The 243,793-nt window shown below is 41.8% G+C and overlaps 9 protein-coding genes across 19 annotated transcripts; 5 read left to right on the forward strand and 4 right to left on the reverse strand.

Annotated features, from left to right (window-relative positions):
• The first annotated feature begins 23,547 nt into the window (after nucleotides 1–23,547).
• On the forward strand, nucleotides 23,548–39,005 carry DHX9 (DExH-box helicase 9). Of its 2 annotated transcripts, XM_053469322.1 has the most exons (28): nucleotides 23,548–23,643; nucleotides 24,817–24,957; nucleotides 25,774–25,914; nucleotides 26,037–26,133; nucleotides 26,641–26,762; nucleotides 27,031–27,179; nucleotides 29,253–29,299; nucleotides 29,446–29,582; nucleotides 30,422–30,511; nucleotides 30,607–30,768; nucleotides 30,909–30,983; nucleotides 31,207–31,398; nucleotides 31,490–31,631; nucleotides 31,734–31,816; nucleotides 32,053–32,209; nucleotides 32,585–32,685; nucleotides 33,036–33,249; nucleotides 34,124–34,218; nucleotides 34,466–34,539; nucleotides 34,995–35,147; nucleotides 35,228–35,388; nucleotides 35,524–35,635; nucleotides 35,723–35,884; nucleotides 35,968–36,095; nucleotides 36,187–36,416; nucleotides 36,646–36,761; nucleotides 37,468–37,668; nucleotides 38,345–39,005. In XM_053469322.1, exons 2-28 carry the CDS (start codon nucleotides 24,847–24,849, stop codon nucleotides 38,754–38,756), a joined length of 3,864 nt encoding a protein of 1,287 aa, XP_053325297.1. In that variant the 5' UTR covers nucleotides 23,548–23,643; nucleotides 24,817–24,846; the 3' UTR covers nucleotides 38,757–39,005. The 2 variants fall into 2 exon arrangements, with proteins under 2 accessions (XP_053325297.1, XP_053325298.1); XM_053469323.1 differs by lacking the exons at nucleotides 23,548–23,643; nucleotides 24,817–24,957; nucleotides 25,774–25,914; nucleotides 26,037–26,133; nucleotides 26,641–26,762 and adding an exon at nucleotides 28,684–28,741 and having other exon boundaries at nucleotides 27,120–27,179.
• A 24,330-nt stretch (nucleotides 39,006–63,335) lies between these two features.
• Nucleotides 63,336–107,621, forward strand: LAMC1 (laminin subunit gamma 1). The gene is made up of 28 exons (XM_053468945.1): nucleotides 63,336–64,106; nucleotides 90,481–90,785; nucleotides 91,674–91,804; nucleotides 91,907–92,073; nucleotides 92,764–92,952; nucleotides 94,526–94,643; nucleotides 94,928–95,026; nucleotides 95,129–95,265; nucleotides 95,683–95,805; nucleotides 96,555–96,744; nucleotides 97,424–97,536; nucleotides 97,733–97,954; nucleotides 98,452–98,640; nucleotides 99,184–99,429; nucleotides 99,658–99,811; nucleotides 100,259–100,401; nucleotides 100,580–100,758; nucleotides 100,874–101,030; nucleotides 102,016–102,221; nucleotides 102,537–102,616; nucleotides 102,801–102,938; nucleotides 103,368–103,512; nucleotides 103,931–104,080; nucleotides 104,658–104,772; nucleotides 104,946–105,145; nucleotides 106,406–106,564; nucleotides 106,646–106,745; nucleotides 107,128–107,621. Exons 1-28 carry the CDS (start codon nucleotides 63,737–63,739, stop codon nucleotides 107,382–107,384), a joined length of 4,782 nt encoding a protein of 1,593 aa, XP_053324920.1. The 5' UTR covers nucleotides 63,336–63,736; the 3' UTR covers nucleotides 107,385–107,621.
• A 7,113-nt stretch (nucleotides 107,622–114,734) lies between these two features.
• Nucleotides 114,735–132,751, forward strand: LAMC2 (laminin subunit gamma 2). The gene is made up of 23 exons (XM_053469741.1): nucleotides 114,735–114,914; nucleotides 117,344–117,541; nucleotides 118,547–118,664; nucleotides 119,146–119,247; nucleotides 120,306–120,442; nucleotides 120,848–120,976; nucleotides 121,485–121,674; nucleotides 121,871–121,983; nucleotides 122,286–122,504; nucleotides 122,606–122,788; nucleotides 123,466–123,711; nucleotides 123,965–124,101; nucleotides 124,282–124,426; nucleotides 124,924–125,129; nucleotides 125,612–125,691; nucleotides 126,318–126,443; nucleotides 126,827–126,971; nucleotides 127,712–127,861; nucleotides 128,824–128,938; nucleotides 129,048–129,247; nucleotides 129,738–129,896; nucleotides 130,194–130,293; nucleotides 132,216–132,751. The coding sequence occupies exons 1-23, from the start codon at nucleotides 114,833–114,835 to the stop codon at nucleotides 132,467–132,469; spliced, it is 3,534 nt and encodes a 1,177-aa protein (XP_053325716.1). The 5' UTR covers nucleotides 114,735–114,832; the 3' UTR covers nucleotides 132,470–132,751.
• Nucleotides 132,752–134,080: 1,329 nt separating this feature from the next.
• Nucleotides 134,081–148,848, reverse strand: NMNAT2 (nicotinamide nucleotide adenylyltransferase 2). Of its 2 annotated transcripts, none has more exons than XM_053469774.1 (11): nucleotides 148,724–148,848; nucleotides 141,824–141,912; nucleotides 140,748–140,815; nucleotides 139,962–140,040; nucleotides 138,737–138,863; nucleotides 138,328–138,408; nucleotides 137,414–137,458; nucleotides 136,804–136,880; nucleotides 136,556–136,657; nucleotides 135,639–135,706; nucleotides 134,081–135,178 (listed from the first exon to the last, which is right to left on the reverse strand). In XM_053469774.1, exons 1-11 carry the CDS (start codon nucleotides 148,806–148,808, stop codon nucleotides 135,076–135,078), a joined length of 924 nt encoding a protein of 307 aa, XP_053325749.1. In that variant the 5' UTR covers nucleotides 148,809–148,848; the 3' UTR covers nucleotides 134,081–135,075. The 2 variants fall into 2 exon arrangements, with proteins under 2 accessions (XP_053325749.1, XP_053325750.1); XM_053469775.1 differs by having other exon boundaries at nucleotides 138,328–138,404; nucleotides 138,733–138,863.
• Nucleotides 148,849–154,986: 6,138 nt separating this feature from the next.
• On the forward strand, nucleotides 154,987–182,869 carry SMG7 (SMG7 nonsense mediated mRNA decay factor). 8 transcript variants are annotated; one of them, XM_053469848.1, is made up of 23 exons: nucleotides 154,987–155,192; nucleotides 164,005–164,036; nucleotides 164,706–164,823; nucleotides 165,337–165,469; nucleotides 165,575–165,746; nucleotides 166,008–166,079; nucleotides 166,393–166,552; nucleotides 166,660–166,795; nucleotides 167,292–167,454; nucleotides 167,980–168,136; nucleotides 169,732–169,802; nucleotides 171,065–171,125; nucleotides 171,576–171,695; nucleotides 172,060–172,486; nucleotides 174,019–174,142; nucleotides 175,179–175,576; nucleotides 176,340–176,729; nucleotides 177,671–177,820; nucleotides 178,783–178,863; nucleotides 178,999–179,158; nucleotides 179,512–179,682; nucleotides 180,607–180,758; nucleotides 181,255–182,869. In XM_053469848.1, the coding sequence occupies exons 1-23, from the start codon at nucleotides 155,164–155,166 to the stop codon at nucleotides 181,366–181,368; spliced, it is 3,591 nt and encodes a 1,196-aa protein (XP_053325823.1). In that variant the 5' UTR covers nucleotides 154,987–155,163; the 3' UTR covers nucleotides 181,369–182,869. The 8 variants fall into 8 exon arrangements, with proteins under 8 accessions (XP_053325823.1, XP_053325824.1, XP_053325825.1 ...); XM_053469849.1 differs by having other exon boundaries at nucleotides 178,786–178,863; XM_053469850.1 differs by having other exon boundaries at nucleotides 166,393–166,543.
• Nucleotides 182,870–184,768: 1,899 nt separating this feature from the next.
• Nucleotides 184,769–194,848, reverse strand: NCF2 (neutrophil cytosolic factor 2). The gene is made up of 15 exons (XM_053469863.1): nucleotides 194,409–194,848; nucleotides 193,816–193,898; nucleotides 193,239–193,347; nucleotides 192,387–192,524; nucleotides 191,807–191,914; nucleotides 191,247–191,306; nucleotides 190,841–190,884; nucleotides 190,056–190,197; nucleotides 188,942–189,004; nucleotides 188,379–188,469; nucleotides 188,104–188,144; nucleotides 187,284–187,417; nucleotides 186,702–186,807; nucleotides 185,795–185,957; nucleotides 184,769–185,022 (listed from the first exon to the last, which is right to left on the reverse strand). The coding sequence occupies exons 1-15, from the start codon at nucleotides 194,580–194,582 to the stop codon at nucleotides 184,952–184,954; spliced, it is 1,527 nt and encodes a 508-aa protein (XP_053325838.1). The 5' UTR covers nucleotides 194,583–194,848; the 3' UTR covers nucleotides 184,769–184,951.
• A 6,177-nt stretch (nucleotides 194,849–201,025) lies between these two features.
• Nucleotides 201,026–204,284, reverse strand: ARPC5 (actin related protein 2/3 complex subunit 5). Its single transcript, XM_053469869.1, has 4 exons — nucleotides 204,071–204,284; nucleotides 202,304–202,376; nucleotides 201,816–201,992; nucleotides 201,026–201,255 (listed from the first exon to the last, which is right to left on the reverse strand). The coding sequence occupies exons 1-4, from the start codon at nucleotides 204,208–204,210 to the stop codon at nucleotides 201,193–201,195; spliced, it is 453 nt and encodes a 150-aa protein (XP_053325844.1). The 5' UTR covers nucleotides 204,211–204,284; the 3' UTR covers nucleotides 201,026–201,192.
• Nucleotides 204,285–212,824: 8,540 nt separating this feature from the next.
• On the forward strand, nucleotides 212,825–232,521 carry ABL2 (ABL proto-oncogene 2, non-receptor tyrosine kinase). Of its 2 annotated transcripts, none has more exons than XM_053469857.1 (11): nucleotides 212,825–213,254; nucleotides 224,910–225,080; nucleotides 225,759–226,054; nucleotides 226,451–226,723; nucleotides 227,479–227,563; nucleotides 227,653–227,830; nucleotides 228,098–228,282; nucleotides 229,109–229,261; nucleotides 229,367–229,456; nucleotides 229,589–229,762; nucleotides 229,977–232,521. In XM_053469857.1, exons 1-11 carry the CDS (start codon nucleotides 213,065–213,067, stop codon nucleotides 231,488–231,490), a joined length of 3,309 nt encoding a protein of 1,102 aa, XP_053325832.1. In that variant the 5' UTR covers nucleotides 212,825–213,064; the 3' UTR covers nucleotides 231,491–232,521. The 2 variants fall into 2 exon arrangements, with proteins under 2 accessions (XP_053325832.1, XP_053325833.1); XM_053469858.1 differs by lacking the exon at nucleotides 212,825–213,254 and adding an exon at nucleotides 223,224–223,373.
• Nucleotides 232,522–237,961: 5,440 nt separating this feature from the next.
• TOR3A (torsin family 3 member A) lies at nucleotides 237,962–243,107 on the reverse strand. Its single transcript, XM_053469868.1, has 6 exons — nucleotides 242,654–243,107; nucleotides 241,372–241,485; nucleotides 240,582–240,847; nucleotides 240,031–240,194; nucleotides 239,516–239,640; nucleotides 237,962–238,612 (listed from the first exon to the last, which is right to left on the reverse strand). Exons 1-6 carry the CDS (start codon nucleotides 242,862–242,864, stop codon nucleotides 238,362–238,364), a joined length of 1,131 nt encoding a protein of 376 aa, XP_053325843.1. The 5' UTR covers nucleotides 242,865–243,107; the 3' UTR covers nucleotides 237,962–238,361.
• Nucleotides 243,108–243,793: the final 686 nt, after the last annotated feature.

A 243,793-nucleotide genomic window follows, 5' to 3' on the forward strand; every position in this document is an offset into this window, starting at 1 on the left:
TTTAAGGATTTCCAGTATTTTCTCCAAGCTTATACATATCGAGGTTCCCTAGTCTTTCCTGATCCTGAGCCTGCGTTATTCTTATCTACAATGGTAAGTTGAACATTTCCTTTCACTGTAACTCATCTAGTACTCATAGTTTCCTCAGAGAATTGTGTTGCTTCTTTACATGTAGAGATACATATATCAGCATTTCTTCCTTTTTTTTTTTCCTTCTTTACTTTTCTTTTCGCCATTGTCTTCATCCCTTTTCCCAAGGCTGGTATCTCTTACTCTTCTAGCCTATCCTCTCTCATTGTGTTCCTCTTTTTTACCCAAGTGGTGTTTTTCTGTTCCAAGCTGATGGCCACAAAACACCCCTACGTCAGAGGGCTCAGCTAACAGCACAGACCTGTGGGATAAAACAAGCAGTGTGTCCTGCATCAATTTGTCTATTTTGTCACATTAACGGCTCGGTGGAGTTTGCTATCCCAGTTTGGAGTTAACGGAAGTATGGAAAATGCTACACCCAATCACAAATGAAGTTTTGCTGAGCCAATAGAGACGCAACTCCCACCTAGGAAGTGACTTGACGTGGCACATTAAGGAACTTCACATTTTTTATCTTTTATGGAAATAAAATGAATTCTTTAAGTGTGTGTGTATTATTATTATTATTTTTTTTAATATTCCTTTGGTATGTAGCTTTCTGCTTTCCCCCCTCCAGTGTGAGGATTTGTGGACAGTTGTACAAAAGCAAACATAGGGGTTTAATTTGAGTGAATTTTCAGCTCTGGCCAAGATAGTCCTGGCTATTTGTGGATTGTTGCCATAACAGACCACCTCAATATCAGAAGCAAGTCTACGGCAGAGACCTGATTTAAACTCCTTGACTTTGCTATACATTCTAATTGCCAAATTATTAATCCGTTTCTGCAGCGTAAAGAGCTTGGCTGGCCCTGTATAATGCATAGCTAAGTCAATGAGATGTCGCTGAAAAATCCCTGACCATTTAATTATGCACTATACAGGAACAGCACAGCCATTCTAGCAAGAGGAACCTGTAAGTCTGGGCAATATGAGCTCTCCCGTCAACCCTCCTTCCAGGGAATACTCTCCAATTAAGGAAGTGGCTGCTGGAGAATTTCTTCTGCCTGCTGAGCCAAGACAGGCTTATCTTAGTCAAGCAGCAGCTGCCCCTCAGCCCTAGCATCCTGATTGGTAGGTGGTGTCACCTGACCAGGGCTGACCAATCAGAGCGAGGTGGACCTGGGCCGGCTGCTGATTGGTTGCTGGAGTCAGCTGACTAGGCTCAGCCAATCAGGGGCTGCCCCTCAGCCCTAGCCTCCTGATTGGTAGGTGGTGTCACCTGACCAGGGCTGACCAATCAGAGCGAGGTGAACCTGGGCCGGCTGCTGATTGGTCGCTGGAGTCAGCTGACTAGGCTCAGCCAATCAGGGGATGCTCCTCAGCCCTAGCGTCCTGATTGGTGGGTGTTGTCACCTGACCAGGGCTGACCAATCAGAGCGAGGGAAACCTGGGCCGGCTGCTGATTGGTCGCTGGGGTCAGCTGACTAGGCTCAGCCAATCAGGGGCTGCCCCTCAGCCCTAGCCTCCTGATTGGTGGGTGGTGTCACCTGACCAGGGCTGACCAATCAGAGCGAGGGAAACCTGGGCCGGCTGCTGATTGGTCGCTGGGGTCAGCTGACTAGGCTCAGCCAATCAGGGGCTGCCCCTCAGCCCTAGCCTCCTGATTGGTGGGTGGTGTCACCTGACCAGGGCTGACCAATCAGAGCAAGGGATTCCGAGGCCGGCTGCTGATTGGTCGCTGGGGTCAGCTGACTAGGCTCAGCCAATCAGGGGCTGCCCCTCAGCCCTAGCCTCCTGATTGGTGGGTGGTGTCACCTGACCAGGGCTGACCAATCAGAGCGAAGGATTCCTGGGCCGGCTGCTGATTGGTCGCTGGAGTCAGCTGACTAGGCTCAGCCAATCAGGGGCTGCCCCTCAGCCCTAGCCTCCTGATTGGTGGGTGGTGTCACCTGACCAGGGCTGACCAATCAGAGCGAGGGAAACCTGGGCTGGCTGCTGATTGGTCGCTGGGGTCAGCTGACTAGGCTCAGCCAATCAGGGGCTGCCCCTCAGCCCTAGCCTCCTGATTGGTGGGTGGTGTCACCTGACCAGGGCTGACCAATCAGAGCGAGGGATTCCTAGGCCGGCTGCTGATTGGTCGCTGGGGTCAGCTGACTAGGCTCAGCCAATCAGGGGCTGCCCCTCAGCCCTAGCCTCCTGATTGGTGGGTGGTGTCACCTGACCAGGGCTGACCAATCAGAGCGAGGGATTCCTAGGCCGGCTGCTGATTGGTCGCTGGAGTCAGCTGACTAGGCTCAGCCAATCAGGGGCTGCCCCTCAGCCCTAGCCTCCTGATTGGTGGGTGGTGTCACCTGACCAGGGCTGACCAATCAGAGCGAAGGATTCCTGGGCCGGCTGCTGATTGGTCGCTGGAGTCAGCTGACAAGGCTCAGCCAATCAGGGGCTGCCCCTCAGCCCTAGCCTCCTGATTGGTGGGTGGTGTCACCTGACCAGGGCTGACCAATCAGAGCGAAGGATTCCTGGACCGGCTGCTGATTGGTCGCTGGAGTCAGCTGACTAGGCTCAGCCAATCAGGGGCTGCCCCTCAGCCCTAGCCTCCTGATTGGTGGGTGGTGTCACCTGACCAGGGCTGACCAATCAGAGCGAGGGAAACCTGGGCTGGCTGCTGATTGGTCGCTGGGGTCAGCTGACTAGGCTCAGCCAATCAGGGGCTGCCCCTCAGCCCTAGCCTCCTGATTGGTGGGTGGTGTCACCTGACCAGGGCTGACCAATCAGAGCGAGGGATTCCTAGGCCGGCTGCTGATTGGTCGCTGGGGTCAGCTGACTAGGCTCAGCCAATCAGGGGCTGCCCCTCAGCCCTAGCCTCCTGATTGGTGGGTGGTGTCACCTGACCAGGGCTGACCAATCAGAGCGAGGGATTCCTAGGCCGGCTGCTGATTGGTCGCTGGAGTCAGCTGACTAGGCTCAGCCAATCAGGGGCTGCCCCTCAGCCCTAGCCTCCTGATTGGTGGGTGGTGTCACCTGACCAGGGCTGACCAATCAGAGCGAAGGATTCCTGGGCCGGCTGCTGATTGGTCGCTGGAGTCAGCTGACAAGGCTCAGCCAATCAGGGGCTGCCCCTCAGCCCTAGCCTCCTGATTGGTGGGTGGTGTCACCTGACCAGGGCTGACCAATCAGAGCGAAGGATTCCTGGGCCGGCTGCTGATTGGTCGCTGGAGTCAGCTGACTAGGCTCAGCCAATCAGGGGCTGCCCCTCAGCCCTAGCCTCCTGATTGCTTTGTATTATTATTTATGAATTATGAATTATGATTTATGAATTATGAATTAATATTAAATTGTTAAAGTAATCCTTAATAAATGCCGCTTGAATTTACGGGCATCACGACAACATTACTGGTGTGGGAATGAGCCGGCAGTAGCCAGAATCAAACTCACGAGCAACGGGGTGGAAGGCGAACACCTTAACCACAACTCTAAGTCAGAGATACTGAGTGTCACCCGTCTCAGTAGCATATTGGTTTAGGTGTTACGTGATTTTAGTTTAGCTGTAGGTGATTCCCTGAGGCTTATTTTTTACGTCACCACGTAGACCAAAATTTAAGCCATATTGTCTCTGCCCCTACAAGCTACCATTCTTTAGTTTATTTAGAAGTCAGGCCAGCTGGAGGACTGTATTGTATAAAGGACTGATTTTCCAAGCTTTGCCATCCAGTCTCTGTAGCCTAATGGCTAAGGTGTTGTGCTTGGTACCTTGACGCCCTGAGTTCAATTCCCCTAGGCTTCAACTGTGTCTGCTCTGCTTTTTGGTTTTTAAGTAAGCACATAGACCAAAACATAAGCCATTTTGTCTTTGCCCTTGCTAGCCACCCTTCTTTAGTTTATTTAGTACATTTGTTTGGGAGTCAGGCTAGTTAAAGGGCTGTAAAAACTAAAAGATTGAAAACAGGGCCTTATACCTGTTCTCTGTGGTGCAATGGTAGAGATGTTGAATTTAGTTTTTGAGGTTTTGGGTTTAATTCACTCCAATTGATTTATTTGGTGTGTTTGTTTGGGAGGAAGGCACGCTACAAGATTGCAATGAGGTCAAAAACCAATGGATTGTTTGCAGGGGACAGGTTTGCTAGTGTCTGTAGTGTATATGCTACCCTTCTTTCGTTTATTAATTGTGTTTGTGAGGGAGACAAGCTAGCTGCCACTCCCATATGACTATGTAGAGTAATGGTTAAGGAGCTGAACCCCAGTGCTTAAGGTCCAGGGTTCAATTCCCTTGTGCTCCATCTGAACTTTCTCTGAGCTCTCTTCTACATTTTTTTGTTTGGTGAGGGAGAAAAAAGCTATTGTTAGCAACCAGGTAGACCAAAACACAAGCCACCCAGTTCATGCATTTAAATTGAATGATTTACTCAAAGGGATTTGGGTCACTCTGTCAGCATTAGCCATTTTCCCCACATTTGAATATTTATATCATCATTCACAGGCCGTACAAAATCATCAACTTAAAAATTACCCCTGCATTGTATATTTATCCCACCATACATCCCCACATTGTGTATTGATTTATGTGATGACCCTCAGCCACCCCTACATGTAAATGAATGCCCCATTGCCCCCCACACCCTTGTGTATTGTCCTCATCCATTTTCTTTGAGAAATCCAGGTGCTGTGGTTGCAGTGGGATGTGTCCGATTGGTTGAACCTGGTCAAGTGACTCCACCAGCCAACCAGGCATTGGGATTGAGACCCGGCAGGGGTTAAGCTTCACTTGCAGCCCTTGGTTCTTTTGATGTTCATTTTCTTTGAGAAATCCAGGTGCTGTGGTTGCAGTGGGATGTGTCCAGGCCAGGGCTTATCTTTGTACAGTATTTCCCCTGTCTCTGTTTTTGCATTGCCATTGGCCCTATTCTTTTGTGTTTTAGTTGTTTTTTTTCCTGCTTCCACCTTTGCTGTTACTGAAGGCACAAGGCGTCACAGACCCTATCATCTCCAATAATACTAATGTATTTTCCTTCACTTATCATGAGTAGTTCTTCTTCTTTCCATAGCTTTAACATGTCCTGTTCAATCCCTTTTCTGTTGTGTTGTGTCTTTGAAGCTAACGTTCCCTCGCTTTTAGTCTCTACCGCTTCTGCTGGGAGACTGTTCCATTTCTCTACCACTCTAGGAGTAAAACTCCTTTACATTCCATCTAAGCCTCTAACTCACTAGTTTCAGATTATGACCTTGTTTAACCATATCTCCTCTTTCGAAACAAACATCCCTCCTGTGATTTGTTAAATGCCTTTAAGGATTTCCAGTATTTTCTCCAAGCTTATACATATCGAGGTTCCCTAGTCTTTCCTGATCCTGAGCCTGCGTTATTCTTATCTACAATGGTAAGTTGAACATTTCCTTTCACTGTAACTCATCTAGTACTCATAGTTTCCTCAGAGAATTGTGTTGCTTCTTTACATGTAGAGATACATATATCAGCATTTCTTCCTTTTTTTTTTTCCTTCTTTACTTTTCTTTTCGCCATTGTCTTCATCCCTTTTCCCAAGGCTGGTATCTCTTACTCTTCTAGCCTATCCTCTCTCATTGTGTTCCTCTTTTTTACCCAAGTGGTGTTTTTCTGTTCCAAGCTGATGGCCACAAAACACCCCTACGTCAGAGGGCTCAGCTAACAGCACAGACCTGTGGGATAAAACAAGCAGTGTGTCCTGCATCAATTTGTCTATTTTGTCACATTAACGGCTCGGTGGAGTTTGCTATCCCAGTTTGGAGTTAACGGAAGTATGGAAAATGCTACACCCAATCACAAATGAAGTTTTGCTGAGCCAATAGAGACGCAACTCCCACCTAGGAAGTGACTTGACGTGGCACATTAAGGAACTTCACATTTTTTATCTTTTATGGAAATAAAATGAATTCTTTAAGTGTGTGTGTATTATTATTATTATTTTTTTTAATATTCCTTTGGTATGTAGCTTTCTGCTTTCCACCCTCCAGTGTGAGGATTTGTGGACAGTTGTACAAAAGCAAACATAGGGGTTTAATTTGAGTGAATTTTCAGCTCTGGCCAAGATAGTCCTGGCTATTTGTGGATTGTTGCCATAACAGACCACCTCAATATCAGAAGCAAGTCTACGGCAGAGACCTGATTTAAACTCCTTGACTTTGCTATACATTCTAATTGCCAAATTATTAATCCGTTTCTGCAGCGTAAAGAGCTTGGCTGGCCCTGTATAATGCATAGCTAAGTCAATGAGATGTCGCTGAAAAATCCCTGACCATTTAATTATGCACTATACAGGAACAGCACAGCCATTCTAGCAAGAGGAACCTGTAAGTCTGGGCAATATGAGCTCTCCCGTCAACCCTCCTTCCAGGGAATACTCTCCAATTAAGGAAGTGGCTGCTGGAGAATTTCTTCTGCCTGCTGAGCCAAGACAGGCTTATCTTAGTCAAGCAGCAGCTGCCCCTCAGCCCTAGCATCCTGATTGGTAGGTGGTGTCACCTGACCAGGGCTGACCAATCAGAGCGAGGTGGACCTGGGCCGGCTGCTGATTGGTTGCTGGAGTCAGCTGACTAGGCTCAGCCAATCAGGGGCTGCCCCTCAGCCCTAGCCTCCTGATTGGTAGGTGGTGTCACCTGACCAGGGCTGACCAATCAGAGCGAGGTGAACCTGGGCCGGCTGCTGATTGGTCGCTGGAGTCAGCTGACTAGGCTCAGCCAATCAGGGGATGCTCCTCAGCCCTAGCGTCCTGATTGGTGGGTGTTGTCACCTGACCAGGGCTGACCAATCAGAGCGAGGGAAACCTGGGCCGGCTGCTGATTGGTCGCTGGGGTCAGCTGACTAGGCTCAGCCAATCAGGGGCTGCCCCTCAGCCCTAGCCTCCTGATTGGTGGGTGGTGTCACCTGACCAGGGCTGACCAATCAGAGCGAGGGAAACCTGGGCCGGCTGCTGATTGGTCGCTGGGGTCAGCTGACTAGGCTCAGCCAATCAGGGGCTGCCCCTCAGCCCTAGCCTCCTGATTGGTGGGTGGTGTCACCTGACCAGGGCTGACCAATCAGAGCAAGGGATTCCGAGGCCGGCTGCTGATTGGTCGCTGGGGTCAGCTGACTAGGCTCAGCCAATCAGGGGCTGCCCCTCAGCCCTAGCCTCCTGATTGGTGGGTGGTGTCACCTGACCAGGGCTGACCAATCAGAGCGAAGGATTCCTGGGCCGGCTGCTGATTGGTCGCTGGAGTCAGCTGACTAGGCTCAGCCAATCAGGGGCTGCCCCTCAGCCCTAGCCTCCTGATTGGTGGGTGGTGTCACCTGACCAGGGCTGACCAATCAGAGCGAGGGAAACCTGGGCTGGCTGCTGATTGGTCGCTGGGGTCAGCTGACTAGGCTCAGCCAATCAGGGGCTGCCCCTCAGCCCTAGCCTCCTGATTGGTGGGTGGTGTCACCTGACCAGGGCTGACCAATCAGAGCGAGGGATTCCTAGGCCGGCTGCTGATTGGTCGCTGGGGTCAGCTGACTAGGCTCAGCCAATCAGGGGCTGCCCCTCAGCCCTAGCCTCCTGATTGGTGGGTGGTGTCACCTGACCAGGGCTGACCAATCAGAGCGAGGGATTCCTAGGCCGGCTGCTGATTGGTCGCTGGAGTCAGCTGACTAGGCTCAGCCAATCAGGGGCTGCCCCTCAGCCCTAGCCTCCTGATTGGTGGGTGGTGTCACCTGACCAGGGCTGACCAATCAGAGCGAAGGATTCCTGGGCCGGCTGCTGATTGGTCGCTGGAGTCAGCTGACAAGGCTCAGCCAATCAGGGGCTGCCCCTCAGCCCTAGCCTCCTGATTGGTGGGTGGTGTCACCTGACCAGGGCTGACCAATCAGAGCGAAGGATTCCTGGACCGGCTGCTGATTGGTCGCTGGAGTCAGCTGACTAGGCTCAGCCAATCAGGGGCTGCCCCTCAGCCCTAGCCTCCTGATTGGTGGGTGGTGTCACCTGACCAGGGCTGACCAATCAGAGCGAGGGAAACCTGGGCTGGCTGCTGATTGGTCGCTGGGGTCAGCTGACTAGGCTCAGCCAATCAGGGGCTGCCCCTCAGCCCTAGCCTCCTGATTGGTGGGTGGTGTCACCTGACCAGGGCTGACCAATCAGAGCGAGGGATTCCTAGGCCGGCTGCTGATTGGTCGCTGGGGTCAGCTGACTAGGCTCAGCCAATCAGGGGCTGCCCCTCAGCCCTAGCCTCCTGATTGGTGGGTGGTGTCACCTGACCAGGGCTGACCAATCAGAGCGAGGGATTCCTAGGCCGGCTGCTGATTGGTCGCTGGAGTCAGCTGACTAGGCTCAGCCAATCAGGGGCTGCCCCTCAGCCCTAGCCTCCTGATTGGTGGGTGGTGTCACCTGACCAGGGCTGACCAATCAGAGCGAAGGATTCCTGGGCCGGCTGCTGATTGGTCGCTGGAGTCAGCTGACAAGGCTCAGCCAATCAGGGGCTGCCCCTCAGCCCTAGCCTCCTGATTGGTGGGTGGTGTCACCTGACCAGGGCTGACCAATCAGAGCGAAGGATTCCTGGGCCGGCTGCTGATTGGTCGCTGGAGTCAGCTGACTAGGCTCAGCCAATCAGGGGCTGCCCCTCAGCCCTAGCCTCCTGATTGCTTTGTATTATTATTTATGAATTATGAATTATGATTTATGAATTATGAATTAATATTAAATTGTTAAAGTAATCCTTAATAAATGCCGCTTGAATTTACGGGCATCACGACAACATTACTGGTGTGGGAATGAGCCGGCAGTAGCCAGAATCAAACTCACGAGCAACGGGGTGGAAGGCGAACACCTTAACCACAACTCTAAGTCAGAGATACTGAGTGTCACCCGTCTCAGTAGCATATTGGTTTAGGTGTTACGTGATTTTAGTTTAGCTGTAGGTGATTCCCTGAGGCTTATTTTTTACGTCACCACGTAGACCAAAATTTAAGCCATATTGTCTCTGCCCCTACAAGCTACCATTCTTTAGTTTATTTAGAAGTCAGGCCAGCTGGAGGACTGTATTGTATAAAGGACTGATTTTCCAAGCTTTGCCATCCAGTCTCTGTAGCCTAATGGCTAAGGTGTTGTGCTTGGTACCTTGACGCCCTGAGTTCAATTCCCCTAGGCTTCAACTGTGTCTGCTCTGCTTTTTGGTTTTTAAGTAAGCACATAGACCAAAACATAAGCCATTTTGTCTTTGCCCTTGCTAGCCACCCTTCTTTAGTTTATTTAGTACATTTGTTTGGGAGTCAGGCTAGTTAAAGGGCTGTAAAAACTAAAAGATTGAAAACAGGGCCTTATACCTGTTCTCTGTGGTGCAATGGTAGAGATGTTGAATTTAGTTTTTGAGGTTTTGGGTTTAATTCACTCCAATTGATTTATTTGGTGTGTTTGTTTGGGAGGAAGGCACGCTACAAGATTGCAATGAGGTCAAAAACCAATGGATTGTTTGCAGGGGACAGGTTTGCTAGTGTCTGTAGTGTATATGCTACCCTTCTTTCGTTTATTAATTGTGTTTGTGAGGGAGACAAGCTAGCTGCCACTCCCATATGACTATGTAGAGTAATGGTTAAGGAGCTGAACCCCAGTGCTTAAGGTCCAGGGTTCAATTCCCTTGTGCTCCATCTGAACTTTCTCTGAGCTCTCTTCTACATTTTTTTGTTTGGTGAGGGAGAAAAAAGCTATTGTTAGCAACCAGGTAGACCAAAACACAAGCCACCCAGTTCATGCATTTAAATTGAATGATTTACTCAAAGGGATTTGGGTCACTCTGTCAGCATTAGCCATTTTCCCCACATTTGAATATTTATATCATCATTCACAGGCCGTACAAAATCATCAACTTAAAAATTACCCCTGCATTGTATATTTATCCCACCATACATCCCCACATTGTGTATTGATTTATGTGATGACCCTCAGCCACCCCTACATGTAAATGAATGCCCCATTGCCCCCCACACCCTTGTGTATTGTCCTCATCCATTTTCTTTGAGAAATCCAGGTGCTGTGGTTGCAGTGGGATGTGTCCGATTGGTTGAACCTGGTCAAGTGACTCCACCAGCCAACCAGGCATTGGGATTGAGACCCGGCAGGGGTTAAGCTTCACTTGCAGCCCTTGGTTCTTTTGATGTTCATTTTCTTTGAGAAATCCAGGTGCTGTGGTTGCAGTGGGATGTGTCCAGGCCAGGGCTTATCTTTGTACAGTATTTCCCCTGTCTCTGTTTTTGCATTGCCATTGGCCCTATTCTTTTGTGTTTTAGTTGTTTTTTTTCCTGCTTCCACCTTTGCTGTTACTGAAGGCACAAGGCGTCACAGACCCTATCATCTCCAATAATACTAATGTATTTTCCTTCACTTATCATGAGTAGTTCTTCTTCTTTCCATAGCTTTAACATGTCCTGTTCAATCCCTTTTCTGTTGTGTTGTGTCTTTGAAGCTAACGTTCCCTCGCTTTTAGTCTCTACCGCTTCTGCTGGGAGACTGTTCCATTTCTCTACCACTCTAGGAGTAAAACTCCTTTACATTCCATCTAAGCCTCTAACTCACTAGTTTCAGATTATGACCTTGTTTAACCATATCTCCTCTTTCGAAACAAACATCCCTCCTGTGATTTGTTAAATGCCTTTAAGGATTTCCAGTATTTTCTCCAAGCTTATACATATCGAGGTTCCCTAGTCTTTCCTGATCCTGAGCCTGCGTTATTCTTATCTACAATGGTAAGTTGAACATTTCCTTTCACTGTAACTCATCTAGTACTCATAGTTTCCTCAGAGAATTGTGTTGCTTCTTTACATGTAGAGATACATATATCAGCATTTCTTCCTTTTTTTTTTTCCTTCTTTACTTTTCTTTTCGCCATTGTCTTCATCCCTTTTCCCAAGGCTGGTATCTCTTACTCTTCTAGCCTATCCTCTCTCATTGTGTTCCTCTTTTTTACCCAAGTGGTGTTTTTCTGTTCCAAGCTGATGGCCACAAAACACCCCTACGTCAGAGGGCTCAGCTAACAGCACAGACCTGTGGGATAAAACAAGCAGTGTGTCCTGCATCAATTTGTCTATTTTGTCACATTAACGGCTCGGTGGAGTTTGCTATCCCAGTTTGGAGTTAACGGAAGTATGGAAAATGCTACACCCAATCACAAATGAAGTTTTGCTGAGCCAATAGAGACGCAACTCCCACCTAGGAAGTGACTTGACGTGGCACATTAAGGAACTTCACATTTTTTATCTTTTATGGAAATAAAATGAATTCTTTAAGTGTGTGTGTATTATTATTATTATTTTTTTTAATATTCCTTTGGTATGTAGCTTTCTGCTTTCCACCCTCCAGTGTGAGGATTTGTGGACAGTTGTACAAAAGCAAACATAGGGGTTTAATTTGAGTGAATTTTCAGCTCTGGCCAAGATAGTCCTGGCTATTTGTGGATTGTTGCCATAACAGACCACCTCAATATCAGAAGCAAGTCTACGGCAGAGACCTGATTTAAACTCCTTGACTTTGCTATACATTCTAATTGCCAAATTATTAATCCGTTTCTGCAGCGTAAAGAGCTTGGCTGGCCCTGTATAATGCATAGCTAAGTCAATGAGATGTCGCTGAAAAATCCCTGACCATTTAATTATGCACTATACAGGAACAGCACAGCCATTCTAGCAAGAGGAACCTGTAAGTCTGGGCAATATGAGCTCTCCCGTCAACCCTCCTTCCAGGGAATACTCTCCAATTAAGGAAGTGGCTGCTGGAGAATTTCTTCTGCCTGCTGAGCCAAGACAGGCTTATCTTAGTCAAGCAGCAGCTGCCCCTCAGCCCTAGCATCCTGATTGGTAGGTGGTGTCACCTGACCAGGGCTGACCAATCAGAGCGAGGTGGACCTGGGCCGGCTGCTGATTGGTTGCTGGAGTCAGCTGACTAGGCTCAGCCAATCAGGGGCTGCCCCTCAGCCCTAGCCTCCTGATTGGTAGGTGGTGTCACCTGACCAGGGCTGACCAATCAGAGCGAGGTGAACCTGGGCCGGCTGCTGATTGGTCGCTGGAGTCAGCTGACTAGGCTCAGCCAATCAGGGGATGCTCCTCAGCCCTAGCGTCCTGATTGGTGGGTGTTGTCACCTGACCAGGGCTGACCAATCAGAGCGAGGGAAACCTGGGCCGGCTGCTGATTGGTCGCTGGGGTCAGCTGACTAGGCTCAGCCAATCAGGGGCTGCCCCTCAGCCCTAGCCTCCTGATTGGTGGGTGGTGTCACCTGACCAGGGCTGACCAATCAGAGCGAGGGAAACCTGGGCCGGCTGCTGATTGGTCGCTGGGGTCAGCTGACTAGGCTCAGCCAATCAGGGGCTGCCCCTCAGCCCTAGCCTCCTGATTGGTGGGTGGTGTCACCTGACCAGGGCTGACCAATCAGAGCAAGGGATTCCGAGGCCGGCTGCTGATTGGTCGCTGGGGTCAGCTGACTAGGCTCAGCCAATCAGGGGCTGCCCCTCAGCCCTAGCCTCCTGATTGGTGGGTGGTGTCACCTGACCAGGGCTGACCAATCAGAGCGAAGGATTCCTGGGCCGGCTGCTGATTGGTCGCTGGAGTCAGCTGACTAGGCTCAGCCAATCAGGGGCTGCCCCTCAGCCCTAGCCTCCTGATTGGTGGGTGGTGTCACCTGACCAGGGCTGACCAATCAGAGCGAGGGAAACCTGGGCTGGCTGCTGATTGGTCGCTGGGGTCAGCTGACTAGGCTCAGCCAATCAGGGGCTGCCCCTCAGCCCTAGCCTCCTGATTGGTGGGTGGTGTCACCTGACCAGGGCTGACCAATCAGAGCGAGGGATTCCTAGGCCGGCTGCTGATTGGTCGCTGGGGTCAGCTGACTAGGCTCAGCCAATCAGGGGCTGCCCCTCAGCCCTAGCCTCCTGATTGGTGGGTGGTGTCACCTGACCAGGGCTGACCAATCAGAGCGAGGGATTCCTAGGCCGGCTGCTGATTGGTCGCTGGAGTCAGCTGACTAGGCTCAGCCAATCAGGGGCTGCCCCTCAGCCCTAGCCTCCTGATTGGTGGGTGGTGTCACCTGACCAGGGCTGACCAATCAGAGCGAAGGATTCCTGGGCCGGCTGCTGATTGGTCGCTGGAGTCAGCTGACAAGGCTCAGCCAATCAGGGGCTGCCCCTCAGCCCTAGCCTCCTGATTGGTGGGTGGTGTCACCTGACCAGGGCTGACCAATCAGAGCGAAGGATTCCTGGACCGGCTGCTGATTGGTCGCTGGAGTCAGCTGACTAGGCTCAGCCAATCAGGGGCTGCCCCTCAGCCCTAGCCTCCTGATTGGTGGGTGGTGTCACCTGACCAGGGCTGACCAATCAGAGCGAGGGAAACCTGGGCTGGCTGCTGATTGGTCGCTGGGGTCAGCTGACTAGGCTCAGCCAATCAGGGGCTGCCCCTCAGCCCTAGCCTCCTGATTGGTGGGTGGTGTCACCTGACCAGGGCTGACCAATCAGAGCGAGGGATTCCGAGGCCGGCTGCTGATTGGTCGCTGGGGTCAGCTGACTAGGCTCAGCCAATCAGGGGCTGCCCCTCAGCCCTAGCCTCCTGATTGGTGGGTGGTGTCACCTGACCAGGGCTGACCAATCAGAGCGAGGGATTCCTAGGCCGGCTGCTGATTGGTCGCTGGAGTCAGCTGACTAGGCTCAGCCAATCAGGGGCTGCCCCTCAGCCCTAGCCTCCTGATTGGTGGGTGGTGTCACCTGACCAGGGCTGACCAATCAGAGCGAAGGATTCCTGGGCCGGCTGCTGATTGGTCGCTGGAGTCAGCTGACAAGGCTCAGCCAATCAGGGGCTGCCCCTCAGCCCTAGCCTCCTGATTGGTGGGTGGTGTCACCTGACCAGGGCTGACCAATCAGAGCGAAGGATTCCTGGGCCGGCTGCTGATTGGTCGCTGGAGTCAGCTGACTAGGCTCAGCCAATCAGGGGCTGCCCCTCAGCCCTAGCCTCCTGATTGGTGGGTGGTGTCACCTGACCAGTGCTGACCAATCAGAGCGAGGGAAACCTGGGCTGGCTGCTGATTGGTCGCTGAGGTCAGCTGACTAGGCTCAGCCAATCAGGGGCTGCCCCTCAGCCCTAGCCTCCTGATTGGTGGGTGGTGTCACCTGACCAGGGCTGACCAATCAGAGCGAGGGATTCCTAGGCCGGCTGCTGATTGGTCGCTGGGGTCAGCTGACTAGGCTCAGCCAATCAGGGGCTGCCCCTCAGCCCTAGCCTCCTGATTGGTGGGTGGTGTCACCTGACCAGGGCTGACCAATCAGAGCGAGGGAAACCTGGGCTAGCTGCTGATTGGTCGCTGGGGTCAGCTGACTAGGCTCAGCCAATCAGGGGCTGCCCCTCAGCCCTAGCCTCCTGATTGGTGGGTGGTGTCACCTGACCAGGGCTGACCAATCAGAGCGAAGGATTCCTGGGCCGGCTGCTGATTGGTCGCTGGAGTCAGCTGACTAGGCTCAGCCAATCAGGGGCTGCCCCTCAGCCCTAGCCTCCTGATTGGTGGGTGGTGTCACCTGACCAGGGCTGACCAATCAGAGCGAGGGATTCCTAGGCCGGCTGCTGATAGGTCGCTGGAGTCAGCTGACTAGGCTCAGCCAATCAGGGGCTGCCCCTCAGCCCTAGCCTCCTGATTGGTGGGTGGTGTCACCTGACCAGGGCTGACCAATCAGAGCAAGGGATTCCTAGGCCAGCTGCTGATTGGTCGCTGGAGTCAGCTGACTAGGCTCAGCCAATCAGGGGCTGCCCCTCAGCCCTAGCCTCCTGATTGGTGGGTGGTGTCACCTGACCAGGGCTGACCAATCAGAGCGAAGGATTCCTGGGACGGCTGCTGATTGGTCGCTGGGGTCAGCTGACTAGGCTCAGCCAATCAGGGGCTGCCCCTAGGCCGGCTGCTGATTGGTCGCTGGAGTCAGCTGACTAGGCTCAGCCAATCAGGGGCTGCCCCTCAGCCCTAGCCTCCTGATTGGTGGGTGGTGTCACCTGACCAGGGCTGACCAATCAGAGCGAGGGATTCCTAGGCCGGCTGCTGATTGGTCGCTGGGGTCAGCTGACTAGGCTCAGCCAATCAGGGGCTGCCCCTCAGCCCTAGCCTCCTAATTGGTGGGTGGCGTCACCTGACCAGGGCTGACCAATCAGAGCAAAGGATTCCTGGGCCGGCTGCTGATTGGTCGCTGGAGTCAGCTGACTAGGCTCAGCCAATCAGGGGCTGCCCCTCAGCCCTAGCCTCCTGATTGCTTTGCATTATTATTTATGAATTATGAATTATGATTTATGAATTATGAATTAATATTAAATTGTTAAAGTAATCCTTAATAAATGCCGCTTGAATTTACGGGCATCACGACAACATTACTGGTGTGGGAATGAGCCGGCAGTAGCCAGAATCAAACTCACGAGCAACGGGGTGGAAGGCGAACACCTTAACCACAACTCTAAGTCAGAGATACTGAGTGTCACCCGTCTCAGTATCATATTGGTTCAGGTGTTACGTGATTTTAGTTTAGCTGTAGGTGATTCCCTGAGGCTTATTTTTTACGTCACCACGTAGACCAAAATTTAAGCCATATTGTCTCTGCCCCTACAAGCTACCATTCTTTAGTTTATTTAGAAGTCAGGCCAGCTGGAGGACTGTATTGTATAAAGGACTGATTTTCCAAGCTTTGCCATCCAGTCTCTGTAGCCTAATGGCTAAGGTGTTGTGCTTGGTACCTTGACGCCCTGAGTTCAATTCCCCTAGGCTTCAACTGTGTCTGCTTTGGTTTTTAAGTAAGCACATAGACCAAAACATAAGCCATTTTGTCTTTGCCCTTGCTAGCCACCCTTCTTTAGTTTATTTAGTACATTTGTTTGGGAGTCAGGCTAGTTAAAGGGCTGTAAAAACTAAAAGATTGAAAACAGGGCCTTATACCTGTTCTCTGTGGTGCAATGGTAGAGATGTTGAATTTAGTTTTTGAGGTTTTGGGTTTAATTCACTCCAATTGATTTATTTGGTGTGTTTGTTTGGGAGGAAGGCACGCTACAAGATTGCAATGAGGTCAAAAACCAATGGATTGTTTGCAGGGGACAGGTTTGCTAGTGTCTGTAGTGTATATGCTACCCTTCTTTCGTTTATTAATTGTGTTTGTGAGGGAGACAAGCTAGCTGCCACTCCCATATGACTACGTAGAGTAATGGTTAAGGAGCTGAACCCCAGTGCTTAAGGTCCAGGGTTCAATTCCCTTGTGCTCCATCTGAACTTTCTCTGAGCTCTCTTCTACATTTTTTTGTTTGGTGAGGGAGAAAAAAGCTATTGTTAGCAACCAGGTAGACCAAAACACAAGCCACCCAGTTCATGCATTTAAATTGAATGATTTACTCAAAGGGATTTGGGTCACTCTGTCAGCATTAGCCATTTTCCCCACATTTGAATATTTATATCATCATTCACAGGCCGTACAAAATCATCAACTTAAAAATTACCCCTGCATTGTATATTTATCCCACCATACATCCCCACATTGTGTATTGATTTATGTGATGACCCTCAGCCACCCCTACATGTAAATGAATGCCCCATTGCCCCCATTGTGTATTGTCCTCATCCATTTTCTTTGAGAAATCCAGGTGCTGTGGTTGCAGTGGGATGTGTCCGATTGGTTGAACCTGGTCAAGTGACTCCACCAGCCAACCAGGCATTGGGATTGAGACCCGGCGGGGGTTAAGCTTCACTTGCAGCACTTGGTTCTTTTGATGTTCATTTTCTTTGAGAAATCCAGGTGCTGTGGTTGCAGTGGGATGTGTCCAGGCCAGGGCTTATCTTTGTACAGTATTTCCCCTGTCTCTGTTTTTGCATTGCCATTGGCCCTATTCTTTTGTGTTTTAGTTGTTTTTTTCCTGCTTCCACCTTTGCTGTTACTGAAGGCACAAGGCGTCACAGACCCTATCATCTCCAATAATACTAATGTATTTTCCTTCACTTATCATGAGTAGTTCTTCTTCTTTCCATAGCTTTAACATGTCCTGTTCAATCCCTTTTCTGTTGTGTTGTGTCTTTGAAGCTAACGTTCCCTCGCTTTTAGTCTCTACCGCTTCTGCTGGGAGACTGTTCCATTTCTCTACCACTCTAGGAGTAAAACTCCTTTACATTCCATCTAAGCCTCTAACTCACTAGTTTCAGATTATGACCTTGTTTAACCATATCTCCTCTTTCGAAACAAACATCCCTCCTGTGATTTGTTAAATGCCTTTAAGGATTTCCAGTATTTTCTCCAAGCTTATACATATCGAGGTTCCCTAGTCTTTCCTGATCCTGAGCCTGCGTTATTCTTATCTACAATGGTAAGTTGAACATTTCCTTTCACTGTAACTCATCTAGTACTCATAGTTTCCTCAGAGAATTGTGTTGCTTCTTTACATGTAGAGATACATATATCAGCATTTCTTCCTTTTTTTTTTTTCCTTCTTTACTTTTCTTTTCGCCATTGTCTTCATCCCTTTTCCCAAGGCTGGTATCTCTTACTCTTCTAGCCTATCCTCTCTCATTGTGTTCCTCTTTTTTACCCAAGTGGTGTTTTTCTGTTCCAAGCTGATGGCCACAAAACACCCCTACGTCAGAGGGCTCAGCTAACAGCACAGACCTGTGGGATAAAACAAGCAGTGTGTCCTGCATCAATTTGTCTATTTTGTCACATTAACGGCTCGGTGGAGTTTGCTATCCCAGTTTGGAGTTAACGGAAGTATGGAAAATGCTACACCCAATCACAAATGAAGTTTTGCTGAGCCAATAGAGACGCAACTCCCACCTAGGAAGTGACTTGACGTGGCACATTAAGGAACTTCACATTTTTTATCTTTTATGGAAATAAAATGAATTCTTTAAGTGTGTGTGTATTATTATTATTTTTTTTTTTAATATTCCTTTGGTATGTAGCTTTCTGCTTTCCCCCCTCCAGTGTGAGGATTTGTGGACAGTTGTACAAAAGCAAACATAGGGGTTTAATTTGAGTGAATTTTCAGCTCTGGCCAAGATAGTCCTGGCTATTTGTGGATTGTTGCCATAACAGACCACCTCAATATCAGAAGCAAGTCTACGGCAGAGACCTGATTTAAACTCCTTGACTTTGCTATACATTCTAATTGCCAAATTATTAATCCGTTTCTGCAGCGTAAAGAGCTTGGCTGGCCCTGTATAATGCATAGCTAAGTCAATGAGATGTCGCTGAAAAATCCCTGACCATTTAATTATGCACTATACAGGAACAGCACAGCCATTCTAGCAAGAGGAACCTGTAAGTCTGGGCAATATGAGCTCTCCCGTCAACCCTCCTTCCAGGGAATACTCTCCAATTAAGGAAGTGGCTGCTGGAGAATTTCTTCTGCCTGCTGAGCCAAGACAGGCTTATCTTAGTCAAGCAGCAGCTGCCCCTCAGCCCTAGCATCCTGATTGGTAGGTGGTGTCACCTGACCAGGGCTGACCAATCAGAGCGAGGTGGACCTGGGCCGGCTGCTGATTGGTTGCTGGAGTCAGCTGACTAGGCTCAGCCAATCAGGGGCTCCCCCTCAGCCCTAGCCTCCTGATTGGTGGGTGGTGTCACCTGACCAGGGCTGACCAATCAGAGCGAGGGATTCCTAGGCCGGCTGCTGATTGGTCGCTGGAGTCAGCTGACTAGGCTCAGCCAATCAGGGGCTGCCCCTCAGCCTCCTCCTTGCTATGTATTATTATTTATGATTTATGGATTATGAATTATTATTAAATTGTTAAAGGAATCGTTAATAACTGCCGCTTGAATTTATGGGCACAGCTTTTGCCATGGAGAGTTTAGGCGCGACATTGCTGGTGTGGGAACAAGCCGGCAGTAGCCAGAATCAAACTCACGAGCGACGGGGTGGAAGTCGAACACCTTAACCACAACTTCAAGTCAGAGATACTGAGATGCACCTATATCAGTAGCGTATTGGTTTATGTGTTAGCGTGATTTTAGTTTAGCTTTAGGTGATTCCCTGAGGCTTATTTTTTACGTGGATCACCACGTAGACCAAAATTTCCAACGTCACCTACATCACCACAAGTTGTTTGGAAGGGGTTTGAAGAAAAAGTTTCTACGCTCATCCAAAAACAAACTCAACTGGCTTCAGTTCGCTGGACACTACTGTAACTTCAGATAGGATCAGGATCTATGGTCGTATGAAACCAAAGTAGAGTTTTCTTGCCAATAAACACCAGTAGTGGGTTTGGCGCACACAGAGAGGTAGCCATATGGAATCTCAGATCCCTCGCCATGTATTCTCAAACCTCTTCGGGCATTATAGAAGACTCATAGCTTTTATCTTGGCAAAGGGAGTTAGCACAAAGTATTGCCTGAAAGGGTGTCGATAATTCTGCCACACATAAATTTCATTTTTTTCTGTTTGGATAAGCCTGTGTTGTGTTTGCAATTGTTTGATATCGATATAGATTTGCTCATTTTTACCACGGATGCCAATATTAGTGGAGGGCACTGTATACCTTTATACAGCAGTATAGCCTTTTCTGGCCACTTTTGTGGGTTAAACTCCAAGCATATCATATATATCCCAGTAACCCAGTTTAGCCCAGCAACTACCAAAATAAATATAAATACCAGCCATATGAGGTGTTTCCAAAATCAAGGCAAATACCTAAATAAAGTTTGTTTTTTTTTTTTTCTTACTTTGCAATGGCTATGTATATTTTTTAATAGAATAAACTGTGAAAAAATGTAATCTTACCCATTTTTAGAATTTTTTCATATTAAATAATGGTTTATGTATAAAATATTTTTTAAAAAAGAAGATCCTACTTGTCTTCTAAAAACACAAAATATAATTTGTAGGGATGCACTGAATGAATTGCTAGGAAATCATAGTTGAATAAACATGGAAATGTATCTGATTTATCAACAGGAAAAAATGGAGCCGTGGTTCATATAGTAAGAAGCACAAAGCACTTCTGAAAATGAACATGAATGTCACTAACTTTGAAAGACCATTGGTTACATATCTGTCATCTCTTCTCCAAAATGAGAGTAGCAGATGGTCCACATGTGCAGAGGATGCATGCCCAGGAACATTTTCTCCCTCTGATTGCATGGTTTTATGCTGCCTCTGTCGCCAATGGTATCATGCAGCATGCCTTTTACAAATCACCTCAAAACTGCTAACATATTACAGGTGTCACCAGTGTTCAAAATGGCAAAGATCTATATGATATGTCAGAGGGTTTTATTGCAGAAAAAAAGTGTGATTTTTCTCCCATTATATCCTATGGGCATTCCCTCAATTCCGTCATTCACCTGCCATTCCCTAGAAAACCGCTATAATCTCACATAATCTGAGTTTTAGAACCTATAACTGTACTAGGGGAGTACATGACAAAAATCTATCTATCAGGTTTGATTTTTCTCCCACTATATCCTATGGGCATTCACTCAATCAGGGGAGGGCTGGCAGCCTAAGGCCTGGGGGGCAAGTCAAGTCAAGTGGCCCTTTGCACCACCGAATCAGCCCACCATACATGTCCATCTTTTCCTGATTTTCTAACGCATATTGATGTAATAAAGCAAGACAAATGTGGTTTAACATATTTAAATTTAACACTCAAGCTACCTACAACACTAGGCCACCAAATAAATAACCAAATTAGACAGTGTTTTTCATAGTTAAACTGAATTCGAAAATGTTAATACTTAGATCACACATGTGAAGTATAAAAATAAAGCATTTAATAAATCTTGAAGTATTAAATAGAAACAATAAATGCAATCAATGCAACTAAAACATACAACAAACCCATAAAAAAGGGGGAGATAGACATTGATGGTGGTATAACTCCCATCATTACATTGTGAGCAAGACACTGACTTGTGTACAGCATAACTCCTATCATTATAGACTGAGTCAGACACAAACAGTAGTACAGCATAAATATCTAGTGAGCCAGACAAATGCAGTAGAGTTGTGCAGTGTAACTTCCAATACATACTGCTGCAATGGACTGCACTCCATAATGCAAAGCCAGCATCATGAAAGACTTGGCTGGCTGGGCATAATAAGGTCTGCAGTCAATACCAGATGAACATGGTGACTTCAAGTCCCATTATGCTCAGGCAGGAAAGTCTCCCATTATGCCAGATGAGCATCATGGGAAGTGTGGTCAAATAGCAGTAGGAAGGTATTTACTTTTTCAAAAAAAATCAGCCATAAGTAATAACATAGCAATAACATAGCAAAGCTGCCATCGCTATACAGAGTATAGGCCTCCCCATCACTATACATACACAGCAATGTGGACTACACTCCCCAAGATGCTCAGCCAGCATTATTTACATTTTTGGTGAATGTTCATCATGGGAGATGTAGGTCACAGCTAACATTCACAGCTGTCACATTCCAAATATAAATTCCCTGGAAGGGCTGACTGGGGACAGAGGTGACACTGGAGTGCTGAATGGGGACAGTAATGACATGGAGGGGCTGAATGGGGACAGAGATGACACTGGAGAGCTGAATGGGGACAGTAATGACATGGAGGGGCTGATTGGGGACAGAGGTGGCACTGGGAAGCTGAATGGGGACAGTAATGACATGGGGGCTGAATGGGGACAGAGGTGACACTGGAGAGCTGAATGGGGACAGTAATGACATGGGGGCTGAATGGGAACAGAGGTGACACTGGAGAGCTGAATGGGGACAGTAATGACATGGAGGGGCTGATTGGGGACAGAGGTGGCACTGGGGAGCTGAATGTGGACAGTAATGACATGGAGGGGCTGATTGGGGACAGAGGTGGCACTGGAGAGCTGAATGGGGACAGTAATGACATGGGGGGCTGAATGGGGACAGAGGTGACACTGGAGACCTGAATGGGGACAGTAATGACATGGAGGGGCTGATTGGGGACAGAGGTGGCACTGGGGAGCTGAATGTGGACAGTAATGACATGGGGGGCTGATTGGGGACAGAGGTGACACTGGAGAGCTGAATGGTGACAGTAATGACATGGAGGGCTGAATGGGGACAGAGGTGACACTGGAGAGCTGAATGGGGAGAGTAATGACATGGAGGGGCTGATTGGGGACAGAGGTGACACTGGTTGGGACTGATGGTGGGGGACATCAATGATATGGGGAGCTGAAAGGGGACAGAGGTGACACTGGGAGGTTCTGATTGGGGACAGAGGTGACACTACCGTTTTTTTTTTAACGAATACAAAAAAATATTTTATAATGTACAAAAATACATTTGTTTAATAACCTTGTACTTTGCTCCACTTTTTCGTGTAGACCTTCGTCCCCTGGTAGCTGCAGACTGCCGTTTTCCACGTTGTCTCTCTGACATCCGGTTCCCCAGCAGTCTGAGTGCGAGGGGGCGGAGCTTCCACCCCTGACGCTGCTAGCCTGCTCCCATCACTATGCAGCCAATCTAATCTAAACGCCCGACGCGTGCTGCTGATGCCGCCGGCCGGAGCCAATCCGGCTTGCCATATTAAATAAAATAAAAAATAAAGTATCACCGGCCGGCGGCATCAGCAGCACGCATCGACCGTTTAGATTGGATTGGCCGCATAGTGATGGGAGCAGGCTAGCAGCGTCAGGGGTGAAAGCTCTGTGCGAGGGGGCGGAGCTTTCACCCCTCATCGCACACGGCCGCTGGGTGCTGATTCTGCCAGCCGGCCGGCGCTGCTTTCATACTTTTTTTAAATGTAAGTAAAAAAAAAAAAAGTATGATAGTAGCGCCGGCCGGCGGCATCAGCACCCAGCAGCCGTTTAGAATAGATTTTGGGCGGCCTGGGGGGCAATTTCCCCCCTGCCCCCCGGCCCAGCCCACCCCTGCACTCAATACTGTCATTCACCTGTCATTCCATAGAACACAGCTATAATTCCAATTAATATGGAGTTTCAAACCTATAACTGTACTAGGGGAGTATACATGACAAAGATCTTTATGATATGTCAGAGGGTTTTCTCTAAAAAAACAAGTTTAATTATTTCTCCTATTATATCCTATGGACATTCACTCAAAAGTGTCATTCACCTGTCATTCCATTGAAAGCAGCTATAATCTGAGTTTTAGATCCTGTAGCTGTGCTAGAGGAGTATATGTGCCAAAGATCTAAATGTTACGTCTTAAGCTTTTATTTAAAAATCAATTATTCTTTCACCCTCTATTATAGTCTATGGGCATTCCATTTTGCCATTCGTTTTAGTATGTCCCTCTAGAAGTCACATGGAAACAAAATAAATGTTTGACATAATACTTCGCTTAACAACGTCTGAAAGCGCGTATAAAAATAAAATAACGCATGTGGTGCAAGCCCTGCTCTGGAAACTTTTGAATATTCATACATTTGTAAATATACGTGCCAGGTTCAAATATGGCGCCAGGCGTCCCACTCCTACCACAAAGCCGTAAGTATCCAATTACCCATCCCCTTGGGTTTTATTGGTTGTCACGCGGTCGCGCAGCCGTCGTAGATTGCAGTGTTGTTGCGCAGGGTTAGCGGCGCTTCCATTTTGTCCGTGCTGCTAATTGTATAAGTGGGGGAATATCCTGTGGCGAGAGAATACACACGGTAAGCGGGGTCTTGTTGATAATAACATGCTAGTAACGTGCGTGTGTTCATGGCGGCGGGCCGAGTCACGTGCGGTATAGCCACATACACATAACGGGGTTGCGGTGTAAACGTAGTATTTACAGGTCGGAATTCCAGGTGTTTTCTGCGAGTTCTGAGTAAATAAAAATGCCTCTTCCTAATAAAAGAGTGCTAGGGTTCGTAATAGAGCCCTGGCCTTCAGGTTGCCATGGTTACCAAGCCCATGGCGGTGTTGGGGTATGTGATACTCGCGGTGCATATTGCCAGCTGTTTTAAGTGTCAGTTCTGTGTAAAAATCATTTAATGACCGGATTCCTTCAATAACCTTTACATCCTGTATGCGTTAAATGTATTATTATAACATGCCACCGGCCCCCTGGATCGTTATTTTTCTTTTCCCCTCTTCCGTTTATAGGGATCCACCTACATTCCATTTTTTTTATTTTTACACGCAGATCACGCTCCATTTAGTTACTTTCTGCACAGAGTAAATGGGTACTCGTCGCTTAACACTGTCCATCCCTCGCTTATTAATGTGTTTCTGTGTACGTATATGTACACCGATAGAGCAGCTGTATGATTGTGGATTAGCTTTTTATTTTTTCTTCTCGAAGTTACTGTTCCTATTTGTAGTAATAGGTGGAGTACAGAATGCACTAACTCTGCCACTTTTTGTGGCATCTTAGCTTCTACAACATAGGCTTGTTCTTTATTTTTAACTAAATATCTCTCAAATTTATTAGACGGGTTAACAAAGAAAATCACAAACTATAGGTAAACTTTAAAAATACTAGAGTTCTCTGAAAACCCACCTTTTTGACAAGTGTACAACCTCTCATCCTTACACTCATCCAGCATCCTAATCGAGCCGTTAAACGACCAACAACCTCTACAGATCATCCTGACGTGGCCAGCTCATCCCCATCCAAGCCGTCCTCTTACTGTTTCACTTCCCCCATAACCATCGACTAGATTGTAAGCTTACAAGTACAGGGCCCTCTTCTCCTATTGTACCAGTTTGTTATTGTATGATTATATTTATTATAACAATTTAGTCGTGCTAAAAGCTGAGAACAATCAATTCCACCTAGATGCCGTCCTTTCAGGTGGTGAGAACTTTGTCAGAGAACTTGGTACATTGTTATGTTTCAGGACACAAGGTGATTCACCCCGCTCTCCATCATGGCTGACGTCAAGAATTTTTTGTACGCATGGTGTGGGAAGAAGAAGATTACCCCAAATTATGAGATCCGGGCAGCAGGAAATAAAAATCGACAAAAGTTCTTGTGTGAGGTGCGGTATTTTTTCTTTAGCTTTAAGACTGTCATTGTCAGGTGTTTATATCTCTAATTATGAAAAGCTGCCAGCAATATCATAGAGTTCAATAATTGTGACATCATCTTCGCAGCACGTTGTTCTTCATGGTGTGCTGACACAATTCATCCACAAAACTATATCCGGTTTAGCCAGTGTTTGTGACTTGTACTCTGCTAGACATATCTGCATAGGCACATCATTGTAAGGTAAAAGATGCTGCCCTTCACTCGGGCCAAGTTCAGTATAGACCCATCATATTAAATTAGCTACGATATCTGATGATTGGATGCTTGGTCTACATTAATGAGGCACGTTTATAGATTTCATGCACCATTGACTTGATGTTGGATCGGTTTCTTTTTTTTTTTATTCCCTTTTGTGATTTGTGTAATGCAGGGCATTCTCAAAGTGTACTTTTTTTTGGGGGGGGGGTCAATTTTGTTTTTTTTTTGTTTTCCTTAAAGGTTATATAAATTAAAAATGGGATTGTTTCTAAAAATGGTAATCCCAGAATCCCTATTACATAATAAAGTGCTAAGTGCTTTCACGCGCATTATATACAAATACCTATAATGTATATGTTCGGTTATAAGTTGTCCGAAAAGGGTTCCTAGCCTTCCGTATACCGGTGCAGGCTCCAAGTGTTCCAAGAAGTGGGCTGTACGCTGTTTATTGTGCATTCACAATTGGTTATCTGTCCTTTACTCCAAATTGTAGGATACTTTCAAGTGATGTAAATGTTTAGCTGTTGTTGTTTTTGCTTGTTTATCACACTGCATTATGTTTTAATAGGTTCGAGTGGATGGCTATAACTACACTGGAATGGGGAACTCTACAAATAAAAAGGATGCCCAGAGTAACGCAGCCCGGGACTTTGTCAACTATCTGGTTCGAATGGGTGAAGTGAAAAGTGAGGAAGTTCCATCACTTGCGGTTGGTACAACCTTTCAATTGTTTCATTGAACAAATTATCAATACCTTTAAAAAAAAAGTATTCATTGTTTTACAGGAAGTAATAGTCACATATTATTTAAAGTGACTTCTTTATGTTACAGGCTGGTCAGAGCAATGCTGTGGATGGATTTGTCCCAACTGAAGGTCCCTCTGGAGGGCCTTTGCCTCCACACTTGGCCTTGAAAGAAGACACTTACGGTAAGTGTTTTTGTGTGTGAAAAATGTAATATGTCTTTAAGGTTTGTAGTTTATTCTATTTATTAACCACCCCCAGAATGGTAAGTAAATGAGAATGCTTAAAGATATTCTAACTAAAATCTCAAAACATGTTTGAGAAAACACATCTCAGATCCTCCAAGTATCACCTTAGAATTTCTACCCAAACATGTTTCATGCTATTTGGAGCGGATGCCGTGCAGGATTTAAAACACTTCTTTAGGCAGACCTCAATTAAATAAAATGAGATGTGCTGCTAGATAATATAGATTACATTTATTGATATATACCAAGGGTTATATCCTTTTAACGCCTCTGTAAGGAAACCATGAACGAAAAGGAATGACTGTGCATGAATACTAAAATTCATGCATTGTCTTGACCACAAACTGTGTATGTAAGCAATTCACGTCCGTTAGAAATGCATACCACAACACTCGTTTGTATGTCTTCTTAAATGTTGCAATCTCTTTATATTTGATTCCTCAGACGGTCCTTCTGATTTTGGAAATGCGGATTTAGGCTCTGGTTTTAGTGGTGGAGCCAACTGGGAGCGTGGAGCCAACCTGAAAGATTATTATTCCAGAAAGGAAGAACAGGAGAATAAGGCTGTAAGATATTATTTTGATTAATGTTAAAATTCTAGTTGCTTGAGATCTTGCACTTTGAAGGCACCTGAGCACATTGCAGTTTACTATAATTCCCAAACAGCAGGAGAAGGTTGTATTTTTATTGGTTCTCATCACTCTTTAAATGTCCATCTTTTCATACTGGTAATTATTTCAGCTGCTTGTGCCTGATAAGTAAGAGAATAAAACATTAGCAGACTTTTAATGTAAAGCAAAAAGGAAACAAAAAAAAGTTTTTCTTATATCCTAGACTCTAGAATCCGAGGAAGTAGATTTGAATGCTGGTTTACATGGGAACTGGACCCTTGAGAATGCTAAGGCCCGTCTAAATCAGTTCTTCCAAAAAGAAAAGACCCAGGGGGAATACAAATACTCGCAAGTGGGTCCTGACCACAACAGGTTTGTGTTAACTTTAAGATTTGGATGGCCCTTTGCCTATAAGGAATTAAGAAGTAAATGCTGATTTAGTGACTAGGGGTAACTAATTGCAGGATTTTATTTTTTCCTTGGTCTTGCGTCTACAGCAGTGTAGGGCTGCTTGGAGGACACAGTGAACAGTATTGTATGTATGTGTTGTATGGCACTGTGAAGGGATAAATGCCCCTGACATTCTCGCTATAGAAAAACAAAAAAATAAAGCACCTGTCTGACACAAAAGATGCAGCCATGTTGCTGCAGTTGTCGCTCTCCTCCATGGCCTGACTATTCCTCCCACTGATTGGCTGCAGAAAGCTTAATTCTTCTAGGTCTGACCGCCTCATACAGCATTCACTGAACCAGTGCTGGAGCTATATCACATGCGGGGAGATCACATATACTGCACAGTATAAAGCTGGGTGGAGAAAGGGGCAAAACATATAGATGAATGAATTCTGCAAAAGGGACACCATAAAATTAAAGGGTTCACAGAGCTTTCATACTAGTTAAAGTTTTTCTGGAGAGTCTCTTTAAACCTGAGCCCCCAAAAAACAACAAATATTGTCTTTTTTGTAACAGTGAGTCTTTCGTTTACTGACCCAAAAGCATTGGGGTTCACATAATAATCCATATGTAGGTCCATACTAGTGATTCCTGTTTTCAAATATCAGTAGCAGATTGTTGAATTTAGGATTCTTATCATGCCTACTCTTTATCTTTGAAGCCTGATCTGCTCGAACTTTGGGTCAGTTTGAAAAATAATGAAGTCGCTCCAGGTTAAGCATCATGCTGTTTTCAAGCTGTTAAAGAACTGCACTTATTGTCCTTCACCAGTCCTTGGCTGTCTGGGATGTATAGCTCAGCAACAGCTCAATAGCCATATGCTGGCAGCCCTCGGTTGTAACCATTCATTTGAGGATTGTTGCATGTGCAAGTGTGTTTCTCAGCCTGCCGTTGTGGAGCTGAGCATTGCAAACAGTATTTCTACTATTCCCAGTAAAACTTTGAATATTCAAAAAAGCACTATTTCGTTACACCAAGTGTATTAAATCAGGTGCTTGTAATGCTCCTTTCTTTATTACTTGGGCATTTGCTCTTCAGGCGTTAACCTGTAATGTGTTCTAAAAATTGTCCAGCTGATGGACTTTGTTAATTTGTATGACATTGAGCGGCAGCGCTTGTGAAAAAAATGTAGACAGAAAGTATTAAAAAAGTAAATGATAAACAAGATTTCTATGTTTAGTTCATATTAAACAATGGATTTCATATGTAACCTACCTGTTCATGAAACTGTTTTACCTGCTTTATTACTGTTTTGAAGAAAAAAACCTTCTACAGGTATCTGGGTATAGAAAGGAGAAACAGTGTGACACCAGGAATCCATCTTTTTATCCTTATTTACACATGGTATGGTGCTTAGGCTGGACTAAGCGATCCCATGTGGAGTATAACGCTGATTGCTGATTCCTGGTGTCACTCTCTCCAGGTGACCAAAAGGCCGGCTGAGAAACACACAGGCGCAGGCTGCTAGGGGTACCGTTCAGGTCAGTGCCAACTGGGCTGGGGCTTTGTGAGTTATTTTGTGATAAATGCCTTTAGCGGTAGCTACTGTTGCAGTGATTGTGGAAGAACATGCTACTAATCATAGTTACCTGCCCTTGATGCATGGTCTGTCTTTTGCTTGCATTTACCCTTTATTGTCTTATCTTCCATTATAATAATTTTATATTGTCCACATTGTCCACATGTTAGCATAAGAATCATTATACATTGCTTATCACCGTTATATCTCGACACAACCCAGGACCCAGGTAGACATGACTCCTAAAGTTGCTAATGTTGTGGTATGGTCTAGATCTGTAAGGTCCCATTTCGGTGGGTTTTTGTGTAACACAACAGCGTGTGTTTAGGAATCAGTCCAGATGGATACACTGTATATCTGTTACCCCTAGAATATGCACACCAAAGTCCGTCTAGCTGCTTCTTTTTAACACACTGAAGTAAAATTTGCTTAAAATGACTATGTATATGATTTTGAAATGACTGTCTCTGCAGGAGCTTTATTGCAGAAATGACCCTCTATGTTAAGCAGCTTGGAAGAAGTAAGTATGTTTCATTTTTTATTTCAGAACAGTCTTTTGTTGTTTTTGGGAAATGGAAGAGTATATGATGACTTATGATAAATTTTCATAATTCATGTGATATTGATATAATGTGTTGGGTTTTTTTTTTTTTTTTTTTTTTTAAGGGGTCACTGCCAGGGAGCATGGTTCTAACAAGAAACTGGCAGCACAGTCATGTGCCCTATCACTTGTGCGCCAGCTTTACCATCTGGGTGTCATTGAGGCTTACTCTGGACAGACGAAGAAGAAAGAGGGAGAATCTGTGAGTTTTCTTTGTGTGGGCTACTACAGGGAAACGGTCTACATGTTTGGTAAATGTTATTTGTGCCTGTTAGTTTTATGGATTTTGTTTTGTCTGGCTCTGTCATACCAGCAGCAGATATGCATTTGATCCCGGTGCAAGGTAAATCTTAGGCATAGGTTTCCAGGTTTTTGATGGAACAATATAAATTCATCATGATGAAAATATTTTTGTCGTATTCAATGTTTTACACTGTTGGACTTCAGTCTGCGTGCAGATTAATGCAAGTGGCTGTATTTCAGATTCGTGATAAATGAAGTTCTGTCTGTGCCCGCCGCAATGAGACAGAAGCTGTACACGGTTTAAAAGAGCACTCCAGTCATAATTTCATGTTAAATTCATATTGGAGTTCACTGTGCACAGACCTTATTGCATTTACGCATACGGTGCGGGTACTCTTTGGTTTCTGCTTGAGACTACAACTGAACCTGTGCAAGAAGTTTACATACTATTGCTTCTTGGTATCTAAAGAATTCGTACTCCAAAGAATTTTGCTGCATTCCAACATGCATTAAATAATAACATTTTAGCAAGTAGACTGTTACATGAAATGCTGTTTAAAGACCAGAGATGAGAAACTTGGATGTTGCTGTTCCACCTGTTACGTTAATGATCATCGCAGTTTAGCGGTTGTTTAAGTATATTGATGTCCCTTCTTTTCAACAAACACGTTCTTCGTAATCGTATTCATTGTAAATGTATTCCTAACACGCTTTGCTTGATCAGTTGGTCATGTCTTGATCGTGATTGTTATTATTTTATTTATAATGTATGTATGTGGTGCTGTGCATTTTTTGCAGCTGGAGCCTTATGAGGTAAACCTAAGCCCAGATATTCAAAAACAACTACAGAGTGTAATTCAGGAGCTGGGCCTTGAAGTGCCCTATGCGGTGAGTATATATAAAAAAAAAATAGTTATACGTGCGTGTGTGTGTGTATGTATATATATATATCTATATATATAACTAATTTGATCAATTTACAGCCCCAGGACTCTACGCAGCCAGTCACACTTACTCTGGGGAAGCTGGTGCATTTTGAGCCTTCTCAGCGGCAGAGTATGTCTGGAGTGGTCCCTTGGTCTCCTCCACAGGAGAACTGGAACCCATGGACCAGCAGCAACATTGATGAGGGTCCGTTGGCATTTGTAAGTAAAGTATTTTTTCTTCAGTATTTTAAGTGTCCAGTTATTAATTTGGCCAAAGTATCGATCACCTATGTGCATTAAAAGCAAGGTAGATCTATCGTATGAGTTGGATTTAAATGTAATCTTTAACTTCTTTTAAGGCGACCCAGGAGCAGATCAGTTCTGAATTGAAGAGCGAAATTGCGTACCATTCACAGCAGAACGACATGCAGCAGGTTTGTTAAGTTGAAGCAGTTCTTTGAAAAATGTTTTCTCCTTTTGCTAAGGTAGTTCTTGCCGCAGTCTTGTCATTGGAACTTGCATGCCCAGGTCTCTGCAGACCTAACACTCACAAACGTTTACAGCAGTGTTAATTACTACTTGTTTATATTGTTATACAATATTTGTTTACATAGTGGTTGGTCACAAAATATCTCATCTTTTTTTCTTCTCTCCAAGATCCTGGGTGAACGTGATGCTCTTCCTGTTAAAAAATTTGAAAATGAAATCTTGCAAACCGTGCACAATAACCCTGTTGTTATCATCAGAGGGGCCACTGGCTGTGGCAAGACTACTCAAGTGCCACAGTACATTTTGGATGAGTTTATCCATAACGGCAAGGGAGCGCAGTGCAACATCGTCGTGACACAGGTACAGGAGAAATGTAAATACATTAATTTTTTTTGTGATCAAATCCTGCTAATTATTAGGTTTATATTTTCTTTTTTTTTTCTTTTGTTAGCCAAGAAGAATCAGTGCAGTATCTGTTGCAGAACGTGTTGCTTATGAGAGAGGAGAGGAGGTTGGGAAAAGCTGTGGCTACAGTGTACGTTTTGAGTCTGTACTCCCTCGCCCTCATGCCAGTATGCTTTTCTGTACCGTGGGTATGTATGCCTACCTGTGGCTCAATGCATTTGATCCAGCACAAGCCAACATGTATCTTTATCATACTGTTCTTTAAACACCTGAATTATTGTTTTTAACAGGTGTCCTCTTGAGGAAACTGGAATCCGGCATCAGAGGAATTAGCCACGTAATTGTGGATGAAATACATGAACGTGATATTAATGTGAGTTACTGGCTAAATTGTCCTAAAATGTGCATTTACTTATAAGGAGAAGTTTGTGTGGTTTGAAAAATTATCAAGACACTATAAATTACTAAATGGTAACCTACCCTTCCTATTGGCACGCTTGGCCGCAGGAAAGGGGAGTATGTAATTAAATGTAGAAGCCATATCAGAAAAAAAATGGCATGGATTCTTGTGAATGCAGACTGTAATGTAACATGTATTTTTTGTTTCAGACTGACTTTCTGCTAGTTGTTCTGCGAGATGTGATTCAAGCATTCCCAGATATACGAGTTATCCTCATGTCAGCCACCATTGACACAAGCATGTTCTGTGAATATTTCTTTAATTGCCCCATCATTGAAGTGTTCGGCAGAACCTTCCCTGTGCAAGGTAAATATTTTAATAATTGTGTATGTATGCTATACTACTACGACCCTGACTGCTACTATAAAACTAAATCCCACCACTTTTGGAATCAGTATTTGAAACGCCTTCGAGGTTGGTTGACGCCTTGGCTCTTTTACATATAAGACTGGCAGCCATCGATTAAGGCTTCTAACCGGAAACATGTTGCTTCACAAACAGAACATTCTCATTGCATATCATATGGCCTTAGGGTCTTTTACAACTGGTGAATGTTTTTCCCTCCTGCTTTTTATTGCTCTGTATCTTCTTGGTTAACATATATCTTCAAACTCTGCTAATACAATGCCTGTGTTGTAAGTTATTGTGTAAACAAACACTACTCCTTTTTTTCCCTTGCAGAATATTTTCTTGAGGACTGCATACAGATGACTTGCTTCATACCACCACCAAGGGACAAGAAGAAAAAGGATAAAGATGAAGAAGGTGGAGAAGATGATGATGTGAGTTGCCACCATAACAGCCTTAGTGTGCCCTGTAATGTTCTCGGGTTAGAATGTTATCCTGTTTCCAAGCTATATTTATGGAGGAGCACATGAACCAGGATTTACAGGTGACCAACTAGAGCTCACCTGGTCTAATCAGGGGGTTTAAAAAGCCACTTTCTTATTCCAGCCAAGAAAGCTGCTGGACACAGACCTTGCTGGATCCATTTTGTTTAGTTGGAGTGTTTTGTTGATTTAAAGGACGTTCGGTCACAATATGTATTTTACGTGAAGCGTGCTACGCTTATGTAAAATTATAAAATGTTGGTACTTGGGGATACTTCTCTTAGATATTGTTTTCCTTTCAGGCCAACTGTAATTTAATCTGCGAGGGTGATTACGGTCCTGAGACACGACGCTCAATGTCACAGCTTAGTGAAAAAGAGACTCCTTTTGAACTCATCGAAGCTCTTCTGAAGTACATTGAAACACTTAACGTTCCTGGAGCAGTACTTGTGTTTTTGCCTGGCTGGAACCTCATCTACACCATGCAGAAGCATCTTGAGATGAACCCACATTTTGGTAATGGTGTCTAGTGATTCTGTCACAGTCTGCCCATTTATTCGTATTGTAAAAACACAAACTTTATTCAGCATAATATTATAGCCCTCACATGCATGTTTAAATATCCACCTTTGTATTAATCTACCACTGCTGGAAGGTGGTTATTTTCTATCATCCTCTTAGTAAAGTAAAACTGTCTAATGCTGCTCCTAAGCCTTTGATCCTCTAGGTTTAGGCTATGACCTCTTGTTCCCGCTCGCTCCAACCGTTTTCATAGCCCTTTCACTGAGCTCTCTACAATCCTTCTGGAGGCTAGATCTCTGTAATTGCACATACTATAGGTGAAGTCTGACCAGAGGCAGAGGTCTCTAAAGAACATAACTACCTCTATCTCTTCCTTCCACTAATACGTTTAGATGTGCAACCAAGCTGCACTTTCTGTTTCCTGGTTAACATCTCCTGCCTTCCTTACAAATAATTACTCCCAAGTCCTGTCTCCAACAATTTTTTTTTTGCATTGGGGCAGCCGTATTGTTTGTTATTAAGCAACCTAAGCAAGACGTCTGACCCCACCAGCATGTAATCGCTTGTTCTAGTTTTCTTATAGTCAAAGAAACTTTGAGTAAACGGCTTAATTGGATAAAAAGATCATTTATTTCACCAATGTAGTAGGAGGTTGAATGAGCATTTGTTTACCATTTCCGTGATCACCTGTGTTCTTAAATTGGATTTCTGCCTTTTCATTCATTGCTCATTCCTAAATTTATGTTAATGAGGGAGTATAAATACAGTATAGATACTCAGACTTGTATAGTGTTCAATGTAATTGTGGAAAAAACATTAAGTGTATGGTTAATTGACTAGTAATGTGTCTGTCTATTGTGTTTGCCAGGAAGCCTCCGGTATCACATCTTGCCACTGCATTCCCAGATCCCACGAGAAGAGCAGCGCAGGGTGTTTGACCCTGTGCCTGATGGGATAACCAAGGTGGGTTTCTGATCATGGTCAAACTTTGTAGGTTTTGAGAGAATCTGTACGCTCAGGATCACTCCGACCTGGGTTTGCACACCTCTAAGAGGCCAAGCTAATTGTATGCACTGTGGTATAGGTCATTAGATACTGGTTTAAATCTGAGAGCCGGATAATCTTCGGGTGAGAGAAGAATGTTGTTTTTTTTTTTTTTTTTTTTTTTATGGTGGTAGTTGCAGAGCATTTATTTATTTTTCTTTTACAGGTTATTTTATCTACCAATATTGCTGAGACGAGCATAACTATAAATGATGTTGTTTACGTTATAGATTCCTGCAAGTAAGTTTTTTTATTTTTTTTGTATTTTTAACCAAAAGTTAATGCCTGACCTTGAAAGCTTTATCAAATCTTAATGTGTAGATCTGTGGTTCACCCTGATGTTCTAGGTCTGATTGACAGTTTTTGTCACCTGGGTTTATTCTCAAAAGGAGGTGTTTCAGGTGCATTGCAGAGATAATTAACTTTTCAACCTTTCCTGCAGAAAATAATTTCAAATGTTTTCCACTGAACTTGCCTACAAACTAAAATTTAATGAATGAACTCAAATTTGATTTACATATGATAACCACACTCTCCCTTTTTTGGCAAACTATTGGGGCTTTTGGAACCGCTGCTACTGTTTAAATATGTTTTTCTTGATTATCTTGATTAGGTCGATTTTGTGTTTGTGGCTTTATAAGGTATAGCAGAATTATTTTTAATCTTATTTTTTTTTTATTTTTTTTTTTTAACAGACAAAAGGTGAAGCTGTTTACTTCTCACAACAACATGACAAATTATGCTACTGTCTGGGCTTCTAAGACCAATCTGGAACAGCGCAAGGGCAGAGCAGGGCGCGTACGGCCTGGGTTTTGTTTCCATCTTTGCAGCAGGGCTCGCTTTGAACGGTAGGTACTTGGATTTAGTATAGGAGTTAACGTTTTTGGTGTAATATTTTTTTTTATAATTTATGTTCTTCTTCATTCAGTCTGGAGACCCACCTCACTCCAGAGATCTTCCGTACTCCATTGCATGAAGTGGCTCTAAGTATTAAGCTTTTACGCTTGGGTGGCATCGGACAGTTCCTTTCCAAAGCTATTGAGCCCCCGCCACTGGATGCTGTGATAGAAGCAGAGCACACGCTAAGAGGTATCTTGTGTTCCCCAACTATTGGTGTTGGGCAAGCTGTTAAACTCATGCGATAGCGTAGGATTCGGTAAAGGCTTTCTGCACTGTTTTGTTATCAGATTGTTAACCTGTTCAATTAATGTTAAAATTCTCCAGAGTTGGATGCATTGGATTCAAATGATGAACTGACGCCCCTAGGCAGAATCCTGGCTAAACTGCCCATTGAACCACGGCTGGGGAAGATGATGATTATGGGTTGCATTTTTTAGTAAGTATATAGGCCCTTAAATCGTGATGGAAAGAAATTTTTTTTTTTTGCTGATTTAGGTGATATTATTTAGATTTTCCTTTATAGCGTTGGTGATGCGTTGTGCACCATTTCTGCTGCAACTTGCTTCCCTGAGCCTTTTATCAACGAAGGCCGCAGACTGGGATATGTTCATAGGAACTTTGCTGGAAGTCGGTTCTCTGATCACGTGGCATTGCTGTCAGTTTTCCAAGCGTGGGATGATGCAAGGTATGCAACTTTTGTATGTTTTAATAACTGATTAAAAAATAACTTTTGCGATACACTTTTTGATTTGCTCTGATGTTCTTTAGAATGGGCGGCGAGGATGCAGAAATTCGCTTCTGTGAGCATAAACGTCTCAACATGGCCACGCTTCGCATGACATGGGAAGCAAAAGTACAGCTCAAAGATATATTAGTAAATTCAGGATTCCCTGAAGGCAAGTGTCCGTAGGATTGTGATTTATGGAGTAGTTTCAGGCGTTCGTTTATACAAGTGAAATCTGAATATATTTCCTCTTTTATTTCTAGAGTGTTTAATGAATCAAGTTTTTAACAATACGGGTCCAGATAACAACTTGGATGTGGTCATTTCCCTTTTGGCTTTTGGTGTTTATCCTAATGTCTGTTACCACAAGGAAAAGCGGAAAATTCTTACTACAGAGGGGCGCAATGCACTTATCCACAAGTCATCTGTTAATTGTCCCTTCAGCAATCAAGACCTTAAATATCCATCTCCATTTTTTGTCTTCAGTGAGAAGGTGAGAAATCACGCAAGGCAGAATAACCTTAAACTTCAAGGTCGTTTAAGTTTTTAGTTTTGTATGGCTAGTCTGAAGAGTTGGAGGCTTGACAGGAACAAAACAGGCTTAACGTTGACTGTATTTCTTTTCTATGTTGGGAGAGTGTGTTGGTATATGCCCATACACCCTTTAAATAATTTGTGTGCCCTATCCAAAAATGAAGGCATTTTTTTCCTTTAATTTACAGATCCGCACCAGAGCAATCTCTGCTAAGGGGATGACCATGGTGAGTCCATTGCAGCTGCTGCTCTTCGCTTCCAAGAAAGTAATCTCTGATGGACAGCTAATACTGCTGGATGACTGGTATGTTTGCTTTTGTTTTATTGTGGGTTTTGGTTTTTTTTTGGGGGGGGGGCATTCCCCCATGCGTTAACTGCATGATCTTTTCCTAGTAGTGTTCGGTGAATCCAGAAAAGTATTTAGAAGGCCATTTTTCATTTGTAACCGCAGTAGTAAACTGAAAATATTCCACTTGAATGATAATAAATGCACTCAATTTAAACCTCATCTATCTGTGTTTTTAAATATTACACCACGCCCTTCAATACGCTAGATAAATCTTTGGTTTCAATTTAGAGTAATCTGTATATTATGCATATACCTCCGTGATAATTCATTTTACTGTTCTTTAAATTAGAATTTTAAAAATGGATTAGAGATTCCTTGATTCATGATCGATTTATTGCCTCTGCTAAAGCTCTCTGGTTCTACAATCTTAAAGAAAGCTGTTTAGGTGACGGTTCCCATTTTAATGGCAGTGACCGGCTGGAACATGCTTCACCCACAGACCTACAATCTAATTTTATTGTGTTTGCTTAGTTCTAAAACAGTGGCCATGAGGGTCAATTGCAAGATATTTGTTGCATTTTAAATAGTTATCTGCATGCTGATAAATTGGAAGGGGCTATCCTACTTAAGGATTAAGATTAATACAAAGTTTATACATAGGTGTGCCTTCCCTATCACTTTATGCTGGGACTAAGGCTTGTATGTTCCCACTCTGCTGCAGGATTAAACTCTTAATGCCTCACGAAGACGCTGCCTACGTCACCGGTTTGAGAGCTGCGGTGGAGGCCCTAGTGGTCGAAGTCACAAAGGAACCAGAGATTTTGTCTAACTTGGATCCCGTGAATGAAAGGATGCTGAACTTGATTCGCCTGATTTCCAGGCCCTCCACAGCTGGAATTAATCTGATGGCCGGCAATGCCAGGTAGGCTGCCGTTTAACCCAATAAAATCACTAAATATTTTCAGTAGAACTTGTACTCTGTAAAAAAAAATAATTTGATTATTAATACGTCCGTTGTGTACCAATTACTCTTATCAATAATGATCCACAAAACGTAGCACAAGCTGTGTGTGTCTGCTCTTCATCAAAACCATTTATAATTTTCATGGACTATATTCTTTTTCTTCTAGTAAAAGCCACTTCTCCATAAGTATATACTACCCAAATCTTGGGTTTTTGTTGAAAACCAAGGGAAATTCTAGCTGTGTAACAATGCAAAAGGGTTTTCTAATGATCAATTAGTCTTTTAAACTTGGTTTGGTGAACACAACTTGCCATTGGAACACAGTATTGATGGGAGTGATAAAGGCCTCTGTATGCCTAGAAATATATTACATTAAAATCAGCCGTTTCTAGCTACGATAGTCATTCACAACATTAAGGGTCTGCATTGTATCTCTGATCCATTTGATGTTATTTTTATAGACAAGATTTGTTTTTCTAAGTGACCCCAAACCTTTAAACAATAGTGTGTATGTGGGAGTATGTTAGTAGCATGTACACTGAACTGTTTTAGGACTTGTCTTGGCATTCAAGATTTAACTTAGATTTACATGTCTATAGTGAATTAATTTTTGTCTAAACCTTCTTTATAACAGGTTTGGGGATGGTCCACGGCCTCCAAAAATGGCTCGGCTTGATGGTGGCTTCCATGGCAATAGAGGAAGAGGCTTCCAAGGTGGATATAACGCTCGAGGCGGTTACGGAGGAAATGACTCTGGTTACAGAGGGTTTAGAGGAGGGGGTGGCTTCAGGGGTGGCAACCAAGGTGGTGGCTTCAGAGGTGGCAACCAAGGTGGTGGCTTCAGAGGTGGCAACCAAGGTGGTAGCTTCAGAGGTGGCAACCAAGGTGGTGGCTTCAGGGGTGGCAACAGTGGAGGAGGCGGATACAGGGGTGGCAACTATGGAGGTGGATTTGGGGGTGGTTACCAAGGACGAGGTGGTGGCTATGGAGGAAACTACCAAGGAAGAGGAGGTGGTTTTGGAGGCCAATCATGTGGTGGATTCTAAGGACATATTTTTCTTTTCACCATTTTTCTCACTGGGCACAATTATGTGCATGTTCTGAAAGTTCAAAGTCTGACAAAAATGTGAAATATTCTGTTTGGCTTTGTTTATGTTTTTCCTTTGTAATAAAGGGTTTTTTTTATCAAGTATTTCTATGCCCTGGCAGACTGCTGCATGTGGATATAGATTATATTGCGCATGTGCACCTATTCATACAACATACCTAACAAAGTATAATTTGATGTCCAATAACCTTTGCACTCATTTTACCCTTAGTGCCCTTGAAACGTCAGCCATTTTTAAAAATATTGTATTGGTAAATGTTTTACGGCCTGGGTGGTGCTCAACACCAGGGTTTTACCTCGGCGACATTTTATAGCCCTTATCCAATAAATCTTAAAATAAATTTGATCCTGTTATAATATAAAACTTCCTGGTCTAAACACATTTAATAGTATTCTTCTTTCTTACCCTATTTCCACATTGTGTTGGATCCAATCCCAGAATTTTTGACACTTTAATCTTAAACTATTATTGAATTCTTAATACATTTAAAAAAAGCTTCCCTGAATAAGTAACTTGTAGAAGCAGCTTCTGGTGGCAGTCAACAATCATAGGGCATGGGAAAGTGAAAGATGGCCTTTAAAGGTGTGCAGCGCTACGGAATCTGATGGCGTTATATAAAACAATAATAACCCTTTATTGTTCCAGACAGCTGCATACAACATACTGTCGGCTACCAGTGCTGTATCCAGATTGTAATGCTACAGGCCGGATTGTTTTCCAGAACACGATATATTTATATAAAATATACTTGTATTGTTTCAATGCAGACTATGAAATATAACCGTCATGAAAAATGAAGTAATTTTGTTTGCTCAGAAACACAAAATACAAACACATGCTGATACTTATTATCCAACGTAACACCAAGAGAATGCAAATTGAACTGTGCCAAATCTACTCAAACGTGTTCTCCTGGCAATACGATCATCCATTGTTCCAGGACTTATTTTACAATAATTTATTTGTTTAGAGACATTCTGTAGTGTTTTACAATGATAGTTGTATATCAGGGGTGGCCAAGCTTGCTAAACGTAAGAGCCAAATACGGTAACCTCCAGGTGTTTGAGAGCTGCAAGACAAAAAAAAAATACATGTACATAATTATATGTAGTTTATAAAGTTATATACTGCATATATGAATGAATATAAATTGTTTAATATTTATTATTTCAATCATCACGGATTTGTTGGCTAATTCACAGGTGAGTATTCCCTTAATTTCATATTCTTAGCAATGCATGCGCTATTTTTAGTCCAATTTAGATTTGAGCATCCAGATTCATAAGAATGACTGGTCACAAGAAAGAACTATAACGAAACAAAGCAGATAGCTCTGAATTTGTGTTGGCATTTTGGGGCTTTGTGTTTTTTTTTGTTTGTTTTTTTCTTCTCATACTCTCGCTCATACATACTCCAACTTTTGTACTCATTCATTCATATACTCAATGACTCCCTACATTCTTCAGTGACCATTTTCGTGTACTTGTCTCTTTTCCTGCAGTTCCGCTACTTCTCTTGTCTCTTCTTCTATCTTCTTTCTTTGCTTCCCCCCAGTGTCGGCTCGGTGACTGCCGTATGGAGCGCTTCCTCTAAAGAGCGGACCCTCTGCGCACACACTCTCCCCTGACTGTAGGAACTGCCCATATGGTGCGCTCCATGCCTCTGCCCTTTTGCAGAAGATACCAGAATAATGCAGATGTATTAAAGGAGAAAGGGGTGCAGAAACACTTCTCCTTTTCCGAGTGAGCCACACATTGCATGTGAGATAGCCGCGGTTTGGCCACCCTTGTTATTTATAATTAGTGATAGTAAATCGGGAACATGGGGGGGGGGACTAGGGTTTATGACTACAAGGATTTAACTTGATATCCCTACCTTATGGAGAGCCAGTCCCAGTGAGCTGCTGTTGCAGGAAGACCTTGGCTGGCCCTGTCTAAAGCTCAGTTAAGTCTCCTTACATATTGAATTATCCATTATATGGGTAATGGTAGAAGGAAACCTGATTGACTCAGTGGGCAGGGTATGAATTTGCTGTTTTCGTAAAGGAGCAGTTTCGGACCACCTTATATTAAACAGCTAACAAAACAAAATGTAGCAGAAACTGCCTGTGAATGTTATGTATGTGCTAAATTCATGTTTTTTTTTATATGACCTTTTAATATACATGCATTCTCTTGGGCCTTATTTTCATGTTTTGATACCAGTTAAAATCTCTTAACGAAGATTAATGTTTCCAGTGGAAGCCTGCATATAACTATAATTTACTAAATTGTCTATGTTCCCAGAACATCTATTCCTCTCTAAATGTTCTAGCAATGAATGAAGCAATAAAAAAAATCCACATGCTTTTTAGCGTACATGCATGAGGCACCAATCTGTTCTGGATGTTGTGTTAAACAATAGCTTTACACATAAGATATGCCAGAAATGAATTGCATCATGAAACATTCCAAGTTCTTTATGCTAAGCATTCCAAAAAGCACACTGAGTACTTTCTCTTTGGACAAAATCCCGTTCGTTAGCCCTCAACCCACACAAATTGTAGAATCTCCATGTGGATCTGGGTGGCATGCAACAAATTGCGGAGGATTGCAACAGTCGGCCCGTGTCGTTTGCTTCGTCTAGTTCTGCCTAGAATCGGTATTTTCACACGCAGTTTAAAAAGTAACTAAACTGCACTGTAAATGCATCTTAAATATTTTTTTTGTAGTAGAAGTTTATTTCCATGTCAGGTTGATGCAGCGATATCCTGGGGCTATGCTGAATGCAGCCACTAGAGGGAGCTAGGCATTTTTTTGGAGATTTGCACAGGGAGTGGTGGGGCTGCTGCCCTTGGCCGTACCTAGGCTGTAACCCCAGCTCCCTACCTATTTACCGACTGCCTACACAGATTTACTGAGTTTTGGTACTAAATTTACCGCGTTCACCGAGAAACTCTCACTATACTGTGCGATGGTTGTAAAGGCTCAATCCGTGTTTTCCAACAGAGCACTGCAACCATGGAATAACCTCCTGGACAGTCTAAAATCCCTTAAGAGATCTCGGTCAACATGCATCAATACAGAATGCACCTATAATCATGGTTGATTACAGCGCTTCTTGTTTTCTTACCGGTTAGAGTTCTATGTTGTGACAATACTTTGTGTCCCTTAGTGGCCAAACTGTAGGAAACCATAAAATACATTTTCTTGCTCCTCTGCTTCAAGTAACAAAAACCTACTTATTAATAAATACAAATAGAACACAAAACGTTAATCAATGTAAAATGATGATGTTGGATGCTAATTGTTCATTAGCAAGGAACGTAGAAAAAAAAAGTTTTTTAAGACTATTAAATATATTCCTCTTCAATACAAAAAGCACAGCAACCCATTAAAGTATCTCTTTGCATTCCCAAACTAAGTGTTTACCATTTGAACATTTTTACCATTTTTTTTCCTCTTCTTTTGGCGTCTTCACTCTAGAGAAGAAGCTAGTAGCCCACTTTAAACACTCACGCCACACCGCAGAGCGTGAAATACCTCGGACACGTTACAGCTGTTGCAATTAGACTTTTTTAACATGAATATATATCGTTTTCTGAGAACTGCACTTTCAAGAAAAAGAAATCTTCAATAAGCAGAGGTGTCACACAAAATGTAAGGGTACGTTATGCCTTCTTTTGCCACTAAAAGTTGAGATAAAATAAACCAGCAGAGTTCAGGTGTCAGATCTTTTGTTGTTTTTTTTGTTTTTCTTAGTTTTTTTCATATAATGCATAGTTTATTTTAACATTAATTACAAATATTTAAATAGGCTTTTACCTTTTCATTTTATCGACTGTATTAGAGATTCCAGGAGCATTGTGATTTATTTTCTACAAAGATAATATAATTGTGGGCTGACCGAGAGGTTACCTTTAAGTACTTATTTTATTTAATTACATTTAATGTTATCACTTGTATTATTTTTTTTCTACTTTCGGATATCTGTAGACCGCAGACATATCTCTTGAAATTAGAGGGAACCCCTATAGCAACAACATTTACATTTTAAAATTATTATTTACATTTTTTTAAGAAGAATGAGAAACTGTGTGTGATGAGCAAGTGGGGCGAGATGGAAAGCTTCTGAAAGCAGGACACGGCAGCATGAGACGGACCATCGTAGATGAGAGCATAGCCTGTCGAGAACCTTGCAGAGGGATCCTTCCTGCAAGAATGACCAAAAGCGGTTTTCAAGTGCATGCACAGTGACTCCCAAAAAAACACCTATCTAAGCCATAAATATTGGGGATTCCGTCACACTATATGGCCATATATTGCTTAGCTCCCCATTATGTCAAAGTACCCCAGGTTTGGCAAGTCCTATCTAATTTTTTATGGCTATATTGCTTACCAAGGAGCTAAATCAGTGGGACTCCGCTGCATTTTAACACAAAAGGGACTCTCAAGCAAGTTCAAGCCCTCTATGGACTTTTCAAGTTTTCAAGTGCCGTTACTTTGTATCTGTAGGTGGTGACCGAGAGGAGACCAAATCGTACACTGTAGTCCACTCCACTTTCATTGTGAGTGTTACGTTGAATATGTCAGCCCAGAGCCAGGGATGCCAAATAACCAAAATGTTTCTTATTTATATGTTTCTTTTCTTGTATATATTTTTTCCTTTTTTTTCCTGACACAGAGTCTATAGCCACACTGCAAAAATCTCCTTTATTCCTACACTGATTGGGTGCCTTAGCTGTCAATCATTCAGATCAATGCATCTCCTGAATGACATTTAGCTTAGCGGAGGGGCTTTGGGGGTTAAGGAAAGGGGCAAATGCACTACACAAAAAGTTAAAGAGATCATGCAGCTCTTGTTTGCTTTAATGATGGCTGGAATTATCTATTAATATAACACATGTTATAAAGGCATCGGCAAATAAATTATAGATAGCAAAAATATTTAGTGAAACCCATAAACATAAAGTTTAAACTTGATATTTATCTGTAACTGATGGCAAGCATGATATTTCACAGAGTAAAAATGCTATATTAGATAAGATAGGGACCCTCTAGAGAAATAAAATCTACTTTGAGTGATTTTAATCACATTTTACAACACAAGCGTGTGATAAGGTGTATTACTGATCTGTACCATTCTGACATGTTCAGATAACCAGGGTGTGTAATATATGGTAAGGGAACCAGTGTGCAGGCGAATCATAGGGAGGGTTTTTATTTATCTTAATTCTTATGGGGTGTGTTATCACTTTAAAGGGCTTTACGGAATTACAGGAATTTGCATCAGCTTAGTAGAAATCATCCACCATAGATATGCCCACTATTGAAGAAACCAAAAATTCAGCCTCAAAGTTGTAAGAAACCTCCACCATGTTTCACGTTTGCCTACAAACATTCATTCTTGTACTGCTCTCCAGCCCTTCAGTGACAAACTGCCTTCCGCAACAGTCAAATCTTTAAAGATTTGACTCACCAGCCCAGAGCACCTGCAGCCATTTTCTGCACCTCGATTCTTGTGCTTTTTGTGAATAGTTGAGTTGTTTGGCCTTGTTTCCATGTTGGAGGTATGGCTTTTTTCTACACAGACCACTTCTGACCAGACTTCCCTGGAGTAGATGGTGTACTAACGTCCCACTGTCTAATGCCAATGCTGAGCTGATGGCACTGGACATCTTCTATTGTGAAGGGGAGTTAGCATGATGTGTCCTTCATTTCCTTGGCCGACCACTGCGTCCTCAACGTTCCCCGTTTCTTTGTCCTTCTTCAATGAGCTTGGACAGAACATCTGGAAGCCTGGAAGAGACCTTGCTGATGTGGTATAACTACCTTGTGTCTTGTTGCTGTGCTCAGTCTTGCCATGGCGTATTACCTTTGACATAGTGAGTTTAGTTGTTCCTCATCCAGTTTTATTCTTCATACACAGCTGTTTCTGTTTTAGTTAATGATTGTGTTTAAATCTACATATTGAATTGATGACCATTAGCACTGGGTTGGTATAATTGTTTAGTCATTCATCTAACTATATACCTCCAAAATGTCTGATTTTGTGCAGGTGTACCTAGAATAAGTCATGTTGTTTTGAAGGCAAATTTTAGTCACACCAGATATAGTTTAATTTAGATTTTTCTTCTGTTCACTCTGTGTTTTGTTAAATGATAAATAAAATTGATTCATTATTAACATGTCTATTTTGAAAGCATTTTTTCTTCATAGCGTTTTTCCCGCCTGCCTAAAACTTTTGCACAGTACGGTATATCCCTCAGAACCAAAGGACAATATGAAAAGGATAAAAAGGTATGTAGGAAGTTCCCCTTTTATACTAAAACATAGAATGCCCAAGAGGAAACTTGTTTAAGACAAGTTCATCACCATTACTGTTCTTATTCTGGAGTAGAATTACCTGAGTATTTAACATGTTTTTAACAGATACTCTACGTTTTCAGTGCTTTTGTCTGGATAAGCTCATAGTTTTTGTCTTCGCTATATGTATGTCAGCTTCATCCGGTGTGAATGAGTCTATGTAGGCCGTGCAACCCAGAAATGTCCATGCCTGAGGTGAGGAGGCCTCTAGTTTTTTGATATTTTTTGGCGTGAGCAGGATCCCGTGTATCGCAGTCATTCTGGACATTTGCATCAGGATGGGATATCTTGTAAAGGATACGTATTTTACCCCAGGGTTTTTATCTAATTTTTCTTTTAACAATTCTTCTATTAAGGGATATAAAGCAATGGACTATAAATTCCATTTTAAACATTTCAGGCTACAGCTTTCAGTGAATTAGATTTAAACCCTTTTGATCTTCAAACGTTAATTACATGTCTACAAACATGCGCTTTATATTGTACATTTAAACACACGTTTCGATTAGCTTGTTGTAACTATTAGCTGCAGCACGTCCTAATTACAACACATAAACAGCTGTGTAACATCGCGATTTACTGTCCTTCTTTCGCTCCTTTTAATTAGAAACGCTAATGCATTTTATACCTGGCGGTTTTCCGTGTATAATGACTCCCAAACAGTTCCTTTTTGAGACCTTGATGTATTGACATTTTTTTTCTTTTTTGGTAAAGTTCAATAGCAGAGGAGGGTCACGATATCATAGGAAACGGGCTTGATCTGTGTAGTTCCTCTTGAAAATGTAGCATTTACACCTTCCCTACCCTGAAGTCGGCTGCTCTTGAATTACAATTACAGCCCAGTGTATGTAGAAACATGGACATGTTGGCGTGAGCAAACAGCTGGTGGAGTGAGAAGAACCTAGTTACAGTTGGCACCAAGACAATGGATTAACAAGGATGACTTCAATACGCAGAGGAGAATGATAATTTTCATATGTGAAAGTATGTACTGGAATGTCGGCAGGCTGAAGACGTATAACACCTGCCATATACATTTCACCAATTACACATAGTGTGGGAGAAAATATGAGGGCAAACAGACGTGACCGAGACATATGGATGGGAGCAAAATGCAAAAAATGTTAATGTGGGAACAGCAAAAAGGCATGTTTAACAGATGGACAGCTCATGGAGAGAGTATTTGGCATGGGTTTTTTTAGTCAGAAGTCTATACCCTACCCAGTCCCAATAATAATACATAAAAATAAGCATGGTAAACACACACACAGCACAATAAGTGATATTTATTACAATTTGTCAACCTTAGTGAGGTCTTTATCAGGACAAACTAAAGTAATTGGGATATTTGGGAGGATGATGGTGAAGCAGATGAGCAAAATGTATTGCTCTTATTTGAAAAATGGTGCGCTGTCTGCATGGCTGTAGTATCAGCGTGTGTAAGTGTGTGTTCTTAACATTCAAAATCGAGGCGTAAAAGTGCCAAGGCTTTTTATGTTATTTGTGTGCCCTAAGGATAGCTATTTATGAAGTGTTTAGAAGAAGAATATTTTTATTTATATAATTGAATTTATAAACCCATTTTGTATTCTTTACATACTGTTTATTGTGACTTTTAGAACATCGCAATTTAATGACATTACATTTTATTTCTAGAGCGCCTGCAGCACTATTACAACAGGGGAGACAATTAACAATAACATTGACAATGTACAAAATGAACCTGTGTTAAGACATACTGTGTAACAATGTGTTAGATGATTGAAGGAGAATGGTTTAATTGTAGAGAGGGTGAAGCAACGTAAATTGTCGGTTAATCCATGAAATGAGGAGATTCTGGACAGCATCACAATTGTAATTTGGACAGAACAAGCAACAGACAGAGCATTATGAAATGAAGGGGTTCCGGACAGGATCACAGTTGCAATGTGGACATACTTGGAAGAGAGGGAGACATGACGGGGCTTAATGTAAATTGCCAAGTGATGTCTATAGCAAATTGAAGGAAGACATGTTAACCAGAGACAGATGTCTTAGATGTCCAATTGTGATAAGTTCACTTAGGAACAGTGAACTACATTTGCACCAGAATAAGAGGCTTGAAGCAACAGAAAGTATTATCTAATTTAATTCCCTGCTTATTATGGACCCATGGGTCACAGGGCATGCTTTGATATCTGGGTACTGACACAACATAGACAGCCCAGCAATCAGGCTTCTTTTTGTGAATCTAGTAGGCCATCCTCCACAGGTAGTCATATCGACTAAACATTTAGTGTCCGTTTGGCCCCTGACTGGTAAATTCTACAAGAACCCGTCCAACCGTGCATTTAACGCTTTGGCTTGCAATAGCCAAATTATGAACACATTCTTTGCTGCTACTTTCTAGGAATAATCCTTTAATCTGAAGAATCGTTGCAGGATTTATTCTTGTAATCCTCCTGTGAGCCCTGATCAAGGCTTTACTTACGTCTCACTATATTCCATCGCAATGGCTGTTACTACGAATGCACGTATGTGAACAGACATGTAATTCACATCGACAATACAAATGTACGTGTTCGGTTTTGTTAAAATATTATATTTGAGTGTTATATAGCAAATTGTTTGTGGTTGACAGCATTAAAAAAAAAAAAATAAGCAGAGAAAGTGATTCAGTTATTTCTGCCTCGAGGCTACGATGGAAGTAATGAAAAAGAAATGGAGGATTTTTTTTCCATGACATTTTGAAGTTTGCTTAAGTAGGCTTTAAAATATTTTCTAAACACAAATGTGGAAAGTATGCAGATGTTTGCTTATTGAGCCAAATTTGTATGACATATTGGAGAACATGTAAGACAAATTATATCATGTATACTGATCGCACTGAAGCGGTTCTGCTGGTATGGTTTATTCATAGCCATTCCACTTTAAAACCCATGTTATATTTGCCAATATAACATATATCTTGTGTTTTATCTTACCATTTTTTTTTTACTTTGTGGAAATCCACCTGTGAGTTCATATTCCCTAAATCAAATCTCCTTTTCCACTTGTATTGCCCAAGATGTCAGGGTGAAGGGCCAAAACCTCAGGATCACACAGCCTGGAGAGGACTTCTTGTTCTACACTGCTGTGATCATATAAAAGACCCCCAATAGGTCCTTTTGCTTCCAGTATGCTATGGTTGATATCTCTGCTTGAATGCAAGTGACTTAATTAGGTGTTTCTTTAAATAATGACAAGTAAAAATTCCCATGAGGACTTGTATTGGATCCATTTGGTGGGTCACTCCATAGAATCTTCAGGATGGGCCATTAAAGGGTTTATATTTCTAGAATCTCAGGGTCAGCTGATTCAGAAAGTTCCCAGGTTTGGATGTCACCCATCATGCCATCGGCAAACATGGCTGCCTGACAGGTCAAGAGGAAATGTGAATGGAAAGGCTAGTGACAAGCAGGACTGGAGAGCGTTTCACATTGACACACTCCAAACAGGACAGGGAGACCAGGGAAACATTTTTCCATGAACTAAATGAATGGGTGGAAAATTGGCATGAGTGGTCCGTTACAGAGCCGTACGAGACAAAATAAATAAGAGCCCACTGTAATTATACATGGCCAATAAGGAAAACATTTATGCTTCTATAGATATAAATATCAATATTTTGCGATATTGTGATCTACAAGGCTCTTCATTCATTATTTTCTTTTTTATAGATTGTTTTCTGGGGGTTAGCCGCAGTGTCAGATTAAGACCCTTCCGGGGCCCTAGGCACATGGCTTTTGGCACCCTTCTCAAACCTCCTTACATGTGGCATTAACAGGCTTACTGTCACAATGTGACGACACTGTGTTATGTGACCATGCTGAAGGCCCATATCTTGGATACAGTAGCCCATACAGCGCAGGTACTGCTGGTATATGGCCAGTGGTCGCACAGCAGCTGAATTATGCATTAAGGCACCAGACACCCACCAGAACTTTTGGGTCCCTAGACATGTACCTAGGTTGTTTAATGTATAACTCTGGCATTCTCCATAACTGAGTGTATTTATTCTAACGCCACTAACCAGTCTTGGTGGCATCAATTCAGTGCTCGGCACCTGAGGTTTCTAAGCCACCTGTTGAAACTTTTACCGTAAACTATGCATGACATGGGTGGGAGGTATATGATAGTATAGACTACTCTCACTAAAAATGCCAAATACATACATAAAAAATTGGCAAAAAATACATTTGTATGTCACATCTCACATTTGTTTTTTGGGGTCGACTGTGTGGATATCATACGCAAAGTGTTATTAACCCAGCTGAAAAGTTTTATGCCAATAAATTAACAATGTGGATAGAGTGATGTACCCACCCTTGGAAGCATGTCTGTTTACCAGAAATTTCTGGCTATGGGGAGCTCACCAGGGAACAGCCAGAGAGTTTAGAGAAACCACCTGCCATCTGAAGGCGGATTCTCTGACACTGACGAGGCCCAGCTTGTAGAAAATATTGGCATCACAAAAGTTCACATACCAAAAAACTCTCTCGGGTGGATTTTTTTTTTACTTTTTTTTCTGAATGATCGTCATTAAGCCAATGAGCCTTGAAATTCCCAGCACAGCTGTAGTTGTAATCCTGAATAGGCTCCATTCTAGAGCGTTGTACATAACGCTGTCATCATAACATCCTGTAACATTTGCATATTTCAAAATAAGGTGTATGTTAACACTATGGGGGGAATGCATACTATTTTCATCTAGGTCCTTAAACTCACTTTGTCCCCTCATGAATTACCCCCTGGATTACTGAAGGAGTGGGATCATGGAAGTCCACCTGGGCTGTTACATCCGGGCTGCTGTAGTTTTAAGAATGTTGGACAAAAAGCAGCAGTAGAAATAGTATATTCTGCTGACGCTTTTAGCAAGCTCTAATTGACTTTCCATAATACTTCTGGTACGTGAGTACATTGTAAGTCATGTCATCCACATGTGTGCGAGTGCCTCAAAAGAAGGCTCTGGGCAAGCTAAAGGGGTAAGAGAGTGAGGGAGGGAGTAAGGGAGTGGGTAAGAGAGTGAGAAAGGAAGGGAGGGAGTATGTATGTATGTATGTATGACTGCATGTTAGAGTGAGTGTGTATGTTTATGTGTTAGCAAAAGTGTGTATGTGTAAGAGTGTGTTAGAGGGAGTGTTAGCTTGAGTATGTTAGAGAGTATGTGTTCTAGTGTAAGTATGTGTGTGTAATTGTGTGTTTGACAGTGTGTGTGTGTGTGTAGAAAGTATGTTACTGTGTGTGTATGTATGTTAATGTGTCTGTATGTATGTTACTGTATGTATGTAAGTAAGTGTTCTGTATGATGGAGTGAGGTATTATGTGTGATGGAGTAATGTGTGATGGGAGTGATATGTAATAGGTGTGATGAGATTTAGATGTGTTCATAGTATGAGAATCTTTTAATGGCTGACTATCTATTATGGTGGGTGGGTATATCACAGTTGCTTTTCAGAAATTAAAGAAGCTGCACAACCAGATATTTCCTAGTACAGTGGTTTACCAACAGCCGATATCGTTCAATGAACTATTCACGCAAAAGTTTACCAAAGCGCTATGAATCAAGTGCAGCTTACTGGATCTATATTTGCATTACACATACCGTACCCAAATCTATTAAACAAAGGCGGTGCCCTGTTGTAAATAAACAAAAGACTAGTAAACGTTACACTTCTTTCTACTTCAACGTATGCTTCCCTATACCTGATTTATTGTACTTTGCATTTATTTCATATTTCCCCACTGCTCACCCATCCCCCGTCCTCTCCTTTTCTCTTTTGGCAGTGAGATCCTCCCTGTGGACTTTTGTGAGATATGGGTATGAGAAGAATGCTTCAGTGAAAAGCCTTTTGGGATAGGGACCCTTCCAGGTTGTAAAAATCAAGATGTTATATATCAGCGTGATTCAAGAATTCTCCCAGAGACTGAACATCCTTTATACACCCAGGGGGAAAAGGAGGTGCAATTGATGGATTTCATTTTTTTCTTGTAAGATTTTTCTTGTCAGATGAAAGTGTTTCCACTTTGCTCCAGGTATTAATATTATTTTATATGTAACGCAAACATATATATGTAAAATAAGAGTATTATATAACATTATGGTGCGTTTGGTGCTATATACACTACTGCTGTTCACATTGAGGTACATAGTGCTAGCAGAATCACAAGCATATGTAGACACCAGGAGGGAAAAATGTTTTTAATGTTTTTAATGACACTGGCCGGGGCACGATCTTCTAGGCAATTGGTAGAATCTAAGGTTATTTGACTAGCCACATTTAGTCACCAAGCAAGTTCCATCGTCCTCCACTAAGACTTAGTTCACTAATTTCCGTGGGGAATACACTTGTCAAAAGATGCTAAAGCTGCTATGAGATGAAGAACTCATAGAAACACTTAATATGTTCTATGATGCGTGATGGGTGAGGCTTGATCTCTAATTTTTGTAGCGAATTGCTCAAGATAATAATCTCTGGGGTATTTCTCTGCCAACCCTCATCTTAATAAATTGGCCTGCCTATAATGGTAAAGACACAAAGCCTACAGAATCTCAAGGAACCGTCATGTCTAGGTTTTAATGAAAACAATGAGAGTCTAAGTGCAGTTCTTGTGAACAGGCGTTGAGACAGGCTTGTGAAGAGAAGAGGCGCACAATAATGTGGAATATGATGGCACTATTTAATGAATAAATAATAGCAAGGCATCTGAAACTCTGTCTCAGCATTTCAGTCCTCTGTGCAGACGTGTCCAGCTCAGCTCAACCGTGATGTCGAGCTCTGCTTGTTCCATGCAGCACCTAATTTGTCTACTGATAATTTTAACTCATAAACATCTAAATCATTTTATAAAATATCAAACACAGCATACACAATACATACACAGGCAAACGTAATATAACAGAGATGGAAATTCTATATTCTATATTTTTGAGGGACTAGGTCTATTATCCCACCGCTGTCTCATATTCTTCAGTTCCACCTCTGTCTGGGTTGAAGGGAAGTCGCCTGCTTGCATGTTTTTTTGTCATGCTTGTGAATCTCTATGGATAAAACACCTTGCTGATTTAGCCAGCATGTAAAAAAAAAACTTGTGTAGATTTTCAACTATTGGCGGGTTTGCTGCACCCATTCTATGATCAAAGTCTGTGAATCCAAGGCTTGTTTGAGCCTGTTAAAAGATAACTTACAAACGTGCACCTGGCAGGCCTCCAAAAGTACCCTCCGCCAGCAGAAAAATTCACATCTCACACAATCAACAGTTTATTCTCATGGCTACATTTTTCACATTCCTTTTTTTGGCTCCCCAGGAAGCGAACAGCCTGGCTGGCATCGTGGGTGACATCACGACAAGAAATCGAACCGGCTACAATGTTGCATGTTTGTGAGGTCAAGGGACATGATTGTTCCTTTGAAGTCATTCATAATTGGTGGAGTTGAAGAAAATATGTATAAGGGATTCCAAGAGAAATTTTATGGAGTCCGCTCTGTCATTACAGTGGGACTGTCTATATGCCTTTCTCCAAATAAAACATAGACACCAATATTGATTTGAAAACGTTAATTTCACTATCGATAAATAATTGGCCACGGTGGCCAGCTATGTAACCCACAGTGACACTTCACAATATGTCATAAACAGTCAGTATTAACATTCCAACAATAATGAACTTGTTACCATGTGTTTGATTGTTGATAATATCATTGACTCTTCATGTAGAGCACAAGGTTCGACCCGAACGAGTTTTAAGTCACATACCCTACTATTTAAATAACATCATATAAACCAACCAATCCTGGTATAGGCTTACTGCTGCAACTTTCTATGCTGAAGCCACTGGCATCCCATCATGCATGGTGGCTACGAAACAGCTTATCACCGGAGCCTAGGCCAATGGGGTGTCTTGTGCATGCTCCCAAAGGCTCTTGCACTATACCAGGGCAATAACAGCAATGAACACGCCACCCATTAAGACTTGTCTACAGGAAGGGTTAGCTGGACAATTGCTGAGAAACCAAATTTTGTCAAGAAACGTGCCAAATACAACCCTTCAATACAGCCTTCTCTTCCCACCATTTAGAGGGCCCTGCCAGTCCAGACCGGCTGCCAACTCCAAATTATTGGGGTCTCATCCTACCCCAGAGTGGGACATTTGCTTGAGGGACTTCAAAAAGCCTGAAATATCATACAATGAAGTTATTTGTAAACTATTGGTAACACATACAGTATACATACAGTGGGTTGTTAATGCAATAAGCAAGGTCAGAGTCTTGCTGTTGAAGACAAGGTTCCATTCTGAAGGGTGTGTGCTCTTTGAAAGAATAGCTGGCATGCAGAATGAAGGTTACTTGAAGGTAATGCATTATGCTTAAGTCGGTTAATATAAAACAGGAAGGAATTACCTAGAATATGATGTGTCAGATGTGTCAGCAGCAACACTGCCCATGTTGTCTATGCCCATGTTATGAAGCAGCTTATATATTTTTTCTCAATTTTCCTGGGAGATTTGCATTGAAATGTTTGAGATGATGGAGACATTCGGGCCTCGTTGGCAGGTGAAGCTGAATAGCCTTTTAGCTCCTCACTCCCTTTTGGTAACAAATGCACGCATTAGCACACATACTCACACTAATATACACACTCATACACAGTTACACATACACACTCGCTACAACACACTTATACACCTACACTAACATACACTCACTCATTACATATTCTCATCAAAAACATCCTCATTCCACCACACTTTCACACCTCCACAGCCCTACCTTGCCTGGAGATTTTCCTTATGGCTGTTCGCACAGTGTTCTAGCAGCTGCGACGTTACTGCAAGCTCACGGCACACCGTGTTAAATGAACCCACTGTGGTCCAACTTCAACTGGTACTGTTTGAAGAAGTTTGCCCTGGGATGACAGCATGGGGGTTGTCCCCTGGGCTGCTCTGATTTAAGGATTCTGGGCCATGGCTATTGCAGTTCCTCAAATACCCATCACTAGAGTGACAAGGCTTTAAGGTAACATTTACACCCAGGTTGTTTCCTTTCCATGTTCCTTTTAAGAAGTTTATTTTTGGACAGGACCATATTATGTACATTGAATGTTGGTTTCTATGCCATTGTTAGCCAAATGTTCTGGGACATCATATTATAAGACCTCTAGCTTTGGCTTGTCCTGTACTATATAGTGCCAGCCCTCCCCTGTATAGAAGGATTACATTTCCCTGCAAAATGTAACTCTGGATTATTCTAATCAGTTTCAGACTTCCTCTCAAGACAGATGATGGATAAATGTTCTCCATCAATATATAAGAAGCTGGATGTGATCTTGCCCTGTTCCTAATCAGCATCTGATGCTAGTTGCCCATATAATTACTCACTTCCATTGTAAATGATGAGTAAGATTTATTTGCCTCATTGTATCCAAATAACCAAGTTGGTGACTTCAAGTGAATACTCACTGAATTTATACTCTGAAAAGCCAACATGTGACCTAAAATATAAGCCATGGCTATTCTACATGCCTTCTGCAAGCTTAACCCACATCACATCTGATTAAACAGTTGACCATAGACCCACACTGGGCATGAAGACCCACACCAGGCAAATGCCCAGTAGCATGGCACCCAACTGCCCTTTCCACCTACCTTTCACCTGTGATTTATTGGCCCAAGTCTTGGGGTATGATTTTACCTCCATGGTCTTATATATTTCTGGGTCTGCAGGTTGTGATTCTAGGGCAAGCCATCTAAAGGATTTTAGATGTCTATGTTGGGGAATGTAGAGTTTTAGTCCTTTTTTTGATTATATATAGGATTTTTTTATTTGTGTTATTTTATTGTTTTGTAGGCGTATTGGCAGTTTCCCCGCTAGACATAGTGTTGCTGTAAGAAGAGAGATAGTGCCTCTGTTTTTAAGCCAGGAAAGAAATAGAATGGGACCTTTTAAAAGCACAAAATATCTGGCATGTTAGGCAAGCACCTAGTAAAACATCTGACATTTTATTATTTCCTTTAAAGGTTTAATCACATATAAATAGAATTGAACTTGGGGGGAAGTTTCTGTTGCAACAACCTTTCAGTGCCTGCGTTTGTGTCACATGACAATTACGAATTCACCAAATGTTGAATGAGGCAGATCAAGTCAAAAAGATGTGAACAGTACTAAAAATGGTGATTCTAAAGCTAAATGTGGTTATGAAAGAGTTAAAATCATCATGGTAGCTGGAACAGGGCCAGGGTAAAATTACACTAGGGGATTATATTTTAAGAATATGCTTTAAAAATAGTTATATACATGGTTTGGGCGCCTTGGTGTTCAGCAGTGGTGATTGCTTTGACTCACTCCAGAATATTTAGTGTTAATACATTGTTTGAATAGGTAAGTTGCTTCCCCTTTTCACTTTAGTGTTTACCTTGGAATTAAGTTGGTCCAAGGAGATTTGAAGGTGCACTGAAGGATGAGATAGCACGAGGATTCCAGTTACACAAATGGTTTAATAGTAAATGTCGGGGCCCCCACATTCCGGATATATATTCTGTTTTGGATGTAAATAGCTGTGGTTGAAAACCTGCTCATGTGTGAAATTGGTGCTCACTTATGTGTAGTTATGAAGCAAACGCACACTTTGCGTGTTTGGTCACTAATTATAAGAGTTAATAATGAGTTAATTTTGTTAACAGCAGGTCTCATGGGTGCCAGTTTCATAAAGGGCCCACTTGGTTCTGTGGCCAGGGCTGGGCAAGGTGCATACCTGGGAACTCTCCGGATTCGATTCTCTGGGTGACGTTCCTATTTTCTGGGGCAGGGGATACGAATTTAGTCATGCCCACCCCCCACCCAGTTTAATAAAATCTTTAATGGCATTGAGTCTAATGGATATTCTAGAGCCATTTCCAGCTGTCTCTTGTTGGACTCCGACTGTCTTTTATTAACATATTCCTTCAATAAAATCTGCATCTGGGCAAGCAGCACACTCCTGCTAAATATCTAGTGCACTGGGGACAACTCTGGACAGCGCTGGAGCAAATCAGTAGACTCATCAGCCTGGGGGCAAAATGCCACTTGCAAATCCACCCCTAATTATGGCTTTAGAATTAACCATGTACACGTTTATTACATGGACGTTGAAAGGGTTGTCAGGCAAAGGGGGTGTAGGGGAAGGATTACAATATCTCTGGGGCACTCTGAAATTATGTATTTTTAATAGTATTTAAATACTTTTTTACATGTAATACCACTTATGTCCAGACAGGACTGTCCAAAAAAAGATGCAAGTGGTTGTTTCAGCTTGACTCGGTGTTCCTGTGTCACACCAGATGAACCAAACTGTAGATAAGTGCCAGCGTTATGACTTGTGCCTTCGGATTCGTACGAATTGCAAATTTCTTGAATTTCGTTAAATTTTGCGATTAGTACAAAGCCACGAAAACAAGGCCAGACCCCAGACGAAAACAAAGCAAAAACCTCCGAATTTTCGTTACAAATATACGTGGGCTCACATTCACTCCCTCACTCACTCTGGTTCATTCTCTTACTCTATAAATGTTTCCCTCCCTATTCTGCCAACCACTTCCACTTGTGCATGTTCTTCTTTCTTTGTCTGCATATCAACGGACATGACCTGGCCGGAACTTACACCAGAATGTCTGCACTTCCGGTAATGTCCTTGCAACGATTCTCCAATCAAGGGAGAGGATGTCACCAAAAGCGTTATCATTTTGCTCTAACTTGTAATCAAGGCAATATGGCAGCATTTCTGGTGACATCCTCTCCTCTGTGGAGATGCAGATGAAGATAGCAGATTGAAGATAGAAGAGCAAGATAGAAGATGAAGACGATGAAGATGCAGAAGCAGAAGTGTTTGGCAGACGCAGGATTTAGATAGTGTGACAGAGTCAGAGTGAATGTGGAAACCGGACAACAAATTTAATTCCTGAATTAAAAATGCTCCCCAATTATCGGCCGAACCAAATGGGCAGGAAATGTCATTCATTGCACTAAAACGAATGGGCTGAAAATTAACCGAAATATTAGTCCGAATCACTTTTGGCCCATAGGATATATTGAAGCGCTGGTCTGTAAAAATAATCCATACACTGTTGGAGGTACATTATTTCTGAAATAATAGTAATATGAATACCCCCTTACAGTCAGTTATTTCTGACGAGAGTCTAAACAAAAAACAGCAAGTCTCGCTCGTAATAAGATGACCAGATTTTTTTAATAAAAAATGGAAGCCAAGTTTATGCAGTTCTAGAAGTGACTTCAATATAGCTCAAAGATTCTACTTAACAGAATGTGGAGATGGATGCAGCAGTATTTTATTTTAACGAAACCTTAAATTATAAATTAACTACACTTAAAGGGGAACTCCCACCATTTGTTTTTGTTCTTCTTGTTCTTTGGTGGCATAGTCATTTATTCAATAGGTTGCCTAGTTATGTGTGCTTAGTAGGTAAATGTTATGGGAAGCAGTGATCTGGGAAACTTACCTGAAGTTTTGGATGTCCTTAATTCCAGGTTTTTTCCATGCGCGCAGCCTGCAGTAAATCCTCTCTTTACAGCTCTTAAGTGTCACCTCTCCCAGCTGGAGAGTAGACAGGACAGTACTATCCTAAACTGAAATGACGCGCCTCATGAAACAATGTGTTGCTTAAAATAAAGTCACATTTTGTAGCTTTTTTAGCCATGTGTGGCTTGTGTCTAGGACATCGGATGCCATGCTACGTTGCATTTTACGTGATGGCTGCAGGTTCCGATTTCCAGGAAGCTTCTAGGTCACATGGACAAGCTTGAAGAGTGACAGATGATTTAAGGTACTTGATGCATTATTTTAAAAAAAAACGTATAGTAAAGGATAGTGTGATAATTATTTCTTCAGTATGTCTTTAAAGGGTAATATTCTGTAACCTAAATTGTTTTAGGGACAAAAGTAGTCCAATAACGTACACTGAGAAGTATGTTTTTTCTTTGGTTTTGCTCCTATACCACACATAAAAGTTTAGCAGAGAATCATAAAACAAAGCTTACTTCTCTGGCAGGCCACATCTAACAAAGTATAATAGCCCCATTTATTGATGGCAATTTCAACTATTATCAGTCTATTAAGCCCTGATCCCACAGCTTCCTCCCCCTTCCCAAGCTACCCTGACACCCACAAAAGATCTGATCGTTCTGATAGCAGCAGCTTCCATAAACCCTCCTTTCCAACTTTCATCTATTCTCTCAAAGTTCTCTTAACAATGAGGGTTTCTTTTTTGTCTGTAATGTTTCTTTTTATTTATTGGACGGTCTGCGGGTGTCTGGAGTCATTATCATTATTATGTTAGTGCTCATTGAGAAATGCAGACGAGCCTGTGGGAAGCCTACACATGATGGGGGTCAGGCCAGGGCATGTCTGAGAGGAGGGGAAGGGAGGCTCAATCACCCCTTGCCATTTGCTAGACAGTCAATCCCTGTCCTATACACAGATAGCTCAATATAACAATACTACTGGTTCCCATGCCAGCTCTTACCTATAATGAAGGTATAAGTCTTCCTGAGATTTGGTATAGAAAATGAGAAAATGTGCCAATGATGATACCTTTATTGCATTAGATTTCTCCCCCACATGTTATCTTTTTAACATAGATGGCACTAACATAATATAGTAATATAGGCTCTTGATTACAGCCATAGACTTTTGGGGGGCCATGTTGCAGGATGATGTAAAGCGCACACACTGCCTTCAATAATTATAAAATTAAATCCATACTTTTCTTAAAACTCTTAAAAACTTACAGAGACTCTTCATAAATGCAGACAGCGACTTGGAAGAACACTGCTAGCACATAGTTTACTGTAAACTAGTGGCTTGAGTCAGGAAGACTTGACCGAGTTTATTCAAGCACCAAACAAACCGAGACTCAGCACAGAACATCAGCAGCTGAGCCAAGTACATACAGTGATGGCATTTGTATAGTGTCAATAACAAAACAGTTCACCTGAAAAAATAATCACATCATGCAGTAAAAAAAACCATCTAACAGTTCCGAAGCACAGAAATAGTGGCCTTGTGTCAAGAATGACAACTGAGGAGGGGTGAGTGGAAATGGTTATGTCAAAAGTTCAAGGGCTTTGGGGGCCAAGGAAGTTAGGACTGGGATGAATCCTCGTCCGTGAGACTGTCAATGATGGAGTAGCCTGCGACAGTCTCAGACAGGGAAGGGAACAGGTTACAAGATGAAGGGGAGTCCTGGCAAACCACAAAGTTTCCTTAACACAACACATCCGGCTCCAAGCTTCTTCTACAGCACCCTTCGTGTGAGTTCCTGGAAAAAGTCCATACAAAACCGAGGAGACAAAAGAGAAAAGTTGCATTATTCAAATGGGGGTGACATGCGGTAAATTAATATCTTTTGTCTCTTCAAGAGCAACATAAAGATTTGAGTTGCCATGAATTCAGCAGGCACCCTACTAATCCCTGTGTTCCATCAAGTAATCCTCGGGTCCCAGGCATCCTTGACAAAATGCCAAGCTTTTGCTTCATCAAGGCAACACAACATGAAACACGTCAACAGATAGGAGCAAGGTGGTTCTAATATCCCGTGTAATCCCAATGGAACTACTTTGGAGTCCAAGGCATTGATAACACTCAAATACATTCTTCTGATTATTTTGCTAAAGTGTGCCAATAGTTTCAGAAATGTGTCCTTATTTGCAGTTGCCTTGAAATTTGCTTTGGAATGCTGGGCAAGCTGCCTATTAAGGTTTTACTATAACATCACTGATCTAAAGCAGCTGCTAATAATTGTATTTTACAATTCTACAAACCGAAGAATTGAGACATAAACAAAACATAAAACAAATGTAAACATGTACTGAACAAAAATTGCTGAACAAGCCTAAGTGAAATGTGTTCACTTAATCTTGTCTTCTTAGAGATATAAAGCATGCTTTCAAATGAAACATTCAATGTGCTGCAAAGTTTTGGAAGTTGTCTTATCATACATTCCTTCTGATTGGGTTGCTCTATTGGTTATTACGGTGATAAGACATCTTTTAAAACTTTGCACTTCAATCACTTGCTGGTTGGTACGGTAAAACATTGTACCAGATTTGTAGTTTATGAATAAGCTACCAATTGGTTCAGCGAATATGGACATACAGTATTACGTCAGAAAAATGTGTATATAGCCATAAAAGCAGAAGGAGGAGTGCAAGGCCTATAAGGTACACACCTGTATGAACCACCTCCTTCATGCTATTCTCCAGCTTCTGAGGGCTTAGCATCCGGATATCCTGTATGGATTTAAAATGGTGCGGTACACATGTGTAGTCGAGACTGGATTCTATTCATTTCAGGAAATTGTATGGTCCTGAAAGATGTTCTCCTGGATTCACGACAGGTATGGAATCTGAGAAGCAGGCAATCTGATATGAAGTTTGATGAGGAGGGAATGAAAGAGGCCAGATTGGAACAGAAAAGACATTAGACTTGTGCATTTGAATTTGTATGAATCTCTGAAAATGAGGCAAACCCGCACGAAGCAAAGAAAACAAAGAAAAAACTGAATATTTTTATAAATTTCATGGGCGCATTCACTCCTACTCTCTCATACAAGTTCTCTCACACTCTCATTCAATCCCACTTTGTCATACAAGTTCTCTCACATTCTCATTCATTCTTCTCTGCCGACCACTTCTATGTCTCGCAGCCCCGCCTTTTCTCTAGCATCTTCTTGTTCTTTTCTCTTCATCCGCATCTCTACGGACATGACCTCCCAGTGAACTTCCGCAAAAAATGGCGAAGCTTCTGGTGACATCCTCTGCCCTGGTTGGAGGATGTCACCGGGCGCACCGCCATTTTTGAGGAAGATCAACAGGATCGAAGAAAGGAGACAGAAGAACAAGAAGATAAAAAGGATGCTAGACAAGTAGAAGACACAGAAGCGGAAATGTGGGTGTCAGACACACTTTATTTCCGAATTTAAAAAGCACCCAGCTGCTCCCCGGCTCGGAGGAAGAGGAAAGTGACCCAAAGTAGCAGTTCTTCACCTGGAACAAACTGTGACAGTTCCCAGGTATGTTTCAGACCTAGCTTTTGTAAGTGCAAATGAGGATTGGGGTATATTATTCAGACATACAGGTTTGACAGGAAGAACCAATTAAACCAATAATATTACACACATAACCTATGTTTTGGTTTTGTGTCTGGATGGCTGGAGGGCACATACAATCTACAAGCATTTAAGCGACTGTGAGTTATGAGAAGTAAAGTATACTACATCAATAGATGACAGAGGAAGTTAGAAAAAGGCTTTGAAACAATTAGATGTTCAAAGGGTTTGACAGAGAAGCAAATAGCCCTTACTGGAAGAACTGAGACAAAACATTTTCTAGACAAATCAGCAAGAAAAGGGAAACAAAACTGGTGAAGTTAGACTAAAGGCCGAAGATGGTAGCAGACTGTCACAATTCAAAGTGAAGTTAAAAAAATTTAAATGCTGGTAGTGATATGTAATTTTTTTCTTTTTGAAAGGTCTAGGAACGGTCTACAAGGTGCCCAGAACACTTGCAAAAAACAAAATGTGATGTGCTAACCCCAAAATCACCCTTAAGGTGACACGGCCCCTGCCCTGGGCCATGGTCAGGGGGCTCAAGAGACACATCAGGGATTCAAAGCTTTCTGTCTCTCACTTGGTCTCAGCCAAAATGCAGAGAAGTTTTCTTCACCTGAAAAAACGTGTGCCTCGGGCTTTAATAAACAGCATATAGATTTACACATACAGTTAATAAGTTTATATTCACATTTCAAGACAAGGGAGAGCTCCGGTTGGCCTAACCTGGTAAGTTCCCAGGTATGATCTCCGTATAGGAGAATCTCATATTTTCGCTTGTGCCGTTACAGAAGAACAAACCACATCATTACATCTTATTTATGGGGCGCCAGCAGATTCTGTAGGGCTATAACACCGGTTGGCATTAGGCGGCAGGTCCCCTTTACCCCACAGCTCCGGGAACCACTCCCACTAACACTGGATGGCATTAGATGGCAGGTCCCTTTACCCTACAGATCCGGGAACCACTCCCGCTGACAGCAGATGGCATTAAGTGGTAGATCCCCTTTACCCCACAGCTCCGGGAACCACTTCGGCTAACACTGGATGGCATTAGTTGGCGGTCCACTTTACCCTACAGCTCTGGGATCTGCTAGCACGTGGGGGGAGGGCATTGGGGAAAATTAGCACAGCACACAGTCCCAGTTAATTTTTGACCAAGGGATTCCATATCCGAGTCACCATTTTTTTACTTAAGGAGAATCCTCGGTGATGCCCAAAGACTTTGTAAGAAAGGGTTAAGTTCGCTTAGGTGAAAGAAGACAATGCGGAAATAGCGTGCTCTAACTGTAGAACGTGCTTCTGAATCTTCATTCATGTACTTTTATTCATATTAATACTGAAATCACAGAGTAATACATCGTTGATAAGGATGCAGTGAAAATGTTGAGTGAACTTCCAAAATATTAATGTTTTTGGTGGTGGAAGCGGGTACCGGCCTCATGTCTGCCACCTCCAAGAAGATATCAGAGGTTATTCTATTTGGTGGGGACCCCGCAGATCCGGGGCGCTGCGCATGCTTACGAGCGCCATCCCAGAAAAAGAATGGGGGCTAGCTGGACCATTGTGGGTCCGTTATGAAGAGATATTGTACAGTCATGCTCCAGGCTTTCAATGTAAGCCCCAAAAACCTTCTTAAAATCAGTTAATTTCAATAAAACTACAAGCCACAAGTATATACCATGAGAAAAAATATGTAGCGTTGTGCTCCAGACTACTATAATAATAATAATAAATACTAAATTAAAATAATAAAAATAATAATGATATTAAATATTAATAAAATAATAATTGTACAATTTACACAAGCACAAGGAGCAGCTGTGTGCTTAAAAATCCCATCACCCTCAGCCAGGCGAGTGTCAGGCCCACTGGTGGCTTAGTCATAGTATGCCCTGTGATATGTATAGCCCCCGGGCATACATTACTCCGCTAATACGTGTTCCCATTTTTAACCACCCCAAGAAGTCCTGCCACGGTCCGCTCCCATACCTTCTCATTTGCATTTCCCGTGATGCTTTGTGCCGGCCGGCCCCCCTTCTCTCCTGCCCCGTACAGAAGTCAGCAGTAAAGCACAGTGCAAGCCCCCTCCCAGAGCAAGGTCCCAGGAAGCGGACCCTCCGCGCTAGCTCGCCGCCACCCATCTCAGCCACTTGCAGTGTAACCGGAGGCGGCCCCGGGGACTTATTCTTTCCTGCTAACCCGGCTGTCAGGCAAGTGAGTGAGGAGTCCGGCCAGTGGGGAGCGGATCCCAGCCTGCAGGAGCAGCGGTTTCATAACCCCTCGGAGCAGTTCAGATAAGTTTTGTGATAGTTAATAAAGCTTGTTGTGGGGATTGTTCGCCTGTCAGGACCTTTTTTTACCGGTGAAGGTGAGAAGAGCCCGGCCCCAAAGTGCCTCCCCGGCCGTTGCTTTAGGATATCCGCGCTCCTTGAGGGAGCCCCGTGAATCACAGGATGCGGCCTCCAGCGTTGGTCGCCTTGCTGCTGTTGGCAGGGACTGTGCGGGCCGCTATGGACGAGTGCATAGATGAAAGCACGGGCCGGCCGCAGCGTTGCATGCCCGAGTTTGTCAACGCAGCTTTTAATGTGACTGTAGTGGCCACTAACACCTGTGGCTCGCCGCCGGAGGAGTACTGCGTACAGACCGGGGTTACCGGAGTCACCAAGTCCTGCCACTTGTGCGACAACAGCCAGCCCCACCTGCAGCACGGCGCCGAGTACCTCACCGACTACAACAACCAGGCGGAAACCACCTGGTGGCAGAGCCAAACTATGCTGGCGGGGATCCAGTACCCGAACTCCATCAATCTGACACTGCATCTGGGTGAGTCTCAGATACCCTCCCTGCGCCCGAAAATACCCCGCTGCCCGATTTATACTTAGCAACCTGATAAGCGCATCCATATCTAGCTGGTGCCTGCGGTATGACGTCATACTGTGCATTAATACACATGTCTGTACTAAATTCCAAGAGTCGCTTCTCATTATGTTTTCATACGGAGTGTAAGATGTGTTGTGCATTGGAAGAGAAGTGATCTGCTGTGCAAACCGGTGCAATCACTGGGATCTATTCACTAAAGGGGCACTCGTGCTTCAGCCCTTTGACTTTTCATGATGCAGGCCCATCCCCAGCTTCTGTTGCAGGAAGAGCTTGGTGGCCCCATAAGATGTAGTGATATTTCCCCCAATGTCTCTTTGCACATTGAATTATGCATTACACAGGGCCAGCTCAGACCTTCTTGCCAGACAAACTTGCAAGTGTTGGCCCTTCATAATGAAGAGGGAGAGTTAAAACTCATTAGTGAATAAACCCCACTGCAGTGCTCAGTCAACTGCTAAAACACCATTCAGTGCCCTTCCCACTAGTCCTTCTGGTCTCTTGGCTACTAGCCCCCTTCAGCCCTCTATCATAGCTCCTTGTTCTATTGGCAAACTTCCATATATTGCCCTCGTAGAATTGCTTGGTATCTTGCCCTGACCTGGCACCGTGCCCCCGTAGTTCCCTTCGCTCTCCCACCCTGGCTCTTTATACTGCCAGGACCCTTCGTTGTATAGCCTTGGCTCCCCTCTCTCTCTTAGCACGCTTGGGCTCTCCTCCTGGCCTGGGATGGACCTATAGTGACTTAGAGCGACAGAGAGTCTCGGAGACTTCGCATTGTCCAGAGCCTTAATTGTCCCCGTGTAAAAATAGGCCATGAAAGACCTTTTTATTATTCTCCTAAAGCAGCCGTTGAATGCCTGGTGCAAAAAATATCACCTCGGGCAAGATGAGTGAACGCGCCATCTGCTCCGTACCGGCTGCTAAACCAGTGCCTGCCATTAAAGGTGAATGAAGCATAGAAGTGGAGGTGTGTGTTACATTCACTCAGACTTGTTTGCAAGTCTCTCTTGGCTCTGGTTCCTTTTTCATCCGTATTCCTTTTCTTTTTCTTTCGTCCTTTAAATAGCGCTAAATGTTAACCCGTTGTTCAGCGCTGCGGAATATGATGGCGCTGTGTAAAACTATAAATAATCAGGACGTTCTGTTTTTGTGATATGAGTAGCTAGATATAATTATCTGCTGTTGTATGTTTTTTTTATGCTTTATAAAGGGAAAACGGTTAAGCAGTTTGTTGGCTATGGGTTTAGAGATGTGTTTTTAACCCTTTCCCTATTGTTGGTTAATATGACGTTTGATGGCGTCTGGTATTGCTGTGTGATGTCACATTTGTTCACGTGCAGCCGATTATATTCTTAATGAAGCTTGAATTGCAGTCTTGTTGACATTCGCAGCATTACTGAAATGTTCTCATTTAGTAGTTTGTTTTATTGCCCTTCCTGTGAGTCCCTCTCATGTCCCTCTGTAATTAGAAGTACCCCCCTCCCACCCTTAAAGCCAAAAAACCCTGACAATGTATATACTATAGTGAGGAGGGTGGGGGGGGGGTAATCCCAGTTCACTTTACTGTAATTAAAAGCATTACTTTGGGATTACTTTGTGTTCCGGTTATTATTTTAAAGGAAATCCGCACACTGTCTACATGGAAAAAGTACCATCTGTATTTTGTAGGAAAATGTTAGAAATGCATTCCAAGTGGCACTATGGCTCTGCAAACATTAGCTTGCCAAGTAACCCAGGATAGAAACCGTATGGCCATACCAAAGCAGCTGCCTATGGGAGCTCAATTACATACCTACAGGCGATTCTCACGGCTTATGTTAGAGCATAAAGGGGATTTATTCACTAAACTGTGAGACACGGGTACATTAAGGTAAAATACTTTACTGTACTTACGAATCCAAATAGTCTCATCACCATAGCTCCTGGGACGTCATCTTTGGCCAGCAGCATGTACTTTTTAGTAAATCAGCCCCCCCCGAGCCAAAGTAGACTTTGGGGTTTTGCCAGGCTTACCACTCTTGAGTACTTTGTCGTCGTTTTGGTTTTTGGAGATTTAGTTACCAGCTGACAACCTTTGTCTCAACATATATATATATATATAACAGGAAAGAGGTTTTTAATGCCTGTCCATGGATAACATTAGTGTCCAAAATTAATTTTTATTCATCTGTAAAATGGTAAATCCTAGAGGTCCTGCGAAAACTCCTCATGATTTGACATGGTGTAGGTTACATTTTCAGGGTCATTGTACTGTTACAGGGGCCATTCGCAGTTGGTGATTGGCTGTTCTCTGTTGAATATGTCTCTAAACCTATAAATATAAGTAAGCTGTCACATTTTCCTTGACACTCCCTCTGGGTTATACTTAGTTGACATAAGTTAGTTTATTAGATCAGGAGTCAGCCGTTGCTCCACATAAGGTAGATCCACCTTCCCCAGAAGCTGTCATAAAAAGGAACACATAGTTAATACCAGATTCCACGGATTAGAAACAGATTCCTTTGTAGTCTCTTGGCTCCCACGCAGAGACTTAAAAAGATAGACTAATATGTCTCAGATTTGGGTTCGTTTATTCAATTATGTGTTCTTATTATAAAGAACTTGCATTCGCAACTAGCGTTTTTCTCATGCTGGAACAATAAACCACTTGTAACTTGTGTGACAGCATAAGGGTTTTGTGCGGCATTTAACTTTTTTTTTTGTTTTGATTCTAAATGTATTCGATTGTACAAGGGAATTGAAATCTCATTAGCAGGGCCATGTGCATATATTCCCATATGTTGTAGATGTAGCACCATTAAGCTTGGTCATTTATTGGTAATTGACCAGTAAAAAATGTTAAATCCAGTGTTTTGGCATGGCACTCATAACTGTGTCCACTGTAGAATGCTGGCATCTATGATGTTGAAAATACATAATTTATATTTCCATTTCTAAAGACTGTATAAACCGATACTGCAAAGTCCCAGGGGTAAAGTAGTAATGGCACCTAAATTTTGTTCCACTTAAATCCCTGTGAGTGACTACAGAAGGAAAACATTTTGTTGGAAATGACACTTCAAAACAAAGTGAGCGATCGCATGAATAGGGCGCAGCATTCCAGCACCATGGGTAGGTCAGGAAAATGTAATGATATGATTTGTTGGTAGATGTCCAGTCCTGTTAGTGAATCATAATGGGGGAAGTCATTACTTGAGTGACCTTCAGAGCCACTCATTCCTCTAGGGTGAAGCACATTAACATTCATACGCATTACTGTTTAACACACCGTGGCCACAGTGTAGTTTATTTGCAATATATTTTTGGTTGCCACAATATAACTGAAGATGTACAATATCACAGCGCTGGAAATTGCCTTGTTACAATAAACATATCTCCCAAGGGAGCTAATAACACCCCTGCCTATCCCACTACGTAGGAGGTGAGAGTAGGTTCTCACCCTATTGAGAGTGTGCCTTGACGTGGCGGGTGAGCTTAATTATGCTTTGGCCAATTCATATAACCAAAACCTCTCATTTATATTATGTTTATATATTTGTTGCCAACTTTATTAGGGTAAGAAGCGCAGACAGTTTTTGTTTTTTGTATCACATGTATGTTACTATGACTGACTCTTTGGGAGAGAACCCATTGGCATCATCTAAAAGATATTTTTCTTCTTTGTGATGGTGAAAAGGCCAGACTAGATCTGTAACTTTTGCTCTCAGTATTGCCAGTTGGGCAAATCCACTACGCTTCTCAGAAGAGGTCTGCCAATGCTGACACATACAACCGTGTTTGTTGTCTGAAGCAGAGAGAGTTTCTCTTAGATGTTGGCTCTGGCCAGACCTTTGGTAAATGTATATATCGGCAAAAAAAAGGCTTGAAATGAGCCCAAGTGGGACGTTGTGCCGGACTGGCTGTTAGGGATTGCCTATTCCTGGTTGAGATTTCCAATGTTTGCGTCCAGTTCGTGAGAGAAGCCGTCTCAAACTATACACCGAGAGGTGCGCTTTCTTCTCTTGCATAAGAAGAATCTCATTTGGCTGCTTGAACACCAAGCATGTCTGAGTCCCTGACCTCATAATCTCTCAGGAACAACTGGAAGGTTATATTTTAACTACAAAGTAGATGCTTTTCCTATTTATTTTTTTAGTGTACAGTTTATGCCAGTTTCATTAACCCGTCAAGTACATCTGCGCATTCTTTTGGTACTCGATTAATTAAAGGAAGCTGTATTTGCTTCCAATATTTACTTATATCCCTTCCTTTGTAACTTGTTGAAACATGCCACTGCCCTTATTTAACTTTTGTCCTAGAAATGGTTTGCATTTCTCTCTGTAGGTATGAACACTCTATCTAGTGAATATTACAAAATGGGACAAAAGCCCTTGGAGCGCAGCCTATTACTGTGCCCCCAGTTGCAAAGGAAGGGGGCTGGTTGTTAAATCATGAATCTGTTAACTTGAGAGTTCTAATTTCCCTGCAGAGTTGCTGGTAAAAATACACATTATACATATATTAAGGTTTGGAATTTCTTTAAAATGTGGGTTTATATTAATTGAATTCCCCTTTTTCAGTTCATTTTGCCCCCCCCCCTGCTATTTCCTTTCTCCCCACTTGCCCTAGGGCTGACTCGGGCTGCCCTCCAGACCTACCTTGTCCTCCTCATCCTCTGTCCTTTTCTTGAGGAGCTCTGGGATGTTGTATCATAGCACTCCACATTAGTTGGCGCTTAAGCACTCACCATATCCTTGAGAGCCGCAGAGCACTTGGGTGCTGGGTCTGCAAAATGAACAACTTCTCCCTAGTAAAGCAGTAAAGGCACTTTTACCCAGGCCAGAGTAGGCCACTGATACCGTCTGTAACCATATGGCATTATGGCTGAAATGTGTCCACAAGGAAAAACGGACATGAGTGAGCCTGGAGGATGCAGGTTTGGTATGAATTAACAATCCTGTTAAAAAAAAAAAAAAATAATTAAATAAAAAATTATTTTTTTTTTAACATATTAAGGTTTTAAAATTGGCAGGCAGATAAACAGGCTTGAGGTTTCGAATGGTTCGTATCTGCCGCTGAATTCTGGGGGGTTTATCCATCACCTCTTACCTGTTAAATTGTCTTTTTGTGCTGTGCATTTCTTTTAAAAAGCAGACATAAACAAGTGTTTTGAACCGCCAGCTGTTCTGTTCTAGCTGCGCAGTGCGTACGTTCCTTATCACTAAATTAGATTTTCTGCTAACAAATGCCACCTGTTCTTTTAGCTAGATTTTAATCTGTAGAATGCGTTTCGGATCCATCAAGAGGTTGCTTGAGAAAGTTTTCCTAAGCTCGCGGTCTTGGGAACCCAAGCATGTTTCCTGCTTAGTGCCGGTGCTGAGAGTAGAGACGCTGAGGCCTGGGGTCAGGGGAACGGAATATGGTTTTTGTCTGTTTGGTGGAAGGAGGGGGCATGTCGAGAGCACACATGCATATTCTCCTCTGTGTCTACCTCTCATTTGGTGGGAGGGATTTTCCAGACCAGTTACTTTTTATTTCTGGCATTTTGGTTTCTACAGGCCCTCTTTTTTTATTTCCCTAAGTTAAAATGCAGACCCATCCAGGGCTGGAGCGACAGAGAAAACAAAGAGGGTGCTGTTGATCACAGTTGGTTAGGAACTTCTGAGACCATGTCATTGCGTGGGTCCTTGTCTTGTTTACCAAAATGAATTTTCCAATTTCCTAGGGCTAGGAGGGGGTGAAGCAGCGAACATAGGGCTCTTGGGAGAATTAAGCAACATAGCATCTGTATTTTCCCAGTCTTAAGTTTTTTTGTTTTGTTTTAGCCTTCCAGTTTTTTTCCTTTGCCTCTGGGTATTCAAAATGCTCGCTCGCACGACCTATGCTGTTATTTACACATTCAGTGGTGGAGAGGATGCAGCCCTTTGGGTCACAAAAGACCGGGATGCTTCCACTCAAGCTTGGTATGCACCGCACGGACGAGACACCTCTTTCTCTTGCAGAGCTTTGACAACAGCAGCATGGTTAGCTCAGTGGGATATATTTGTGGAAACACAAAGAAAGCAACATTTGAATGAGAGTTACATAAATAATTGTATCTCTATGTATCCACATTTCATTTGACTCAGAAGACTCTTGTGTTTTTGTGTTTGTGCTGGCAGGGGGTGATGATTTGTTGGGCTTGCAGTAATTATGCACACCATTGCTGAGAAAAGAAAGGGACAATGTTCCGTATGTATACCTCAAAAATTAGGAGAATGCTCAATCCTGTCCTTTAAAAGGGAAAGCGCAAAAATACTTTTCAACATAAAAAACTAAAATACAGTAATGTTGGTTAATATTGACAAAACCCTCATTTTGTTCCAATAAACTTCCTTAATCTGCAGACCTGGAGGCGGCCATTGTTGTCAGTCATGTGATATTTTGGGTGGCTTTGCCTGCTCAGTCTCCACACTGGGCTGATTCTTTTATTGCCTGCTGGCTTATTAGGACCCTTTACAAGGCAGGATAGATAAGGAGCCAGTGTGGTTGTCTAGTAGATTAGGCTAAGTTAACGGGACACTACTCTAGTGTCCCCGACAGCCCCCTGAACAGTGAATGCATATAAAAGTACTATGTAATTACTTTTATATGCGTTAATTTAACCTGCAAAATAATAAGAAACCCATTGGTCCTTCATGGTCCAATGATTTGTGCCACTGATTGGCTGTTTAAAGCAGTGAATCGGTAGGAAAGTGCTCCCTTGGAAATGAATGAAATAGCTTTCTATTCATGCGCATGTGGGTTCTTAGAACCTACAGAACAGTCGCACAACCACACATGAATATCTATGCCAAGGAGGACACCATGAAAGCTTAAAGGGACCATTTAGCTATCCTATGCATTAAAGTGCAAAGGATGACTGACGTGGCCCTTTAACAGAGCCCGAACACACAAATGGCTAATATGCAGCTGCCTAAAACCATTATATTATGCACAAACTAAAGATTTACAAAAAAAAAAAAAAAAGCACAGCATATTGGGAAATATATGTTTAATCTGACACTAGTGATAGAAACATTTGGTGGGAGTTCCCCTTTAATGAATAGTTTTCTCTGCAGATATACCTCTTCTCAGAGGCAAGTCATAGTAAAAGAATTTGAAAAATCCAAGTGGTCACGTCACAAGGCTACAGTTTTTGAGGTGTGTGCGAAAAATTTGGCTCTAGGCCTTTTCATCTGATTCCTTGAGATTAGTCAGGGGCTCTCAGGGAAACATTTGAGTTAGAGATTACTTCAAGAGGATCTCGGACCTTGATGTAAACATTGGAGTAATCTGTAACACATCTGTTGGCTTGCAGGGCTGGTTTAGCTATCCCAGGAAGTAATGCTCTGGTTCATTCTTTTGGAACTGAAGCCCTCCTGTCAGTTCCTTCTCAGCGGTTTTAGATTTTTGTTTTTTACTAGATCTTCATTCCTGTCCAAAGATAATTTTACATCGCAGTGCCTTCCTGTTATCAAATTTCCACCCACACTCTTAGGAGAAGGGAATTTTTTTTTCTGGGACAGCGCATTTTAACTCTTCCCACGGTTTTTATAAATCCCGTTACGCTATCGCTGGCCTGCGGAGTAGTTTATCATGCAAACAGCAGCAATGGAGCGAGACTATAGTACTTAACATCTACTACTAACATCTATGCCAGGGTGGAGATCACTAGCGCCACCTTAGAACTGGTTTCTTTGGTTTGACAGATCGTGCTTACAAATATTCATACTGATCAGTCAACCAAACAGCTTATGTAATGTTTAACGTTGCTCATCCCACTGGTATTGAAAGAGGTTATTCTAGGCAGCTGTATCCATTATATATTAACACTTCCCATTATCTTCAACAAGGTCCAAAAACAGCTGCAGTAATGCAGATCCCCTATCCCTGGACCTATTCCTCCCCTGTGTGTGCTAGCTCTAGTAATCCATATGTTCTCTTCTGTATTACCTGTATGTGTGCTCGTGTTTGAGATACGTTATAAATAAAATGCAGAATGTGATCGCGGTTTCCCTGCATTCGTGCTGCAAGGGTAGATCGACATGGAGAAGTGCTTGCGAGGGCATGTAGCACTGAGCGCCTCTGTTTCCTCCCAAGATTACAGAGTTAAACAGAGACATGGAGAATTGGGAGTGCTGAAGACTCTTTTTTAAGACCTGCTTCCCTAGCCTTGGAATTTGTATACCCCCCCACCCCCAACCCGAGTGTGGTCTCTCTCAGGCACTCACAAAGAGCTGCTTTAACATCGCTGCAAGTCTGGACAGGAGCAGGTTACTGCATGCTTTAATGTTTTAAAGGGGGCATCCATGCCTTACTCATCTCATAAATACCCCTTTCTTCCTTTGTGTAACTTTAATTAACTTTATTGTTTCTTCCTCCTCCCCCTTTACCTTTTTTTGTTAATCTCATACACCCTGAACCTTTGTACTATCTGTAGCCCTCCCCCTCCTTAAGAAGACGGTTTTGGAGGTTTATCCATGAGTCCCGTGCTTATTTTAAGGCACTGCCATGGACAGGATTGTATGGCATGCTGCTTCTATTTGCAGAAAGGCTGAAGTGAAGTGAAGTGTGTTGGGGGGGGGGCTGTTCTACTTCCCACAAACACACACACACTTCAGAGGCCGTGTCCTGCACTCACCTGCACCTTTCTGATTCATGTCAAGTGGTCATTTCCTTCTTCAAAAGCAAAGGTTTCTAATATATGCGGATGCTTGGCACCATGTCTCTTTAAAGGTAGCCAACATCAAAGGGAAAAAGGAAAAATGTACGCATTATGAGCCTTTTTCCTTGTAGATTTAGCAGAGGCTTAGCACTCGCGCGCATGCGGCCCACTACACATCTGCCCTTAGATTTCAATGTAGCTGGAAAGAGATCATTACTCGAGACGAACATATACAGTAGCTACCCTCAGTCACTAGGCAAGGTTTAGAATGGTTACAGTCACAAATCCACAATATCTGAAGAAAATACACACACTAATATTTTAGGAAGAATAACAATTTTTTTGTGTATTTTGCATTTTTACATTTAACTGCTTCACTTCTGGAAATCACAGGAACTTTTCCACTCTTCGTTAATGAAGCTGATTCAATACAATACTGATTTGGTTTCTGCTCTGATTAAGGGCAACTACAGCATATGTATGCAGTTTTCACATGTATGTGAGAGTCACATACTCCACTGTTTTATAACTGTAAAAGCTTTACTGCCATACATAAGTTTTATTGATCTTTATGACCGTATAAAGGGAAAGGAATGCTTTATGGCGTTTTGGGGCAGAATGCATAAGTCGGGCACCGTTCTGAAATCGCCCACCTGCCTGGCCTTTCGCTAGCATTGCTCCGGTTATCTTGTTTAGGATCTGATGATCTGGAATGCATCAGTTCCATTTCCAGCTTCTCGATACCAAATAGCAGTCACTCCCGCCAAGCTGATGTTTACATAATGAGGCTATACATCTCATAGCCAGGGGTACAGTAAGACTTCAGAAACATTTCTCCATGTATAAAAATGTTCATCAAAAATTGTCTCAAATACACAATTAAACACTCTGCCATTACATTGGAAAATCTTCCCTACTTATGATCGAGGAGCATTAAAGGCACGGAAGGGTACGTTAATCTTGTAGCAAATGGAGGAATCATTTTGCTGCCAAGTTTCCAGGCGATTTGTATTGACTTGGGTCTGACGCTTCCTCTGAAGCTTGCATACTTTGTACGTTGTATCTTGTTCCTTCAATGGTAATGAGCGGGATGCCAGTTGTGCTGATGTCACACTTTGACACCAACGCTGTATACCTTCCCAGCAGAAATCGGTGATGGGAATGATGGCGTATCCAATCCTTGGGGATTTTATTAAATGGCAGAGCACGGCTCACTTCTCAGTAACACAATCAGAAGAAAAACCTATCCAGCAATAAATGCCTTGCTTCCCACATACACACGCAGAACACACCCGTGTACCAGTCCCATATAACCATGTATATGTCCTGAATCATAAATTCTTATGGACAATCGGTATACTCCACACATATGTTAGAGCACGTAACTTGCAGAGGATGTTGGGAGTTGTCATCCTGCAGCATTAGGTTGAGTTGGGAATCCCAGGCGTTAAGAGTGTGTAGTGGGCTTCTGTAATTGACTTCCAGGTGTGTGGCTTTGGCCCCCTCCCCCATATTTGAATCCATTCTGTTCCCATTCCCATTCAGGAAATGCCATCTTTGTCTCTCTCCAGTGAGCTTATCTCTTGCTACAGGGGGTCACTCCTTGAAAGCCTTTGAAGCGGCAGTTTGAACCCGCCTCACCCTTTGCTTGCCCAGAGGGAGGTTTCTCCTCCTAGGTCTCCTGGAGATAGCCCCTCTGATCTGTGAAACTAATTTACTGTAAATACTCTTCACAGACCATGCCCTGCCGTTAACAGAATTGGCTCCTCACAAACGAGCTTCAAATAGCTCTCTCTGGGTTTTAAATTCTACAGCCATGTGTCAGCAACCAAAGTACAGGTGCATACTAATTCATCACACATGTGAACTACAGAATTCCCACACAGAACTATGGCTGCCAAGCTACAGACGTGTGTTTGACATCATCCAACGGAAACATGCAGGAGATGTTACGTGGCTGACTGCCCCTTGCTTGAATGTACCAGGATCAATCGGAGGTTACCCTGTGTCTGAACATGCGAGTTGTTTGCCGCAGATCCGTTTACCAGATTAGGACGTTGGTATTTGAGGGAGGAAATCTTGTGGTTAACCAGCAGAGTAGGTTGTAGGTGGAGAGATGTTTAATCTCCAGCCCTGTGATGTGCTGTCTCCAAAGTTTCATTCTCAATTTTGAACAATACACCTTCTGTATAGGGGGATCCCTCTCTGTCCCTTCTGTGAGATGCTTTAGAAGAGCGTCAATCATGTAATAGCTACAGTTGTCTTTGGGTTTTTCCCCTCAATCAGGCTCTTTAATTCACTGTTATATGGGAGTCACAGGTCAACGTGTTGAGTAGTAGTGCATATACGTATATGTGCAACCAGTTGTGAAACCCCATGGGATTCTGAGCACATCGTGTCTCACGTACTCCTAACCAGCTAATGTAAGGATAGCCTTCTCTTAAAAGTATCATACCAAACAATACCTACTTCATGAAAACATATACAATGTAAATGAGTTTTTTTTTTCCTTTAAGCTTTAGGAAAGAGACCCTAGTCTGTCTGCCAAAACATTTGTATTGTTTGGTAAAATCCCCTTTTTTCCCTTTATAGGTTCTGGAACCCCTAGCAAGTTCAACCTTTATCATGGCTGTTTCATGACTTTCCGTTTTCCACTAATAAATTTCTTGGGCTCACCGAAATGCCCTTTTTGGGGATAATTGATAACATTTCATCTCCCCACTTTCTAAGGATACCTGCGAGGCACAAACTTGGAGAAGAACGTAAACAAAGTTTTCTGGCTGGTAGTAACAATGTTTAAGGAATCTTTCCTAACCTCAACGCTGTTCCTCGGTTTCTCCATTTTCTTAAACAAAATCAGAAACCATTTTTTATTACAAAAAAAACCTCAGCATTTGATATTTATTACCCTTGAAATAAGTGAGTTTTTCTAAACCAGTTACTGCCCAATTCAAGGTTATAGGCTAGAGTATTTATGATTCATTCAAGGATTTTTTATTTTATAACCGACTCGCCACTATCGGAGATCTGGCAGCTTCCCAACCCATTTAGGATTCACATAATGGTCTAAGTATAAACATTCGTTTCTTTAGCGTTTTTTCTGTGCGGTCTGTGAGGCTCTGCAAACCCAAGACGTTTATTGATGTCGCTTCTCATTTTTGGCACGGCGTGTATAGGGAATCTGAGTGTTTTGTGCATCGGTTCTCTGGGGATAAGTCATCGCTGATATTTCTGGATTATGACTATTGTAGGCAGTTTCTCACAGGAAATTCTTTTTTCTTCTATTTAAATCCGCTCATGATGTTTTATGCAAGATGATATATAAACCATGTTTCATCTGGATTTGGAAAATATAATTATAGTGACTCTTAAGCGTGGGGCCCATTTATCAAAACTCATTATTTACTTATCTGATAATTGTCTGAATTCCGTTTATCCTGCAGATCACTGGAGTTGGTTTTGGAGAGTTTGGTGTCTCAGATGTGCTTTTTCCCTATGTAATAACTTTGTTTCTCAGTGATAAATTTGAAATCTGTGGGGCTGTCTCTTGATGTAATTATATGGTAAAATGATACCTCTAAACGCCACATTCATTCAAATATTTAGGTGGAATTGTTAGATGGGCTAAGGGTTTTAGGGCAGGGTGGGCGAGTAGCACCCTTAGATAAGAGAACCATGTAGCCATTGATCACACAATGACCCACTGACCTACCCAGTGGCTTGTAGAACAATGCCTGGTATTAAAGGAGCACTGAAGGAGGAGAGGACTGGTAATTACACACACACATTAGTAACCCCTTGTAAACCTTTCAGTGCCTTTATAACAAACTGCGAACACCTATGGAGCTGAACGGCACATCCATACTAATTAGTGTGGAAAATTCATTTAACAGACTGTTACCGCTACCAGGGTCAAAACTTGGGGTGTTAATCATTCTGTTCTTCAAGTGTCATCAATGCAAAAAAAAAAAAAGAGATGTGCTTGATTTGCAAGTTGGATTTTTTTTTCTCCCTTTGTGTGCTAAAATCCCAGTTTGCATGGGCAGAGGGAGGCCCCCGATCCATTTGTAGATAGTAAACACACGAAGGGGATCTCTTTATGTGCTCACCTGCAGTGACATCATGAAAGTTAGCAGATGCTGTCATCACTTGCCAATCCTGTAACTCGGCACACTTTATGATCTAACAAAACAAGCTTTAAGGGCACAGAATATATTATGTGCTTGTCCTCTCCTGAACCTCTACTGAACTGTTCACCCACCTGGGGAAAGAAGTTTGTATTTTCTAATGATTACTATTGGTAATCATGAAACGATGGTCTTCGTGTAGGAGCAGCTATCAAACCATGTCTATTAACACCATTACCAGATAGCCCCTGTTACTACAGGCATCAGTGATTTCAGTGTAACTTCACAATATCCACTCTAGTTGAAACCTGGCCAACTTGTTTGATTACATTTATGTTACTTAGCGTTGTCTTTGTGTCATTTTCAATAATGCGTGTTTTGCAAACAATTTTGTTATGATTCTTCCTTAACTAAATTATCTGGGTGATTATTTATCATTATTTATTGCTTTCTATAACGCTGTCATATTCTGTACTGTAAAAAAGTAAAAAGTATCTGCCTGGCGCCGCAGCTTTCTTTTAGTGATGAATTACAACAGAATTCATACACTCTGGTTCATGCAACATTCTGTTTAAATATTAAACTACTACTACTACATTAAAAAAACTGTTGCTGCTTTACTTTAACATGTATTGGACTTTACATATGTGTTTTTGAATTTTGTAGTTTGAACATAGAAATCAGGGAGTTGCTGTCCCAGAAACAATGGCAGAGTAAACCTGACTTCACTTGCCTGCCTTTTCCATACACTTCCGGTTACGCACATTTTGCTGATAATGTGACCTCAGGCAAGCCGCTGTCACCTCTCTCCCTGCTTCTGAAAAGAATGTAGCCTCTGGCTATGTATGCTTAAGTCCCTTCCCTACTTCTCTATTGTGTAGCTTTTCATGAATGACAAAAGGAGGAAGCCAGAAAGGAGAGGGGAGGTTGTATAGAGAACCTCATGTTCTAACGCTATGAATTTATGGTTTTCACGAGGCAATGGACAAAACCCTTACCTTCTGATTGCCCCTCAACCTCCTAAGAGATTGTAATCTCATGGGTACTGGTCCCTTGTCTGCTTGTATGTTTTTTATTTTTATGTACATGTGCTTTAATGTTTGCTAACAGTGCTACTGAATCTGAAGACACTAAATAAGTAAAATGGAATATCCCTACCTGTAAGAATGTATGTACATGTTTTAGTGACTGACCTAAATAATCATACCTCTTTCTAAAAAGTTGGAGGGGGAGTGTTCTAAAGCTGGTACAGACTGCAAAAAATGACACACTCGCTTTTCATTCGATTTAATTAAGAAAAAAAGATTCACATTATTCAGTATTTTAATATTGTTCAGTTAACAAGGAAGTGTTAACCTGTATGATGACGTGTTTAACCCTTAATACCTTAGAGACGTTCATGTTGACAAGTTCAACTCTCCACCTGTATTTTTTTTGAACGTTATAGCAACCAAGACCCGTTGAACTACGAGTGTCCAGTCTCTGCGGATCGGAATGTGTTAAATTATGCACTTGGCCTTCTATTATATGTATGGTTGTGAATGTATACCTGTACATAGACACGGATCTATGCTGGCGGGAATGTGGCAAGGGTTTCTGGAGTGCCCCTTTAAATCAGATTGTACATTAACACAACATGAAGCTAGAATGTACTGATTTATTAGCTCGGCATCATGTCTCAGTAATTCTGTTTTAGTTGTGTTAAAACATGTGGAGACGTGATGTCAGAGCCATGGAACTTAAGAGGCGCGCTCTGAAAGATTCTCTAAATCTTCATACAACTGTCTCCTAGTCATGTACAGCTCAATATATTTACTTCTATACGTCCTATGCCAACCGTTGTGGTTGGATTATGGCCATTGTGGTAGTTCAGCAAGAGCTAGAGACCTTGCTGTTGCCAAACCCGGAATTATAACTTGGGTTATTGCATTTTATGTGGAGTAAAGTTTCTAATTTGCAATTTTAGAAGATGTGCTAAACCACAAGTTTCATGTGAAATTATTTCACTAATAAAAATATTATTCTGACGTTATTATGAGTTTCTCTTCAATGAAGGGCATCTCAGCCACTCAATTGCAGTTGGGCCTTTGTACTGCTTAGGGAACCACGGTATTAAAATGTTTCACCGTCACTTGGATAATGTTCCTGGTTCAATAAATAAATGTATCCCTACAGAATGATGATAAATGAATAAAGACGCACTGCAGGCGGTAGGAATGGAGAGGTTATAGCACATTCAGTTTATATAAAAGTGTGTGTGTATGTATATGTATGTGTGTATGTATGTATGTATATATATATATATATATATATATATAATACATATATTAGTGTATTTCTCATTTTCTGTAACAGTGTGTTATATATTTTCCTAGAATTGCTTGTCTGTTGTGTTTGGCTTGTCTCAGATTGGTTTAAATGTCTAGGAAATAAATGTCAACGTATACAATACAGACATACATGCACGCAAGCAGACATTCCTCTCGGGGGCTGGGTCCATAATCCACTGTTCATTATGGGCTGCTTTGTGTGTTACACTCTTGTTCCTGCCTTAAGAGTTTTGAATATTTACTGTGACACTGAGGCTCCATTGTGCGGCCTCCGTTTATACACAGAGAGTGTTCCAACGGAACGTTAGTAGCGGCCGAAACACAGGCAGTTGACCTCATGACACAAAGATTGCATTGGCAGTTAAATGTATTGCCTGCAACTAATATTTTCTCACGGAGACAGGCACTAGGTGTGTGTTTGTACATTAGGAGGGGGTGAGGAAGGCATGGGATCTGAAGTGGACAGGAAACATTAGACAGACCTTGTCTTCTTTTACTCTTTTAGTGCCAGATGAGTGAGCAGTATGTTAAAAGCCCCACCGTGGTGCATGCTTTTCTGGCACTAAAAAGGTTTACCGCATTCTTAAGACTCCCTACCCCCCCTCCAAACTTGCAATTTAATGTAAAAACACCTGGGGGAGATTTATCTTTGTGCTAGGGGCTACATTACAGCATATATTGATGGCTGGGGAGGCAAGCAATTAACTGGATCAAAGCGCTATTAACATTTGAATTCACACAAGTCTTTCCAGTGAAATGTGTCATTTGTACAAGCGTTCTAATTCGTCTATGTGAAGACCTATTACAGTTCTATGGAGGTTTTTTTAATTCATTTATTAGAATTAATCATAATAAGGTGCCATAAATTAGTCCTTAAAAGTGATTCAGTCTATCGTAAAAAAAAAAAAATTTCTTCCCTGAATTGGCGTATGCACTCATAAGACACGTTGATCATTCACTTTTTTCATGTGCCGTTCCCTCTGAGTATGTGCACTGTGTATTATTTTGCACTGAGATTTAATATTGATTGTAAAGTTTAACAAACATTTTTCCTGGCTGGGTGGAGAGAATTAATGTTGAGCCGCCGCTAGGTTAACCTGGTTAGAAATTAACTTGGCCTTACTATGCTCTCTGGAGCTACGCATACCTGTGATCTGTGGATGTGAAAGAACCTGCCACTTTTTACTAAATGTTTTCTATGTAAAATGTCACGACTATACAAAAATACAGTAAAATGATCGGCATTAGCAGATTTTGGAATTTTACATGCGCAACATAAGTTCCATAACGTCTGGGGGGGAAAAAGAGATCTCTGGGGTCCCAAAAATGTGTGTGACTTTGTTTTTTTTTTTCCACGTTGGCGCAATAAAAGGCATCAACTTTGACTGAAGGCCCCACATATACAACATGGCATGATGTGCAACAATACATGCTGTGAATACAGATCATTGACAATCCATAAGACAATAGTGGGCTTAGTAAGAAAAGGTCCATGGAGCACACAAAACTACTCATGTATATAATTCAATCTTAAGGATGTTAAAAGTGGTTAATGATTAAGGCTGCGGGATTTTTGTGTATAAATATAATTCCTTAGCAAGAAAAGACAGTCAGTGTGGTATAGTGTAATACTTTTATTATATTAAAAAAAAATCACTTTCTAGGCACTGACAGCTTTCAGATGAGCACACAGGAGGGAGCCGGACCATAAAGCTTAACCTTTATCTCTGCCGATAAAAGTAAGAGGACATGCCACATGAAGATTAAGTGTAGTCCGAGAAACCTCATCACAGCTAAAGTGAAGCCCTGCCTAACATATTTTTTCCAAGGGGTCTCACGCCCATAGATGTAAGCCATACCTATCAACTGGGTCACACTTTCCCGAGTGCATAAACGGTAGGAACCACTTGAGTAACCACGTTTTCACGGGCCTAGCAAGGTCAATGATTCTGTTCCATGGCATACAAACACAGACTTTTTGATCACTGACCTGAAAACTAATAAAAGTCACATCCCTTAATTACTGTGGCCATATATACACCAGTAAATAATAATTCTTTTAGTGGAGCCCTGGCCTGCACCATTGAACTGGATCATCTGCGACTGCACAGGAGTCCACGTGCTGCCAAGTTGTATTTTATTACAGGTTATAAACACATTTTCCGTACTCATTATTGTGGATTTTAGGGCTGTAGAACACGGTGATATTTATGCCCAGCAAACATTCTAAGCTCCTACGAAAGAGGGGCAGAGAGATTTGGGACCTTAAGAGGATGAGTTTGGCGTTCTCCATGAGAACATAAATGCAACGATTAACCAACAATAATATAATCACTCCTGCTGTAAGAAAATCTAGCTCATCACTTAATATTCTATTTTTTAAATCAAAGAAAATCAGAAACTTTCCCAGTCGGTCTAACCTCTCCTATAAAAATATTACTCTGAAACCTAAGATTGAAATATCAGGATGCTGTTTAATGAAAATATTTCCATAGTATTTCTATAAGTAAAGCTGTTAATTTTCAAACATCAAAGATCCCCTATTTGTGATCCCAAGACCTGTAAAGCATTGTGAATGTGTGTATAAAAATATGAAAAAGCAAATAAAAAGTACCAGTATTCAGTATTTTCGTTTTGTTTTCGTTACTTCACTGTAAAATTATTTCTTAGCCCAGGAATTTCCCAGTGATCCTTGTTACATTTTTGGCTTTGCTTTGTAGTCATCCTGAAGAGATGCCTCTCTAAGACGCGTATTCATTTCGCACAGCTCAATTACCTCTGCAGGGAGCGTCCTCCATGGAGCCACCTTCCGCTCTATATACTTTACCTTGGTGACTAAGGCTTATAAACATGTTAAGAAAGAAAAAATGAAACGGGAACTGCGGAACTAATCAACGCAGAGCTCGCCCCTGTCAGTCTCCCGTTTAGCTGAACACAAATAGAATGGGGGTGCTGCGGAAGCGGAGAAACGGGAAGCTATTTATCTTAAGTATTCTACAATATGGAAGCTATGTGAATGTTATAAATGTACCATAATGAGTAAAAGTGCCACACACAAGAAATTGTGCTACTGGCCAGCAACAGCCAGACAAACGTATTATTTGACAAGCAGAGGAGTTGATAGACACGTCGCTCCAGAGACCATGATGCTCAATGGTGGACGTCCCGCCTTTTTATGACTGGTATCTACGATTGCTACACACTCTTATAACTTGTATGCTTGTGTTATTGACTTATGATGCAATCTTATAGTACATGTAACATTAATGATGTGATGTATGCAATTGTCACAAACATGTGAGCAGAGAAGAATATGTTACCCCTTAGGGCCTGGCCTGGGGCTGATTACCGGGCCTCCAGAGCATCCTTTGATCTCAGGGTGGGAGGTAGTGGTTTTGGGCTAAGCGAAATATCCTTCCATTTCCTGCGTGCCTAGTACCTCTGCCATCTTTATTTCTTTTGAACCATAATTGTACAGATTTTCTTCAGTCTAGCGCAGTATATTGCATAGGATTGACAAAAGCAGATTTTTTCAACGTAATGTCTGCTAAAGGGTCCACTCATAAATCATGATTTAGTGATGGTCCAGGTTTCACGTGTTCAAAGCAGTAATTAGGTATGTCTGTGTAATCCATTCACACTGTTTGCCACCATTTTATTATTTTATCATGGTTAGTAGCTCCCATCAAATTGTTTAACTTTTATCTAGTATCAGATCTTTTTTTTTTTTTTCTTTTAACTTTTGAAAGTCTCTCATAATAAACTTATTTAATAATATAATGCATATTGGCAATTTGTATGCATCCTAGCTCTGTAGTGCAATCTTATCATACCACCCGTGGTAATTAACAGACTTCGTTAGCATTACCGCAAATAATCCGCTTGGTGTGGTGTTTCAGTAGCGAAAGTCATTTCTGACTCGTAGTGTTATTTAAACAGAGACGCTCTCATGGACACTTTGCACAGAATGTAAAATGATGGCGTAAGGTAAATCATGATGTGCTTCAGCGATCCCTGCAATGTACAGGGGGTTACCTACCCTTCATGCTTGTTGTTTCTACTATGGAACTGTAACATGTACCGGTTATACAAATAATTTTTTTCTTTTAACTAACAAATATATAGGTTGTGTGTTTAGTAGAAGTCCAGAATTTGCTTTTTTTAATTTGAAGCTCAGAGGTCAGTGGCTCCGGTGCAAAGACCAGTGGTGCCAGGAGGCCATGGTGGACAGTAAGTCCCCTTCATTTCTTCGGGGGTCGCACTACCCGCAGGGATATGCGGCTCCCTCCCTTCTCTCCCCCAGCCAAAAGGCCTAAGGGAGCACCAGATCCTCTAGGCCCTTCTTTGCAAGGGTTAGGGCCACTGAAATCGAGTTAAGAGTTAAGGGTGGGGTGTTCAGAAGACCTACCTAACCCCCCAACCAACAAAGCCGGGACCTTTTTAGGTGACCCTGCTCCCACATGGGATTTGCGGTAGTCTGTTCCTTTATCTGTGCCCTGTGCTGTGACCCAGTACAAGCCCCAAAATATCCCTGAAAAAAATTATGCACTGTGCAAAAAAGTGTGCAATTCATGTAGAAACTATATACAAAAAGTGCTTCCAGTGATTGGCAAAAGTCCAGAAATGCAGAATATGCCGTTTTCAATGTTTTATTGAAGTAGACTGACACATTTTATAGGGGGCCCGTCGCCAACCCATACCACAGTGAGTGGGAATAATTTTTTCTGTACATCATTGGTGCTCGTCTTAGATTGCGTCGCAAGGTAACCTTTACATATGTCTGTTAGATACATTATAATTATATACCCTTTCTGCCTTCCAGATTAGAAGAACTCTTGAAACATTCGGTGGAGCAGAGGTGCATCCCCTGTAAATAAATTATATATTAGGAGATGGGGTCAGTGGTGGAACACGCTGTTCCCTTAAAAATGAAAGATTTGCTGTGGGAACATGTAACTTCCACAAGGCCTTTCAATTTTAAAAATACACTTGCTCTCTTGGACAAGAAAATTCATTCTTCAAGTTCTAAAAAAAATTGCATGTTTAAAGGATGATGCATCTCACAAATTATTAGTTTCAAAGAGATTTACCGCAGGTAGAACATATCCTTTTAGAATGAACCGCTTGTCTTTCTCTAGCAGCCAACGTGTAGGGCCGGACCTTTAAACCACGACAAAGGGGACCAAGATGGGATTGATGGCCCAGCTCACTTTCCATATGTCAGTACATAGAGTCCTATATCACAATAATGGATTTTTATGTTCTCCGCTCAGTAGCTTTCCGTTATATATTAACCGTTTTAGAGTCTTGGAGGAATTCTGTGAATTTCTTTGGCTTTCTCACAGTAGAATAAAGGTACCACCCGATGCGCCAAACGTGACATGTATGTCGAATCTTCTCTGTCTTGCGTAACGTTTAATTGTTTCCCCCACCTCTGGGGGGCTTGCAGCTGCACACAAGATGTTAGCTTAGTCTGCGGTCAGATGGTTTAGGTTTAATGGGTTTCCTGTGCGGCTTCCTGCCAAACAAAAAGTACTCGTGATGAACTTAAAGATTACACTACGGTTAAAGAAGCAATGACGCTTACAAAAGAAGTCTTTATTGTACCGTACAACCGAAACAGGTTCTCTCTTTTATTCAGCCTTCTAAAACCAATGTTTATGTTAAGCTCCTTCTTTAATGTCCCTCCCTGGGCATCTTTCTGTTAGCTTCGTATACATTGCTCAACCTCAAGTAAATGGTAAAGATTACATGAAGTACAGGAACTATCTTCAACCAGAGGTTACAAGGACAAGGTTACTCCATGAAATGGAAAAGGATGTCTTTCAGGCATAATTAAATGTAATGGGTCTCTTCCAAGTTACTGAAGGGTATCTGGTACAATAGGATACAATGCACGCCAATCCACCACAAAATGTGATGTATACAATGACTTAACCCTGCTATGTAGCTTGGATCTTTATAAATATGAAAAAAGCATTGTCTACGTATTGATGGTAGCTATTCTTCTAAACATTTATTTTTGTTGATGGTTACAATTAGGATGTTAATTGCTGGTGCGTAGATATCAATCCTTCACAGCCTAAATAAAGGAACGGCTGCAGTAAATTAAAGCGGGAGAACGCCTTGTGGCATCCATTGGCATGGGAACAACTGGGGAGTTGCAATGAGAAGCATTAAATACACATTATAATCTGCGACAGGTTAGATGTGGGTTTGAGACACTCCCCCCCCCCCACACTATGGGAAACATTCTTGTCCTCTTCCTCCCTCTGTTACGGTAGAAGAGTCTCCTTCAAATGGCTGACCTTTCCAGCCATTCCATGTGTAACCCAGCCTATAACCAAGATCTTAAACCGTGCCGTAGGATCAGTCATAGGTTTAGGAGCTGCTCCCAGTGAATTGATCACTTAAGCTCAGCTGTGCTGAATTTTTCCCACCGCACCTCATATTAAACACAGACCATGGCTGGCACGTGTATGGGAAAAATCACCTTGCTTATCAAAGTGTTTTAAAAAAGTATGTTGAAATCCACATGTTGCACCGCGAGTGCTGAGGTTTTCAATAGTCCTCCGTGTGTAACAAATGTTTCCAACTCCCGTTAACAGCTGTGTGTACAGACCTTGTGAAGGTCTACTCTTTGATTTTCAGTTTGGTTTTCTCAGGGCTGGGGAATGATGGATTACTGTTTGTTGCTTATTCGTTAAGGGAGTTGGGGCTTCAATTATCACACAGCTTGATTTGTCAACATTGCACATAATTAGTCCCTTTCCAGGCTACAAATTTCCAGCATCCCGCAGCCCTCATCACTACTAAAAAACTGGCATCGTGCGGTGGGGGGCATAGCCCGGGAAAAAGAAAAAGCGTTTCATGCAAACAAACCAGGTTTTATAAAAATGTCCACCGTTTTATCCCCCATCCGCCGCTCCCAGGTCGGCGGCCTCTGATGAGAGCCGGCAGTAGAGTGAAGTACCTCTTGAAGAACGGTTACCTAACATTGCATTTTTCTTGCGATTTAAAAGATAAAAAGAGCCACCATGGGAGTTATGTATAAAGAGTAGTGGTGCAGTCCTCGTACCAACAAATATGTCCCTGCAAATTGCTACGTAACTAATCACATTAAAGGATATAGATATATATATATATAGATGTGTGTGTATTTTAGTCTGAATATGTTTGTCTAATTTTACTTATGCTCTGTACCAAATGACACTATATAAACAAATGGTAATAAAATATCTGTCAAAACCTCGTACCTATGACTACTGACGTTATACACCTGATCCTCAGCCTTTAATGTTTTATATTAATCAATGTATATATATGTGTGTATATATATATATATATATATATATATGTATATATATATATATATATATATATATATATGTGTGTATGTATATATATATATATGTGTGTATGTATATATATATATATATGTGTATGTATGTATGTATGTATGTATGTAAAATGCATATATCAACCTTGTGCATTCTTCCTGGTTTCAGCCAGATGGAGGTGGAACATTAGGCAGGAGTCTCTTTTCCCCAGTAATATTCCGTGTAGTAAAATGCATTGGAGTCTGAAATGCATGAGAAACCGCTCTCTATATCCTTTTAATTCCTTTTGAGCATGTTTTCCTTGAATCATGACGTGAACTGTGTAGGCGTGTATTTAGGTTACATACCCCCTCTGTGTCAGAGAAATAGGTTTGACGTGGAGGTCTAGCTGCTGGATGGATGTGCGATTTCATTTGTTACTGGTGCCAGTGACCACTTTGGTCCTGAGCTCTAATTAACATGATCAGTAGTGTATTTACCACTTCTCCATGAAACTCCCCCATGGCTCAATAACACTTGATCATGTTAGCAAATGTTGTGTGCGTGTGTATGTATATCCTGCATGTTATATTTAAGGTCCATGAAGGAGTTAAAGGTATCATGATCTTTACCAGGGGATAGGACATGTTAGATTTGTAAAGGACAGTGGCTTTCCAGTACATCAGAAACCATTACCCATGAAACCCACTTATCAGTTAGGTCATTGTTTGTTTTTAGAGATTAAGATGTGTTTGCAGTAGCTTTTGGCACCAAAATCCTCACAATAGCAATACTAGGAAGTGTGCAATGTATACTTTGTCCCCTCTGGGAAACATATCATAAAGAAGGAAAAACAGAGTCTCCAGGAGGGAAGGATATTTCCAGGATTTCTGCTAGACCGTCAACAGCATTGAATTAATAATTATCAGTCACCCACACAATTACGCAGAATTCAGGATAACATGCAAACCCAGGAATGTATCTACTAATTTTATTATCGTTTGGTCATCCCAAAGGGCCGGTTGTTAGATCTGTGTACACAAAACGCCGTTCCACTTCTCATACTTACTTCACCCACATGGTAGGCTGTGATCTTGGTAATTAGCCTGGATGATGAGGATGGAGAGGTGGTGATTCTGGTTGTGTCTCGAAAAACGGAGAAACCAAGAGCCTTATAAGACATGATTCCTGTTCTACTTGTAACATCATATTGTTTTACAGTTGGATTTAACCTCCAAGCCCAATGTATTGCCCAATTGGTAAATGTTTTTCATGATCTCATATACATAATACTGTTTCCATATAATCTTTCTAATACAGATTACACATGTGGCTAGTAAATTGATGGCATAAAATGATAGGGACATGGAATTCCATGGATTTTTTTTCATGAATATAAGCTCATTCTAATGGTATCATGTTAATTAATGTTCACAGAGAAATAGGTTTATGGTGAATGAGCAACTTTTCTTTATAATCATCCGTCATGTTCTGATTTATAGAGATACTGCGCTCAGCATTGTTGTCTGTCTGGAAGTTAAAGGCACGGGATTCACTTTGAATTGTGAGTGGACCCCTTTGAAATGTATTGTGGGGAACAGAAGATACCGGGTTATCTGCTGGAACGTTCCTATGATCCTAACTGGTTTTATGTGTTTTTCGCGTCTTTCTGGGAATGCGTATTATGACCAGACAGATTAGCATTTGGGTTTGTGCTTTCAGAACAGAGCATCAGACCTTGTGACTGGTTTACTCCGATATTCTGAGCCTTGACAAAATAGCAGGCATGTGAGGGTATAGCGGATGAGGTAGATGTGAGGAGCCGGCTGTTGTCAGATTCCACAAATAGCACATTCTGAGACAAGTGTCTGCTAATGGGGTTATAGCTATGTCTGCACAGGCCAGCGACTACGGACCACCCGTTTCTGTATGGCCTTAAACGGAAAAACTTCACTGAAACAATACAACGTGCCAGACAGTCTTTCATAATTACTGAATAGTACTGAATCTGGATGGATGTTGGTGGCAGTCTGGGTGTCCTCCCTCTATCTGTTGGGAATATTCTGAGCGAACGTCGCTTATACAGGGCTTGTGATTCTGGGTATTTTATCCGCATAATTCATAAAGACCCCACAGTCATAGTTACTGTGGCATTAACACATAGTTGCTTTCCAACTTAAATATATATAACCACATGGCAAGCTGCTGTTGAGTCCATTGCGATATTGGGCAACTGTCATGGAACGACAATCAATGCAGTTCCGATTGTGTATGCATATTGGCAGAGCTGGCTTTGGATCATGAACCCCACATCCCTGTAATAATTTAATATCTTTGCGACGTACACTTTTTTAAATTTGAGATCTCAAGGGTCACAGTGCCCTTTGTTCTCGTGGCCCTCAATGTGGCACAGATCTCACAGCCCAAATGTCTCACATGGACACTCTCTGCCTCTCTCAAAATGCAATATGGAATCTTAATTCGTATTCTTTTCTGCACCTGTTTGTCCCTTTTACTATTTTTTCCTCTGCTTACCGGCTCCCATGGAGTGCGTGGAATTTTGTTTAGTATAGTACACATCCTGAACAAGAGCGACCTCTAACCATCTGCGTCTGCACGGGGAAGTGGAGAACGACTCGGATACTTGCAGTGATCTGGTTAGGGGCCAGAAGCAGACATTGCGTGGGGGGTCTTTAAACGATAGCAGGGGAGCTGAAAGTTGGGTTTTGCACAGCAAGATGAAGGGTACACCATGGCACATCATGGATTACAATGCCCATATGGCATGGTGCTCGTTACTTGCTGTTGGGTGGTTTGTTTTTCTACCTTTTTTCTCATATCCTATTTTTGTTCCTCTGTTCTGTATTTGATGGGCAATTGGGCTTGTTAAAGTATGTCCACTTCAAGAGGATCTGGTCTCTGCTTTGCAGCTGGAGAGCGCTATATCTTCTGTCACAGGGGTTTAGGAATCTCGCTGAGCCGGTTATGGTCTGTCCGTAGGATTCTGGAGCTTGGACAGCAGCCGCTGGTACAGCTAGTTGACTTTGTATATATTCCTTCCATAAATCAACAATAGAACAGCTGGTTTGCAGCTGTGCAGATCATCCTGGGAACGTTCGTGCAGGACACTGGTGCCAGATGTTCTGTGAGATGATTGCGTGGGGGCGGCTGTCTACGTTGCTCCCATGTCTTTCGTTTGGTTTTGTGTCTTATTATTTTTTCATTTTTAATAGGGATTTTTTCTCCCTTAGTCATTTACTCTTCTAACTTCTGTTTCTTGAAGGGATCACTTTCTTTTGCGTTATTTCCCAATCTGAAGCCCCAGACATTCTACAAATTGGAAAGACTGACTTAATTACATTCAGTGCTTTTTAAGTCCTAGTTTCAATAACAAATGCAGTTTAGTTAAGTATTATCTCTAGCAAATTTTTTCCATGGCTGAAACTGCAGAAAATGTGCCTTGGGCAAGAATTCTAGCCTCTTAAACCCAGGTTTTATAAGTATAACTTGGATGGGGGAGACTTCATTTTTTGTAAGGGCAGTTCCAGTGAAAAGCACCTGTAAGGCTGTGTGCCAGTGGCATGGACTTTGGGCATCAATGGGAATGTACATCGGGAGGACATCAACACATTCTGCCACTTTATATACATTAAATGTGTGTGTGCCTGGCATCGTCTAGCAGTAGGCAGCCACCAGATGAGCTACTAAGCAGCATTTTCAGTCTAAAACGCTGTTTGGAATGGCAGAGACTGACGCAAACTCGATTTACCTTACTAATTGCGGAAATAGAAACCGTGCACCATGCCTCCTTCAAGGGGGGTACGAGACCGCAAATCCTCCTGAAACTCACGCCTTCCTATAACTGCTTCTTTTCAGGGAAGTCCTTTGACATCACTTACGTCCGCTTGAAGTTCCACACAAGCCGACCGGAAAGCTTTGTTTTATATAAAAGAACTCGAGAGGATGGTCCATGGATCCCGTACCAGTATTACAGCGGTTCCTGTGAGAACACGTACCTGAAGTCCAGCCGGGCCTTCATCCGCACTGGGGAGGACGAACAGCAGGCTCTTTGCACAGACGAATTTAGCGACATTTCTCCGCTGACGGGAGGGAATGTGGCCTTCTCTACACTGGAGGGCAGACCCAGCGCTTACAACTTTGACAATAGCCCCGTCTTACAGGTATGCCGACTTCAGAACTGTTCCAAATTTTAAAACGTGATGGGGTTGTATTATTTGGCATTAATATATTTATATATATATATTTTTTTTTTTTTTTTATTCATATCTTATAACAATATAATAACACACATTCACAATACAACGACCAAAACATCAACATAAAAAAAAAATCATATAATATATATATATATATATATATATATAATATCTTTGCAAAGCAATAAATTTAAAAAAAAAACAAAAAAAAAAAAACAGGTCTCTTGCATTTGCCAAATACTTTGTAATGGCGCACAATGTTCAATCAACAACATATTTTAAGGCCAGCTGCAGGTGGTGAACGAACATTCCAAGATCTGTTGTTTGTTAGTGTTGTGTTTTCTTAACCAGACATTTTTCAAGCTCTTCCTCTGAATGTTTAACTTTAGCTCCTAAAAATCTAAACCAACAGCCCTTGTATAGCAGCATATTAATTTGTTATAGATCACAGCTTCACTAGATCAACATATACAGTTTTAAGCGTTCAAATTCCATATATCCCAGTGGAGTCGTATCCTGGGAATCGGCGAGGGGATTGTGGCAAAATTATATTTTCCGATATAGAACTTATTCTCTGAAAACCACAGAGTTCATTGATTGATCCTTGGGTTTCACTGGGGAGATATTATAATGAGATGTGACTCTGTGTGAATCCACAAACTTGTGATGCCCCCTCATGATATAGGATATATTCATTATTTTGGTTGTTGGGGTGGTAGGCTGTAGGTACCCTAAGCAAAATTATTTCTTGGATGCTTACACAGGTAAGGAGAACAATTCACCTGTTCACATAAATACAGTGGTTACATTGTGATCATAAGCATTATATTCGTCTTTTCTTGGTAACTACAGGAGTGGGTGACAGCCACAGATATCCGTGTGTCCCTGAACAGGCTGAATACCTTTGGTGATGAAGTGTTCAGTGACCCCAAGGTGCTCAAATCTTACTATTACGCCATTTCTGACTTTGCAGTCGGGGGCAGGTGAGTCTCTCACATGTTTGTGAAGGAAATTGTGCGCAGTCACATTTATTACCTTCCCATAAGTTTTGTCCCTATTACTCATGACCCCTCTTTCGCTGTCAGGTGCAAGTGCAACGGCCACGCCAGCGAATGCGTTCGCAACGAGTTCCAGAGGCTGGTTTGCAACTGCAAGCACAACACGTACGGTGCCGACTGTGAGAAGTGTCTGCCTTTCTACAATGACCGACCCTGGAGAAGGGCGACTGCCAACAATGCCAATGAGTGTCTGCGTAAGTCATTTGTTTTCCCACAAAGCATTGCAACGGCACATCCAGCCCAATTTATAAAGAATGACATAATCCCACAGCAAGTTATTCTTGTAAAGAAAGCATAAAAACTTTTTTTTACTTTATTTGTAATCCCTATGCATACTTCATGAGGTAGCGAGCTTCACCAAAGACTAAAAATCCCTGGTCTTGCTAGTAACCCTGGTAAATATCTGTTTTCTCATTAATGGCCCCAAGATACTTACCAGATGATGGGTTATGTACATTAGTACTGTCCTATGTGGTCTGCTTCATGATTAATTATCTTGCTAATGAGTGTAAAAGGTTGATGAGCATTCCTTCAGGGGGTCTGTGTTGAAAGCCTGGCGTTCTGGATGCCTCAGTACTACTTGCTGTATTCATGTACCATTTTAGCAAAGAACTCCAATCTTAACTATTTCTGAAACACATCTCATTTTGTAAAAAAGGTAGTATGCAGTTAAGCTTAGGGTCAGTTTGTTGACGCTACCGGACCATGTCAGATTGCGGTTGCCTTGCAGCTTGAATGTGGATATTGTTGGATTTTAATTGAAAGACTTAAGACAGTATACTTTTATGGGGATTTTATATGAGAGGTCTGTTACATGATTAAATAAGATATTATATATCTTTTGATCCTTTTTGATGTTACTAATCCCTTGTTTTGGTCTGCAGCTTGTAATTGTAATGGCCGCTCTCAGGAGTGTTACTTCGACCCGGAGCTGTACCGCTCTACTGGGCACGGCGGACATTGTACGGGGTGTGCGGGCAACACGGACGGACCAAACTGTGAACGCTGCCGTGAAAACTATTACAGACAGGGCAGCGAAGAACCCTGTCAGCCCTGCCACTGCAACTCCGTGGGTACGTATAACCGTCTCAGCCCACTTTATATTTCAGTAACGTATATAGTTCTGTATAATGTGCAATATGTGCCGTATCCGCGCTTCAGACAGAGAGGCGGCCTGAAGTGCTCAGCGATAAGGTACGTTTTTATACATTTAAGACAATGGTTGTGCAAACCTTACTTTTCAAATAAGTAAGGTTTGCTTAATTCCTGTTTTAAGGATTACAATAAAGTTTCATTTTACTTTAAGCCTTTTAATTCATTATGCATACACACGGGGCAACACATCTTCTGGATTTTACTATGCATTTTGCAAGTCCGGTTAATTCTTTCTGGAGACGCTCATTGGAATTCACTCATGGTTAAGTTTTTGAGTTGAAATGTTCCTGCTCGCTGCACTTTGCGTGCGTGCTCACAGTTTAGTGGGTAATCCCCCAATATAATCACTGTCCCCACCTTTGTTAGAGATGATGCTTGTATCGTTGAGACAGATGTTTTTAAGAAAAATCTGGGCTCGGGTATTCTGTAACTAATGTTCCAAGTCTTCATTCAGCCGTGTGTGTGTTTAAGGCATGAACACGTACAAAAGTAATCCCCACTATACTGTGCCCCAAAATACCGAATGAGAGTTTAGGCAACGTGGGTCAACATCCCTGCCATATAAAATCTACACAAATATCTGAGAGCAGACCCCTAGGATGTAATGTATGATAAATAGCTTTATCTCTGACACCACCGAGTTTATTTTCACATCCCTCATGATAAAATCCTTCTCTGGACTTCAAACAAACAGCAATTTGCTTTGTAAACAGTGGTCTTGAGTGGGTAGTGTCAGGTTTTACACAGCAATATAAATAAGCCCCCTGCTGTCTTCTAAACAAAAGGACCTCACATGGAGATACCACGCATGGTTTTAATCCATTAAACTCTCTAAGCTTTGGGGGGGGGAGTTGCACATTTAACACTATACATATAACATTGTGTGTATTGGATTGCCCAGTATATGTTAATATGTGGTGTTTTCTTTCCAGTGTGCCTATTCTGTTTTATTACTTGGTCACAGCAGTATCTTTATTAATGTGGCCTTAAACCCGATCGCTCGGAATTCTGTTATCTGGGTGAGGAAGGATTTATAGTTTCTGAAGCCTTCCTCCATAAATGGCTCATGATGGGTTGCTTTGGTGTTCTACAAAGCAAGAGGTGATATTTTTATGTGGCTAATGAAAGATGACAAAGAGTTGCTGTTGTAGGGACACAAAGAACCACTATAAAATAGTATTGCAAAGCTACAAAAGATTAATTGAGACGTGGCGTTTCCTCTCGGAGTCTTTCGTGAGCTACGTTAATAATCTGTTATTGGCCTTTCGGGTGGTCAAAGCCATAAGGCTTAAATAAAATGTGCACCCGCAACATCTTTACTGACGCCACCACACTGTGTCTAAAGGACAAATATAGAATTGCTCTTTAAGATGCCTAAATAACACCCAGACATCACTGCTGAGATTGGGAAGGATAATACAGTGACTTGAAAATGTACCACAAGAGCTGACAATTCGTAGATAATCCAACTTGCAATCATTTCCTTTGCAGGCTCCCTCAGCACACAGTGTGATAACTTTGGCCGCTGCAGCTGTAAGCCGGGTGTGATGGGTGAGAAGTGTGACCGATGCCAGCCCGGCTTCCACTCCCTCACTGAGGCCGGATGCAGGTAATGGGCCGGATAGCAAGGCTCGCAAATCATTCTGCGTATTTTTCTTTGGCAATACAATGGAATTCGGCATTAGAAAATATCTATCAGTCCATCGTCCGATAATCTTGAATATTTATACCTTCTTATCCACGATGCATGTGTGTAATATGATGAGATATGTTGGGTATTAATGTTCTGGACTGTAGCTTATAATATCTGGGATATCAGAACATGGCACGTTACTGAAATAACCGATGGATGATGTGAAAAGGTTAGGGTTCTAAAGCACTATGTCTTCCCAGACCCTGCGCATGTAATCCAGCTGGCAGCACAGATGAGTGCAATGCTGAAACTGGCCGCTGCAGTTGTAAAGACAACGTGGAAGGGTTCAACTGTGAGAGGTAATCATCTGGAATAAGAATAAAACACTAGTTTTTCAAATATGGCAGTACATGGACAAAGATCTTTCCGAGTAACGATGTCCTCCTTCGTGGTCTTCTTAGATGTAAACCTGGGTTCTTTCACCTGGATGCTGCGAACCCACGAGGCTGCACCCCATGCTTTTGCTACGGCCATTCTTCCGTTTGCAGCGGCGTCGAGGGCTTTAGAGTCACCACTGTTGTGTCCACCTTCGAGAGCGGTAAGTATCTTCTCAGCCTCCAGATCCAGTGTTACCCATTCACTCGTTCATTTGAAGCAATTTATGTTCACTTCTAACAGGACCTGCTAAGTATTTCACAGCTGAAAACGACACATTTATCCAATTTTCTCACCCTAATTATTTTGTTTTCCAGTGTCCTTTTGAGCCAACATTCCTTTCAAACCAAGTTGGCCTTTTTATTATTATTATTATCTATTATATTATTATCTTACTACACATGATATTTCAAGCAGAGGTCTTTAAGATGAAGATATCTGTTCTAGATTGGAATTCATGTGGAAACGCATGCATCCTGTTTGGAACGAAGGGGGGGATGTTTGCTAAATGGGGGCGGGAATGCCAAAAATGTTGAGTTCTGGACACGATAGATTCTGGATGTGTGTTTTTTTTTTTCAGGTGCGGATGGCTGGCTGGCACAGCAGAGGGATGGATCTGACTACCCCCTGTCCTGGATTTCTGAGAGTAGCTCATTGTCTGTTATTTCTGAGAGCTATTTCCCTATTTATTTCATGGCGCCAGGTGAGTTGTCACCTTTACAACAAGGTCCTGCTTAAAGTGTGTCCATCTTGAGGTTTTAAAGGTGCTGGTCCACATAGACAAATCATGAAAATAATGACTTGTAAGATATTTTTTCTTTTATAGCAAGAACTTAAATATGCACTCATCTAGTATCACAAATTTTGTTATCGAATGTAAAAAGCCCCCTGATTTTTTTGCAAACGGACCAAAAACAATTCAGACAAAGTCTATTGGCAACTATTTGGTGGTCTCTCTCTCGTACCTAAACGTTAACACTCTAATGTGCCACCCACCTTTGGCACACAGTGGGCTCAGACTGTGAACCTCACTGCAACTTTGTAAGACCAGTGATAATGACGTCCCTAGTCTGGGAAGCAAATATACGGGGCCATATTCCCCAGGAAGTTAATTAGGGATTCCGATTATCATAACAATCTGATAAGTGTATATCTTGAGGGATTTTATTTAATGAAGTAAATCAGTACCAGGAAGTGGTTTATTTTAGAAGTGATGGTTTCAGGAGGTCACGTTCCAGGGGTCACAGCTGCTTCGCTAATGGAATATTGGCTAGTGGGACATCTAGTGGCCATAGTGTGTACTGCATGGAAGTGTATGCCATGTTTTAGAGATGAAACATATTTTAGACATTTAAGAACAACATACTTTGTTATTGGTTTTCAGGGGTGTCTGGGAATGATGCTATGAACTCGCGCTCGTTCTCATAATAGATTTTTTTTCCTTTCATGCAGAAAAATTCCTTGGTAACCAAGTTCTAAGCTACGGTCAGAACCTAACATTCAGCTTCCGTGTTGAACGCCGTGATACACGCCTCTCTGCCGAGGACTTAGTCCTAGAAGGTGCTGGACTCAGGGTATCTGTGCCTTTGATTGCTCAAGGGAATTCTTATCCCAGTGAGAACTCTCTGAGTTATGTCTTCAGGTAAGAGTGCTTCAAATTTACTCAAAATGAATATACCAAGAACTTCAAACTCTGTTCCTGAGGGCCCATAATGCTGCCAGAGAAATTTGTTTATCTTATTTTCACTTATTATCACTAAGCAATCTTATGTATAATCGCTTTTCTTCAAACTTGAGTTTGAAATCCTTGGAACGCAATATATATATTACATTTTTTTGGGTATCTAATGATAATGTAAATAGTGTCTTTTTAGCTGTAAACCCTATATTAATCAGGTAACTGATTTTTGGACGTGTATGGGGCATTTGGGGTCAGGGCTACTCTGTCTGCATCCTCCAGACAGGCGCTTGGATATGTGTATGCATGTATGGGGAATACCCCTACATAGATGTGGTGCTTATTAAGCTGGTATGAGTGTGTGTTCTGCCTTTGTGTGTCGATGTGTATCAATCTAGCAGCACAAGAACAGAAGCAGCTACAAGGAAAAATATAAAGATTTATTTTACAGCATCGTATTTAATGGCTACTTGGCTATGTGTAGACATTCAGCTGTTATAACTTTATAACCTTGAACTGCTATGATGAGCAGTTACAACATATTACATCCACACACCATAGTTTCAAGAAAATAAAAACTCTTCAAAGTTACCTTTTTGCCCATCACGTGACTATACTTACATTTTTGACTATTTCCGCTTAGATTGCATGAGGCCACTGATTATCCCTGGAGACCTTCTTTGTCATCTTTTGAATTCCAGAAGATGTTGCAGAATCTGACAGCTATTAAGATACGGGGAACCTACAGCGAACGGAGTGAGTAATTGACCTTGATCAGCATTAAAAATTTATACTTTTTATATATCAGGGTGTGGCATAATTGTGAGTTCACTTAATGTGCCACAATCAGACAAGTTAAATGCCAATCTCTGTGGTGTTCCTTGGGACATATATATTATTTATATATATATATTTATTTATAATTTTAATGATGTATGTCATTTCATTGCAGGTGCTGGTTTTCTGGAGGAGGTTAGCCTTGTGACCGCAGAAGCTGGTGTTGGCGCATCTGCCTCGTGGGTGGAAACGTGCAGCTGCCCTGTGGGTTATGTTGGACAGTTTTGTGAACGATGTGCCCCAGGTTACCGCAGAGAGAACCCCAGTTTGGGACCTTACAGCCCCTGCGTGCCTTGCACTTGCAATGGTCACAGCGACTCCTGTGATCCTGAATCTGGTGAGTTTGAGAAAGGGCGCTGGAACTTCACGTGGTGCAGGAACGGTTACAGCAGAGAGTGGGGAAATGTCCAACTATCATCTAGTTATATATGTATTGTACATGTATTTCTCCATGTCTCTGTGTAACGTAGTGTCAGGATCGGTTGACTAATCAAGCCACGTAGATGATTATTAGAACTGTCTAACTTAAATGAATTACATTGTCCTAAATGTAACGTAACTGCTGTTATTTTTATATTATCCTACAAGATGCAGACATTAAAGAGTGTTTAGAAATGTGTAATACAGTACATTCTCCCAGATCTGTATCTGAGATTCCATCTAACTGTGAATGGGTCAAAAGAGAGAGTTATATTAGGCTGGTATTTAAGCAGCTGTATAATCTCGCGCTGTGTGTAATACAAAACACAGCAAACCTCTACCTCTTCAACATGCTGAGGTTAGTTGCCCTAGACAGTTTAGAACCTAAGGTATTTAATACATTTATTTTTTCAGGTGTTTGCCAATGTCAGCATAATACCGCTGGTCCTCACTGTGAGAGGTGCAGTGAAGGATATTATGGCGACAGCACGGTTGGTACCGGTTCAGACTGCCAGCCTTGTCCCTGCCCCGGTGGATCCAGCTGTGCCGTTGTTCCTAGAACCAAGGAGGTAGTTTGCACCAATTGCCCTGTGGGAACTACAGGTGAGTACCATCCATTGACTTCTGCACAGAACCGACACATATTGAATGTGTTCTACAAGTAACACTTTATGTTGGTTAATTAACTTTACATTTTAGTTCATAATTGTATATAGTATTACAGATTTAAATCTGTACTCTTCTGTTATGTGAACGTTCGAGTAAGCGACCTCCCAGCGACAGTATAAACGGCAGTAGCCGTGTGCCATGCGCTTGTTTGGCTGGCAAGAAGGATAGACATATGTGATTGTGATAGCTACTTGCATCTCGTACAACCCACAGGAACACGCATGCCTTGGTGCTGTAGTCGAGAACGCACAATCACTGCTAGAAGCCATCTTTTTCTAGCCTCCTGAATTTCCATGTCTGCTTTGTGAATTGTAAGCACCTTTGAGCAGGTCCCCCTTACCTTTTTGTTTCTGAAATCTTCCTTTGTGTTTCTGTAATGTCCTGTTTACCCTTTGTACAGTGCTGTGGAATATGATAATACTTCTAGAAGCGTGTTGAGATCAGTGTTTACATGCAACCGCATTTTGTTTCTATCAGGAAAGAGATGTGAGCTGTGCGATGATGGATATTTTGGTGACCCACTGGGTGAGAATGGAGCCCCGCGTCCATGCCGAATTTGCGAGTGCAACAGTAACATAGATCCAAATGCTGTAGGGAACTGCGATCGCCTAACAGGAGAATGCCTGAAATGTATCTACAACACAGCCGGATTTTACTGCGACCGTTGCAAGGATGGTTTCTACGGATCAGCATTGGCCCCAAATCCAGAACTGAAATGCAGAGGTGCCAGATATTTGTTGTTAATCTGGGATGAGAATGCTGAGGTTAGGCTGGGGATACAGGAACTATACTTAAGCATTTGAGGTGTAACACGCAGGTATTTATTATTTAAGTGTCTCTGGGTCAATTGAATTAACCTGCATTTTCTTAGTGAGCTTTTTATTAATATTGGAAACATCAGTATGCCATGAGAAAATAACGCCAATTCTTTCTCATTTTTTTTCTAACTAGCCTGCAACTGTAATCCATACGGCTCGGTGAAGGGGCAAACCACCTGTAATCAGGTAACCGGTCAGTGTGAGTGCCTGCCCAATGTCACAGAGCGGGACTGCTCGGCCTGCGAACCTGGATTTTACAACCTGCTCAGCGGCAAAGGCTGTGATGCGTAAGTTCACACTTTACATTCCCAAGGTTAAGGAAACCACCTTCTGAATGCCACAGCCAGCATCATATTAATGAAATTTGAGTTGATTGATTCTGAAGACTCTAGTTGATTAGCCATATGCCATGTTTTAGCTTTGTTCAGTGTGTCAATACAGGTTGACAGTGAGCAATGATTTATTTTAAATAAATAGGCTGTTAATTCTGTGGGAATGAGGATACCCCATTACTGAGGTATCAGGACCCCGTCCCAGACATTTAGCATTTCTCCCAAGATAGCAACATGTCCATTGTCTCCTTAAAAACAGCCGGGATATACAAGTTATGTTCATATTTACCATACATCCAATGGTCGCAGTTACTCGGTTTACCAACCTTGCTCATATTTTAACCCTTGTCTGGTACAATCCTACATTTGCGACATGCTATTAATGCTACTGTAAATTACTAGGTGTAACTGCAATGCCTTGGGTTCCACAAATGGCCAGTGTGATATTCGTAGCGGGCAGTGTGAGTGCCAGCCTGGCGTCAGTGGAAAGCGTTGTGATCGATGCGAACCCAATCACTTCGGCTTTGGTCCAGATGGCTGCAAGCGTAAGTCTGATAGAATATTGGTGAAATGTGCTTTTTTTCTTTGAACTGATTTAGAGTTTAACTGTCTCCTTTTAACTACAACATAATCTATACATTTTTATAAAATTACTAAATATGTCTCTGACCAAATCTTGGCTGATCCCCTGTGAGATACACATGTCTTTATATTGTTGCACAGCATGTGATTGCGATCCTGAGGGCTCAGTGTCCCTGCAGTGCAAGGAGGATGGACGTTGTGAGTGTAAAGATGGGTTTGTTGGCATCCGCTGTGACCAATGCGAAGAGAATTATTTCTACAACCGCTCGGGGCCTGGCTGCCAGGAGTGCCCTGCCTGCTACCGCCTGGTTAAGGACAAGGTTAGAGCAACAATCTACCCTTCTATAAACTGAGATACCTCAAGAGTGCTGTGAGGCTGAAGATTGTATAGCCCTGGATATGTGTACATTGTGACTCTTTGCATCTCGGCCACAGGTGATTGAACAGCGTGAAAAACTGCATGAACTAGAGGAACTCCTTAAGAACCTGGGAACAGGGGATCACACCGAGACCGATCAGGCCTTTGAGGAGAGGCTCAGAGAGGCTGAAAAGGCTGTGAGTGACTTACTCGTGGACGCCCAGAGCAGTAAAGGTATGATGAGACTAGCATTGCCGATGGTGCATGACATACAAGTCACCAGATTTAGTATTGGCGGCAGTTGTAGAAATATTGCTGAGGTTTGATTATGTTGGGTGATCAAGAAGTAGTGGAAATGGTGGAAATGCAATATAGTATGTACAGGATGCATGTTGTGTGTTTGTATCAGGTGACTTTATGTAGGATTCTGTTGCGAGTTTTTGGAAGAGGTAATAGTTGCTAAAGTTCTGTTGACAATAATATGGTCTCAATTAGCAGATCTTGTATGAGCCTAGCACCAACATCCTTGAGTCTTTTTCTAGGCGCTCTTTGATACTTGTCACCAATATCTGCCAAAAGTTATCCAAAGCTTTAAATTTGTGTGGGTACTCCTTAGGTGGAAACGTGTACTACTGTATCAGTTATTCTGTAGACCCCCCCCCCAAAAAAAAAAATGCTATTGAAAAAAATACTGATCAGACCGATCCCTGCACAAAACTGTTGAGTAAATTTTGAGTAAAATTCTGCCTCTCTCTACTCAGATCAGTTAGAGGGAAGAGAGATGCAGAGTAAATGCATCGGGTAAAAAACAATGTTTACATGGTGATCCCAGCAATCACATAAATCTGACCACTGGTTCCCACAGGACTATCACGCTACAGTCAACAACACTCGCACCAGTGTTTTCAGTAGGACATACTCCTTCATGCTAGTGGTCATTGGAACCACTTTCTCAGGGAATAATAGTCTAAGATCACAAGTGGTTAAGAGTATATATTCCAAATGAAACAGTTTATTGGCCCGTGCAGTCTCACCAACAAGGTATACAATTAAAGTTTATGCTTTACTATGCCCTCTTGACGTGTAGAAACGAGGGAAGCTGCAGCCTACCACCCATAACTGGCGACACTTCGTTTCCAGCTCCTATTTAAATCAATGGGAGAGCCTCTTTTTTGTTACTCTTCCTGTGTCTTTTTTTTGATTGTTGGTTTTCTCTCAGATGTGGATCAGGGGATGCTGGATCGTCTAGCAGAGATAAATTCCACACTGAGTTCCCAGCTGGAGCGTCTTCAGAACATAAGAGATATGATACGGAACACTGATAAGCAAGCACAAGAGGCCCGAGAGCGCGTGGAGAGCACCGAACTTCTTATTGGATCTGCAAGAGAGCAGCTTGAGAGAGCCAAGGTGGCCATAGCTAATGTGGTGAGTGCAGCGAGGTCAAAGAAGATCATCCAGCTCCATAGCAGTTCTTAGAATACATGAAATCACAATGCAGTTCCACAAATCTGTCCTTGTCTTATGCCTAAAAGACACCCAACATGTAAAGTCCGATAAACAGAACTTGAGACCACGCCTTACCCTTTTTGCACACTTTTATGTTAGCAATTCCATCGTTACTGCTAATGCAGAAACTTTGAACAAACTAGAACATATTGTGGATCCCGGCAGCTCAAGGGATCAATTGTTGCTCTAGAGGCATTGAAACAAATTCATATTTTGTATATTGGTGTCTTTCAGTCGATTAGTCCACCGGAGACAACTGGAGATCCCAATAACATGACAATCCTAGCAGAGGAGGCAAGGAAGCTAGCTGAAAGGTAAGAAGGCCGGTCCGGATGGATCACTGCTTGTATTTATGCTGTTACAGCTAATGATTGATGTTAGTGACCAGTATTTGGGGTTGTGTAAGGTTCTTTGGATAGTGCAATTTGAAGTTATTAATCTAGAGGTGTAAACATGAACATTTTTAAACCTTAACTTGCCTTTGTCTTTTGTTGCCAGACATACTCAAGAAGCTCAGGAGATTGAAAAAGCAGCCAAGGAAGCCAACAACACTGCAAATGAAGCCTATCGCTTACTACTGAAAACCCTTGCTGCAGAGAACCAGACCGCAACAGAGATTGAAGAACTTAACCGCAAGTGAGCAAAGAACACAACTGAGCATATCCGATGATGTATACTGACCTTATTGCCTCGTTGCCTTTGTTAACCCCTTAAGGACAATGGGCGGTCCCTAAACCCATTGAAAACAATGCATTTTGAGCCCGTACATGTACGGGCTCTGTCATTAAGGGGTTAAAGCAGAGTTACTGCAAATCACACATTTTCACTTAACTAATTTGATGTTACAATGATCACATAAACTTCAAAGTCCCATTTGTAGTGTAATGCTCCAAGAACCAGTAGGCCAGAGTAATAGAACTCTAAAAACTTGGGTGATGTTTGCTTTGTCCAGAGACTGAACAAAAAGCACGAAAAATTGTAAGCCATATTCAATATTGTAATAATGCTACATGCACAATAATTTTTGCTGATATAAATACACTGATTCTTACTTTTTTTGCTCAGATATACACAGGCTAAAGAACTATCCCGGGAACTGGAGAAACAGGCCACCAAAGTGCATGCCGAGGCTGAGGAGGCAGGGAATCGGGCTTTGCAGATCTATGCCAATCTGACTAGCATCCCTCCCATCGATACAACAGCTTTACAAGTACGTAGCAATACAGCGGACCCTGTATGACGGTATGGGGGAGATGGTACTATGGTGATCTTCATAGTCTATGTTGTGGAGGACATATTTAACTGCATCGTGTTTCGTGAATAGATTGGCCGCCAAAAGGTATGACATAGCCTTAAAGATATTTTAGGAGAGACATTGTCATAATCAATGCAAAATCTAATATGATACTACTTAAATGTGTATAATTACAAAAAATGCTTAATTTTCTTGAAAGTATGGGAAATAATGACAGCTATCTTCCATAGAGTGTGTGTTTTGTTGATTAGTAGTAACTATGACAGTCTTTGTTGGGTCAGAATGCAATAGCATATTAATGATTCTCTAATAATTCTGATGTAAACCAATATTTCAGGCTTCACACTAAACTCCTTTCCTTCCTGCAACACAGAATGAAGCTGGGAAGATCCAGAAAGAGGCAGAGGAGCTGGATTTGTTGATAGACCGGAAACTGCGAGATTATGACGATCTACGTGAGGACATGAGGAGCCGGGAGATGGAGGTCAAAAACCTCCTCGACAAAGGGAAGACCGAGCAACAGGTTCGTGCGCTTTTACACTGCGGGTCACCATAATAAAGCTAGTTGCTTAACAGCACGTGCCGGGTGTGTACCGTATTTGCTTGATTATAAGACAAAGTTTTTTTCAGAGCAAAATCGGGGTCGTCTTATAATCAGACCTCAAATAGGTCTGACTATGAGACGACTAAGATCCAGATCCCCCCCGCAGCTTCAGGGGACCTGGATCCTCCTGTCTACCCCCTGGTTGATGTGAAGGGGAATGTACTTTATGTATCTCTGATAACCACAGGGTGGTATTTGCATTAAATACTATACATTTGCACCAGATTCACTTCCCATTAGGCCACTGTGGATGTAAATGAGAATATCACTTCCCAGGCATTACTTTTATAACAACTAATCCATTTATATGAAATAAACATTTACTTGTCAGGAAATGTTTAAAGGTGCTGTTCCACTTAGACATAATATTGAGCTCCCTAGCATAACATTAGAAATCGTATCGTTTCCTCAGATGTTTTAATCATGTAAACAGAGCACAAAAACTTTTCAGAAGCCTTTTCGATATACTTATCTGTCCTGTAACTTCTCCACATAGACTGCAGACCAACTTCTGGCCCGAGCCGATGCTGCAAAAGCACAAGCAGAAGAGGCTGCAAAGAAAGGACGGACGACTCTTCAGGAAGCTAACGAAATACTCAACAACCTGCGAGGTTAGGATCGCTTTCAGGTTTCTGAAATCTAACCTGGCATTGTGCTCAATGTAGTTTTATCACTTGTGACCTTCATTTTAACTGCAGTGAACTCTCACCCCACCACATTATATTATGGGGGTAGCAGATCCTTGGACAGTGAGACTTTACACACTCTTATTTGTTCCCCCTAGATTTTGACAAGAGGGTGAATGACAATAAAACCGCGGCAGAAGCGGCGCTGCGTAAGGTCCCACTGATTAACCAAACCATCGCAGAAGCAAACAACAAGACTCGTCAAGCCGAAAATGCACTAGGCAACGCCAACGCTGATGCTCGAGGAGCCAAGTCTAAGGCAGAGGAAGCTGAGAAGATTGCCAAAGATGTCCAAAATGTAAACTATTAATGTATTTCGTAAATATCATGGCATCTTGTGTAATTTTTAGATAATCGTAGACAATGTGGGATAATTGCACCCTTTTCCTTGGCCGGTCGCCTCTATATTAGCACACAATAATTTAATCATAAAAGAAATAGTGATCCATATTGCACAGCGGTGAGTGGTAATCACTGAGTAGCAAATAGGAATGGTACAAGTTAAAAACTTCTTCTTACTAGATGCAGTGCAATGGAACAGCTCCAAAATTCTTCACCTGTCCTTTATCATGAAGTTGAGTTAACCCCATCTTAGCATTTTTTTTTGTAGTTGGTCTGAGATGTTATTTGTTCATCTATGCAAGAGTAAAATTATAATACAGGTGTTTAGTTATTGTAGGGTTAATATAAAAAAAATCCGAAGCCATTTATTCTTGGTAATGATAGGTATAGAACAACTCTGGGCTTAGTGTGAAAAAAGGAGCTAGTTTTCTACCCGTTTACTTTCATCTAGATCTGCTCTACACCTGGAAGTGCTTATCATGTTGTCTGTAATTACAACTGTCTGTATTTATTACAAAGATGAAAGGGGGTATTTTGCCAACTCTGCACTCCTCTTTAATAAGGCGAATTCCTCTATTAAACAAAAAAAACTGGGCATTATCTGCTCAGTGGCTGCACTTGCTTTGTCCACTTAAAAAAAAAATGGCCACATCAGAGAAATACAAAATGCAAAAGTTTGCAAACAAGTAGAAAACAGAGCCTTATTGAGACAGTTTGAGACCGATACAGTGAGTTGAGACTAATTGTTCTAATTAATTGTATGATATGTCTAACCACTTCACAAAGGACTCTGCCCTGTTTTCAAATAGATGAGAGCCAAAAACTCCAACATCTCCGATAATGTACAACACTATTAACAAAATATTAAAAAATTGTTAGATATTGCAATTAGAACATTATACTCTTGTGCTAATATCACTCGGAATATCTGCCTTAAAATTTAAGCTCTGTTTAAATAAGCAGCTGAAATGTGATATGATCTGTGTATGATCACCATCCTACATCATCCCGTTTAATAATTAGATTGAGGAGTTACTGATCGAGGACTTCCGCAAAACCATAACCTAGTCAGCCACCCTACAGAACCCGAGGATGCAGTTTTTGAGGTTAACGTTTGCTTCCGTGTCCATAGAATATAGGACTAAAACTCATACTATGGTTTTCATACACTGTTCTGGAGTACTTATGCTGTGAGCTCTCTTTTTGTTCCTCGTAGAATGCTTCCATCGCCCGAACGCAGGCTGACAACACCTTCAAGGACGTCACAGCTTTAGATGGAGAGTTGCAGGATATGTTGAAACAGCTGCAAGATGCGGAGGACCAACTGAAGCAGAAGCAGTCAGAAGCTGATCAAGACATGATGATGGCTAAAATGGTTAGTAGACGGCTTTACGTTGGTAGGCAAGAAGAGCCAGCATCATCTGTAATGCTTAACCTTTGCTTCCCCTTCTCGTAGGCATCTGATGCAGCGCAAGAAGCCGAGAGCAATGCCAAGAAAGCAAAGAATTCTGTGAATGATGTCCTTGAAGTGATAAACAAACTGCTCCAGAACCTAGGTAACTGCTGATTTATTTAGAAGACTGCTTAGCAATGTATTTTTGTTTAAAAAGTTTGTTATATTCTATTTCATGGTAACTCCCAATCAGAGCTTCAGAACTTTCCAGCAAAAGTTACACAACTTGGCAAATTTAAAAATCCATGGTTTAAATACAGGTTGTCCTTTGCGTACCTCCATAAAGAAGTACGTTTTTTTTTCTTGGTCTTTGTAAGCTTTTTATATTCTTGCAATTTTTGCTTTAGATTATCTCTCATTTATTGCCTACGTGACATTTATAACATTTTCTATCATCTAGTCTGCCTGCTTCTTACACAGGTCCAAATGCACCCTCACACAGGTTAACACACTTTTTCGCTTTTTCTTTTCTGCTGGAATTACAGGTCAGCTGGACCCAGTTGATGTTGGAAAGCTCAATGATCTGGAGAGGACACTGAACGATGCAAAAACCCAGCTCCGTGATAGCGATCTAGACCGCAAGGTGGCTGAGCTGGAGGAATCGGCGCGGCTGCAGGATGTAGCTCTGCTCTCTTACAAACGAGACATTGACCAGATCCTCAAAGACATCAGCAACCTTGAGGACATTAAGAACACCTTGCCTCCTGGATGCTATAACACCCCTATCATTGAGAAACCCTAAAGCCAAGCCCCCTTGGGAAGAAAGGCAGGAGGTTACACGATACCTCCTCCCTCATCAACCCCCACGTTTGGCTGTGAAGTGCCTTATTACTCACCTACCCCAGACTATTTGCCCTACACACTGTACACTCTATGCCCAATGAATATTGACGTGAATGGGAAGTTACAACCTTTGGAAATGTATTCCCTTTCAATTAAATGGCCCCACTCCATGTCGCGTATACCAGAGGCCTCAAAGAACTTACTGTGATTCCTTATTCAGAGCAAATTTGAAGGTATATAGCAGTAAGCGGAATGACAGGCGGCCACTAAACACTGCTATGCATAGCAAGCCCCCTGTGCCCTGAAGATGGTGCTGAAGGCATTCGCTACAGTCTCAGCCCAGGGACCATGAGTCTGTAGCAGATGTTAACTGCTTCAGTTCTAGCAGAATCTTTATCGTAATATATTTAATGCCTCTATGGCATAGAAGTGGTTAAGGGAGCTATGCTCCCCATCCCTCTTGAAATTAAAGGGGGCTTCTGCTGCAAATTTTTACTTTATAAAACAATTTATATATATTATATATATGCTCCTTATCTTCCCCTCACTAACCAAACTGCCTGGGCTCCTGCCTCGTAGCTTAGCCACACAGCCAGTATTAGCCCTGACAGCACAAATACCCTACGGGCGTAGGGAGTGGGCTTCTGTTATTGCTCTGTACATGGGTTTTGTTGTTGGCGTGAAGGAGATAAGACATTTCCCTGATCCACAGTGAGCATAGAGCAAAGAACGTCTTACTGACTGGTCCATTGTAGCTGCTGCCACCCAGGGAAATCAGAAGCCCAGTCCGTGTCTTCCTGATCATATGTAACAGTGTCTATGGATGTCCTGGTACCTCAGAACTGTGCACAAAGTAAGGGACCCATCTGTCTACCTCATTCTGTGAACAGTAGCCTCCAGTTCATAATCTAGTTCAGGGCATGACGAAGGTTTGCAGAAGTCAGATGGCAGACAGATGTAGTTAAGAATAAGCTAGTGTTTTCTAGTTGGGGAAATCACCAAGCCCTGTGTATCGAGGTTACCCATAATATCGTTCTACACACCACTGTAGGTTAAGTTCCTCATATGAAGCTATCTACCTTAAAGTGAATTGTCTAACCAGGTAGTTTGTTAAAGGGATATCAGTATTATTACTGACGGTGTATTAATAGCACACTAAAACCTCTCTACATATTTACTACACTTCAGATACAGCAGGTAATACAAGTGGGCAACAGATGCATTAGTACTGTTCCTGTCCTTGCATTCACAACATATTCACTAATATATCATAGTTCATCCCTTCAATTACCGATGCATTCAATCTTTCAAAATGTACTATCAAAGGGATTTTTTTATTTCACGGAACAGACATTTAAACCAGATTTTGGCATTTCTTTCTGCTGCAATTTAAATGATCCCCATAACCTGATCTGTGCGAAGTTAGGGATGATATAGATTGCACAGCAAGAAGTGACAGTGAGTAAAGTTAAGCCGGTGTTATCATCATAGCAAATCTGTTGCAACACTATCATACGTTTATCAGATAAGTATTTATTTTGTAAAAAAAAAGCATATATATAATTTTGAAAACTCTAGTTATGCTGTTTTTACTGCACTACCCTTTTTAAAGTTAAGAGATATTTCATAAGCCCGTTAGATAATTGTATTCCAGCGATGCACATTGTTCCTGTCTTTACAGTTCTGAGAAACCTTAACTCTGTTACATGTGGTCTTCTCTCCCATTAATCCCCCTTCGACCCCCCACCCAAGACACTCCACACCCCTCGTAACTCTCCTCTCTGTTAATGGAGAGCGACCCTTTTTAATGACACTGGTGCTATTATTAATGATTATTTTGAATTTGCTTGATTCCTGTGAGTGTTCTATTTTTTTTATCCAGATTATAACACAAGTTGAATGTCTTGTCTGTTTGTTTTTATCTTATCTATGTAAATATATCCCTTGCCGAACAGAGGGGTGTGATTGAGGAGGGGGTGCATCAGATTTAACGTTTATTTCTTTCTAAACCTTCCCAAACAGTCGCCCTCTCCTCCCATTCTCCATTTCTTCTGTCAGTCCCCCAGAATTTTACATCACTAAACCTCTAGGAGCAGAGATACTTGTATGTTACAGCGCAGCCTTATAGCTGCCCAGTATTGAAACTCCCCTTGGGACCCCTGACGTATATAAACATTTCTCAGTCTCATTGTAACGTTTAACCTCAGAATTTAATATCTGCCATTGAGTACCCTCACTGCCAAAGAGACACCCTGCTGAATATTACGGAAGTATATGTGGTTGAGAAGGTAGTTTATCCCTGTGTACTCTAGGTTAGCAGCGGCTAATATTGGATTTTTAATGGACAAAAGAGTATTCGGACAAAACGGGGTTCATCTGTGGTCACGTTTATTATTGTCCTGGGGAGAAGGGGTTCAACAGAAACACAACACTTTTTTATGTATAAAACAGTATTTCTTATTTATAATAAAGTGAATATTTGTAACCCCTTAGACTGTAGTCGTTGTGTTTTCTTTCTGGTGATGTTTGGACTCCATAATGGATGAACCCGATTATGTTGTCCACCCCACATTGCAGGCCTTGGAAATCATTTTGAGTGGAAGGTTATGCTGCTCCACCAGAACATATCGGATGTTTCTCAATGGGGAAGTAGTTAGGGGTATTTTCACCAAAGGAGTGTGTAGGTGAGTTTTGGGTTTATGCATCATGAAGAGCCAACCTTGCAAACGTTCTGGAAGCTGCCTTCGAGTAATTCATGGTTCACAGATTCAGCCATTCAGTATTTAAAGCCATTCGTGCTCCTCTTGCCTTGGAAGCTCCCTGGGCTTGACCCTCTTTAATGAACAGTGAAACTCTTCTATAAACCCACCAGACAATTCTTGCTTTAGTGTATAAACCCCATGCCTTCAATATCAATTCCACCCTTGTAGTTCCACATGTTTTTCATGGGCACAAGCTCGGCAGTAAACATCCTGGCCTATGAAACAAATATTTTGGGGTTTATGATACAAGATCCTGAAGAAGAAGAAGCCTGCATTGCTGGGTTGCTTTGAGACGTTTTCTAAGCACAGGTTTATATATGTGAGGGCGTGATTCCACGTAGATCATTCATTGATTTAAAACTGAGGACAAAAATCACCCGTGTGTACAGCAATCCACACAACACATTGTTTTCATGGGACATTGGTCTGCTGTAAATGCAGACTTTATTGATCCCCAATTGGGCCCCATTTCAATGATTTATATGTATTATTGTATTGAACTTATGGATTCAACGGGTAAGTAAGGATTTACTCTGTACTTATATGAAAACATACCGTTAATAATCATATGTGACTGACTGGCTCTGAAGTGCACCAAAAACATAAACAATGTTTGATTAAATATCCGCATAACCTTTTGTTTGTAGGGATAGATACAAAAACAATCGAGTTAGCTTATGCATGAAAGACCCAAGTTTGCGAAGGGGGAAAAAGCAAGTTGTAGTCATGAGAAATAAATGGTTTTTGATTTATTATGAAGTTTGTTATTAGGGGCCACTCTGCACAGTTAGAGATAAAGAGCCTCACGTAGGTGACTAAATCAAGTCAAAGGCATTCTTGCAAGCAAAATGTGCTTGCCGGTTGTGTTGTGTTTAATAGTTGCCTTTCGTTAATGTTCCAATGCAGAAAGTCACCCCACAGAAAGCGTCTACACAACTCTGTTGGTGGTTTGTTGGCAACTTTGCATAAGTTTACATTTGGTTCTAGTCCGAAACCGCAACTTGTAGTACATAAACATTCCTAGTCTGATTGTCTATAATAATGTCACTTCATGGACATCGGTTGGAAATGTTGTGACTTAAATTTGGCCCATCAATCGAAATAAGTCAGGGGCATTTTCAGTTGTCTAGCCTACCGAATGGGCATGGTTCTGGACAACCTGCACAATGCCAGGGATAGATCTGTTTTTAAGCTCTCCTACTCCAATTTCATTTAACAGAACATGTCCACCACACTGTCCACTGTATATCAGAGAGGAGCCGCAGCGTAAGACTAGGTGTTGCTTGCTGTGATGCTGCGCAGATGGCCTATACAGCTCGATTCCCACGAGACTAGCCTGGGCAGGGATAATAAAAAAGACAAATGCTGTTGTAGCACCCACCGTGACAATCAATGGCTCCGTAGTATTCTGATGCTACCATGCCCCATAGGTGAATTCTGTGGATGCCTTCATCTTATCAATGTGATTAAATAAAATCGCATCACATGGATGTAACATATGATTGATTTCTGTCTGAAACACACCATTAATTTTAAATATTTTGGTTACAGGTGTCTCTTTAAGTCCGTGTCTTTTTTTTAATACTGGTTACAAAAAATACTTAAACATCAGCTTGGGAAATTCTTGCCTGATTATGAATAATGGGCATTTCTTTTACATGTTACTGCAAAACAAAAAGAATGAAGTAATGTTGTTGTCGGACTTGTTGGCTGGATTATATTAACCCGTTGGTTGCCTTCTTGTTTTGTGTTACACAGTTTTGCTGGCTAAGTAATGGGGTATTTTAACACTAAAGGCGAAACCATAAAACATGTTCTCTCATTTTGCAATTTAGCTGCATATCTTTCATAGGAATGTTCAAGAAAGACAGACATAGGGTGGGTACCTGCATTATTTACAGTTTATAAAAAAAAAAATTGGGTGGGTAAAGTTTTGAACGCCCAGAGGGGATATCCTTGCTGTACTTACTTGGACGGGTATTCATTTTCTCTAAGTGACAGGCAGGTTTAGGCACAATACCTTTGCAGGGAGTAGCTTATTTTTTATTAATATTTTTGTATACCTTGTACATAGCAGAGCTCCTTATCACACTTATATCTTCAGGCATTTTAACCTACTAGCTTTATTACTTCTTGCACATTCTGTTTTTAAAGGTGCTGATCCATCAATATTGCTTAATGCAACACTTTGTAAATAAATGTAGCTAGAAATGTCGTTGCTATTGCTGTTAAAATCCCCATTCATTCATCCATAAATACTATTTATTTCTCCTGGGAACACTTAATTGTCATACACTCTATGACCTGAAGTATGTGGACATCTGAGCATCACATTGATACGAGCATCTTGGACATCCCATTCCAAAACCATGGACATTAATATGGAGTTGCTCCACTCTACTGGGAAGACTGTTCACAAGGTTTTAGACTATTTCTGAGGAAATTTGTACCCATTCAACCAAAAGAGCATTTGTTAGGTCAGGCACTGATGATGGGACTAGAACCTGGCTCACAATCTCCGTTCTAGTTCATCCCAAAGGTGTTCGATGGGGTTGAGGTCAGGGCTCTGTGTGGCCGGTCAAGTTCTTCCACACCAAACTCATCCAACTGTTTCTTTATGGACCTTGCGTTGTGCGCTGGGGCACAGTCATGCTGGAATGGAAAATGGCCTTCCCCAAACTGTTTCCACAAAGTTGGAAGCATAGCATTGTCCAAAATGTGTTTGAAAGAAAACACGGCGACTACAAAGCCCCAGACCATTATTCTTCCTCCACCAAACTTCACAGTTGGCACGATGCATTCTGGTAGGTAGCGTTCTCCTGGGATCTGCCAAAACCTGGTTCATCCACCAGACTTCCAGATAGTGACATGTGATTTATTACTCCAGAGAACACGTTTCCAGGGCTCCAGAGTCTAGTGGCGGGGGATTTACACCACTCCAGCTGATGCTTGGCATTGTGCATGGGGACCTTCAGCTTTTGTGTATCTGCTTGGCCATGGAAACCCATTTCGTGAAGCTCCAGGCGCACAGAGGCAGTTTGGATCTCTGCATTGAGTGATGCTACAGAGGACAGGCGTATTTTACATGCTATGCGTGCCAGCACTCTGGGAGTGTGCACCACCTACCACTTCATGGCTGTGCTACTACTCGACGCTTCCACTAGATGTTAAAGGAACCCCAGAAACTCAATAATTAGGGCCATACATTTTTTGCTCATTAATGGTTTGTGTAATTGGAACAGACATTTTAAGAGGGGGATATGCTGATTATACCACAGATTACAACAGGACTTGTGACCACCTAGAGGCAGTGTGCCTAAGTTGTTGTCAAGTTGCTATGGAAACATTGGGCCTGACTGTGACTGGGAGCTGAGTAGACGATTCACACCTTCCCTGTTTGTCTTGCATTGCCTGAGGGCAGACAATCTGTGCAGGACGGGAGTGTCTCACCACAACCTCTGGCTTACTTCCCTCCAGACATGTTTTGCGACTCAGGCTGGGAGTCATTACTCTGACCCCTGCAACAATCATTTCTTCTGGCGGTGTCTGATTATCTCATTACTTCCTGTCTCTGGATCACAGAGCTCCAGCCCATATTAAAACATCTCAAATGTACTTCTTTGGTTACTTGCAATCTCTAAGATGACAAGTCTTGATGGAAAACATCACACCTAGGTCACAATAACCCCAGTAACACGGAGGAAAGGGATGAGGTGTGAATGTTTTATACAACCATAGCAATGGTGCAAGCACCCTAAAATTCCCTGATATTGTGAATATCGCCTCTGCCCACAATACAATGTGCACTTGATGGGCATTGTGCTGATTTGTACAGAATAATCTGCGGGTGAATGCTGATCTCCTTCTTCTACTTCATGGCTGGGAATGATACCCATGAAGATGTCCCTATAAATATGCAACAAATGTCAATCATGTTTGTACGGTCATAGGAAGCAAAGAATAAGTATAATCCAATATGCTACTGACTAGGGTGATTTATAAAGATGCATAAGAATGGCAGTGGACATGTACCATCTTAGAACTCCATTTCTGGATAGGTATTTGGAGCCCAGCTTCTAGGACTGGAGACCTCCATCACTGCCCTTGGACACTGCTATAGGAAAATGGTTTTATACTTTAAGAAAAACAGTGCTGAACAGAGATTTGTTGCAATATATAGTTTGATGTACATTATATCTGTTTTAATACTGGAAATTACATGAGTGTTAAGGTGGTTTCGTAGTCCTATGACCTTCTAAGCTGCTCCACAGGCGATAGTTGAATTAAAGAAAATTAAAATCTATGAACTAACATGGAAGTTTTATATACATGCATGCCTGTCATTTATAGGACTACTACTCCCTAAACTCTCAATGGGCCACCATTATCCGTGCAGTGTTTGTGTAAACCTGCAAAATACTTTGCGGCAGGAATTCTTGTGTATATGTGAAGAAGGAAACCAGGGTGGGGCGCTTAATCAGAGAGTGAGTCACGACAGGAGATCTTTGTGTCTGTAATGAGTCAGGTTACACGGATCTCATAAAACACACCTGACGGACACTTAGACAGAGAACGAAGAACCGGAGACAGAAATAAACCTACAGAAGCAGCTGCAGAGCACCCAGGGTCCTACATCTCCATAACGATGGGGCAATGGAGGTCTCTAAGGCAGACCCAGTCCTTCCTGTTCATTCTGTCTGTGGCAGCAGGGACCCTGAGTATAGAAGGTGAGCAGCCTGATTCTCCTCTCCCTGGGGACATAGGGTGACCTGCTGGAAGTGGACGTTTGGGGAGTACGCTTGTAGCTCAGGTCCTGACAAACCTCAAGACAAACCATTACCGCTGTGACCTTTTCGACAAGTATCTAAACAATTATCTATAACATATAGACTAGCTCCTAATGTGTCTGCCCCCTCTGGCGTATTTAATGCTTTATGTGACTGATATACATTGTTTTGCAATAGATTGCACAGTTAATCTCCTAAAGATTTATGGCTGTCAGGGATTGATAGATGTGCAATGAAGAAAATGCATGGAAAATCATTTAGTGCGTGCAGGTACCTGAGCTCTCCCACCTTCTTCTTCCATCAGATTTGGATTCCCTGTATCTGTTATATTTTAAGTCACACCTGGTGCAGCTCAGCCCGGTTATAAATGGATTTATTTTTTTTTAGAAAAGCAGAGAACAGTGTGTTTCTGGTCACTGTGAACTTTTGAATAGTGCGTCCCAAGGATGAGCTTTATTCACAAAAAGTACATTTAGGTGAATGGAGTTGAAAGATGTTCTGAAGGCTCAACACTGGCAAGGCTGTCTTGTTCAAAAGGCATAGCTGGCCATCCATGATACATAGTTGCATGCATTAGGCGAGGCAATACGCAAGAAATCTCAGTTTTACTCAATGCATCATGAGATGTTTGACCTCAACTCATTAACATCTCACCAATAATGGTTAGCATAGAGTATACAGATGTTTGAATAGACAGACATTTTAAAAGGATGCCTACTTGTTTATGTTATGATGGTTGGGATGTGTACTCCATGACCATCAATAAGGTGCTCGCTGTTTGGATTCACCTTTTTAAATGTCTAGCAGGGTATTGTATTTGGGTAAGAATGCGTGGAATGTTTAGATGTATGGTGTTTCTTGGTGTGGTGTTTAATAAATGAGTGGAGTTCAGGTCATGCATACTGGTATGGCAGTGTTTAGTTGGGTGCTTACATGTTGGGGGTTTCCATAAGTATGTGTAACAAATGGCAATGCTCGGGGGGGTTCTTGTTAGTTGATGCGCTTGAGAGCTTAGTAGCTCGTCATTGGTAAGTCAAACACTTACTAGATTACTGTTGTTTAGTGAGTTGTCTACAAACACAAAAGGTAAAACTTGAAATGCCGGAGAAGGGATTAGGAATGACAGACACTAAAGTGTACCTACTTGTGTGGAATAGTTATGATGAACATTTGCATTATGTGGCAAACAGAATAAAACTGGATTTAAATTCAAAGGCAAATACGTTATTAATAGGGAAATCAGGAAAGCAGTCCATGTTGTATAACGTGGAGAACAGTGGGCACCGTCCAAGCAATTGTCACACAAGGAAGTACATGGTTCTGTGTGTGGCTCTTCTAGCTAGATGTAGTGCATCAAAAAACCACCTTAAAGCGCACAGAACTCTTATTGTAGACTTTGATTCCTGATACCCCATTCCAGCTGCTGTAGAAGCAACAAAGGATGGAAAAGAACGGTGCTTTAAATGGCAGGGTTTGGAATGATCACATATTCCTGGAAGGGTGGGACTGTGCACGTCTCTATACATATAAAAACAGGCATTTCTTTTATATAGTCTAATAAGACAGGAATGTAATCATGTTATGACCTGACAAAAGGCTGGTAGGAGTAGTGTGTGTGAGAACTGTTGGGAGAGAGCTTGGCATAGTGTCTGGTGGAGGACCCCTGCTGGAAATAGGCCCCAGGCTGGCAATGGGCCTGGTCGTTTAACAAAGTGTCTTCTGTCGTATGCAATGTGCACTTAACTCAGCTCTTTGTTTGACTTTAGTAAAGTGGGTACTTTGGGATCTTTGTCCAGACTAGCATATGCATGCAAACACATGATTAATTTAAATACTGGCACAGTCTGGATAGGATGTGCAGGCTGCATTTCTAGATATCGGAGCTGTAGATACACAGGGAACAGATTAGGGGTGGCAAAAGGCCTTCTAGACTGTAAGCTTGTTTGAGCAGGGCCCTCCTCACCTGTTGTCTCTGTTAGTCAATTTTTTATATTACATGCCACCTGTTATGTCCTGTCTACCCATTGTACAGCGCTACGGAATTTGATAGCGCTATATAAAACAATAAATAATAATAAGATGAGGTGTCCCAAAGCCTCAACAGTCTATTCACTAAACCTAGCGTTCTCTTTTTGTTGGCTGACAAATACGTAGGTCATGAACACCTCCGGGACAGGCAGTTGATTTTGGCATCTCTCATTAATTGTCATGTGGAGACTGATTTTTTCTAATTTCGTGTTTTTGTTAACAAATTCAAAACGATTAGCTCTGTTGATTTAAGTTAAATTGAGAAAATAGCTAACAGATAGTCTTCTTTTTCCTCCCTTCTTTCTCTGTTCAACCCATTTGGCCTTGACGACGTGGCTTAGTCTTTGCATCTGTCTGCAACTGCAATGGTCGCTCCCAGCAGTGCGTGTTTGACCCTGACCTGCTGGCACAGACGGGCAATGGATTTCGCTGTATCAACTGCATGGGAGACACCGATGGTCCAAACTGTGAAAGATGCAAGCAGGGATATTACCCACAGGGTGGGGGGACCTGTGTACCCTGCTACTGCAATTCTATAGGTATGTCAGATTCCTTTTACCAATTAATATGCGACACCCAACCTTTTTGCCATTCTTTGTCCACATGAATATAATGAACATAATTTCTACTCGTCCTTTCCCTCATCTGTATTTCCCTCTCTCTCCTCCAGTGTCAGTTTTCCCCACTGAGCCGCAGCCTTTTCTCCTGTCCTCTTAGGTTTTCCCCACTATTTCCACCTTAGCCAGGGCCGGCCCAAGGCAAAATGCTGCCTGGGGCGAATTTTAAAATGCCGCCCCCCCCTTAATCTACTCTTCCTCTCCCTCCGTCCCTGCCGCCCCCCCCCATTATCTACCTTTCCTTCCGCCCTATTATCTACCCTTACCCCCCCCTTGTACTTACTTTTCAGCAGTCCTGCGGCAAGTCTCACTGTTCGGACTCGGTGCCGGCTTGTAATGCTGAGCGCCGGCACTCAGCATTACAAGCCGGCACCGAGACCGAACAGGGAGACTCGCCGCAGAGGAGAGAGAGGGGCGCCGAGCGGGTACTGACAGCTTGGTAAGCGAAAACCACTCGGCGCCCCTTTCTCTGTCTTTCGCTTTTAAAAAAAAAAAAAGCCGGCCCTGACCTTAGCATTCACTCTCCGTATCCTATTATGCTTCCCCCTCCTCTAACTATTTTGCCCTTCTCCCCTCACTGCTTTTTATTACAGTCTTTCTTTGCACCCAGACCACTGTTCTCCTTTCGTCTTCTTCCCACTCTATCCTTTGATTTATTGACTATTATTGTCCTCACCTGAGCTGACACCCCCCCCATAAAAAAAGAATTTCTGAGCCCCCTCATATAATGGAAGTAATCAGCTCTGGTGATCTAGCTGTGGCTTGGCCATAGCCTGTCTCACATTGCACCTCTCTGTGGCAATGCCGTTGGAGCAGCAATGGGCATCTCAGTATTGCCAAACTTTGGGAAGCCACCTATTTTGCCCTCACCGATGGCCCAGAGAAGATCAGATATAGCTTTCTTTATTATTTCTCCTGTCAATGCAGGCTCCCTCAGCACACAGTGTGATAACTTTGGCCGCTGCAGCTGTAAGCCGGGTGTGATGGGTGAGAAGTGTGACCGATGCCAGCCTGGCTTCCACTCCCTCACGGAGACCGGATGCAGGTAATGGATATTAACGTACATAATGCTTTCTTGAAAGGAGGAGGATATAAGCTGGCAATAGTAGACAACCCAGTTCTAACATTCCATACAGGATACTTGTATGGATACAGCATGTGTTGTGGATCCAATGTATCCAATGTATAGAATTGGGCTCCTTTAACACATACATTGACCATCACCCTTTTTTCTAAGCTGTACCATAATTTCCTTGGTTTTCCCGTTTGCATATAATTAGTGTTCAGTTACCAGGAATAAACATATCATGGCTTATTAAGTCCCCAGTGAGTAAAACACATCAGGTCCTTTGTCATTCCATAATATTCCTCCAACTTAAATAGGTTTAGTGTCATGATGAAGAGCCTTCTGTCAATTTACAGATTATTCTACTTTCATAGTTTGCTGCCATGGGTAGACGTGGGTCAGTGAACAGATGCCATAATGCTGTAAATGGTGAGACTAATGTGTTTCCTACACCATGCAGGAGACACGGCTGTCAGTGTGACCCAGCAGGCAGTATTCAAGGATGTGACACAGAAGGGACATGTGTGTGCAAATCTGCCGTTACTGGAGAGCGATGTGACAGGTAGATATAACATTAAAGCGGATCCTACATGTTGCAATTCACTGAGAGTCTCATGTAGTCGGGCTTCAAGATTAACGGATTCAACATTTATGTATCAAAATCCCACCTGATGCATACCAAGGGAGCTTTAATCCTGTTCTCAGGATCTGCCTTATTATTCTGTGCAATTAAGTGAGTTCTCTCTTCATGTTAAATTGTTGCTGATTGGTTCAAGCAGCCTTTATAAGGTTGGGGTGGGGGGGGGAGAACTTCAGGACAAGAAATTCATTGGATGATGCTGACTGTGCCATAGGCTGCCACCAATCTCAGCTTCTATAAGGTGGGCTTTTAAACTAAGTATTTCCTAAACTATTACACTGGTTGCCAGACAATCACAAGCTTGGGTGGTTTTAAAAATAATTCAGAGGAATTATGGCAATATCTACAGGGCTGGATTCCCGTCGAACAATCATAAACATAACCTGAAAATGATGAAAATAAGTTCTCCTTAATATTTTTGAACATGACAGTTGATGGGCTGCCATATTCCATACTATCATATTATCATATTGTCATTATGATGACTGCGTGAGAAGCAACATTTACTAACTGTTTCTAACAAAATGAATGGGTTAAATATGATATTTTATTTTTAATGCTGCATATAAATAAGCAATCTCCTTATTCACCATTATCAGAATGTATTAATTCAACGGGTCACATGATCTCTGGGTATGAGTTCCAAATGTGAAGCAGCCACCAAGGAAGCCAATGGAATAATTCCTAATGATCGCTCCACATTTAGCTCTTTTGCCCTGATGTGAGGCTTAAAAATATACAAACAGCCAATACTGTAATGTGTAGCGGGCTGATACTGTATTCGTAATGGGTTTAAGACTAGCCAAGTCAGTCTATTATGAAAAAGAAAAAAAATGGGCGAAATGGGGTCCTGTAATTCGGAATCCTGTCTGGAGCCCAGTAGGATGAAGCTCTGTGTTGCTGTGAGACACTTCATAGAAAGCAGTGCCGTGCATTGTGTTACAGTACAGTCTAATGAAATATGTCATGTTCCATGATAGGTGTAAGCCTGGATATTACCACATGGATGCAGCACGCACGGAAGGCTGTTTGAAATGTTTTTGCCATGGTCACTCTACGTCATGCAGCAGCTCCAGTCAACACAGTGTGAGAAACATCACTTCCTCCTTCCAAAAAGGTAAAAACGTGGAGGAAGCGGATGGCGCACTTCAGGTGCACTCTTAAAATGTCATTTTTAGTTACCACTGACTTATTAGAATGAGCTTCCTGTTAACAGTAACTATTCAATGTAAACTTCCTGTTTACAGCAATCAGTCATTGTGCACTTCCTGTCAGTTTCCTGTATTGCTGTTAACAGAAATACCGGAGTGGGTTTCTTGCTAAGAGCCTCTTGTAAGGTTCTTCCTATTAATAGTCTCCACTTGGAAGTATATACCGTGTGAGCTTCCATTTACAAGGACTTATTTAGTCAAACATTCTGAGCGTTCGTTGTGTGAGCCTGATGCTGCCTGTGCTTTGTCAGTGTTTACAGCAGTAGTGGTTTTCTTTAGTTTTGTTAATTTCTAATTATCTATATTTGCAGACACAGAAGGCTGGAGCGCAGTCTTAAAAGATGGGTCCCCAGCACCAGTACCTGTTCGGATGTCTCGACACCAAAAAGAGGTCTACCTAGCATCGAGACAAAGAGAGCCTCTGTACTTTAATGCCCCAGGTATGGGGTTTCACAGTTTCCTTCCCAGAATCTTTGCATTCCTGATATGGTGTTTAGGTTCTTGTAGCAGTCAAACAAAAGATAGAATGGAAAGTGAAGCAAATGATTATGAATTTCGATAAATAATATTTGATTCTGGCATGAAGATGGCACAGCCTGGAAAATAATGAACATCACAGGCATGTGGAGACATGATTCCTAAAGGGGTAGTAACCCCTTTTCCTACTTTTACGTGTAGAAAATAATTAGTAATTATACTTTGCCTTATTCCTATGCATCATTCATTAATAGATTTCAGTACTTTGATAGTAAGTTGATAGTAAGATAGAGCAGTCATGAGCATATCCACGTACTGTGATTCTCCCTGTTGATAAGTCTACGGCGGACGCTATGGTCAACATCAATATTTGTTACATTGTTTTTATTATAATATATGGGGGCATCCATTGTTTGTTAAATAATGCCATGAATTGTGATTAAAAACCCAATCCTCCTATTCTTTGTGTAGCACAGTTCCTGGGAGATCAGTCTGTGAGCTATGGACAAGTACTGACTGTAAGTTTCCGTGTGGATCGAGGGCGTCACAGGGCAGGGGCTGAGGACTTAGTGCTGGAGGGTAATGGCTTGAGAATTTATGCCCCTCTTACGTCTTCCAAAACTGCACTGCCGTGCCGGCTGCCTCAAACATATTCATTCAGGTAAATGTCTTATTTCAATTAATCAAATATCATAGACTTATGGGATAAACTTCAAGTCACACATTATTCAATCTTTGCACACCAAAGCTTTTTCTTTCTTTCTGTTCATCTTTCTGCTTGGTGTGCATGCTGATTTCCACCTTAATTATTCTTTTATCCTTCTGGTAATATGTTGCTGCTCACACTATTTCTTCAGGCTAGATGAGCTATCTGGAAGCCCTTGGACACCTCGTCTCAGCCACCTTGACTTCCGTCGTCTTTTGAGTAATTTGACTTCACTTCAAATCCGCGGAACTTATGGAGAGTACAGTAAGTGGCACGTCTTATCTTTTAGAAAATAATTCACTCTGTAGGCCACAGCTACTCGGAAACTCGCAGTTTTTTTACAAACTAATGTCTAGAGTTGCTTAATATCTAAGAATAATTTACTGCTAAGACAGTTGTAAAGTTGTGCTTGTATTATTTAGCACTTTATTGTAATAGAAGGCAGAAAGAACATGATGATGTACATTTCTTAACATATAACATACATATATACATACATAACATGTATTGTCAGATCTATATGGGAAATATTAACACTTTTGTTATTTGCCCTTTCTGTCTGAAAGGTACAGGATATCTCCAAGCTGTCACTCTGGTATCAGCTCGTCCTGTCCCTGGAGAACCTGCTCCTTGGGTGGAAAAATGTGTTTGCCCTGCAGGCTACCAGGGGCACTTCTGTGAGAGATGTGCCCCCGGATACCGCCGGCAGTCTCCAGGGCTTGGCCGTCTCAGTGCTTGTGTTCCCTGTAACTGTCAGGGCGGAGGTGTGTGTGACCCAGATACCGGTGAGTAGCCTCATTTAATCCCATCGTTCCGACTGCCTGCATCCTGCCACTGGCATTGAATTACACGGTTTAAACAACAACTTTTTGAAAACCCTCACCAGGTGACTGTTATTCTGGAGATCAGAATCTAAATAACGATTGTGCTGATTGCCCACATGGACTTTATAATGACCCGCGGGACCCCCAGAACTGTTTACCATGTCCATGCAGCGCTGGTATTGGATGCTCATTGTCCCCCGAAACTCAGGAACCTGTATGTGATGACTGCCCTGTTGGACTGGGAGGTAAGTCACAGGGGCCGGCAAAGAGTTCTAGGATGTTGGACCAATGTCTTCAGGTTTAGTAGACCGCTACATCGTGATACATTTGCTATTAACATGCCTGTGAGAATTAATTCATTTCTAACCAGACCTTTGGATGAAACACAGGATATTTACATGCATAAGCCTACTCAGCTTGACCAAGCCTGTAGTGTTCTGTAATGTAACTTGATTTAGTGTTGTGATACATGTAAGAAAAGAAGAAAGTTTAGTTTGTTTCCAAAACTACATTTTTGAAACTGTCTTTTTCTACCTTTAAGAGGAAGTAGCGATGATGTGCAAAGAAGGAATAGCGATGATAATATATTATAATAATAAATAATCCATATGAGTGTTAAATCATCATTTCCACAAGTGGAAACTGCCACAGATTGGCTAGGCAGAGCTCCCCCTCTTTTAGGGGTGTGGCTACCCATGCAGGGCCAGCCCCAGTTTGATTTAAGTGGGCAGGAAGTAGGCTGCAGTGGGCGGGGATTAGGAGAGAAGTGGGTGGGCAGCACTAAACTCCTCTCCCCCATCTAGAGAAACTTGTGCTTCACTCAGAGACTCCTGGGGAAACCTGTTCCCAGTTATGCACATGGCGGTAATTGGTATGTGAAATGTAAGGTTGTTTAATTTTTATGACTATTTTTTTAACCCAGGGCCCCGCTGTGACGTATGTGCCGATGGATATTTTGGAGACCCCCAGGGACTACGTGGACCTCCTCGTCTCTGCAGGCCCTGTGAATGCAATAACAATATTGATCCTACTGTAGAGGGAAGCTGCGACAGAGTGACCGGGGAATGTCTCAAGTGTATTCACAACACCGGCGGGTTCTACTGTAATAGCTGCAGAGAAGGCTTCTACGGGAACCCACTGGATCCTAATCCAGAGCTCAAGTGCAGAGGTATAAGACAAATCTAGATAGATTTGATGTATTTCTTATCTAACTGCATGGTTAGCGTTTTCCAATTATTGAACCATTTGCACCTTTCACACTCTTGCAGCTTTCCTAGATACTGCTTGGTATTGAACGCTGTGTACAAAGAAATTGGTACTCACTGTTTATGTTCTAACATTATATCTCAAACTCTCTCGTTACACCACTGAATAATAAAGCAATGTATGGCCCTAATGCTAATATATTCATTCTCCCACAGTCTGTTACTGCCACCCTGTGGGAGCTGAAAATTCAGGGTGTCAGAAAGATGGTTCCTGTGTGTGTAGAGCTGGTTTCGAGGGTGAGAATTGTGATCGCCCGCAGTGCCCCAGCTGTTACAGCCAGGTCAGCGAGAAGGTAAGGCCATGAGGACAGAAGGTTCCCACCTGGGGTTTTTGTTTACCTGGATGATAGCTGCTCCGTTTCTTGCATGTGTCTATTGTATACTTTAGATCCAGGTACATTTTATATTGCATTAAAGCTGGCAAGGACTCTGAGTATATTAAAGTATATTCCTTCTGATCAATTTGTTCATAGATCAATCTGTACAAGAGGGAGCTACATGGGCTGATGGGAGCTAATAGCAACCAACAGTCCCCAGCCAGAGGGGAGCTAGAAAAGAGAATGAGGAAGGCAGAGGCGGCTGCACGCGAAATGCTAAGAGAGTCGGAGGCTGCGCATGGTAAGGATCTGAGGTAGAGCCATGGAAACGGGCAATGACTGGTGTTCAATAAAGTGCTTACCCAGCTGGGGGAGCCTTTCATTGTTCAAAAAGCTGTTCAACATAGCCTACCGAGTTTCCAGACAATATAGTCCAAAATGCATGTGATATGCTTTAGCGAACCAACATTAATAGAACAAGTTATTCAGATGTAATCTTCTGATGGCATGTGAGGAAAGGACCTCTGAGCTCTTGAAAGCATATATGACTCTGTATCTTACTGTTGCTTATTCATGCAACTACCTCCTGCGGGCCTTGATATTGAAATGTTTAATTGTTTTTTTTTATCTATGTCCTTGCAGAATGATTTATCACTTTGTACATAAATAACCCAAATAGTAATTGTTATAGAGCAAGAACCACAATGTCGATGACCCAGTGACAGAGCCACGTGTGATGCAGCCATGGAATGAGCTGTGAATTAACTGTGTTTGTGTGTCTGTGAATCTTTCCTCCAGGTGCAGAGATATCTCTGCAGAGGCGGCTGGCTGGACTTCAGGGATCCCAGTCTGAGACGCAGAATGAACTGGAACAAGCCCAGAGGAAGGTCCAGGTGGCGCAGGCCCAGAGCAGTCAGTACCTCGGACAGCTTCAGGAAGCACGGGGGAAGATAGGCAATGTGCGGATTCTGCTACAAGGGAGCCAAGCGGAGCTGGTTGGCATGGTAACCGACACCTTACCCACCACATCGACATGACGGCTTATACAATCCAACAGCGTCACTGCTTTTTGCAAAAATGAAAAACTGCTGTGTCTGTATAGTGTAGGATCCCACAGTGTTGCAATATTAATTTTTATATTTTCATAATGCATTCTATTTTTTTTTTTTGGTTATGTGATAATGTTCACGCTATTCTACATTTGATCCCCCCTGGCATTATAATGCATATTTTTATACAGTGCCAATGAGCCTCTATTTGTATAATCATATATATTTGCACGTGTACGAAAGAATGATTAGACTTTTCAGACAGGTGTTCTAAAACAGACCCCAAACATCACGATAAATAAAATTACAAATATTGTTAAGCTTTGCATAAAACAAAAAAATATATTTTGAATTGAGTTAAAGTCATTAATGCATTAACGTAGCATTGACAAAATGTAAATATTTAGCGATTTGTTGTTCTTCATGTGATTTTACAGACATTTCCGAATACGAATTCCGGCCTGAATTCCGGCACTTTCGCACAGCTCAGCCAGGAGGCTCAGACGATAGCAAACAGGTAATGACACATCATTTTAATTGTGAAAAGCAAACTTAATTGGTGATAATGTAGAAAACGTGACTAACTGTGACAGGACCAATCACATTGATCATCAATCATAGGAGCACTCCGGTTCCGTTTTCATGTTACTGTATATTGGAGTCCACTTTGCATGCATATCGCTGCTGGCGTTTCTTTAGAAATTGTAGAGCTTCTGTCCAATTAATCCCCCACTAGCTGCCTGGACTGAAAGCAGATAGCGTACTACGATACGCTTCTTGCACATGCTCTATAGAGCTCCATTTTAGCCAATGAGAGTTGAGCTTCCTTTGAAATCAATGGGGGGCGTAACAACAGCCAATTACACGTATGTCATGTCAAGTTGCTGTTTTAGTAGCATCCATGTGATTGGCTGCTGCTTCAGTAACTTTGATGGAACCACTACTGAGCATGTGCTAGAAATGTACATATATAAGTGCTTCCTGATTTCAGCAGAGGCTGCCGGGTGAAGAGGAAGGTGGGACAGTGAATGCTTTGGAGTCCATTCAATATACATTAGAAATAAAAACACATGTTCAAGGGATACCCCCCCCATGTAGATTTAACTCCCTTAACCATCAGGGCTGTTTTTGTGTCTCTTGCAGGCTGGCGCAGGAATCACAGATTGTCACGCAGGACGCAGCAGATGCCCAGGGAGATACACAGAGAGTTCTTCAGATTTTGCGCTCTGGAGATGCTGACCCTGCTGCCGGCGAGAGACTTAGGGCAAGGTGAGTCTCTCAGCCATATCTTCAGCCACCGTTACACAGCTGCAGCACTCTCCCGCTTTAGCGGGCTGTGAGGATGAAGGACCGGCTGCGGAGATCCTATGATGTCCCTTGACCAGTAAAGGAAGCTGTAAAAAATAAATAGATGCGGCACAGATCTCCATTGTAGCTCCATGTGGCTACCTCAGATGCTCTGCAGCTGTACACCGTGAGATGGCTCATTTGGTAAGGTGTCCGCTACCTCCTCTGTCCAAACCCCCAATGCGGGAGTTATGATTGGACACCAGAAATATCGGGGATATGCCTATAGCCCATTTTCATTGTTTCCTGTGAGTCAGCACCATGTTGTCCCATGTAACAGTCAGGATGATATTATGTGTTTGCAGACTAGAGGAGGCTCGCACGCAGGCCAGAGCACTGGAGACAGAGGCCATTCAGTCTGCAGCCGCCGCAGAGCGCTCTCACCACGAAAGCATGCAGACAGCCCGTGCCTTGTCACAAACTGCCCGTCTGAACTCCGTGGAATTCCAGGTACCTCAGAATTACAGACCTTCCATCCCTAACACATAATCCTTTGGCCCAATGTTCTGTGTATCCCATTGTCTTCTTGGTCTTGGTTGTCCGCTGTAGATATGGAGGCTGCATCATGCACAAAGTTCATTGACTGCCAAGTTCCAGTCATTGAGGCACAATTTAGTACAATTATCCCATCTTTGACACTGTGACCATCTGAGTAAGAGATGGATGAGCAACATATTGAAGTCTCACTGATTGACAGATAGGTAATCAGACTTTTGACACATAATATTTTGAGGGACCATGGAAAAATAGTCAGGAGGGGGCAATGCCCCACCTTTCATGGCACATATCCATTACTCCTTTTTAAAAATGTATAAAGTGGCCACCAGAGCATGAATGTGCCTTCATGCATTACATGTGACAAACTTTCACGTACCTTGCAAGATATAAACCTAGAACAGTTTGATGAACATCCTGCGCAAGTGTAATAAATAAATACAACTTCTAGAACGACGTGAAAGAACAAAAGTTAGCACGAGGCTCGTGGATGGATAGATATATTCGATATATGGGCTACATCTTTGTCTTTTATGAACCAAGACCCCAGGATATGTATGCAACTGTTCATTCATCTTAGCTGGGATTTCAACAAACCCCTCGCAATAGTAATGATAGTGATTTCGAGTCACTGCTTGTTAGAATGGAAAACACATAATTATCCCTGTAAGTAATGTTTACCCATCGGCTTTAAGGCTCAGCTACAGCGTCTGCAGGCAGAATCCACAGCACTCAGAGACTCGGTGGAAGCCGACTTATCTCAGAGCAAAAATCTCCAGGGCAAGTTTAATGTCTGGGAGCAGGAAGCAGAGGAGCAACTCCAGGAGGGACAAAAGAGCAGAGTGGTAAAGAAAAGAATCCTAAATAATACTGTAATATTGTGTAACGATAAGATGTTGTGTATCTTGGTGCTATGATGCTGAAATTGTGGTTTTGCATTAAGCAACTTATGATATGTCAAGCTTTGGTATGTTTATTCTCCTGTGTCTTTTCTCCCTTCATATATATATATATATATATATATATATATATATATATATATATATATATATAATACAAAATACAATAATAGATAAAATATATTGTATAGCTCTCAAGCTAAAACTGTACAGGGGAATATATATGTTTTTGCAGCAGAAGTAAATTGCTCTTTTATCCAGATCAAGATGTCAACTGACTGCTTTAGCTATGAGCAACCATGTCTGCTAGCAAGAGGCATGAAAAACATTGTTTAGCCTCCTATTAATCCAAAGGACATGCCATTGGCATGTTCTTAAAAATATTTACAATAAGTAATATTCATTTCATACATTATCTGGCGTGAAAACTAATTTGTTTGACATATTGTTGTTGTTTGTGAATAAGATTGCACCACATACATCATCATAACGATGTGGGATGTTTGTGAAATTATTGGATGAAATTTGGTATGTTGTGTGTTGCTAGCATGATGTGGTCTTTCGAGACCTCATATGTCACCGACATAAACATTACCCCCATATGTATATCATACAGGGACAGCTATGATTGTTTGCATCTTACCAAGTTGTAAAGGGTGTTGGGTTTAATGGCCCCAAAAATATTTGCTTTAGACCTTTTATTGGTGTTCTGGGCAGTGTGCAGCCCCATCTGGGATAAATAATGTATAGGGTCCCTGGATGGGGAATAACTGATAACTGTGAGAGGCGCTGTGTAAATTGTTTACGCTATATAAATAAAAGATAATAATAATATCTATCCATAAATAGTATTTGTCAATTGTCAATGTGCACATGGTCACCCTTTGCCTCCTCTGATGGTCTTGCAGTTGGCTGACCAGTTCCTCTCACGGGCAAATGCCGCCAAGATCAAAGCAGAGCAGGCTATGCGTACCGGGAACAGCACCTACTACGACATTGAGGGTATCCTCAGCAACCTGAAGGGTGAGTTAATGGGGGCATCTTTCTTCATCCAGCACTTGAAGCGCACCAGGTAATTTCTTTTTTTTGTATTGAGATTATTAAGTATTAAAGTTTCATCTCATCCCAATAGGGTTTGACGAAAAAGTAGGAGACAGACGCAGCGAGGCTGAAGATGCAATGAGGCTTCTCCCTGAAATCCGACGTCGGGTTGAAGCGGCAACAGATAACTCAGAAAGAGCTGGAAATATGCTGCAAGGGGCAGAAAGAGATGCAAATATGGCAACAGGCAACACAGGAGAGGCTCAAAGCATTACCAACGCTATTCAACTGGTAAGTCTTGCCATGAATACAAGCAAATATTCTGCAAACCTGTTAGTTTTCTCTATTTGTATCCTAATCAAATCTCATACAGACTCGGGCTACTAAATTATTATGCTACCGCTTTTGACAGATACACTTTTGGAATATTGTATTTCAGTTTTTAAATAATTTATTAATTTATTAGTAATTAGTTCTTCGTCTTGTGCATCCAATGGGGAGAACATTATTAGACCTAACAAGGGACGGTTAACCCTCAGCAGCCAAAGGGATTTCTAATCTACAGCATGAAGGGGGTCTCCTGCTTGATGGCTTTATGCTTAAAATGGCTACTAGCTACACCTTATTGACATAGTATGGTAACAACCGCCTTCATATACACATCTTACTAATACTGCACTCACTATGTCCCTGCATAGTACGTTTATGTATAATTTTAACTTGTTTCACTAAATCTTTAAAAACCATGTGTTTTTAACCCATTCCTTGATGTGGTCCATAGGACATGCTGCGGATGGGTCAGGATGCCAACAGTTCGGCAGAAATGGCTCTTGCTTTGGAGCGTGAATTTGCAGGGCTGGTCAGGATGACTAAAGGTACAGCAGATGATCTAGATACCAGGACTCGGACTGCTGAGAGAGACGGTGTGGCTGCAGAAGGGGTAAGAATACCTTAACTAAGCCAGCTCATATGCAATGTCAATTAGAAGGGGGAATCCAACGTGATCAGTGAACACATATGAACCAACGAGAAATGGAAATATTCAGAATTACTTCCTTTACTGAAACGTATTAGGATGCTCATTCCCCTGGCATACAGCAGGTTAATAACTTTAAGGCCAATAGAATATATGAGTTTTTTTACAACGTTTTATTACATTTTTCTTCTTCTTTATTGGTATGTTATGTTTTATTTGCCCCACCGGCACTCATTCGCTCACTTCTTACCTTCATGTCAGATTGTGCAGACCGCGCTGGAAGCTGAGGCCGGCGCTTCAGGCGCCGATAATGCAGTTACAGCCACACTCAGTGCTCTGGATCACATGCTCAGTTTGATGGGTAAGTGACAAGGTTAATTGATCCAGTGATGGTTTTAGATGCCCCTGCATATACTGATTGAGTTACAAACCTATTAACAATTCAGCTCGTGAAAGTTTGTATTTGTCAGCACATTATACGAAATTGAATTTCAGACCAGAGATATAATCACAATAAACAAATTCAGCCAGAAATCTTCTGATGGGTATAAGAGGGCTTTAGTATTTCAAGCAGTTTCAAAACCTGATAATCTGGCTATATATATATATATATATATATATATATATATATATAATGTGTGTACGATTCAATGTCATGCAGTCAGCAATTCACGTTAACTAGCAAAATCCACTTTTATTGGTGAATGAGCAAAGCAATGTAAGATATATTAAAATTAACTATAAATCTGAGCTGAAAATAACCAGAACATATATATATATTCAGTGGGTTCTGGTTATAATTACTATGCTTTAAGCATTGCTATAAGTGTCTGATGAGGTTTAGTTTGACTAAAGTAACATTTTCCTGTTCAGTTGAAATAAGCACAATACTTGGAGGGGTTGCAGCTGCTTGCATCTCTTTTCTGGGAATACCCTGATTTAAATCCCCCGGGTACTGGGATCAGTCTCTTCCCCTAAAGACTAGGCCATTAATTTTTCCCATGCATGTATATCTAATGCATGGGATCAATACAGCGCCATTGATTTTTGTGCGTGCTGCGGCTTTGATGAGCAAGTCTTCCTGTGTTCTAGGATCTGGTCTACAAGGATGGGACAGGTTTTATATAATAAAAATGCTGGTCTTTTTGTGCACATTTTCTATGATTTGTTCTGGATTGGAACAGCTGTTGGGCAGAATGCTGAGCTAATATATTAATTTAAACAAACCAGTTAAAGGGACCACATACTGTCCCTGACACCCCACCAAGGAATAATTTCATGTTAAAGTACCCTGTGAATACTTTAATATGAAAATTTAAACCAAAACTGAAGGAAGAAGCTGCAGCCCTGCAGCTACTCTCCTCCATGATTTTTTGAAGCAGCCAATCAGTTGCAGGAAAAGGCTCCCATCAATGGGTGTGCTTTCCGCACATGCCCACAGAGCACTGAACCGACCCCGCCAGTAGTGTTGCCAACACACTTGGGAACTTTCTAAATAAGCTAACCCTGAGACTATTTAAGTATTAACCTTTTAATAGCCCATGGCAAAAATTCTATGTAGTGACTCCCCATACATTTCAAACATTTATTTACATCATCTGCATTTAAGCAGGGATATCAACCACGCCATACTGGTAGAAAATGTACTAATTGGGTGGTTCAGCTATCATTTAATCCGGGTAGAATATGAGGGAGTCGGCTCCAAACTGTGTGGCCCTAAGATTCTGGCTCTTCACCCGGAGAGTCGCCAGGTATGGTTGCTGGGCAAGCACTGGAGCTGGCTGGCATTAAGTTTATCACATGCAGGGAAATATATTTAGCCAAACACACCCCTGCAAAGCATATATCTGGGGTTGGGGAAAGCGGATATAGGGCATTTGTTTGCAAGGGCAGATGATGGGAATTTAATGGGACGATGCAGTTATCGTATGCATGAAGGGGGATATGATGGCTGGAATGTCTCTTTAGTTACGATGGTTCCGACAGAATCTACACAGTAATTAATAAGTTCCTTTCTTAAAGTATATGCATGTTACATAAGACTTTCAAGCTATCAGAGCCCTCCCTGTCTGTCGTATGATTATAAGCTAAAACTATACATTGCTCAAGAAAATATGAATGGGACCCAATTTGACATGATAAAACGACATTTCCAGGCAGCTATATTTGGTTATAAAATCGTTATTATCTGAACAGTAGGTGAAAGAGCGCCTTATTATTAAGTCTTTTGCTTAAAAATGTCTCTGTCTATAATTCAGCTGACATGGTTCTTTTCTCTTACAGACCGGCCACTGGTTGGTAACGAAGAAGGTCTCAGCGAGCTTGAACTCAGTTTGCGCTCTGCTCGTTCTCAGCTATCTGAACGTCTCAGGCCGGCAGTGAAAGATATGGAGCTGGCAGCTGAGCGCCAACGACAGAGGATTCTCAGCGTAGACTCGGAGATTAGCGGGATGCTCATTGACATTCAGAGCCTGAGGGACATCCGTGATAACCTGCCACCAGGGTGCTACAGCACCACAGCTATAGAAAGGCCTTGAAAGCTTCTAGGACACGTTAAGGACTGTATACTGAGATACCGGCCATACCATGAAGCAGTGGACCATACCAAATCATTCATACTGTGATAACTCTCCGGAGGCTTTTTAATGCAATCTTTATCATGCAATTTTGTATGCACGTGAAATGACAAAAAAGAGAGACATATTCCTTTTGGAAAGGCGCCCGAGAAACCACTTACACGTGATGAAAGGAGAGACCATCCCAGTTTTTCTATCTCTGCAACATATTTCTATTTATTTATTAATAAAATATAACCAGACTCTGCTGCGCCATTGTCTAATGACATTACACATGTTCACAATTATAGCTTCTAGCAAAGCAAAATCTTTATTGATAAAACAGCAACATTAAATGAACAAAACTCGGTACACTAGTCAAAAAAAACTGCTCCGTTAACCCCCTCCCTGCCAGAGATTACACCGTATAATTGTATCGGTCTTTTGACAGAGTTGTAGTTGCTTCCTTCTTACTGTCCTGGTCACCACTTTTATCAGCAGAGGGCCTGCAGTCCCAAACCAAATATCCCTCCCGCCCGAAGAGCACTTTTTAATACTTTACCAGCGACACTAAGTATAACATAACCCATGTTTAACTGTGCCACCTTCCCAAGGCTGCATTGACTCCATCTTTTTGTAAGCATCCTGAAGATATGGTCCCCTTACAACCGACGTCTTAAATCTAGTTTCCATTTCTAGTAAGCTTCTAAAAGGGCATATTTGACGCCTATAACCTGGATAAGTCATAAGCAAGGCAAATCTCTTCATATAAAACGTTATTAAAACAGACCTTTAAGGGACACCCTTGAGATCAGAGCTTTTTCAAGTGCTTTTCGGTTTCCCTGATGGTTGAGTCCAGCCCGCGCATGCTATAGTGACAGCCCAATGTGAAACTATGGTGTATAGTCATCCTGAGGCATATCCAATGACTATAGCCTAAAACTCCCATCCTGCTGCGCAAGCTACGGTCTGGTCAGAGGCGCTGCTGGATTCTGAAGCCTGTTTGGATCCTGCAGGGTGCTTGGAGTAAGATGCCTCCAAGGTAGCGCCAACCAAAGTATGAAACGCTTCACTTGTTTTTCTTTAGATACATAATAAAGTAAATTTGTGCTTACAAGGAGCTAGAGTAGGCGCCTGCACTGGTGCGAAACTTCAACCAATATCCTCTTTGTTCCCGTAAGAATGATTTTACTTTAATATCTGAAGCAAAGCAAGTGCAGAGTTTTCTAAAAGTTTTTATTTGATACCAGTTGGCAACGACTTATTTCAATGAGGCACCCTAGGCAGTGGCTCAAAGTACCATTTAGGATATATATAGGATAGTGGGTATGGCTACACGGCTATAATAATGACTTCCCATGTTCTATGGCCTTTTAATAGGTGACATAAATAAGCCATGATGTATATAATTTATATTATTAGCGCTAGAGGTGCAAACATGACTGGATAAATAAATAACGTGTAAGTCTGATCTGTCTGTTGATAGAATGTATCTTTAGCTCCTTCGTAACATGTAGTATAGAACTATACTATACTATACTACATGTTACAAAGGAGTTAAAGGTACATTCTATCGACAGATCATTTTCTTCCTTCTTTACGTGGTTATTATACTTTACAATAACATTTTATTTTAATAGTCTTAAAAATCCAAGGTGTGCCCTAGAAATTAAATGCAATAATATCCACTGCACGCTATTTTTGTAAGATAAGAGCCGTTAGTTAAACTGTGTAAGTATTACAGGATGATGGTATAAGTTATTCTGTAATGCCGTTGGGTATATAGCATAATGGCCCTTGCACAAAGTAATGAGACAGATCAAATATGTATGTCCTGTGTTGTACAGTTGTAAGTGTGTCTTATACATCTAAAAAGATGTTCTTAGGTCAGAGAACCTGTTCTAAATGGTTGGTTTTCACCAGTTCCCTGGAACCCCTGCACTTTAATAAATAGTCACATGCCCTTACCACCCAGCCACGAGGGTAATATACATTTTGATAACACCATAGAGTTACAAGCACAGCAAGAACATGCTAGTCACGTGCAGCCCTCTTGCTGTGGTTAGACAATAACGCCCCTGATCTTATTAACCCCATAGTCCTTGATGGAAAGAGAATAAATGGTAGGTACATAGTGGCCTAATTACGGCCTTTGGTGCATCAGTGTAACAAGTACTGAAGATAACCAACACTTTGTGAATACATCCCAAATCTTAGATGATTGCTGCAGACAGGAATAACTATAAACCCATACAGTGTAGCATGATACACAAAGTACTATACAGGTTATTCATTTTCCTATCTTCTTGGTGCAGAATATTAAATCCGCCAGCGAAAGACTGTCCGAGCGGTGGGTGCTCCATATACTCTGAGCTTAAGACTCGCAAGATCTTTAGTGGAATGAAAAAGGCAGGTAGGTGGGGAAGGGGCCGTAATGAATGGGGACAGAATGTTTGTACAGGGGGTGTTATGCTCGATGAGGAAATAGTGGTGAGTAGTGATTAGTATTAGTAATACATTGTGATGAAGATGATGATGATGATGATGTGCGCACGCAGCAATGCCCCAGCACGTGCGAACAGGTCGTGTCAGCCCGATGTGTTGATGTACAGTTGGCTTTTTAGGACATAATCAATGACTGGCTGGGTCAAATAATCCACCACATGTCCATCCCCATGCTGCAGGGCCAACCTAAAAGAGAGCAAAAAATGCACGTTAAACACTGACTTTTACAGATTTCATTTACTAAATCATAGCAAAGGCCGAGGAGTTTTTCAAAGAATATATACCTAACATACTGGGGTCAGAATATTGTGGTTGGTTTCTGATGAAGGGAATGATTTTGAACAACCATGGAGTGTTGAGTATGTGTTAATGACCATACCCCAGAAGTGTCCTTTTTTAGGACTCTAAATCATCTGCCACTTTTTTCTCTCCCCTGATGTCTCTCTTTTCTAGGAATCCGAATGTTTGTTGGGTATGAGTGTATAACAGTGCTCTATGGCTCTAAAAGTCACTGTGTAAATTAAATAAATTATTCTCCAATTACATTGCTGAACCCATTACATGAATAGTCATCGCAAAGCCACATAAAAATTATTGGTACAACCAGACGTCTAACAACAAAACATAAAACAAACGTGTACTGTACCTGCTTTTGGTGGAGCTCACTGTGGACATTGGATGGTTAATGTCATCTTTAACCACCAGGATATTGCTCTGTTGGATAAAACAGTTAAATATAATCATTTGGAAACATTAAATGTACATTTATGAAAAGGTAAAACAAGTAAAATGTATAACACAAATCATACACATTATAGCAGCCCAACAATGAGCAACCCATAAGTTCTTAGGATGGGTGATTTCCATTTGTGTCCATTTACACATTAGCCACAGGGACAGATCCCACCATAAAGAAGACTCCAAATAGTGTCAGATTCTCTATAACGGGGCCAACTGCAGAAAATAGGAGAGGGGGGGTGATAACGTTAATCATTCACACACATCATTTTGATGTCAAAATGATATACAAAACAGCCAGGGGGTATTATTTAAAGAACGGTTTATGTTTTGACTAGCCTGATAGACGCTTCCCTGGGAACTTCTTGTGGTAGGTTACCTGGAGCTCTCCCTCTTCTGGGTGAGGCTTGCCAGTGTGCAGGCAGGGGCTAGCTATGCATGGGCCAGGGTTAGCTGTGCATAGCGGTGGGTTAATTAGACAGTGAAGGTACATGGCCAAATACCACCCACAGAAAGAAGAAACTGACTCAGCACTTTACCCGGGCCTTTGGGTCCTGGATATTTCCCAGGTATGGGTAGGTGATACAGAAACCTATTTTTCTGAAAATTTCAGTGCCAATGAATGCCCAACTCTCTCTTCCCGTACACTACCCTTTCTTCAGCTTCCCACTGACTGCCGTAGACAAGCTCTGATGCCATCTGCAGGCCTAATATACAAAATGCTTTCTCAAAAGTTTTTGGGTATCAGTTATATATCTCTAAATGTTAAATCATGCAGTACTGTATGAATAAAAATCAATGTAGTGCTAAAAAAAAAACACAGACCTTATATTTACGCAGCAAGGACGAGTGATTCATGATTTGCTCGGTGTCTGCTGCATCACGTGGAACAACCACAATTCCAAAATCCCCCACGATCACCTCCATCTGCAGGGAAACGCTTATATTGAGTAATGTATATAAAGAGGACTGAAATCCATCCGCAAAACATGCTACAACGAAAAGAACATTAAGATGATAAGATCACCCCGGCTTCACTACAGCGCAGAACAGCACCATCCGGAGATACTCACGTCTGACTCATTCCACAGGCCTGGGATGCAAAATGACTCAAGAAGGTCACTGCCACACAACAGCAGGATCCGCAGCTCTGAGTAGGAGGAAACAAATGTGTATGAACAGAAAAACATCTCTGCCTCACAATACATACACTACATATGATTATAAAGGGAACCGTCCAGGGGAAGCATTTATAGCCTTTTAGCCTCCACCTGGGGCAGAAAAAGGAGGTGTATATATCATGGTGGAAACTTGAAAAAGCCAAGACAAATGACAGCAATACAAATGTTTGTGTTTTCTTTATCCATAAATTAGAAGATGCCAGTTTAAGGCCACCGTACGATCATTCTCCAACCTATTCCAAATACTTGCTCAGGATGAATCGGTCACCCATAAGATGCACTCGCGCTAAAGGGGAGACTTATAGACTACTCAAGGGAGACATGAATGATTTTAACGATAGGAGTGGGCACCAAAATCACTTGTGCCTAGTGACTAACAGCCTTTGGGCTGGCCTTGACATTTGTTTTTATCTTATTGCCTGATAGCTTCATTCCCTTTTCTACTCTCCAGCCAGAAATGCTGGTCCTGCCCTCCTCTACCGATCACTATTTAAACTCTCACCTATCTCCTCGTATCGCATCACTGTTCCAAGGTTAGCATTTTCATCTGAAAAACAGAATGACAATATGAGTTAGTATAATAATCTGCTAATTACCTTTCTCTTAACCATAAATAGAGCATTTGCAGCAGAACATTAAGAAAAGGGTTAAAATATGTATTAAAATATTATTCTGCATAGTATATACAGCTATATTATCAACAGCTTCCGTCGACTTTCCACTGTTGGATTGACAGAGAGTGAGTGTGAGTGAGTGTGAGGGAACAGAAGGTTTCCTATATAAATATAGTCTCCTACGCTGTGTTTATGTTACTCATCAAGTAAGAATTCAGCCTACAGAGCATACAGTATAACAAGAAGATACCTTTCACGGTAACTGATTTCAGCTTAAACAGAAATAGGCACAGCATTCAGGAAAGGTTTTAAAGTTCTGGAATCCACTACCTGTAGAGTTGTTGACTCTGATGATTTTTGTAATGTACTTTATTAAAAGTAGGCAACAAAATATAGACAAGAGTATATGTTCTCATTTACACTGTGGATGATTCTCCTCAGAGAGGTAGAGAAACCATAATAATCGGCTCATCACAGTACATTTGTGGCTATAACCTGTATATCATCGCTTACAACTGGAATAAACTGAGTAGAATTGAGTGATAAATTAATTGTCTTGGATGAGGAAAAGATGAATTTGAGAAATACTTTGCAGGTGAAAGCAGCAAGAAGTGGAGTCAGTTGCATGACTAGCATTCATGGTGAGCAGGAGGCACAAAAAGAAACTGGCCTATTGGATGGTATGAGGCGGTTCATATGTTCACCAACATTACCATTTATTCTGGACTCTTGATAACCACATCCTTATAACCAAAACCATGAAAACACAATTATACCATAAAGGGTTATATTTAGTTCTCACCTACAAAGGTGACGCGTTGTAAGTTAGGGCGAACACAGCACATGCGACTCAGTCCCTCTCCGACTTTCCCCAGGATCCTCACTGGCAGAGAAAAAGGCACAAACATCATGACAAACATATATAAAGTTAAAGCAATTTCTACAAAAAATATTAGTATTATATAAATATATATAATGTTCTTTTTGGTTACATTGTTCAGCTTTTTAATCCCTCAAGGAGATGAACACGTTTTTTTGTATGTATAAAACTAAGGAATAGGACTAATCTAGAATGTGGCCGTTTCATGCATGACCCGCTGCTGACCGGTTGATAGCATACATTGAAACACTAGCATGATACAAACATTTTACTTTTGCAGATTATTACATTTCTACTGTCCCCCCCCCCCTGATACCCCATAGATACTTGCCTGCAGTGGGCTTATTGGCGAGGTTACTGTTCTGGTAAACCGGCTGTGTTGATTGATTGAGGGTCTGACCAATCACTGGTGTGACAGAGGGTGTGTTCACATTGGACAAGATGCACCCGGTGACCCTCTGATAAAAAAAAAATATATAAAAAATAAGACATGTCTATCTGACTCTATTTCCAGAGAAACGTTCAACTCCATCTGCCACCAACGCGGTTAAATCATCTCGCTAACGGCAAATGTGTAAGAACGCTCGGCAGGACTTGCTAATAAATATGGGACACATATCTTGGCTATCTCTGCAGTAAAGTACAAACTAGTGATGGGTTTGCCCAATCTTCACCTTCACCATAAAAATATAAGATGTATTTCAGTGAATTACAGGTGAAACGTCAATAACTTGCCAATATTGCTGCTAGGGCAACAAATCGGGCCCTGAAGTACACAGCTGCATACCATGAGAGCATAAAGGACTGCAACTGCCCCAAAGTACCAGGGACACTTAATTGCCCCAATCCAAGCCTGGAAGAAACTTGTGCTGTCCTTAAACAATTTATTAAAAATGCGGTGAGACAAAATGTCTCATCCTAATACTAGGATCTTCCCCCTAGAGTAGAGTGGTCCAAGTATGTATATCTTGCTCACCTAGTAAGGTGTATACATGCCTTATTGGCTAGGAATAGGCCTTTGGGACACTTTTGTCCTTTTGTATACACTTTGCCAAGGATCCCTGGAAAATTGGATCAGACTCTGGAGATGATGGTTCTCTTCTACCATTTAATTTTGTATGGACTTATTTTTTGCAAACCACAAAGTGTCTTTAAGACAATATATAAAGTTCCAGAACTTTATATATTGTCTTAAAGACACTTTGTGGTTTGCCAGGAACTGTCTGGTAGGGAACAGGTCACTGTCAGAGACTGTCGCAGGCTGAACCTCAGATCAATCAACGACTGCTCCATTAATGAAGCTATTAAAGAGGAGGATTTATCCCAGCCCTCAATCTCCTGGTCTCCTCTGCCCTTAGCATTTTGTCATAGCCTTTTCACCCTACCTCACCTCCTACATCGCCAGGTGTGCAGTACCACATGTTGTGGGGCTCTGGCACTGTTAATGTTTTTTGTTGTTGTGCCTTGATTATTGTTCAATGTGCTATGTTTCATGTCAATGTACGATTGATTGATGTCTCGGGTATACTGCTTCAGTGGACAGGACACCTACGTACCTTCATAAGGTCTCGATGATGCTCCAGAACACTGCAGGTTGTCTGCCAGGTCTCTTGGTAACATTCCCAAGGGTCTACCCTAGAATAGAAAATCGAGTTCATTGAATTACTGCCACACAACATAATCTTTCAGCAAAGTGGCATTCAGTTATGAAGAGTGGATATATGAATCTGTGCCATTAATAGGTCTCTCCTATTTCTACCATTTCATGGCCGGGGCATTCGATCGTTTTGGCCCCCAAGCAGCTGCTTAAGCTGGTAGTGCCACTTATGGGTGTTAATGAATGCATTCATACATTTATTTTACGTTGTGACACTGCAACAAGAACTATACTCCTAATGCATATAACTCCCTGATATCACCAGTCCCAGTGGGCTTCTCCTCGAGATGGCCCAAAATAATGGGTAATGTGGGAGATTTGTTAAAACTCTCCTCGGATGTAGCTACGCAACTAGTTATACAATTTTCTGTTGGTACCGCTTAGCGTTCATATCACGTTGGATGTTTACAAGTTTTTGTTCTGATTTTTTTATAGAATTGTAGAAGGAAATTAGTCCAGTAATATTTGTCTTATTTTTAATTTTAAGGCTATTTAAATAAATATGAGCAGTCACATATTATGCTTTTATACACTAGCAATGCGGAACCCCAGCAGGATTACCCATCATCTGGTTACAAATTAGCAAATATATGGCCTGAGCTGGCATTTCATTTGGTTTGTTCACCCTCGATAACCCATTACAATAAAAAATGAAAGTAACTCTTTCCGCACAGATCCATCTCACCTGATCCAGTCCGAATTCTGCACAGCCAGCTGGCACATGTTAAGACGATGCCGACTTGAGACCAAGCCCTTAAAACAGAAGAGAATTCAAACTCATCGTTTCAGCAAAGACGGCTGATTATTTCAGTATAAGGGAGATACACGATATTGAAAATAATGTTATCAGCCGAAAGAGGCAACGAGGGAGACTGATCCTGCGCATAACCTTTTTTCAAGATCTTACAATGCATTATCACAAACTCTTGCTCATACTGTAGAGAATAAACTGTATGAAAAATCTGTAACAAATAACATTACAAAATAGTTTCTTTTTATGCAGGACTTCTGGTGGTAATTATTATTTTTTTCTTTATATCCCTAAAATAAAAAATAGACTGTTATGTTTCACATAACTGCTGAGTTCAACTGGTTTCTTAAAAAGCGCCTTAAAATTTAGTAACATTTGGATACTTTGATAAGAAAAATGGATATAGCTGTATTACAGGGAAAAGAAAAAATGTCGGTGCGCTAAGCTAGTCACAGGCTCAAAAAATATAAATGTGTAATACGAGGCCTACCAAACAGGTGTAAGCATGCTGCAAGAAACAGTGTGTTGGCTGTACAATGTATACAAAAAACAAAAACTGTCTGCGCTTCTTACCCTAATAAAGTTGGCAACAAATATATAAACATATAACCTCTCATATAACCAAAACCTCTCATTTATATTATGTTTATATATTTGTTGCCAACTTTATTAGGGTAAGAAGCGCAGACAGTTTTTGTTTTTTTGTATATAGCTGTATTAGCCTAAGAGAAAATGAAGTCTTTGGTTAAACTCGATACTTAATAATCAGACCAGCATAGGAAACGTTACAAATCCTTTCGGAATGTTGGCCCAATAAAAGTTATCAATTCCAACTAAAGTCACAAATTGCATCTATTGATACAATCTGTACATTTAATCTGATATCACTTTACCTTTCATTATTTACCAAACTGAGGAATGAGCTCTACTAACATAGATTAAATTAGTTTTAAAAAAACTTTAGCTTTGCTGTAGTTTTATGTGCAAACAACAAGATTTTACAATTTTACCTGTTTTCCATAGGAATCATGAACCGGGGAGATGATTCCTCCAATAACAATAAATCTTCCAGTCTTGTGCAGATAATCCCGCGCTCGCTCTGTGAAAGATGGGGCAAATGAAAAACAAGAGTTAATGAATTAAAGATCATTTGCCTAGACGGACTGATACAATGCTGCGGAAAGGGTTTATCCACTATGTCCCAAATGACCCGAGAGCACCCAAACCCAAGTGCTACTGGGATGAACCCATCAGTAGAACTGGAAGATGGAGTTCTGATAGGTTCAGCTCAATTTTCCGGGAACTCACCATGTCTTCCTTCGATACAGTTTGATACATTTAATAAGAATGATGTCAACAGATTATTAAGCAAAAATTATATATTGCTATTCCGCCTAAAAGCTGTGCCTTAGAGAGACCGACCTTATATCATTGTTATACAGTCCTCATTACTATTACTATGCCCCATTTCATTGTTCTTCCCCCCGGTTTTGCCCCACATGCCACTGAATTCAGGGCTAATTAGGTAAAATAGTCCATGACATTAAGTAATATTAAGTAAAAATCCTAAGAATACTAAAAGCACCAAAACCACAAGCTGTAAAGGGTCTTGATAAAAATAATGCAATAAATCAATAAATCTAACAGCTGTGTTATTGACTTTTTTTTTTTTTTTTTTTTTTTAAGAAAGGTCTCTGCCGTTAATGATGTGAACTTTGGGCTGTTTCAGCACCCGGTACCGGATAGCTCCGAAAACACTCATTCTAATAAAACAATGGCTTGCAATCTCATGTGCATTTAACCGGTGTGAAGCACACCGAAGAATAATTTGGCAATGCACAATTTTTTTATTACACATACTTTTTATTCATTTTTATTCTACTGTTTAATATTTTTTTAGTTTTTAGTGAGTGATTTTTAGTCCATAAAAGAGCATCTTTAAAATCCTCAAATGGATACCATCAGAAAAAAATTGTTAGATTTGCTTGAGTTTAAATCCTGTAGTATTATTATAACTATTATTAATTATTATTATTATTATTATTAATAATTCCTCCCAATTAGCATTTTGTTGTTGGGTTCATGCAGCCTTTGTAAGACGGGAACAGATTACTTCAGGGTAGGATATGGAATATATAATTTTATAGATTTGCCATATTTTGTTGTTTCGAATATGCTAAATAGTCATTTTCTTTTACAATATCTCCAGACCAATTACAGATGTAAAAACAAGCAGTATAGGCCTATAGGTAGTTTTCATAAAATAATTTTGCTAAATGCTGATCACCTTTAATGGGAAAAATATGGGCAAACAATAAGAACGATACATTTGAACTTCTGCTCTCATCTAATCTAATAAACTGAATACAGTGTCTCCTGCGATACTATATTATATCACAACAATGACATAAAAAGACGAAAGGTTAATCTTGCCGGAAGTACCTTCTTTCACAAAGTAGCTATTTTTTGCTGAAGATCGTCCTCATTTTACAAGGAACCACATAAACGTCTTCTTTTAGAATCACTAAGTTACAGACAACACTAGTCTCTGTTAGTTTAAGTAGAGCTTGGCTTGAACTAAAATCCAGACATGATGAGTGGCATCATACCGTACAACCCACTGCTAAGGAGATCCATACTATACAACTATCTGTATATTGATATAGAGCCTCATACAGTACAGCATATATAAATTATACAGGTAGTCAGCCAAGGGTTGGATTAAAACCAGTCATTTATCAGTCATCAGTGCTCAAGGAGGACACAGCAGTCAGCAATTGGTCAAGAACAGTAATCACTTAGCCACCATGAGGAGCAACGAGGAAGCAGGCCTATTCTTTCGTTATTACTGAAGTGTTGTAGGGACTAATGTGCCTATGCAAACTCCACTCCGGAGCGTGATGTGTGCCCTACAAACATTCCTGGTTGAGGGTGCAGCGATGAGACATCATTCTCCGGCATCCTCAATCATCAGATGAGAGTTCCGGGATCTGCTACTTTGAAATGTAATCATCATTGATAAACTCAACCCCATATCTTCTGGAAAGAACAGAGGTGTGCTTGAGATGGGCGGAACACACAAATGTTCCAATGAGGGGAAGATATAGTAGGGAAACCAACAGCTTGGAGACCAAAAAGGGAAAGTATATGTATAGATAGAATGGTAAGCAATCTTTGTCATGTCAGAAGATTATTATTTATCGATTTGTATCGGTGGCATTTTTATCTTTGGTGCGGCCTACTTGGCCAGAATACACCACTGGCCATCAAATTCTCCAGGGCTGTGCAATGCGTAAACGGGATATAATTAGTTAGTGTATCACATAACGATGCAACTCCCCCACACATACCCAAATTCATAGCATTTCTAACTCTGCGATTTTCTTCTATCTCCATTTTTACATGAATAAATAAACTGGACTAGCTGTTATCCACGGAGTACAGCACATTTAGTCTCATTATTTATTAATGCTATGACTGATACTTATAATGTGATCACTGCCCTTATGACAAAGTCTCTGTCATTTCTTTTCTAGATTTAAGGTCTCTGGCCCTATTAACTTATTATTAAGCAAGGGTTTTTTTTTCATTTGTGGCCTTAATCGGGAGTTTGTGCATTAGGCAGCATGTTCTACCTCAAACCTGTTATTTAAACGTCCCTTTTCTTGCAATTTAATTCTATTTTAAGAATGCAATGTACACCTGATATTTTCCAGTAAAAGATCCAAGATACCAATTAGATCAAACATGTAATATAAAAATATAAAACTTGATGGCACATAAGAGCCCTTTGGCCCAGTGCCATAATAATCTTCAGCACTGCTCTAGGCCCAAGCCAGGGCAGTGCCACTGTAGTCCTTAATGCGTAATATCGAGATATAAAATCATATTCCTTTTAAAATTCAGGGGCACTGTGGAGGTTGTGCCAACTCGGCTTAGTCCTCCATCGTGTTAGTGGGCCGGTTGGGAAGATGGGTGATCCTCTTTTAAACCACCCTATTGAGCAATGGTGCTGCAGAAAGCTTGATCTCTCAAAAATCCCCCTGGAGCTGCCACCCTAGACCTAGTCGGCCTAAGACAGACTACTTCACTGCTTTAGCCCACTTAGTATAACCATTTGCAATACTTTCACATACCTTCCTTTACTCTTGGCCATTTCTTAAGTTAAGCCTTGGCCCATTGCATGCATGTTTTGATTCCCTCACTGTGGAAGGCATTACCACGTCTACTGGAAGGCCATTCCCCTTATCCCTTACCTACCACCCACTCAGTGAACAAATATTTTCTTGCATTGCTAACCATTGATGCTAACCATTTGAAATCCATAATCTGCAATGTGCGTAAGTGGCTTTTCTGGATAGAATACTTTTTATTCCATTGGGGGCCCAAAACATTCCTGTCCCTCCTGTGGAGTTCCCTTCCCCGTTCCCTCAGACTTTCTGCCTCGTACGCAACTTTTAAAACCTCTCTGAAAACCCACCTGTTTAGGGAAGCGTACAATATTCCTTCCCAACCATCATCATAATCAAGCCATCTGAACAATCAACAGCTTCAACTCATCATCGGAACCAGATCAACTCATCCAAGCCTTCCTCTCCTGTTGTCTCACTTCCCCCTCAACCACCGACTAGATTGTAAGCTCGCAAGAGCAGGGCCCTCTTCTCCATTGTACCAGTTATTGTATGTGTTTCTAAATTGTTCTTCTGACTGTAACAGCGCTGCGGAATCTGCCCGCGCTTTATAAATAAATGTAATATAATAGAAGAAGGGGCTGCACAGAATGCCCATAAAGAAGCACAACAAACATACAACAAATAAGAAAAAAAAATATCTTCTAGTGACAACTCATCGCTCGTGAGAAGAAACCAAGCAGAGCTTCCGTTTAGAAAAAAACAACAATTGTTCTTGGTATTTTATGAGGATCTCAAGGGAAACACATTTAGAAGCAAATGCCTCAGACTTCAAACATCAATACTCCCTACCAATCAATAACGAAGATTTACAGATACGTGACTTATTAATACGAGCTGTACTCGGTAGCCGATGGCAACGGATGTCTGCTTTTAAGATAGAAATAAAGATTGAAAGTATGTGTATAGAAACACAACATATAGTGATCTTTATGGATATGTATCCTGATCACAGCATCACCTATTCATGTTACCAAAAACAGATGCTAATAAATGTGTTTGATGCAAATAAGCAAGAATGGCGTCTCTAAAACAAACATACAAACACACAAATGTGGCGGTGGCCACGCAAAAAAAACCATGCATTCAAGATGTTGTGAAATTGTATCTACAACATGTGTATTGATATCCAACACGCATGCTTTATCCTAATCTTTTCCTTATGGAGCAAAAACCCTCCATTGTAAAGCTAATATTGGCACACTGACTCCATAATGTCCACAACCACCATTTCTAAACCAAATTACTGATTGGGTCTGGGTGCATGTATTGAAGTTATCAGACTAATCTAATCCCAGAGCAGATCATTCTCGCAGAATGTAAAATGTCAAGCAATCCCCCTCCCCTGTAAAAACTGGTACTATTTTGGACATTGTCCAAGCAAATGCCATAAATTGGTACAAAAAAGGTTACTTAATTCTCAATGATGAGTACAAAATTCCAACCAGAGGTTCTACTACTAAACTGCTCAATATCAATGTATCAATCTTTACCATAGTTTAAAAAAGGAAAATGTATGCATTTGCCATGTAAATACAAATATATTTGATCTATATATTACAGATATTGTGTGAATATAGAAACAAAGTACTTGATTTAGTACAACATACACATGCAGAGTGTTTTTTTCTTTATTATGGCAAGTATAATGATTTTCTGAGATATGTAAACATAATGGACAGAATTGACACGGTTTATGATATGGGATATTTAGCAAGGTTCTCCAGGTGATATTAATTTGGAGAAGTTGAATATTAAAGTGATTCCTTTACGTGGACATCCCCATCATTTATAAAGAAATGTGAAACATGAATTTGAATACTTTGGGGTAACAAAAAAAAAACCAAAAAACATATTTTTAGAGAACACAATAATGTAGAATACGTGGCCCACATCGCAACTCATGGTTTTAACCAAACTTGTGGACCAGTTATGTGACAGATTATCCAGGCACAAAATGAACAAACCACTACTTTCTCCTTGTATACTGGCCTAGGGTTGGAGGTCAAGGAGGAGTCAGGCCCTCTGATGTGAACGTTCTGTGGGCACATTACCCAGTTTAGTGATCAGATTCCCTGGTGGACCCCTTCTCCATGGGCTGGTTAGGAAGATCAGAGGTCTTCCTTGTAATTGTCCCGGTTACACTACAAAGGTGTGTGTCTCGCTGACACAGCCTCCATAGTATCATTACACAGTGCCACGCATCCTTCTGAGGCAGAGCATCAGGACATGACTGTGGATGTGGCCCACAACTTCTTTATTTTTGTGTCTGGTTCCTTTCAGAGCTGATTTTTAGAGGGTTACAAAATTGTTCTTTTTAGGGGAGGCTTTTACAATGGCTTTATTTGATGGCTATAACTTTCTTTCCCTGCGACCCCACTAGTGAATCACAGGCACTCCTCGGCATGTATAAGACCAAGGTGACGCTGTGAAGAATTTAGTTTTAATGAAAATGGTCATCCACGTTGATTTGTATAAAGTTTAGAAACAATTTGTTTACCATCATTCAGGTCTCACACCATATAATAAAAGGCGGTGTCTCGGACCGGCTCCTAAAATCCCTGTAGATATTATAATAGATCTAAAGTAGATGAATGGGAATACTTCATCGTTAGGGTGAGGAACATATAGAAAATGAACATTGCAAGACTGAACTCAAATCATTACTGGCCTGGATCATGCATCTTTAATGTGTGCCTATTTAAAGGGTGTTCTGGTCACATGGCATATTTTATAGATAATGTTCTGTGAAGCAGGCTAGTCTGGAGGGCTTCTAATTGCTCGAAAGGTCCCTTGTCCATCACAAAGGTCAATGCACTAACACCTTTGAAGGAGTGCTGTCAATCACCATTCTGTTTCAATAGGTCTCCAGGATAAGGAACAGTTAAGTTTATAATCTCTGTGATATTTATTTGCATCCAAGGAGGTTCTGTTCTCCACACACAGAAAATGCACAGGATTAATGTCGGTTCATCATCATGATGAAACAGTTATATCCTTCAAATAAGCAATAGGCTTATGCCCAGTTCTAGTGACCGTTGGCAGCGGACAGACTGGCAGCTGGAAACTACAACTCCCATCATAGTAAGCAGTTGGAATGCTGGAAATGCAACATGGTTAATCCTAATGTTAACCATAAGACTATTCCATACCTGAGTCCAAATGCCCTCTTCTGAACATCAGCTATAGTACCTCTTTGTACTGAACAGTTATCATGCATAAATCCATTCATGCGCAGAACTCCTTCCTTCATCTGTTCCCTGTCTGGGGGACCTGCAGAGAGCTATTAACACTTAACTCCCTGGTACGCTTTGTCTGTTGAACTGTTATTTTTCTGGAGAAATACAAGGCTCTAGCCTAAATCCTAACTCGCGCATGCACTGAGCAGTCTGTTAACACATATACAGGGATGTGACAGTCCTACCCTTTCCGCTCACTCCTTCTCTAGGGCACGAGGCTTGGGGGACTCTGCATCTTTTATCATGAAGAAATGCCGATGAGGCATATACAGTGGAAATAAAATAATGGGATGATTGGCAGAAGAACAGGAGACATGGACATATAAATGGAAGATGGGAGGATGGAAAGGATCTAGATGGATGTATATGGAGATAACAACTGATTATGATGCTGGGGGATGAGATAAAAAAACATATACGATAAATAGAAAACAATAAAGTGAGACAGGTGCAGGCATCTGCTGGAGAATAAAAGACTCACCAAACATCTGAATATGTCCTTTTGTGATAGGATTGAAGCTGCCGCAGGAAAGCAGGATAACATGGGTTTTTGTGGTCTCAGACATGCTGATGGGGATTAAATCAGAAGATGAATCAGGAAGCCAAATTGTGGTGGGGGATAATTTACGGGTTGGGTGTTTGGATTTAAGGGTTTCTATGATGTGGGTGGGTATCCTTTGCCTCTGCAGAGAAAGGAGATCAGACTGGCTGCTGAACACTCAGAGGAGCAAATGCAAGATGCAGCACGTCACAGCCTATGTCTCCCTCCCCCTCCTTCCTCACTTGGCTCTCTGTGCCTATAACCTTCCCCCATTAACTACTACAGATCCATGCACCCACCTGATCCATCCTTTGTCATACTTAATTCAAGACAACACAACTTCGTGCCACCTCATACACAAATGTGTGGTGCTACAAACAGTGGCAATTTGTGTATCAATAAAAAGAAATCTTTGAGATCAGATAGTGGAGATAAATTTTCCATACATGTGCAATACTCTTACCTGGTCATTTTGTTCATCCTAAAGTCTGTATAATATATATTGCGACAAACCCTGTAGCATGAGGGCCATACATGTCACATTTAGGGGTCCTAAGCACAGTCCTCTAGGGCAATCAGAGTCAGGAACACCAGCTTTGAACAAAACAGCACTTTATTTTAATCAATTAAACCCCCAAAAAAACAAATCATAAAAAGAAAACATAGCTCCCAATTGGAGCCCTCTCTAACTGAACTATGCTGGTCCAGACTGACCAGCCTAATCACCCACTACCTCAACCTCCAAGCCAGACCCAGCTACGCCAGGCTCTGGAAAACCTCCCCCAGACAGCACACAAAATGTCCAGGCAGGTATTGCCTCACTTGGCTCAGGGATGGTCTTCTTCAGGGCCTCTCCTTGCCCTGGGAGCACAGGGAACTTCCTCTTCCCCCAACAGTCTCCCTGAGTATCAGGCTCCAGGGGGTTTTAATGTCCAGCACCTGTGCCTGATGCCAGCCCCATAGGAATTCCGGACCGGATCCTGCAGATTTCTTGCCTCCTGGAAAACCCGGCATTGAATTTGCACAGCATGGGGAAACGGAGCATTGGCCCACCCTGCTCTCCAATTGCTCCACCCCAGGGACCCATATGTATAATCTGCATAGCAGCTGTACCCAGATGCCATGCCAATCAACTCCCTGGGGTATATATATATATATATATATATATATACTGTATACTGTATATGTTGTAAGAGTATTGAACGTGTCAATAACATGATGGGTTTGTTATGACTGGAACATACAATTGAGAGGGAAATGTGTAGGATTTAGGGTCAATTACTAGTCTAATCATGATAACCAGCCTATACGTGGCTGCAATTTCACCCACCATAAAAAACTTGCCTGCTCCCACATTTCATTGATTGCAGCAGAGCCACACATTTCATATTCACAGTGGCTATTCTCTGCTTTTTATTAAAGCGTAAACTACTGGTAATGCATAGTATGTGATGATAGATAAGAACCATTCAGTCCATCTAGTCTGCCCATTTAAAGAATCAGACCTTTATCTATCCTTTGTCTTCTCTTAGATTCAGGATATATTTATGTATGTTTAAATTGGCACACTTTATGAAACTATACCACCTCTGCTGTTCCACTTATTTTTCTCCCTCTCGGTAATGTAAAACTTTCTTACATTCCATCTATGCATCTGACCCTGCTTCTGATTTAATTATAAAGATGCTGGTATACACATTATCATCAATAATCATAATGAATTGTATTCAGACATACAATTTATGTAGATCATGTCTGTATTCATTGTGCAATGGTAAAGGGGGTAATGAGAAAAGTTGAGTCCCACACATAGTGCCTTTTACAAGCACCCTCTTTCCCATTCACCTGTTTTCCCGCTTCCAACCATTAAATCCATTTTGACATCACACTTTTTTCTTTCATTCAGCTCCTCTTTTCCCACTATTCCACCCCACTATTTTAGCTCCCTCCTTTCCAGATTCCCCTCTACTGCTTTTTTTCTCAGCTCTACCTCTTCCCACTTCACTTCATCTCAAGGTTCAAAGCTGAATGTGTATCCCAAGGTCAGCTTATACAAAAATACTCCTACTGAATCCTCTTTGGACCACTGCAAAAAATATTAATATTAAATACACCGTGTGATCGGGTTGCATTGGCTATGAGTGTAGAAATCCGATGGAATAATTCATCATTCTACTGCCAAAGACCCTGATTACACAGCTTTTGATATCTATATATATATATATTACATTACAAACACAGTCTGGGCACCTGGACATGGACTTAACACTTTTATCTTAGGACATAGATCTGTGTCCTGGTTCAGAGAACTATGAAGTCATTACACATGTTCAATGGGAGTAGCTCTATATTTCCAGTTGTTTGAGGCTCTACTACTTCACCTCATTCTCCTGATCACCAGTCAAGAGAATGAGCTAAAAAAACAGTTGGAAAAGTCATTTAGCCAAGATACCAAAATCTCAACTCTTTACTATGTGACAACAGCTAATAGCGAGGTGTACTATGTCTAGGAAAGATGATATTGATCTGTTTGTGCAAATAGCTAAAATGAGCAGCTGTGTCCTTCCTTTGCCCCTGGGAAGCTCTTGATGGTGATTTCTGAAGCCGTTTCCAAAAGTAATTTTCTTTGTCGCTGTCCCATACATATGTACTCTCTTTGGGTACCTGGTGGATAGTTATAAATTTTGCTTTTGGTTAATATAGTTTTTTTTCAGTGGTTGGTGTTTGTGCGGTTGGACTCGAGGAACATGAGGTTCATTGATCAATGTCTTCATGATCAGCGTCCTAGAAGGAAAGAAAGTTGGTTATGTAGTAACAAGTATTCTGGCGCAAACTTGTATATCTGGTCTTATTACCATAGCAACTAATATAGTGGACCAATAAGTAGGATTGTTTCTTTGGTTGTTACACTTTTGGAACTTTGTACCAGAAATGATTATAAATAATGCCTTGTACTGGTGTTCGTGGTTTTTTTCCACTAAGGATTCTAGAGTCTTGTGTAAGTGGTATCTAGAGGCATGGAAAACGTTTCTGGTAAGTAATTGCAGAGCTTTACTATCATCCTGCCAGTTGCCTAGCGGCATTCCATCTACTGAGTCTTTCACTAAACTTTCAGGTTTCCAATTCATGACAGCGGGAGGCTTGGAGGTCATGGATTTTTTCCCTTTATGTGTTAATACAATGCATCTGTTGTTGGACGAACATTATCTATGGTTCACATAATTTGCATAAATAGGATCTTTTGGCCTTATTTGCATATTCTGCAACTCTAGGATCATGGTAAATTAATACTACAAAACTCTAAAGTAATGCAAATGCGGTATAGTCATTTGTTACTGTATAACACATTTGGTTCCCTTTTCCGTGAGAAATATTGTTTTGTTCGTCAATTCCATAGGAACAAAACCACATGTCATTTGTGATGTCTATTCCACAATTTTCTCAGGGTACTGGAAGCTAGTAGGTTGAACCAAAGGAGCATTTGTTGGCTGCTATTGCTTTTGCCTTATGGTATATACAGTAAGTCACCATATAACGTACAACCAGTGCACATAAGGTCGAGTTAAGCGATACTGACCAGGCTGCAAGTAACAGGACCGAGGTGATGTTCCGTATTAGTTGCACTCTCCAGCATGTAAAGCATATAAACATCAACAGATCTGTCATTTTATTCTTGCCTCTTAAAGTTTAATCACATATAAGCTATGGCACGTCCTACCAGTGTCTGCATTTGTGTCAGACAGTAGAAGGTTTTTATCATAGAATGTTCGATGAGTTAGAAGAATAAAATTCTTGCTTAGCTACAGGCCAATTTATTAGAGTAATTACAAATTATTATTTGATACATTATATTTCTCCAACAAGTTGAAATAACTTAGCTAAATGTATTAAAAGTGCTGTTTATTTTTTGTCGAATTTAATACTTTTGTAACTTATTTCAGCATTAGAAATATCATTCCTAATACTGTTATAGTCCCAAGTCCTTCCCAGAAATGATTCTTCAATCATGTAAAATTTTGCCTCGTTCAAAATTTTTGCTGGGAACGAGTCTTAAAAAAGGCGCTGAGATCACAATAATGTTTTGTATAACAATGTCCATAACCGAATTAGCTAAAACAATTTAGCACAAATTTGAGTTTCTCAGTCGTCAATGAAAGTGTGTGCTCCAAAGTGATAAGGCCACAGTCAATACTAGGTCCCCAATATTCTCCTTCAGGGGCTGCACTCCCCACGGGGGGAAACGCAGCCCACTCCTTCCATCCCTGGCCGAAAAACTAAGGGAGGGCAGAACCTTCAACCCCGCCCTCCTCCCGCCTAAGAGGGGATCCACTGAAGTCTTCTGGGGGGGGGGCAAAGCCAAAAGGCACAGCCCACACTCCCACCAAAAAAAGCATGGACCCAGCTCCACTGTGGCATTTTGCAGCGAACAACCATATCAGTGACCAAAATACACAGTATTTTTTAAAAAACTGTTATTTTATGCCATGTTACAGGCCCCAAAACTACAATTATGTCACTCTGTGAAACTTATTACATACAGATAAAAGTAAAAGAAGATGAATACACTGCTTGGTAGAGTAATATATGCTGGTCCCTATACATACAGACATTATTTGAACCCCTCACATCCGTAGCAGGATTTACCTGGAATCTCCGAAGCTTAGGGCAATTTACAGGCAGTGGGTTAACATTTCAACGTGTGTCTGCAGGTTGCAGCAGTGAGTGTTTGTATAAAAATGAACTTGTCCTGCCTTCATATCCAGTGCTAGGAACACAAAAGGGAAACATAGAATACAACTGCAACATGAAACAACTGTACCACACCACCAAGCAACTGACTAAAAATCTCAGCAAACTAAAATGTCCCGTTCAAAGATAAGCAGACGGAGCACTTTGAGGAACTGGGCAGCACCACCAAATCCACCACACATTGATCCGACAACGATGACAAGCCAAGCAGAGATGAGAAAGCCATTACCCTGATGAAAAACGGGAAAGCAGCTGGAGCTGAGAACATTCCAGCAGAGGTCCTAAAAGCAGACCTAGATGCTTTAGTGAAGATGTTCCCCTCTTTAAGAAGATATGAGAAGAAGAGATTCTGACAGACTGGAAAGAGGGATACCTCATCAAGATACTCAAGAAAGCTGGCCTCTGCAACCGGGCCAAGTACAGAGGCATCATACCACATTTTGGCTGTTCACAAATGTACTAAGTGCCAGTCTTAGCAGCAGGCAACCAAAACAGCTGCATGGCTGGTACCCCGCCAGGTAGTGGCATATTCGTATTTGGAGACAGCTCCAAAGTGGTGGCAGCACATGGCGGGCTTTACTAGAGGCAGCTTGCCGTGCAAAGACTTCAGTCCTCAAAACTCTCAGTCCCTCTCTTCTAGGATTTCAGAACATTTGGGGTATCACCGCATTCTGCAGTCCTACAAGTCACAAAAATGTTTAGAAGAAAAATGTGTGTAAACAGTAAAAATATACGACTGTGTCAAAACATACCGATATCTAAAAAGGAAATTGGTGAGTGACGAGATGTAGTCTGGACTAAGATGCCATAGGGTCTGAAAACTTACCTTTAAAGTCGAATTTATATATATATATATATATATATATATATATATATATATACATATATAATTCTTTTTTTGAAGATTCACATACTTGGGGTGATGGTGTTAATATTACTTTATTTACTTTAAAGGCTATTATTGTTTTATGTTTCATTCATTGTACGAAAACTATATATCTATAATGCACTATTTATGTATTTACAATGTTTTAAGCGATCAAAACAAAAAAATAAATAGGAAAAAAAACAGCAAAAAGACAAGGTTAAGATTTTCAGGCTGGATTATCAATATTTCTATTTTTATTCGGACGTAATAGCATGACTAAACGTACGGGCCACCTTTGCAATGCATGAGGGCATCTATTGACGTCCTAAACAGGCCTAGCGCCGCCGTGTATTGTTGCTAAGTGACCGCTCATCAACCGGGACCTAGTTGCCATAGAAGCCGAGGCCTCTCTTTCTCTCCTCATCACCACCTAGCGTGTGGTGACGTCACGGCTAGAAGCGGAGCTCGCCGCGTCTGCGCACTCACAACGAGTGGGCGTGACTTTCTCGGCTGTAAGAAACTTCTGTCGGAGCATTATAGCAGACGCACCGACCGGAAGTGCTGCTGAAGAGCGCTGTTTCCGGAAGGGAAGGTGTTCAGTGAGGCTCTCCGGGGGGTTGGTTGTTAGGGGGGACTGGGGGGAGGTTGCAGGCCCGGGGCCCCGAGCTGTAAGGCGGAGGGGGCCCGGAAAAGATGGCTGTTTCACGACCGTTCCGATTTTGAGCCTGCGTGGATAGACGGACTCCAAGAGCCCCGGAGGAGGATGAGCCTGCTGTGTGCGCAGTATCTCCGGTGAGAGACACTAAGGAAACGGTGGTAAAAGCATGGGGGGTCCGGACCATACATACTAGAATTAGGGGGAGGCTCCTACCATGCGGAGGAACCGGAGGTCCTTGAGATAATGTGCTCCGGAATACGAGGGGACCTGGCCACACACAGCAGGTGTAGCATATGATGTGCTTATAAAATATCTCACCGGGGCAGTTCATTGAAGCCGAGCGCGTCCTTGGTGCACATTGCAGACTACAATATTGTGTGAGGTAAAGGTTTGACAGCTGCCTCAGAACTAGCTGTAACCGGGCAAGACGGGTATGTGTGGCTGAATATGCGCGGGTAACACTTGGAGTTTGTAAATTGCACATTTTACTTGCGTTGGTGCCCCCTTAATGTGGAATCTTTGTGTAGCATTTAGAACATATGGCCAGTGTTATGTAATTGCTCAATATCTCTGTGACACTCTGAATAGCAAAAACTGCTATATCTTACTATAAAAAGGTATATGAACCTGAATGTTCTCATAAAGACGAGCAATTTTAGGACTAAATACCTGATAACTCCTAACCGCTGGCGCCTAAAATTCTGCACAATTATTTCAGTTTTGCCTCGCACAGTATGAAACAGTATGGTCTATCTAACAAGTTTATTTCTTATAATCGCTTCCTTTATAGTTGTGTTTTGTGTCTGAAATGTATTTAAAGCATATGTGCACGTTATTTTTTTTAGGGGAATTCCACCTATGAGGATTGGGGATTTTCTAACTTATTGTTTCTTTATAGGCTCTAATGTCAATAATCACTTGTTAACATGGTTTTCTTTATTGACCTTTGCGTGTGCTCGACATGATACTAATGTAGGATTTGCCACTAATCCATTCTGTATATCTTTCAGTTATCTACTCCTAGATAAATCTCTAATGATGTTTAGAGGTTAAAATAAGCAATTTATACGTATTACAATTCTCATGTAGTCACTGCTGCTGATATTGTTACCCCTCTGCGCTCCTGCCTCTGTGTACCAACTTCTCTAAACATCACCAAGTTGTGTTGTTATAGACTTACAATTTAAAGTAACACAAAAAGTACATTTTATACACTACTCATTAATGAACTATGCATCCATATAGTTGACTATCACGTTGTCTCTTAAAGCTGTGAAGTGATGTTCCAGAAATCTTACAGATTGAACTATGTTATGTGGGGATACTTTGTCTTTATACCATATAAATGTACCCATTCTAGATTAGTTCACAGTTTGGACAATGAGCCTTGTGTCATGTGGCTTAATAATGTAAGTTTACAGGAATCTCCCCAGCTCTATTATCTTAAATGCATAGTGCAGTCTGTTTTGCCGAGCTCCTCCCCCAGCTGCCTATACTGAAAACACGGCGTGTACCACAGTATGCTTTTTACACATGTAAGGAACAGCTAATCATGTGTATGCTCTCGGAAAACAATGTAGGATGCTTCTGAGCATGGGGAAATTTACATTCGTAGTTCCTGTATTGTGTGGCACAAACAAGCCTTTTAATTTTACTATATGTATATGTTTATTTCATATACATATAGTAAAATTAAAAGGCTTGTTTGTGTAGATGTAGATACGGACAATTGTTTATTAATTCGTTACCTCAGCCTTACCATAATCCCAATGTTTTTATTAAGGTAACACTTCAGTTTTTATATATTTAGAAGCCGAACGTTTCCCAAGTGCAACTCAGCCGTGTCAGTTACTTATTTCTGTTCTGCTACTTGTTATGTGACTGCTCCGCTATCAACACAAAAAATAGAAACCTTCCTGTAGCTTTGACTACTGCCAAATAGCAGAACTAATACCTACCCGTAGATCATTTGTTACTTCCATGGTCCATGTTGGAATCTGTAGTTTAAAAAGGATTCAATATATATTTTTGAAGTTTAGATCTGAACCCGTCTTGCCCTAAAATATTATTGCGGGCAGCTACTTATATTATGCAGTTTTGCTGAAGAAGAACACTTATTTGGTTGTTTTTTGGCTTTTTTTTTATATTAACTTGTAGCGCCAGCAGCTTTAATGCTAAATTGGACAAATAATAATCGACTATAACAGACCTTAATGAAGCATTATGGGTGTTGCTGCTTGATCACTCAGCATCAGTATGTTGGAGGTTAATTTTGTTGCTGTTTTCACCCTTTGAACATTGCTGCGTTGCACTCAAGGGAGTGGTGTTACAGTATCACAGAGCGTTGTACATGATCTTGTCCACAAAATCTTCTTCGAATGTGGTATTGGTTTATTAGATAAGCATAGAGATCCATGGATACAATTGTGGCTCTGGGTGTTGTCATCAAATGGGTTAATGATGGAATAAGTCTTTGATCCAGTAACGGTTTACTATGCAAAGATTAGTGCCACCATCTATCCCCTTCCGCCATCCATCTGTTCGATGTATTTTCGTACAGGAAAACCATTTCCTTTTCTGACCTTCGGTTATTGCAGTTTGTACGTTAGTCAAATATTTTGTCATGATACACAGTTTATATATTTTGTAGCATATTTTTGAATTTTATTTAGTAAGCCTGGATCTATGTAGGCTTTAAGCTTCAATGTGATATGGTTTCTAAGCTCTACTATCTTGATAGACTTCTGTATAAAATATTTGAAGGCGTTCAGTACCATCATTAGTATGTTTGGTGTGCTAGTGGTATATGTAAAGGCCTGGATTAAGCACAGTGTTTTTAGGTGCTGAGTTTAATGCTTCAATTCTAGGTTTAGTCATTAAGATGTGACTTAGTAGGAGATCTAAAATATTTTACCCCAGAGATTTGCTATGTGCCGGAGCGCCTTTTCCTTTCCTGAAGGAGAAAATCTTTTGGGGGATTTCTCCTTCAAGGTAGTCATGCTTAGTGAAGGCATCTCACCAGCTTACTGTGCATTATAGAACGGCAAATCACTGAGACGAAGCTTAGCTCTACAGTCTCTACTGCACTTTGCTCCTGTTCGGCTGCTACTACTCTGTAGGTACACAAAACAGGGCAAGAATTCAGGGCGTACACAGTGAATATCATCCAAAAAACCACCTAAACATCTAAGGCATAAATACTGGTGATTCTTTCACACTATTATTATTTATTGTTATATATATACATATAGCGCCATCAAATTCTGTAGCTGCTTAGTCAAAATATCTCACGTTTGGTGAGTCCGATCTAAGTTTTGTATGGCTATATTTCTTTCCAAGGAGATGAATCGGACTGCTTTGCATTTTAACCCGATGAGGTTCTCATGTGATTAAAAAGCCTTCTCTGGAGCCCATTATTTGAAGCACTTGTGTGTCGGGAGGGTCTGCTCAACCCTAAGGTTTGGTCCAAACCTGCAAATATGCACGACAAATATACAGAAAGGGGAGCGCATAACCTAACAAAGCATCAAAGGTTAGTTTGCCAAGCCTGTGCCCAGTCCTCTTTAACTGGCCAGTGGATTCTCAGCAGACAAAAAACACAAATCTAGTGGTGTATTCACACAACACTTGCGATGACCAGGTCCATTTGCTGTTTTTTTTTTTTTTTTTTTTGTTTTTTTTTTTATCCTCACTGTAATAGATTATCTCATATTGTTAAAGGGACACTTCAGTGTAGTTTGGTATGCATTTATTAACCTCAGTGTCCCTTTATCCTACTGGTATGTTTTTTTTTTTGTTGTTTACAAACCTTAAACCAAAATACTTTATCTAAATTGTTTCTTTTGGCGCGATAAAATGTATTGCTAACGTTTAAGTTTGTCATTTGTAAAATAGACGTGTCTGTTTCAGTTCTCCACTTCCTGTAGTTTGTTTCTCGTAATACATTTACTGCTGATCTGTAAATAACCAATACTAGAATTTCTGTTTTCTATTATAATTACCTTAACTTATTAGATGTGCGTTAATATTTCCAAAGATATAGAAGAGACTACTTTTGGAAGGCACTGTTATCAAAGACATGATTACATTAATTACATGAAAACAGATTTTATAAACTGGGTATTGCAGCGCTCAGCCTTCTTGGACACTGGATTATGCAAATTAATAAAAATGTGGGGGGGGCAAATGTCACATAACAGCTCCTGGACTGATGGATAAACCCAGTAGAAGGACCAGTAAATGTTTGTGAAATATTGCTTTGTGTTAGACAGATAATCTCGAAAGTAAAAGTGACTTATATTGATAAATATGTGTTTAGCCACGAGAGAGAGAGAGAGAGAGATCGTTCACTATATATTATGAAGGTCCAACTGCAGTCACCTCCTGCTATAGGAAGAATGTGGCTGAGCCTGTGTCATGTACAGTTAAATCACCCACTGAACTTTGCTTTATACAGGATCAACGCAGCCCCTTTTCTGCTGGAGTGTTTTTGCGGCCATCAGAAGCTTTTCTTGCATAACAAATGGCCTTAACCCTTATGACCTTCCCTGTACACCACCAGGATTTTCTCTTCTACTCATGGTTTTCCATGGCAAAGATAGCCCAGACAAGCCACTTGGGCACAAAGATGGAGCAGACAAGCCACGTGGGGGCACTGACAACCCTTTGAAGTCTCTCCTGATTGGCTGAGACCTCATTCAGCCTAGTGAAGGGCTCCTCCTCCAGCCCCCTCTAGTGGTCCAGTGCAGAGCTCTTTTGTTTTAAATGAGACTTCCTCTCCCCAAGTGGGCCACCAGGGCGCCTTAAAACTGTAACCCCCTAACGGCGGCGCAGTTTCAAGCTTTAGGGGTGTGGAATGGGCTGACATGGGATATCTTTGCAAGTCAGTTGAACTGAGCAGACGTTTGAAGTTTAACGAGTGCTGCAGTGTCTGTTGTTGATGGTTTTTTTGGGGGTGGGGGGTTACATCGGTCATTTATCTGATTTAATTCCATTTTATGCAAGTTGTAGCAGATTGTATCCTTTATGGCGCAGTCACGGTTTTGCTTACTGTAAAAATAAGTGTGCCTGGTGTCCTTACACATTGAAAGCTGATCTGTGGAGTTGTTGCTTGCTTTTATCCTGGATGTAACTTGAATGTCTTTCTAGTTCCCATGTGCCTTTACAGTAAAATGATATGGCTGTCCTTTGAATCACCTGCGTAAGAGGTGTAAAGTCTGTTTGCTTTGTGACGACTGGTCCATACGTAAATACGCACCACACCTTTTACAGGTGTTTTCTTGAATGCCGGCTCTGGTTTGTTGTGTTTTTTTCCTCTGTGTGTGTGTGGATTTCTGTAACCAGCTAAGCTTTGCTTACTTTTGCAAGGTGTAGTAAAATATGAATGGATTTTCTAAGAAGATCTGATAACCTGTTGTTGGCTGGTCATACAGTGTACTCAAGTTCACCAATTGAATAATTTAGAATTGTGCATTTAGTCAGTGACACGGGGAAAACGCTAAAGTAAATCTATTTTTAAAGATGCTGTTCCACATAGACTTTTTCCCAACATTCCTATATTTTGATATTAATATGTACTAATATGGAATGCATTTTAAGCCTATTCCTTTTTTAAACAAAATAATATACCATGTGACATCACAGAAGGGTGTTACCCTGTTCTAATAACTCTCATCACACCTAATTCACAAAAAACGCCTTACTCAATCACACTCGCTGGCCATCACTGTGTAAATGAGTATCTGTAAATCTTTACAGTTTCGCATGTATGAACATGAAATGGGAGGTAGGAGTGGCAGCTGGTGGTCAGACTGCTGTGATGTAATATATAGGGGAGGGCTTTGGAGGAATGACATGACTCTGTTGCTAGGCAACTGTAGTATTTGAATAAACTTTTAAACCGTTTTTAAGGGGCAGGGAGCATTAAAGAGAAAACCAACTTAACAAATGGCTTTCTTTTACTTCTCTACATGATTCAGAACATATGTGGAACAGCTCATTTTAACATGTGTTATGCATGTGTGTGTATATCTGTTTAATATGTAAAGATACATACACGCATTATGTTTTCTCACATAAATACTCAGTGCCTTCTAAACACATGGTACTCTGTACCGGCTGTTACACGCATGTAAACCTGTGTATGTGTACAGTAAATGCGCTGCATTAAAGTATATCCAGAGATACTCTGTTCTTTGCTGCTTTATGACGAGGGCATCTGGGAACCAAATTGCGGCCGCGTGCGTGTTATGCCGGGAGTTAAGAACTTGCAGTATAGTATTTTTGAACATGCTTCTAATTAAGTATTGACAATTTCTGCCAGTAATGTCCAATGTAACCTTAAATAAATTCTAACTTCTGTTTAAAACTATTATAATGCTATTTTGGGAAAGTTGCCAATTCTAGATCAAACGTCTATTTACTGTGTCCTGGCGAGTGTCAACTAAACTGTTTTTTTTGGGTTTCTATTAATGACTTGCCCCGATCTATTCTAATGTCCTGTTTTATTTCTGTTCAGATAAAGATGTGCACAGACTCCTCCGGTCCCACATTTAAGTAAAATGCTATTATAATTATTGACACGGCACCATCATACTCTGCAGTGGTGTACAATGAACAATTGCTTGTATTTTGTTGGTGGTGTTTGTTTTTTAATGCTCTATGGTAGTGTGATCGTATACATGTGAGTGGATCACACAGATACAATAAGCTCCGGTAAAATTTGGTTAGAAATGTTGGGCTACCCTCTCAAGTATGCAAGTGTAATGCCTGTTAGCTTCTATAAGCACTCAGCTCACAGGTATGGAAGTTGAATGCTCGTTGTTGTCTGTGGAATTGCTGCTTGCCCGTATGTATGTTGAGTTGGCATGCACTATAGTTCATGAATTGGGAAGCATACTTAAGTATGCTTCCTACATCACTAGACGTCTCACTTTCTAACTCTCTAAGAAGAACTGGACTCATTTTAAATGCAAGCCAGTTTCTGGGAGTCTAAAGGAGAGTTGTGGTTTTTTAACTCTTCTGGCTTGCCCTGTATAATGCATGATTTAATGAGTGAGGATACTTTGAGTAAATTTCACTGATTTATATACATTATGCAGGGCCAGCCAAGCTCTTACTAAAGTTAGTTTTCTATTAAAGATACATTTTGGGTCAAATGTTTTTTTTTTTTATATTTTGTTTAACAACGTCAGTTAGAAAAAAGAAAAGGTTTCTGCAAATAGGACAGGGGTGTCCAACCTGCGGCCCTCCAGCTGCTGCAGGACTACATCTCCCATCCTCCTCATACTCCTCCCTTAGCTGAAAGAGCATTATGGGAGATGTAGTCCTGCAGCAGCTGGAGGGCCGCAGGTTGGACACCCCTGAAATAGGAGAATGTGTGCTGTATACTGATATTGTTTTAGTGGTTCTGAAAATATGATTAACCCATTAAACTGAAATCAGGTCTGATATAGCTGCTTCACTAATCTGACCGGTTATTATTCTAAGTATAAAATCGTGAATGAGTCTTTACATTTTAAGTGTGATTACAACCGGCTGATTTAAATCAAATCCGCCCCGTCATTGGTCTTCATAATGTGTAGTGAAGTCGGTTAAAAGGCAACTCTCCAGAGTCAACTTTCCCTTTAGTGAATTTACCCCATTGTGTCTTGCTGAAATTGGCGGGTTTAAGCAAAAAATAAAATGTCCTTCCGTACAGTTATTGAAATCCTGCCCCGTCTCCCATTAAATAGGGCAGGCGGTGAGGGTGAAGTCTCGGGTTTTTTGATGTTATGACTTGGCATGTTACTAAGCAACCCGCATACACCGAAACGTTCTGAAATATTGCCTTAAACTGAGACGGGTTCATCATCGATGTGACTTGTCGCTAGGCAACGGTGTAGAACGTCGGAGCATAGGTGAGAGCGGCTCAGTGTTATCGGGTTTATAACAGACGTGTCAGGATGCAAATAAAAAAGAGAAAACCAACGGAGCAGCGAGTGGGGAAAACTGTTCGCTTTTACACTGCAGTTGACAGTTGAAATAAAAATCATAGAAACCTTTTTCATGATAGGTTCTGACACCATGTCCTGAAGTGAGAGCCGTAGCCTGTCCTCTTTTAACCAAGTTTTTGGGATGCGCATTGACAGCGTCGCTGGCTGCATCAGATGTCGCCACTGGCTGCCCGGTGCTGCTTGCAATCGCTTTCCAAAAATATTAAGTCTAATAATGCATGGCGCAAATATTTTCTTTCTAGTAGAAAGATGCAGACTTGATTATTTTTTAATTCTCGTATAAAACAGATCATATCCTCTGGAACAATCATGTAATTTAGAAAATGCAGACTTTGGTTTAAAATTACGTCAAGTATTCTGTAGAAATATTAAATGTTTTCATATTTACTGGTTATTTAAGAACATGTTAAAAGGGGGAATCTGCTTGCTCTGCATTTCTTTTTCCAGTTCTGTTCTACAACAGGTTGTCGTGTGATACTTGGTACCACCGTAGTCTGCCCGCTGCTGTGGTTGTTCCTGTCAATAGACTGAGTGTTCTATGGCAAAGATTATGAAGGACTTCCTAAGGTGTCTCTTCTGTGACCTTTCTTTAGTGAAAAGGGTCATTCTGAGACTTTTTCATTTGGAGAAATATTGGAGTGTATGTTTCACAAAGTGTGTGTGTTGCAGTCTACCACTAAACCTTGAATAACTACTACAACTGTACAATGATTTGGCCGAAGGAAAGCTTCGGCCGGTAACTTTTTTGTGGCACGAGCTCAATTTCTAGGGTGTCAGATGTGAGCAGCCATTAGCTAAATATCCATGTGGAAAAATAACTGATTTAAATCTAGACCTCAAAAGGGGAATGGAGCTTCAAGTATTAATTTAAAAATGAAGCACATTATATTCAGACAGGTTCGATTCAGCGCCATTTCATGACCTGTCCCTTTCTATCTCATTACCCTTGCAGGCAGGCTGAGGTCCTGAAAGCAGAAATGACAGGTAAGCGTATTTTATTATTAGCCCGTTTTCTTTTGTTTTAGCTCTTCTCGTGTAACCAGATGTACAGATGCGATTGGGTATTTAAAGAACTAATACATCTTTGTTCAGTGATAACGGCAAGCATTATGATCTCTTTACATAGTTTTAGGGTCAGAAGGGACAGGTGAATGAGGAAATATTTGTGTCAGATCTTATCATGTTATCAGATATATTCATTCTCTAGGGGGTGAGTAAAATTCCTCCTCAAGGCTGTTTTTAGCAAAGGTCCCAAGCAAAGTCTTAATCTGAATGCTGCTTGTCTTAATCATGGAATGTGGCTGATCAAAATACATTCAGAGGTCCCATTTATTTGGTAGCGGGAACCAGAAGCCTCACCAATTAGTTTGTCCCCTGCTTTAATAAGTCTGTTTAAGGCTTTTTTGTCCCTTTAAGACTTGATTTCCTCACATTTAGCCTTAAGCAAAGCTTTAAGTTTTCTACAGTTCTCTGATGTAAATATATACATGCACCCTAATGATTTTTATACCTGTGTTAAACATATGGGTTTTTTGCATTTCTTATATCCAGTTTCTTCATCTTTCTTAACCCAACAAGCACCTAAATATCTTTTTCACATGCTGCGGTTTAAATTCTGTTTGTGGACCTGAGAGATCTCGCTGTGTTATACAGATTCCAAGCCTGGTACAGCAGAGGTCTGGACATCTCGTCAAGCGCTCCAGGACCTGTATCAGAAGATGCTGGTGACAGACCTAGAGTATGCTCTGGACAAGAAGGTGGAACAGGATCTGTGAGTATGACGTAATTACAGCACTGCTCTGAAATGAGTTGGTCATCCGTCACTAGATTAATGCATATCCGTTCCACCATTAAATGCATCAGTGATTCAGTTAAAGGGACACTCAAGTCATCACAAGCATTTTCCTCTTCCCTCACTCTTACTATTTTCTGTGTTGAAGATGCATTCAGCAAATACGTCTATCGGAGAGATGAAACACGTTAGGTTATCATGGTTCTTTGACACATGATGCACTCTACCGTATAATCCTGACGCTGACCTTTTGAATGGAAACTAATAAATCTGATTTTTCAACTCTACTTTGGAGTGTGCTTGGATTGATTTAAGCCAGCTGTTCAGGTATCTGCATGAGTTACTGAGTTGAAGTAGGAGTTGGTTTGTTTATTGATGTATTCAGCAAACACATCTCCTGACCACCGCTCAGCTCCAGCACCAACAAGACGCAGCTCATTAGTTGCAGCTTCTGCCTAAGGGTAACTGTATAACAATATTTTTTTTCTGTAGCTGGAATCATGCCTTCAAGAACCAGATCACAACACTGCAGGGACAAGCCAAGAATCGGGCCAACCCAAATCGCAGTGAGGTACAAGCCAATTTGTCACTGTTTCTCGAGGCAGCTAGTGGATTCTACACACAGGTGAGCCCCAATCCATGTAATGTATGGTTTTAAGAGTAATTTATCATTTATATGTTGCCACGTTTAATTACTCTTATCACCACACTTTTTTTTCCCCCTCCCAAGCTTTTGCAGGAGCTGTGCACTGTGTTCAATGTGGACTTGCCGTGTCGTGTGAAGTCTTCTCAGCTGGGGATTATCAGCAATAAGCAGACACACTGTGGGGCCGTGGTGAAACCGCAGTCCAGTTCCTGCGCGTATATCTGTCAGCATTGCTTGGTTCATCTTGGTGACATTGGTAAGGTTATGAGGAAACTGTACATATTTAATCCCCATTTGCTTTTCTGGATTATTTTATTTAATCTTCCCAAGAATACCTGTTTACCTGTTTTGTCAAAAATAGTAGGACTTGGACTGTTCAGAAACCACTCTGCCCTTATGCAAAAGTCTTTGCATCAGTCCCCTTTCTCTTTCATGTGCCAGCCGTGGTGTTTTGTATGTTTTAGGTTATTTTAAACCCATTCATCAGGTTTAAATATTTTCTCTTGCTTTTCTCCAGCTCGCTACAGAAACCAAACAAGCCAGGCTGAGTCTTACTATAGACATGCTGCTCAGCTTGTCCCTTCTAATGGTGAGTGAATTCTAAAGCATTGATGTCAGTGAAGTATCCTGGCCTATGCTAACTACTGCAAAATCGGAGGTTAAATCAACCCCTTGGGTGACACGGATACAGGGGAGATCTCTGATCTCGCCAACATGCCCCTTTACATTTACTAGTTGCTTATCAACAAAGAGTTTCTCCCAGAAACCCTATGCTTAAGTTATAGTGAACATGGAGTGTTCAATTTAAGAAAAAAAAAACAGTACTTACCTTAGACTATGGTCAAAAGTTGACAACCAGGTTTGCTACTAATTTGCTAATATTCTTGTTTTGTACTCTACAGGTCAGCCTTATAATCAGCTTGCCATTCTTGCCTCTTCAAAGGGGGACCATCTCACCACTATTTTTTACTACTGTCGCAGCATTGCTGTCAAGTTCCCTTTCCCAGCAGCATCCACTAATCTTCAAAAAGCCCTTTCCAAAGCCTTGGAGAGGTATATATGGTGAAGTATACCATTATTATGCTCTTCTTCTATCACACTTGTATGTCTTTCTTCCCCATACACTAATATTGTATCACACTGTGCCTTGTTTTGTTTTTTATATAAAGTCGCGAGGAGGTAAAGACGCGTTGGGGTGTATCTGATTTTATCAAGGCTTTCGTTAAGTTTCATGGACATGTATATCTGACAAAGGGCCTGGATAAAGTGAATCCACTTAGAGAGCAACTGGAGGAGCAGTTCAAGGTACGTAGCAAGTCAAACTGTAAAATAAAGAATAGTCGGTTATTGAGCAGCCGTGTTTCCAGGGCAACACGTACCTGAGCATTTCCTCTGTCCACTCTTGCAAGGCAAAACATTTATTAAAAAATGCCTTTTCCCCCCAACAGAGGATTAATGCATTCAATACTTGACGCGAGAGCAGCGTGGTATACCCATGAACTGGAGTTTTAACATATCTATGTCTTACTTATTTTAATATGTCAACACAGTTATGAGTTTTTTGTCTTTTTTTACCCTGTGTAGAACTGTAAAATATAGGATTTGGAAAACAAATCTGCTTTGGTGCTGATAAATTTGTTAAATTTGGTCAAATGCACTAATTCAAAGCCACACCTATTAGTAGCATTATGAATCAAAGCAGCCCACCAGAAATGGCAATCACTCCTCTTCTGAATGGCTTGAATGGAGTGCTGTAAAAAAGAAGAAAAAATAAGTTACTTTCTGTTTTCTTTCCTGGCAGAACATGCTTTTTCAGAGAGCCTTTAACTCCCAGCAGCTGGTTCACATAACGGTGATTAACCTGTTCCAACTACATCACCTGAGAAGCTTTGGCACAGAGGCAGAGGAGCAGAGCTTCAGTACAGAAGAGGAGTTATGCTGGTCTCAACTTCTCGCTCTTTTCAGTGAGTGTTTAGGAGTGATATTATATGGAATGTATTAAAATAAATGTAAAGGTGCATGGCATGATCTGATTTTCTGTATCTTGTATGCATTAATATATGTGCATACGATACTTGGGTGTCTGTTTAGTAAGATACCAAAATGATTATCTGCTATGGTGCTTGTCAGCTGATTCATTTTTGAGTGGTATGTATTTGTGGAGGCAGATGTACAAGTAATATTAATAGCGGTCACCCTTTTGTTTTAAACGGTAAGCTACTTTGATTGAACACAGCTTGTTCATGGTGATACACTTATTAAATATCGCCAGGAATGGCAAAACCTTGGACACAGGTCCGCCAATTCCATTAGACATGATGCTCTCGTTTGCTGGTTCCTTCATGGCTTATTGGCTTTCACTCCAGGATGAACAAAGTGGAATGGTGGAAGATGATACATTTAAGTTGTTTTTGGGTAACAGAATTACTAAAAAAAAAGACTCCAGTTTGCTTTTTCCTTTTTGTGATGCTGTGCTTGTTTTTTTGCAGTGTCATTCTTGGGCATCCTATGCAGGAGCGCCTTCAAGACCCATCACTGTGACGAGACTTCCTGTGCAGATCCTCTTCCTGCTATCAAGGTATCGTTAGACTGGATGAAGCTGCGTCCCAGTGTCTTCCATGAAACAGCAGTACAAGAAAGACAATAGTAAGTGCCGGCCTGTGTCGTCATATGTTAGACTCATCCGATTTCAGAAGACCTCAGAAGTCCGTTATTCAGATTTCACGCTAATAAAATAAAAAAATAAAAATATCTAAAATGTGTGGTTTTCTTATCAGATGGCACGCCGAGACAGGTTTAGACAGATTAAATTGTAAGACTTGACACCTTTTTTGTAATGCCAGAATCGCCACATTTAGATAAATGAAGCACAATACGGAAAAACCTGGTAGGTTAACGTTTTAACCAGGTAATGTACAAATGAGAAGCAACTAGTCTGGCTCCTTTTCTGTTTTTAAAATAGAGCAATACAATTAAAAATACCTAAGCCACATAATGTATCTAAACCTACTGTAAGCGTGAGCTTTTCATATAAACTGAATTTATAATCTTGGAACATTACTGTCTTGTTAATATAATTTTATTAATCATTTAAGAAATCCAGCAGTTTCTAGAGGTAATTAAAATCCCTATTGCTATGAAAGTTCTCGCTTGGCAATAACGACTGTATTAGATCATACGCCATTAAATATGCCAGAGTGTTTTGTTTGTGAATATGCATGTAATATACTCTAGCTTTTTAAAATCACTTTGTCATTGATCTCTGCTTTTCTACATTTCCGTCAGAACCAGTAATCTGTACCATTTAATTTGTCTTCCTTCTTCTGGTGCCCTGGCTTTTTAGTCTAGCGTGTCTCCAACCTGCCATACAGGTCAGCCTCCAAGCGCTTGTAGCCTTCAGGCAAATTTCAACTATTTTTTTCATTCTTCTGATTCCATTACCAGTTAATAATGCAGCCACAACCTACTAAGAAATGTCCTTTATTTCCTCTATTTGATCATGTTCCATTCTTACCTAGTGAACATGTTTAACACTATATTCTGATCCTTGAAGTGTTACTACATATCTAGCCACATTTTGTTCTTTGTTTTATATTCAGAGTAATAGATGTAACATGCAATTAAAGCAGTGCTCCTCAGCCCCCTCTTCAAGGCACACCTGACAGTCCAGGATTTAGGTGTTACTCAGGTGTGTTTAAGGTGTTTTTGTTCAATTGTGCAACACCTTAGACACACCTGCATAATACCTAAATCTTGGACTGTTACGTGTGCCTTGGGGAGCAGTGCTTTAAAGTGGGCTATGCCTGTATACAAATTGTTCTGCTGACTGTCTGTCTTTCCTGACTATCTTACTACCAGTTGCTCTGTCCATCTCTGCATATTTAAATATTCCTGGACCCTTCCATTAATGACACTTTGCCAACTTCCGATTCTGAAAAAAGCCAAATGAGTCCTTAAATAAATGGCTTACATTTTTTCATGCTGTCCAATCCTGTCCTCCAATTAAGTAATGTATCGGTCTTGTTGCATTATTCCAGGATTGAGAGTGTGTATGTCCTTGATGTGTGCCGTTTTTGTTTTGTTTTTCTTCTTTAAATGCTTATGTAAAAAATCACCGTAATGATTCATAGCTTGCTTATTTCTGTTGCAGGGCAGGAAATTATACATGTATAACTTGTTCAATATGATTTTAATTCCCACCGAATCTCGTATGTGATTTTGCTTTGCCCTTGTTTCTGCAGTGTGTGGCCATGGCTGATATCTCTTCTGAACAGTTTCCATGTGCTAGAAGAGGACCTGTCCGGCGCCAGCAGTAAGTATATTGTAATGAGTGTGTTGCTTATGCGTAGCAAAAGGCTTTGCTTTGTCAATATTTAAAATTCATATTCACAAATCTTTAGTAGGGAATTGTACCTCATAAAAATAAGTTGAAATAAGCCACCTTTCAGCACAGTACAGATGGTAACAAATCTATCTTGTACACCTGTTTGTTTTGGCAAATAACTTGACCCCCCAACCAGCGTACAAGGTTGGGTCCTGCAGTCAACCATAAAGCAGAAAAGAGACCAGGCAATGGTCATTTTGTGCCTCGTTTTGTTGTTTGCGCTTCTCTGCCAAATGCCATTATGATGGACTTGCCTTTGTGATCAGTGCAAATGATGGGCCTGAGGATTGCTAACAGCAAGTTGTTTGTGGTCTGGACCCTGCATAGTCTGTGAGGCCATTTACCGCAGCGAGCCAAGTTTTTCTGTTGTCCAAGCTGTAGGTGTGTGTTTGCTAACAGGCAGGCAGGTCATAAAAATCTCTTCAAAGCCGAAGCTGACGACAAAGTCCAACTGAATTCCAAATCTTATACGTTTTGTTACAAGAATGTGGTCAATGACATCAGTCATAACTGAACTCAAACATGACTAGTTATCCGAATAATTCTTTGCATTAAAGCATCTGTAGATTACTTTGTGATATGTTTTGCTCTGCCCTGTTTTATGTATTTAAATATTTCGGTTGTATCCCTTTTTTTCTTCTTTCCTCCAAGCCACTTATTTTTATTCTGCAAATACCAAGAGCAACCAGTCACCCCATGATTAATACAAAGTGCACAATTAATGTACCAGACACCCCAACATCAAATTTGTTGCCCTAGAATGTTTTGGTGATTATCACTTATCACCTCTTCCTTTCCCCGTCTACAAGATTTCACTCGGGCTGCCCCATATCTCTGGAATCTACTCCCACCAAACCTTCAGCATTCACCCTCCCTCCCAACATTCAAGAAGCTTCTCAAAACCCACTTCTTCAGAGAAGCCTCGCCATAACGTCCCTGTCACTGATACAACCACCACGCTACCTCTCACCTTTCTCTGTGCCTTATTTTTGTCACCCCATTCCCTCAAGATTGTAAGCTTGCGTGTCGGCCTCTCTCTCCACCTAATGTATCAGTTTGTCTTAGTCAATTCTAGTCATTTCATACCCCTTGAATATTTGTATTGATGGGAGCGATGTATAAAATTGTTGGCGCTATATAAATAAAAGATGATGATAATGTGAAAGTGACAGTTTTGCTGTTTTTTCTAGTGTTGCCCCTTCCAGAGGAGTTTGAACTACAGGGATTCCTGGCTCTTCGACCAGCATTCAGGTGAGGGTTACCCTCCAGGAAATAACTGCTGTGGTCGCTTTGACGGCAGGCTTGACTAATATAAATTCACTTTTCCCCCCAAACAAAATGTTTGTAAAATATGCCATTTTCTCTGCTGTTTGTGTCTTACGACCTGTTGCTGAGTAGTTTTATATCTTCGTATCTTTAAGGTAACCAGTTAAGCTCAATGAAACCTTTTTGGGGCCAGTGGTGTGTGTATATCATATTCATGCTCCCGTCTAGTTCCAAACACGTTGCTTACATGTTTTAATAGTTATCCAGTTTCGAAGTAGAAAATGGAAGCTAAATCTGTTGACCTGTCACTGTAGAAAAAAACGCATACTATGCCTGTGATATGCATCATCTGTGTTCATATTTACCCTTCTGTACTTTGTACAATTGATATTTTATCACACCCAGCATATACCTATTTGTTTTGGTTTTTTTTAGAAACCTAGATTTTTCTAGAGGTCACCAAGCCATCACTGGAGACAGAGATGCCCAGCACCGTCGGCTGCGCCCAATTCGCCTTGTATCCTTGGGAAAGTGGATTTCTGAAAACCAGCCACGGTGCGTACCCTGCTGCTGTGTATGCAGATAGAGCAGCGGCAAATACTGACATACCTTCAGGATGTATATCTTCACGGCCTCATTTATGAGGGTTCATAGTGAAGTTTTTATGGTACATCGTTCCAAGTACTTCCTAGCACTATTTCTAACAAAATAACTGTCTTGTGTATACTTTTTGCATACACTTGTCGTGTGACATAAAAGCAAGGACAGACTGTTGCCATTGAAACCAGAAAGGCTTCTTAAACTTTTAAGGTGTCTTTGTATGAATAACCCTTCAGAGGAAAGAGTGAAGGCACAGATTTGATGTTCGCTACTATGTTAACAAAAGTTTTTTTTTTTTTTTTTTTTAACCTAATAACAGGCTTATACAGTATCAAAGCATCAAGGGAGAGGTGACTTTCTTAACAGATATTCCTGAGCTTTTGACCGAAGATGGCAACGAGGCAGAGGACAGGTCTTCTCCACGGGAGACAATCCATACAGAGACTCAGAAAAACGAAGGGAGCCCTGGACTGAAATCTGTGTTGTCCACGGGCCGTAGCCCTTTCTGTGACGCCTCTGAAAAGCCAGTGGTTACTTTCAAAGAGAACATTAAACCTCAGGAGGTGAACCGGGAAGTTTCAACGCATATCTACTCCAAAGCTGTGAATGCTGGCAAGGAACTCAGAGACTATAACAAGGGAATGAATTCTACCACTAACAAAAAAGATAACGGTAAAAGGAAGAGTGAGCCTAAGAAGAGTGCGGATAAGATTGCAGAACCTGGAAAGCAGAGCATTGCTGTGCAGGTATAATATGAAATATTACCGTATATACGGGCGTATAAGACGACTTTTTAACCCCAGAAAATCTTCTTAAAAGTGGGGGGTCGTCTTATACGCCGTGTACTAACTTAGAAACCCCTAAGAAATGCATCCACCGGGTACTTACCAAGCCGGAGGTTCCCACAAAGCCACCAATCTCTAGGGGAGGGGCGAGTGAAGAAGCCGCCTCCCCTGGGCCGGTCTTCAGGGCCGCGCCGAGGTAGGTGCAAGATCGTGATCTCCCCAACTAGCCCTGATCAGCAGGGCTGGTTGGGGAGATCACGGCCTCCCTCTAACTAGCCCGACATTAGGGAGCTCGAGGTCTGGCACTTCAGACCTCGGCTTCCCTGCTCTCTAATCACTACGTGCCGGCTATTGATGCCGAGCACAGGGATGACGTCATGTCCCGGCGCTCGGCATCAATTGCCAGCGCGTAGTGATGAGGGAGCAGGGAAGCTGAGGTCTGAAGTGCCAGACCTCGCGCTCCCACAACTGGATGGAAGAAAGAAGACAGAAGATAAGGTAAGAGATGGGGAGAAAGGGGTGTGAGTGCAGTGTATGTATGTTGGTGTGATATGGTCAGTGTATTTGTAAGCTTGTGTGTGTGTGTGTGTATATGTATATATATGTGTGTGTGTGTGTGTGTGTGTGTGTGTGTGTAAGGGCAGTGCATGTATGTATATGTCAGCAAATCACCGGTAAGGTACATTGCTTGCCGTGATTGGCTGGTTGTTTTATGCTGGGTAGAGGGGTAGTCTTATACGGCGAGTATAGTCCAAACTCTATATTTGAACTGTAAACGTTGGGGGTCATCTTATACGCCGGAATATACGGTGTATATATATATATATTCATTGTCAAACTCTTCACCCTTCTCCCAGCTCTTCCCTTTATGGCTGCCAGAGAGGTGGAGGTAGCTATGTTTTGACTAAACATACACATTCACATTCATATTCCTGGGTTGCTACTAGAATAGGAATGACAATTGGTACCAAAACCAAGCAAGAGTTTAGTGCATACCCAGCGATACCAGTGTAACACCATTAATAAAAAAAAAAAAAAAAAAAAAGCATAAATATCGGAGATTCCACCACACTATTTGGCCATATATTGCTTAGCCCGCCACTACGTCAAACTAAATTTTGTGAGTCCTATAATTTTCCATGGCTATATTGTTTACATTTGACTTAGCAGAGGACAAATTTCACCAATTGACTTGTGGCATCCTAGGACAGCGTCTCACATTAAAAGTTACTTAGGACTTAAATAAGACCCATTCTACTACCAATGTTGTCTATAGAGGTGGCTGCATGTGTGCTTCATTTTATACATCTGTTTACTTACAAATTAGGTGGGGTGTTCACATACTTTTTAGTCATATAGTGTACATTTTGTTTGGTTAATTTAGCCTATAGATACTGGTACTTAACTTTTATTTTGTATATCAATAGAATGCATTGATTTGGAGAATAACGTAAACATTTCTTTGTTTTAATACTTTGGGTTATATTTTTCAGGTGAGAACACAGGTGCCTGAAGCAAGGAAAACATCAGTAACACCAACTTCAAGTCCAAGCTCCAACACCCAGTTCATCCCGATTCATCACCCTGGGGCCTTCCCACCTCTGCCTAGCCGGCCAGGTAATGCAGCACCTGCTTCAAGCCTCGGAGCCCTATCTATTTTATATGTTACCTTTGGATATGATTAAGGCAAAATATATATCCATATATAAATATGGATAGATAGATAAAAGTTGCTTTAGTAAAGTGGCTGTGAGGCAAATCATTCCAACTCTCTGGGGCTTATTAAAGGGGGAAACGTTTACAGGAGGTTTGTGATTTTAACTCCATGAAATCGCTATGCATTATAAAGGACTATCCCTGGCCAACTTCTTAGCTATAAGGGCTGAGCCGGGACTGTATGATGCATATAGATCAGTCAATGGTGAAAATCTCTGGTTTAAAAATTCTTTATAGAGGGCCCTCTACGGTAATCTTGGAGTTGAAGCTCACTTGGCATGACTACAGCTCTCTTCACAACTACCTCTTTACTGAATAAATCCCTCTATCTTTATGCCATATTGTAAGGGGCCAATCCTGCTGAGTTTTTTTTTTGTTCTGCAAGAAGCCCTAGGTTGGCCCTGCATAACACATAAGTTTAACTATTTAGGGCCAACCTGGCTTTTCTTGCTGTAGAAATGCATCAAGCTTGTCCCTTTTTCTAATCCATAGTTAAGACAGGACCTCAAGTGTGTGTGTGTGTGTGTGTGTGTGTGTGTGTGTGTACACACACACACACACACACACACACACACACACACACACACACACACACACACACACACACACACACACACACACACATATATATATATATATATATATATATATATATATATATATATATATATATATGTGTGTGTATGTATGTATATATATATTTTATTTTGAATGCCTGATGTCTAGCAGGCAGCTTGTGAAATAAAAAAGAAAATAGACTTAAGTCTTACAATTAGTTTGTGATGTTTCTATTTAGACTATTTTGCCTGAAACTGTTCATGCACAGTACATTTTTTGCATTTATTTTTTGTGTATTTTTTTAAGTGTATATCGCATATTCATGAAAGTGGCATTTGTTTTATGTTTTGCTCATCATAAGATATTTTCCGCCCTTTAGGTTTTCCACCACCGGCCTACGTGATCCCACCTCCCGTGGCGTTCCCCATGAGTTCTGGATATACTTTTCCTGCTGGTGTTAATGTTCCGGGGTCATTCCTGCAGTCTTCATCTCACTCGGCTTCTGGGAACCAGGGACCTCCTGGCAAACCGTCCCACATTCCTTACAGCCAGCAGCGTCCATCTGGTCCAGGGGCTCCTAACCAGGGAGCTGTTGGCAACCAGTTACCTGGACAACCCCAACCACAGGCTCCGTCCAACTCTCCACCACAGCCCAGCACCCAGACTGCCACGCAGCTACAGATCCAGGCACTGGTCCAGCAGCAGCAGCAGCATCAATCTCCTACTAAACCGATGCAGCCTCTCGGCAAGAACCCTGTGCTTCACCCCGCTCTCCAGGTAACCGGGTTTGTGCTGTTCTTGTTATGTCGGATTGTGATTTGATTGTTAAACTCTGCATTCCGGCTTCCTCCCAGGCCTGTTGTCTCTAGGATCTCCCATATGGTTCAATATAGCATACTGTTGATTTAGTTAAATCGTGTTTTTTGGGGTTTTTTTTTTTTTTCCTGTGCCTGGTAAGCTATAGATTTTTTTTAAATTGTTTGCTCTCCAGCCAGGTTAGCCTATCAGGTGCATCTCTCATTGTTAGGAGTGGATTGAATGGTTTGCACCTTTCATGATTTTACTTAATTATTAAAGTGTCAGCTTACCTCTGAGAAAATGATTATGTAAACCTTACTTTATATCAAAAGTAATGATACCTGCTGAGACAGAAAACATGTTATCTGATGGTAGGTTGCTCTGCTTATGATTCAATCCCCCAGAGACGTTTTTTATTATTATTTGTATATTTTTGTTAAATATTTTTATCATTTGCGATACATCTAAGTTTCTGTAGCTGTCCAATTTGACAGCAAATGCACTCAGCCAATCATTTGAGACTGGGATAGATATTCCGTCGGTACTCCTGCGGTTAGGATCACTCATTCTGGCTCACTAAGAGTATCTAGTTAAGGGTAGGAGAGAACTTTACTGGTTTTTTAAGTTCCGGAATAGTGTTCACTTAAAGGGATGTGGTTGCTCATGTTCAAAGAGCCTTCTGTGGTATGTGGTTCTGAGTTTTCTCTCCAGAAGTACCCATGTAGCATTTTCTTCATTGCAGTACCAGCAACCTGATGCATCCAAGCAGCTGTGGAGTTCTAATCCAGTCTCTAACTCTTTGGGGAAGGCAATGCCTATGAAGCAGCCCTATTACATGGATGGCCGTTTGCCCGCAGAATCTCTGAGTATGTTGGAGCAGTGCCTACAGCATCCCATCATGCAGCAGCAGCCGCCTCTGGAGAAGAAAATGAAGCCTTTCCCAATGGAGGCCTATAACCAGAACACAGCTGATGTGAAGATGTCGGACTACTACTGGGGCGACAACTCATCCTACAACATGAACGACAACAGGGCCCTGTTGGCACAACAGTCGCTTAATAACCAACGGGTCAAGCGTCCGCCCGCAGGATACCGACCTGTCCCCGACTCAATGACTAGAATGCCCTTTGAGGTAAGAACGTTTGCTTTAATGCCCAGAAATGCACCTCTCCCATTTCCATCAGTTCTTAACCCGGTCACTTTGTGTGTTATCTGTACCCTCTCCCTCCCTCTTCTTCTTCTTCCTTTCAAGCACAGGATGAGGATTTAAAAACATCACTTGTGTTCCTTTAAGTATCTCTGCAGTTAAGCATGTAGCGCTGTCAGGTCCATGTTTAAGGGTGCCTGGATAAGCTATTTTTTATTAATGAGGGGTAGTTTGCAGTGATCGGTTCACTGAGCTGCAAAGAAAGTTGTAGAGGCTATTTTAAGTCAAATATTTAAAATTATTATTGCTATATATAATGAAAAAAAGATGTTTAAATATACAGGAGACCATTGTGCGTTTCATACAGCGGTATTTATTTTCTACCCAGTCATCCCTAGCACTGTCCTTGTTCATCCAGACCACAATGCCTCATGTAATTCATGCAGCTCTATGCCATAAAGTGTCCTTTATGATGGCGCATTTACAAACAGCTGCTGATTATTCCATTGCATTGGCTCCTATGGTGAACAGACCTCTTCAGAATATCAATCAACCCGCTTGATTCTGTTCATGTCACTTTTTTCTGTGACGTTGTATGTTATGTGTACAACAATTGTAATCTACATAAAATGAGTAATGATTATTTGTAATGTCATTAAAAGGACAAAATATGCACTACTTGCAAATTTCTGTACATCATAAATGTAGTTGGTGGCAGCTGCTAGTTGCAGTTGTTAAAGCACATGCTTTCCAAACCCTTGGGTGACCCGGAACTGTTCTGCTGTTTTTAAATCCTCTCCTGTCTTTTCCCACTAACAACTTTTTATCATTTTTGTATAAACTTTTTTCTCTTGCGCTCTCCATTTTATTTTTCTCTGCTTCTTTCCTCTTTCTCCCCTTGTTTCTTTCTGCCTGTCTCTTACTAGGAACCCAAACGTTCCCCTCTTCTACCCCCGGACCTGTTAAAGAGTCTGGCTGCATTAGAGGAGGAGGAAGAGCTGGCATTCTCCCCTCCTCCTGATCTTTACCCAGCTCTGCTCGGCCCTCTGGCTTCTCTCCCTGGACGAAGCCTCTTTGTATGTATTCTGTTTGGTGGGCACTTTCCTCTTCTGCTAGGTAGCAGCTTGTCTATACACACCTATGCTTTTTGGCTCTCCTGTTTATTATGTCTATGCAGTGCAGAAGCTCGACCTTGGCAACTTAGATTGACTTATAGAACGATAGGTTTCTGAGATGTAGAACATCCACCGGTATATACCTATTTGAAGTGTACCTTCTTATGCACCCATTGCGCCAGAGAAATACCTGGAATTATTCTTTAATGCCTGGATAGAGGTGAAGTGGTGTCAATGTTCTCTCAAGACTTATAGACTTAAAATAAGACATTTTCTATAAAACACAAAAATACAGGTCTCTGTTTCTGGCTTTGGTACCTTCAGAAGAGAGGGGAAGGCACACTGATAGCTTATCGCTCTGCTGCCCTGTGTTTAGAAATTTCTTTGCTGGAAACTGCTTGATTTTGCCCTTATGGCAGGGACTTAAAAACCATTACTGTCCCAGGAGTAATGTTACCTGGTTCATATAGAGATTTTACTTGGCTAAAACTCTGTGATATCAATCAGTATGAGTATGCGAAGCTCTGCAAATTTTAAACTTTCCTGGTTAGCTTTCATTATTCTTGTAATTGAAACGTTCACCGTAGCAAGGAAGTCCACCACGTTTATCCCGGAATTATCTGGCGAAAACTCCACAAAGAACAACTTTGTTTGTGACTAGAACAAAAAAAGTATATAGCTGGTTTTGTGCTTATTGGAGTATTATCCTGAAAACACAGATTTAATTGCCCCGAAGAGGCTGCTCGAAACTTGTCTGACTCTAAAGCTACACTATTAAGCAAAGGCACCTGCGATTGCCTGTCTTGTAATTGTTTCTGCATAGTTTGTGCAATCGTATTACTATATTTTCTGGCTAAAGTAATGCTTTTTAAGGCAAAGGGGAAAAGGGCATGGCAGTAAGTCTTTTTCTCTTTCTTTTGGAGAAGTCCCTTCTGGAAAAGCCATCTGAGCTGATATCCCACCCCACCTCTTTCCTCTCACTCTCTGGATTTTCACTGAGCCAGGTAAGAGGTGGTTTCGCAAGGATTTAAGAGCATGGATAATGAGGCTGTCCATGAGGTGTCTAGGTTTTTTTTTTTTTGCTGTTTTTTTTTCCCCAGTATGGTCTTTGTTAATATACATATTTCTTCTTTTTGCAGGAAAGGTTCCCCAACAACAGTGTGTTTAACGAGGTGTACAGCAAATCCTCTTGCTCTAGCACAAAGCCTGAAGTCTGCCCACCACTGGGACAACAGGAGACCTCTCTATACTCTCTGTTTGAGGGTAAGCCTTGGTCTCCATCACTTCCAGCAAGCTCAGGTAAGGTACTTGAACAAGAAAACCTGTGAAAATTAGATCTGTATTAACACAGGAGTAGATCGACCTAAAACTCCAGGTTCGTGTAATAGGCAAACGTTTCGTGAAATTAATATTACAACTATAGCTGTAGGTTATTGTAAAACTGAGTTGGAGGAGGGCTTCCGTTATATTGGAGATGGTTTGGTAGGCCGGCAGAAGTGCAGCTATCTGCTGCCGAGTATATCGTCCATCCTCTCTTCGTAAACTGCCATTAACTTTTTTAGCCCCCGGCCTACAAATCCCTTAAGCCAGCGCTGGTAAAAATGTTATAAATGTTGTAGGATTCCAGGTGCTCATCTACTTTCTCTTGACAGATCACTCTACACCAGCAAGCCAGTCTCCTCACTCCTCAAACCCAAGCAGCCTTCCCAGCTCTCCACCTACCCACAACCACAACTCTCAGCCGTTCTCAAATTTTGGGCCTATTGGTACCCCAGACAACCGAGATCGTCGAACTGTGGATCGTTGGAAAACTGACAAACCAGGTATATTCTAATAGTTTGTGAAATATTACTTTACAAAACACAATTTCTCTAAATAGGTAACCAATTATAAATCCATAGACTCCCACCATTTGAATGCTTGCTTCTTTTATTAAAATAATTTTAAACTCTCCTTTGTTCCACTGATAATTTAAATCTATTTGTTTTAGGAATGGCTTCTGATTGGTCTAACCATATGAACGATCAATTCTGTATTTTGAATAGAATGAAACATAAATAATTGTGATTGCGTGTTAAATGTATAAAATGTGATATGGCAGACTGATCAACAATCCACACCAATGCATATGATTTAATCATTGTTAAAGGGGCACTACAGCCGTGTTACATTTTAAATTGACTTGCACATGTGCCATTCTCGCTGCTAGCCAACTCCGGTGTGAGAGTTGCCAGGATTGTAACTAGTTATTAACAAAGTACTTTAGTATGCGTTCTTCCTTGTGGGGCTGTATGGGACCCTAGACTGTCTTTTTGAGAGCTCTATATATGCTCACTATACTCCGAGCGCTCTCTGCTCTGTAAGGACATCTGTTTGCAAGTATAATTCCAAAGCAGTTGGTATCACCAGACATCATCTACTATAACTGAAAAAGACCATGGCATTGGGAGTAGCAAATTTCTTTATAAAACACATTTTGAGGAAACCATTGGAAAAAGAAAGAGAGAGGAAAAAAAAAGGTTTTGGCCAAGCATCATTTAAGATATACATAAAGAATTTGAAATGAGTCCAGGCTCCTCTTATTGCATAAAGTGCTATGAAAATGCAGGAACTCTCAGATCAAACATGCAGAAGAGGGTGGATGCAGACCAACTGGTCGATTTAATTATAACTTCAGAGCAAGAATCCATTCAATTTCCTTCCACATCAAGAAGTTCAATTTTAACATGTTTTTTATCCTTTTAAAGCAATGGGTGGCTTTGGTCTGGACTACCTGTCCGTGACATCATCTTCTGAGAACAGCTGGCGTCAAGTGAACAATTCCAGCAGCGCTAATGCCTGGGCAGCTCAGGGCAACACCTGCGAGGACTCGTCCGCTGCCCTTATGGAGAGCTTGAAGGTAAGGGATCTAACATTAATGCTGTTCATTCCTAGGAAGATTAGTACTACGTGGTAAACTCCTACACTATTTTTTCATGACACACAAAACTTAGAGACTACAGCTGGTTGTTAGTCTTATTTATGCACAGTTGTTGAAAGAGCGCAACTAATAGAAAGCTGATTAGAACACATTGATATATCTCCCTGCAGCTGCCCATCATATTATTCTGTAAATGTTTCATCTGATGTTTTCAGTCCCTGCATCATCTAGCTAATTACTATCCAGTCTGTTTCCAACCTCCCCACCTTAATTACTGCTCTGTAAGCAGAATGTGTACTGTACCCTACATAGGATTTACTCTTTTTTTTACTTATTTCTTCCTGTTTTGTCTTGCTATTTCGACATTTATAGTCCTGGATTATGTATTCTAAAATCATCTGGCAAAACTAAAACTTCACTGGGTGGCAGAGTGAATTACTTTTTCATGCACCCTTCATTTTTTTTTTCTTTTCAGTCTATTTGGTCAACCACAATGATGCACCCTGGCCCTTCAGCCTTGGAGCAGCTCTTGATGCAGCAGAAGGAGAAGCAGCAGCGAGGGCAAGGATCACTGAACCCCCCACACTGAGGAATGAGGGGAGAAGATCCCAGTGACATATGGCATGAAGGGTCAGCAGCACAGGACATGATCTGTCCTAAGCCCTGAGGAGGGCAGCCCTCTCTCCCTCCCTCACTGATCTGGGGGGGAGCACATGTGGGGGGCGTCCAGCAACTCTCACGCAACCTGAAAACCCCCAGCCCTGCAGGCGACAACGTCACCTGATGGACAAAGTTCCCATCCAGAAGGAGTATGGGGCTTCTTGAGTTTAGGGAAAAAGGGGGTTTGCGTGCCCCCAATCTTTCTTGTTATTTGTGCATGCCTCTCACAGCACCCCCAAACCTCTGCCTAGCAAATGGATAGAAAATATCCCCCAGCATTGTAAGGCAGGGAGGGGAAATAGAAAACTTTCCATCGGCATCTGGGTTTTAATGCGTTTTTATGGCTGCGCTTTCAGGTGGAGGGTGTGCAGACGCGCCCACATCCAAACTGCAGCTAGAAATCAGGAACTCTCTCCACTGGAGGACACGGAGGGACTGGTCCCCTCTCATCCATCAGCTTGTGCTGGCTGAGGAGGTGTGATTGGCTGGGTGGCTTTATTTTTTTTCCTGTCCCCAGTTAGGGGAATGGGTGAGGGGTTGAGCGTCTGTGTCAAGGTTATGGATGCTTGCTTGTTCCCATTGAGTGTCTTTAATCTACTTTCGGTGTCTGTCTCCCTGCCTGCTTTATCGTCATGTGTGTTTGTGTGTGTGTGTGTGCGCTTAATGTCCCCCTAAGGCTGTGTATAGCAGGATGGGTGCTGACATATTAGGGGAGGTGCTTTTAAGGTGGGGCAGATGTTAGAACGGGTAGATGCCGAATGAGCGGCCCCACAGTTGTTACAGCTAGACTGCAGCTGTAGGTGTTTCTCTCTTAGCCTTCCCCTTTGCAAAGTCTCTTTCACACGGCGGAGGGGTAGTAGAAGTATCGGATCAAGTGGCAATGTAAAGCTGGACATAAGTGCCAGAGTTCATAGCACAAATCCGGAACATGTGGTCCACTTCTCCGGCATCCTGAAAAGCATTGGGCGCAAGCAGTGAGAGCTGGGATGTTTGTGCTAGGTGATGAACACGTGGTCACTTAGGTGTGGTGGAAAAGGCAGAGATGCCCTCACTTTTACATTTACAAGGAAAGCGTGGTTCTTCTAGTCACATCTCTGCCATATAGGTTCCCCTTAAGCATTGGTGTGTTCCTCTGTATGCCAAGGGTACAAACGTGTACTCCAGCACGTTCAACACTTCATACTTTGAACATAGATGTTGCATACTGTACGGAGCCGGGCTTTTAGTCCATAATGTAGGTTTCTCCTGGAAGAAGGTAGTTCAGGTCATCTGAAAATAAACTGGTGATGCGATGCCCTTATGGCCATCCTTCCTTTAGCAGAATCTAGAAAGCGTGGAGACTCCTATTCACTCCCACCTTTCCTTGTGTTCTTGTGTGAGCACCGTCTGCTCGGATCTGCTTTACCATTAATAAACTCATCTTCTCTACAGCCACCTGTATGTTTTGTCTTTTTTGTTTCTTTTAATCGGTCAAGGAACCATGGTTTACACCTACAGACATATGAACTGCTTTTATTAACCTCACCCACATGAATGATAATGCAGCCATTAATCTACTCCCTGCACGAGATGGCCATGATGTTTTTATTTTGGTATGTTCAAGTATTTGCCGATTGCCATCTGGTTTGTTGTAGTGGTGTTTCACTTCACTATAGCTAATTTAAACCTATACGTCCCTTTGCCAGATTCTCCCGGTAGTGAAATTTGCCTACCCTATATATCTAAATAGCTTTAATTGTAATGGGTATTTTGATTTATATAAAAAAAGTTTGTAGAGAGAACTGTGCCCCAGATAAATAACTGATGATTTGGCTGTGGTGATGCCAGTAAGATCTGTTTCAGTAGGACTACCTTATTCGTTTATTTTGTTTTAATAAATATTTTTAGATTATTTGGCAATTTGTGTAATTATTTGTAAATCTATTCATGCCTTATTGTATTGGTTGGCAATATTGTTAAAGTACTTTACTTATATTTGTGAGCATGAACCCCTCCACTCTCCTTACCCTACATATGTATGTAGTCCAAACTTGGCATTGAGATCATAGGGGGATGTCTCAAGGACCTTCTTTCTAACATGCCTGTGGATGGGCGAAGTGAACGTGAGCATGCTTTTTAAGGCCTCAAACTAATGCAGATGCCACATGCTCCATGTTTTATCTGCCAGTTTAGGTCCTTAAAAACAAAAGGCAGGGGTATGCTGGCAGCCATAACTCTGCAAATTTATGCAGATCTATATTTGTAGGGATGTGGAAAGACCTGGTGAGATTTCTCATCATTGTCTTCATCTTTACCCAGTATGTACATGATCCATATTAACATAACTCTAATACAAAGCCTAAAAGTTGTAGAGTAAAAAAGTTTTCATCCTCCCTTCACTTTCTGCCTTGGGAATACACTAACCTTCTGTAAAGACGGTTATATAGCACCATCATATGCTGCAGCTCTGTTCTTTAAACACCTTCTTTAAAACATTGTGTGTCACCCGGAGAACCACATTGGAAGATGGTTTGAGTCCTACTATTGACCCACATAATATAATTCCATTGTGTTTTTATGTTTCCTTAGATGTGCTAAAAGGCACGTTCTTTTTGAAATATGCAGACCAAAAGTAGCAGTGGGATTGTTTTCATTCTGGGCAGTGACGAAACTGGAGAGTATGAGTATACGAGACAGAGGGGTATTGAGGAACAATACTCTTTAATAAGAACTGTAGCAAACCTCGCTGCCCACAATGCACGGTTGGACTAGTCAGATTCTTTTCATTCTGTCTTTTCTCCTCTGTTTCTTTCTTTCTTTTAAATCTGGGACACCTCTCCTAATTCTGGCCCCGCGCACATTCGTGTCTGTGCCCACTATCTCTCCCTTTGTCCCCCTTTCCATTTTGTTTCTCTGTACCCCATTACCTCTAGATTGTAAGCTTGCAGGGCCTTCTCTACTTAATGTCATTTATATTTGTCAACTCTAGTTTGTGTCATATCCTTTGAATATTTATGAAAATGTTTTTTATGAAGCACTGCATAAGTTGTTGGCGCTACGTAAATAAAAGATAATAGCAGAGACCCTGTAGTGAGTACAGAAGCATCTTCAAATAAAAAGAGTGACTAAAGCCAAAAATCTGCAACTGCTAAGTTCTATAACAAGATATCCAGCAGGCACCGTAGTTTTTCATCTCTTATCTGACTGTCATTGTGGCCATACAGTAACACAATGTCTTGGAATGGGAAATGTAGAGCAATGAGAACTGTAGCAGGCGACGTTAACGCCAACCATTTTTATTTTTACTGTAGGGAACCTTTATATATGTATTGGCACAGGGTAAACATATATGTGAGAAACAATAACTGTGTTTATGGTATATTTTAAGTGGATCCAAAAATACTTGAAATGGTGAAATACAGACCAAGAACTTTACAGCGCTGAACAGGGAAAGGTATTTGCTTCTGTCTTTACAATACGAGTAATTATATACATATTTAGATGATTTTCAGGGAGATTGTTCAATTCACTGTTCATTCCACAAAGGCTGTAGGGAAGATCCCAACTTTTCCCTGGCATTCTCCTTCCCACCAATCTGCAGATACTAGAAAACGGCAAAAGAAATGGTAGGTTAATGTCACATGTATATCATGGGCAGGATGACTCTCGGTACCCGTAAAGCCAAAAGCCATACGTAGAACCTGCAGACCAAATGATGCCTCCTCCCCTCTAATGTGCACTCTGATTATCATTGTTAAAAGATACCAACGATGGCAGTGAAGAACGGTCGCCCACCTGCACAAAAAAATAGAAAATCCCTTTACCCTTTTCTTTTAGTGACAGATTTCAGGGGCCCCTAGGCAGCTGCCTTGCATACTTAAAACAAAGGCCACCTCCTACAATGTTGTTGTGCTGAAGCCTGGTATTCTACTAGGACTAGCACTGGTTTTCAAATTTTATCTCTAGGAAGAAAGCCAATTCAGGAAAATCAATGTTGTACAATGTGAGAATAATGTGTTCCTAACAAAAGAACGTCTTCAGTCTTGTGTCCACGCAAAACATAGTATTAAATATGCCCGGTACAAATCCACATCATGATCTCATTTAGGAGCGGTGTTTGTTAAGTTGACCTCACTTGTGCTCTTCCACTTGCCAGTCTGGAACAAATGCCAGGAAGGTCCCAGACATGTTATTATCACTGATCCTGGATGCAAACATTGGATGGGGAATTGAGATCATACTTGCATCATATAAATATATAATCTCTATCCTAATTAAACATCTTGATACATGACAGCCAGTATATAGATTTGTCATAATCTTTCACCCAATCTTAGCTGCGAGACCCCTAGTTCTCATCTTTGAGAAATACTCACTTTTAGACAGTACTTTTATAACATCTCCTTTTTTAAAAGGCAAATCTTCAGGTTGTGAAGCTTCATAAGCAAACAGAGCAGTGACCTGAGTTACGGACGTCTCCTTCGCTGCGGTGGGATCCTGGCTTTTGGCCTCTTCAGCGGCTGCAAAGGTTTCCTCTGGCTAAAGAGAAATGGAGTGTGTAAAGGCGATTAACCATATAGAATTGTTTCATGCACTGGAGAGTCTAGATGACAAATGCGGTTATTATATAATACCCCTTTTTTTTTTTTAATATAAATACATTAAATGAGATCTGTACACATTTTATTTAGAATATCCCATATTTCATTTGAACCCCTCATCTCCTGCTGTTACCCCTGTTTTCCACCTGGTATGAATATGAGTATGTCTGTATCCTGCCTGTCTCCATACCCTGCTGCTATGAAAGGGTTACATTTGGTGCCCTATAGTCTAGCTTAATTGCATTTGTTACCCAAGGTGTAAAACATCTGCCTCCTGTATGCAATCACCTTATCTGACCACTTGTGAGGCAGCCCTATAAATCCCCAGGCCTCACTTGGAAACAAGCTTGCTTGGAAACGTAGCTGCTGTGGCCTCCGTATAAGTGGCTATTTAAGAGTTACACTGGCGTGAAACGGGAGGGAAACGACATACCAGGTGCCACTGCAGAAAGCAGCTACACAATCGGAACCAGTTCAACACATCTCCATCCAAGCCGTCCTCTCCTATTATCTCACTTCCCACTCAACCACCGACTAGATTGTAAGCTTGCAAGAGCAGGGCCCTCTTCTCCTTTGCACCAGTTATTGTATGTGTTTTTGTATGTGAAATTTGTTCTACTGATTGTAACAGCGCTGTGGAATCTGCCGGCGCTTTATAAATAAATGTAATGTAATATTCAACCTCCAAATCTGTGCACTTCAGTTTCAGGCAGTTCTGTGTAGTTAACTCCCAAGCTTTCTCCATATTGTCCTTATTCAGTGTTACATCAGCTTCTCCGTCTCTGAAACTAACCAAAGAAACCGTGTGATTGTATCATAAAACAGAAGGGAAGGCTGGGCATCTGAGAATATCAAGTAAAATGTTTTCTTTTTAAATAAATTTTTTAAAAAAAACAATGTGTCAAACCTCTCAAATAAGTGCAAGTATAAAGTGAACATTTTTACACGAAAAAAAAGACACTAGGGAGTGCCAATTGCTACCGTGAGATTATGGGGGTGGAAAAATAGTGAAGTGTCCCAAACTGGTTGGCCTATCCCAAGTTCCCTGTGGTTAAAGGACCTCTCCAGAGGCCTGGGTATCAATAGCCATACTTGGATCCTCCACGTCATTTCAGAAGAGTTCCCAGGTATCACCAACAAAAATGACCAAGCACTGGTTATAAAGAAAGGAAAAAACGTCTTGTGCTATCGGTCCCGTAAGCTTATTAGAAAATGTCTGGGTTTGTTTTTTGTTGTTTTTTTTTGGGGGGGGGGTTGGTCTTACCTGAGTTTTATGCTGGAGGGCGATAGTTGCAATTTGCTGCTGATCAATGTCAGGAGATCATCGTATGGAAGTTTATGGGAGGTCTGTATCGCCACTGTGTACTTATAGTAAACTTTCACTATGTAATGGGATTCCTGGAAATAAAAGACAGCCATGCAGCATGTGGGTGAAACAAATGGCTTCCCCTTTTGCGCATAAAAAATAGATGGGGATCCAACACTCCGTAGCATCCTATTCTATTGACCATATAATGCATGATCTATTTACATCTGCAACTTTTTTCCCCTTTTTTTTTTTGGAACACATACGTTTCATATGTTGGCCAGCCTGTGCAAAGTGCATTCCCCGGTACAATGCGGGCTGTATAAATGTAAATGAAGTCGTAAATTATACTATTACATATGGCAGTCGTTAACATGTTAAATGTATATGTACATCAAAAAATGGCCAGTGTTGCAACCCTATGTACAATACTGTGTGCTCCATAATCCACATTATCCCTGTTTGTGAGTGGTTACACGTGGGCCAGTCTTACCTCTCATTTATATTATTTTTATATATTTTGTTTTTTGTATTGCCTGGGTTATCTCCTGACTACTCTAATCTGCCTTTAAGAGTTCTCCCAGTTAATTATTTTTAGGAAATATAATGTCTGTCCTGATTGCTACTTAAAGGACAATACTTTAGTGTGCTGTAATTATGAATATTCAGACTGATACACTAGTATATAAAAAAACAAACAAACAAAAAAAAACAGGTTTCCTCTAATTTTACCCCTCCACAAAAACACACCTAAGAGAAATCCCATTTTAGCTCTTACCTGACGTGAAGAGTCTGGGGAGCTGGCAGCAGTAGCGGACGCTTTCGGGAAGAAATAAAAGGATGTTTCGTACAATAAATGATGCAATATGTTTACAATACAAAAACATTTCTAACCCTCATAACCAGTCTGTCTTATGACAGTTTTGCAATCTCACTGAAAGCTGAACTTCAAATATAATTAAAATAAAAGTCTTAAGATTATTTAAGCTTGCAGTCCCATCCCAGAATCTTCAGTGTGTTTCAATGGAGAGATTTACACTTAGGGTCTCTTACCTTTCAGGTTTTTAGGTCTTTCGGGTGGAGTGGCTGTAGGTGGCGCAGGCACATCTAGCTGTTCTGGAGAGTTACCGGATGACTTTTGTTCCTGTGATGCCCGAAAGAAACATTTTGGATTAACAAATTTATAATTAGCCTTAGTATATTCTCAAGAAACAAGCATCAGCTTAGTGATAATTAATGGAAATGGTAATTAAATGTATTTATTTTCCTATTACTTTTGTACCATTTTTTTATTTATACCTGTTAGTTAAGGGTAATTAAACGACATCTCAAAAAGTATATAACTTGCTCTGGAAAAAGGCAAACAATTATTAGGAGTTTTTCTTTTTGTGTATGCCAAGTGAGAGACAATCACATATGATAAAGGACAATCCTTGAGAAAGAAAAGTATCCACACCCCTGTTCACATATAAGAGCATTGCCGCCCTTATTCTACTGAATATAAAATACCTTCAGCTCCATCAGTATATGTGTAGAATATCAGTTATTTCTGCTACACCAGCATCTCTGTGCCTCCGTAGAGTAATAATGTGACCGTATTGGGGCACAGCCATTACCTGTACTTTTGGCTGGAAGCGGAGTTCCACAGGCTGCAGATAATTGTACGGCACGATCCCTTTCTAAACACAGAGATAAAAAAAACAACAGTTCGCTCAACCTTTTCAAAAAGGCTGAAGGTTTGATAGTAAAAGAAAAAACAAATACAAATCAAACAATCGCCAAGGACCAGTTTTGGGTATCCCATCGCTCCTTCTTGGGCAGGATAATGGGGCAGATGTGATCCCCAATATTTTGCTTATATTGGATCACTCTTAAAATATGTTATGGTGGGGACAAGAAAGGTGATGAAAATCTTCTCCAAGTTAAGAAGTAAGGATCCCTTAGAGCTGCGCTGGATAAAGTCCGGGCCAGAGGCGCAGAAGCCAGACCACCACTCATGAAAAGCGGTTTTGTCCTTAATGGGAATCATCAGCATAAGGGTCATACCTAGGAATGATCCCTTGTGAGATCTCACTGCCATCTCAGGAGACACTCCCGGGGCCCAGAGAAGCAGCGATTCACCCGGAGTCTCCGGGGGAAAAGCTGGAGAGTTCCCAAGTATGATGAGGTTGGTTACTGCTTGAGGCTTATATGGGGGCCACTTTAGAAAGGCATGGGACTGCTGACTTTGTGTCATCTGGGAGAGAAGCGCATTGGCGAAGGATGGTAGATGCAGAATTTGATGTTTGCACAAATCAGAGACAGCCCTGCAAACATATCTATTATTCTGTGGAATAGAGGACTTTGTACTTTATACTAGAGGAACTTAACATAAAACATAAATAAGGGTTCCTTTAGTGCTGTCAGTATACGTTGCACTGTAATGAAAAGTCAAACTGGGTTTTTATGGCAAATCACAAGAAATGAATATTCTTGTTAAAATATTAATACAGATGCAGAGAATTGAAAAGAATTATGAACATCCCTTATTACATGACGGCTACAGGCGAGGTGTTTGTTCTATATAACGCTTTATGTTTGTTCTATGTAACGCTGCACAATAAATGCACATTAGACAGATGCTTGGACAGCTACAGCAGTATACTCATTGCTGTCACGACTCGTAAACCACAGTAAAGAGAGAAATCCTCCCACCCGCTACCTCTTTTAGAATACACACACTGTGGTTACCTTTGCATTGAACATGATCGTGGCCCAGTTGTCCTCCCCTTTGCTCACGACAAAAACAATGTTTCCTGGCATAACCTGAATTTCCTCGGGGGTCTCGGGGTTGAATTCAAACAGTACACGATGTGGCTCCCCCTCCAATGTCCTAATAAAGAAAAACGAGAGAAAAGTCTATTGTAGCCACTGATTTGAGTGCGCAGTGGAGTTAAGTGAGCACCATGGGCATCCAGAGAAAGTTTCCAGGGGCTGACTCTTAGAAGCTACTGTGGATGCCCATGGTGAGCAGCCATCTTGGCGTCATTGGTTAGCCACATGAAGATGGCTCGCTTTGAAGATCTGGCGCAGCCAGGCATATTGGTAGTGCACATATTTTAATTAAACTTAACTGGTGGAAGGAATCTTACCCTTTAGAGTATCAGAAAAGAAATCAATGACTTGAACACTAATCTGACACTTAAATGGTTAAGTTCATTATGACAGCTTTACATGTAATGATTGCTGTTTACTATCCGTTAAAAAGGGCTTTCGTATTATTAAACAGGACAAAGTGGAACTGATATCACCATGCAATATCAAGCACAATCAAGCTTATATATGAGGTAGATATGGCAGAGTGGGTGATGTCTTAACCTTGTTGTTTTAATTATGCATTATGCCGGGCATTCTTGCAGAGAGGAATACACTGCCTGTCCCTCGTTAATGTATAGTGATTTCAAGGAGCTGAATTGTTCAGTTCTCATTCAAACTCCCTCTTTTGTGAATAAACCCCTCTGTTACTTGTTACTCACCTAAGAACTTCTGGTGTCTTTGGACGTGGAGGAGGGTTGCTGGTCTATATGAAAATACCACAAGAACACTTAGACATGCGTTACAGAGGGGCATTTCCACATTAAATATCTATAACCTTACCGAATCTTAACCTCTCTTTAGAAACAAAAATACTACTCTCTCTCTCGTTCACAAACATGTACACACGGAGGGCAATAAACAGAGACAGCCAGATGGACACCAGCAAAAAAGAGACCGTTACAGCTGTGTGCTTTCCAGTGCTTTCATACCCTCAAAAGAATTAAAGCTTTCAACATATATATTTGGTTTTAATATTATGGGGACACTCCACTTTATAGTGCATATGAAATATGTGTTAGATTGGGGCAATTGCGGAGACTTAGGGTAAGTTTTAACTTTCGTTACCTGAGGTTGCAGAGGGGCAAAACCAGAGAAACTGTCCTTATCAACCACAGAGGCCACAACCTATATAAAAAAGACACAAACATTTTAAATAATGCTATTAAATGCCCATAAATCTCTTAGGAGACTAAGAATGGAGGTAAAAAGAGGTTATTTGACAAATAATGGGTATATATATATATATAGTATAGTGTGTATATATAGTGAAGATTAATGTTACAACTATAACAACCATTAAATTGTTCCCACCAATTTTATCATTACATTGGTTCTCTAAACACATCACACGTCTCAGCTCACGACAAGATTTGGTCCTTCGCGGCCTCTGATCTTCCATGCTGGTGGCGTAATAAACCTTTGTTAAGCTGGATCAGCATCGCTGCGGTCTATTTGTTTCTTTTCTTATATCCAATATCAGATCAATAATTCATAGAACGTTCAGAAACACTGAGAGAATGCACTATGATGTAATGTGACCTTGAAAAATCCTTGATACCTTCTTACCCTTACTGGGTAAACTTCACATGAAGATAGTTGGCCCATCAGTGTCCACTCAAACATACCTGTGCTTTCCCCAAGTAATCCTTCTTCTCAAGTTGCTCCACCAGCTTCTCATTAGGCTGGAACATCTTCCCCCTCGGCATCTCCACAGGGGCAAAATCCTTCTGTTTCTAAAGAAGAACAGCATAGTCGTAACAATTCACCAATCACACCTAATTCACAGGTGGTAATCAGTAATGCTTTAACCATTGGTCGGTAGATTACTACCCTAAACGTATTTAACAAGCTATCATTAAACTAAAGATTCTTAGGCAGGTTGGAGCATGCTTTATACCAAATAGCAAAAATTACTCTTCCTTCTAAACCGTCATCTTATGTCTCCTTATGGGGTTCCAGGAACATCCACATGGAGCCTTTAAAACAACATCACCGATTTCCAACCCATTATGTTTGCTATATGGGCTACTTCTCATTTTTATTATTATTATTACTACTAATACTCCTCCTCATTCTCTGGGGTCCCATGTACAAAATATATATATATTGTTTTTTAACTCAGATGCAGTAATGTAGATGAGCATTGGAAAAACCTGTTGTTTTTTCTCCTTTTATCCAGAATAGCGCACCATCATTCACACTTACCAGGATGTCCTGCAGAGCTCTCTCGATCTTGGTGCCATGTCGTGGCTCTACTTTCTGACTCAGAGCAAGCAAGAGGCTCTCCTCAGCTTTTGCCCAGTCTCCCACTTTAGCGTGGGCCAGAGCGATATTATACAGGATCTGTACAATCAGATTACAAAAGGAGTAAGCAGCAGTATGAAACAACGTGCAAGCATTTTTTTGGCAGGACCTCTTATTTTATCATGTTTTAGAAGCCATTTTTTTCTGTAGGGTGGCATAAACACCTAAGGCTGGGGAACGTTTTGACGATTTATAGTTGTCATGTAAGGTGGCAAAATCCAGAACTGGCCCACTTTCTTTGGCATTTATAGGTCAATGTTTTAATTTCCATAGGGTCCAGAAGATCAGGAAGAACAAGTCATGCTATGCCATGTCCATTTCTTACAGTTTTTAAGAGAAACTTGAAGGATTGAAGGCCCTTAAAACGTGTGTCTGAGAACCTAGATGAGCAGAGAAGGTGATGGAAAGGTAAAATGGGTGGGTGATCTTAGAGATGGGGATGGATGGAACTGCCACTCACGGGTTTGTGAGTATGACACAGCTGAGTAATCTGATATACCTAGACGGGATATAAGTGTTAGGTGAAAATAGGTGAACAATATTGGATCTCGGGTACCGTCAGAATAGGTGTAGTAATGACACTGCTCACCCTTTCAGCACCCAGATAGTTACATGTCATTTCCTGCATGGAAATCCTGGCTTTCTAAACAATTCATTTAATTACTAGAAGATTAACTGAGATGCAAATCATTCTGCATAAAAACGGATCAAATGAACAGTTTTAATTACTTTGTGTTAATAAGCCTGCTTTACCTCGCAGCTGTAGAGCTTAAAAGTCATGCCCAGGATTTTGTAATCAATCAGCTGGTTCCCTCGCAATTCTGTAAATGCCCGAGTCCAGTCCTGCAGAGCTGGAATGTACCTGAACACAATCATTCGATGAGAAGATGACCACTGCGCGGGATACACATCTAAGGTGCTTCTAGGTATGGACCCTCCAGGACCCACCTCCTGGCCCTGTGCCCCACCAAACTGCCGTAACCTTGCCTGTGAAGTGGTGGAGGGGCCATTAATTTCAAAGGTGGGCGAGTGACCCTTTTTATCCCTCCCATGTAGACATAGGTAGCCAGCCATAGCTACGATGGCAACTGCAGCGCTATACTTTAGAGCGCGTCATGGCACAAAAATAAGCACCCATTTCATTAAATGGCCAGCTAATTACGCTTTACCTAAAGGACTATATTTTAGATTTCAAGCATTTGTATTCCCACTGAAAATCCGGCCTCGCGAATACACACAGCGGGGAGAAACATGGCTGTTAACGCTCCATGTCTTTGTTCCAACAATAATGTTTATTTGTGGCCTGCAAGAAATGGCACTTCTTTCTTACTTGCTCCTCTTGAAGGAGACCAAACCGCGTTGGAAATATCCCACCGCCAGGTGCTTGTCTCGTTCTATGGTCATTGTGAAGGCCTAGAGAAGAGCAACCAAGTTAGAAAAAATTAACGTCCAAGGAAGGTAAAGCTGACCTCAAAGGGCGAATCAATTCAGTATTGACTTTTAAATAAATTGGGGTTATTCTTAAAGAAGTTGCTTGTAAAAGTGTGTAAAAGAGTCACTTACTGAGCTTCACGAAGAACCTGCATGAGTTCTGGATTATACATTAAGCACACAACGCACATACCTAGGGGCCCCGGGTGCTTGAAAGCATAGCCACCAGTACAGTACACCTCCTGCTCATGCTCAGTAGAGCGCTCATTCAAGTCAATGAGAAATATGCTCCAATCGAGCTGAATGTGAGTAGCAGAAGCCAATCAGAACACATAAAACAAAACATTTTGGGGACTAGACTGGTCTTTTCATGTCAAGGGCCACATTCCATGAATTTCCCCCACTGCACCCAAATCTGGATCCTGGCCAGTTTTATTTTCCATGTATGAATAGCCACCTGATCCTTGACATTTAACCCCATGTGCTACGTACCTCCTCCGCCATCTGCAGATCTCCCTTTACAAGATGACAGCAGCCAATGTTAAAGCAGATCTTGGATCGAGGGTCTGATATGGAGGTGAATGTCTTGAGGGCACCATTCCAATCCCCTTTATCAGCAGCGGACACCCCCTCGCTCCACAGGCGCATAATTTCGACTAAAGCCATGTGTAGTGGTGGACAGGAGCCCTGTCCAGAAACTCTGCAATGTGTGAGCCGACCCTGCCAAGACGTACGCTTCTCCTATATCTTTGCCACTTTGTTTCTGATCTTATTGCAAGTGGACTTCCTTTTTTTTCTATTGCGACTCCTGCTATGTTGTGTGATGTTGTCAGAAATGATTAGTGACACAAGAGGAAGCAAAGGCACATCTCACAACAGTTACAGCTGCATTCTGAAACTAGCGTAATGCAAAGTGCGGCTGCTTCCCCTATTCAGTCATCTTGCTCCGTCCCAACGGCACTAAATAAAACGGCAGCGTAAACTTTTCATGACTTGGTGCTTTTAAGGTGTATTAAGAAGCTGCCTCCCTTAACGATTTTGACTTTTTACCTAAAATGTTACATTCTAGGAAAGCAAATTTGTTAGACAACTATCATCTCACATCTGTATTATGTTTTCCTAAATAGACCAATGTATTAGTGTATTAGTGTTCATACATTAACATGTATATTTAAAACCCACCATTCGTGTATATTTTTGGAACAGCCATCTTAACTTTCTGTTCTTAGGATCTTCATTATCATTCCTCCCCATTATCTTCAGGACAGAAAATATGACAGTAGATGTTAGTTGTGTCACCTTCCGCCACAGATCTCAACTTCCCTTAGTTGAATGTTTGAAGTACATTTATATCCAGCATATGCAGTTTGTGGTCTTTATGGACCTTGTTTTGTGCACATGGACACAGTCATGTTGGAAGAGGAAAGGGGCTTCCTTAAACTGGTTGGGAGCATAAAATTGTCTAAATGTGTTTGTATGATGTAGCATTAATCTTACCATTCCCTGGAACAAAAGGGCCCAAACCCTGAAAAACAGCCCTGGACCATTATCCGTCATCAACGAACTTTACAGCAGGCACATTCTGGTAGGTAACGTTCTCCTGGAATCTGCCAAACCCAGATTCCTCCATCAGACTTCCAGATAGTGACGTGTGATTGATCGCTCCAGAGAATATGTTTCTACTGCTCCCGAGTCCAGTGGCGGTGGCTTTACACTACTCCAGCCGACGCTTGGCATTGCCGATAGTGATCTTTGGCTTTTGTGCAGCTGCTCAGCCAGCGCTTGTGCTGATGTTACTTCCAGAAGCAAAGTTGCCAACTTGTCTGAGGACCAACTTGTGAAAGATTTTTTATATTGTCAATTTGAATGTTATTGGTCATTTAGTTTTATCCTCTTTTGTGATAGTTCTATGGAATCTGTCAGCATTCTATAAATTAGAGCACTTTTTTGGCCTTGATGAGTATGGAACTGGAGATGTTTCAGGTACTGTAGGACTTCCATCATTCTGGGCACATGCCAAATGAGCGCATGGCACACGTAGGATTACCATATCAGCCATTATTCCAAAAACATAGTTTTCACCCGTTCCTGTCCACCACTTATTTTCCTTATGAGGACATATAAAATGAAAGTAATTGAGTTCCTTCTGTGTGCCAACCCTAGACTAGAGGTATCTCGATTATGGACAGAACTTGTTGGCACTGATAGTCCAACATAATAATGAGCTGTATATGGAGCTCAGTTGAGTGAGGTCCCCTCATATTCAACTATGTAACCATTAGAAGTTTTAAAGACTAAAAAAACCCAAGTATCTATATCTATATCTATACATATAGCTGCCATCTAATAATAAGCATAGTGAGGCAGAGAACTAGAACATTTTTATTGTTTTTATTCTAATTTATTATATCATTTGAATATTTTATTTATGGGAATTCCAACATTTTTAAAAAGGTAAATCCCTCCCTGTAGGGTTAAGGTTTTAACTGCTATAAATCATATGACATATTTGTTCTGTAAAATTGTCCTGATAGAGAGTACTTGGAGATGTCGAATATGAAAAGAAATCATTTGCACAGATGGTCTTAATTAGACATTTGCTTTGATCTTCAATATTTGATGTTCCGTGGAAAAGGGAAGAGTATGAGGCTTCTTGAGAAATTAAGAACATTCATTTTAGGATGAGGTAACATTTCCTTCCCCATCCGTGGAACAATGGCAAAGACTGACATCCAAGTCCTGGCACATCACCAGAATGGCGTAACATCTCATGAAGAAATCATTTGCACTTCGAATGAGAGAATGAAAACTTTGCTGTTTTTCTATGGCAGACTTTCCCAATGTCTTTTTGTAAATATTAGCCTGTCTATGATGTGCTGACACCAGTGAAACACTTTTATGTTCAATCGAATTATCTCACCACTCTGAGTTATCATTGATCCAGATGGAATCACTTTGGGGTTGACTTTCATTCAGTTGCATAATACGAGAGGCATGAATGAAACGGAAGCTCCGGGGGGGCCCAGCTGCAAAAAAGCCATTCTGAGATTGGCATCAGACGACCACATACAATAATGAGCCAGGCTGTCTGTGCCAATCCCATTTTGCTAACTTGGCGAAGGTGCCCTTCCAAAGGGATAACATGGTGAACGTAGGCACTTTCACATCAGCACTAGTGCTATGGGTCGGGAGCTCCATGAAATGGGTTTCCATGACCAAGCAGATGCACGCAAGATGAAGATCACTATGCCCTGCGGGTGTACAACATTCTGCCTCTTTTAATAGGTTGCTTTGTGTACATTCCTGTTTATTAGCTTATTTTTTCTGATGCCTAATTGAAATCATTATGTATTGTTTTATCAGCTTGTTCTGTCATGTATAACTGGATTGTGCTCCTAAAAATCAATACTTGATTAGCTAGTCTATTCCTGTTTCTACTCCTGAAGAATGAGAGGGCATATCTCTGGGTGCTTCATAGGATCATTCCTGCAGGACCTGAGACGGACATCATCATGATGGCAGGGGGTCCTAAGGACCTGAGACGGACATCATCATGATGGCAGGGGGTCCTAAGGACCTGAGACGGACATCATCATGATGGCAGAGGGTCCTATTTGAAGACGCCTGGTTCCTGTGACAGGTTCCACCACCCCTTTCTACTTACGTCTCTTGCCACCATAATAATAAAAGTGTTGCAAGATTGTATCCTGAACCAACAGACAGTATTTACTTTTTGTGTAACCTTGGTTCTCTTTTATGTATATTTTCATACATTCAAGTCATAATGACTACTGACGGGTTGACATTTAGTTGCGTTGGTGTTCACGTGGTGCATATGGAATGAATGCCCTCCCTTCTAAAATTAACACCATCTGAGAGGTTGCTTGATTTAAATTATATGGTACAAACAAAAGGCTTGTGGAAGCAGCAAAATAAAAGCTTTTTATGTCAGTATGTGGTTTTAGTTACAAAAAATATGCTCAAATTACCTGAGATTGTATCCAGTGTACTTTTTCCGTTTAAAAAGCCACCATCACTGCGAATCCTAAGCACACCTCGTGGCAATCCATTTCTGCAAATTTATTTCATTCAAGCGGTTGCTAAAATTGAACAATATATAAATCTGTAATCCTACCAAATCCATTATGTCCGTTCCCCTGACCCCACATGGGAGTTTCTTTTGCTCTCTTTGTTCACAAATATAATTAGGAGGACAGTCAAACTGTAGCGGTGAAAGAACATTCACCGGAGGAGCTCCGTGTTGTAGAAGTGCTATATATACAATCAACTTTTTGCATAGCAGCTACAAGGAGAGAACCTTCCCATATAAGATGCCTACCAGAAAACAGAATCAAAACCCAAAATATTGGATCCAGGAAGGAGAAGATAGGCGGCTTGGAAAGTTCCTGCAACCCAAATATCCTAGTTTTGTAGGATAATAGTTTGAATTATCTATTAAACCAGCAAAAAAGGTTCTCTACAGTAAGAATAAAGATGTGGAAATCACTGCCCACAGACGTGGTGTCATCAATTTCAATGCCTTTAAACGTCGGTTAGATGACTTTTGAACAAAGAACATACAGAGATTACGGTTATGGTTATAAGGATGGGATTAGCTAGGGCTTGTTGATCCTGTGAGAAATCAGTTTGCCATTTGGAATCAAGAAGGAATTTTTCATCTTTTGGAGGCACGACTGGAAATCACTTCAATGTGGGTAATTTGCTGCCTTTGGATCAACAGCAAGGCTTAACTTGATTGACTGTCTTTTTTAAAGTAAATTACTAGGTTACTATGTATGTATCTGAAATAAAACAGGAGAAGGCTGAATTAGGAGAATTCTAGTATCTGACATCAAGTGGGGAATCCTTGAGTTCGGAGAGAGGGTAGATCACATTGATAGGAAGCTACTGGACTAACACTAAGCCTGACAGCCGTTGCTGGGTTTGGTACGGTCTCTCATTTTTTCTTTGTACCTGGACCCCTCCTAGCAATTTTGTTGAGTTTCCATTTGCCCCTCTATTTTTTTTATTTATTATTTGAAATCCAGAAATTATTGGGAATTGGTGTCAAACATTCTCATTCCTACCCAACAAACTACAGCTTAGAAACCAAAAGCTCCACATGAGCCAAAGCTAGCAGTGTGACTGACCATGTCCTTGATGAGATGTCTCCTAACAGCACAACCACCACCCAGTTATATAATAAAGTGTGAACCTTGGTTGCTCAGTAAAGGTGAGCTGCGTAGCTGGGGTGCAATGGTCCGGGGGACGGGTAAGCTGATTAACAATCATGCAAACTTTTTGTTACTTTGTGATGACACAAAAATAGTGACTAGGAGTTTTTTAAGCCCAGTTTCTACACGAATGGAGTACATTTTATGGCTTGCCTGTGGTGGTATTTGGACCTAAGCTTTTCATCATGTCTTTCTTTATTTCTTAATGTTTTTTTCCAGGTATACCGTTATTTCTTCCTGCTTTTAAGATAATAGCCAATGGCAAACAGTAACACTGAGAAATATGGGAAAGAGTGTAACTTTGTTCTGTGATGTTATAGCCTCTGGGTAGAATTGATTGCTGTATTTGCTTATCCTATACATAAGAATTGATAATAATAATAAAAAAAAAACATTTCAAATAAAAGAAAAACCAATAAAAGTATTTCCAAATCAACATTTTTTATTTAATCTGTAAAAAATAGCAAAGTTTCATTTCATTCAATGCTACAGGACCTGTAATGCATATCACGGAGTTACAGAACCCTCTAGCACAGAAGTGGCTAAGGCCTCACCCTGGGTTTGTGGGTGCAGGGTGTACTCCCCACCTATCCATGAAATATTATGGGTGAGCCCCACTGTGTTTTCTGCACTGCAGAGAAAGCGAGACTCCCATAACCTGAATGTACCCAAACGGATCTGTTGCCTGGTCCAAAGCATTCATTCTCTCCAACAACCTTCCAGAACTGAAGTGTGGCCATGGGTCAACTGTGAACCAGAGATTATTTTAGATTGTCAAGAACCTTACATTGTTCCATGATGTTTCCCAACATCGCTGCTTAGATCTTAGAAATGTCAGGTTCCACGATAGGTTTCAAAAGGCTGTGCTAGGAGGGTAGAGCTAGAATATGTTAATTCTGGAAAGGCAGTGTTTCCACAACTCTGGGACAAACGCTTCAGCCATAGAATGTCATGTAAAAGTGTCATATTGCCATAGCTGGGAATTTAACCATCTGGACCAGCGGGCTCCATGTTTTTATACTCCGTAAAATGTTGTACTTTACTAGACCAGGCACACTACAAAGTAGCGCGATCTAGGGCTGGGTCTTGCATACAAGCTACATTTCCACACATTTAAACGGTGTGGTCTGAGGATCAGCCTTATGAACAAGGTATATTCACCCGGTTTAACTCAGATCAAAGCACATGGCCAATGGATGAGACATGGAGAGTTGTAAACTATGCAAAATATGCCTGAATAGAGCGGAGAAACACTTATAACTGAATGGTTTGGGGGGCTTGGCATCTACTGTTGGGCAAATTCCAATGTGCCGCATCACCTACTATATATATATATATATATATATATATATATATATATATATATATATATATATATATATATACATATACTGTAACCTCCAGTTGCCAAAGTACAGTGAACTAAATTTACACATGGGATTAGACAGATCCTGTTTTGAAAATGTATGAAGTTGCAAGATAAGCCCTTTTTTGAGCCAATATGTGAGAAATCCCTTTAAACGCTCAATGTCTGAAGATGCACAGTGAAATCTAGGATCCTACAGATCTGAACTGGTGAAACCAAGAGATGCCACTCCTGAGATTGTTATCCTAGCTGAGTGGGGTCATGTATGGCAGATATTATTAAAGGAATAAACCAGCCTCATGGCAAAGCTGGATAATTTGACTCCAACCAGAAGAAGGTTCTGAGAAGCAATATCATTGATGAAGGTGGAAGGAGCCACGATCGTGCTCTATTCCAATCTGTCTGGGGGTAGGGTGGGTAATAAAAAGAGCCCAGCTCATTGAGGGCATGTACAGAAATGCAGATAACTTAAGACTTCTGTCAACAGAGCACTGCACTCACAGCACACATTCACATGTACTGCTTTGTTCAAAGTATCAAAAATGAAAGCTATAGAGAAACAGAGGGGAAATAGAAATGAGGCAGCAACAAAGTAAGGGATTGCTTGCCCGCAGCGGGACTGCGGCTCTGGGTTTTGGTCTTGGCACCAGCTCTCATTTCACGACCAGCCGAACATTCAAACCGTCTTCCTGGCAGTCAGTACTCGGACTATAGAGCCCACGCCTCCCGCGGCCAAAGCCTGCAAGGAAGGCAAAAAAATGACATTCAGAACTTGAGAAATATCACGGCAGCCAAACGTGGTAACATTGTGTTTCAAATCCTCGAATCGTAAGCAATGAAACAACCTTGCATTATGATAACTACAACAGCAAAATCTACTTAGAAACACTTTTGTTCCTTAATATAGCATTAAAAACATTCTTAGTACACCTGGATTCTCACATAAAATTGAATATGATTAAAGAATTATCTTAATTGTCATCTGCCGTAAAAGCAGGTACTGTGTTTATCTGATTTAACCTTCAGAGGAAATTGATAGCTCTGTCTAAGGTGCATTTGAATTATATGATAGAGAGCGAGATTAAATATTGAACAGAGCCTTAAACGGCTCTCGACCCCCCAAAAAAAAACATGTACTCTGCTGGTTCTAAAATAAAACAGCCCTACAGAGAGAATTAATTAAAACCTGGTCACAAAAACATGATTAAAAAAATCTGCTAGGGTCGGACAGATGCCCAGAGGCGCCCCCCAGCTTGGGTCGGACAGACGCCCAGAGGCGCCCCCCAGCTTGGGTCTCACCTTTTCGTGCCACTGCAGCAGCACAGCACTACTGTTGTCAGACGGGTTCTCGAAGCCCTTGTAGATGTATTTCATCAGCAGGTCCACGCTGTTCTTATCCAGCGACTGAACGGCTTTCTCTATCTCATTCGCTTTGAAGGAGATCAGAACCTTCAGTACCAGACTCTCCGCTCGATCCTGCGGGGAACGAAGCCAGGAAGCCAATTATCACCGTGCTGGTTAATCAGTGACTTGTTATCCGTACATTACGTGATTCCAAAGCATACATTGATTAGTTTGCAGTTACGCTGCACATAAAGCACACAATACATTTTCACTGCTAAATCTAATCTAAGGGAGACCGGCAGATTATTTTATAGACCCAGAAAGTTTAAAAGAACAAAACATTAATCTTTGGCAAGCACCTGCATTCTTTTTTTACAATTTGTCAGCACTGGAAAATACTACAATCTGGTAATTCTAAATGATTTTCATCGGTGGGATCTTACCTTGGAGGATTGGTTCTTCGTATTAATGGGTGGGTTCTTTAAAGCAGCCTGTAGAGCCCCCATCATATTTCCCGTAGAGCAACGTTAAGGAAAGCAGATGTGGTTAAGATGTCAACAATTCCAACTTAATTAAAATTTTATATTAATTTTTATTATTTATAATTTTAAGGGGGCAGCATCCAGGGATATTTTGCATCCCGAGCAATGTAAAATAAATAGAATAATGTTGTGTTAAGATTACACAGCGTTGGAAATGAACGTGTCCCAACGTTTATTCTTTCCCTACCACTGTATTATTTAAAGTCTTATTCTTATTGGAACGGCATTAGAAGCATGTTTCCTTTAGGCCTTTAATCTATAGGTCAGGATCCGACAAATCTTCTGAGGTTGCCGCGAAGTCCTACCTTTCTATAGAACATCACAGATCTACTCCTTCCAATGCTGCTCGGACAGGAACTAAATATATGAAACGGGTCGATACCTGCTGTGGATCTCATCGTGAAACCGGACTTTCAGTTTTATAAATCAATATCTTTAAAATATGGCCACTTTAATACCTGCAGTGAAGGGGTTAAAAAGAATGCGACGTGATTAGCGATTCGGAATGACTAATGCAGCCTGTAAACCACAGAAGCGGCAAACTAGCACGATGCAGAGGGACTGGGGGAAGCTGAGCGCCTGTCCCGGATTGACTTTATTCAATCGGAATATGTAATCCCTTTTCACAGCGGGAGCAGAGCTCGGGGTTATTGGCCCCGGATTCCCGTTAGAGCCGCCGTCTGCTTTCCTTTACGTGCGGACTGGAGACAAGGCGGCTATTAATACAGACAAGACCAAGCAGAAGAGGCTCGCCATTCACAAACGTCCCACTTCCTGCATTCCAGAGCAGCAAGATTCAGCTTGTCTCGTTCTCGAGCCGCACGGAACATTCTGCACTCACTGATACACCGCAGACGGTCTAATATACAAGTGTGTGCAATACAGAGAGTACAGTGTGTGTGCGTGCAATACAGAGATCAAATACAATGTGTGTGTGTGTGCAATACAGAGGCACCCCAGGACAGCCAGGCAGTGCGGCTCAAAGGGCACAAAACAATCATGTAACAATGCCATGCTTTCCATCAAACACTCCTCTGCGGACAGTCACTGTGTGCTACAGGGGAGGAATAACTTCCATCATATAGAAAGGATTTGATCACGCAGGCGAGTGACGAGGCGCGATGGCGTGCGGGAAAAGCCTAAACAATCAAACTGGTTTAGAGAACAGTAAACGCTGCCATTAACCCCGCGACAGCCTGGCAGAGACAGCACGGTTCCTCTTTGCTTATCACCCACACGCTATACAGAGGCACAGCGGGAACCACCTACGAATGTACACACTGCGGGTACGCGGACGACGTGCGGCACCGGCGTGTGGGCGGACAGGCACCTGCATCCACCTACCTACCTATATCAATTCACACGCCTAGGTGTGTCCAGCAGCAGAGTACAGTACAGGGTATATGAACACACCTACCTATGCCATGACATCTGCACCTACGAGCATAGTATTGAGTACATGTACACACCTACATATGCCATGCAGGCTGCACCTACACGAGTACAGTACAGAGTACACACCTAGCTATGCAGCCTGTGCCCCACCTATGAGTACAGCACCGAGTATGAGTGCACACCTAGCTATGCCATGCAGCCTGTAGCGTCACCTATATGAGTACAGCACTGAGCTCTTCCCCCCTCCTGCCCGGCAGGTACATGGAAGGATATCCCCGGATAGCTCCGTCCACCTCTCCCTCATCCGGTCCTTGCTGCCCTTCCGCCGCCTCCTCTTCATCCACGAATTTGTTTTCATCGTACTCGTCCACATCTACCTTCCGGAAGCGTGCAGACACCGTGTTCTTTGCCATCCCGAACCGGAGGCACCGTACAGCGGGCAGGGAGCGGCCGAACCCAGTGCGCAGGCGCAGCGGCTTCCGCTTTCTCTGCCGGCTTCCGGTGCTGTCAGAGGGTTCTCGGCTGGGAGGGGCGTGTGCTTTACCGTCAGGGGCGTGGCCACACTAGCAGCAACAGCGGCTGGAGTGAGTTTAACCCCTGCTGGGCTGCTCCACATTATGCCTCCGGTGATGAAAAGAAAAGCTCTGGGCTGCGGCCAGTAATACATCAGCCCCGCAGCGCCGTCAATGATATAACTCCCAAGTGTCCTGTTACAGGAGGAACAGTCCCTCTTTGGGACCGGTTCTCTCCATCCCTCCTTCCTCCTCTTATTCATTTCTGTTCTAGGAACTCAAAATGTTTGCTAGATTGGAGTGTAACACAATGTTCCACAGCCAGGGAAGAGACAGCGGGCGATAGGTTTATAAACAAAATCATGTCTATACGTTACACGGATTCTCGTAAATACCTTACTCGTTCTTATAAATTGCTATTAATAGGTCACATAGGGATGGATTCACTAAACAGAGTTCTGGCTTCATTATGCAGTATAAAGGTCCGACCGTGTGGATTAGGCAGGAAGAGATTGGCTGGCCCTGTATAATGTATAGCTAAATCCCACTGAATCATACATTATGCGGAGCCAGCTCAGCCCTTCTAGCCGGGAATTTTGCTAGTGTTGGATCTTTTTAATAATTAATAAACAGGGTGAGCTTGTAGATGCAGTTTTTCTTCAGCCCCCACTCCCGTAACCAAAACACATGCATACAGTATACTAACACACAAACTCACACTAACACCTTATACACACACTCCTTCCTCTCCCTCACCCCGAAAATCTTGTACCATACGCTGACACGTTACACCAACACACACACTCATGCTAACACCCAACCCCAAATCATACCAAATACTAACACACACTCATGCTAACTCCACACACCATACACTAACAAATTCTGTTACAAGACGGTAACACACACAATTGTTATATAAGGGGTAGTAACGTTGTGGTTTTTATTGGGGGGGTTGTGTTTGTGTAACATTTATGCCACATTCTGGAAGTAAAGCCTTTGTGATGCAGTCGTCTGCACAGCGGCTCGTCAATTGCCACAGTCGGTGGCTTTATTATTTGAATCGCTTAGCTGTAGCCGTACTGTGAGCAATGTGAGCAATTACAAACATCTTTATTTAGCGTGTACTAAATAAAGAACAAAGCCTTATCATTCCTCGGTTAACACTTTCCTGGGATCAGAAATGTCTAATGAAAAGGAAACGCTGCCAGAAAAGAGCTGGAATGGACAAAGAACCCCCCCCCCATGCGTCTTCCATCCCTTGGAATTCTCAATTATTATATGCATTCACGTACATATGATGGCTGGGGGGTCCCTTTACGTTCTATCCAATTATACCCAAGGCATTTATAGTGGCATCTAGAATCCAACCCTATAGATTACCAGAGAAGCGTCTTTAGTTAGACCAGAAGAAGTCCAGAAAGAGCCATGTAGTTTATTTGGTATGCAGCATTGTGACATCACTGACTACCCTTCTAACATTACATGTGTTATGATGTCACACTCTGCCCATGTATTGCCTGATTTCACAAGAGAGCCAGTGTGAAAGAAGATCAGGCACTGGTTAGGAGAACTGTCAGATGAAATATACTGTATTTCCACCAAATTACGCCAACAAGTAATTTGTGTTTTCTATGAAACTGTAAATGAAGGTATTTATAAAGCCAAATAAAATATATATATTTTTTTACATAATATTTTTTCCATAAATGCAAAGCAGACGTGAAGGATGTCGGGGTCAAGGAGAAGTCTTATATTTCAGTTATTGCCAAAGAAAAGCAACTTGTGTCTGCTGGGAGTTAAGCAAGCATGTCGCTTCCTCCAAAGTGTAAACCCTGCTGAGCAACAGCAACCTTGGTCCCTTCCGGGGCTATAAGCCATGTTTGGTGACCTCCAGTAAGGGGAAACTCCGGGTCCCAGGAGCCACATGTGGCCCCCACTACCCGCCCACTTCCCTATTAAAAATAGCATTTGTCCTGCAATGTCATGGGGACCGCCCACCCGCATCTCACAAGGGGGAAGTTCCCAGGTAGGGTTAAAAGCAGTGTAAAGTAAGACTTTTATGATGATGATGATGTCACAATATCGGCCCTAGCATTGGTAGCCATAGAAGCACTCATCAGTAAGTCAATAAGTATGGCCAGGGCCAGACTGGGGGTGACGAGGCGGCCTTGGCACTTTAAGGCCAGTGGGCGCCAAAAAATTATGTAAGTGATATGAAAGGCCGCAGGTTATGGTTTTCTGTGGCGAAGTATATCTAACCGGTGGCTGCACGTGGCTGGAGCAGCAGATCGGGTGGGTATGGAGTGCTCTTGGCCAGCGGCGGTGTTTTATTAGTGCACACATTATACAGACCACCTCATCAGCTGTTACCAAAGAGGAAACGGAAATTTAGCAAAAGGGAAATAATAGAATATATGCAGTTGCTGAGAACAGGAAGTATATAATAAACTGCAAAACGGCATAAAACGTCCAAAAACCACCAAACTGTTGCTATTTTTCTGGCAGTTTGATTCAGTCTGTTTCTACGGAGGGTTGGAGGCACCAATATATCAGAAATTGGAGACTATTGTAGATATTCATATACGTTTCACTGGTTCCAAATAGATACCAATTAGCAAACATAAACCATGCATTGAACGTTTCTCTACAAATGCTTAAAAGCAGTGCGGACGGGATGAGGTTTCTAAAATGACATGATGCATCAATCAAGCTACAAATTGGCCAACTCAACAGCACTGCTGAATAATTCCTTTCCTAGTGCATCAGAGAGAGGTGTGGAAACAGTGTGCACTTGCATTTTTGTCCACAAGGTGGCAGATTAGGTCCTGTTTAGCTGTGATTAATGAGCGCATGTGAATATCCCTTGAGCAAAGAGTTTAGGATGGCGCCATCATATCCAGTAGCGCTGTACAATGGGTGGACAGGACAACAAGTAGTATATGACATAACAATGTGATTTACAGAAACAGACGAGGAGGGCTCTGCTCAAACGAGCTTACAGTTTGTCACCCAACTCGAAGCGTGCACATGACTTGGTTCTTTTGGTAAAAAAAGGTTAAAATTCACTAAATGTCTGCTCTAGACCAGAAATAGTAAAAATGAATCCCCCTTTATACCACCCACCCTGATATATTATAATGATATAACTAATATCATAACTCTGCCACCACTAAGACAGTTTATAAATGGGGTGCATTGGTCCCCCAAGTAAATCAGACTAAACACCCACAAAATATGCTTTAACACAAAATCTATGTGATTTCAAATTACCAATAAATGAGTCTAATCAGGTAACGTTAAATTTGATCTTGGCCCTGTAGCAAATAAGTAAAGTAAGAAATGTGTCCAGACTTAAATGACATTATTCAGATTTGTCTTGGGTTGCTAACACCTTAAAGAATATAAGAAGCTCACGAATGACAGAGATACGCCTACAGGTTTAATCGCTAAATAGAGATTGTAGGAGAGTTTGACGGAGAGCTGTGGTTTTAACCCTCATGCTTCGGTACTTATTATGAAGCATGAGCACAAAGAAGTCTCTCCAAAAAGAAGGGTTGAACTGACCTTGCATAGTGCATAATTTAATATGTAAGGAGGCTCCCGCGACCCAGAGGATTCAGGTGTTGACCCGGAGAACCATAGAAGCGGTGCTTCACCTGGAGATCTCCGGGTCAAACCCAGAGAGTTCCCAGGTATTAATAAACCCCTCTGGACTGTAAGAAGGACTGTGTGGATAGCTGGTGCTATATACAAGATAATAATAATAATAATATGCAACCCTGTTTTCCTCTTACTAGGAGTCTTACATCCGATGCACTGTGCAGGGTAGGCAGGAGCATAATATCCATATAAGGAAGAAACCTAGCCTATGATGTCATCAGTATGCCAGTGCATGCATGCGCCCTGTAGTCCAAGTGAGCTTACTGGCTTACAAAACATAGATGTTAATGTATCCGAAATGTCACATTATTAGGCATTGGATTTCTGTATTCATGTATGTTTGTGTAATTTTTCTAATAATGCACCCCGGTGTGAGATTTGACTATATTTCACACTTGTGTTTTGACACAGAAAGTCAGTTTCTAAGTAACAATGTAGAAGATAGTTGTACGGGACAAAAAGCGACTCTTCTGTAGCCTTTCATTTGTTCAAAAATGTGTTTTCATCATTTTAAGCAAGGAATGATGATCGTTGCACTCCATCAAAAACGTGTGGTCATAATTTCCAAAACCAGAAATTTTTTTTGTTGTTTTTGTAATTTCTTGTTATTGAAAAGGACACTGCGGCTGCCTTACACACTTTAATACATATGACAGCTGATACATTTACATGATATCCCCACGGCAAATGTATGGGCTTACATTACAGAGTGCTAACATCTCACACTGCGCGTTGTAAAAGTGCTTCTATACAAAAGTAGACATTATTTTGTAGACTTGTGCGCAGCGAGCAAAACTTTTGTTTCGTTTATAGCTGCATTTGTTTTCTGTCCATTCATCTTGGAATGACTTTTGGGGGGCATACCCACAAAGAGGGAAGTTGCTGACACATTCTGGACTCACCTTTCTATATAGAAATGTTTTAAAAAAAGGTTACCCAGACTAAGGACGGTCATATTATAACTCTGCCACCACTAAGACGGTTTATAAATGGGGTGCATTGGTCCCCCAAGTAAATCAGACTTAAAACCCACAAAATATGCTTTAACACAAAATCTATGTGATTTCAAATTACCAATAAAGTAGTCTAATCAGGTAACGTTCAATTAAATCTTGTCTCTGTAGCAAATAATTAAAGTAAGAAATGTGTCCAGACTTAAATGACATTATTCAGATTTGTCTTGCGTTACTAAGTACATTCATCTGTTTAAAATGTACGTGGATTACGTGGATTTTATTCTTGTAAAGTTAAAGGTAACTGTGGGAATAATTTAGTCAGACAGGGGTTATGTCAACAGCTGGAAAATCCTCTACATTGTGTAGGTGAAAGATCAGGGGAATGCAACCCACAGCCAGGATTTCAAAACAGAAGGTAATTTGGGGATGCTGCCGAGCAATCGGTATTTACTTGCCTGGACTGCTTTAAAAAAGGGCGCCGATCCACCGAGTTCAAACTGACACTGGGCAACTTTGTATTGATCCGAAAAAGGGATGTCGGACTTGGGACTGGGAGCTAACGTCCAGTAGGAGGAGGTACCCACTCATGCATTGTATTTACCCATTGTACCGCGCTACGGAATATGATGGAGCTATATAAAACAAATAATAATTTACAGAGCAGCAGCAGGTTCCGTGGCCCTGTTACAATAGAGCGGGAAGTGGAAAAATAACAATAGAATTAACAGTAAAATTGACAATAACATTAAAACATATAAAGACATGGCATATAAAGACTGGCACAGAAGGAGAAGAGGGCCCTGCTCTTACAAGCTTACAATCCATCACTCGGATGCAGCTGGTTCTTGGTCTTTATTCACTGGATCACAGATAATATCCGTAACAATGGAGTAATGGGATGTGAACACCTTGCTTATTCTAGTGACATGTCAGGAAACTGAATGTAATAATATGTTTAATGTCACAGACAATGTCACAGTACTTTAATGTGCATTATCTAAAAGGTAAAAAAGAAACAAAATTAAAGCACTTACACTAAGGAGAAGCAGCAGCTTCAGAGCTGCAGTTCCCCGCCTCCTGTGTGGTCCCACAATTTTCAGCTGCTTGTGGCCAATAGCCCAGTATGGACAGAGATAAGTTGTGTACTTTCATAGACTAGCTTTGAACTGAACAACAGCATACCTCCCAAGTGTCCCAGTTTCTGCAGAACAGTCAACATGTTTAAGAACTAGCTGCCCCCTTGTCCTGCTTTTGCAGGCCAGTTGGGGAAGTTGATGGAACTGACCGGCCCTGGTTGCTGTGTAATCAATAGAACCATGGAACAATGAAACCCATGGGGCCATCTTGCAACACTCTGAAGCTGAGCGCCCCGGAAGGTGGCTCTTTGGGTATGGTGGGCTGGCACCTTGAGCCCAGCCATATCCTCTACCTGGCTCTGGCCACACCCCCAACACAGGTGTCCCGAAGTGGACACTAAAAATGTTGGGGGATACACAACAGGATGAAGGTGCACAGGAGGAAGACAGGTATGTAAACATTTTCCCCACATACTCTATGAACAACTGCGCAAACAAAATCTTTACTGACACTTCTTGCCTCCGGCCCCAAGAAACTATAATATTTATGTATTTATCTTCTACTATCTTCTCTATTATATTCATATCTATTACTCTATTACATATCTATTACTTTAAAAACAAAAACATCTGGAAATATCAGAATTGCACAATTGGTCCAATACGCAGGTACTTGCCATTGGTTGCTATGGTGATAATAACAACTAAAACGTTACACCAAAATTGCTTGCTATATATAAAACCCTCCATGTGTCCATGTAAACTATTAACGAGCACAGTGACAGGTGAGCTATAAATCACTTCATGCTTTTCCGTACGCTAATGGAGAGTCATGAGATTCGTGGTTCGGCAACAGCTGCAGGGCTGCACTGTGCTCAGTCCTGCTTTATAAGCATTAGTGTAGGTGCCGGTATGTTTGTAGGGGGTAATGTTCCAATTAAACGTTTTTATACATATATAAATGCATAAGGAACACAGCTGGCAACATTTGAAAAACATTTCCAGGGACACCCTGCAGCCTGTTTATTATTTGTGTGATTATATCACTTAAACATACCCAGATACTCTAACTATATATATATATATATATATATATATATAATCAATTAATCAAAGGCATTTCATCAGCAGCATGTATCTGCTACTTAGCATCTTAATTCCTATGGAAGCATTAAGGGTGTACTTAGTTTTTCCACACATGGCTTCTTCATTTTGGCTTTATTTTTGTTGAATAAATCATGACTAATATGTCATGTGTTGTTGTTCATCTGAGGTTTATTTACCTAATTCTCCTGATATGTAAAACCATAAAATTCAAAGAGGGTGTACTTTAGTTTTTACAGGACTGTGCTGTTTATCATTATATATGATGGACTTACATAAACATAAGCTAAAAATGAAGACAGAAATTAGGTAGATGCAGAAGATGGCAAATAAAACTATTTCTCCTCATCTTCTATCAATGTTTTCCACTGTGATCTACCCCACTTTCTCACTATGATCTCCTCCCTTTCTTTCCATCTCTTACCTTTCTCCCTCTGCTTTTTTATTCTTTATGTTCTGTGGAGCCTCGTTGTGTCTGCAGCTTCCTTGCTAAGTGCAGGGATATGAAGTCACATCCCAGCACTCAGCATTAATCGCTGGCACGCAGTGTTCAGGAGCCGAGAAGAAGAGATTGAAAGACACCGAACTTGCACTTCATTAATTACCATAATCTGCCGATTTCCAGTGTCCAGGGACAATCCCAGGATTTGGGAGCTTGCACAGTACTTTCAGTGTGAAGAGACATCAGTAGATGCGGGTGTTGGGTTCAGAGCCAGTTGGGGATATCACAGGACTGTTGGCAACTATGAAGTAAATATAATACTATAGCGAGCGCATACGAGAGAAAAATATTGGTCTTCTGGCTTTAAGGCTGACCAGGTTTAGAAAGCCATTGGAGCTGCCTGGTCTGGTCCACCACGGTAAAATAACAATAATGTAAATTATTATTACTGATGAAGGCCTGAATACGACGTCATTTCCGGCGCTCAGCAGTAAAGCAGCGCGCACCGTGGCAGAGCAGGGAGACTTGCCGCAGGACTCCTGAAAGGTAAGTGAAGTACAAAGGGGGGGTAGATAATGAGAAGGTAGGGAAAGGAAGGGTAGATAATGAGGGGAGGGGAGGGGAGGGGAGGGGAGGGGAGGGGAGGGGAGGGCGGCGGCGGCATTTCAAACTTCACCCCAGGCGGCATTATATCTTGGGCCGGCCCTGCAGGTAAGGATTCATTAATTTTCAACTAAGTTTGTCCCAATATTCCTTCTCTATCTGCAGACCGGGAGACGGCCGTTGCTGTCACTCACGTGATATTTTGGGTGACTTTCTCTGCTCAACCACCACATTGAGCTGATTCTTTATGGTAATGCTCAAGAAGTCTGTCCCTCCATAGACTTTCATTAGAATGTCTGGCTGAGCTATTAAGACTGAGGCATTCCGTGCTGTCTCCCAAGCCCGCCAACCCCCTGTCTTCAAGTGTTTTAGTTCTGTACCCCAATAATTAGTTCTCCCAACAAAAACTATATTTGGTGAAAAAGATTTCTGACAACGTATTATTAAGGTAATTCTGGTAAGGCGTTATAGTGGAGTAGAGGCCGCATAGAGGTAAACCAATAACCGGCTAACCTGGTGCCACAGAAGCGCCCCACAGCAGGCGACCCGCGCAGACATTCTGTGGTTTGGGCGTTGTACAGACAGGGAGGGGGCGCTCTTTCTACTTCTTGTTGGTTATTGGGGGCGCTCTGGTTGCTTTGTGTTGCTTCTCGCTGGTTAAGATGGCGGCGGCCTGGGCTGCGGTGGAAGCGCGGAATCAGGGCCCTTGAATCCGAGATTTGTGAACTGTCGGCCAGCTGTGACGGAACAGGAAACCCCGCAGAATAAGCCGGGGAAGCATACGATATCCCCGTGTGGAAGAAACGGAGTTAATCGTATTGGCTGCGGGAGGGATGTGACCGGCCTGCCTTGGCCATCCCGGTGGCGGCTGCTGCTGCAGTGGCTGACAGGCAGCTAAAGAAAGGCCGGGGATGGGCCAGCAGGTAGGCCGCGTTGGAGGTGAGGCACCCGGAGCTCAACAACCACAAAGGGGAAGCAGAGGAACCGGGACCAAACCGAGCAGCCACCCTGGGGCTGCAGGAACGGGAGCAGGGAGCCGCAGGAGGGAGGGGACCGGCAGGACCAACCCAGAAGCTGGATTCAACATATTCACTCAGCACGGTAAGTGGAATGTTCTCGGGTGGATGGAACCCGGTGGTATGTATTGTGGACACGCAGAAGTCCTTATGGATCTCTGGTCTATATGTGTCCCAAAGGAGGGAGAAATCCCTGTGATAACTGCCATTAGAATAACAGCATCAGGTATGAGACAGAAAGCAGCATATCATACACTGGGTTCTCCATGCATAATATACCATGTGCCGGGGCATCATCACGTCTCTGCAATGTCTTAAAAAATATATAGTTTTTGCCTTTGTGATGAGGAATCAATTGCTTGTTATTGTTGTGAATATTAATGTTATTGTTATCTTTATATAACGGCAGCAATTTACGTAGTGCTTCTCACAGTCAAAGGATATGATAAAGCTAGAATTGGCGGTCATTTAGGTAAAGTGAGCTCGGCTCGCAAGCTTACAACCTAGAGAATTTCGTCAGGTACATTAGACGTTGTGCTAAGAGTCTCTGATGTGAAGACGTGAGTTGTCATTTTTAGCAGATGCAAAACGGTTTTAAAGAACCAATCAAAATAAGGTTTTGAATGAAATTGTGTTCTTAAATGACACGTATGGTAAACTTTAAATAGATTTAAATACGTTTAAACTCAATGACATTAATTTGCCAGATGGGCGTTTGCAGGGGGATAAAGTAAAAATGACCCACAAATCCTTGTAAGGGGACGCTTTACAGTATTCTTCGCTTGAGGTGGAACGGAGTATTCGGTTGTATCTTGTGTGGACATCGTTATGATCGGAATAATCTAATACCGCAATCTGTTTACTTGGCATTAGAAGCTCTGATTAGCTCCGGATGTCATTAGCACGTTTTATGGTAAAATGCGAGCTGATGTTTCCACAGGGTACCTCACACCAGCTCATAGGCAATGTGTGTGCAGTTTCCTGGCACTACTGCTTGCTCGTCGCTCACCCATTTTCAAGGAGAAAAGCATTAAGTTCCTGCGTGTAAATCTGTACTGAACACTCACGCTTCAGCACCTACTACAACAGCAGCCTTGACTGACGCGGTCTATTCACTAAAGTCAGGAGGCTCCTCCGATATGTATCTCAGTAACTGCCCTTAGGCAATGATTGAGTGCTGTGACTTTGCAGACCAGTATAAATATGTATTCAATAAATTAGCAGTTTGCTGGCAAGTTCAACATTTCAACTCGCTGTTTTCTTCATGTGTTACAAAACCTCATCTCTGATTAGTTGCTTCTGCGAGAAGGACTGAGCTTGTCTTTCAGGAACCCCCTCGTCCCCGTTCACATTGTGTGATGCTAAGCCAACTCAGTAAGTCTCCTTTCAGGTGGCGTTCACTATGGTTGCCTTCGTGGTGGTCTTTTTATGTAAGGCTGGTGTTTGCAAGCGTTGACCGTATTATTTTGATGAATTTATTATGTCATATTAAATCTTGCACAGGGTCTGCCTTTTTGTTGTGTATATTATATCATAATTTGCTAAATAGTTTAATATATTTAGTGACTTGTATGGTTTCTATTTGGTGTGCAGCTTAGAAATTGTCATATAAATGGCCAAGAGACCACCTTTGGCAAGAAAGGCTGAGCTCACCCTGTTAAACTAAAGGGACTTTCTCGGGGCCGACTAATCCCTTCTTCCAGAAGTCTGCCGCTCTGGCTGCGTCATTATGCTTAATAAAACCATGAAGCCCTCTGCTTTAGCGTTGCACTGAAGTTGAATGTATGGATTGTAACTTTAACTGTAGAAATTTTATTACATATGCTGAAGGTAAGTTGCGTTTCTTTGTTCACAATGTCTGACACAATAGCCAATGTGTCTCGGTTGTCATGATTAAGCACGTTTTCCCTGTGTCCAAATGATTTTGCGTGAGACATATCCAGTGAGTAACATTACAGTACAGAAATGTAAACATGCATGGGACATATGGCTATTCTAAATCTAACATGGGACCAAGGACTGATTATATATATATATATTATACGTGCACACACACTCATACTTCCCATCATTTCCAGCATTTGTCTCCAGCTTATGTTATGTTGGAGTAGCATAACAAAGGACTTGAATATCATTTTAAATTTCATGCTGAACCTGGCGTTTTCTTCACCCTTTAAAGTTTAATGTTTCTCTGTCAAGCATTGTGTTTAAAAGCTAGCTACAAAGTAAAAGTGGAGCGTAAAATGGATTTGCTTGATGAGTATTGCTGTGGAATTCCCGTAGCCTTTAATTTCGCAGTTTACGTTCCTCTGTGATCTTCTCTTGGGTTCCGCGCTTAGACTGCCCCGGGGGTGAGTAACGCACCAGAGTTACCTGGCAAATTCAGAATACGAAGTATTTTACCCCCTTTTTAGACCCTTAAAGAACTGTGTGCTGTACAATGGCAGAAAACATAAGAAGCCTTTCATTTTCGAGGTCTAATCCTTGCGTACTGTACAGATATTTTTATTCGATAACTATAGAAGACATCATGTTTCGCTGAGATGGGATTAGGACTGTCACCTGTGCTCTTCTTGTCTTCTGTCCTGTTCCACCCAGCGGTTTTGGAAATGATTCACTGGTTCTTTGAAACAAGTCCGGTGTCTCTGATGTCAGGATGAGAAACAAAAACCCAGGTGGGTGTCTGCTTTTACAGCCACCCCAAAGCTCTAGATGAAAGCATAGGGTAATTGCACCGGTAAAACGCAGTTATTGTTGAAACGTAGCCACGGGGCCAGATTAACTGTGGTCTGTCTGATTTGTTTTATTGCATGTCCTATTAGATTTCAAATAGCCTTCCAAGAAAATCTACTCTACTGCCAGAAGAAAACTGATATGGATTTGTCTTCAAGCAGTTACATTAAAGGGACGCGGACAGATTCCGGTGTTTACCGGAGTAACTCGCTCTCGATGACAGTGATTTTGCGATGGCTGTAATACACAATTGATGAATGTATTACACAGATCTGGATGTGTCAAAGCATTGGTTCAGACTACAGGGCAAGCTGAGCCGGATCCAGTGAAGCTGTTAATGAGCATTGTCGTCCATTCAGCCAATATATTCAGTGCTGATTATAGGGGCATATTTACTAAGCCAGAGGTTTGTACCTTAATTGCATTTAGATTAAATATTTTGTCCTTGTGGGGTCCGCTCCTGGCAGGAGATCTACCTTGACCCAATATAATGGTTAAGTTGGTAGGATGGCTTTAAACACTTGACCTATTCGCACTGGACCTTTTTTGTGGGAGAAGTTAGCCCAACTTAGCCCTTCCATCGTTGAGATGAGCTGTAACAGTTCCCTAGTTAAGGAAGAACCCCATGGAAACTGTCCCGGGTAGGCACATGTATAAATAATATTATGATAGTTGCCTGCCAGAGCATTATAAAATGTTACAGCATATCTAAACATTGTAACTGCCTGTAGGTATAGAATAGGTTCCTCTCGCTTCGGAAATGGAGGGACGTTAAATTACCGGTGATATTTTATACATTTTCATACCAAGCAAATTGGACCATTTCACTGCAGTTATTGTAATAACCACAAAAGTAGCAAGATAACAGTTTCTATGGGGATGCTTGTGATCAAAAGAGATGTTTTTTTGTCACTGGATGTTATTACAGTTATTTCACACATGTTGGTTTCTTTGCCTGAGTCTTCTGTATTGTTGTGTAGTTATCACTTTGGATCAAGATGGATTTTATTTTTATTATTTCAGTTCTCTATTTAAGATGAACTTGATTTAAATCAAATACACAATGTTTTGGATTCGGCAGATTCAGAAAGGAGGCATTTCTAGTGTGAAATATTGTGCTCTTCAATATGTATTCAAATTATACATAAGATGCATAGATGCCCAGGTGATGCTAGTGAAATACTCTGGGTTGTCTTCTCTCCATAAATATATACTTTTGTGGGGGCATTTTGAGAATGGAATGGGCATGTCCGGTTTTGTACCCCATAACGTTAATGTAAATCAGTATTTAAGCATGAAGGATACAGAAAGGAAAATGAAAGGGGGAGAGACCCAGGCCCAAAGAAAAAGCTTGGGCAAAGGGTCCAAGCATAACACATCCAAGCAACCATGTAGATTGTACCCCGTAACTTTAAAGCCCATTAAACCCACAAATTTTGAGTATTTGCAAAATCAAGACATTAATGTATTTTGGTCAACTGGGTGAGTTTATGGATTGTGAAATATTCAGAATATTTTCATTATTTGAATGTATTATTTATCCTGAATGTTGCACTATACATCTTAAGGAAAGCTTTATTTTTTTATCAAAAAAAAGAGCCTGAGGTTTCCAGATACAAAATACCCTAAGTAAAGAAGGGGTTGAACCCGTATAGTGGGAGCTGTACCCCAGAAATAGATGTAGTTGGCCAAAAACCATCTCTTGATTGAGGAGCACTCTCCCCGCGTGTTCGCTCTGATACATTGATTGCAGTCTGTAGTGTTAATTATTTATTGTGACTCCTGACAGGGGTTGTCACCTTTTTTTTTTCCACACAGATCAATGTGTGTGAAGCTAATCCTTTTCCTTGAGATGCTTGGTGGTGTTTTGTGTGCTGTTTTGATAGCTGCAAGGAAATGGTTAATGTGTTCAGATCCTCCCGAACGGTTCGGGTTTTCCTGCCGCAGCAGTTGCCGTTTCCTCTTATTCTGAAGCTTGTTATAAGAGAACGTATTCCTCGTCTGCCCTCAGGGAATGGCTTCTTTGAAAACACCTTTTGAAATGTTGCACCAATCACTTTGTATGCTTTTTATATATATATTAAAATATCGGTTTACAATACACTAAACCAAAACACTACAATAGGGAAGTGAATCAGTATAATGGTCTATTTGGCGATGTGAGCCGCCATCATTTGGGGTTAACCCCTTCTTCTTTGCCTGTCCTTGTAACCTAGCAGGTATCTGGGCGAGTGGCATAGAGTCCTTACCGCTGGTATCATTACTGGACATATCTGCACGTGGGATACGCAGTGGGAGCGTACATGCATGAGCCCTATGTGGCGCGCTAATCTTATAACCCTAGATAGAGCCAGCTTGGGCAAACTCTTCCCTGTCCAGTCCGTGAACACTACTGCTGCAGGTATGCCTTTTGGGGTTTTTTTTTTGTTCGTTTCCGTATGACAGCAGAGGGACCCTGTAGGGTTGCAATCTCCCAGCAGCCTTTGTATTTTAGCTTAGATGTCGCACGGTTCATGCGCTCATAGAAAGTGCAAACGTTGCGCAATCTCCTTCTCCATTGGCTATCTTTACAGCCCCCAGTGTGACATCACAGCACCAACCCGTCCTTATGTCATCCTCCCCTCCCTCCCTAATTACAGCTGTTACTAATAATACAACTATTACACTAAACATATTCCGTGATGTACAGAAATAGAGTGGCAGAAAAAAGTACAAAATACCAAGTTAAACAGCAATATACAATTTGTAATAGATTGGATAACCACACAGAATAGTAAAACAGTAAAACATATGATTTCTGTTTAATAATGCATACATCCCCTATAACCTTTTCACTCTAGGCATGAATAAAATATAACATTGAACAATATGTTAAGTGAAGGTAGTATGGGCTTCCGTTGTGGGTTGTTATAGTCCAGCACTGTGCGGGCTACATGGGAGATGCTGCTGATAATCTGTGATTAGTGTCTGTGTGCTAATATTAATAGCCACTTTTATACATAATTTTAAAAAGGCTAGTGTTTTCTGCAGTTGGGAAATGGACCCTGGCCCAGTGGGCATTAGCCCCATGGCCAGCTCATGCCTAATTGTAACCAAGTTATTTTTAACATGCATCACTATAGTGTTCTGTGGTTCAGATAATTAATATTTCATGTGAGAGCTCAAAATACCAGGCATGGAAACCGCAATTTCAGTTTAAGAGACTTTCGACTATGTACAAAGAGTCTAAGTGGGATGTAATGGCTTTTTGGGCTTACTGGCAGGAGAGCGCTGTCGGCCTCTGCGGCTAAAAGATAAAGTGGAAGCTACGTGTGCATTGGTAATGGAAGTGGTGGAAAGACTGCAATGTACCAAAGATTGCAGTCTTCTTACCCCACTAAGTCTCTATTAGCTCTGTGGTGATGTTTTGTTGCGATGGAACCTCTGCTTAAATGTAATTGTATGTTTAACAATATTCCGTTCTGGTCTGCATAGCTGTGAATGAGAGAGTTTTTAGTTACACACCTATGGGACCTAATGTACAGATTCCCTGCATTCTGTAAATACCCAGGGATCCACGGTCACTCTTAGTGATCCTGTAAAAGGTCACCCCACTAGTGTGAATGATGCATAAAACTGCTGGAATATGTATACGGGAGAGATTAATTCCCAAAGAGGAAAATCCCATCTCAGCTGTCTGGGGTTGATTTCTCTAATACATCAGGATTTTACTATGTATCACAACATTTGAAACATTTAGTTGTTTTTAATGACCTAAGCGATCATAAAGCCAGCACTACGGGATTTCGTACATGGTTTGCATAGATTGATGGCTTTGGCAGTGGAGTCGGTGATGGTTTGTGTTAACCGGCATGTTGCACCATATATCACTGCTAATTTTCTTCAAGTATTGGACAGTCTGCTAGTCTCCAGACACTCGATCCGTACGCAGGACTTTCCTACAGCTCATGTTTCTCAGCTGTCTTTTGTGAGGATGGGAAACCGAGTGATCGTATTCATCGGTGCAATGCAATTCCACGCAAGAACCAAGGGAAAGGGAGGTCTTCGGAGACAAAGGGTTGCTGCTTCCACGTTGTGCTTTAAAAGTTACAGAGATTAGGCGGCAGAGGAGAAGAAAATCCATAAGCGTGACTGTGATGATCATGATGCATTGTTACCCGTGTGCGCAGCAGAGCGTTATCTTCTGTATTGCGGTGGGTGGCGGATATCGGATTAGACTGGATCATGGTTTGCCAAACATCAAAAAGAAATTACTGACATGTAAGGGACTGCCCGTGTTGTGATCGTAGGAGTCTCTCGTTGTCATGGCAACCCTTAAACTCTTCATGGCCGCTTGCCAGCCACTTCACTGGGTGCATGTACAGCTCATGCATTCCATGCGAGTTTGAGCCCCAGTCACCGCGTGCGTCTGATAACGCAACATGCGTGTGATTCCTTCCATCGAGTGCCTGCCGCTCCCATGCTTTACTAATACTTAGTGTAACTCATTAACGTTTTCACTGCATTCTTTAGCTGAGAGAACTATATAGGGTGTGTACACTTATACGATGGCTGCCGCTTGCATTATTATTACATTCATTCTCTATTCTACATGTTGGATAACAAGTTAAAATGTTACAACCTCTACTCTTTTGACATCACTATAGTGTGAGAATCCAATATGGACGACCTTTTATTAGTTAGCTTTGGTCCGTACCCGTGTCATGTCTTAAGCTTACAATTGTTACCTTCTAACGTTCCCTGCAAACCAATTCCTTCATCAGCCTTCCCCTTACCCTCACTCGCTCTCTAACTATAGTATTACTCGGCCATATTGGAACAAGCTATTAGGTATGTGCGTGTAGATGCAGGCATGCTGTGGCATTGACACCTGCCTGACGTGGTCTCGGACTAACATGTACAGTATTTGGATGCTCATAATAGACCTGTTCAAAACCACATGGGTTTCTCCATGTGATGGTTATATCATTTTTAACAAGCCTATAAAATGTTACGAGTACAGAATGTTCTGTTGAGTTTGCTGGCCTGTGCTTCTAACTTGCTAACATCTCTTAGGGTACGAGACATCACGTGCTGCACAGCCCTCGAACACGTCTCCCATGGGTCATAATGTTGTTTAATATGACACGTGTTGGAGAACAGATATCTCTCCAGCTGTTGTAAAGGAAGGTACTGAAATGCTAAGCCAGCTGTAGACATCACATAAACCTATTTTTTTACGATACTCGATAAGCATTATAGGTATTGTACTGGACCAATCAAGGATTAATGCCGCAGAAGTCTTTACTGCTGTCATCTAACTCCTAGTTTGTTTCTTTTAGAAGAACGTCCCTTTTTGGCTCCTTATCCTTCTGTGTTTAACGGAGTGTGATATCTTCCTTCACTTTGTGGCTGGTAGTACAGGATTTTCTCCTACTTGCCATGATGGCTGCAGTGTTACCCAGCTGTTCCATGCCTATGTGCCCAGTGACAGCTGGCTGGTGCTAAGCCAGGAGTCCGAGCAATAGAGAGTAGCGGCATGCGCAGGTTTCCTACTCCGTGGTGCCAAGCCAGCTGTTCTCTGTCTCTTCCGGAAATGTGGCCAGCTTCTGCTGTACTAGCAGACAAATGGTGAGGGATCTGCGGTGCTTACGGGATTGACAGCCGGGCCTGGAAGTCCTCGGAAACGTTTCCAAGCATCACTCCTCCGGCTTCCAAAATAACTGCCCACCGGAACACCGAGCGCCACCAACCAAACCTTTCCCTCTCTTTGTATAGATAACAAAGTAGCACGTGTCGGGCAAAAATACTCTTTAATTAGTACCTGCCGTCTCATCATATATAACAGGAGTGTGCAGCTTCAGTCCTCAAGAGTCACAAACGGGGCCAAGAATTCTGTGTTTCCTAAATAAAAAAAAAATACAACTTTTCTTAATGTATTTTAATTTACCAAAAATTGCTGCCTGTTTGCAGCCCTTGCAGACTGGTGTTGTGCACTCCTGATAGTTCTTTACCATATCAGATTAGTATAAGCCTGGGATGGAATAATAAATCTGCATCCAGACTGTGTAAGAGGGAAAACAGAATGGAAAATATTGTCTGGTAAGGAGAGTGTGAGATGTCATAACCCTGTACCGTCCTGAATGTGTAAGTGTATTTGCGTTATGTATTGTTAATCCCCACATATATAAATTGTACAGCGCTGCGGATGGCCCAAAAACAAGATGTTCCCATTCCTGACAGTCACACTTACGTGCAGAAGGGTTAATTTATTCAGCCCAGCAAAGTCTTGACAGTTCTGACGCCCTTGCCCCATGTCTGCTCCTGACTAAATTACCCCTAATAATAACTAGGGGGGAGTTAGCGGTGAGGTCCGTTTTTTTTTTGTCCTAGCTCATTTGCATTTTGTCACAATGTGGCAAATGTGTCTGCGGCAACATAAAGTGGCAACATCTCGGAAGCACGCTCTATGAAGGGTTCTGGCCACTGCTAATAAGTGTCTGACAATTACATTAGTAGCCTAATTTTCATATGTGAATATGTGTGTGTGTTTGTGTATATATATATCTATATATATATAGATATAGATATATCTATCTATCTATCTATATATATATAGATATGACACACTAATGTAATAGCGTGCAAAAGTTTTAGGCAGGTATGAAAAAATGCTGTAAAATTAGAATGCTTTCAAAACTAGACGTGTTAATAGTTTATTATTTAGCAAAATACAACAATAGTGAACAGGAGAAAAATCTAAACCAATTCAATATTTTTGATGTTCGCTCCAAATATTGATTTGATTTAGAATATTCTTCTGTTCGCTCACGTTGCGTTTTGATAGCATTCCTACTTTACAGCATTTTTTTTGTACTGACTGAACTTTTGTATAGTACTGTGTATGTATAATTCTGCTGTTTAGTTTTATTTTTACACTTTTTTTTTTTTAGCTCTTTATAAATCGATAATACATCTTGTAGCGCAACATAATTAAATAACCCTAGATAAATTGAGAATGAAGACCTTAAACTCTGTTGGCTTTGCCCTGTTTTTGTTCTGCTTTTTATCACTTGATAAAACTCACCGCACCGGTGTATCTGTAAGCGCCCATTATGTCTTGTTTGGCTTCCACGGGATGATTTTAATCACTTTTCTGTGCTCCTGTTGATTCAGAAACCCTCCCAACGCACATCAATATACACCAGCTGGTGGTACAAGCCACTACTTGAAACTTGACTCCGAACTTTTGCGTCTGGCTCCACCTGCCCCCCCTGGCCCGCCCTAGAAATTCCTCTGCCATGCCTCCTCCTCGTTCTCCCCAGTGGGTGCAGATCTGGTGCGTGCCACACAGCTGGCTGTCCTGCGTCCACGTTGGTCATGCTACTTGGCCCTGTCTTGGGGTCTGTTGGAAGCTTTAATGGCAAAGAACACATGATCCGCACACAATTACGGGCCAGAGACCCCGGACGCAATGAGTTCCTCGGCTCAGGTACAGTTTTAGGGGTGTTGAGTGACTCGGGAAGGTCATGGGAGCGTAATCTTAATGTTATAAGGTTTCAACATAGCCGTAATCATATTGTGTTCTGAGCACAGTGTATTGGTTTGATGTATGTTGGTTATATTTTTTCTCTGCTAGGTTGTAAGCTTACAAGCCGGGTTATCTTCTATTCTAGTGAATTCTGGTTTTGTTGTACCTTTTGAATGAATGTATGTACCGAAGCAGCGCTGCGTACATAAAAGATAATGCCTTAGAAGCCCACTCGATCCCCCATACACTTGGAAGTATTAGGTTTGTAGAGATGTCGAGAGTTACGTGCCTGCAGAGAAACGCAAGGAGCCATGGCTAAAGATCTTGTTAATTATTTTTTTATTATAGAATTTCTAGAAGTCATTTGAGGCGGTTATATTAATCCAACGTGTACACGGAGGGGGGAGTCTAACTGATGCATTTTCTGGCATAGTTCTTAGTTTTTGTGCCCTGTATATTATAATGCTGACGGCTACTGTGAGTGTTGGAATGGTGGCCATGCTGTTATCTGGAAAGGCTCGGATTCCAAAGGAGTTGTCTGGCTCATTGAAATCTAGAACGTCTTGATTATTTTGGAGAATGACACATGCTGTATCTGTTTTTAGCTCCCGACATGGGTGATGTCATTCCGAATAAGTATAGTCTGGAGGTTGTGTAAAGGAGTCTGGGGTCTTGTTTACTGCTTTTCCTAGTAGTTTATTTCTGTCACCTGCGTCTGATACCCTGGCTCCAGCGCGGCGTCTGTCTATTCTTTAACTCCAGGAATCATCCGCGTGGTGGGGATTCCCCGACTTACAGTCTGGAGCCCTAGTGTCCCTCCAGCCTGGCTTGGTGGCAGATAATGTACTGAGGGATGTGTATTCCTGGACTGTTTCTTGAAGTTATAGAAATGGGTCACAATAGCTATTATCTGAAGCATGTACGAGCATGGATTAAAAACACCCCCTCTCTAATATACATAGAACACTATGTGTTGCGCCCGCAGCATCTGTGCCTTCTTGGTAAGGCACATGGAGTAATCTCATAAGCATCGGGCATGTTCTCCTTAGTCCTTTTGAGTGCCTGAGTTAACTGCAGGACATTTCTCAGTCATCTGTCAGTCAACGGGATTAAGGGCTGCAAAAGTTTAACCCTAGATTTAGGCAGCAGTTAGATTTAAACCCTCTTAATTCTAATGGCTAAGAACCCCCTGCAAAACACTTATGGAAGGCTAATCGAATTGTTCATGTGTTTTAAGTGACATTCTGTTCACATTGAATTACTTTGTGATAAGTTACAATATTGCTCAGAGGACTATAGTTGTTAATCTTTACATGTCTTTATGCATATGAAGGGGCTACGCAATCTGGCTCCTGTGGGCTATAACTTCTATGACCATCAGCCAGAGTGGACTGGATAATTAAAATTGTGTTTCGCAAATGAGCATGATGGCAGCTTTAGACTGCAAGCCCTGAATAAGTTTGTGTCATTTAATCCTTGCCTTCTGTTTTCTCCCAGAAGCTTTGCACCGTCCTTACGGAGGTGACTTGGAATCGCAAGCCCTCAATGATGCTATCCGCTGGAGCTCCAAGGAGAACCTGCTTGGAGCCACAGAGAGTGACCCCAACCTCTTTCTTGCCCTGTATGACTTTGTGGCCAGCGGGGACAACACCCTTAGCATCACCAAAGGTTTGTGTGTGTGTAATGAAGATGGGATTAGATGGGCGAATCATCACAAGGTATCTTCTGACCCTTTCCATGTTTAAATCTTCATCACTTTATGTGAATTGAATCCATAGGAGGGGAAATAAGAACTTGTCCTGTTGATTACTGGTCATGAGAAAATCAACCGCAGGACTTTAACAGAATTTAGCTCGGGGTGATACTGTGATATTAGGCTATGCTGTAATGGTTCATTTGAATGCATGGACTTCGGGTGAGAAATATTATCCTGCCTTGCTTGTTTATAGTAAGGCCATTTTATTTCTATTTTGCGATTACAAACCTGGCGCTTGTCTACTATGATGCATTTTATAATTTAAGTGCTTGGCTTTAAAGTACACAAAAGGTTTTATTTGTTAAATCTAAACGCCTTGTGTTTACTACTCATTATGAAATGCCGGGACAGTGACTGTCTCCTGCAAGAATGGATAAGCTGGCATGATGCATAGTTGATTGGGTGCCAAGGCTTTTGATAAATCGCACTATATTTACTATGTCGGGATGAGTGACCTTCTAATGCATACTGATATCAATGATGCATACACCCTGTTTTGCTATCTGCTTCCAATCAGCAGTACTACTTGTATTGTATTTAATATTTCATGTAATATTTAAATGTTGAATTGCATACTTGTTACCTCACAGGAGAGAAGTTGCGTGTGCTTTGCTACAACCAGAATGGGGAATGGTGCGAAGTTCTTTCTAAGAATGGCCAGGGCTGGGTGCCCAGTAATTACATCACCCCTGTCAACAGCCTGGAGAAGCACTCGTGGTACCACGGGCCGGTGTCTCGCAGCGCTGCAGAGTACCTACTTAGCAGCCTTATCAACGGCAGCTTTCTGGTGCGCGAGAGCGAAAGCAGTCCCGGGCAACTTTCCATCTCCCTGCGTTATGAGGGCCGCGTCTACCACTATCGCATCAATACAGCCTCTGATGGCAAGGTGAGGAAGTCTCTGTGTGTGGTAGCTACCATTTCTTAGCAGTGCCTTGTACCTCTGCCCAATCTTTTAGCTGTGTGTAAGATGATGTCATTACGCAAGTAGATTTCTGATGACATTGTCCCCGGACTGTCCAGGATCGCTGACTTCTAGGGATCAGAATTTCTTAATCAAAAATCCCATGTTTGGTTTGCGTTTATTAGCCAAGTACATATTTTGGCTTTGTTTTTGCATTTTAAATAGAAATACTGACTTTGTATTAAAATAACCCTGTCTCTGTGTTATGGTTTAAAAAAAAAATGCTGCTTATGTGAAAAGATATCCATAATAGAATTGCATGACGTTTAGGCTAATGAGGAAAAGGATTTGACTTGACTGACATGGCTTTCTTCCGCTCAGGTCTATGTCACCGCTGAAAGCCGTTTCAATACGCTGGCTGAGCTAGTCCACCATCACTCCACTGTGGCCGATGGGCTCGTTACTATCTTACACTACCCAGCACCCAAGTGCAATAAGCCCACAGTTTACGGAGTGTCCCCCATCCATGACAAGTGGGAAATGGAACGCACAGATATTACCATGAAGCACAAGTTAGGAGGGGGACAGTACGGAGAAGTGTATGTGGGGGTTTGGAAGAAATACAACCTCACGGTAGCTGTCAAAACACTAAAGGTAAGATGACAATACGGTTACACTGCAGTGTATAGTGATTATTGTATTTTATGTTTAGAATACATCAAAAATATAGGTTGACATCTCTTTCTTTATATTCTCTATATAACCTTCCATGGAATTTTCATTACATATTTGTAAGGGATTCTTCTACTTTAAATAGAAAATCGGTTGGCTGAATGGGCCATGGTTACTAATAAATCAGTGTTACACAACAGATCATTTGGGGGGATTCAGGCTAAATGGGGGTATTACAAATATGACTGTTGTCATTTGGACAGGAATACTCTGTACAGAAATATTTTATATCATTCAGAGAGTTTATGTGAATGTTACGCTTTGGCACGACACTGATTAACAAGACTGAAAGGAAGATGCTCTCAGGTTCACAATTGACAGCGCTGCCGTCCAAATGGTGGCCCTCTAGCAAATTCCAAATTATATTGGTAAAAATGATTTAATGTTGTCAAACCCAGTGAACTTCTACAATAGGAAGAGGTTGGTTGGCCCTGCATAACGTGTAGTTAAATCAGTCTCCTTTTGAATTGGATTATGCAGGGCCAACTCATCCTTTCAGACAAACTTGCATGTGTTTGGCCCTTTTAATGAATAGTGACAAGAGTTAAAAGCACAACCCTATGTTGGGTGAATAAACTCCTTGTGATATTATGCAGCGTATGAAAAGCTGAATGACGCTCATCTGAGGGATGATGATCTTCGGATGATTGCATGTCATCGTTTTTGTTCTTTTGCAGGAAGACACAATGGAGGTGGAGGAATTTCTCAAGGAGGCAGCTGTTATGAAAGAGATCAAACATCCAAACCTGGTCCAGCTGCTTGGTATGCAAGCTGAAGCAAAAAGTATATATTAAATGCATTCAGGAGACGAGCAAACTAATCCACTCCTTTCCATTCCTTCTATCCCGTAGGTGTCTGCACATTGGAGCCACCGTTTTACATTGTTACAGAATACATGCACTTTGGAAACTTGCTAGACTATCTGCGAGAGTGTAACAGGGAAGAAGTGACTGCTGTGGTGCTGCTTTATATGGCCACACAAATCTCCTCTGCCATGGAGTATCTGGAGAGAAAGAACTTCATCCACCGGTGAGCTTGGCCTCTGTTTTCCTGGTCACGTTAGACCGATGAATGACTGTAAGCAAATGAAAGCGCAATCAGGGCAGTGTGATTTTGGAGAATGAGATGGTGATTGCCCCCATAAAACAAGGCATATTATTTCCCCAAGACCTTTGTGATCCAGTGTGTGTTGGGACTGTTCAGGCCTGAGATGTTCAATGTTCCTTCATATGCGCTCTTAATTTGGAGGATTCCTTGTTATGACAAGTTGTGAAATTGATTGTCATCTCTTTTTAGGGATCTGGCTGCTAGGAACTGCTTGGTGGGGGAAAATCATGTGGTAAAAGTGGCAGATTTTGGACTAAGTCGCCTTATGACTGGAGATACGTACACTGCTCACGCTGGCGCAAAGTTCCCTATTAAATGGACTGCTCCCGAGAGCCTTGCATATAACACCTTCTCTATTAAATCTGACGTCTGGGGTAAGAGAGTATATATGGGCAAGAAATATGCACAAATTAAATTCAATATTTGTTCTTTTCCGTATGGGTCGATTTTAATACTATTTAAAAACGTAATCAATACGCATCAAACGTCAGGGTAACAAAGGGTAGGCATACAGTGTGAGTCAGTACTGCAGATGGTTGTAAAATTGTCTCCATCCTACGATGCAGGAGGGTGTTTAGCTGGCTTTTCCCCCCAATTTTCTGTGGGGTCTAAAGCAATTAGACTAAAGTTAAAAATAAAAACAGTCCTCCCCAGCTGTTTGGGACACCAGCAGTGTGCAGGATTAGGATTTGTGATGTGAGGAGCGTCACTGATATCCAGCTATGGGCTTGAGAACTGACAGCTGTGCAGGAATGTGTTTATAAATGGTAAAACTATTTTCCTGCATTATTTACTACGCCCTGTGATTTTATACCACATTTTTCGGGTTGCTACATTACTTGTAATGCTTCGCTATAAAAGTCGACACTTTTCTGCAATAAAACTATTTGACGTTCTCTAACGTACATATGCACTCATGTAAACACATACATACTCAGTCCCTCTCTAACTCCCTTATCTCCTCACTCTTTGCCTCTCTTACTCAATCCATCCCTCATCCTCTCACTCTCTCCCTTAAATTCCCGGAGGCTTCTTTTCTCTCCCGGAAGTGGGCTGGTCCATTTTTTTAGCATTTTGGAGCCCGTCCGCCCCTGTTTATCGTTGTCTGTCACTTTAAGCCTTTCTTATAAATTAATGACTGCAATGCTTTGTGCCAAAACTAAAATTTGGTTCTAATGACTAGTTTTCCATTTGTTGCAGCTTTTGGTGTGTTGCTGTGGGAAATTGCAACCTACGGCATGTCGCCATATCCCGGCATTGACCTGTCACAAGTATATGATTTGTTGGAGAAGGGTTATCGCATGGAGCAGCCTGAGGGCTGTCCTCCAAAGGTCTACGAGCTAATGCGTGCATGTGAGTACCAAGATGTTCTTCACCATTATCTAATAGAGCGCTGGACGTGAAGGATAGTTCCACTTACTGTTGTCTCATTCTCCTTTCTGCGTTTCTTTCCACCAGGTTGGCAGTGGAACCCTGCAGAGAGGCCATCCTTCTCAGAGACTCACCAAGCTTTTGAGACCATGTTCCATGACTCCAACATTAATGAAGGTGAGCTCTTTATAGGTTTGTTTGTTTGCATTTCTGTGAGCTGATGCAAGGAACACCTGGTCATGTGTCTTCCATTTCTTTAACTGCACTCGTGCACAGATCGCTTTACTGACCATGTCACTCCTCCTGCAGAGGTAGCAGAGGAACTTGGTCGCACAGCTGCCTCCTCTTCAGGTGTGTCCTACCAGACTCGCCTCCCCATGCTTCCCTCCAAATCACGCACTTTGAAGAAGAAAGCCGAGAATAAAGAGAACATTGAAGGCACAGGGGACTCGTCTGATAACTCAACCTCTAGTACTACACCAGGTAATTGGCGCCTGATATCACCTAATCGGGTTCTTATTGGTGTACTGAAACCATTATTTCTATTTTGTCTTAAGAGTTTTACTAGAACGGTAATACCGCCTGTGTTTGATAAAATGTGCTACCAAGTTGAATCAAGATTTTGTGTTCTGTTGTGCTGTTTTGTTCATTGCGGTACGGGGTTGCTTTACTAAACTGTTTTTACTTTTACCATAAGGAGGACTTCGTGGATCTCCTGTTGCCAGCGGGTCCCCTGCTTTACCTCGTAAACAGAGGGATAAATCGCCCAGCAGCCTATTGGGTGACACCAAGGAAACAACATTCACACGGGACCGTAAAGGAGGTTTCTTCAGTTCATTTATGAAGAAAAAGAGTGCCCCGCAGCCACCTAAACGCAGCAGCTCCTTCCGTGAGATGGAAAACCAACCTCACAAAAGACCAGAGCTGACTGGAGAGCTATCTTCTTTCCAGCCGCTTGAAAGTTTAGATTCCCCAGCTTCTCCAGGCTCCCATAAGTGTTATGGGGGCTTATCTCAGCGTAGTTTTTCAGGAGAAGAGGCCATAGCACCGGTCAGTGGGGGGTGGACTGGTTTCTTCACACCACGTCTCATCAAGAAAACATTTGGACTACGAACAGGAAAATCAGGCAGTGGTGAGGAGCAACCTAAACCTTTCCCCAGGTCTAATTCCACATCTTCCATGAATCCTGTTGTGTCTGAGCAGGATAGATTGTCAATGACACTGCCCAGAAACTGCCACAGGACTAAAGTCCAACTAGATCGGACTGCGTCTGTTTCATCACAGCCAGATGAGAATCAGCAGAACGTCCACAGGACTGCACTAGAGTCAGCACCTTCCCAGCCATCTAGGGACAGGGTAAAGCCCAAGATGCTTCCACGAACCGGAGGTAGTGAGAGAAATGGTGGTCTACGAACAGTTGCAGATGAGAGGTCATCACCCAGCAAACACATATCAGGCGCCACCTCCTCCTTTCCTGCAGCAGCCCACAACCATAAAGTGCCCGTTCTTATCTCCCCTTCTCCCAGAAACCCATCTGCAGAGGTGCAGCTGGTCGGCATGGACTCCCTTGGTCATACCTTCAAATTGCTTCAGGAACATGCAGCACCATCTAGTTCAGAGAGAGATCGCCCCTCTCACAGACGCCTGAAGCCAAAGTGTGCCCCACCACCTCCCCCAAATCTGCGAGTTCTCCCTCCTCCACCCCCTGAGGATAGCGACGCATCTGCACCTACACTACAAGGACCTGAACGGACGGCCAGGCCTGCGCGGCCTTTGTTACCTCCACCTCCTCCTGTTGCTCCTACAGGAAAGCTCTCAAACGGAGCGGCAGGAGGTGGCAGGGGAGCACTAAGGAAGCCAAAGCAGCCAATTGAAAAGGTCCCTCCAGAGAAAATAAGCAAAGAGGCCTTACTGCAATGTGCTGGATTGTTATCAAATGCCCTGTCTTTACCCCAACCCAACAGCCAGCTTGTGGACACTGGTCACCAGCTTCTGGACTACTGCACAGGATACGTGGACTCCATTCCCCAGACACGGAACAAATTTGCTTTCCGTGAGGCGGTCAGCCGGCTGGAGGTCAGTTTGCAGGAGCTGCAGGTGTCTTCAGCTGGTGGGGGGGCAGGAGGCTCCTCTGCTTCTTCCCAGGGATCAAACCCTGTACTTAACTTACTGTCCTGCGTGCAGGAGATCAGCGATGTGGTGCAGAGGTAGCTAATGAGAATGAAATTGGAAGGCATGTTTTAAATCCTACCCCAGTACGATGAATTATAGCACCATAAATTACTGCCCTCTCGCACAGAGATGCACTGGCATGCGTATAGAAGGGGAGCGTAACCTCAGCGTTGGGAAGAGCCCATAAAGGGGTCTTAGGCCATCTTTTTGTTTTTTACATTTTTGTGTGTATGTGCTTTATGTAAACACACAAACATTTTTAATAGATTATCATGTTTTTTTCTTCCATCTCAGGTTGCATTTTTTTTTTACTTTGGCATTGAGATTTCTGTCTCCTCCTCCTGATTGGGTCCAAAATTATTGCAGCTTATGTTGGCTGCTTTTCTGAGTGTCTGGAAGCAGGTGGGCTTTGGGTGTTTAAAGTGATACACTGGGAAAACTAGTGATATACAGGGCAGGTAGCCCCCGGAACTGGAACAGGGTATTCAGACAGAGGTGCAGAATTTATGCTGAAATAACTGGTTGTATAGTTAGACGTCTCGAGGGTAAATATGGCTTCAGTAGGATGATTGCTTTGATTTATTCATATAATTTGTTTTATACCTCATTATACCTCATTTTGTTCTGATGGGCCTGCGAAACACCCTTCTGCCATGCATTGCAGGAAATCACAATGGTAAACATGAATGTCTTTGCCAAATCTTTCTATTATTGCAGAAACAATCTTAAATGCAAAATATTTGCTCGTTCAGCTTGCTTTTGATGAAATTCCCTTGTCCGGATCAGTCACTACTCGTTTTCGAGCTTAGGTGGTCTTACAGTGTGTTAGGACGTACCCTTGGACGGTGGGAGCCTACTTGTGCTTGTATTACAGGATGGATGCCACTGACATTTTAACCCTTATTTTCATTTTTCATATTAATATACTTGATTTTTTTTATTACTCCATGTTTGGTGGAATTTTAGATTGTACCCTCATCCAGCAGTGAGTGCCCCTCTCTCTCCCACCCTCCTCTCTCTCTCTCCCACCCTCCTCTCTCTCTCTCCCACCCTCCTCTCTCTCTCTCCCACCCTCCTCTCTCTCTCCCACCCTCCTCTCTCTCTCCCCCTCTCTCTCACATTCTATGTGTTTTTACAATGCTTTTAATGCAGGGGTGTAGAAAGCTGCATCTTCACTGAACTGGAATTTGAACACAACTTGAGTTTACAGCCAAGTAACTGACTGCCTGCTCTTTCATACAAATATTACATCATATTTCAACGTATAGCAGGAACCCATTCTAACATTGTGTATTTTGACCTCTGTTGGGGTAGGAGCCATATATGCATTGGGTCTAGCAGGAATGTGTATACCTAAACAATCAATGTGTCTATTAAATACACGCCCTTTACAGAAATTCCCCCCATAGCTGATGTTGATCCACCTCCTTCCCCCCTGCCGTAAGGCATAGAACTATTAGAAGGGGCATTTACTTTTATCAGGGATCCACTAAAATGCACGTGGCTCCTTTAACCGTAAAGCATTCTCTTTAAATCATGCGTTATAATGCACATTGCTACAGCACGCCACAGTTACGTGGCCTATACACACGCTAACCCACTGCCAAAATACTATCTTCTCCCCAAAAACTGACATTTCATTATCGCTAGTTTAATAGTTTGTTAAAACTGGTATGCGAGAGGTTTTGTGCTGCTTGCGCATGGAACATCTCATACGCCTGGCCTGTCCCGGTTTCTGCAAGCCGTCCCTCTACGCAGGTGAATGTTTCACCGGCTCGTAATATTAAATGCTCGGCAGACTTCCTAATGCGTAACCCTGAAATATCAGTTATCTCGACAACGCTAAGACAAAGTCAGAAAAAATGGCTGCGGTCCGTTGGCGAGGATTTTATTTTTCTCGCGTTGGATAAAATCTATTTTTATGACACTAATAAGAAAAACATATGGAACCCTTTGATAAAAGCAATACTTAGACACGGAACTGAATAGATCAGAGTTACGCAATCCGTGCACACAGACTGCAAATCCTAGCGATGCGTATCCTTGCCTGGCTGTGGGTGATGGTAGTGGTCTTCCCAAAGATACCATTAGTTACATAATAAAGGTGTTTGAGCCACTTTAAGCTATTTTAGTAATGTTGTGTATAAAAAATATTTCTTTTTACCCAAAGCAGACGAGGCTGCAGCATTCTGGCGTGTGTATGTAATGCTCTAGCCGTGCCAGGGGGCAGTTAGCGTGTAGCTCAGTAATACGGTGCCGGCGTCTGGCGCTGGAAGGCTGACTGCTTTTAGGCTGTCCATGTTTTATGCTGCTGTAGTGGAATTGATATCATGTATTACCTGTACTGTCTTCCGCTTGCTTACCACGTGATTAAATTACCGGTCCATCTCACCCCTTCATTCACCCCTTCATTCACTCGCATCGCAGCTGCGCAGATCACCCTACAGAACACTACACCCTACGGCAGCACTTTCGGCCTCTCTCCTGTTCTGGGCGCATGTCCTGTTCCTAATTGAGTTGCTGTTAATGGAAGGGCTGCTATGGGAAATTGCATGGATGTTTTAAAAAGGAAAACAAGTTTTATCAGCCTCCAATTGAACACTAAAATCCCCATTAACCCTTTAACCATAAACCTCCGAGCAGTTTGCGTGTAACTATATATATATATATATATATATATATATATATATATATATATATATATATATAATGTCTAATTGTTTTTTTGCTAAACATGTCACCCTTGTAAATTCCGACCTTCCTTGCTTCAAAAAAAAAACCCAAAAGTATTGTTTGAAATGCATTCTGCTTATTAAAGCCCGAAACAACGCTGAGTCCAAAAGGCTACACGTAGCCCGACACTGTTTTCCAGGGAACACTAAAAGGCACCGTTCTTACTGCATGGAAGAAAATAAGAAAACTATTCATTTCTGAATTTCCTTTGGAAACGTTGGCCCGGGGGCCGTCTCTGCCACGAGTCTCCGCGCCACCAGTGTTTTTTGATGTTTTTTCTTTTGTATTTTTTTAAATCTTGTAATATAATTTGTTGCTGTTTTTTAATTTAATTCTCACTGGTTTACTCTCTGACTGTGAACTGCTAACAGTGTTACATGTGATGTGAATGTGACCCCTTGAGCGAACGCCACATTTCTTTTTGTTATTTTTAAGAAAAGGGAAAGAAAACACAAAAAAGATTAAAGGATAAAGAAAATTGCAATATTTTATCGCAAATAAACTTGAAGCCTCTGCTCACTGTATGTGTTTACTGGTTTATTTAGTCTCTTTGCTTTGTTCCATAAAGGGCACTCCAGATGGGGTAGGGGGGGGGCAAAATGCTTTACATTGTGTTTTTGTGTTCTGCCCAAGCCCATTTTGATTTATCTGCTGAGCGTTCTGCTTATCCGACATAACAGTGCAATTAAATGCTCAAGCGCTTTACAGAAATTCTTTATTCACTTAAAATACTTTTTTTTATTTTTTTTGCTATATGACGCAAAAGCAGACACTTATCGAATAAAATAGACCAAAAAAAAGTTTACTGTCGGTGACAGCCCTACTAAAGAAGAATGCATGTTAAAATACACCCAACGTAAGGAGCCGCGGCCGTTTCATCCTTAATGGAACTCAACACCATGAGATTGGATTCTGCCGTACAGCTTGATGCTTGGAGCCATACATGACAGACATTACATAAGTTATGGTGGGTAAAGGTGGTGGAAAACCCCTCCACTTAAGGGGGTAGAAGAGGCATTATTAAACACTAACATCCACCAGGCAAGCCAGAACATATGCTTTTACCACAAAAATGTTGCGGCGCTACCACCACTGCTGGGATTCTGGTACTCAGTGAGTGCTCTTCCATTGTCTGATGGTTCTTGCAACCGATTGGCTGTTTGAAGCAGAATTCCTCCAATGCTTTAGCAAAAGGGACCTTTCCACGCTCATTCATTAAAGTCCATATGATGGCTGGAGTGTCCCTTTAAAAGTTTGTGATGTTATTGTGTGATTAAGATTAGAATGAAATAAAACGTCGGATCTGTGAGATTTAGTTGCTTAACACTATAGTACTGTTAATGTTCAGTTAAAGTATGATTAAGGGTCAGCGAGGCCACCAGGAGGAGTGCACTTAATCCTTCCTACTCCCGGCATCTGAAGTGTATACCGGGTTGAGGAGGTTCGTTTATTGAACCCAGTGAGATCAGGGGTTAGAATTCTTGCTTGCTTTCTTGTAGTAAGGCGCCTGGAACCAAGAATTATAATCCGAAGGTAGCCATATAAATACACTAATATGGTGATAAGAAGTCTTACTATTGGCTATTGTACAGTGAGAAATCTGTGAACCAAATTCAGGGTCATATACACTTAAGATTTAAGACTTCTTAAACATGAATACATTATTTCTGTACTTGTCCCCAGTCCCCCAAGGATGGCTAGATAAATGGAACAGCCTCCCACCAGAGGTGGTAGAGGGTAATACAGTGGAGGAATTGAAACGTACATACTATAGGCATAAAGCTATCCTGAATCTAAGACCAGATCAAGGACCGAGCCTTTATATTTAAGCAAAAGCGGGCAGACTAGATCGGCCGGATGGTTCTCACCTTCCATCAAAATCTATGCTTGTATTTTTTGAGCAGCAGCAAGACATGAAGACTAGCCAAAGGTGACCAGCCGTGGTTTTAACTCCCAATCCATTAAAGGGCCACTCCTGCTAAATTATGCTACAAGAAGGGCCCTGCATAATGCATAGTTCAATCATTGTGGCCAACCAAGCTATTTTTGAAACAGAATCTCACTGAGGTTGTGATGAACGATGAAGCAACAACTCGCTGCGAGGGGGACGTTTATATGTAGATGATACATCAGCGTAAATCTGGCAGAATTATTATATTGTATTATAATTGTATTCAGAGTTTAATAAATTCCTTGTTATTTTTATTCTGTTTTTCTGTTTTAAGTAACAATGCATTTGATGTTAATTTAAGATCACAGTTTATCTCATTAACTAAAAATGTGCAATTCATAATAATTTTAATTGGAATTGGGGGGGGGGGGATCACGTAATAAAAACAATTCTTTACTGAAAATGCCTTCTCACCTCCGTCGGTTTGCTGATCGGACCACCGAAGTATGGGCAGGATGTGAAGCAGATGTTCTCATGTACATTATTTTTATTTATTGTTTTATATAGCGCCATTATATTCCGTATCGCTGTATAAAGTTCATTACCCTGGTTTTAGTGATAAAATGCTATTTTTTTTTACTCTTCAGAAGGTATAATATTGTGAAACGTGTCTGAACCCCTGGCAGGCAGATAAAGCCTGTTAAGCACACAGAATAGTGAAGACCCAGATACAGAACTTTGCCCCTTTCCACCCAGTTTGTAGTGCGGGCAGCGAACCAGCCCTATGAGTTTTTGGCTCCTGAATTATAAAAGTATTTCATTCAGGGCAGGACAAACCCCCAAAAGCAGCGCGGCCAACGTTTTTACAACAGGCTCTTACGTTTTAGTGTTATCTTTTTATTTATATTATTATCATTATTGTTTTATATAGCGCCATCAAATTCCGTAGCGCTGTACAATTTATATAGCACCTACACAGTCTGGAGCGCTGTACAAGGAGATGTATGGGTACAACAAACCCTTTGGGCATCTCAATGCGTTATAAAGAGTCATCTCTAGCAATTTTCTCTTAATATAAAGTTCTATTCACTCTTGGAAGCTGATAACCACCTCATCAAATTCCACCAACCTGATAAATCCCATTCTGCATATAAAATGGGAAGCATATGCTTTGTAAATGAGGCCTAATATACAATTTTAGATTTCATATGATTTGAACATGTGATTACTTTCACGAGATATGTTACAACTTAAATCACTGAGGTTTCTCCAGAGCCTCCTCGTACATGGCATGATTCAGTATGGAGGGCCAGCTTAGCCTTCTTGCTCGAGGAGCTTGGCAGTGTTGCCTTAATAAAGGGTAAAACTCTGCTTAGTGAATAAAACCTCTCGACATCACTTTATATTATGAAGGACCCACTTCAGTGAATGTCAGCTGCAGGAAGCCCTGTATAGTGTATAGTTAAACGGGCGCCGTCCGCACCATTATGACGAGGGATAGCCTCGGATCAGCAGTCAAGGTTTGAGTGAATTATTGAGAGGTTTGTCTGGAAATCATGCCTTCGGCTGAACATGTATATGTGTGTCACAGGTGAAAATGATATGGTCGCACTATAGCTCTTGCATGTGTACAGCAGGGTGACACACGCGTGGCTGTCAGGGGGCGGTTACATCAGACGCAGCCTTTTATCTTTGTGGAGGACGTGAACTCGAAGCCCTCTTGGCACGAGCCGCAGACAGCAAACAGACAGCACAGTCGGTTATTGCCCCATCACCGGCCCTCCCGTAACAGAAACATATAGGAAACGGCCCGTGAAGGGGCGAGATGAACACTGGTTATTTGCAACTTGAGGACGTAAAACAAGATGTCAAGTTTAGAATAAAATAATATTTATTACATGCGTAAAAAAAATATAGTCTGATATATACAAATATGCATTATATAATATATATATTAGTTTATAAATAAAGTGTAAGTATCCTGTAACAGATTTCATAGGATCCGCTGTAAATCAGTCCGGCGTCACTTTCTTGCACACAGCAGATGCTTTTGAGCTCGTTTCCTCCGGCTAAGAGACGCGCTCCATGCCAAGTCATCCGGCCGTCCTGTGTGCAGCTCCAGCTTGGCCTGCTGTAACAAACAGGCGCTTCCTTCTGCTGCTTCGTATGACTTGCTGATACAGTTAAGCTGTGCACAAGCCGCAGCGCGTCGCGGTATCTAGAAGAGCCTGTCGCGGGCTCGGCCTCTGAACCCAATGTGTGTGAGAAGGTCCATTTCCCACCGAGTTAAAGCTCCAGAAAGTTGATTCTCTGCGCCACCAGCTTACACCCCTGGGCAGAAAACAGCTGCTCTCCTTTTGGCACAAACAGCAGCTCTTTGGTCACAGCCTCCAGAGTTGTTTCTGTGTACGGAAGCGAACGTGCCACGAGGCAATCCCTGGCACACATCTTTACATGAGCCCGCTCCAGCGGCAGGAAAGGCACCAAGGCATCAACCAGACCCTCAGCCAGGAGATGTTGTAAGAACGGGTTATTGCCTAAATAAAAATAAAAGGAAATGACTATCAGGGTCACGGGAGGCACAGATTTCCAATGACTGCTAAACTTACCGAGATATTTAATACAAACGCTACCAACATGGATGTATCTCATGCACGCTTTCATTCGATAGAAAGACAATTACATAGGTTATGGAGAGTAAAGGTGATGGAAAACCCTTCCACTAATATTAAGGGGGTAGTAGACTCATTATTAAACACTCATCTACAGACACCAGACAAGCCAGAAGGCTTGTTTTACCCTCAGAAATCCCATGGTGCTGTCACAACCACACGGTTAGGTCTGGGTTGGCACATGCAAATAAGGTCAATAATTATCACCTTTTGCCTCTATATCTACACGAGTGGTGATCTGGCTACTGCAACTCTTTACCTCTTTTGTCTAAAGGCTGTCTTGTACAGCGGGCAATTACTTTTAAGGGATCCATATATAAAGTGGATATAGAGGCAATAGGTGATTATTGTTGACCTTATTTGCATGCGCCTACCCAGAATCCCCTGTGGTTGTGGCAGTACCAACAGGTTCCTAAAACTCTACGTCTAAAAGCAGTGTAGCTAGAGTTATGGGAGTGGAGATTATATCTGTGGAGTTATAGCCGAGCTAGAGGGGAAGATTCTATTCGTAGAAATATCACCCTGGTCTCATCTATGTGTTGATTACATCTTTCCTGATTCCTCGCAAGTCAAAAGCTTGCTGAATATTGTCTTCTAGTAAAAACAGCTGGAGGGCCACGTTGCATTTCAGGAAATCTCCCACAGGATGAATGGCTTTCACAAGCCATGGACAGGCTCATTACCTACCCCAGAGGACTCTCCTAGCCAGTTCTTAGGAACATATTTAAACCCTGGCATTCTAGTCGTGTATATGCAAGGTGCCCGTACCTTGAGTCTCCCTTATTGCAGATTTCAAAGGCCGGTCCAAGTCGTTTATCGTGATCTCCTCCCGATGACGTCCAGCTCGCCAGAAACTGAGGGCCACTTCATTAATGGCATTACTGCCCGTGCCACTGTATTTATTAGAAGGTAAAAAGGGGGAAATGAGATTGAATCGTGAAGTCGTGAAAAACAAATATCAGTCTTTGTGTAGACTTTGCCAACTTTTGTATTGATATGGGAAATGAGAAGAAAAATCATACAAACTCTAGGTTGGCGGTATATGAAGCACTTAATAATTAATAAGACCTAATTATATTAGGCACTTTAATGAGTGTGATAACCGCACGGCAGGCTGTTGCCCGTAGCCACGAGTTGCACCCATTAGTTATACTTGTGGACTGGTTGTGAGGCTGTACTTTTATACCAAGATCTGCATTAGGGTCCCCAGTAAGAAGAGACATGTCACCGGCCCGTGCGGAGAGCCACTACGGGCTCCAAACAGCAGCATTCGGATGTCTCACCTGAGGAAGAGAAAAATGCTCCTTGTCTGTGCCGTCTCTGGCTGGGTAAGATGCGCATGGATAGGGGGGAGCAGAGCTGGAGGAAGCTTATCAGCCTCATCGAACACAAAGAGAGGTTGCATGCAGCGGGAAGAGACTTCTCTGATCTGCTTTGCGAGTTGTACCTGCAAGTCAGAAAAATAAGTCTGGTTTACCCCAAAACACAAAAACCAGACATTCTAGCCCCAGATTGAGAGACATAGAGGGGTATGTTCTATTTTTCATATACATTTATCATGTCACTCTGCTTTTAAGTAGGTGTTTAACTTTATTAACTGCTCAATCGTCTTTATTCTGTTATAACATTTATTTTACAATAAATAGAATGAAAGCGCCAACGCTTCCAGGTCCCCCCTTCTATTGTATCTTCGGTGGAAGAAGAAGGTGGTGAGTCCAGACATGCAGGAGGGATCAGACTGAGAATTGGTATAAGTGAGTGAACCCTTCAGATTCTTTAATTTATTTTTTTATAAAATCATTATTTCCCATTAAAACAGTAATAGCAATGTTACCTTATAGGCCTCCAGGTGTGAAGCATGGGGGAAATGCAGCTGTGGGATGAATATTCTGATGCATGCGCTGCGCTGCCTGTCCGCATACAGGTTCTCGGCGATGATCCGGGCGGCCAGGTTCTTCCCAGTGCCTGTCCAGCCGTGGAAAGCGAGAACAAGCGAGTTCCTGGGTTCTTCACCGTTCAGGAAGCTTTTGATGGAAGTTACAATCAAGTCGTGTGCCAGGTGCTGGCCGTGTACCCTCCGGGTCAAATCCTCCTGCAATCCTACCAACAGAACGCGCTTCACTTTATATATTCTGCTGTAATGGTAATGATTGAATCTAACTAATTTTACCTAAAATCACACAAAACTCTGGCAACGAAACATTCCTGTATAACAAGAATAGTAAATGGTAACCAGCCTCTCTCTACTCCTCCGTTCGCTGCTCCTGCCCCCGTCGTTATTTTTATATTAAATCTAATGCTTATGTGTGATTTGGAAAGTTTGCTGTGGAATATGATGGCGCTATATAAAACAACATATAATAATAATAAAAAGAAATACCCTGGTTAATGATTTTTCTACAATTACCCTGCTATACGAAAAGCTGACTGGTAGCTGAGCAGCATCTGCAGAACTATAACTCCTATGATGCAGAACTAACCAAAGGTACACGTCTTATCTGCAAGGATGCCGACTCAGCTACATGGGAGATATAGTCCCACCACCAAAACACATAATACCACATTAACCAACTGATATCGCACAGGTGCAGGGTTAATCCGTGCGTTCCATGATATCATCTCACCTGTGATGTTGTTCATTATCCTCCCATGAGTGTGATGAGCGTCGCCGGACACTCTCCTGTACCAGTCAGACAGCAGCTCCACGGACTCCCAGCCAACACTTGGCCAAGTCCAGCCTGGAAGAGATGAATGAAGGAAAGTATTCAGGTTCAGGGGCTCCGTCTGTGTCCAGTCTCTTGTTGCTGAATAATATTGTTTTAGACTGATGGGCTTTATCTGCTCATCACACTCCTTCCCCTCGCAGGGATCGGCTACTTCACAGCAATATCTTATATATTATATCTATTTATATATTTTATATATATATATATATATATATATATATATATATATATATATATATTACATCATATCTTATATATTATATCTAATTATATTATATATATTATATCTTATATATTATATCTATTTATATATATATATATATATATATATATATTATATCATATCTTATATATTATATCTAATTATATTATATATATTATATCTTATATATTATATCTAATTATATTATATATATTATATCTTATATATTATATCTATTTATATATTATATAAATATATTATATATTGTATCTTATTATATTATATATATATATATTATATCTACTTATATATTATATCTATTTATTATAGCTATACATTATATCTTATATATTATATATTATAATGTTTTTTTACTCATTTTCTCTGCTACAGGACTATGCATTCGCTGATGTCTAAGGAGCCGATGGAATGGAGTGTTGGGGGAAAGTGAGTGGGGATGGTGGCGATGGGTAAGTGGGGGTAGTAAATGGGTCGGGGGGGGGCACAGATTTTACTGAACCAAGAGCTCTAAATCATCTTAAAACAAACAACACAATGGAAGGAAATGAATACAATAAAATATATATTTATTTATTTATACAGATTACCCGGACTTCAAACTAAAAGAAAAAAAGTCTCCACTATGTTACCTGGAAGTTGGAGCACAATGCGTAAAACAGGTGAGTATGAGGAGACAGTGAGTGGGTATGAGGGAGCAGTCGGGTAGTAGTGAGGGGGCTGTGAGGGAGCAGTCGGGTAGTAGTGAGGGGGCTGTGAGGGAGCAGTCGGGTAGTTGTGAGGGGGGGTTTGAGGGAGCAGTCGGGTAGTTGTGAGGGGGGGTTGAGGGAGCAGTCGGGTAGTAGTGAGGGGGCAGTGAGGGAGCAGTTGGGTAGTAGTGAGGGGGCAGTGAGGGCAGGCAGAGGGATAGTTTTGAAGGGTGTGAAGGAAAGAAGGGGTTAACGGCACACTGTCACCCACCTGGAGGAGGCTGTTGCCCCGGTTCGCACCCCCCGGGGGACAGCCAGCACTGCAGGTATTCCCAGGACAGCTGCGCCAAGTCCTGCATCTCATGGGCACCGGGGAGCCAGGAGCCATCCCCGCCCGTCTCCTGTCCGGCACCGAGCACTCCGGGGGTGCCCAGCATCACCAGAAACCCCAGAAGCAGGGGGGCCCCGGGCACGGCAGACATTTCTGCCCCAAACGTAGCTCTGCAGCCTTTACTTCAGGGCCGTTACTCCCCGGGGTGAAGCGAGTGGATTAGAGCCGGTCCTGTTTCCATAGCCCCAGCCCCTATATAACCGGCAGCCTCCCTCCTCCCTGTCACTAGCTGCTTCTCTCCTCCCCGATGTGTAAATCACCCCACCTCACTATTCTCTGTGAATAACCTCACTCCTCACTCACACTTTCCATTTCTGTCACTGCTGGGCTGCCTGTCCTCGTTGCCACTCCTCCTTTATGGCCCTCATTCCCTCTTGCAGCACAGAAGGCTGGGCCTGAGCAGCCCGGATTACTTGGATGTGACTCATCGGCATGTTTAACCAGGAGTGCAAGACCGGTTATATGTGTAAATAATACACTGTATATGTAATGAATACTGAGGTACAGCACAGAGCACAATAACCAACAGCCAGGTATACACAGCGCCTGCGCCTGACGGGCTCAGGGGTCTGCGCTGATCTCTGTGCCCTGGAGACTGATTTATTTAAAAGAAAAGTATACAGAAATAACCCCCCAGTGCTGTACAGCAATAACCCCCAGCATTGTAACCCCCAGCGCTGGATACAGTGATAACTCCCAGTGCTGTATAGAGTAATAACCCCCCAGCTCTGTATACAGCAAAAAGCCGCAGAGCTGTATAGAGTAATAACCCCCCAGCGCTCTATACAGTAATAACCCCTCAGCGCTGTATACAGTAATAACCCCCAGTGCTGTATGCAGTAATTCTCTGCTCAGACACCACACTGAGCCGATGCTTTATGGTAATGCTGATGAAGTCCGTTCCTCTATAGCTTTCATTACTGGCTGGGTGATCGAGACGTCAACACTAGAGCAATCTTTTACTGAAACATGGCTGATTACAGCTGGAGTGTCACTCCCATCACCCTTAGGGAATACGCT

The sequence above is a fragment of the Spea bombifrons genome, chromosome 6 (assembly GCF_027358695.1).
Source record: "Spea bombifrons isolate aSpeBom1 chromosome 6, aSpeBom1.2.pri, whole genome shotgun sequence".
Taxonomy (NCBI): Eukaryota; Metazoa; Chordata; class Amphibia; order Anura; family Pelobatidae; genus Spea; species Spea bombifrons.

Coding starts and splice junctions, on each gene's coding strand:
- DHX9 (XM_053469322.1), top strand. CDS start 24,847: ATGGCTGACGTCAAGAATTTTTTGTACGCATGGTGTGGGAAGAAGAAG. Junction 29,300..29,445: donor TGTTAAGCAGCTTGGAAGAA/GTAAGTATGTTT, acceptor TTTTTTTTTAAG/GGGTCACTGCCAGGGAGCAT. Junction 36,417..36,645: donor TTTTTGTCTTCAGTGAGAAG/GTGAGAAATCAC, acceptor TTTAATTTACAG/ATCCGCACCAGAGCAATCTC.
- LAMC1 (XM_053468945.1), top strand. CDS start 63,737: ATGCGGCCTCCAGCGTTGGTCGCCTTGCTGCTGTTGGCAGGGACTGTG. Junction 91,805..91,906: donor GACTTTGCAGTCGGGGGCAG/GTGAGTCTCTCA, acceptor TTTCGCTGTCAG/GTGCAAGTGCAACGGCCACG. Junction 92,953..94,525: donor CTGCCACTGCAACTCCGTGG/GTACGTATAACC, acceptor TTTCCTTTGCAG/GCTCCCTCAGCACACAGTGT.
- LAMC2 (XM_053469741.1), top strand. CDS start 114,833: ATGGGGCAATGGAGGTCTCTAAGGCAGACCCAGTCCTTCCTGTTCATT. Junction 125,692..126,317: donor GCTCAGACGATAGCAAACAG/GTAATGACACAT, acceptor TGTCTCTTGCAG/GCTGGCGCAGGAATCACAGA. Junction 128,939..129,047: donor TATCCTCAGCAACCTGAAGG/GTGAGTTAATGG, acceptor TCATCCCAATAG/GGTTTGACGAAAAAGTAGGA.
- NMNAT2 (XM_053469774.1), bottom strand. CDS start 148,808: ATGTCTGAGACCACAAAAACCCATGTTATCCTGCTTTCCTGCGGCAGC. Junction 140,041..140,747: donor CAGAATTCGGACTGGATCAG/GTGAGATGGATC, acceptor TTTCTATTCTAG/GGTAGACCCTTGGGAATGTT. Junction 135,179..135,638: donor GTGAGCTCCACCAAAAGCAG/GTACAGTACACG, acceptor GCTCTCTTTTAG/GTTGGCCCTGCAGCATGGGG.
- SMG7 (XM_053469848.1), top strand. CDS start 155,164: ATGAGCCTGCTGTGTGCGCAGTATCTCCG. Junction 176,730..177,670: donor TGACTAGAATGCCCTTTGAG/GTAAGAACGTTT, acceptor GTCTCTTACTAG/GAACCCAAACGTTCCCCTCT. Junction 179,683..180,606: donor TTGGAAAACTGACAAACCAG/GTATATTCTAAT, acceptor ATCCTTTTAAAG/CAATGGGTGGCTTTGGTCTG.
- NCF2 (XM_053469863.1), bottom strand. CDS start 194,582: ATGGCTTTAGTCGAAATTATGCGCCTGTGGAGCGAGGGGGTGTCCGCT. Junction 193,899..194,408: donor ATCTGCAGATGGCGGAGGAG/GTACGTAGCACA, acceptor GCTCTTCTCTAG/GCCTTCACAATGACCATAGA. Junction 193,348..193,815: donor GTCTCCTTCAAGAGGAGCAA/GTAAGAAAGAAG, acceptor GATTGTGTTCAG/GTACATTCCAGCTCTGCAGG.
- ARPC5 (XM_053469869.1), bottom strand. CDS start 204,210: ATGGCAAAGAACACGGTGTCTGCACGCTTCCGGAAGGTAGATGTGGAC. Junction 202,377..204,070: donor GTGGACGGAGCTATCCGGGG/ATATCCTTCCAT, acceptor ACGTTGCTCTAC/GGGAAATATGATGGGGGCTC. Junction 201,256..201,815: donor TGCTGCAGTGGCACGAAAAG/GTGAGACCCAAG, acceptor CCTTCCTTGCAG/GCTTTGGCCGCGGGAGGCGT.
- ABL2 (XM_053469857.1), top strand. CDS start 213,065: ATGGGCCAGCAGGTAGGCCGCGTTGGAGGTGAGGCACCCGGAGCTCAA. Junction 226,055..226,450: donor ATACAGCCTCTGATGGCAAG/GTGAGGAAGTCT, acceptor TCTTCCGCTCAG/GTCTATGTCACCGCTGAAAG. Junction 229,262..229,366: donor CTACGAGCTAATGCGTGCAT/GTGAGTACCAAG, acceptor TCTTTCCACCAG/GTTGGCAGTGGAACCCTGCA.
- TOR3A (XM_053469868.1), bottom strand. CDS start 242,864: ATGTCTGCCGTGCCCGGGGCCCCCCTGCTTCTGGGGTTTCTGGTGATG. Junction 240,848..241,371: donor GATAATGAACAACATCACAG/GTGAGATGATAT, acceptor TTCTGTTGGTAG/GATTGCAGGAGGATTTGACC. Junction 238,613..239,515: donor TGCAATAAGGGAGACTCAAG/GTACGGGCACCT, acceptor ATTTTTATTTAG/GCAATAACCCGTTCTTACAA.